This window comes from Nomascus leucogenys, chromosome 10 (assembly GCF_006542625.1).
Source record: "Nomascus leucogenys isolate Asia chromosome 10, Asia_NLE_v1, whole genome shotgun sequence".
Classification (NCBI taxonomy): domain Eukaryota; kingdom Metazoa; phylum Chordata; class Mammalia; order Primates; family Hylobatidae; genus Nomascus; species Nomascus leucogenys.
In genome coordinates, this window is record NC_044390.1 from 90753750 (window position 1) to 91037625 (window position 283876).

Here is a 283876-nt window from a genome sequence, read left to right on the forward strand (position 1 = left end):
AACCCAGGAGTTTGAGGCTGCAGTGAGCTGTGATCAGGCCACTGCACTGCAGCCTGGGTGACAGAGGGAGACCCTGTCTTTTTTTTTTTTTTTTTTTTTGAGACCCTGTCTAAAAACAAAAAGAAAGGCATGGTGGCTCACGCCTGTAATTCCAGCACTTTGGGAGGCCAAGGCGGGAGAATCACTTGAGCCCAGGAGTTTGAGACCAGCCTGAACAATATTGTGAGACCCCGTCTCTACAAAAGATACAAAAATTAGCTGGGCATGGTAGTGTGCACCTGTAATCCCAGCTACTTGGGAGGCTGAGGCAGGAGGATCGCTTGAGCCCAGGAAGTCGAGGCTGTAGTGAGCCATGATTGCATTACTGCACTCCAGCTTGGGAGACACAGGCTGGAGTGAAAATGGAGAAAAAATAATGTATTTAAAAGAAATCCTTCCCATCTAATTTCTACTCCTAGGTAACTACTGTTGACAGTTTGGTCCATGCTTTTCCTGATAATATAAATATTTGCATATCTGTACACACTGTATGTCTAAACATACACTTAGTTTTAAAATGGAAACATGACATACAAACATACAAAAAAAGCAGTTTGCTTTTTTCACTTAATAATACTCTATAATCATTTTTCCAGCTCAGCACATATAGACCTACCTTGTTTTTTAAAAATAGATAATTCCTGTTTCATTCTTTTATTTTTTTATTTTTTTTAATTTTGAGACAGAGTTTCACTCTTGTTGCCCAGGCTGGAGTGCAGTGGTGCAATCTTGGCTCACTGCAACCTCTGCCTCATAGTTTCAAGTGATTCTTGTGCCTCGGCTTCCTGAGTAGCTGGGACTACAGGCAGGTGCCACCACATGCAGCTAATTTTTTTTTTTTTTTTTTGAGACGGAGTCTCACTCTGTCGCCCACGCTGGAGTACAGTGGCGCGATCTCGGCCCACTGCAACCTCTGCTTCCCGGGTTCAAGTGATTCTCCTGCCTCAGCCTCCCGAGTAGCTGGGATTGCAGGCTCCTGCCACCGTGCCCAGCTAACGGGGTTTCACCATGTTGTCCAGGCTGGTCTCGAACTCCCTACCTCAGGTGATCCACCTGCCTCGGCCTCCCAAAGTGCTGGAATTACAGGCATGAGCCACCATGCCCGGCCTAATTTTGTATTTTATTAGAGACAGGGTTTCACCATGTTGTCCAGGCTGGTCTCAAACTCTTGACCTCAGGTGATCTGTCCACTTCATCATTCTTTTAAATAATTGTGCAGTCTTTTGTTTTATGGATGTATTGCAATTTGCTTGATCATTGTTCCCTTGGTGGTCATTCACTCTGTTTTCTGGTTTGGACTATTTTAAACAATGTCGCAATGCAATTTTACACTTAATTTTTGGTCCTCTCAACTTCTTGAAAAGTGGCCAAAACATGTTTCGTACTCATCTGCCCAGTGCCTTGGTTCCTGCGTATAAATTGGCCACAGAGGAGAAAGGCCAAAGGCAACAGCTCATCTCGGCTGAGAGGAAAGCCCAGAGCAGGCTGGGGGCGCCACCCTGCAGCCATGCATCTTTGTTTTTCTTTTTTTTTTTTTTGAAATGGAGTCTCCCTCTGTCACCCAGGCTGGAGTGCAGTGGTGCGATCTCGGCTCACTGCAAGCTCTGCCTCCCAGGTTCCCGCCATTCTCCTGTCTCAGCCTCCCGAGTAGCTGGGACTACAGGCCCCATCACCACGCCCAGCTAATTTTTGTATTTTCAGTAGAGATGGGGTTTCACCAGGTTAGCCAGGATGGTCTTGATCTCCTGACCTTGTGATCCGCCTGCCTCGGCCTCCCAAAGTGCTGGGATTACAGGTGTGAGCTACCGCACCTGGAGCATCTTTGTGTAAAAAAAAAATTTTTTTTTTTGAGATGGACTCTTGCTCCCTCTCCCAGGCTAGAGTGCAGTGGAGCGATCTGGGCCCATTGCAGCCTCCCGGGTTCAAGTGATTCTCCTGCCTGAGCCTCCCGAGTAGCTGAGATTACAGGCATGCGCCACCACACCCGGCCAATTTTTGTATTTTTAGTAGCGATGGGGTTTCGCCATGTTGGCCAGGCTGTTCTTGAACTCCTGACCTCAGGTGATTCACCCACCTGGGCCTCCCAAGATGCTGGGATTATAGGCATGAGCCACCGCGCCCGGCCCCACACTAGCCCTTTTTCAGTCTTCCAAATTGTCAGTGTCAGTACCCTCATACAATGCTACTAGGAGTGCAATTGGTCAAACCACTTTGGAAAACTGGTGTGAAAGTTGTCAGAATCAAAATGGAGTCATCTGTGTTACAAAACAGAAAACAAAAACACCTTGATGAGCAGAGCAAGGGAAGCCGATGAAGGGGGGATTCTCATGCATGAATGCCGGATAACAAAAACTATCACAAAAGACTGCAAAACCCACAACCTTGCAAAAAGGCCATCACAATCTTATGTTAAAAATACTTCTTTGAAAACATCTGCCCAGCAACTGCCTATCCAAACTTGGACTGGTGCACTTTTGTTATTGATCTTTGTAGCCAAAGATAATTATCTCAAAACAATTATGTAGTTCTCCTCATTTTTCCTTTAAAAACCTTTGTCTTCCTTTATTTCTTTGAATACACATACACTTTAGTATGGCACACGTATTCCCATTGCAATGCCCTATTCCTGAATAACCATCATCTTCTTTTAGAAAGACTCTGTTACGGAGATCGAGACCATCCTGGCTAACACAGTGAAACCCCGTCTCTACTACAAAAAATTAGCCAGGCGTGGTGGTGGGAGCCTGTAATCCCAGCTACTCAGGAGGCTGAGGCAGGAGAATGGCGTGAACCCAGGAGGCGGAGCTTGCAGTGAGCCGAGATTGCGCTACTGTACTCCAGCCTGGGCGACAGAGTGAGACTCTGTCTCAAAAAAAAAAAAAAGAAAGACTGTTACTTAGGTTGACACTGGCAGTATCTACTAAGTCTAAGCATACACCTCCCCTATCACCCTGCAATTCTATTGCTAGGTTTAAACCCAGCAGAAATTGGAAAATAATGCACACAACAACTTTGCTCAAAATCATCCAAAACAGGAAATAAGGGGAATGTCCGTCAGCAATAGAATGGATAAATAAATTCTTACAGCGAAATGTTACGAAGCAACGTAAAGTAACAAGCGATTCCCGATGCAACAGTAGGAATGACTCTCACAGCTATAAGGTTGTGAGAAATTAATCAGGCACAAAGGAGTCCACACTGTATGGCTCCTTTTGTATGAAATTTCTGGACAGGCAAAACTAAGTTCAAGGGATTGAAAGCAGAGTAGTGGTTGCCTGGTGCAGGAAGTGGGAGCGGGAACTGACTGCAAGGAGGCACAAGGGGGAAGCTTTTCTAGAGTGAAGGAAATGATTCTATCTTGATTGGAATTGTGGTTACACACCTGTATTTTTTGTTTTTGTTGTTGTTGTTTTGAGGTGGAGTCTCGCTCTGTCTCCCAGGCTGGAGTGCAGTGGTGTGATCTCAGCTCACTGCAGCCTCCACCACCCGGGTTCAAGTGATTCTCCTGCCTCAGCCTCCCAAGTGGCTGGGATTACAGGTGCCTGCAACCACACCCGGTTAATTTTTGTATTTTTAGTAGAGACAGAGTTTCTCCATGTTGGCCAGGCTGGTCTCGAACTCCTGACCTCAAGTGATCCACCCGCCTTGGCCTCCCAAAGTGCTGGGATTACAGGCATGAGCCACCATGCCTGGCCATACACATGTATTTCTTAAAATGAAATTAATCTGGCCAGGTGTGTTGGTTCATGCCTGTAATCCTAGCACTTTGGGAGGCCGAGGCGGGTGGATCATTTGGATTCAGGAATTTGAGACCAGCCTGGGCAACATGGTGAAACCCCGTCTCTACTAAAAATACAAAAAAAAGAAAAAAAAAATTAGCTGGGTATGATGCTGCACGCCTGTGGTCCCAGCAACTTAAGAGGCTGAGATGGAAAGATCTCCTGAGCCCAGGAGGTTGCAGTGAGCCAAGATCGTGCCACTGCACTCCAGCCTAGGCAACAGAGGGAGACGTCATCTCAACAAAATAAAAAAAAAATTAAAAATAAATACATTAAATTGTGCATTGCAAATGGGTGCATTTTATTATGTAAAGTATACCTCAATGAAGTTGATTTGTTAAAAGCATGTAAACCAGTCTACTGCTAGTTGTCAGAAGAGTGGTTACTTTGCAAATCTGTTGATTGTGAAGAGGCAGGTGGAGCCTTCTTGGAGTTCTGCCAGTCTTTCATATCTTGATCTGGATGGTGGATTCATGGATTTGTGCATATGGAAAAATTCATTTTGGCCAGCTGCAGTGGCTCACTCCTGTAATCCCAACACTTTGGGAGGCAGAAGAAGGCGGATCACTTGAGATCAGGAGTTCAAGACCAGCCTAGCTAACATGGTGAAACCTCATCTCTACTAAAAATACAAAAATTAGCTGGGGGTGGTGGGGGGCGCCTGTAATCCCAGCTACTGGAGGCTGAGGCAGGAGAATCGCTTGAACTCTGGAGGTGGAGTTTGCAGTGAGCTGAAATCGTGCCACTGCATTCTAGCCTGGGCAACAGAGTTAGACTCTGTCTCAAAAATAAAAATAAAAATAAAAATTCATTTTGCTGTAAATTAAGATTTATGCTCTTTTTTATATCTGAGTTATGGCTCAATGAAAGTGTGAATTAAAGTAAAATAAAATAACATAAAAAGTACCGATGTCTCTCCCATCTTTGGGGGTCTCACCCTTCAGTTCTGAGCGTCAGGAGAGTTCCTTTTCTTTCCCATTCCACTCTTTTCTAGCTTCATCAAATCCTTTGGGCCTCGCCTGAAATGTCACTTTCCTAAGGAAACCTCTAGCCCCCATTCTAGATTAGATTACCCATTAAATGCTATTATAGTATTCAGGACTTTTCCTTCATAACTAAATAATTGAAGTTATGGTTGGTGTTATTTCTGTGATGATTTGGTAATCTCTGTAAATATGATTTATTAATCTGTTTTCTCCTACCAGCAACCATTCACCCTTCTTCTGGTTAATTATCTCGATTATCCTCTGAGAAACCACTCTCTTCTTTGTGTTCGGTCCACATGTTTCCGATGACTTGGCGCCGCCCCCCCCAGCCTGGCCAATCAGAGCAGTGGATTCCTCTGCACAATATGATTGGTCCTGGGGATGGGCAGATGACCCAATCAGAGCCAAGGAGACCCCATGAGCCATTTTTTTCTGGGTCCTTTCTTCTACAGGTTCGTTTTTTAACTTGGAGATCAAAAACTGGACTGGCTGGCAATCCTCTTGCCCTCAAGTGGAGGCTTAGGATGAAGCTCGTTGGGAGAAGAGCAGAACTGAGGGATAGCTCAGGATGTATTCCTTGAGTTTTCAGTACTTTGAGCCAATGTATTTATTCCTTTTTATTAATGCTAGTTTGGGTCAAGTTTGTGACCAAAGGTCTTAACTGTCAAATGGCTGTGTCCCCATTGATTACACTGTTAGCTCAACGGTGGGCTCTTTGTCTTGTTTGCTGCTGTATCTTTCCCCATCTAGAACAGGGTCTGGTGAAGAATTTTATTACTTTAAATATTTTTTCCAACAGATGCGTATCACTCATTGAGCCAGCTAATTCAAGTTGTATTTGGCTTACTGGTAAATGTATCATGGGGAACTCTATATTAATACTCTTAGAATTACCCTCAGGACCCCTAAGTTTGAGTAGCGTTGCAGACTTAGCTATAATAAGCAGCTGTGATTCTAGCAGGAACTACTAACAGCTAACAAGTCGAGGTCATGGAGAATACTGCTAATAGGAGTTGAGAAAGAGGTAGGGGAGTGACTGAACTCCACCTCAGCCTGTGGAATTTGGGGCTAGACTCCTTGTATTCAAATCACCCTCACCTCGCTAAATTCTCTATGCCTCATTTCCTCATCTGTAAAACGGGGACTGTGATAGTACTAGTGTCACGGGATATTGTGCAGTTTAAATAAATGAATATGGCTGGGCTCAGGGACTCACGCCTGTAATCCCAGCACTTTGGGAGGCGGAGGCAGCAGATCACCTGAAGTGAGGAGTTTGAGACCAGCCTGGCCAACATGGTGAAAGCCCATCTCTACTAAAAATACAAAAAACTAGTCGGACGTGGTGGCAGGTGCCTGTAATCGCAGCTGCTCAGAAGGCTGAGGTAGGCGAATCGCTTGAACCCGGGAGGCAGTGAGCCGAGGTCGTGCCATTGCACTCCAGCCTGGGCTACAAGAGCAAAACTCCGTCTCAAAAATAAAAATAAAAATGAATGAATATATGTAGCACCTACATTCATAGTACCTAGCATATATTAAGTGCTACAAGACAATTAGTATCAGCTAACATTTACCAGACAGTTACTATGGGGCTGGGCCTGGTGGCTCATGCCTGTAATCCCAACACTTTGGGAGGCCGAGGTGGGCTGATCACCTAAGATCAGGAGATTGAGACCAGCCTGGCCAACATGGCGAAATTCTAACTCTACTAAAAATACAAAGATTAGCCAGGCGTAGTGGTGCAGGCCTGTAATCCTGTAATCCCAGCTATTTGGGAGGCTGAGGTATGAGAATTGCTTGAATCCAGGAGGCGGAGGTTGCAGTGAGCTGAGATCATGCCATTGCACTCCAGCCTGGGTGACAGAGCAAGACTCCATCTCAAAAAATAAACAGTTACTACGGGCCAGGCACTACGCTAAATGCTTTTCATGAGCTATCAATTCTCACAACAACCCTGTAAGGTAGGTACCAGTCATTCATTAAACAAATATTTACTGAGGACTTCCCAAGTGCCAGACATTGTTCTGGGCACTGGAAATACAGTCTCTGTCCTTGAATAATTTTTATTCAGGAGGGTTGAAACTGGACTTGTTCGCTCTTGTGCACTGTCTCCCTCTATGTGGTGTGTGTGTGTGTGTGTGTATACACACATATATATATGAGGGTCTATCTTAATTATTTGCAGTAGTTATGTTTTAAAAGACACTGTAAACATTGAATTATCAAATATGGAACCATGGCTTCTAGGGAAAATACAGGGTTATGTTCCTGGGAGCCTCCGGTCACAATATTCTTATCAACTGATCAATACATAACCTTATTTTATGTGTGTTTCTGTTTAAAGACACCTTGTTTAATGTATGTTGTTGATTCATTAACATCGAGCACGTACACACCTGTGAAACTGTCACCACAATCAAGATAGCAAACATTTCCGTCATGCCCCAAAATGTCCTCGTGCCTCCCTCCAACCCCTCCCTACCATAGCACACCCAGGCAACCACTGATCTCCTTTCTGTCACTATAGATTAGTTGTGTTTTCTAGAATTTTTTAATAAATGGAGTCAGTCAGAAAAAGTATATACTTTTGGCTGGGTGCAGTGGCTCACGCCTGTAATCCCAGCACTTTGGGAGGCCAAGGCGGTTGGATCATGAGGTCAGGAGATTGAGATCATCCTGGCTAACACGGTGAAACCCTGTCTTTACTAAAAATACAAAAAATTAGCTGGGTGTAGTGGCGGGTGCCTGTAGTCCCAGCTACTTTTTACTCAGGAGGCTGAGGCAGGAGAATGGCGTGAACCCGGGAGGCGGAGCTTGCAGTGAGCTGAGATCGCGCCACTGCACTCCAGCCTGGGCGACAGAGCGAGACTCTGCCTCAAAAAAAAAAAGAAAAGAAAAAGTATGTACTTTTTCTGGTCCTGCTTCTTTCACTCAACATAATGATTTTTTTTCTTTTTTTCAGATGGAGTCTCGCTCCATTGCCCAGGCTGGAGTGCAGTGGTGCGAACTCTGCAACCTCTGCCTCCTGGGTTCAAGCGATTCTCCTGCCTCAGCCTCCCGAGTAGCTCGGATTACAGGCACCTGCCACCATGCCTGGCTAATTAATTTTTGTATTTTTAGTAAAACAGGGTTTCCCCATGTTGGCCAGGCTGGTCTCGAACTTCTAATCTCAAGTGATCCGCTCGCCTCAGCCTCCCAACATGCTGGGATGACAGGTGTGGACTACCACACTCAGTCTCAGCATAATGATTTAAAAATGTATTCAAATTGTTGTATGTATAAATAGCTTTTTTTGTTGTTGTTTTTGACAGTGTCTTGCTCTGTCACCTAGCTTGGAGTACACTGGCCTGGTCATGGCTCACTGTAGCCTCAACCTCCTGGGCTCAAGCGATCCTCCTGCCTTGGCCTCCTGAGTAGCTGGGACTGCAGGCACCATGCCACCATGCCCAGCTAATTTTTTTTATGTTTTTGTAGACAGAGGGTCTCACCATGTTGCCCAGGCTGATCTCCAACTCCTGGGCTCAAGTGATCCTCCCTCCTTGGCCTGCCAGAGTGTTGGGAGTATAGGTGTGAGGCACCGCGCCCGGCCGCTCATTCTTTTTTATTGCTGAGTAGTATTCCGTTGTATGGATATATCACAATTGTTTCATCCATTCACTTGTTGTTGAACATTTGGGTCATTTCCAGTTTTTGTCTGGTCTCCCCAAGTGCTGTGAATATTCACATATACATCTTTGTATGGGGTTGGGCTCTTCTTTCTTTTGGGTAAATACCTAGGAGTGGAATGTCTGGGTTACATAGTAATTGTCTGTTTAACTTTTTTTTGAGACGGAGTCTCCTGTTGCCCATGCTGGAGTGCAGTGGTGCCATCTCAGCTCACTGCAACCTCTGCCTCCCGGGTTCAAGTGATTCTCCTGCCTCAGCCTTCCAAGTAGCTGGGACTACAGGTGCCTGCCACCTTGCCTGGCTAATTTTTATATTTTTAGTAGAGACAGGGTTTCATCATATTGGCCAGGCAGGTCTCGAACCTCTGACCTTGTGATCTGCCCATCTTGGCCTCCCAAAGTGCTGGAATTATGTATGTTTAACTTTTTTTTTTTTTAAGACAGAGTTTTGCTCTTGTTGCCCAGGCTGGAGTGCAATGATGTGATCTCGGCTCACTGAAACCTCCGCCTCCTGGGTTCAAGCGATTCTCCTGCCTCAGCTTCCTGAGTAGCTGGGATTACAGGCATGTGCCACCATGCCTGGCAAATTTTGTATTTATTTAGTAGAGACAGGGTTTTTCCATGTTGGTCAGGCTGGTCTTGAACTCCTGACCTCAGGCGATCCGTCCGCCTCAGCCTCCCAAAGTGCTGGGATTACAGGCATGAGCCACTACACCCGGCCGTATGTTTAACTGTATAAGAAGTTGCTGGGCCAGGCTCGGTGACTACGGCCAGGTGCAGTGGGTCATGCCTGTAATCCCAGCACTTTGGGAGGCCGAGGCGGGTAGATCGCCTGAGCTCAGGAGTTCAAGACCAGCCTGGGCAACATGGCGAAACCCCGTCTGAACTAAAACACAAAAAATTAGCCAGGCATGGCAGTGTGTGCCTGTAATCCCAGCTACTCAGGAGGCTGAGACAGGAGAATCGCTTGAACCTGGGAGGCGGAGGTTGCAGTGAGCTGAGATCGGGCCACTGCACTCCAGCCTGGGCGACAGAGTGAGACTGCATCTCAAAAAAAAAAAGAAGCTGCTGAATGGTTTTCCAAAGTGATTGTGCTGTTTTACATTCCTCTAGCAGTGATGAAGTAGAACAGGCCCAGGCCTTTGTATTTGTACTTTCAGCAATGTCTCTGGGTGATTCCACTGCTCACCCAAGTTTGAGCAACACTGGCATAGAGGGTAATAGAATTGGGCAGCTTGCCATATGGGAAGTGACATTTGAGCAGAAATCTGCTTAAAGCATGAGAATAGGTCTTTTTTTTTTCTTTAGAGAGACAGGGTCTCACTCTGCTGCCCAGGCTGGAGGGCAGTGATCATGACTTCCTGCAGCCCCAATCTCCTGGGCTCAAGGGATCCTCCCATTTCAGCCTCTGGAGTAGTTGGGACTACAGGCACACACCACCACACCTGGCTAATTAAAAAATTTTTTGTAGAGATGGGTTCTCATTATGTTGCCCAGGCTGGTCTCAAACTCCTGAGCTCAATCAGTCTTCCTGTTTTGGCCTCCCAAAGTGCTGGGATTACAGACATGAGCCACCATGCCCAGCAGTGATTGGTACTCTCTAGCCAAGATCTAGTGTTTGAAAACACAGTCTCTCATGCCCTGTGAACATGTCTAAACCTTGCCACCAATTAATTGATCTAAATTATTTTAAAACATATATTCTTTAAAGCATGAACCCTGCTTATCTCCTAGCCTGGCCGTGCTTCTGTAGTCATGAGCATCACCAGACATGGGGAATGTCTCTGTAGTTGTAACACCTTTTGTTTTGGATTTCCATAATTTTTTTTAAGTTTTTACTTATTTATTTATTTTTTTGAGACACTGAAACCTCCGCCCTCCGGGTTCAAGCAATTCTCCTGCCTCAGCCTCCTGAGTAGCTGTGATTATAGACACCTGCCACCATATCTGGCTAATTTTTTAATTTTTAGTAGAGACAGGGTTTTGTCATGTTGGCCAGACTGGTCTCGCACTCCTGACCTCAGGTGATCCACCCGCCTTGGCCTCCCAAAGGGCTAGGATTACAGGCATGAGCCACCGAGCCCAACCTGGATTTCCGTAATTTACCAAAACTCTTCCACAACTCAAACTGACTTCAGCAAAACAGTTATATAAGTAAACAAAACAAAACAAAAACAAACAAAAGAAATTCCAGGTTATGGACTTCAGGCAAAGCTGGATCCAGGAGCTCAGTGATATCATCTGACTTACGTTATTCTATGCCCCTCAGCTCCCAGTTTCCACAATGTTTATGTCATTCTCAAGCAAGCTGTCTTCATATAGTGGCAAAGATGGCCTTCAGGACCTCTAGGGTTACATTTTACCAGTTCAATAACTTCAGAAAATTCAGTGAACTTAATTTTTTTTTTTTTTTTTTTTTTTTGAGACAGAGTTTTGCTCTTGTTGCCCAGGCTGGAGTGCAATGGCATGATCTCGGCTCACCTCAACTTCCACCTCCCGAGTTCAAGCAATTATCCTGCCTCAGCCTCTTAAATAGCTGGGATTACAGGCATGTTCCACCATGCCAGGCTAATTTTGTATTTTTAGTAGAGACAGGGTTTCTCCATGTTGGTCAGACTGGTCTTGAACTGCTGACCTCAGCTGATCCACCCGCCTCAGCCTCCCAAAGTGCTGGGATTACAGGCGTGAGCCACCACGTCTGGCCAAATTCAGTGAACTTTCATTGCATACCATTTGCTCAGCTGGGGACATGCACCCACCCCTGGATCAGTCACTGTGCTTGGGGAGATGGAAGTTACTGATTGGCCAGGCTTTGAGTCAGTTGGTGGGGGCCATCCACGTGAATGACATGGGATAAGATAGAAGGGAGGTGGATTCTCAATAGGAAATCAGAGTGCTCTGCCAGAGGGGAGAATGGATGTTGATCAGACACAAAATAAGTAAGTTAATTAAATCAATATTTAGTTTGAGACCAGAAAGCTTGTAGTGTTTGCCCACACTGAAGAAATATGGACATGTAATCAACCCAACATTAAAAACTTTTCTCAGAGGCTAGGTGCAGTGGCTCACGCCTATAATCCCAGCACTTTAGGAGGCCAAGGTGGGTGAATCACTTGAGGTCAGGAGTTTGAGACCAGATTGGCCAACATGGTGAAACCCCATCACTACTAAAAATACAAAAAATTAGCTGGACATGTTGGCGCATGCCTATAATCCCAGCTACTCGGGAGGCTGAGGCAGGAGAATCGTTTGAACCCGGGAGGCGGAGGTTGCAGTGAGCCGAGATGGCGCCACTGCACTCCAGTCTGGGTGACAGAGTGAGACTCCGTCTCAGAAAAAAAAAAAAAGAAAAATCTTTTCTTTTCTTTTTTTTTTTTTTTGAGACGGAGTCTCACTCTGTGGCCCAGGCTGGAGTGCAGTGGCGCCATCTCGGCTCACTGCAAGCTCCGCCTCCTGGGTTCACGCCATTCTCCTGCCTCAGCCTCTCCGAGTAGCTGGGACTACAGGCGCCCGCCACCACGCCCAGCTAATTTTTTGTATTTTTAGTAGAGACGGGGTTTCACCGTGGTCTCGATCTCCTGACCTCGTGATCCGCCCGCCTCGGCCTCCCAAAGTGCTGGGATTACAAGCGTGAGCCACCGCGCCTGGCCTAGAAAAATCTTTTCTTATTATACTTCAATTTTATCTTCATGTTCTGGACTATCCTTTTCTTTTCACTTTAATGTCCTAAATCTTTCTTTAAGTATTGTTTCTCCCTCTTCACTAATATTCTCTCCTGTGGATCCAGTATCAAGAAGGCCCACTTCCAGAGGTTGCGGTGAGCCAAGATCGTGCCACTGCACTTCAGCCTGGGCAACAGAGTGAGACTCCGTCTCAAAAAAAAAAAAAAAACAGGCCAGATGCCAGATGTGGTGGCTCACGCCTGTAATCCCAGCACTTTGGGAGTCCGAGGCAGGCAGATCACAAGGTCAGGAGTTTGAGACCAGCCTGGCCAATATGGTGAAACCTCATCTCTATTAAAAATACATAAATTAGCCGGGCGTGGTGGTGCATGCCTGTAATTCCAGCTACTCAGGAGGCTGAGGCAGAAGAGTTGATTGAACCCGGGAGGCATAGGTTGTGGTGAGCTGAGATCACTGGAGCCATTGCATGCCAGCCTCGGTGACAGAGCAAGACTCCGTCTCAAAAAAAAAAAAAAAAAAAAAAAGAATACCCCCCTTGGCTGGGCGAAGTGGCTTGCACCTGTAATCTTAACACTTTGGGAGATGGAGGCGGGAGGATCACTTGAGCCAAGGAGGTTAAGACCAGCCTAGGCAACATAAGGAGATCCTATCTCCACACACAAAAAAATAGAAAATTATCTGGGCATGATGGCTTGCACCCATAATCCCAGCTACTCAGGAGGCTGAGGTGGGAGGATAGCTTGAGCCTGGGAGGTTGAGGCTGTAGTGAGCTGTGATCATGGCACTGAACTCCAGCCTGGGCAACAGGGTGAGACCCTGTCTCAAAAAAATTAATAATAATAATAATAATAATAATAATAATAATAAAGAATGCCTCCCTTCAATACTCCTGTAGCATTTTCTCTCTCTCCCTTTTTTTTTTTTTTTTTTTTTGAGACGTTGTCTTCCTCTGTCTCCCGGGCTGGAGTGCAGTGGTGTGATCTTGGCTCAGTGCAACCTCTGCCTCCCGAGTTCAAGCGATTCTCGTGCCTCAGCCTCCCGAGCAGCTGGGATTACAGGCGCACACACCACGCCCGGCTACCAGGCTGGTCTTGAACTCCTGACCTCAGATGATTCACCTGCCTTGGCCTCCCAAAGTGCTGGGATTACAGGCATGAGCCCCCGCGCCCCCGCCCTCCTGTAGCATTTTCTATCTGGATTACACCATTCAGTCTGTGTTCGTTACTTCCCGGCTCAGAGCCCACCCCAGGGGCCTGGGGATCCTGCGAACCTGCCTTTACCTTCAGTAAATGCCTCACATTTAGACCTTTCACTGTTACAGATAGTAACAGACTCCCCACTGTTGATATTGAAAGAAAGTAGTGATGTCACGTTTAAATCTGTGTTCCCTTACCAGACCATACTTCCTATGAATTAATATTTTCCAGAAATCCCATAATTATCTTGTGACTAGCACGGTTACACTGTATTGCATTTTAGTGTTAAAAATGTTAATCTAGGCTGGGCATGGCTCATACCTGTAATCCTAGCACTTTGGGAAGCTGAAGTAGGTGGATTGCTTGAGCTCAGGCGTTCAAGACCAGCCTGGGCAACATGGCAAAACCTTGTCTCAATAGAATAAAATAAAATAAAATAAAACAAAAAGTGTTAATTTCATCAGATCCCAATTGATGGAAATTTAATTGTTTCCATTTTTTAGTTGTCATAAAAAATGCTGCTATGGGCCAGGTGTAAGGAGCTCATGCCTATAATCCTAGCACTTTGGGAAGCCAGGGTGGAGGACTGCTTGAGCCAGGATTTCGAGGTTGCAGTGGACTATGATTTCACCACTGCACTCCAGCCAGGGTGACAGAGTGAGACTCTGTCTCTTTAAAAAAAAAAAAAAAAAATGCTGTCTAGGGGCGGTGGCTCACGCCTGTAATCCCAACACTAACACTTTGGGATGCCAAGGTGGGTGGATCACCTGAGGTCAGGAGTTGGAGACCAGCCTGGCCAACGTGGTAAAACCCCATCTCTACTAATAATACAAAAATTAGCCAGTCATGGTGGCACATGCCTGTAATCCCAGCTACTCCAGAGGCTGAGGCAGGAGAATCGCTTGAACCATGGAGGCAGACGTTGCGGTGAGCCGAGATCACGCCATTGCACTCCAGCCTGGATGACAAGAGTGAAATTCCGTCTCCGAAAAAAAAAAAATGCTGCTATGAACCTTCCTGCCCGTATACCTTTGAGCATATTTTACTGTATTTCTTTGTAATAGACTCCTAGAATAATGGAATTTGCTGGTTAAAATCTTAATAGATATTACCTAAAAGCCTCTAACGATTTCTAATGCATTCCCCCACCGATTGGGTATGAAAGTACCCGTTTCCCCCACTCCCATCACTGGATATTATTAGAGGTTTAAGTTCTTGCCAATTACATGAATGAAGAAATGTGATTTCTTTTCTTTCTTCTCCTCCTCCTTCTCCTCCTTCTTCTTCTTTTCTTTTTTTCTTCTTTCTTCTTTTCATAGAGGCAGGGTTTCACTGTGTTGCCGAGGCTGATCACGAACTCTGGGACTCAAGCAATCTGCCTGCCTTGGCCTCCCAAAGTGCCAGGATTACAGGCATGAGTCATCAGCTGGTGCTGATGTTTCCTGTCACCTGCAGAGTTTTAACAGAAAGTCATTTCTTTGATGTGTCGCACATCCATACATCTTAATTTCATGTTATATGTATCTATAACTGGATCTAATTTTTTTATTTTCTTTTTTTTTTTTTTGAGACAGGGTCTCATTCTGTCACCCAGGCTGGAGTGCAGTGGCATGATCAGGGGTCACTGCAGCCTTGAGCTCCCCAGCTCAAGCGATCCTCCCACCTCAGCCTCCCTAGTAGCTGGGACTATAGACACGCGCCACCACATCAGGCTAATTTGTGTTTTTGCAGAGACAAAGACTCGTCATGTTGCCCAGGCTGGTCTCAAACTCCTGTGCTCAAGCAATCCACCTGTCCTGGCCTCCCAAAGTGCTGGGATTACAGGTGTGAGCCACTATGCCTGGGGTCTCAATCTGTGGCTCAGGCTGGAGTGCAGTGGCACAAACGCAGCTCATTGCAGCCTCAGCCTCCTGGGCTCAAGCAATTCCCCTACCTCAGTGGCTCAGAGGCCCCCACACTCAGCCTCCTGAGTAGCTGGGATCACAGGCACTCACCACCACGCCCAGCTAATTTTTGTATTTTTTGTAGAGACAGGGTTTCACTACGTTGCCCAGGCTTGTTTCAGACTCCTGGGTTCAAGCGATTCTCCTACCTTGGCCTCCCAAAGCACTGGGATTATAGGCATGAGCCACCGCTCCTAGTCACCATCTTCCGTTTTAAGAGACTCTATTCCCTTTCTTATAAATCCTGAGTGGTTCTATTCCCCTAAACTGTAGCTCTTTCCTTCTGAGCACATGCTGGACTACATTTCCCAGCCTACTTTGCTGCTACGGACAGTCATGTGATTGAGTTCTGATCAGTGGAATGTGGGCAGATGGAATATGCACCACTTCTAGGTCTGGCCCCCCCCAGAAAACTCTTATATGTTCTTCTACTCTCTTTCATTCCTCACTTGCCAGAGGGATGCAATGGCTCTAATGGAGAACACTGAAATTCTCCCTTAAGGAATAGTGGAGCTACTGAATCACTGTGAGAAAGGCTTAAGGTCGACTGTGCATGGGACTGTGGTGCAAGCCAGAAATGAGCTTTTATTATGCTGAGCCACTGAAATGCTGAGGTCATGGTTATAGCAGCTCGCCTAAGTATTAGTCAGGCTAAGGCTAGAATATGCCTTAGTAACAGCCTACCCTCAAAACCTGAAAACAATAAAGATTTACTATTCCATTTTGTCTGTGTTCTTCACGGTCATTCAGGGACCCAGGCTGAGTGAGTCTCTATTTTGACACATGCTTCAAAGGCACCAAGTTGGGGGCTGGGTGTGGTTGCTCACGCCTGTATTCCCAGCACTTTGGGAGGCCGAAGTGGGCAGATCACTTGAGGCCAGGAGTTTGAGACCAGCCTGGGCAACATGGTGAGACTCTCGTCTGCACTAAAAATACAAAAAATTAGATGGGCATGGTGACAGGTGCCTGTAATCCCAGCTACTCAGGAGGCTGAGGCAGGAGAGTTGCTCGAACCTAGGAGGTGGAGGTTGCAATGAGTGGAGATTGCGCCACTGCACTGCAGCTTGGGTGACAGAGCAACACTCTGTCTCAATTAAAAACAAAACAAAACAAAACAAGTTGGGAAAAGAGAAAGGTTAGAGTAAAACACTGGAAATTAAATGCTTTGTCCTAGGAGTGACACATATTACTTCCATGCTCAACAGATTGACAAGACCTCATCACATGGCCCTATTGAATCTGGAAGTTCTGATTCCCCTGTGTTTGGAAGGAGATGAGGAACCACTGAGAAGCTCTAATGACTGTCCTGACAAATGGTCCCTAAAGCAGGTGTTACTTCTACTGGAGCAGCCTCTCTTCTTCCTCCCTGTAACAGATGTTGGCTGTTTTGGCCAGCCCAGCATCCATTTCCCCTTCCTCTGGGAAAAGCACCTCAGTTTTCCTTGGAAGAAATATCCCTCCCTTACCACCTTAGTTGCTGTCAATCAATGTGCCCTGCACATTGCTGTCTTAGATGTAGGTACATGACTTGCAATTGACTAATCAGATTCTCTTATGGGAGTATGGGACTTGAGCAGGTTGATCAAGGATGGGAGCGTTATTTGGAGCTAATTTGCCAAACCCAAGAGACTAAACATTACCTCATGTCTATACCTTCCAGAGTTTCATTCATCACCTCATTCCTCCCCTATCCTAAGTTGGGTTGGTCAACTTTCCTTTGATTCTGTGAGCAGAATCACCTTTTAGAATATTATTTATTTTCCTTATTTAGCCAGAGTTGATTTCTGTTGCTTGCAATCAGAGAAGTCTATCAATACCTCATAAGCATTGTTGGCAAAAATGTTCTAAGTCAGAGTTCTGATCATGTCACTTTTTTGCTAAAAATCTCTTGATGGCTTCCTGTTGTCTGTAGCTGGAGTCAGTAAACATTTTCTGTAAATATTTTATGTTTTGTGTGGTCTCTGGTGGTTACTCACTCTGCTGTTGTATCATGAAAGCATCTACAGACAATAGGTAGACACATGGATATGGTTGTGTTCCAATAAACGTTTATTGACAAAAAAGTCATTGGTGACCTGTGGTCTCCAGAATAAAGTGAAACTTACTGTGGCATAGAAGACCATATGTCGGCAGGGTGTGGTGGCTCACACCTATAATCCCAGCACTTTGGGAGGCCGAGGTGGGCTGATTACCTGAGGTCAGTCGTTTGAGACCATCCTGGCCAACATAGCAAAACCCTGTCTCTACTTAAAAATACAAAAATTACCCAGGTGTGGTGGTGCATGCCTGTAGTCCCAGCTACTCAGGAGGCTGAGGCAGGAAGGATCGCTTGCGCCTGAGAGGCAGAGGTTACAGTGAGTCGAGATTGAAGCACTGCACTCCAGTCTGGGCGACGGAGTGAGATTCCATCTCAAAAAAACCAAAACAACAACAAAAAGAAGACCTTATGTCTGGCTGCAATTTTTCTTTTCCTTTTTTTTTTTTTTTTTTTTGAGACGGAGTCTCGCTCTGTCACCCAGGCTGTAGTGCAATGGTGCAATCTCGGCTCACTGCAACCTCTACCTCCCGGGTTTAAGCAATTCTCCTGCTTCAGCCTCCCGAGTAGCTGGGATTACAGGCTCCAGTCACCACACTCGGCTGTGCAATTTTTCTAATTGTACATTTTACTCTACTTCCTTCCTCCTGGGCACTCTGTGCTCCAGTACCTTGGAATGCCCTGCCTTCCCCAATCACTCCTAAACTGCCTGTTCCCTTGCTTTCGCTTGCACTGTGCCTCCTGACTGCAAATCCCTCTCCATCATCTGTCATTGTTTGCTGAAATCCAATTATCTTTCAGCATCAGCTCATTGCCACCTGTAGTGCACGTTGTATTTTTGTTGCTTTCCAGCTGTTAACTGCATCCTGACTTTGCTTTGCAGAGTCACCTCTCTCCCACTCAAGCCATCTGCTTTGGGTGCTCTTGCCATCTGCAAACTTGTCCCCAGTACTGCAGGGGTTGGCATGTTTCTCCTCTGGTCACAGTGATTAGAGGTGGCATGTGACCCAAACTGGCCCAAGGAGGCCAATCCCAGGACTTTTTGTGATAAATATTAGGAAAAATGTACTCTCTTTCAACTGGATTACTAGGCTGCTGGGGCATAAGGTGTAAGATGTAAATCATTGGCTGGGCATGGTGGCTCATGCCTGTAATCCCAGCACTTTGGGAGGCCGAGGTGGGTGGATCACAAGGTCAAGAGATCAAGACCATCCTGGCCAACATGGTGAAACCCCCGTCTCTAAAAATACAAAAATTAGCCGGGCGTGGTGGTGCGTGCCTGTAGTCCCAGCTACTTGGGAGGCTGAGGCAGAAGAATTGCTTGAACCCAGGAGGTGGAGGTTGCAGTGAGCCAAGATCACGCCACTGCGCCCCAGCCTGGTAACAGAACAAGACTCTGTATTAAAAAATAATAATAATAATAAAAACAAGTCATTGTCATCCGTCCTGCCACTACAGGGGAAATTGCTTCCTGAGAATGAAATCAAGAGAGAGAGAGAGAGATTATAGCATCCTTTTTTTTTTTTTTTTTTTGAGATGGAGTCTTATTCTGTCATCCATGCTGGAGTGCAGTGGTGTGATCTTGGCTCACTGCAACTTCTGCCTCCCGAGTTCAAGCGATTCTCCTGCTTCAGCCTCCTAAGTAGCTGGGATTAAAGGTGCGCCACCATGCCAGGCTAATTTTTTGTATTTTTTAGTAGAGCCAGGGTTTCATTATGTTGGCCAGGCTGGTCTCCAACTCCTGACCTCAGGTGATCCACCTGACTTGGCCTCCCAGAGTGCTGGGATTACAGGCGTGAGCCACCACACTGAGCCCCATAACATCCTTTAAGCCCCTGGATTCAGCCATACCTGAACATCTACCCCTTTTTAGCTTAAGCCAGGCTGAGCTCTCCTAGGATAACTCTCATGATATCTTCCCATGGCCTTGCTCACTCCTCCTTTGGAAGCAGAATTAGCTTAATCTGAATGCTCAGTTTGGAAGGACAAACTGGGCATGCTTTACCCAGCCACTTCCCCTCCCCTTTCTCTTGGGAACCAGTTCTTCTGCCCCCTTCTACCATAGTTTTATATGATCAGGCTTTGCCCACAGAAGCCCACCCTCATCCTGAAGTATCTGTGAGGGTACATCACAAAACCGTCTCGATATGTGTAAGTCTGTGCTTCAGTATTCTGTGCAACCATATTTGGCTACATCTATAAGCCACATTCTCCAACATTCACTTACAAGTCATCCTTATAATACTGTCGTGCACCGCATGACAATATTTCAGTCAACGATGGACCACCTATACAACAGTGGTCTCTTGAAATGATAATACGATATTTTTACTGTACCTTTTCTATGTTTAGATACACAAATGCCGGTGTGTCACAATTGCCTACAGTATTCAGTACAGTCACATGCTGTGCAGGTTTGTAGCCTAGGAACAATAGGCTGTACCCTATAGCCTAGGTGTGCAGTAGACACTACCATCTAGTTTTGTGTAAGTAGACGCTGTGATGTTCGCACAACCACAAAATTGCCACCCATACGTTTCTCAGAATGTATTGCTGCCATCAAGTAACACATGACTGTATTTAGATACTCCATCTTCTTTACTCTTTTTTCTTATTTTTTCACTCTTGGTTTACAATTCAGGACAGGAATTTGCATCAGTCAGAAAAATAAAACACACTCCAGGTCTTTCCAACAGAAAGGTTTTAATGTAGGAAACTGGTTAAAATATGCATTAGTATCTATTGCTGTGTAAGAAGTTAGCTCAAAACATAGTGACCTAAAACAACAATAATCATTTATTGTCTTTCATGGTTTCTGCAGGTCCAGAATTTGGGAGCAACATGGCTGAGCAGTTCTGATACATGGTTTTTCATGATATTGCAGTCAAGATATCAGCTGGGGCTGTAGTCATCTGAAGGCTCAACTGGGGCTGGGGAATCTTGCATGGCTGTTGGTGAGAATCCACAGCTTCTTGCCACATGGGGTCTCTCCCAGAGCTGCTTGAGTGTCCTCATGACCTGATAGCTAGTTTCCCAGAGAAACTGATTCAAGGGAACAAGGCAACAATGCCTTTTAAAAAAAGTGATACAGGCTGGGCGTAGGGGCTCATGCCTGTAATCTCAGCAATCTGAGAGAACTAGGTGGGCAGCTCACTTGAGGTCAGGAGTTTGAAACCATCCTGGCCAGCATAGTGAAACACCGTCAGTGCAGTGGCGTGATCTTGGCTCACTGCCAGCTCTGCCTCTTGGATTCAAGCGATTCTCGTGCATTAGCCTCCTGAACAGCTGGGATTACAGACATGCACCACCATGCCTGGCTATATATTTTTAGTAGAGACAGGGTTTTGCCATGTTGGCCAGGCTGGTCTCAAACTCCTGGCCTCAATTGATCCATCTGCCTCAGCCTCCCAAAGCACTAGGATTATAGGCGTGAGCTACTGCACTCTGCCAAATGTGTACAGCAGCATTAATAATAGACAAAATGTGGAAACAACTCAAATATCCATAGACAAAATGTGGTGCATGCATACCATGGAATACAATTCAGCCACAAAAAGAAATGAAATCCTGACACACACTACAATGTAGATGAACCTTGAAACATCATGCCAGGTGAAGGAAGCCAGTCACAAGAGGCCAGATATTGTATGATTCCACTCCAAATCCATAGAACAGAAAGTAAACAGTGGTTGCCAGGGCTGGGCAGAGGAGGGATTGGGGAATCCAATGCTAATGGGTACAGGGATTCTCTTTTGGGGCAATGAGATGTTTTGAAATTAGATAGTGGTGGCTGGGCGCGGTGGCTCACACTTGTAATCCCAGCACTTTGGGAGGCTGAGGCGGGCAGATCACGAGGTCAGGAGATCGAGACCACGGTGAAACCCCGTCTCTACTAAAAATACAAAAAAATTAGCCGGGCGTGGTGGCGGGCGCCTGTAGTCCCAGCTACTTGGAGAGGCTGAGGCAGGAGAATGGCGTGAACCCGGGAGGCGGAGCTTGCAGTGAGCCGAGATTGCGCCACTGCACTCCAGCCTGGGCGACAGAGCGAGACTCTGTCTCAAAAAAAAAAAAGAAATTAGATAGTGGTGATGTTTGAACAACTCTAATATACCAGAAACTACTGAAGTGTAACACTTTTTTATTTTGAGATGGAGTCTCGCTCTGTTGCCCAGGATGGAGTACAGTGATGAAATCTCGGCTCACTACCACCTCCACCTCCTGGGTTCAAGTGATTCTCCTGCCTCAGCCTCCTGAGTAGCTAAGACTACAGGCATACACCACCACGCCTGGCTAATTTTTTCTTTTTTTTGTATTTTTAGAAGAGATGGGGTTTCACCATGTTGGCCAGGCTGGTCTCGAACTCCTGACCTCAAGCAATCCGCCCGCCTCGGCCTCCCAAAATGCTGGGATTACAGGCATGAGCCACCGCACCTGCCATATAACACTTTAAAAGGATGGATTTTATGGTATATGAATTGTATCTCAATAAGCAGGATGAAAAGGGAGGGAAGCAGAGAGGGCCCAGTTCATGTTGTACCTCACTGACCGCTGATTACCACCTGGTCGGTTCTGGGCCAGACGGCAGTTAAGAGGTTCATTCATTATCCATCAGATATGTATGGAGTACCCACCATGTGCCAGCTGTTTGTCCTGTTGAATGTATTCATGCACCTGATGGCACATGAGCTCATGCCAACCAATCTGTGTTGATAACCTTAAAAATACACATTTGGCCAGATGCAGTGGCTCATGCCTGTAATCCCAGCACTTTGGGAGGCTGAGGTGGGTGGATCGCCTGAGGTCAGGAGTTCGAGACCAGCCTGGCCAACATAGTGAAACCACGTCTCTACTAAAAATACAAAAAATTAGCCGGACGTGGTGGTAGGCGCCTGTAGTCCCAGCTACTCGGGAGGCGGAGGCAGGAGAATCACTTTAACCCAGGAGGCAGAGGTTGCAGTGAGCCGAGATTGCGCCATTGCACTCCAGCCTGGGTGACAAGAGCAAAACTCCATCTCAAAAAAAAAAAAAAAAAATGCACATTTAAGGCTGGGCATGGTGGCTCACACCTGTAATCCCAGCACTTTGGGAGGCCAAGGCAGGTGGATCACTTGAGGCCAGGAGTTAGCCTGGCCGACATGGTGAAACCCCATCTCTACTAAAAATACAAAAATTAGCTGGGCATGGTGGCCTGTACCTGTAATCCCAGCTACTTGGGAGGCTGAGGTACGAGAATTACTTGAACCCGGAGGCAGAGGTTGCCGTGAGCCAAGGTCGCGCCCCTGCACTCCAGCCTGAGTGTCAGAGTGAGACTCTGTCTAAAAAAAAAAAAAAAAAAAAAAGGCACCTTTACTGTGGGCGACCTGTCAAGTCCTAAGAGCCTGTGATCCTCTGGGTAAATTTGACTTCAGATCCTGAAACAGTAACGTTGAAAAACACCTGATGAGTAAATATGACTACAACAATGCTAACCAAAAAACCAACCAACAAAAAACTAGAGCTGTCAAAAGGAATATGTCAAGCAGTTGATAGTAATCATTTTACAGTACTGTGATTAGTTACCTTTGTCTCTTTTCTGATTTCAGATAACATAGTCAATTACATTTATAACGTAAACCATAAACATAGTGACTTCTGGATGCATCTTTGGTTTGGCTACCAGTGTGTTTTCAGACATTGGAATTGAATGTATTTAGGTATGACATCCTATGATCCAGTTTGCCACAATCCTCCCTGCTCCTATTGCCTATGCCAGTGCCATCTCTGATTCATATAAACTGCCTGATTCCTGAAGGCATTTGAATCTGAGTGCCCTGATTTATATAATAAAACCCTACAATATACAATTCACTGTGTTCCATTGAGATCCTAAAAATGTCCACTATTTATTTATTTATTTATTTATTGGAGACAGGGTCTCACTCTGTCACCCAGGCTGGAGTGCAGTGGCACCATCACAGCTCGGCTCACTGCAGTCTTGATCTCCCAGGCTTGGGTGATCCTCCCACCTCAGCCTCCCAAGTAGCTGAGACTACAGGCACGTGCCACCATGCCTGGCTAATTTTTTTTTGTATTTTTTGTAGACATGGGGTCTCGCTATGCTGCCCTGGCTGGTCTCGAACTCTTGGACTCAAGCAATCCGCCCCATTTGGCCTCCCAAAGTGCTGAGATTACAAGCATGAGGCACTGCGCCCAGCCCTGCATTTTAATTCCTTGATAGGTGGACTTAGAACTATTATTTAATCAGTTCAGAGCCGAAAATTAACATTGAATTTCTAGATAAAATTGTTCTTGGCATTCTTCTGCAGTTGGGTTGCTTGGGAAGTCAAAAAGCGTTGTATCAAAAAAAAAAAAAAAAAAAAAAAAAAGCCAGGAGTGGTGGTTGATGCCTGTAATCCCAGCACTTTGAGATTGCTTGAGCCCAGGAATTCGAGACCAGCCTGGGTAACATAGGGAGACCTCCATCTCTATAAATAGTTAAAAACAAACAAACAAAAAAATTAGGTGGGTGTAGTTGCATGTGCCTGTGGTCTCAGCTACTGCAGAGCCTGAGGTGGGAGGATTGCTTGAGCTCAGGAATGTGAGGCTGCAGTGAGCCGTGTTCGTGCCACTGCACTCCAGCTTGGGTAACAGAGCCAGACCTTGTCTCAAAGGAAACAAACAAAAATAGAAAACAAAAGGGGCTGCATCCATTGGTTTAAGAGGAAACCTCTGTAGATGTTATCAGCAGAGGCCAGGCGCAGTAGCTCACACCTGTAATCCCAGCACTCTGGGAGGCTGAGGTGGGCAGATCACCTGAGGTCAAGAGTTCGAGACCAGCCTGGCCAACATGGCGAAACCCTGTCTCTACTAAAAAATACAAAAACAAAATTAGCTGGGCATGGTGGCATGCACCTGTAATCCCAGCTACTCGGGAGGCTGAGGCAGGAGAATTGCTTGAACCCGGGAGGCGGAGGTTGCAGTGAGCTGAGATCGCGCCACTGCACTCCAGCCTGGGAGACAGAGTGAGACTCCATCTCAAGAAAAAAAAAAAAAAAGCCTGGGGGCGGTGGCTCACGCCTGTAATCCCAGCACTTTGGGAGGCCAAGGCGGGTGGATCACGACGTCAGGAGATCAAGACCACAAGACCATCCTGGCTAACATGGCGAAACCTCGTCTCTACTAAAAATACAAAAAATTAGCCGGGCGTGGTGGCGGGCGCCTGTAGTCCCAGCTACTCGGGAGGCTGAGGCAGGAGAATGGCATGAACCCAGGAGGCGGAGCTTGCAGTGAGCGGAGACGGCACCACTGCACTCCAGCCTGGGTGACAGAGCAAGACTCTGTCTCAAAAAAAAAAAAAAAAAAAGTTATTATCAGTAGAAAGGGACATGAGGTAAACAGGCGTATCAATGTGTTGGTAAGGATGGAGGAAGAGGCTCTAGGCTGTCTCCCTCTACTGACGGCACTGGAGTCACATTACAGAACTGACCTGCCAGGGAAAGCAGGATATCTGCCAGTCTGGAAGATGGGGAAGTAGGCGATCACCAGTAGAACTCTTGAGTTCAATAATACAGTTAACCCTTGAATAACGCAGGTTTGAAATGCACGGGTCCATTTATATATGGATTTTTTTCACCTGGCCAGGCACTGTGGCTCACGTCTGTAATCCCGGCACTTTGGGAGGCTGAGGCAGGCGGATCAGTTGAGGCCAGGAGTTTGAGACCAGTCTGGCCAACATGGTAAAACTCTGTCTCTACTAAAAATTCAAAAATTAGCCGGGCGTGGTGGCTGGCGCCTGTAATCCCAGCCACTTGGGAGGCTGAGGCAGGAGAGTCTCTTGAGCCTGGGAGCCGGAGGTTGCAGTGAGCCGAGGTTGAGCCACTGTACTCCAGCCAGGGTGACAGAGCGAGACTCCATCTCAATAAAAATAAATTCCCTAAATAAATAAATAAATAAAAGTTACACCAAGTATGCCTGCCTCTCATGCCTCTCTCTTTCCACCTCCACCACTTCTTCCACCTCTGCCACCCCCGAGACAGCAAGGCCAACCCCTCCTCCTCCCCTCCTCTTCAGCCTACTCAACATAAAGATGACAAGGATGAAGAGCTTTACCATGAGTCACTTCCACTACATGAAGAGTAAATATAAATATATTTTCTTGTCCTTATTATTTTCTTAATAACAATTTTTCTCTGGTTTACTTTATTGTGAGAATACAGCATGTAATATATATAACATACAAAATATGCTAATCAACTGTCATTGGCCGGGCACGGTGGCTGATGCCTGTAATCCTAGCCCTTTGGAAGGCCTGGGTGGGTGGATCACTTGAGGCCAGGAGTTCGAGACCACCCTGGCCAACATGGTGAAACCACATCTGTACTAAAAATACAAAAATTAGCCTGGCGTGGTGGCGGGCACCTGTGGTCCCAGCTACTTGGGAGGTTGAGGCAGGAGAATCACTTGAACCCAGGAGGCAGAGGTTACTGTGAACCGATCACATCACTGCACTCCAGCCTGGGCAACAGAGCGAGATTCCATCTCAAAACAAAAATGAAAAACAAACAAACAAAATGCTAATAACTGTCATTGGTAAGGCTTCTGGTCAACAGTATGCTGTTAATAGTTAAGTTTTTGGGTTGGGCACGGTGGCTCACACCTGTAATCCCAGCACTTTGGGAGGCCAAAGTGGGTAGATCACCTGAGGTCAGGAGTCGAGACTAGCCTGGCCAACATGGTGAAACCCTGTCTCTACTAAAAATATAAAAATTAGCCGGGCATGGTGGCGGGCACCTCTAATCCCAGCTACTCAGGAAGCTGAGGCAGGAGAACTGCTTGAACTGGGAAGTGGAGGTTGCAGGGAGCCGAGATCGTGCCATTGCATTCCAGCCTGGGCGACAAGAGCAAAACTCCATCTCAAAAAATAAAAAATAAAAAAGTCGTTTTTGGGGAGTCAAAAATGAGGCCAGGCGCAGTGGCTCACGCCTGTAATCCCAGCTTGGGAGGCCGAGGCGGGTGGATCACCTGAGGTCAGGAGTTCGAGACCAGCTTGGCCAACCTGGTGAAACCCCGTCTCTACTAAAAATACAAAAATTAGCCAGGCATGGTGGCAGGCGCCCGTAATCCCAGCTACTTGGGCGGCGGAGGCAGGAGAATTGCTTGAACCCAGGAGGGAGAAGTTGCAGTGAGCTGAGATCGCGCCACTGCACTCCAGCCTCGGCGACAGAGGGAGACTCCATGTCAAAAAAAAAAAAAAAAAAGACCCCAGGATTTTGGACTGTGCAGGGGTCGGTGCCCCAAACCTCCATGTTGTTCAAGGTCAACTGTACACTGTCATAGTCCAGAAACCTTCATCACTGCAGCTGCTCCTGTTTCTTGAAACCTGAAGCGGGAAAGTGGATCCTGGGACACTACTGCCCCCTATCGCCTGTTGGTCTTCAAAGCAATAATCCCTTCAATTTTGCAAGGCCTGTGGTGTCATTCCCTTTTTACAGATAAGGGAACAGAGGCCAGGAGTGGTGGAAAATCATCAAGGTCACACAGCTATGTGCAAAAGTGGAGTAACAACCCCAGCTCCTCATTCCCAGGTCAGTCCAGTGACCTCAATTGACATGAAATGTGTGAGGTCCTTCTGTGGCCCTGTGGCAGGGCCTGAAGAGGACAGCATACGTAAATCAAGTCTTGTGCCTTCACGAGTGAGGCAGAGTAGAAAATAACTGCAATTCACTAGGACCGAATCTGCATTGTAAACAGAGAGGAAGGGGCTAGTATTTGGCAGAAGGATGTCAAGGAACATTTTAGAGATAAGAGGTGACATTTGGGTTCTGAGGGATGAGTAGGAGCATGCCAGGGTGCAAAGGATGAAAAGACAGCTCCAGCAGCTGGTAAGGGCTAAGGGGCATGGAGAAACAGCAAGACTTTGGGGAACTGGTAGAATTCTAACTCTGGAAAATTTGAACAAGGTAATTTTTTGTGTGTGGTTAAGGTATTACATACATACAGTAAAATAAAATGCAATAGTTGCTGGGTGCGGAGGCTCACGCCTGTAATCCCAGTACTTTGGGAGGCCGAGGCGGGTGGATCATCTGAAGGTCAGGAGTTTGAGACCAGCCTGACCAACATGGTGAAAACCCGTCTCTACTAAAAATACAAAAATTACCTGGGTGTGGTGGCAGGCGCCTGTAATCCCAGCTACTTGAGAGGCTAAGGGAGAAGAATAGCTTGAAACCCGGAGGTGGAGGTTGCAGTGGGTGACAAGAGTGAAAAGCTGTCTCAGAATAAAATAAAATAAAAATGTAAATAAAATAAAAAAAATAATAAAATAAAAATGTAATAGTCTAAATGTAGACATCCACGTATCTACCACCTAGGTAAAGATACTAGAGATTCCTGGCTGGGCGCGGTGGCTCAAGCCTGTAATCCCAGCACTTTGGGAGGCCGAGGCGGGCGGATCACGAGGTCAGGAGATCGAGACCATCCTGGCTACACGGTGAAACCCGTCCTACTAAAATACAAAAATTAGCCGGCGTGTTGGCGGCGCCTGTAATCCCAGCTATTCGGGAGCTGAGGCAGGAGAATGGCGTGAACCCGGGAGCGGAGCTTGCAGTGAGCCGAGATCGCCAGTGCACTCCAGCCTGGGACAGAGAAAGACCTCGTCTCAAAAAAAAAAAAAAAAAAAAAAAAAAAAATATACTAGAGATTCTGGCAACCTGGGAGGATCCCTCGTGCCCCTTTCAGGTCTTTATGAGCCTCCACCGTTCCCCAGTCCCCGGGAAGGAGAGGGGGTGGGAGAAGCAACATGAAACCTAAAAACCAGTGGGGTTCGCGCCTGTAATCCCAGCTATTGGGTTGGCTGAGGCAGAAGGATCACTTGCCCAGGAGTTGGAGGCTGCAGTGAGCTATGATCGCGCCACTGCACTCCGGCCTGGGCGACAGATCAAGACCCCGTTTCTAAGCAAACAAACAAATAAACACCCCTCAAAACCCATGGCTTCAGGCCTGGCGCGGTAGCTTACTTCTGTAATCTCAGCACTTTGGAAGGCCGAGAAGGGCGGATCACTTGAGGTCAGGAGTTCCAGACCAGCCTGGCCAACATGGCGAAACCCCGTCTCTACTAAAAAATAAAAAAAATTGGCCAGGCACGGTGGCTCACACCTGTAATTCCAGCACTTTGGGAGGCCGAGGTGGGCGGATCACGCGGTCAAGAATTCAAGACCAGCCTGACCAACATGGTGAAACCCTGTCTCTACTAAAAATACAAAAGATTAGCCGGGCGTGGTGGCGGGCGCCTGTAATCCCGGCTACTCAGAAGGCTGAGGCAGGAGAATCGCTTGAGCTCAGGAGGCGGAGGCTGCAGTGAGCCGAGATCGCGCCACTGCACTCCTGGGCGACAGAACGAGACTCCGTTTCAACAAACAAACAAACAAACAAAAAACACAAAAATTAACCAAGCGTGGTGGCTCACGCCTGTAATCCCAGCTACCCGGGAGGCTGAGGCACGAGAATTTCTTGAACCCGGGAGACGGAGGTTGCAGTGAGCCGAGATCGCGCCACTGGACTCCAGCCTGGGCGACAGAGCGAGACTCTGACTCAAAAACGAAACAAAAGAAAAAAACCTTAGTTTCAGCCCGCACATCCTCTCAACTTCTATCGCTGCCTGCAAATCTTTCGCCATCTTTTTGGACAATCCTAAGAGGTCATTGCAGAGGCTTCCGGACACTGTCGTTTTCCTCGGAAGTCCGCATGAACTTTAGCTTGGACGAGAAAGGACTTGGGAAAAACTTTTGGTCCTTCGGAGCCGCCGTCCAGGCTCGGGCTGCGCAGAGTCGCTTGTCCCTCGGCGGCTGCCGTGCCTCCTTTACGTGGCAGCTGCGGGAGCCCGCCAATCCACTGCGCCCGCATCAGCCCCCACTGGTGGCGCAGGCGGAAGGGGCGGAGCTTAGGCGGCGGTGGCTGAGAAGGCAGCGGGGCGGCGGCGGCGGCAGCGGCTCTGGAGGCCGCAGTTCGGGTCCTGGCTTCGGCCTCAGCCCCACCATGGTGACGCTTGCTGAACTGCTGGTGCTCTTGGCCGCTCTCCTGGCCACGGTCTCGGGCTATTTCGTTAGCATCGACGCGCATGCTGAGGAGTGCTTCTTTGAGCGGGTCACCTCGGGCACCAAGATGGGCCTCATCTTCGAGGTGGCGGAGGGCGGCTTCCTGGACATCGACGTGGAGGTGCGGGCTAGCTGCCCGCGGCTGAGGCTTGGTCGCGTGGCCGCTCGGGGATTGGTGGCACCTGGGGCCGGTGCGGGGCCTGTGTGGGGAGTGGGCTTGGAAGTCGCTGTCCGAGTCCTGGAGAAGCCCAGGCCACCACCCCCCCGCCCCGGCCACGGCGACCTCCTAACGGCCCCTTTTCCCGCGACTTGCCTGGATTCCGGGATCCCTTGGGGGCTCCTTCGGCATGCGTGGTTGTTTTGGGTTGTCTCCTTGAACAACGGGTTCCTGTTGGAACCTCTCGCCGAGCTTTGTGAATCAGGCGCCGCGTCAGGCCGGGCCCCAAAGGCGCTTCTTAGTCGCGGTTAGCTGGTGGCGGGTCTCGATCCAGTTAGCACCTGCCTTCCTTCGTGTTACGGATTAATGCTGGAACGTGGCACTTAAACTTTTCCAAAAAATAGATTAAAATCGATTGAGGATTAAAAACCTATTGAATGCTAGGCATACTTTCGCGTTGTGTTTATTTTTCATAGAAGCAACCTTAAGGTACTACTCTTACGCCTCCAGCTACCTCGTTTAGTCTCCTCTGCCTAGGAGAGATGGGGAGTTGGGTCATGCGTTTTAGGAGTAAGCAGTGCAGTGAAGTATCAGGAGAAGACGGGAATTTAAGAAACCACCAGTCCCTAAATCTCCACCCATGTTTTGTAAACCAAAAGAATGATGTGTCGCTAGTTTTTATTTTAATTCACCTGCTAGCATGATTAATTGGGTCTAAGGAGTTTCCATTTGACAGTGTACTCAGTAGGGCTGGGTACAAGTTACACAATACAAGTGAAATCCAAAAATAAGGGGATAACGGAAGGGAGAGACTCTTAGACTTAACTAAGAATTTAGCGATCAACTATTCCAGTCTCGAAGTTACGCAGGTGACATGTACTTTGAAAGAGCTACTGACTTGATCACAGCCTAACAGCTGATTTGTAGCAGACTGGGATGAGAGTTTGGCTCTTCTCATTTCCAGGCTAGTCCTTTCCCCTAAGCCTTCAGGCATCTCAGATAAAGCAGAATTCCTTCACTATTTGGCAGTAATCTGGAAAACCTTGAAATTTGATAAAAATTCATTTTGTTTATATTTTAAAAAACCACAAACGTTTATTAATTCTCATGGTTTGTGTGGCCAGGAATTATGGAGAGGCTTAGCTGGGTGGTTCTGGCTTGGAGTATCTCATGAGGTTGCAATCAAGATGTCAACCAGGGATGCAGAAATTCTTCATTTTAAAGAGATTTCTTTTTTCTTGAGTTTCGCTGTCAGTCACAGTTGCATGTTTGTTGGTGATATTAGGCCAGTTAGAGACCACATTTAAGGTGAGCTTTCTGTTTCTGAGGGGTTTAATAAGGATAAATAAGACATAAATGTCAGGACCTAAAGGTGTTTTAGAGAGCCATTAAATCAACCTTTATTTTATAAAGTGGGAGAATTGCAGCCCAAAATGGTTATTATCACTTACCGAAGTGAAGCTAAGTGAAAGTTACATATTCTTGGTGAATTTCTTTTTTTTTTTTGGACGAAGTCTGGCTCGGTCGCCCAGGCTGGAGTGCAGTGGCACGATCTTGACTCACTGCAACCTCTGCCTCCCAGCTTCAAACAATTCTCCTGTCTCAGAAAGCAGCCTCCCGAGTAGCTGGGAATACAGGCGTGCGCCACCATGCCCGGCTAATTTCGTATTTTTAGTAGAGACGGAGTTTTACCATGTTGGCCAGGCTGGTCTTGAACTCCTGATCTCAAGTGATCTGCCTGCCTTGGCCTCTCAAAGTGCTGGGATTACAGGCGTGAGCCACCATGCCCAGCCATATTCTTGGTGAATTTCTTAATGCCGTTAGACATTACTTATAAAATCTATGACTTAATCTTTTGTGACATTTTATGCATTTCTCTCTTGCCTCCAGATTACAGGACCAGATAACAAAGGAATTTACAAAGGAGACAGAGAATCCAGTGGGAAATACACATTTGCTGCTCACATGGATGGAACATACAAATTTTGTTTTAGTAACCGGATGTCCACTATGACTCCAAAAATAGTGATGTTCACCATTGACATTGGGGAGGCTCCAAAAGGACAAGACATGGAAACAGAAGGTGAGATGAACATTCAGAAGATTTATATCACATTCCAAGAGCTAATTTTAGTTCTATACATTTTTACCTGTCTGAGTGGAGTACTTATTTTTTTTAATTTCTTAACCAGAACCTTTTTGTGAAATATGCTTTTTATTTTTTGCAAGTCTCCTAATTAATAAAAAAGTTTCTTGAGGCTAGTGTTTTTTTTTTTTCGTTCTTCTTTTTTCTTTTATTTATTTATTTTGAGATGGAGTCTCGCTCTTTCGCCCAGGCTGGAGTGCAGTAGCGTGATCTTGGCTCACTGCAATCTCCGCCTCCTGGGTTCAAGCGATTCCTCTGCCTCAGCCTCCCAAGTAGCGTCAGGTGTACGCCACCATGCCCAGCTAATTTTTGTATTTTTGGTAGAGACGGGGTTTCGCTGTGTTGGCCAGGGTGGTCTCAAACTCCTGACTTCAGGTGATCCACCGACCTCGGCCTCCTGAAGTGCTGGGATTTTTTTGTTCTTTACATTTGTCTCTTCTAACAGGTTTTCTTAGTCATTTTGTGCTCTTGTGAGCATGTAGGTTCCATGTGTCTTTGGTTATTTTTTCTGTTTATTTGCTAATCCTGGCATATACTTTATTTGCTCATTTGTATACATGACTAGTTTAGCTAAACTTTTTGTTGGTTCTTTTTGTGTTAAGATATCTTAACTTTTCTTTAGGTGGTGGAGATACCTGGGATGGTATGTGGATTGCATTTTGACAGCATCCTTTTTGCATCTTTTTGTTTGCTAATGTCTAATTTCTGCTTTCTTTTTTCTAACCTCAGTTTGTTGGCATGAGAGTGTTTTTTTCTCTTAAAAAACCCCTACAACTAATTGGATTGATTATTTTTTTGGTGGTTTTTTATTTAGTTGACAGGAGGTATAGGTTAGGTTATTTTAAACTAATAGCACTGAAAACACAGTTTCCATTTTAGTAGTAACATTTTTGTTCTTTAAGATGAATGCTAAAGAATAGAAATTCAATGATAAAGGGACAAAAGTCCCAATTAAACATAGCTCATAGCAAATGGTGCCTTTGACTTTGTAGAAAGTCATTTTGTAGACTTCCTAACCTGAAGCTTGGTTGGATATGAAATGCAGTTCTAGGAGCCATATGTTGCTATGAAGACAAGAGTTCTTTTAGCCATATGTTGCAGTTAGATTGTTCATTGCTCAGGTTACCAGTAATAAACCCTGATTGGTTCATGGTGGTTCTGAATAAATTGCTTACCGGGAGCCAGCACATTTGGTGGTGTCTTCTTTGTTTTTTTTTTCCCCCACAGTGCATGCCAGAGTTTTTGAAGCTAGTCATTGTTTCACACATTTCATAGTATACTATTAGCATGGTAACATTTGTCCCAGATATTGAGTATTAGTAGAGTGTTAACATCATAAAGAAGCTGAATTGTTTGGTTAGATTTTGAAATCTATAGAATTTAGAGAGTCCTACTACTTAGTAATTCCTGCGCTCATTTTTCAGGGCCACTTATAGGGTAGGACTTGACTAATTTTCATGGGGAATGAGGAGTTCTGAAAGGCTTTTTTGGTTTATTTTCTGGAGATTGATTCTACTTAAATAGTTTGAAAATGTTGGTTGATGAATGTGAATATTGAACTTCTTAGATAATTTTTTAACATATATCCAAAATTCTTGCTTTTGCTTGTTAATGTCACTGAATGGCAGCTGTCAAATCAAGCCTTCCTCTAAAGCAGTGGTTCTCAAGTGAGGATGCCTACAGGATATTTGGCAATATCTGGAGGCATTTTTTTTTTTTTTTTTTTTTTTGAGATGGAGTCTCGCTCTGTCGCGCCCAGGCTGGAGTGCAGTGGCGCGATCTCGGCTCACTGCACGCTCCGGCTCCCGGGTTCACGCCATTCTTCTGCCTCAGCCTCCCGAGTAGCTGGGACTACAGGCGCCCGCCAACACGCCCAGCTAATTTTTTGTATTTTTAGTAGAGACGGGGTTTCACCATGTTAGCCAGGATGGTCTCGATCTCCTGACCTCGTGATCCGCCTGCCTCGGCCTCCCAAAGTGCTGGGATTACAGGCTTGAGCCACCGCGCCCGGCCTTGGAGGCATTTTTTTATTCAGAAGACTGGGGGTAGGTGCTACAGGCATCTAGGGCTGGAGGCCATGGAGGCTGCTAAATACCCTACAGTGCATCAGACAGTGCCCCACGGCATAGAACAGCATTTGGTCCAAAATGGAGACAATGCCACTGCTGAGAAACCCTGTTCTATCAGTTCCATGTGGTGCATGGGGCTTCCAAAGGGAAATTTCGAGTGAGGGACGGTTTGACATTCCAATTCAGCTGCCTTCAATCGTAGAGGCCCTTGGTTTCTCCTAAGAAACTTGGGGTTGTCTGCGAGAATCTGGAATCCCAGAAGAGACCCAGTCTTGGGCAGGGATGAAGAGATCCCCCTTTCCCAGGAATGTTTCCTGGTGCTGTTTCTCTCCTGCCTGTCTGTTCATTCTCATAACGTGGCACTACCTAGAAGCACATGCTTACTCTTCAGAACAGTGCCTTGTGTGTATTTTTGTTCAAGAGGATGCCTGGTTGAAAACTTGTGCTGCTAAGGGTTTGTCTCTCTACTTACATTGCCTGTTGTTCCCCACTATCGTGAAACCATTACTTTGTCAAAGAAGAATGTTTGAGTTGGTATGGATTTTCCTAAGAGCGTTTTAATGTTTTTCTCTGCTCAGCTTCATAGAGATTAAAAGTCTGTTTTAGTGCTGCTCCTTAATTAATATTAGAGTTACATGACTCTTAGATTTTATTATTTGTAGGATTACATTTTAAAAATACACGTATTTATTTTGTGCTCTTAGTCCCCTCTCCTCAGTGTTTTACTACTTTTCTGTAGTTAATAGTATAGTGAACTTCACATAACAACATTTCATTAGAAGAAATTTCCTGGGGTTGTTTTCCTTTCCTTAGTAAGCATTATATAGTATGTTTCCTACCCTGAAAGAGGTTTCTCTACTGGGAAGGGACTTTTAAAAATGCTTTGAGAATTAAATTGACATGATTCATATCAGTGGTCCAAATTGATGTTTGAACCATTTCAAAAGTAGCTTCTTTTGCAGGCCTTGTCTGAGGATTTTGAAAAGTTATTTTATATTATTTTATATTTTATAAGTATTTTTCAAAAAGAGATTGCTTCAGCCTAGGCAACATAGCGAGACCCTGTCTCTAAAAAATAAAAATAAGGCCGGGCGCGGTGGCTCACGCTTGTAATCCCAGCACTTTGGGAGGCTGAGGCGGGCGGATCACGAGGTCAGGAGATCGAGACCACGGTGAAACCCCGTCTCTACTAAAAATACAAAAAATTAGCCGGGCGTAGTGGCGGGTGCCTGTAGTCCCAGCTACTCGGAGAGGCTGAGGCAGGAGAATGGCGTGAACCCGGGAGGCGGAGCTTGCAGTAAGCCGAGATCGCGCCACTGCACTCCAGCCTGGGTGACAGAGCAAGAAAGACTCTGTCTCAAAAAAAACAAAAATAAAAATAAAAATAAAATGGTAGTCAGGCATAGTGACGCACCCCTGTAGTCCCAGCTACTCAGGAGGCTGAGGCAGGGGATTGCTTGAGCCCAGGAATTTGAGGTTACAGTGAGCTATAATTGCACCACTGTACTTAAGCCTGGGTGATAGAGTGAGATCCTGTCGTGAAAAAAAAAAAAAAAAAAAAAAAGATGGCTGGGTGCAGTGGCTCACGCCTGTAATTCCAGCATTTTGGGAGGCCGAAGCAGGTGGATCACCCGAGGTCAGGAGTTGAGACCAGCCTGACCAACATGGTGAAACCCCGTCTCTACTGAAAATACAAAGATTAGCTGGGTGTGGCAGCGTGTGCCTGTAATCCCAGCTACTCCGGAGGCTGAGGCAGGAGAATCGCTTCAACCTGGGAGGCAGAGGTTGCAGTGAGTTGAGATTGAGCGCCACTGCACTCCAGCCTGAGCAACAGAGCGAGACTCTGTCTCAAAAAAAAAAAAAAAAAAAGACATTGACAAATGTGTTTTGTTTTCAAATCCTTCTGTAGCTCACCAGAACAAGCTAGAAGAAATGATCAATGAGCTAGCAGTGGCGATGACAGCTGTAAAGCACGAACAGGAATACATGGAAGTCCGGGAGAGGATACACAGAGCCAGTAAGTGAATGCCGTCACTTTGCAGCAGTGTCTGATGGTGAAGGTTGTTTTACTCAACGGCTTGCTTGTATTTTCCTCATTTGGAAACTTTGCAAATTTTATGTGAAAGCATTGGCTTTAAAAGTGTACCTACACGAGATACTTTTTGAGCATACACGTGTGTGGAGCTTTGTAGTTTATTATTGGGACATTCATTCTAAACCAGAAAATGCTATTACGATTTAGTACAAGTTTTTAAGAGTTTGGTTTTCTGGCCGGGCGTGGTGGCTCATGCCTGTAATCCCAGCACTTTAGGAGGCTGAGGCAGGCGGATCACCTGAGGTTGGGAGTTTGAGACCAGCCTGGCCGACATGGTGAAACCTCATCTCTACAAAAAATAAAAAATTAGCTGGGTGTGGTGGCGTGCACCTATAGTCCCAGCTACTCGGGAGGCTGAGGCATGAGAATCACTTGAACCCAGGAGGCAGAGGTTGCAGTGAGCTGAGATTGGGCCACTGCACTCCAGCCCGGGCAACAGAGCTAGACTCTGTCTCAGGGGAAAAAAAAAAAAGTTTGGGTTTTTAAAAATATATGGTGAGCTAAGGTGTAAGCTAATTGTTTTCTTAAATCAGAAGGGAAAAATGTTGTAAAATGCGTATTGCATTGGTTTTTAATCACATACCTGAAATTTATGTGCCAGTGGGATTAATACTAGATGCTGAGATTTAACCTTTTTACTAAAATGTAAAGCTTAATATAGTTAGAATAGAAAACACCAAAACATGAGTACAGGCAAGTCACCAGGTGAAGATCAGTTTGGGTCCTCAAGTTTGTAAGTTGGGAACTTGGAATGTATTTTTCTGTGGAAACAGTGATGATTGAAATCTTGTGTTTGGTTGGAAAAGTCTGTTTAGAACTGGATAGAGCATTAAAAACTAGGCTTTTGCATTTAAAATTAAGAGGTACTATATTGACAGACAGACCAATTCCATTGATTAGGTTCAGGGCCACACCATTGTTCAGTGTTTTCATCCTCCAGGTAGTTCTTGGGGAGATGAAAAGAGCAAGGTGGCTGGGGGCAGTGGCTCACGCCTGTAATCCTAGCACTTTGGGAGGCTGAGGTGGGCGGATCACAAGTTCAAGAGATTGAGACCATCCTGGCCAACATGGTGAAATCCCGTCTCTACTAAAACTACAAAAATTAGCTGGGCATGGTGGCACGCGTCTGTAGTCCCTGCTACTCAGGAGGCTGAGGCAGGAGAATTGCTTGAACCCGGGAGGCGGAGGTTGCGGTGAGCTGATATCATGCCATTGCACTCTGGCCTGGTGACAGAGCGAGACTCCATCTCAAAAAAAAAAAGGAAAAAGAGCAAGGCGTAGTGACACATCTCTGTAGTCCCAGCTACTCAGGAGGCTGAGGCAGGGGATTGCTTGGGAGCAAGCTCTTGTCTTAAGGGCAGTGATTTTATGTCAGGAATCTTTGTTCTGAGACTGGAGTAGGAAGTGAAGAGTGACTCAAAGAGATAAGCACAGCTTGAATTTCTTCCAGATGTGGTTTCTGTTTTTCCCACCCTTAAATCTGTTCTTGCTACTTATGGAAACAAATCTTCAGGATCTAGAGCACAGACATCAGCTTGTGTTGGCAGGAAGGTGTGTAAATGTAATAGCCTAGAGAGCTCCCCTCATCTCCACTTGCTTTAGGAGTGGAGTGGTGCATGTTATGGACCAAGGCTTGTTTACAAGTACTCCAGCCTCTTGCCTCACAGTTTTTCTCCTTGCCTCCACTCTTAATCTCACCAACTGGGATCTTCACTTTTTCTCTCTTACCTTGTTGGGACCCATGCGTTGGTTACCTTGTTCCCAGATGGGGAACAGCCCATTCTGGAGTTGGAAGGTCACTGAACTAACTCAGAGGGCAAGTTCCTCTACTTTGCAATTTTAACTGGTTCAGACCAGATGGCTTTCAAGTTATAGAAGTTCTTGGGAACACAGTGGCCAGAGGAGGCACATGTCTTCCAGTCTTTAGGGTGTCCAACCTTGTTCTCTCACCCATGATTTGAGTGGAGATACTCCTGTATTTGTTTCACAAATAGTGAGCTATGTGTTCATATTTAAAAGTGTTAGCAATTTCTAGAATTGAATTAATAGGTATTCAGTTTAAATTTACAAAGCAAATGGTTCCCATCATGTTTTGTTTTTGTGAGTCTTCCTGTAGGACCCACTTCTCAGCAGTGAACATAATGAGACCCTTTCACTACAGTGTTGTAATAATAATGTGTTGCTTCTAGATCAGGCTGATATATGAGTGGCATGGGGACAGTGTCCCAGATCACTATATTCTGATGTTCTTGTGCTTCAATGTGTTCTATTTAAACTTAAAGGTGCATTTTTCTTTGGGAGGCCAAGGCAGTGGATCACCTGAGGTCAGGAGTTTGAGACCAGCCTGGCCAACATGGTGAAACCCGGTCTCCACTAAAAATGCAAAAATTATGCCGAGCTCAGTGGCTCATGCTTGTAATCCCAGCACTTTGGGAGGACGAGGCAGGCGAATCACAAGGTCAGTAGTTCGAGACCAGCCTGGCCAATATGGTGCAACCCCATCTCTACTAAAAATACAAAAATTAGCTAGGCACATGTAATCCCAGCTGCTTGGGAGGCTGAGATCACTTCAACCCAGGAGTTGCCTAGGCTGGTCTTGAACTCGTGGGCTTGAGTGATCCACCTGCCTCTGCCTTTCAAAGTGCTGGGATTACAGGCATGAACCACTGTGCCTGGCCTATTTTCTTGTTATCAGACTCTCTGGTTTTTTTTTTTTTTTTTTTTTTAGATGGAGTCTTGCTCTGTTGCCCAGGCTGGAGTGCAGTGGTGCTATCTCAGCCCACTGCAGTCTCCACCTCCTGGGTTCAAGCGATTCTCCTGCCTCAGCCTCCTGAGTAGCTGAGACTACAGGCGCACGCTACCACCAAATTTTGACGTTGGAAATAATTGCATTTTGGATAACTGTGATTTTGAAACAATTCCTTAATTTTTTTAGAAGTCAGTTTTCTGATTCAGCAAAATGGATAGTAATATATGACGTTTCAATGGTGAGGGAGAAAGATGGTTGGATTGGGTTTTAACCCTAGAATTATGACCTTGGGCAAGTCCTTTTCTTCTCTGCTCCCCATATACAAGCGGAATGGACTTGGCTGTACCCAGTGAATCTTTTAAGTCCAGCTAATTTTTGTATTTTTAGTAGACGGGGTTTCACCATGTTGGCCAGGATGGTTTCGATCTCTTCACCTTGTGATCCACCCGCCTCGGCCTCCCAAAGTGCTGGGATTACAGGCGTGAGCCACCACGCACAGCCCTATTTTCTTTTTCGAGACACAGGGTCTTACTCGGTTGCCCAGCCTGTAGTGCTGTGGTGACAGTATAGCTCACTGCAGCCTCAACCTCCCGGGCTCCAGTGATCCTCCCGCCTCAACCTCCCAAGTAGCTGGAACTACAGGCATGTGCCACTACACCTGGCTAATTTTTTTTTTTTTTTTTTTTTTGTATTGTAGAGACTGAGTTTCTCCATATTGCCCAGGGTTGGGCTCTGACTCCTGAGCTAAAGCAGTCCTCCCGTCTTGGCCTCCCAAAGTCCTGGGATTATAGTGTAATTGTTTTTAATGTTGGCCATTTGCAGAAAAAACACTACATAGAATTTTTTTTTTTTTTTTTTTTTTGAGACGGAGTCTTGCTCTGTTGCCCAGGCAGGAGTGCAGTGGTGCAAACTCGGCTAACTGCAAGCTCCGCCTCCCAGGTTCACGCCATCTCCTGCCTCAGCCTCTCGAGTAGTTGGGACTACAGGTGCCCGCCACCACACCTGGGTAATTTTTTTTATTTTTAGTAGAGACGGGGTTTCACCATGTTAGCCAGGATGGTCTCGATCTCCTGACCTCGTGATCCACCTGCCTCGATCTCACAGAGTGCTGGGATTACAGGCATGAGCCACTGTGCCCGGCCTACATAGTAATTAAAAGCTAAGGCTATAGAATTTGACTGGAGAGTTGGACACAATGGCTTGTGCCTGTAGTCTTAGCTGCTTCAGAGGCTGAGGCAGGAGGATTGTTTGAGGTCAGGAGCTTGAGACCAACCTGGGCAACACGAGACTGTTTTTAAAAGAATAAAATAAATTGGCCAGGCGTGATGGCTCATGCCTATAATCCCAGCACTTTGGGAGGCCGAGGTGGGTGGATCACCTGAGGTCGGGAGTTCGAGACCAGCCTGACTAACATGGAGAAACTGCATCTCTACTAAAAATACAAAATTAGTCGGGTGTGGTGGTACATGCCTGTAAGCCCAGCTACTTGGGAGGCTGAGGCAGGAGAATCGCTTGAACCCAGGAGGTGGAGGTTGCAGTGAGCTGAGATCACGTCATTGCACTCCAGCCTGGGCAACAAGAGTGAAACTCTGTCTCAAAACATAAAAAAAATAAAATAAAATACATTTAAAAATAAAAAGAATTTGGAGCTGGGCGCGGTGGCTCGTGCCTGTAATCCCAGCACTTTGGGAGGCCGAGGCGGACGGATCACGAGGTCAGGAGATCGAGACCATACTGGCTAACGGTGAAACCCTGTCTCTACTAAAAATACAAAAAAATTAGCTGGGCGTCGCGTCGTGCGCCTGTAGTCCCAGCTGCTGGGGAGGCTGAGGCAGGAGAATGGCGTGAACCCGTGAGGCGGAGCGTGCAGTGAGCCGAGATCGTGCCACTGCACTCCAGCCTGGGTGACAGAGCAAGACTCCGTCTCAAAATAAATAAATAAATAAATAAAAATAAAAAGAATTTGGCCAGGCGTGGTGGCTCATGCCTATAATCCCAGCACTTTGGGAGGCCGAGGCAGGCAGATCACCTGAGGTTAGGAGTTCAAGACCAGCCTGGCCAACATGGTGAAGCCCTATCTCTACTAAAAATACAAAAATTAGCCGGGCATGGTGGTGTGCTCCTGTAATCCCAGCTACTCAGGAGTCTGAGAGAGGAGAATCACTTGAACCCAGGAGGCGGAGGTTGCAGTGAGCTGAGATTGCGCCACTGCCCTCCAGCCTGGGTGACAGTGAATGTAAAATTTTTTTTTTCTGACTGAAAAAAAAATACGTAAATAAAAAGAATTTGATCAGAAACTTGAATGTAACAAATTGAGTATAGTAAATATAGAGTAGGTGTGGATTTTACTTTAAGGATCAAATCCTTAGTTTGACAGCAGGACAGATGAGCATAGTTTGTCGTGTATTTGATGGTCTGGTAGTAACTGTCAGTATGGATCCATATAACTGAGTAACCTCTTCCATTGAGAACAATTGCCAAGTACATAGGTGCTCAACAAATATTTGTAACATATTTTGGGAAAAAGACACTCAGACTGCCATATTTTGACGTTGTAAATAATTGCATTTTGGATAACGGTGATTTTGAAATAATTCCTTAATTTTTTTTAGAAGTCAGTTTTCTGATTCAGCAAATTGGATACTAATACAGGACGTTTCAATGGTGAGGGAGAAAGATGGTTGGATTGGGTTTTAACACTAGAATTATGACCTTGGGCAAGTCACCTTTTCTTCTCTGCTCCCCATATACAAGCAGAATGGACTTGGCTGTACCCAGTGAATCTTTAAGATTTCTTTTAAAAATCTTTGCTTCTACTTTGGGAGGCTGAGGCAGAAGGGTCAGTTGAGGCCAGGAGTTCAAGACCAACTTCGGCAACATAGCAAGACTCTTTCTCTACAAAAACAGAAAAAATTAGTCAGATGGGCTGGTGCATACCTGTACTCCCAGCTACTCAGGAGGCTGAGGTGGCAGGATTGCTTGAGTCCAGTTCAAGGTTGCAGTGAACTATGATTGTGTCATGGCATTCCAGCCTGGACAACAGAGCAAACAAAAAAGTCTGCTTTGGAGTATGTTGAGTTGCTTGGAGACAAAAGTATTTAGAGTATAGGTGACCCATAGGTTACAATGACTTCACTTAGAAATTTTCAGCTTTATGATGGTGCAAAAGTGATGTGCATTCAGAAGAAACTGAGCATCAAGTACCTATGCAACCATTCTGTTTTTTACTTTCAGTGCAGTGTTCACTAACTTGATAAATAAAATATAAAATAATAATAAAATGCAGTTTAACTTCTATGAGATATACAACACTTTATTATAAAATAATCTTTGTGTTGTTAGATGCTTTTGCTCAACTGTAGGCTAATGTAAATGTTTTGATCATGTTTTAGGTAGGCTAGGCTAAGCTATGATGTTTGCTAGGTTAGGTGTATTAAATATATTTTTGACTTATGTATTTTCAACATAAGCTGGGTTTATTGGGCTGTAACCCCATCGTTAAGTTGAGGAACATCTATGAGTGGTGTACACAATATTACTTTCACACAGAGTGAAGACTAGAATATTTATGATGCCTATGTTTTTTTGGGGGAGAATTGTTAAATTTTGTTTGTTTGTTTTGTCCTCAACAGTCAACGACAACACAAACAGCAGAGTGGTCCTGTGGTCCTTCTTTGAAGCTCTTGTTCTAGTTGCCATGACATTGGGACAGATCTACTATCTGAAGAGATTTTTTGAAGTCCGGAGGGTTGTTTAAAAAGCCTCTTCCTGATGATCCCAACTCAGAATTCACTGTTTACCAAACACCTTGGTCATAATGTCATTAGTTTCTCCATTTTTATTTTCTGAACTGTACATTCACAACTTATGTTTCTTTGTGATTAATAGATATTGGGGGGAAAACGCCTTTTTAGGAAAATTATAGTGAAAATTTGACAGTTGATTGGCATAACTTCTTGTTTGAATGCTGCCTCCATTATATAGGTCCTTCCAGGAACTCAAACACTGTAAGTGAAATATGGGAGTATAGTTTTTATTATTTCTTCTTTTCCTTTTGTTTTCATAATATAATGCAGTTTGTTCAGGAAATCAGCACAAAGCCTGATAGTACTTTACTAAAATGACTGCATTCTTTGGATTCCCTCAGTCTGTGGTTCAAGTCAGTAAAGATTCATTTTTGTTGAGTCCTTATGAGAAACAGCAGTTTGAATCTTGACGGTTTCTGCCTGTCCTAATGGCAGAGCTCTCTGACTTGGGCATATGCTGCCAGGCTGGGTACTTTCATACTTTGTTTTCTTGTTTTGCTTTAAAACTATGACTCAGCTTACATTTTCCTGCATACATTTTTACAAGTACCTTAGGACTCAATCATCTCCACTTAAATTGATGACACAAGCAGCTAATAACCATTTTTGGGTTTCTGCCTAACCCTCTAATTGTCTGTTAAAGCCAATTCTCTGGGTGTCCCAGTGAGTGGTGGCTTTTTTTCTTTCCACACTGGCACATTCTCCCACTCTTGGCATGTAAGAAATAAGCATTTACACAATTGGAAAAGTCCGGATTTCTGATGCCAAAGGGTTAAAGCCTCTTGGATTTCATTTCAGTGATATACAGCCACTATTTTATTTTTGATCAGTGGCCTTTGGGCCACTGTGTAGGGTACTGAACATCAGTGTCAGCATTAGGGTTTTTGTTTCTTTTGGTTCTTTCTTTTTTGGCACATGTGAATCTTGTTCTGAGTAAAATGAAATTACTTTCTCTTGTTCTCTGATGATGGGTTTAAAATTAAAAGAGCATCTGGTTTTGGTATGGGGATGATCCAGGATTATGTTGTGACTGATACATATTAGTTACTTGTACATTTTTTTTTTGGATCTTTGCAAGGGGAAAACTACAAGTAACGAGTTTTATATAATTAATTTAAATTTGTTACAGGTTTTCACGTTCAGGATAAACCATTTTTCCACCTTGGGTGAGAACACTTGCAACAGTTTATTAATGAGGTGACTTTCACCTTAGGACAACTGTTGCATGCCAAGTTTTTTTTTGCGTGTGAAACACTTCAAAATTGATTTAAAAGATGTAAATTTAAAATTGGTTGTATCTAATATGCCCCAGGTTCGGTAAATAAACAATTCTTTTTAAAAACAGTATTCTGTGTTTTATATATTGACAGCTAATCCACAGTTTTTACACACCAACTTTCTGTTCTTATTTGACATGAGACATGTCCATGTTTTCTGAGTATTTATGCCTATTATGTCTGTTACTTTTTAATACTATAAACTTGAGGATAGTGAATGGTACCAAGGTTTTCTGCATAGGTTTTCCAGTGTGGCTTCTCTGATGGATCAGTGCTAAAATCTCAAGTATTTTTCTGTTTGGGAAAAAAGGGTTGAATTATTTTCACTTGCCCGCGTGGTTTATGAATGTGGGAAATAGCTTTAAAGACAGATTAAATGATTTGCCCAAGGCCACAGATAAGAGAGTGAAAGGTGGAAGCAGAGACTAGATCACCATGTGTAGAAACTGTTCTTCCTCTGTGAGACTAATGGCCTGCTGGTAATAAAAGCAGCTACCATTTATTGAGTACTGTGTAATGTCTCCATCTAGTACTAAGCACTTTACTTGGTCTGTCTTATTCATGCTTCAAAACTGCCATTACCTTGGGTAAAATCATTTTGGAAGTGAAGAGGAAAACAGGCTTGGAAAGGGTCCTAAGGTCAGAAAACTAGTAGGTAGTAGAGCCCAGAAGACACACACAGATATGTAATTTCCCTGTGCCTTTGCTTTCAGAACTGTCTGTGAAGTCCCCCACCTTTTCTTTTTTTGGAGACAGGATCTCACTCTGTTCCCAGGTTGGCTTGATCTCTGCTCACTGAAGCCTCAACTTCCCGGGCTCAAGTGATCCTACCACCTCAGCTCTCCAAGTAGCTGGGACTACATTTTTTGTTTGTTAAAGACAGGGTCTTGCTTTGTTACCTGGACTGGAGTGCAGTGGCACAAACATGGCTCACTGGAGCCTTAACCTCTCAAGTGATCCTCTCATCTGAGCCTGCCAAGTAGCTGGGACCACAGGCATGCACCACCACGCCTAGCTAATTAAAAAATTATTTCTGTAGAGGCAGAGTCTCCTGTATGTTGCCCAGGCTGGCCTCATTCTCCTGGGCTCAAGTGATCCTCCTGCCTCAGCCTCCCAAAGGGTTGGGATTGCAGACATGAGCCACCGTGCCTGGCCGAAGTCCCATTTTATAAAAGTTGTCAAAGGTGTTTTGAGAATGTGATGATCATTTCATTGAAAATGTGGCTTCAGGCTGTTGTCTTTTACTTAATTTGAGATGACTGCAGTCTGCATGAGTTGTATTCCCATTTATTAATCCCACAAATGTTTGAGTGATTGCTGTGTGCTACAGTGATAGTCCCTGGGATAAAGAAGATAGAGAAAAGACCCTGTTAGTGTGGGTTTTACATTTTGGTGGCAGAGATGAACCTGATAAGTTGTGTGTGTGTGTGTGTCGAGAAAGAGATAATGGTAAATGCTAAGAAGGGAACATAAATCAGGGTAGGAGTTTCAGTGATGCAGAAAGGAAGGTAACACTGAGAAGGTGATTTCAAAAGTCCAAGTGGAATGTAAGGGAGTGTAAGGGAAAACTTCCCCTTTGCTCTCAGGTTTCTCTAAAAATTCAACTGAAAAAAGGCAGATTAATAGGAGAAAAGTGATACAAATTTATTCGGTTATGCTTTTACATGACAAAGGAACCTTCAGAATTAAGACCCAAAGTTACAGGGAAAACTATTTTTATGCTTAGGCTCAACAAAATATGCACAGCTGAGTAGAAATAGGACTGGACAAGAAGGGCATGATCTAATGCTCATAGACTGAGTGGGGAAGCCCAACAAGGCCTGTCTGGATTCTTTTCAGCCTCTCTGTGCAGCATTCTTTCCTTCTGGGTAGGGGAAAGAACCCTTCCTGGAATGGGGTCTTACAACCTACAAGCAAAACAAAGGAGGTCAGATAAATTTTTTTTTTTTTTTGGAGACAGTCTATCTCTGTCGCCCAGGCTGGAGTGTGGTGGCGCGATCTTGGCTCACTGCAGCCTCCGCCTCCCGGGTTCACGCCATTCTCCTGCCTCAGCCTCCCAAGTAGCTGGGAATACAGGCGCACACTGCCACATCTGGCTAATTTTTTTTGTATTTTTAGTAGAGACGGGATTTCACTGTCTGGTCTCGAACTCCTGAGCTCAGGCAATCTGCCCGCCTCGGCATCCGAAAGTGCTAGGATTATAGGATTACAGGCGTGAGCCACCGTGTCTAGCCTTTTTTTTTTTTTTTTTTTGAGACTTGAGTCTCTCTCTGTTGCCCAGGCTGGAATGCAGTGGTGCGATCTAGGATCACTGCAGCCTCCACTTCTCAGGTTCAAGCGATGCTCGTAGCTCAGCCTCCGGAGTAGCTGCAGGCACCTGCCACCACACCTGGCTAATTTTTTGTATTTTTAGTAGAGACGGGGTTTCACCACGTTGGCCAGGCTGGTCTCAAACTCCTGACCTTAGATGATCCGCCTGCCTCGGCCTCCCAAAGTGCTGGGATTACAGGCACGAGCCACCGCGCCTAGCCCAGATAATTTTTTTCTTTTTCTTTTTTTGAGATTGAGTCTCACTCTGTCACCCAGGCTGGAGTGCAGTAGCGCAGCCTCCACCTCCCTGGTTCAAGCGATTCTTCTGCCTCAGGCTCCCGAGTAGCTGGGACCACAGGCATGCGCCACCACGCCCGGCTAATTTCTGTATTTTTAGTAGAGACGGGGTTTCACCATATTGGCCAGGCTGGTCTTGAACTCCTGACCTTGCGATCTGCCCGCCTTGGCCTCCCAAAGTGCTGGGATTACAGGCGTGAGCCACCATGCCAGGCCGGTAATTTCTTTATGGCCACTTTTTTCACAGAAAGGTGGAGAAAGAGTAATATTTTTAGGTTTTATGGCTGACTTTGGAGAAAAGGGATTCCCGTTTCTATGCTCCGTCATGGGCAAGAGGGATTCTTGAGTTTCTATGGCTAGCCTCAGAGAATCAGAGATCAGAGAGGGGGCAGAAGGTCAGAGAGAAACTTGCTTCAGAGGCTGCCTCTGGGGCCTTCATTTTGGAGTTTCGTTTTCAGAGCCTCAACAGGAGCAAGCCATGCACATAGGTGGAGGAGATAGGCCCTCATAGAGGGCACACAATGAGTGGTCAATAAAAGTTTGCTGAGTGAAGGCCGGGTGCGGTGGCTCATGCCTGTAATCCCAGCACTTTGGGAGGCCGAGGCGGGCGGATCACGAGGTCAGGAGATCGAGACCATCCTGGTTAACACGGTGAAACCCCATCTCTATTAAAAATACAAAAAATTAGCCGGGCGTGGTGGCGGGCGCCTATAGTCCCAGCTACTCGGGAGGCTGAGGCAGGAGAATGGCGTGAACCCGGGAGCCGGAGCTTGCAGTGAGCCGAGATCGCACCCAGCCTCCAGCCTGGGCAACAGAGCGAGACTCCGTCTCAAAAAGAGAAAAAAAAAAAAACTTGCTGAGTGAAGGTGTGTGGACATGAATGGCCCAGGCCAACAGTGAACAGAGGAATGGGACAGTGTTCTTACTTAGGACTCTTGATCCTAACTTCCGGGAAAGTAAACCAACATTCGGGACGTACCGGCCATCGGACCCCCGCCATCAGCGGCTGCCTGTTTTGCAGGGCTGCTAACCCGGGTCCCTGACACGTTTCTTTGCCCACGGCAGCCAGCCCCGCTGTCCTTCGGCCTGGACGCGGTCCTGTGCTGCCACCTGTCTCCGAGGGGCAGAGAAAGTGGGAGGGCCGGGCCAGACTCCCTCCCGCCAAAACCCCTGCCCGGTGCGGAGAGGCGCCCGGAGCCCAGGGGGCTGTGCGGGGCGGGCATAACTCCTCAGGCCTGCCCCGCCGCCTGCCTCCACCGTCCCGCGGGCGCCTTTCCTCCCTCCCGCAGCGTGGGAGGCTTCGCCGCGCTCCGGAACTCTACTGCTCCAGCGAAGTTCCCGGCCGGCCGCCGGAGCTGCCGGAAGCGGAAGTGCTCGTTGGGGGTGCACAGGGCGCGTTCGAGCAGCGGCTACCGAGGCAGCGAAGGAGCGCGCCATGGAGCATGTGACGGAGGGCTCCTGGGAGTCGCTGCCAGTGCCGCTGCACCCGCAGGTGCTGGGCGCGCTGCGGGAGCTGGGCTTCCCGTACATGACGCCGGTGCAGGTATCGTTCCCTGGGGGGGGAGTGAGGCTGGGAGAGGGGCAGGCACCCGCTGCATCGGACCCACGGGAGGTGATCGGACAGATCTGAGCCCTGGGGCGCTCATCCCTCCAGCTGGGGCTCTTGCCTTGTCTCCAGGCTGCCCAGACTGGCGGGATGCGGAGCTGCTTGGCCAGCGAGCCGGCAGAGGGGCCGCGACCCACCCCGCCCTCGGGTGCTGGGGTCTCAAGCCTGGTTCTCATCCTGGCCCTGCTCGCTGTAGCTGCGAGACCTCGGGCAAATGGCTTAACCTCTCCGTGCTTCATTTTCCTTCTCTGTGAAATGACGAAAAAATAACACCCTCCTTATGGGGTTGCTGTGGGGACTAAATAAACCAGTCGGCACACTATAGGAGCTCAGTAAGGGTTACCGTTGTTATGCATCTCTTCAAGAATATTTCTTGAGGACCTGCTATGTGTCAGGAACTCTTCTAGGCTCTAGAGAGTTTGCAGTATTGGCATCTGCTCATAGCCTTACTTTCTAGTGCAAGAGCTAGAGAAAGGATAATTTCAGCTGCTGGTGTTATGAAAGAACTAAGACGGCTGTGATAGTGTCGCGCGAGGACTGGAAAGGAGGTGAGACGGTGTTAAGGAAGGCCTCTCTGAGGAGGTGCATTGAGCTGAGACCTCAGTGATTGAGAAGGAGCTGGCTCTGCGGTGACTAGGGGGAGATTATTCCAGTGGAGAGAAATACCAGTGCACATAAATGCCCTGGGGCAGGCTGCAGATGGTTTGAGCAGCAGAAAGGAGGCCTTTGTGGCTGAACATCAAGAGTAGTGTAAGAGATGGATTGTGTAGGGTCTTGTAGGCGCTTGGATTTCATTCTAAATGTAGTGGGAAGCCATCTTATCTGGGAAGATGTTTAGGAAGGGAAGGGCTGTGATTTCTCTGTAGAGAGTGGCCTTTCCAGGCATAAGAGATGAAGCAGGCAGGTCGCTTAGGAGGCCATTTTCAGGTAAGAAATGATGGTGAATAGGCCGGGCGCGGTGGCTCAAGCCTGTAATCCCAGCACTTTGGGAGGCCGAGGCGGGTGGATCACGAGGTCAGGAGATCGAGACCATCCTGGCTAACACGGTGAAACCCCGTCTCTACTAAAAAATACAGAAAAATTAGCCGGGCGTGCTGGCGGGCGCCTGTGGTCCCAGCTACTCGGGAGGCTGAGGCAGGAGAATGGCGTGAACCCAGGAGGTGGAGGTTGCGGTGAGCCGAGATCGCGTCACCGCACTCCAGCCTGGGGGACAGAGAAAGACTCCGTCTCAAAAAAAAAAAAAAGAAATGATGGTGACTTGGAGTAGGGTGGAACCAGTGGATATTGAAGTCACATTTGGGATAGCTTTAAGGTTGCTAAGGGACTGGAAGTGGAGGTTAGGAAAGAAGACTCTACAAGGACCTGAGGTTTTTATTCTTTTTTTTTTTTTTTTAGATGGAGTCTTGCTCTGTTGCCCAGGCTGGAGTGCAGCGGCACGATCTTGGCTCACTGCAACCTCCGCCTCCCGGGTTAAAGCAATTCTCTGCCTGAACCTTCCAAGTAGCTGAGATTACAGGTGCCTGCCACCACGCCCGGCTAATTTTATGTATTTTTAGTAGATACGGGGTTTCACCATCTTGGCCAGGTTGGTCTTGAACTCCTGACCTCGTGATCCACCCGCCTCGGCCTCCCAAAGTGCTGGGATTACAGGCTGAGCCACCGCACCCATCCGATTTTTATTAGGAGCTGAGTGAATGGTGTTACCATTTCCCGAGAATGACTGCAGTGTGTATCAGGTTTCAGAGGGAAAGTCAAGAGTTCTTTTTTTGTTTGTTTGTTTGTTTTTAACTTTTCTGAGACAGAATCTTGCTCTGTTGCCCAGGTTGGAGTGCAATGACACGATCTCGGCTCACTGCAACTTCTGCCTCCCGGGTTCAAGCGATTCTCCCATCTCAGCCTTCCGAGTAGCTGGGGTTACAGGCATGCACCACCACGCCTGGCTAATTTTTGTATTTTTAGTAGAGACGGGATTTCACCATGTTGGCCAGGCTGGTCTCGAACTCCTGACCTCAGGTACGCCCGCCTTGGCCTCCCAAAGTGCTGGGATTACAGGAGTGAGCCACCGCGCCTGACCACAAGAGTCCTGTTTTTAAACACTGAGCTGGGTACTGTGGCACCTGCCTGTAGTACCATTTGTTTGGAAGGCTGAGGTGGGAGGATCCCTTGAGCCCAGGAGTTCAAGACCAGCCTGAGCAACATAGTGAGACCTGCATCTCTGAAATTAAAATAAATAATGGCCGGGCACGGTGGCTCATGCCTGTAATCCTAGCACTTTTGGAGACCAAGTTGGATCACTTGAGACCAGGGGTTCAAGACCAGCCTGGACAACATAGGGAGGCCCTGTCATCACAAAAATTTTTTTAAAATAAATGAAGTCTTGAGTTTGAGATGCCCATAAGATTCCGAGGAATGTGGAGAATCTATTTCCAGCAGGCAGGGCTGGAGATGAAAACTGGGAGTGCTATGTGCCCTGCCTAGGGAATGTAGTGCGAGCAAGACCCAATCTCTGGCCTCAGAGCTCATTGTCTAGACCTGTCATCCACTACACAGTCATCAGACATGGCTATCGAGTGCTTGAAATACACTTTGTTCAAATCAAAGTGTACTCTATCAAATAACACACTAGATTTTGAAGACCTAGTATGAAAAAAGAATGGAAAATGTTGATTTTTAAATATTGATTAAATGTGAAGGGACAATATTTTTGATATATTGGGTTAAATAAAATATTAAAATTTATTTCACCCATTTCTTTTTACTTTTCTTACTATGGCTACTAGAAAATTTAAAATTGTTTATGTGGTTCACATTTCATTTCTATTGGACAGCAATGCCCTGAAGCAGGGTCCTCACTGTTAGCACTATTGACATTTTGTGCTAGAAAATTTTTTGTTATGGGGCTGTCCTGGGCATTGTAGGATGTTTAACGACATCACTGGAATCTGTCCATCAGAGGACATCACCTCCCAACCCTGGTTGTATTTTATTTATTTATTTTTTGAGGCAGGGTCTTGCTCTGTTACCCGGGCTGGAGTGCAGTGGCACAGTCACAACTCACAGTAGCCTCGACCTCCCTGGGCCTAGGTGATCCTCTTACCTTAGCCTCCTGAGTAGCTGGGACCGCAGGCATGCACCACCACACCCACATAATTAAAAAAATTTTCTTTGTAGAGACAGTCTCCCTATGTTGCCTGGCTGGTCTGAAACTCCTGGCCTTAAGGGATCTACCCACCTGGGCCTCCCAAAGTGCAGTGATTATAGATGTGAGCCACCACGCCTGGCCCACCCTGGGTTTTGACAACCAAAAGTGTCTCCTTCCGTTGCCAAATGTTCCCTTAGGGGTTGAGCAGGGGGATAGAGATCACTGTGTAGAGGCAGTTGGAATAATATTACACCTGCTGTGATTTAAGTGAGCTCAGGCCCTGGGGACCAGGGCTGAATCCTGGAGGGAGCAGCCTCGAGGCCAAGGCCTGAATCTAATTGAGGTTTAGCTTTTTTGATTGCTAAAACCAGGTTTCTTGTAAAGTCTGGCGACCTGTACAGTGCTTAAAATGAGAGGGTTTATTTGAATCATGATTCTGTGATACTAGAGCTGGAAGGGACCCTAAAACCCAGTGTCTTCAACCCCTTCCTGGTTCAGAAGGAAAGTAGGAGTGACAGGGCTAGAATTCAGGACTCCCACCTCCCAGCTCAGCTCACTGTCCCCACACGTCGTCCGTGTAGACACAGTTGCCACGTTTGATTCAACTTCTCTATGGTGACTTGGTTACTCAGAGCACCTTTTGTGGTGGGACCTACTGTGACCTTAGCCGCCCATTATGTTCCTAGGGCTTCTGGTCTCACCTGTGAATTGATGGCATCCTTTAACCCGTGCTTTGCAATCTCTCCCTTTAGTCCGCAACCATCCCTCTGTTCATGCGAAACAAAGATGTCGCTGCAGAAGCGGTGAGTGCCTCGGGTATGTGCAGCCTGTCCTCGTGTTCTCCCTCAGATGAACTCTGAGGAAGAAAGGGAAACCAAAACTCTCTGTTTGCAGGTCACAGGTAGTGGCAAAACACTCGCTTTTGTCATCCCCATCCTGGAAATTCTTCTGAGAAGAGAAGAGAAGTTAAAAAAGAGTCAGGTGAGGACAACAAAAGTGATTTATTTTCACCTAGTCATCAGAGAGTTCATATTGGATTAAGAAGCTGGCCACAAATGTGAAAAAATAGGCCAGAAGCCGTGGCTTACGCCTGTAATCCCAGCACTTTGGGAGGCTGAGTCTGGAGGATCACTGGAGTCCAGGAGTTTGAGGCCAGCCTGGGCAACGCAGTGAGACTTCATCTCTACAAATAATGAATGAATGAATGAAACTTGAAAAAAAAGACAATTAATCCTCATTATTTGTGGATTCTGTATTTGTGAATTTGCCTGCTCGTTAAAATTTAGAACACCCCAGTGGATCCTTGGTGCTTCTGTGGTCATGGGCGTGAGCAGAGCTGCCTTTTGTTTTACTGCTCAGGTGTAAACAGTGTCCTTTCCGTCATCTATTTAGTGCCATGTTTTTTACCTTTTTTTTTTTTTTCTTTTTTCCCTGAGACAGGGTTTTGCTCTGTCACCCAGGCTGGAGTGCAGTGGTGTGATCTCATCTCACTGCAACCTCCACCTCCCAGGCTTAAGCTGTCCTCCTGCCTCAGCCTTCCAAGTAGCTGGGACTACAGGTGTGGACCATCATGTCTGGGTCATTTTTTGTATTTTTTGAGGAGATGGGGTTTTGACATGTTACCCAGGCTGATCTCAAACTCTTGGGCTCAAGTGATCCTTCCGCCTCGGCCTCCCAAAGTGCTGGGATTACAGGTGTGAGCTACCGCGCCCGGCCATTTTGCACATTTTTGTGCTTTATGGTGGTGATTTTGGTTTTTGAAATGGCCCCGTGATGTAATGCAGTCTAGTGTTCCTGGGTGCAAGAAGGTTATGACATGCAGAGAAAATCTCCGCGCTAGAGAAGCACAAGCTCAAGCATGAGTTAATGTGCTGTTGGCCACGAGTTCAATGGGAATGAATCAATAGTATTTATTAAATAGAGTCTTTTAAGCACAAACAGACATAAAATAGGGTTATGTATTGATTGGTTGACAAAAATGTCAGGCCTAGAGACTGGCAGGAACCTAACCCTGTGTTTCCCCTGTGAGCAGTGGTTCAGCGTTCACTAATTCACTGTTCTTAGTGACTTGAAAGAGCATAACTGCAGTGTATGATGACGAGTAACCATAATTCAAAGTAGCTGATAATGTGCTCAGAGATGCTGCTGAGAAAGTCTGGGAACTACTGTTTCTCTGGAACTCTCCTTTGTGTGGTGGAGGGTGGAGGGCCTATGAGTTCCTCTCTGGGAGTCCCTTGCACTGCTGACTGTGTCCCTTCCTTCCATGTGGGTAGGTTGGGGCCATAATCATCACCCCCACTCGAGAGCTGGCCATTCAAATAGACGAGGTCCTGTCGCATTTCACGAAGCACTTCCCTGAGTTCAGGTGAATTGGATGCAGTGTCCCTGTTAGCCATGGGCTGTTGTTTTGTCCAACTTAATCAAAGGCTGTTTTCTTCTTGTAGTCAGATTCTTTGGATCGGAGGCAGGAATCCTGGAGAAGATGTTGAGAGGTTTAAGCAACAAGGGTAAGTTTGCTCGTGTCTGCTCGTTTCTTTGCTCGCTTTTGGCATTGAACCTAAGAATCGATGTGTGATCTCAGCCTAACTGTGGGTCCCCCTTTCAGCAGCCTCCTCCCCCTACAAAAAGGTGTTTTCTCCAGGCCAGCTTCCCATTGCGCTTTGCTGGCTCCTTCCCATAAGGCCCTGATGAGCACTTCACAAACTCAGGTTCTTACAGAGGTCAAGAGAACGACGTGAAGATAAATGAGTGGTCAGGATAGATGAGTGCGGGGCTGGGGGATGGTGAGGAACTGGCCAGTAGCTGCCTTGAATACTCAGCTCCAGCTGGTAGTTGCCTGGGGGGACTCGGCTCAGTAGTGCCAGGCTTTGAGTTTTTTAAAAAGAAGATGGAATTCCAGATTTGTGTGTGTAATCTCCTGATTTTTAACTGTTGGCGTGTAATCCACATTTGAAAAACACATCTTGTAGGTGAGCCAGTCTGAGGGAGCCACACCTGGCCCTGAGTCTGCCAGTTTGTGATCTTTACATAGGATTCTCTTAATTCTGTCAACATTTCCATCTTACATGTGAGTTACCTGGGGCCTACCATGGTTGAGTAACTTGCGTAGGTCAGAGGTTGGTAAGCTTTTTTTGTAAAGGAGCAGATGGTAAATGTTTTCGGCTTTGTGAACCATATGGTCTCCATCTCAGTTACTCAACTGCTGTTGTAGTGTGAAGGCAGCGATAGACAACACGTGAATAAATGGGCGTGGTTGTCTGCCAGTAAAATACTTGGCAAGGACAGGCAGCAGCCCAGGTTTGGTCCGGGAGCTGGAGTTTGCCAACCTTGTCTGGGTCATAGCCCAGAGCCCAGATCCCATCTCGCCGCAGCCCTCACTCTTTCTACCCTGCAGCACTCTTCCACTCTCATGCTCTTCGTTCTCTTCACTAGGGCTTAAATGACTTTGGGGGGATATAAAACTTGGTATTTTGGTAATCATCAACCGCATTCCCAAGATCCAGAGAGTTTGGTAAATGTTAACTTTCTTTCCAAAGTGGGAACATCATTGTGGCCACTCCAGGCCGCTTGGAGGACATGTTCCGGAGGAAGGCGGAAGGCTTGGATCTGGCCAGCTGTGTGCGATCCCTGGATGTCCTGGTGTTGGATGAGGCAGACAGACTTCTGGACATGGGGTTTGAGGCAAGGTACTGGACTTTGGACTTCACTGGCTTGAGTGGGCAGATGATACTAATACAAAAGGAGAGCAAAATGGAGTTTACTGCTTTATGATTAGGTATTTTTATTTTTTATTTTCATTTTTATTTATTTTTTATTTATTTGTTTTTTAGAGACAGGGTCTTGTGCTGTCACTCAGGCTGGAGTGCAGTGGCGTGATTATGTTCACTGCAGCCTCAACCTCTCGGGCTCAGGTGACCCTCCTGCATCAGCCTCCCGAGTAGCTGGGATTACAGGTGCACACCACCATGCCTGGATGTTTTTTTTATTTTTTGCAGATGAGGTTTTGCCACGTTGCCCAGTCTGTTCTCAAACTCCTGGGCTTAAGTGATCCTCCTACCTAGGGTTCCCAAAGTGCTAGGATTACAGGCGCCAGCCACCATGCCTGGCCTAAGTATTTTTATTAACCACATTTTAATTTCAAATCATTAAGTAGTTTGAGCTTTCAAATTCTACCACGTGATTTTTATTCCAGTTCTATCTTTGATCTTAAAATGCACTTTCCTTCAAGTTTTTTTTTTTTTTTTTTTTTTTTTGAGACAGGGTCTCACTCTGACATCCAGGCTAGAATGCAGTGGCATGATTTCGGGTCATTGCGACCTTTACTTCCTGGGCTTAAGTGATCCTCCCATCTCAGCCTCCTGAGTAGCTGGGACTACAGGCGCATGCCATCGTGCTTTTTTTTTTTTTTTTTTTTTTAATTTTTGGCAGAGACAAGATCCCATTATGTTGCCCTGGTTGGTCTCAAAATCCTGAGCTCAAGAGATCTTCCCATCCCAGCCTCCCAAAGTGCTGTGATTACAAGCATGAGCCATCACACCTGGCAGTTTTGTTGTTTTTTAATAAACAGCTTTATGGGATATAATTCACATATCATTATAATTGTATAATTGTATGCTAAAATTTGAGGAACCTTGGAAAAATGAAAGTAAAAAGAAGAAACAAAGAATCACCCATAATCTCACTCCCAGTGTATGTGCTATAAATATTTTGATGGCTTCACTTTCAGTCTTTTTGAATACCTGTTTAGTATCATGAAGCACTGTGTGTTGATTCTGCTGGCAAGTGAGCGGTTAAGTGTGAGCCCTCTTTTTATCAGCATCAACACCATCCTGGAGTTTTTGCCAAAGCAGAGGAGAACAGGCCTTTTCTCTGCCACTCAGACGCAGGAAGTGGAGAACCTGGTGAGAGCGGGCCTCCGGAACCCTGTCCGGGTCTCAGTGAAGGAGAAGGGCGTGGCAGCCAGCAGTGCCCAGAAGACCCCCTCCCGCCTGGAAAACTACTACATGGTAAGCGCCTGGGCTTGCTTCTTACTCAGCGATAATGACCAGTGCTCATTTTATGGAAATTGTACTGGTAGAATAAATATGTGAGACCCTGTAGCACATATGAAATGCATTTGGGGACAGCTAGGGCAAATGGTCTGAGTGGTCCTACTCATTGAATGAATAAGTAAGTTAAATTGGACATAACTGTATTTTAAGCACAGTCTCTAACGACAGTGTCTCTGAACCTCCTACCCTCAAGTGACCAAATGTTTCTATTTTACATGCTTGGGGTGTGCTGGGTGCAGGCATGACTAACCTCTGTAGTTCCTGGGCCCGTCAGAACAGCCTGTGTCACAGAGAAGGGCATAGTTAGATGTGCAGGTGGAACATAGAAAATCAAATGACAGACTCACTCCTAAGGAGACTTTGTGGGGTGGAAATGTTCTGCTCTGTAAATGTTGTGTATTTTTGACCTGCATCAAATATGCTGAATTTCTTTTTCTTTTTCTTTTTTTTTTTTGTTGAGACGGAGTCTTGCTCTGTTGCCCAGGCTGGAGTGCAGTGGCGATCTCAGCTCACTGCAAGCTCCGCCTCCTGGGTTCACGCCATTCTCCTGCCTCAGCCCCCTGAGTAGCTGGGATTACAGGCGCCTGCCACCATGCCTGGCTAATTTTTATTAGCCCTGTTAGCCAGGATGGTCTCAATCTCCTGACCTGGTGATCCACTCACCTCAGCCTCCCAAAGTGCTGGGATTACAGGCGTGAGCCACCACACCCGGCCATTTTTTTTGTTTGTTTTGTTTTGTTTGTTTTGAGATGGAGTCTCGCCCTGTCACCCAGGCTGGAGTGCAATGGCACGATCTCGGCTCACTACAACCTCTGCCTCCCGGGTTCAAGCAATTCTCCTGCCTCAGCCTCCCGAGTAGCTGGGATTACAGGCATGTGCCACCATGCCCGGCTAATTTTTTGTATCTTTAGTAGAGGTGGGGGTTTCACCACATTGGCCAGGCTGGTCTTGAACTCCTGACCTCATGATCCTCCTGCCTCAGCCTCCCAAAGTGCTGGGATTACAGGCATGAGCCATTCTCCCAAAGTGCTGGGATTACAGGCATGAGCCATTGTGCCTGGCCCAAATATGCTGAATTTCTAGTAGTAAATACTGGCTGCTGGCTTCTGTAGTTTCTTCACAAAGTAGTAGATGGGCTTTTGGCAACTTGATTGTTTAGTAATGAGGCCACTCCTCACCCCTGTTCTGTTCTGTCCCATTGCTGGGATGGGCCACGAGGCACAAGTGTAGACAGCACAGGCTGCAGGGGAGGCAGCACCATCAGGGCAAGGAGGAACCCACAGGCCAGTGCCACTGCTGACAGTACATTGGCCCACTAGCCTGGGGCTGGGGCTTTTCTTTCTTTTTTGCAATAAGCTTTCTCAGGTTAAATTTTTCCTTAGGCCTGGAGGGGTTCCCTAGCTCCTGAACATGTCTGCTGTTCAAAATGAAGGAGGCTGGTCTCGAAACCAGAGTTCCTATTGCTGTAGACTGTGAGGTTGTCGAGGCTGCTCTCTGGTTTGTGTCAATTTATAGGCAGATTAAAGGTAGAATGAGTTTGCAAATGAGAAACTGCACCTAGTGTAACTGAAGAGTGTTGTCAAAATCAGACAGGCTCATCAGAAGTGGGAGTTGTAGTTGCCATTGATGTTTCTGACTGAGGCCGGGCTGGGTGAGGGAGGAGGCTAGCTCTTCCCAAGCAGAGGGAAGGACTCTGCATAGGGTAGTGTGGAGAGCATGGGCGCTAGAGCAGGACTGCCTGGTGCATATCTTGGCTTTGGCCCCTACCAAATTTAACCGATGAACTTAGAGGTCCTTACTTGTCAAATGGGGGCCACAGTAGTATACAGCTTCGTAGGCTTGCTGGAGGATTAATTAATCCATGCAAAAATGTTCATGATAGTGCTTAGTACACAATAAGTATGGGTTGAGCGTTCCTAACTTGAAATTCCGAAATCCAAAATCCTCCAAAATCTGAAGGCTTTTGAGTGCCAACATGATGCTGAAAGGAAATACTCGGAGCATTCAGGATTTCAGATTTCTAGATTAGGGATGCTCAGCTGGTAAGTATAGTGCAGCTATTCCAAAATCTGAAAAAATTCAAAAGCCAAAAAACACTTAGGGTAGGGATACTTGTACTAAAGTTAGCTTTGGACACACTGTGGCTACTGTTGCATTCTGTTATTATGCATTTAGAGATGGCTGAGTACATGAGAAAAAATTCCAAACTGGGGATTTGGTTTTGGTAAAAATAGGATGAATGCATTCAGGTGAATTTAATGTCTCTAACTTGGGAGTTTGAATGGAGGACTTGATTGCATTATGAAGAAAAGCAGTGGGGTCTGTGTGCACGGAGGCTTTTTAAATAATTATATACATTGCTTTCTGGAAATCATTATTCACCTTAGAGCAGTGACTTCTGAACTTGGCATCAGAATTTCCTGGGGGTACTCTTAAATAATATGGATTCTTAGGTTCAATCTCAGACCTACTGAATCAGAATCTGTATGTCGTACCCAAGAGTCTGCATTAAAAAAATCTATCCTTTGGCTGGGCGAGGTGGCTCACGCCTGTAATCCCAGCACTTTAGAGTTGAGGTGGGAGGATAGCCGGATGCCAGGCCAAGAGTTCGAGACCAGTCTGGGCAACATATTGAGAGTCTGTCTCTTAAAAACAAAAAAAAGAAAAAAAAAGGTAAATAAAAATCTACCCTGGAGATGGTGTAACGGCTGGCATGTATATTGGGATTGGCAGTTGGGAACTGTTGCCTGTTGGATGACTGTTTCTCTGAGCTATATGATTTTGTGACATACAAATTAACTTTTACAGGCAGCAGCACACGTTGATATTTATTCTGAGCTAGGTAGACCAGTTAACATTCCGACTAAAGTCTGTCCTACCCATGGGGGAAATGACATTCCTTAAAATTTAATGCTGAAACTGAAAATAGCCACGGGGATTATTATTGCCAAATATGTTTTTTATTAGTTTCCCTTTTTATTTTGCAGGTATGCAAGGCAGATGAGAAATTTAATCAGCTGGTCCATTTTCTTCGCAATCATAAGCAGGAGAAACATCTGGTCTTCTTCAGGTAGTCCTCTGGTCTCTGTGGTAGGGGCGTCAGGGATTCAGCCAGAATGTGCAGGTGCATGTGGCCTTTGGGTTTTGGATTCCACCTAGCATGGTTCTCTCCGGAATGCTTTTGGCTGCAAATAACTGAAAACCCAACTTTCGTGGTCCGAACAAGGTTGGCTTTATTTTTCTTCTGTAAAAAGGAGTCCAAAGGCAGGCAGTTTCTCACATGGATTTCATGTGTCAGTCATGTCAAGGTCAGTGTTGATGTGATTGGTCTTCTCTTCCTATGTGTCACTTCATGGATTCTGGATGACCACTATTACACCCTGTCATGTCTGCATGGAAGAAAGATAAGGGGGGAAGGCAGAGGGGGCTTATGGCAATGTTAGCTATATCCATGCCTTTTATTCAGGAAAGCAAAGAGCTTCCTCAGAAACCCCTCTGCCCTGGTTGACTTCAGCTGTGAATTCATCTTAGGGGCCAAAAGTGGGTCACATGGTGGCCCCTCATTTCAAGAGCAGCAGAGAAAATGAGTGCGCAGCTTTTCTGCCTCTGTAGTAGTGGCCAGCGAAGCAAGAAGTGGTTGGGAATAGTGTTCATCAGCCACCCATGGAGTTTGCCACAATGGGGTTTTGTCCTGTGGTCAGAAGGCAGCGTAGGGACAGATGCATATGTTCTTTGGACTGGTTGGTTCTTTTCCCCTTTTCTCCAGAGATAAATGTGTTGATCTTTAGTAGTACACAAAAAATAATTTTATATTTATTTATATATTTATTTATATTGATAATTTCTTTTCTGTCTGTTATCCTACAAATAAAATGCAATATTGACCATGACCCACAGTAAGAAGTACAATTTGGTACACACCCAAACAAGACAATAAAACAAAGGTTTTCATGAAACTGCACCCTGCTAGGTGGGATGTTTTCTATTCTGTCCTACTCCAGCTGTTAATTTTTTAAAAATGTTGGTCGAGACCCACTAAATTGATTTCAGAACCCACCAGATCTGTGGGTTGTGAGGCTTAGTGTGTGAAACACCACTTCATTACATACTATGTGACTCAAGGTGGAAAAGAGCGACCAGTCTGGTAGCAGTCACAGCATAGGCGGAGGAACTGAAGTAGACAAGAGTTAGCCCAAACTGGAATGCAGTAGTCTGGTATAGTGGGAGGAGCATTAGACCTGGGTTCTGGTTCTGCCACTTACTCTGTGTCTCTGGTAAGTTTCAATTCCCTCATCTGCAAAAGGATGGGAAATCACTTGGGAATGCTTCTAGTTAAGGAAAAGGGTCCAGGGTGAACTTTATTAGAAGGGTGCTGGGTAAGGAGCTCACAGATTCAGAGAATGTTTAGTGTCCAGCTCCCAGGGAAGGAGGCTCCCTGGCAGGAGTTCCTGGGCCATCTGTTTAGGGCATATCTTTATTGGGATGACTGCCAACCCCCTTTTTGTCCTTGGATGACTCAGCTCCAAGTCCCAAATATCTGGGAGAAAGGATCTGATTGGCCTAGCTTGGGTTATTTGCTGAGCCCTTGGGAATCCTGCTAATTGGAGAAGAAGCAGTTCCCTAAAGGAAAAGCAGGAATGTTTTTAAATCTTGTAACACTATTTGTGGCTAAGATGTCATTGCTTTTGTTCTGAATGACTGTTTCACTTTAATTCCTTTCTCGGGGTCAGGGAGATTTCCCATTAGAACATCTTTAGACAGTAGGATATCTCCTTGGGGGTTTTAACTCATGTTTAAGGGATTTTGTCAAAAGATTGGCCTTTCATTGGCTGAGAGGATTACAGATTGAGAACTCAGTTGTGGATGATTTCCACTGCCATTCTCCTTGTCATTCCCCTAGGGAGGGCTCGTAGTTAGGTTGTGTCTACTGCAGCTATTGCTCACTGTTCCCCTCTCCCAGTTGTAGAAGGACCAAGGTGGCCAATGACTCTAAGCCCTCTGTCCCTCCTGCAGCACCTGTGCCTGTGTGGAATACTATGGGAAGGCTCTGGAGGCGCTGGTGAAGGGCGTGAAGATTATGTGCATTCATGGAAAGATGAAATATAAACGCAATAAGATCTTCATGGAGTTCCGCAAATTGCAAAGGTGGGTGGGCTTCATTGGAGGTAGCAGCTCTCCTGCCACACTGCTCTTTCAGGTCCCCAAACGCCCCAATCTCCAGTAGCCTGTACTGTCCGCATGTGTTGTTTTTCCTGCCTGGAACCCTCTTCCCTCTCTAATCTGGTTATCACATCTCTGTAAACGCCCAGAGCCTCCACTGCCCTGTTCTAATCGCTTTGCCTTTTGCTATGTCATTTCCCTAGTTACTGAACTGTGCCAGACAGCAGGCTCTGTGACACAGGAGTCCTGTGTATTGTCTTCACTCCCAGATTATCCTGTGCCTGGTCCAGGGAAGGGTTGTGGTGACTGTCAAGCAGCAAGGAGCAAATCCATTTGTCCTGTCTGGGTAGAAACTGTGTGTGGCTTAAGGCCGGGCGCGGTGGCTCACGCCTGTAATCCTAGCACTTTGGGAGGCCGAGGCGGGTGGATCGTGAGGTCAGGAGATCAAGACCATCCTGGCTAACATGGTGAAACCCTGTCTCTACTAAAAACAAAAAATAGTCGGACATGGTGGTGGGCGCCTGTAGTCCCAGCTACTCCGGAGGCTGAGGCAGGAGAATGGTGTGAACCCAGGAGGCGGAGCTTGCAGTGAGCCGAGATTGCGCCAGTGCACTCCAGCCTGGGCAACAGAGCGAGACTCCATCTCAAAAAAAAAAAAAAAACCAACTGTCTGTGGCTTATCAGGCTTGTGACTACACAGCAGGGAACTTGTGTCTACCAATGACCATAAGTTGTATCTGTTTGTGCTGACAAATAATAGTTTTCTGTTTTTCTTAATCATTGAACATCTGGCTATATTAAAGTCCTCTTTTGGACAAAGCGATATACCTGACTTCTAGGCCTCAGTTATGGAGTGAATTGTCCCTTGTTTTTCAGATGGCTACAAAGGATTAGACCCATACGGTTTTGGTTTTCAAATGGCAATGTTGTAATTTTTAAAATCCCTTTGCTGTCTCTCACCTCCCTCCAATTTTTATTGGAATTTATGAAGTCCTAGAGATTTGTAGAAAGAAGAAAAAATCAAAATATTACCTTAAGCATTTGCTTCTATGAGAAGCGCCAGCACCTGTGTGTCACTGTCATCAAGATCAGTAGGCTGTTTGATGGTGATGAAGATGGTGGCCTCCTTACTCAGAATGCTGTTTTCTCATTTTCTAGTGGGATTTTAGTGTGCACTGATGTGATGGCCCGGGGAATTGATATTCCTGAAGTCAACTGGGTTTTGCAGTATGACCCTCCCAGCAATGCAAGGTATGGTACGAGGCTGCCACTCACTCTCTGTTGATAAATTTAGCCTAATAAAGAAGGAATCCTGAAGAAGATAAACAGATAATGATGTTCACTGAAACATTTTATTGCAAGCCTCCAGCGTGCTTGGGTCTGCAGTGACCCCGTGCATTCCTACAGTGCTTGCCAGAACAGTTTTGAAATGGTTTGAGGCCTTGCCCTGCTCCATGTAGAGCAAGGTTATAGAAATGTTTCAGACAATGAGAGAAAACAAACAACAACCACAAAACATTATTTGAGGCTGGGCACAGTGGCTCACGCCTGTAATTCCAGCACTTTGGGAGGCCTAGGCAGGTGAATCGTTTGAGCCCAGGAATTCACCAGCTTGGGCAACAGGACAAAACCCCGTCTCTACAAAAAACTATATACAGATTAGCCAAGCTTGTGTGCCTGTAGTCCCAGCTACTTGAGAGGCTGAGGCAGGAGAATCGCTTGAGTGCAGGAGGCAGAGGTGGCAATGGATTGTGCCACTTCACTCCAGCCTGGGCAACAGTGTGAGACTCTGTCTCAAAACAAAAACCCATTGTTTTAAGTAGCAAAAATAGGCAAATGGATGAATAACCCATTCATGGTGAAATAGTGATACTGTATTGGCAGCAATTAAAAGTACTTTCAAATATTATCAGTTCTTGCAGAAACACAATAGAATGTCTAAATGAAAAAAAGCAATACATAACACCACATATGAAAATTACAATTACTTTCTCCAAAGTCAGCATATATTCCTAATACATGCTTCCACGCATAGGAAAATGCCTATAAACCCCCAAGTGTTGATGATTACTCCTGAGATTATTGGCCACTTTCATTTTATTCTTTGTATTTTTCATTGTTTCCCAGATTTTCCACTGGGGGACTATGTCCCACCTGTATGATCAGAGAGAAAGATACAAGTTTTACTTAGAGTTCACATTAAATGTTTCTTACGGAATCTTATCTGTCTGCAGTGTTGGTTTAATTGCCAGTTCTATTTCTCACACTAGTAAGTGGCCGAGTCCACACTGAGCTGTGGAGGCTAGAGGCTCCCCATAGCATTTTAGCTGTAGCAGCCATGTGGCTGGAGCCTGAGCTCTGTTCAGCTGTCATCACCTGGGTACCCATTTCCATCCTGTGTTCTCACAGTGCCTTCGTGCATCGCTGCGGTCGCACAGCCCGCATTGGCCACGGGGGCAGCGCTCTGGTGTTCCTCCTGCCCATGGAAGAGTCATACATCAATTTCCTTGCAATTAACCAAAAAGTAAGCTGCTGTCCCTTTTCAGATAGAATGCCTAGTGACTGGGTAGCTGGAAAAGGTCTTCTCAGCATGTGGTCAGCAACTGAAATTACGAATTGCAAACTCACTGGGGCTGGGCTGGTGGTGGCAGTTGGGGGCCCTGGTGGGTTTTTTTTTTTTTTTTTTTTTTTGAGACGGAGTTTCGCTCTTGTTGCCCAGGCTGGAGTGCAATGGTGCTATCTCGGTTCACCACAACCTCCGCCTCCCGGGTTCAATGGATTCTCCTGCCTCAGCCTCCCAAGTAGCTGGGATTACAGGCATGCGCCACCACCCCAGCTAATTTTGTATTTTTAGTAGAGACAGGGTTTCTCCATGTTGGTCAGGTGGTCTTGAACTCCCAACCTCAGGTGATCCGCCCACCTCGGCCTCCCAAAGTGCTGGGATGACAGGTGTGAGCCACCATGCCTGGCCACCCTGGTGGACTTTAAGGCTGTGGAGGCACCTCAGTCATGGAGTGACCAAGTCTCCTGTGTGGTAGCAGGCCCTGCTGGGACCCAGGCAAGGGTTACTTGTGAATAGAGACCCAGTGTTGCCATACTTTTGCTACCAGATTAGGATTGTCATGTGAAATCTAATTTTTAAATTTTCTTTTAAAAATTTAACATACTTTTTAGAGCATGTGAAATATTTGGGTTAGAGTTGGGCTTCAGACCTCAAAAGGTGAAAAGGAATTGTTTCGCTTTTGTTTTTCTTGGTTGTGATGGAGCCCTGGGGATGTGATGCCAGCAAGGGAAGGTGAGAATGTGGTGTGTGTGTGTGTGTAGTGCCCCCTGCAGGAGATGAAGCTCCAGAGAAACACAGCGGACCTTCTGCCAAAACTCAAGTCCATGGCCCTGGCCGACAGAGCTGTGTTTGAAAAGGGCATGAAAGCTTTTGTGTCGTATGTCCAGGCTTATGCAAAGCATGAATGCAACCTGATTTTCAGATTAAAGGGTAAGTTGAACTTCTTCATGTGATAATGTCTCCATCTTAACTATGTGGTGGTCTTACAAGTATGAGATTGCTTTGTCTCATAAAAGGAAGTGTTCCAGGTTTTGAGTAGACACAGAATAAACTGGCCACTGGTTGCTGAGTATTCCTTTTAACTTTGTAAAAATGTAATTTTTTTTTGAGACGGATTCTCGCTTTGTCGCCCAGGCTGGAGTGCAGTGGCGTGATCTCGGCTCACTGCAAGCTCCGCCTCCCAGGTTCACGCCATTCTCCTGTCTCAGCCTCCCGAGTAGCTGGGACTACAGGCGCCCGCCACAACGCCCAGCTAATTTTTTGTATTTTTTAGTAGAGATGGGGTTTCACCGTGGTCTCGACCTCCTGACCTTGTGATCCGCCTGCCTCGGCCTCACAAAGTGCTGGGATTATAGGCGTGAGCCACCGCGCCCAGCCTCAATGATTTTCATTCTAATTAAAATGAATGCATTAAACCCTTTGGTTAGAAAAAATTATATTGTAAGCCATTACTGATTGTTCTAATCCTGTTGAGTGTGCTAACTCTGATTTTCTGATTGAATCAGATCTTGATTTTGCCAGCCTTGCTCGAGGTTTTGCCCTGCTGAGGATGCCCAAGATGCCAGAATTGAGAGGAAAGCAGTTTCCAGATTTTGTGCCCGTGGACGTTAATACCGACACGATTCCATTTAAAGATAAAATCAGAGAAAAGCAGAGGCAGAAACTCCTGGAGCAACAAAGAAGAGAGAAAACAGAAAATGAAGGGAGAAGAAAATTCATAAAAAATAAAGCTTGGTCGAAGCAGAAGGCCAAAAAAGAAAAGAAGAAAAAAATGAATGAGAAAAGGAAAAGGGAAGAGGTAAAGTTTAGTTTTACTTACATTAACTTAGAATCTTGAACAAATATTATTGTAGTAGTTCTTTAAATAGGAATTGTGTGGGGCTGTCAGATTTCTGTTATGTTGGCGACTAGGATGGGGAATTTGCTTTATTTGTAGAAGCCAATCTGAGAGTTTATAGTTCCTGAGTTAAAACTGCTGGTTGGCTGGGCGCGGTGGCTCAAGCTTGTAATCCCAGCACTTTGGGAGGCCGAGGTGGGCGGATCACGAGGTCAGGAGATCAAGACCACGGTGAAACCCCGTCTCTACTAAAAATACAAAAAAAAATTAGCCGGGCGTGGTGGCGGGCACCTGTAGTCCCTGCTACTCGGAGAGGCTGAGGCAGGAGAATGGCGTGAACCCAGGAGGCGGAGCTTGCAGTGAGCCGAGATCACGCTACTGCACTCCAGCCTGGGCGACAGAGCGAGACTCCGTCTCAAAAAAAAAAAAAAAAAAAAAACACACACACACAAAACAAAACTGCTGGTTTCACTAGAACACTATTGCTGAAAAATTTAGTAGTTTATTGGTTTCTTCTGCACTTAGGGTTCTGATATTGAAGATGAGGACATGGAAGAACTTCTTAATGACACAAGACTCTTGAAAAAACTTAAGAAAGGCAAAATAACTGAAGAAGAATTTGAGAAGGGCTTGTTGACAACTGGCAAAAGAACAATCAAGACAGCAGATTTAGGGATCTCAGATTTGGAAGATGACTGATGATTCTAGCGCCACAGATGAACCCACAAGGACATAGCTGTTCCCTAACTTGGTGGATGGCTCCAGTTTGCTTTTAATGGAAATCACAACTTCAGGAGACATCTGAGAAGAATCATGTGTCTGAAAGCTGTCCTTTCAGACGAGGGAGAAATGGAGGATTTCACACTTGGGAATATTTTACTAAAAACATTCCAGTCTTGGCCGGGTGCGGTGGCTTCTGCCTATAATCCCAGCACTTTGGGAGGCTGAGGCAGGAGGATCACTTGAGCCCAGGAGTTCAAGACCAGCCTGGGAACACAGCAAGACCCTCTCATTAAAAACAACAAAACAAAACAATTCCAGTCTTGAAGTAGTCTAACAGAAGAAAATGTAAAATTATTTGAGTGTAAATAATAGATGTCAGTATTTATCATGATGGGTCACATATATAGACATATGTACATATTATATATATATATATATAAGCTTTTTTCGGAGGCTATTTCATAGTTATTTTAAACATAAAGATACTGAAGTATTCTTGACTTCTGATTTTCAAAACCATTCCTCAGTATCTTCAGGCATCTGACCTCCTGAATGTCCTTGGCCCTGGGCTTCAGTTATCCTTTGATGCCCTGCAGAGGTGGCTAATATGCTGGGGTTTTTGTGTTAAGAATAGTCCCAGTATTGTTTTATTGGTGAATAGCTGAAAAACAGAGGGATTAAGTCATATTCCGGGAAAGAGAATTACAGTTTTTATGCCTCCTGTTGAATAAATGGTGTCCTGATTGCCTGGGTCTTAAGTGTGTAAATGTAGCTGGACAGTGTTTTCCCCTAGATGGCCTGGTCAGCTTGCAGTATTGATGCAACACCACATCAGCGTCTTTCATAGAGTTTATTTGAAAAGATGCTGAATTTGTTCCCAAGTATAATTTTAAAAAGCTGTTTGGGACCCAAACATATTTAAACATCTCTTACACATACAGAATTTCAGTTTACAAATATTCCAGAAGGCATTTTCTTAAGCGGTGAGCCATGCAGAATACTGTTGCTAAATGTTTCTGCCTTCCTCGTGTTCTCCTGGTAGTTTTTACTGTTTGGCTTGATCCTGCTGAGGAATGTGCTTACCACTGGAAGCCAGATGTAGATTCGGCAAGTGTTTCTTGCTCCTTACAAGGCACCGCATGTAACGGCCTGACCAGCTGTTGGTCGTTTGTGGCAGAGGGGTGTGGCTGCTTTTCGCCTGCATCTCGCGTGCTTTTGGCAGATCAGTCTGGAGTGCAGGGGAGGATGAAGACAGGTGGACTTGGGCTCATCTTTCATCAGTTAAGTAGCCAATTATCTAACTTGTACTTCTGGAAACTGAAAAGGAAAGTTTCTAGAAACCGTAAGAACAATTTAAGTTGGGATTTAGAATAGCTGACACATTTTTAGATGGGACTGAAATAAGTAAGAAAGGTTCTCCAAAATGTATGATTTTAAGTCCTTACTCCATGAATCTTCATTAAACACATCTCAGTTCTGACCTGACTCACTGGGGTGTCAAGCAGCTACTCATCCTGCCTCAACTACGTAAGCTGCACCTTGGCAGGAAAGGGCTCACAGGTTACAGATAGAGCTTGATGAGCTCATCGCTGACTGCTGAGGGTGTCAGCACGCCCAGGTCTGTAAACAGCAGAGTGATTAAGGAAGGGGCAGTGTAGTCGACCCACGGATGCTCTTCTTTGAGGTCTTGTCCAGTCTGCGCGACCTTGAGGGTATCTGCCTTATACTGAGGAGAGAAGTACACATTAGTCGGCACTGAATATTTAGTGCTCTGACCTGGTAGGGCCTTGGCGTGAGTGATCAGTGTGCTACTTCCTGAGACTGCTCTCTGAAAATGGGAGAAGCTAAGCTATGCAGGACACTAGAGAGGAGGGCAGAGTTGTGGCCATGAGCCAGATCATGGCGGCGTGCTGGCTGACAGCTGTAGTGTAACAAGCTTATATCCCATGTCCCCTCATTCTCATGCCAGATTAACTTCTCCACCTCTCAAGGGAGACTGAGAGTCACAATAGAGAGCTTGCAGCGTGCCAGGGACTGTGCTAAGATTATCTTAGAATCCTCATGACCCTGTCAGATACTGCTATGCCATTTTACAGACAAGAAAACCGGTTCAGAGGTTGAAATGAAAAGACTTGCCTCAACTCGCACAGTTTGTAAGTTGTGGTGATGGGAGCTGAGCTCAGTTGAGCCCAAAGCTGGGACTTACCCACCAGCTGCTGGCTTCCTCTCCACCCATCTATGGTGCTACTTAAAGAGACTGAAAGACTGAAATTCTAGGGACAAATGTGTGAGTCCAATCACCAATTTATCTTTGTATTCCAAGTGTTGGGGAAAGTAGCAATAGGAAGTGAAAAAATTACTGGAACATTCTTAGGACTACAATTTCCAAAGGTTTCAGTTTAGACTTTAGTACCCCTTCAAATATGTAAAACTCTTGCCTTAAACTTATCTGGGACGTCTTGCTGGTTTAGTGGAAAGAGCCGGACAAACTTGAAACTTTCTGCAACCACATAGAAAGGTTTGTTCTGTGCTTTGGCACACACGGCCATCTGGTTGGTTCCAATCTGGGAAGGCAGAAAATGGAATGGATGAGCTCTAGAGTGCACCTGAAGTAGAAGCCACAGAAAAGCGGGCCGGGCACAGTGGTGCACGCCTGTATCCCAGCGTTTTGGGAGGCTGAGGTGGGTGGATTACCTGAGCCCATGAGTTCGGGACCAGCCTGGGCAACATGGTGAGACCTCGTCTCAATTACAATAAAGGAACAATTAAAAAACAGCAATAGAAAGTTACGTATATAATATAGATATACATATATCTAATACATATATTAGATATATCTAATTCTGACTTCAGAATCAAAAAAATAAATGTTTCTCAAAGGATATAGAAATAGCCACTAGAGGCTGGATGTGGTGGCTCACGCCTGTAATCCCAGCACTTTGGGAGGCTGAGGTGGGTGGATCACCTGAGGTCAGGAGTTTGAGACCAGCTGGCCAATATAGGGAAACCCTGTCTCTACTAAAAATACAAAAAATTAGTTGGGCATGGTGGGATGGGGGGACGCCTGTAATCCCAGCTACTAGGGAGGCTGAGGCAGGAGACTCGCTTGAACCCGGGCACCGGAGGTTGCAGTGAGCCAAGACTGTGCCATTGCACTCCAGCCTGGGCAGCAAGAGTGAAACTGCATCTCAAAAAATAAAAAAATTTAAAAAAACAAGTGTTGGCAGGGATGTAGAGAAATTGGAACCTTTGTGCTTTGCTGGTGGGAATGTAAAGTAGTGCAGCTGCTGTGGAAAATCATTAGTTTCTCAAAGTTAAATATACATTTACCATGTGACTCAAGACTGCCTGCAGACCTCCGTCTCCCAGGTTCAAGCGATTCTCCTGCCTCAGCCTGCCAAGTAGCTGGGATTACAGGCACCTGCCACCATGCCCAGCTAGTTTTTGGTATTTTTAGTAGATATGGGGTTTCACCATGTTGGCCAGGCTGGTCTCGAACTCCTGACCTCAGGTGATCCACCTGCCTCAGCCTCCCAAAGTGCTGGCATTATGGGCGTGAGCTACCACGCCCGGCCTTATGTTACATATATTTTAACTAAAAAAAGCTTTCATGAAGCCTTTCTAAATTAAATAATGGAGAGAGAAATTGTAATAAAAAATTGAGGTCAAATGTGCTCAATTAAAATGAAAACATATGACAGGCCGGCCACAGTGGCTCATGCCTGTAATCCTAGCACTTTGGGAAGTGGAAGGATTGCTTCAGGCTAGGAGTTCAAGACTGCAGTAAGCTATGATCACTGTACTACACTACAGCCTGGGCAACAGAGTGAATGTGTCTCTATTTAAAAATATATATAATATTTATATATAAGTACACATATTTTATACATACATACTTTATATGTAAATACATATTTTAAAAATATTTGTGTATATATATTTTTATGTGTATATATATATGCATACATAAATAAAACATACATATACACATAAATTAAAAAAAACAAAAACCAGACAAACCCCAATTCCAATTCAAGCCAATTTTGTATAAATATAAATTACACTTTTTTTTTTTTACTGAGACAGGGTCTCACCATCGTCCAGGCTGGAATGCAGTAGTGATCATAACTTACTGCAACCTCAAATCCCTGGGCTCATGTGATACTCCTGCCTCAGCTTCCTGAGCAGCTGGAACTACAGGCAAGCACCACCACGTCCAGCTAAATTTTCTAATTTTTTGTAGAGACAGGGTTTCACTATGTTGCCCAGGCTGGTCTTGAACTCAAGGCCTCGAGTGACCCTCCCACCCTGGCCTCTCAAATTGCTAGGATTACAGGTATAAGCCATCACACCTGACCAAATTACATTGTCTTCATTTATGTAGATCAATCTAAAAGAAGAAAGATTTGACCAAAACTGGACTGCCCATTGCTATGACTTATGGGAAATGGGCAACAACTCAATACCATGATGAAGTCCTGAAGTGAAGCAGGATTAGAAGGAACCATCATCAACAACACTGCTGTGGTGTCCTAGGTCAGCAAGACACCTCCAAGTCTTGAGCAGGGGACTGGGGAGAACTGATGCTCTTACCTTGTTAATAATTCCTCCGTTTTCAACAACTCCTTCAGCACCAACTATGACAAGATCTGCTTTCTCCATGATGTAGCTAAGGGGAGAAAAAGCTTTTCATGCTTTATTTTCTTGGCTCTAACGAGTAGCATCATCATCTGCAAAGATCAATATTCCATTTCTATCAAGGTAAGTTCCTCCCATAACTACCTGTTTTTTTTTTAAAGCGCACTTAACACGCGATAGACCCCTGGCATTGTTACCAGGGGTGTTTTCTGGTCATGACCCTACAATGAGACATACACTTTACACTGCCGCCTGGCGCATGCACACGTACATATGTGTAAGTGAAGCAAGAATGTCCTGACACAGCAGTCTTCCTTCCAAGTGTGGTATCCTCTACTTTCTGTTCTACTTCAGCACAAACCAAGCAAAATTTTAAAATCTGATGTGATCTGAAGTTGGACAAAAGTGTTATGCAGTGTTAAAAATCTTTCTTTTTTTTTTGAGACCAGGTCTCACTCTGTTGCCCAGGCTAGAGTGCAGTGGCATGATCTCAGCCCAAACCTCTACCTCTTAGGCTCAAGCGATCCTCCCATTTTAGCCTCCCAGGTAGCTGGGACCACAGCATATGCCACCATGCCCAGCTAATTTTTGTATTTTTTTTTGTAGAGATGGGATTTCGCCATATTGCCCAGGCTGGTCTCCAACTCCTGAACTCTAGCGACCCGCGTGCCTCAGGTATGAGCCACTGTGCCCAACCTTAAGAATCTTTCTGGAAGGATGAAGGCCAATTTAGTTTTTAAAATGAGCAATTAGTAGAATTCCTCAAAATGCTTACTTTTGAACACATTCCTAATTTCCTTAATCATCTATCTTGTTTTCATTCCAAGAGATCATTACTCTTGTTTTCTCTTGTGAAATACACTGACAATCCCAGGAACACGTGACCTTGGCTTTGCAACAGAAGCTGCATCTTCTAGGTGAGACAAAGCATCCCAGCATGCCACTGAGGACAGCCAGTTCTTCACAGAAATAAAGGGTCCTGATTACCCTCTGCTGATCCCAACTGACCTTTGTACTTTGCTCTTAAAATGCATTCACACTGGCCAGGCGTGGTGGCTCACACCTGTAATCCCAGCACTTTGGGAGGCCGAGGCGGGCAGATCACCTGAGGTCAGGAGTTCGAGACAAGCCTGGCCAGCATGGTGAAACCCCATCTCTACTAAAAATACAACAGAATTAACGTGGCATGGTGGCACGCGCCGGTAATCCCAGCTACTTGGGAGGCTGAGGCAGGAGAATCGCTTGAACCTGGGAGGTGGAGATTGCAGTGAACCAAGATCACGCCATTGCACTCCAGCCTGGGCGACAGGGCAAGACTCTGTCTCAAAAAAACAAAAAACAAACAAACAAAAACAATAATAAAAAGAAAAACGCACTCAACACTTACAGCCATAAAGCTATAGACACAACTCCCACTCTCCCCAACATCCTATAGCTCTGTCTTCTTTGTATGCTATAAAAACCTCATAACAAGCTTGCTGGTTTAGGGCAGCTATTAATTAAGAAGCAGGACGCTACCTGGTGTGGCTTTATGAATGGGACTCAAACTTTCCATCTGAAAACCCTGCTGTGAGCCAGTGTGGGGTGGGGGAGGTGATTATGGCTGGGGAAGATGGGCACTCACCCGACAGCAGCATCTAGCACCACAGTGACAGGGACGTTGAGGTGGCAGAGGGCTTTGGCCATTTTCTTACTGAAGATGACATTTTGAGAACGTTAGAGAAAGTACAAGACAGTACCACAGTGATGTATGTCACCTAATGTGGACAGTGGATGTTTGCTTGAAACTCACACTAATACTAATGGGTTAAGGGGCAGATCCCAATACTTTGGACTAAGGAAACAAGAATTTGAGTTCTTTAGAAAGAAGTATTTTTGGAAAACTACACTCTTACAGACTCTGGGTAAGAGATGTAAATTCAGGAAAAAAGGAGGACGTTTTGCTTTGATTATCGTCTAGAGAGAGGGAGATATAAGTTACCTATTCCTTGATAAAAATCTTTAATCAATACAATCTCTGCTCTTCCACGGAGTTAACTACTTAAGTGAAACCCCTAGATCATATACTGTGGTCTGCTGCAAATTCAGTGATTTTTCTTCCAAAGGCAGGAAAAGGCACAATGAAAGGCAGTGCTGACTGCTGGCAAGCTGGGGGCACATTCTGGTTCCGATCCTGTTGGACTGTAATCCGCAGTTTGCTCTGTAAAATTATGGCCGGTCACATAACAGAACAGAAAGGTACTTGCCCTGACAAATCAGGCTGTGACTCTGTGACGTATACACTAAATCGCTTCTTGGCCGTCACGGCTGCTTCCAGGACTCTCAGGACCACTCTGGAGTAGGCGTGAGTCAATATTGTCTGTGGACCGAGAAAGCTTCGTCAAAGGGGCAGGCACCTTGCTGCTCACTCACACCCTCTGCACTGCGGCACGTGTTCCCGACACCCTAAGCGTCTCTGTACACTTTCTCACAAATCAACCACAACCAGAAAGGAGGCCTGATGGTACAGTTTCCATCCCATTTGCAAGCTGAAAAAGTTTCTGCCAGGTCTTACATCCCATAGCAGGTGTAGAAATGGAGCTCCCACACAGTGTTACCCAAAGGATACAAAAGCCTGGATAGCTGAAGGCTCCATGAGGTTCCCTTGGGTTGGTTTCCCTATTTCTAAGACATGGTTTGCACACTCAGGCCTACAGGAACCAGGTAGGTAGCAGAAGTCACTGCAGCAGGTTGGGTGGGGCCATCAGCAAAGCAAAAAGGCTATGGAAGGCTGGGTGTGGTGGCTCACACCTGTAATCCCAGCATTTTGGGAGGCCAAGGTGGGAGGACTGCCTGAGCCCAGGAGTTCAAAACCAGTCTGGGCAACTTAGCAAGACCCCATCTCTACAAAAAATAACAACAAAAAAAATTAGCTGGATGCAGTGGCATGTGCCTACAGTCCCAGCTACTTGGGAGGCTGAGGTGGGAGGATCACTCGAGCCTGGGAGGTTGAAGCTGCAGTGAGCCATAATCATGCCAGGGCACTCTAGTCTGGGCAACAGAGTGAGACTCTGTCTCAAAAAGAAAATAAGGAGGGCCAGGACTCCTCAGCCCCAGCTGTTGTCATGTGGCCCCATGATTGCCAGACCAGGTGACGTTTTTGCTTAGAGGGGCCAAAAATCCAATTTTGAAATGATGGCTAACTAATTTTTTTGAATTTATAAACACTGTTTGTGGTAATCACAACCTATCTGTGGCATGGATGCAACGTGTAGACACTTATACATAATCTCTTTTCTTTTCTTTCTTGAGCCAAGGTCTTGCTCTGATGCCCAGGCAGGAGTGCAGTGGAGTGTTCATGGCTCACTGTAGCCTCGACATCCTGGGCTCAAGTCATCCTCCCACTTCAGCCACCCCAGTAGCTGGGACTACAGATGTGCACCACTATGACTAGCTAATTTACTTTATTTTTTGTAGAGACAGGGCCTCTCCCTATGTTGCTCAGGCTAGTATTGAATTCCTGGCCTCAAGGGAACCTCCGGCTAGGATTATACACATAAGCCACCACAGTAGGTCCACAACCTCTTTTTTTTTTTTTTTTTTGGTGAGACAGGATCTCACTCCAGTTGCCCAGGCTGGAGTGCAGTGGTATGATCTCAGCTCACTGCAGCCTCAACTTCCTGGGTTCAGGTGATTCTCCCACCTCAGCCTCCCTAGTAGCTGGGACCACAGGAGTGTGCCACCATGCCTGGCTAAGTTTTTGTATTTTTAGTAGAGATGAAGTTTTGCCATGTTGCCCGGGCTGGTCTTGAACTCCTGGACTCAAGCAATCTGTGCGTCTTGGCTTTCCAAAGTGCTGGGATTACAGGCATGAGCCACCATGCCCAGCCTCCATAACCTCTTTTCTATGGAAGAGTGCAGAAGACAGAATAAGACAAGGGGGCAGAACCGGCTTTCTAGCTCCTTTCTGGGTCTCACCTGAGAACCTGGTAGGAAGGGAGGTTCTTGGACCCTAGCCCAAACCCACTGAATCCCAATCTGCATTTAATAAGACCCCAGCTGACTCCTCTGCATGTGCAAATCTGAGCAGCTCTGCTATACATTTTGTCTAAATCAGTCCTGAGTAGGTGACTGCAGGTAAAGTACACACATACCACACTACACTAGAGCAAACGAAAACCTGCACAATACTGACGGCACAGCACGTCTGTGGAAGGAGAAGGCCCCAGCGAGAGGAAGTCACAAGCTTGCCTCCACTTGCCCAAAAAAGGCTTTGTTTGCAACTGGCTTTTGTACAAGTTTCACTCACATCTATTATGCCATTTATTTAATAACATACTTCAAAGGTTGGGAAGGCGCTAATAAAATGGAGGACAAGATTTAAGAGTCAAAATGCAAGTAAATGATTTTATGGTCAGGGGAGGCCTAGGTGGCAAAAGGACGTATGCTGGTGGGAGGGGCATTATGAAAATTTCAGTACACCTTTGCTGGGAGATGGCTCAACTTGCACCTCCTGTCTTTCCTCACTTAACTTATAAACACTGCGTGGCTTTACATCTCTGTAATAGCATCTAAAATGAAGTTAAAAAGAAAATTTCCCTCAATTTCCCTCTATTGCTAACCTTCACTAAGAAAGTCCTCAGTGTTAACCAGTGACAAGAGCTGTTCTGTTAATTCAGATTTACTACCTACACAATCATAAAAATACTTCTTTAGTGAAACACTGTATTAAATCAAGAATCAGGGCCGGGCGCAGTGGCTCACGCCTATAATCCCAGCACTTTGGGAGGCCGAGATGGGCGGATCACGGGGTCAGGAGATTGAGACCATCCTGGCTAACACGGTGAAACCCCGTCTCTACTAAAAATACAAAAAATTAGCCAGGCATGGTGGCGGGTACCTGTAGTCCCAGCTACTCGGGAGGCTGAGGCAGGAGAATGGTGTGAACCCAGGAGGCAGAGCTTGCAGTGAGCCGAGATCGCGCCACTGCACTCCAGCCTGGGTGACAGAGCGAGACTCCGTCTCAAAAAATAAATAAATAAATAAAATAACTCAAGAATCACACATGCTGTCCCACTGTCCCTCTCTGCCTGCTTACAATGACAACCGTCTCTAATAACAAGATCTACATTCATGCAGCACTTACTAAGTGCCAGGCACAATACCGAGCCCTCACACCCCTTGCCCCTTACACGTCCTGCCTCACTTAATCCTCACAACAACCCTAGGAGGTAGGTACTATTGTCACCCTTATTTAACAGATGAGAAAGCTGTGCAGAGAGGTTAAGTAACTTGTTCAAGTCTCCACAGCAGGTGAGTGGCAGAGCCCAGATTTTACCCCAGGCAGTCGGACTCGAAGCCCTTGCTCCTCCTTACCATACATGATAGTTATCCACTCACCGCTCCATCTTTGATGAAAGTATGGCACAGATCTGCAATTTTGTTTCTTGACAGTGATATTCTCCTGAGAAAAAGTTCTCCCCGCTCAATCATGATCTTTTTACATTTGGAGTAATCCTAGGAAGAAAAGAGCAAACTGAGGGGACAGGGAAGATCCAGGTAATGCTGAGAATGTCTGTCACTAAACAGAGAAGTAGAAAGGTAACCCCAGGGAGAACAGGTGCTTACGGAGTATTCCAGGGAGGCAAGGCTGATGAAGCGGAGGAAGAGCTCCCCGCCAGAGGACACTGCCACGGAGGAGTCCACACCACACAGGGTTTCTATGGCACTGGTGAGATTCGCCCTCAGGCCCTGGATTGTCTCCCCTGGAATGATCCAACAAAGAATGTGATGTTCACATTAGGACCACAGCTCCGACCTGTGTCTTCAATTCATTCATTCGTTCAATGAATATTTACTAGGTACATACTATATACCAGGCACTGCTCTAGATGCTAGGGATACATCAGTGAACAAGACAGGTAGGGTTCTGCTCTGATGGAGTTTTGATTGTAATAGAGGAAGCGGATAGTAAACAAGCACACATAGAAATAAAGCTGGGTGGCCGGGCCTGGTGGCTCACATCTGCAATCCCAGCACTTTGGGAGGCGAGGCATGGAAAGACATTAAGTAGCAGCGGCAGATGAGGTCTGCAAGGTGGTATGGGTGAGGCTAAGGTTGTTTGGACGTTATTTTAAGAACAATGGGAAGACACTAGAGGTTGCCTTAGAGACACGTGTCTCTAGGCCAACCCTTCAGATTAAAGACCTTATTATTATTTTACTTATACAAGATTTCATGCTATACCCAGATGCTTACATTTAGTGTGCTGAATTAGGGGATCACAATAAATAATACTAATACCAGAATTTATTCTGGAGCATTCCCTATAGCATCTGTACAGAATCTGGCACAAGGTGAAGGCCTAATAAACACTTATAAAGCTGAACTCCTACTGTAATTTAAGCATCATGGTTAACACAATATAAAATAATCACTCTTGATTCAAAGTATATTTCACTTATGAAAGGGATCCTTTTGATGACAACATAAGGGCTCTCTCCAGATTGAAAGGTCTGAAATGAGGGTAGAAGCTGAGCTTGGAGCTGTATTACTTTATGCAGGTAAACATGCATCTCTCACTGTCTACATTTCTAAGAGTCATTAGAAGACTTTCCTGGCCAAACACAGTGGCTCATGCCTGTAATCCCAGCACTTTGAGAGGGTGAGGTGGACGGATCACCTGAGGTTAGGAGTTTAAGACCAGTGTGGCCAACATGGTGAAACCCCATCTCTACTAAAAATAAAAAAATTTGGCCGGGCATGGTGGCTCATGCCTGTAATCCCAGCACTTTGGGAGGCAGAGGCGGGCGGATCATGAGGTCAGGAGATCGAGACCATCCTGGCTAACACAGTGAAACCCCGTCTCTACTAAAAATACAAAAAATTAGCCGGGCGTGGTGGCGGGCACCTGTAGTCCCAGCTACTTGGGAGGCTGAGGCAGGAGAATGGTGTGAATCTGGAAGGCGGAGCTTGCAGTGAGCCAAGATCGCACCACTGCACTCCAGCCTGGGTGACAGAGGGAGACTCTGTCTCAAAAAAAAAAAAAAAAAAAAAAATTTGCCAGGCGTGGTGGTGCATGCCTGTAATCCCAGCTACTCGGAAGGCTGAGGCTGAGGCAGGAGAACTGCTTGAAGTCGAGAGGCAGAGGTTGCAGTGAGCCAAGATTGTGCTATTGCACTCCAGCCTGGGAGACAAGAGCAAAACTCTGCCTCCAAAAAAAGAAAGGTCGGGCGCAGTAGCTCACGCCTGTAATCCTAGCACTTTGGGAAGCCAAGGCGGGCAGATTGCCTAAGCTCAGGAGTTCAAGATCAGCCTGGGTAACATGGTGAAACCCTGTCTCTAAAATACAAAAACATTAGCCAGGCGTGGCGGCATGCACCTGTAGTCCCAGCTACTCAGGAGGCTGAGGCAGGAGAATTGCTTGAACCCAGGAGGTAGAGTTTGCAGTAAGCCAAGATCTTGCCACTGCACTCCAGCCTGGGCGACAGAGTGAGGCTCCATCTCTTTAAAAAAAAAAAAGACTTTCCTAAGTCCCAGAGTGTTAACAGATGACTCTCTATACCTTTATCTCTCTTCAAGAACTCCAGCAACGTCCGGATGGCAGCCACTGCTGAGGCCATGTCAGGATCTTCTTTCATCTGAGACTTAAAGTATTCAATTAACTCTGGAAAAAGAGAAAAAAGTGATTCATCTAATTCATTTAGCAGCATGTAAGGCAAGAGAGCTTGTTAATGACTGTTGACTATAAGAAGCAAATAATTTAAAAAATACTTTATTTTTAGGGTATTTGGTTTCCGGGATGCGATAAATGTTGATGGGAATAGAAAAAATACCACTTTGCTGTTTGCAAGAGCTCTTTCTTATTTGAAAAAGCTACTGGTGTGCAAGGCCTAAAAATTAAGCCTAAGTTAATGATGATGAAAAGTCATTCTCTCTTCAGCATCCTTGGCCGTAAGATCTGAGAGGATCCCAGAGTCAACCATCTTGCCAGTTTCTCCTGCACCCCTCCAGACAGTCTATGCTAATACAAGTCTATTCACATACACATATATGTTACAAATATTATATATGGAGTTCCACCCACTCTTTATTTCTTTACATGAAAAGTATATTAGTTTGCCCTTGTTTTCCACTTAATAACCATACTAGATGAGCACATCAAATATGCCTTATTCATTCTAATTTTAATGACAGATCCAACAAGGCAGGGAGTCTTACTCCTATTTCACATACAAGGAAATCGAAACTGCGAAGGCCCTTCTGGAGACTGGCACTGGGAAGGAGCTTATGTGTGGGAGGGATGCCTGCAGATACTGCCAGGGCGCATCCCTAAAAACAAGAGCAGCGGGGGGGATTTAGTTGTGACTCGAGGAAACACATCCAGCGAAGTAGCCTGAAATTCAAAAGAAATCTCTTCGGGAGCTCAGCCTGGATGTGAGAGGTTGGGGGGACCCCTGAACGGCGCTGCTGTAGCCTAGCAGCCCTGGCCTGTCCTGATTTACCCTTGTCGTCCATGGCGTCCTCCTGCTGCGGAGCCCCAGGGGACCCGACCCGCCCGCGCTGTCTTGAACGGGTCCGCCGGCCGCGCCGCCTGCGAGCCAGTCTGACAGCGCGCTGCACACCTCCGCACCCCACTTCCGGCGCACTTCCGTACCCCTCTTCCGGCGCACGCCCGCACTCCACTTCCGCAGGTTAGGGGGCTGGCACGAGTCAAAGCACTTTGTGCGTCACTTGGCGACGCCGGATGTTGGGCTGCGCAGGATTTGAGACGCTTGCCTGACCACCGCTTGCTCTGCGCTGGGACAGCCATGGTTTCAGACGGTGAGGACCCTGCAGGGCGGGACTTCGACTCCGGGGCTCGGCGGTCTCGGTCCGGCTACGACTGGCCAAATGGAGTCTGTCTTTTGGGCTGGATAGAATCCGTTTGGTCTTTAGAGGAGTAGCCAAGGCAGTCATTCATTCAGTAAATAGTTTTGGATCGCCTCCTGTGTGCAGGCATTATTTTCTGGATTGTAGCAGAGATCCTGACAGACAGGGGCCTTAGTGGAGGTTACAGTCTAGTGGGTGAAACAGACGACAATAAATAAAAATAATTTCGGCCGGGTCGCACGCTGTTGGATTAGGCCTGTAATCCCAGCACTTTGGGAGGCCGAGGCGGGAGAATCGCTTGAAGCCGGGAGTTCGAGACCTGCCTGGGCAACACAGCTAGACCCCATCTCTACAAGAAAATGAAATATTGGCCGGGCGCGGTGGCTCACGCTTGTAATCCCAGCACTTTGGGAGGCCGAGGCGGGCGGATCACGAGGTCAGGAGATCGAGACCACGGTGAAACCCCGACTCTACTAAAAATACAAAAAATTAGCCGGGTGTGGTGGCGGGCGCCTGTAGTCCCAGCTACTCGGAGAGGCTGAGGCAGGAGAATGGCGTGAACCCGGGAGGCGGAGCTTGCAGTGAGCCGAGATTGCGCCACTGCACTCCAGCCTGGGCAACAGAGCAAGACTCCGTCGCAAAAAAAAAAAAAAAAAAAAAAAATAGAGATAAGGTCTCACTATTTTGCCCAGGCTGGTCTCAAACTCCTGGGCTGAAGCAGTTTTCCTGCCTTGACCTCCCAAAGTGTTGGGATTACAGGCGTGAGCCACTACACCAGTTCTGATTTACACATGTTATTTTATCCTAGGATTAGCAAATTCCATCATTTTTTAAGAAGTCCACAGTCTTAAGTGGGCAGGACTGGGACGAGAGATCAGAAGCACAACTAACTGTAAAATGAAATAGTAAGTGCTAAGTGTCATTAGAAGAGAGAGCTGTGGGTTGTCAGAGGTGGGCAGTGGGGCATTGAAGAGCCACAGTCTTTATAGTCAAGCAGATCTGTCTTTAGAACAGGGCTTTGGCCTTGCCACTTGTTAGCAGGCCATATGTGACTTAGGACAAGTTACTTTCATTTGCAGAATAGGAATACCATATATCATATGTCAGCTAATCTAAGATAATATTGATTATGAGATGTGCCCTTATTTAATATACCATTAAGAAAGAAAAAGTGCCGCTAATCTTAATGATAAAGATACCATCCAGATGTCAACAACTATTCAATGTAAAAAACAAAGGGTGGGGGTCATCTTATAATTGATGAAAAATGGCAGGAAAATGTCCTTTGCTGGGTGGTTGTCAGGATGGAATGGGATTTTGGGATTGCAGATTCCGGTGCTTAGCGCAGAGGAGGCTGGCATTCCTTCTGAGATAGGGGAGTCATGAAGAAGAAAGAGTTTGCATTGGTTTGGGGCCTTGAGGAGTAATTGGGATTTGAATACGCAGAAATCAAAGGTGGGGTGGAGATTCTCCTAATGTAGAAGACAGGACTGCAGGAAGCAAAATATGGAGGGAGGAAAGGCATTACTGCTCTTTGCTATTAAATGAGCATCTTAGAGCTGGGCACAGTGGCTCATGCCTGTAATCCCAACACTTTAGGAGGCTGAGGTGGGAGGATCACTTGAGCCCAGGAGTTCGAGACCAGCCTAGGCAACAAAGTGAGTCCCCGTCTCTACAAAAATTTAAAAATTAGCCAGCTGGCTGGGCGCGATGGCTCATGCCTGTAATCCCAGCACTTTGGGAGGCCAAGGCGGGCAGATCACCTGAGGTCAGGAGTTCGAGACCAGCCTGACCAACTTGGAGAAACTCCGTCTCTACTAAAAATACAAAATTAGCTGGGCATGGTGGCGCATGCCTGTAATCCCGGCTACTCAGGAGGCTGAGGCAGGAGAATCGCTTGATCCCAGGAGGCGAAGGTTGCGGTGAGCCGAGATCGCGCCATTACACTCCACCTTGGGCAACAAGAGCAAAACTCCGTCTCAAAAAAAGTAATAATAATAATTAGCTGGATGTGGTGGTGCACACCTGTTGTCCCAGCTATGTGGGAGACTGAGACAGGAAGATCACTTGAGCCTAGGAGGTCAAGGCTGCAGTGAGCTATATTTGTGGCACTGTACTCCAACCTTGAGATCTTGTCTCAAAAATTTGTTTAAAAATACATAAATAAATAAATGAGCATCCTGGGCCTTTCATAACAGTGTGTACTCACAGGTTTGTATGTCTGTCTGTCACCTCAATTAGAGTATAGTCTCTTTGAGGGGTTGGACCCAGTATCCCCAACACCTAACACTGGTAGTGTAAAAGTTTGTTGAAGGATTAATGTGTTCGGGGTGGTGCGTGCATGTAGTCCTTACTACTGGGGAGGCTGATGCAGGAGGATCACAAGCCCAGGATTTCAAGACCAGCCTGGGCAATTTATTGAGAACCCCCATCTCTTAAAAAAAACCCAAAAAACAAAAATCCAAAAGAATGATTAATGTGTTGTGGTAGCCTGTTTAGTTTAGAGAATAGAATTCCTCTTAACAGTAAAATCTTGATGTAGGAATTGCTTTTCCCTCTGTTTTTTAACTTTTTTTTTTTTTTGAGACAGAGTCCCACTCTGTCACCCAGGCTGGAGTGCAGTGGCGCGATCTCAGCTCACTGCAACCTCTGCCTCCCAGGTTCAAGCTATTCTCCTGCCTCAGCCTCCCGAGTAGCTGGAATTACAGGCGTGCGCCACCATGCCCAGCTAATATTTTGTATTTTTAGTAGAGACAGAGTTTTGCCATATTGGCCAGGCTGGTCTTGAACTCCTGACCTCAGTGATCCGCCTACCTCAGCCTCCCATAGTGCTGGGATTACAGGCACCTAGCCTGGTTTTTTTACCTTTTAAAAAGTGACTCTTAATTACAATTGGCCTTGCTGCTACATGATTTGATGAGTACGGGCCAAATTGACACCTAAGCCTCCCTTTAATTTTTTGCTCCTGAAATTCTACCACTGGGATTCCTACTACTGGTTAACCAGTGCCTTCTGTCCTTGACCAGGCATTCAGAATGCAGTAGGTGTTTTTTGTTTGTTTGTTTTTTAGTTTTTTTTCCAGACAGGGTCTCATTCTGTCTCCCAGGCTGGAGTGCATTGGCAGGAACATGGCTCACTGTAGCCTCGACTTCCCGGTCTCAAGTGATCCTCTCTCCTCAGCCTCCTGAGTAGCTGGGACTACAGGCATATGCCACCATGCCTGGCTATTTTTTTTCCCCCGAGATGAAGTCTTGCTCTGTTACCCAGGCTGGAGTGCAGTGGTGCAATCTTGGCTCACTGTAGCCTCCGCCTCCCAGGTTCAAGTGATTCTCCTGCCTCAGCCTCCCGAGCAGCTAGGATTACAGGCGCTTGCCACCAAACCCAGCTATTTTTTTATTTTTTATTTTTAGTAGAGATGGGGTTTTTCACCATGTTGGCCAGGCTGGTCTTGAACTCATGACCTCGAGTGATCCACCTGCCTTGGCCTTCCAAAATGCTGGGATTACAGGCATGAGCCACCGCGCCCGGACCTAATTTTTATATTTTTAGTAGAGAAACGGTTTTGCGATATTGCCCAGGCTGGTCTCGTGAACTTCTGAGCTCAAGCCATCTGCCTGTCTTGGCCTCCCAAAGTGCTAGGACTACAGGCCTGTGCCACCACACCTGGCCCTTGTTCAGTAGATATTTATTGAGCAGCTGCAATGTGCTAGGCAGTGTGGTAGGAGTGAGGATAAGCAGTGAACAAAAGAGACAAAAACTCCTACCCTCACAGAGTTTACATTTAGTGCATTGGAGATATAGTGGTTCAGGACGTAGACAAGTGCTTGCTAAGAGCCCACTGTGCTTTAAAGCTTTTTTTTTTTTTTTTTTTTTGAGATGGAGTCTTGCTCTGTCGCCCAGGCTGGAGTGCAGTGGCGCAATCTCGGCTCACTGCAAGCTCCGCCTCCTGGGTTCACGCCATTCTTCTGGCTCAGCCTCCTGAGTAGCTGAGACTACAGGCGCCCACCACCACGCCCAGCTAATTTTTTCTATTTTTAGTAGAGATGGGGTTTCACCGTGTCAGCCAGGATGGTCTTGATCTCCTGACCTCGTGATCCCCCCGCCTTGGCCTCCGAAAGTGCTGGGATTACAGGTGTGCGCCACCTCGCCCGGCCCAGCTTTAAAGCTTTAACTGGGTCTTCTGTTAATCTCATAATTGTAAGGTGATAAACACTTAAAGGCATATAGTGGTGCTCTGGATTTAATTTATGAATTGCGAATGTTAGCTTTGATTCATTTTTATGGAGATAATGTTTTAAATTTCATTTTTTGTTAATATTTTCAGAAGATGAATTGAATCTTCTGGTTATTGTAGTTGATGCCAACCCAATTTGGTGGGGAAAGCAAGCATTAAAGGAATCTCAGGTAAGACTGCTTGAGGAGGCCGTTGGAGAATTCTGGTTTAACTGAGTGTTTATATTGCTTTTTTAAAAAATGCCTTTATTAAAGTATAATTTACATACTGTAATATTCAGCTACTGTACAATTCAGTGATTTTTTTAAAGTAAATTTGCGAAGTTGTGTAACCAGCCCCGCATTTCTGCTTTAGAACATTTCTTTGACTGCATAACGTTCCCTCGTGCCTGTTTGCAGTCAATCCCTGCTTCTATCTCCAAGGTGCAAGCAACCACTGATCTGCCCTCTATCTCTAAATTCTCTTTTCTGGACATTTCATGTATTGATTTCATACAATGTGTGGTCTTGAAAAATACTTTCTATTTTGAAATATTTTATTTTTAAATAATATAGACACAGGAAACCAGAAAAGATACAGAGAGGTCCTGTGTACCCATCACTCAAGTTCTTTCAGTGGTGACATCTTACATAATGATAGTACAATTTTGAAACTGTCAGTGCAATCTACAGACCTAATCAGATTGCAGGTTTTACATGCGCTCACTTGTGAGTATGTGTGTGCATGTGTGTGTATGTGTGTTTGTGGTTCTGTGCAGTTTTACCACATTGATCGATTTGTGTGTCCATCAGCACCACCATCAGGATATGGAACTGTTGCTTTATTACAAAGGAGCCCCCTTCTGTAGTAGTTACAGAACCTTCCTATAGTCCCCATCCCTAACCCCTAGTAAACACGAATATACTAATCGGGTCTCCATTTCTGTAATTGTATTTTGTATATAGATCACACAGTTGGTAATCTTTGAGGTTGGCTTTTGTTTACCCAACACAATGCCCTTGAGATCCATCCAAGTTGCTGCCTGTATCAATAATTTTTCCTTTTTTTGTTTTTTTTTAAGACAAGTGTCCCACCCTGTTGCCCAGGCTGGAGTGCAGTAGTGCCACCATAGCCCATTGTAGCCTCACATTCTTGGGCTAAAGCATAAAGCAGTTCTCTGGCCTCAGCCTCCAGTGTAGCTGGTACTACAGGTGCACATCACCATGTCTGGCTAATTTTTGTGTTTTTTGTAGAAACAGGTTCTCACCGTGTTGCCCAGGCTGGTCTTGAACTCTTGGCCTCAAGCAGTTTTCCCGAATAGTTCTGTAATCCCAGCACTTTGGCCTCCCACAGTGCTGGGATTACAGGCGTGAGCCACCATGCCAGCCCATTACATAATTTTTCTTTTTTTTGAGATGGAGTCTTGCTCTGTCGCCCAGGCTGGAGTGCAGTGGTGCGATCTCGGCTCACTGCAAGCTCTGCCTCCCGGGCTCACACCATTCTCCTGCCTCAGCCTCCCAAGTAGCTGGGACTACAGGCGCCCGCCACCATGCCTGGCTAATTTTTTTTTTTTTTTTTTGTATTTTTAGTAGAGACGGGATTTCACCATGTTAGCCAGGATGGTCTCGATCTCCTGCCCTTGTGATCTGCCCACCTTGGCCTCCCAAAGTGCTGGGATTACAGGCATGAGCCACCACACCCGGCCCATAATTTTTAAGTATAGTCACCCTACTGTGCTATCAAACATTGAATTAATTAATTTATTTATTTTTCCTGAGATGGAGTCTTACTCTGTCACCCAGAGCTAGAGTGCAATGGCGAGATCTCGGTTCACTGCAACCTCTGCCTCCTGGGTGCAATTGAGATGGAGTTTTGCTCTTGTTGCCCAAGCTGGAGTGCAACGGCGTCATCTTGGCTCATCGAAACCTCCGCCTCCTGGGTTCAAGCGGTTCTCCTGCCTCAGCCTCCCAAGTAGCTGGGACTACAGGTGTGCACCACCACGCCCAGCTAATTTTTGTATTTTTAGTAAAGATGGGGTTTCACCATGTTGGCCAGGCTGGTCTCGAACTCCTGACCTCGCGATCTGCCTACCTTGGCCTCCCAAAGTGCTGGGATTACAGGGGTGAGCCACTGTGCCCCACCAAATTTATTTCTTGTTTTATTGTATGTTTGTACCCCGTAACCCACTTGTCTTTATCCTCCTCCCGTTCCCTCCACTCACCCTTTCCAGTCTCTGTTATCTCTCTTTCCACTTTCTACACCATGTGATCACATTTTTTTTAGCTCCCACATGTAAGTGAAAACAGGAGGTATTTGTCTCTATTTTTTTATTTTTATTTTTTATTTTATTGAGAGAGTCTCTGTCTGTCACCTGGACTGGAGTGCAGTAGCGTGATCATGGCTCACTGCAGCCTCAATCTCCTGTTCTCAAGAAATCCTCCTGCCTCAGCCTCCTGACTTGATAAGAGAGGCATGCTCTACCATGCCCAGCTTTGTCTCATTTTGAGTTAACTTTTTTTGTTTTTGTGATGGAGTCTCGCTCTGTCGCCCAGGCTGGAGTGCAGTGGTGCCATCTCGGCTCACTGCACCTCCACTTCCCAGTTTCAGCTGATTCTCATTCCTCAGCCTCCTGAGTAGCTAGGACTACAGGTGCATGCCACCACGCCCAGCTAATTGTTTATATTTTTAGTAGAGATGGGGTTTTGCCATGTTGGCCAGGCTGGTCTCAAACTCCTGACCTCATGTGATCTGCCCACCTTGGCCTCCTAAAGTGTTGGGATTATAGGAGTGAGCCACCGCACCTGGCTGATTCTTCATGTTTGTTCGTTAGTAATCTGGTCCCACTCTCAACCATAACTTCTTTGCCTGTCTGTACTCCCAGGCAACTCTTGATCTGTGTCTCTGTAGATTAGTTTGGTTTCTAGATTTTTTTCACGTAAATTGATCAAACAGATATGTGGGAGTTTTGTGCTTTTTTTTTTTTTTTTTTTGAGATGGAGTTTCGCTTGTTGCCAGGCTGAGTGCAATGCAGATCTCAGCTCACTGCAACCTCCCCTCCTGGGTTCAAGTGATTCTCCTGCCTCAGCCTCCCGAGTAGCTGGGATTACAGGTGCCCATCACGACGCCCAGCTAATTTTTTGTATTTTTAGTAGAGTTGGGGTTTCACCATGTTGGCCAGGCTGATCTCGAACTCCTGACCTCAGGTGATCTGCCCACCTCGGCCTCCCAAAGTGCTGGGATTGCAGGCGTGAGCCACTGTGCCTGGCCTTGTCTGTTCTTTTTAATGACAGATTAGCTGTTTTCCACTTTTAAGTGGTTTAAAATAAAATCAGAAGAATAACATTTTTGTGACTTGAAAATCATATGAAATTCAAATTTCTGGGTCTATAAATAAGCCTCACTCATAAATTTATGTATTTTCTGTGGCAGCTTTTGCATTACAAAGGCAGAGTTGGGTAGCAATAAAGATTGCATGGCTCAAAAAGCCTAAAATATTTACTATCTGGCCTTTCACAAAACAAGTTTACTGACCTGTGGCCGATTATGTGGTCTGTTCTGGAGAATGTTGCATGTCTGTTTGAAAAGGATATGCATTCTTTTGTTTCTAGTGAAGTGTTCTATAAATGTCTATTAGTTTAAGTTGCTTGATCACGCACCTGTAGTCCCAGCTACTTGAGGGGCTGAGGTGGGAGGATCACTGGTGTCCAGGCGGTTGAGTCTGCAGTGAGCCATGACTGTGCCACTGCACTCCAGCCTGGGAGACAGAGCAAGACCTTGTCTCAAACAAAATAAAATAAAAAAATAAAAAAATTATCGAGAATGGAATATTGAAATGAAGTATTGTTGTTGAATTGTGTATTTTTTTTTTTTTTTGAGGTGGAGTTTTGCTCTGTCACCCAGGCCAGAGTGCAGTGGTGTGATCTCTGCTCACTGCAACCTCTGCCTCCCGTTTCAAGCGATTCTTCTGCCTCAGTCTCCCAAGTAGCTGGGACCACAGGCATGCACCACCACGCCTGGCTAATTTTTGTATTGTTAGTAGAGGCGGGGCTTCGCCATGTTGGCCAGGCTAATCTTGAAGTCCTGACCTCAAGTGATCTGCCTGCCTCGACCTCCCAAAGTGCTGGGGTTACAGGCATGAGGCACGTGCCCGCCCCCGTTTTTTGTTTTTTTTTTTGTTTGTTTGGTTTGTTTTGAGACAGAGTCTCACTCTGTCACCCAGGTTGGAGAGCAGTGCTAGGATCACAAGCGTGAGCCACCACGCCCATTTCCCCGTATTTTGATAGCAGCAGTTAGTGTACTCACATTTAATATAATTATTAGTGTGGTTGCATTCATATCTGCTATTTTGTTATTTGTTTTCTGTATGTCTCATGAATTTTTTGGTTCTTTGTCCTCCTTTACTGTGTTTTGTGTTAAATAAATATTGTTTACTGTACTATATTAATTCTTCTGTTGATTTGACCTATATATTTTTAGTTCTTTTCTTTTTTTGTTTTGTTTTTTGAGATGGAGTTTTGCTCTTGTCGACAAGATTGGAGTGCAGTGGCACGATCTCAGCTCCCTGCAACCTCCACCTCCCTGGTTCAAGCGATTCTCTTGCCTCAGCCTCCCGAGTAGCTGGGATCACAGGTGCATGCAACCATACCTGGCTAATTTTTGTATTTTTGTTAGTGACATGGTTTCATCATATTGGTCAGGCTGGTCTCTAATTCCTGACCTCAAATGATCGTCCCGCCTTGGCCTCCCAAAGTGCTAGGATTACAGGCATGAGCCACTGTGCCCAGCCTTCAGTTTTTTTCTTTTTCTTTTTCTTTTTTTTTTTTTTTTTTTTTGAGACAGAGTCTAGTTCTGTCGCCCAGGCTGGAGTGCAGTGGCATGATTTTGGCTTACTGCAACCTCTGTCTCCCGAGTTCAAGCAATTCTCCTGCCTCAGCCTCCCAAGTAGCTGGGATTGCAGGCATGCACCACCACACCTAGCTAATTTTTGTATTTTCAGTAGAGATGGGGTTTCACCGTGTTGGCCAGGCTGGTCTCCATCTCTTGACCTCGTGATCCGCTCACCTCAGCCTCTCAAAGTGTTGGGATTACAGGCGTGAGCCACCGCGCCTGGTCGATCTCTTCTTACTTGTGATTCTGTGTCCAAAAAGTTCACGTACACATGTACCAGAAGTTAGGACTTGAACATATCTTTTTGGGGGACATAATTTGACCCACAACAGTTGCTCTAGGGATTACTGTATGTATCTTACCATTGTCTACTTTAGATTAATACTCATTTAATTCCAGTAAAATATAGAGGCTTTGCTCCAATATAGATCCACTTCCACCCCTTCCCCATGTTCTTATTGTCATACATATTACACCTGCGCATGTTATAAACCTGATAACGCAGTGTTATAGTTGTTACTTACACAGTTGCTTATACCAAGTACAAGCATCTTTTATAAAATATCACACAATATTCATGTCAGAACTATACTCATTTTTCAGCTGAAACCATACTCTTTTTTTCTTTTTTTGAAATGGAGTCTGCTCTGTCACCCAGGCTGGAGTGCAGTGGTGCGATCTCGGCTCACCACAATCTCTGCCTCCCGGGTTCAAGCAATTCTGCCTCAGCCTCCCAAGTAGCTGGGACAATAGGCACGCGCCGCCATGCCTGGCTAATTTTTTCTATGTGTATTTTAGTAGAGATGGGGGTTTCACTGTGTTGCCCAGGCTGGTTGCAAACTCCTGAGCTCAGGCAATCCGCCCACCTCGGCCTCCCAAAGTGCTGGGATTACAGGTGTGAGCCACCACACCCGGCCAAACCATACTCATTTTTCAATTGGCTATGGATACAAGAATTCAGCAAAAATCAACATAGGCATTCTGTGAGAATCCATTGGCTGTATGCAATTTACTATAAAGAGTATTGTGCATTTCACTGTTATTTGTAAATTGTGTGCTAAATACTGCTGTATCAGTAATATCCGTATGTACTTGTGTACATGGGTACGTCGTTTTTGGGGAGCGAATGGTTAAACATCTGCCAACACATCACTGCATGCTGCCCTGTTACTCCAGAAAGGCTGGGTTTGCACTCATCAGTGCTGTATGAGAGTTCTTTTTTTCTTGTACCAACACAAGATGTTCATTCTCCTTATTTCATCTTTTGTCAACATGAGGTACAAAAAACAATGTAATCTCAATTTGCTTTTAGTGTATTTCATGGCCATTTGTATTTCTCTCTTGGGACATCATCCATTTCTTTCTTTGGATATTCATGGTGTGTGGTTTTTTTAAAAGTAATGATTTATGGACAATCTTTTATATTAAAAGATTAACCCATTACTTGCCATGTGTTGCAACTATTTTTTTCCAGTTTATAACTTGTTTTCTTTCACTTTTATTTATATTGTCACTTTTTGCCAAATAGAAATTTTAATAGATTTAAGTTTTTTTTCCAGTAGGGTGAACTTTACCAGTGTTTTGGTCTTTTTTTTTTTTTGAGATGGAGTCTTACTCTGTTACCCAGGCTGGAGTGCAGTGGCACGATCTCAGCTCACTGCATCCTCCACCTCCCGGGCTCAAGTAGTCCTCCCACCTCAGCATCCCGAGAAGCTGGGACTACAGGCACGTGCCAACATGCCCAGCTAATTTTTGTATTTCAAGTAGAGATGGGGTTTTGCCATGTAAGCCAGGCTGGTCTCAAACTCCTGACCACAGGTGATCTGCCTGCCTCGGCCTCCCAAAGTGCTGGGATGTGAGCCACCACGCCTGGCCACCAGTGTTCTGTTTTCTACCTGAAGTATTTATTTAAGAGAAACAGGCCTTATTCCAGGATTATGAAAATATCTACTTATGAAGACTGAAACTTCAAGGATCATTTGTTTAGTTTGTTACTAGAGAAGTTTCTCTGAACATATTGAGTACCAAAAAAAAATATTGACTTATGTTTCTTAATAATATGAGTTCTTGTGGGAAGGCGAGCTCGAGGAAAGAAGGATATCCTTTATTTGTTTTTTCAAACTTCAAAAGTTTTTAGGCTGGGCGTGGTGGCTCACGCCTGTAATCCCAGCACTTTGGGATGCCGAGGCGGGCGGATCGTGAGGTAAAGAGATCGAGACCATCCTTGCCAACATGGTGAAACCCCATCTCTACTAAAAATACAAAAACTAGCTGGGCATGGTAGCACGGGCCTGTAGTCCCAGCTGCTGGGGAGGCTGAGGCAGGAGAATTGCTTGAACCCGGGAGGTGGAGGTTGCAGTAAGCCGAGAACGGGCCACTGCACTCCAGCCTGGCGACAGAGTGAGACTCCATCTCAAAAAAAAAAAAAAAGGTTTTAATTCATTTGCCCACTAAGTATACTGAGCAACCACTATATTGTTCACTAAGTATATACCAGACGTACAGTAGTGGCTCAGTATACTTAGTGAACAAATGAATTAAAAATTTTTAAAGGTCTCCAGTATTTTCAGTATGTATTCATTATCTACTCCACATATAGTAATAGTTTGCTGGAAATTTTATCACAGAGCATGTGACATGTTTGTTATTCCTTAAATGTTACGCTGCAAATATTTGTGGAATATTGTACTGATGTAGAAATTATCTCATATAAGTAAAATTAGAAAACTGTAGTTTTCAAGTGTTTTTGTTTCTGGCTTTGGAGGAGGGGAGCTCCTGAGCAAATTTTTAAAAGGGAATAATTGTCTAAAATTTAAATGAAGTCTTTTTTTTGTTTGTTTGTTACAGGGTCCAGCTCTGTTGTCCAGGCTGCAGTACAGTGGACAATCTTGTCTCACTGCAGCCTGGCTCTCCAGGGCTCAAGCGATCCTGCCACCTCAGCCTCCAGAGTAGCTAGGACTACAGGTGCACACCACCATGCCTGGCTAGTTTTGTTTCTTTTTTATAGAGCTAAGGTTTCATTATGTTGCCCAGGCTGGTCTCAAACTCCTGAACTCAAGCAGTCCTCCCACCTTGGCCTCTCAGGGTGCTGGGATTACAGGCTTGAACCACTGCACGCAGCCTAAACGAAATCTTAATTATGTCAAGACCTGACATGGTTATTTGGATAGCTAATTTGTTTTTCTAATGTCTTTTTTTTTTTCAACAGTTCACTTTATCCAAATGCATAGATGCTGTGATGGTGCTGGGAAATTCGCACTTATTCATGAATCGTTCCAACAAACTTGCTGTGATAGCAAGTCACATTCAAGAAAGGTATGACCATTGTGATTGCTGTTCCTCTTCAGTGCTTAATATTCATGAGTTTTTTGTGCCAGTTGGCATGTATTGTTCCTACTCCCATGTTGCAAAAGAAAATGTTTTCTGTACCAGTGAACAGCCACAGCACCAAGAGCCAGTACATGTACATTGTGATATCCATGAAACTTGCAAACCTTACCATTAGTAGATAGTAGAGTTACACAATGGCCCATGTAATTTGCACAGATTGAACTATATTATTTAGGCAAAAAGGGAAGGAGAGCTATCAAATCCGGCAGCTACTTTCCCTCACCTGTCTTCCCATTTTGTGTCTGCCCCAGCATGCAAGTGAGATGGGAGATGTGATTCTGTTTTCCTTTAGCTCTGTGTAGTTCTCATGGCCTGTTTCCCTGCTCTGTGAGTGAACCTGGTGCTTAGAAATAAGGATTTTTCTTATAACATTGACTTCTAAACCCAAGCCAACTACTCCATCTGGTGCTTGGCAGAAGAAACAGTGGTCGTTTCTAACACTAGTGTGAAAACTGGCTGTGTTAGACTCACTGCAAGATGGTGCATAGCCTGCAGCTGATGTGTAAATGTGACCGCAGATACAGCAAAGTTTTTGTGAATAATTTGGGCCATATTTACTTCTCACATTACGCACTGACAGAAGAGTTGAATTATCATGTAAGACACAGCTCTTCCATGTCTTTTTTTTTTTTTTTTTTTTTTTTTTTTGAGACAGGATCTTGCTCTGTCAACCAGGCTAGAGTGCAGTGGCACTATCATGGGTCACTGTAGCACCTGACCTTCTGGGCATAAGTGATCCTCCTGCCTCAGCCTCCCAAGTAGCTGGGACTACAGGTGTGCACCACCACACTCGGCTAATTTTTGTATTTTTTGTAGAGATGGGGTCTCACTATGTTGCCCAGGCTGGCCTTTCTCTCCTGGGCTCAAGCAGTCCTTTCACCCCAGCCTCCCAAAGTGCTGGGATTGCAGGGATGAGCCACCACCCCTGGCTCTTCTATGTCTTTATCACCACATTACAATAGAAGTGACTCTTGCTTTGGCTGGGCGCGGTGGCTCATGCTTGTAATCCCAGCACTTTGGGAGGCCGAGGTGGGCGGATCACGAGGTCAGGAGATCGAGACCACGGTGAAACCCCGTCTGTACTAAAAATACACAAAAAATTAGCTGGGCGTGGTGGCGGGCGCCTGTAGTCCCAGCTACTCGGAGAGGCCGAGGCAGGAGAATGGCGTGAAACCCAGGAGGCGGAGCTTGCAGTGAACTGAGATGGCGCCACTGCACTCCAGCCTGGGCAACAGAGCGAGACTCCGTCTCAAAAAAAAAAAAAAAAAAAAAAGAAGTGACTCTTGCTTACCAACATATTTCATATGGTAGCTCTCAGGTTTTCTTGGTTCTTAGGGCTGCCTGCTTCCTCTGGTGGGGTGAAAGAGCCCATGGGCCACCAAACACATACTCCCATCCTCGCTGCATATTTTTTCTCAGAATTGGATGAAAAGATGATGCTAGTTTGGTTAAAATACCAGTAAAAACTATACCTGTCAAAGTTTTTTTTTTTTTTTTTTTTTTTAATCAAAGGTATCCTCTACCTGATTATCTTAAAAGTCACGAGGCTATGGCCCGGCGCAGTGGCTCATGCCTGTAATCCCAGCACTTTGGGAGGCCGAGGCGGGCGGATCACTAGATCAGGAAATTGAGACCATCCTGGCTAACACGGTGAAATCCCATCTCTACTAAAAATACAAAAAAAAAATTAGCTGGGCATCAGCTACTCATTAGGCTGAGGCAGGAGAATGGCATGAACCCGGGAAGTGGAGCTTGCAGCGAGCTGAGGTCGTGCCACTGCACTGCAGCCTGGGCGACAGAGCAAGACTCCAACTCAAAAAAAAAAAAAAAAAAAAAAGTCACGAGTCCAGGCTCGGTGGCTCACGCCTGTAATCCCAGCACTTCAGGAGGCTGAGGCAGATCACTTAAGGTCAGTTTGAGATGAGCCATACATAGCAGCCAACATAGTGAAACCCCATCTCTACTAAAAATACAAAAAATTAGCTGGGCATGGTGGTACACACCTGTAATTCCAGCTACTTGGGAGGCTGAGGCACGAGAATCACTTGAGCCCAGGAGGTGGAGGTTGCAGTGAGCTGAGACTGCACCACTGCACTCCAGTCTGGGCAACAGAGCGAGACTGCGTCTCAAAAAAAAAACAAAAAGTCGTGAATCACTGGGAAAATCTTTTCAGGGACCTTCAGGCCAGATTTTTATTACTGGGATAGATGTGTACCTCAAATAATAAACTAGTAGTGAGTTAGAATTTGGTATGAACCTGTCGTGGTTGTCATTTGAGAAAGGAAGGCACGGGCACCCCTCTGCAGCATTTCGGAGATTATAACCCAATGCCCTCTGTATTTCCCCACACTTTTCAGAAAACACTGGAACCAGTAAAACATTCTGTGGTGATAGACAAATGTTGGCCAATTTGCCTAGTTTATACATTTTTTCTTTGTTTTTATATCCTTTTTCTAATTTTATCTTACACATTTTTTTAAAAAATGAAATTTACTGTGAAATCTTGGGAGTCCCACATTGTTGTAATTTTGTTTGTTGCCTCTGCTGAATTTCATTCTGATCATGAGTGAGCATGGGCAGTGAGGCCTGGTGTAACCAGGTTTTCTCCCCTGCTGTTTCAGCCGATTCTTATATCCTGGAAAGAATGGCAGACTTGGAGACTTCTTCGGAGACCCTGGCAACCCTCCTGAATTTAATCCCTCTGGGAGTAAAGATGGAAAATACGAACTTTTAACATCAGCAAATGAAGTTATTGTTGAAGAGATTAAAGATCTAATGACCAAAGGTAACAACTTTTAAAAATTGTTATTTTGCAAATAGCGTTGATTTTGGAGGTCTTTTAGGCTTTAAGTTCAAAGATGTGAGGTTCTTTATGTTGTATGCCTGCACGTTCTCACTCTTTAAAAATAATTTTCATCAAAGTCGGTTCATTATTTGCCTAGCCTCTACAGCATTTGACACTGCTGACCAGCCTTTACTTCTTGAAACATGACGTTTGGCTTCTATGAATGCCCGGTGACCTGTTTTTCCTCTTTTCTTGAAACATTATTTCATAGTCTCTATTTCTGGCTTTTCCTTCATCTTGTCTCTTAAAATATGTTTTTAATTCGGCACATGATTTTCATCTTTTCTCCCTCTATATGTTCTTATCCACTTTTGCCTTTAATTATCTTTTACATATGGACACTTTCCAACTTTGTCTCTAACCCAGACTTTCTTTCACGCTCAAATGTCTCCATTTCAGCGTCCCACAGTCTCTTGACATGGCCCAGGCTAGTCTCATTATCTTTGCTCTCAATCACACCACCATTTCCATTCCCTATTTCTGTCAGCCCCCATCCAAGTAGTTTTCAAAACTTAAAGCTTTCATTTTTAACTTCTCCTCACATCCGACATCTAATCAGCTACAAAATCCTAGTCGTTTAGCCTCAGAAGTGTCTCCAGAATCCCGCTCCTTATTGTCATCTTTTTATTTTTTATTTTTTTAAATTTTTATAGAGACAGGGTCTCGCTATGTTGCCTAGGCTGGTCTTGAACTCCTGGGCTCAAGGTATCCTCCTGCCTCTGCCTCCCAAAGTGCTGGGATTACAGGCAGAAGCCACCACACCCAGCCCCCATCCCTATTGTCATCTCTTTTTTTTGAGATGGAGTTTCGCTCTTGTTGCCCAGGCTGGAGTGCAATGGCACGTGATCTCAGCTCACTGCAACCTCCGCCTCCCGGATTCAAGCGATTGTCCTGCTTCAGCCTCCCAAGTAGCTGGGATTATAGGCGCGTACCACCACGCCCGACTGATTTTTTTTTTTTTTTTTTTTTTTTGAGATGGAGTCTCTCTCTGTCGCCCAGGCTGGAGTGCAGTGGCGCAATCTCGGCTCACTGCAAGCTCCGCCTCCCAGGTTCACGCCATTCTCCTGCCTCAGCCTCTCTGAGTAGCTGGGACTACAGGCGCCCGCCACCGCACCCAGCTAATTTTTTGTATTTTTAGTAGAGACGGGGTTTCACCGTGGTCTCGATCTCCTGACCTCGTGATCCGCCCGCCTCGGCCTCCCAAAGTGCTGGGATTACAAGCATGAGCCACTGTGCCCGGCCCTGACTAATTTTTAATATTTTTAGTAGAGATGGGGTTTCACCATGTTGGCCAGGCTTGTCTCCAACTCCTGACCTCAGTTGATCCACCTGACTCGGCCTTCCAAAGGGCTAGAATTACAGGTGTGAGCCACCACACCCAGGCCCCATCCCTTATTTTCATCTTGATCAACCTCAGCATTATTGACATTTTGGTCTGAGTAATTCTTTGTTGTGGCAGCTGTCCTATGCGTTGTAGGATGTTTAGCAGCATTTCTGGCCTTGGGCCATTAGACACCATAATATCCCCCAGTTGTGACAACCACATATGTCTGTAGACATAGCCAGATGCCCCCTGTAGGGCACATTCACCCCACATTTAGAGCCACTGCTCTAGATGATTGTTATAGCTTCTAACTGGTTTTCTGACTCCTGTCTCCCCAGTCAAGTCTTTGCACTCAGCCTCCAGAGTTATCATCTTAAAAATCAGAGCTGCCATTCCTGGGCTTATAGGCCTTTCCTGGCTCCCTGCTGCCTGCAGGTGATGGTTTCCAAACCTTAGCCTGAATCAGAATCACCTGGGGGAAAAGACAATTCTATAAAGACAGAAAGTTGGTTAGTGGTTGCCCAGAGCTGGGCAGAGACTGGGGAGTGATTGCAAATGGGCCCAAGTGATCTTTTGGGGTAATGGAGACTGTTCTAAAATTGGATTGTGATGATGATTGCATAATTGTAAATTTACCAAAAATAATTGAATTGCATACCTAAAAATACTTTTCGACCAGAATTTATGGTTTGTAAATTATAAATCTGTTAAAAAATCAGCTGGAAGGCTTGTTGAAACAGTGTCAGGCCCCACTCAGTTTCTGATTCACTGGTTCTAGGGAGGTCCCGAGAATTTATATTTCTATTACAGTCCCAGGTGGTGCCCCTATAGCTGGTTCCAGAATCTCACTTTGAGAGTCACTGGCCTCCAGGATTAAGTCCCAGCTCAGCTTTACAGTATAGTGTTCAGGACCTTTTCTGGTCTGACCTCACCCATGGGGTGTCAGTTCTCCTGGACCAGCTCTAAGCCGGCTTGCACGGAGTGTCAGTCTGAGCTCCTTGCCCTCTTGAACTGCAGTTTTAGGATTTTGATATCTTGAGTGACTTTTTTCACCCAAGGCACCAAACAAGTGGCAAACTCCTGCTTCTCATGGCTAGAGGAAAGAGCTTCTCCAGTCTTCCCCGCACTGGCTGAGTGCGGAGAGTGATGGGAAGGAGGGGATGGTGGGAGAGGGAGGGCAAGGGGGCCTCAGAGCCTTGTACCCTGTCCAGGCTGCTAGACTTATGCGTGACATTTTGTACCACATAGATCATGAATAAACTGGAACCTTTCCAAGTAAAAACAGGATCTTTTTTGTGTGTGTATGTATGGTAAAGTACAAATAACAAAATTTGCCATTTTACCGATTTTTAGAATTTTTAATGTAAAATTTACTTACCATAAAATTTACCATTTTGACAATATTTAAGTGTACAGTTCAGTAATGTTGAGTATATTCGCCTTGTTTTGCAATCATCACTGCCATCCATCGCCAGAACTTTTTCATCTTTATAAACTGAAATTCTGTACCCGTTAGACACTAACTCCCTGTTTCCCCCGCCCTCCCGCTAGCCCCTGAACAAACACCAGGATGTTTTACATTGAGAAAAGGTTAAAAAGTTGCTTAGTTAACCATTACCAAGAACACATTGCTGTGTTTTTAAACCTAGTTTGAAAATGTCTTGTTTGATTTCATTTATGAAGAATGCTTTGGTTTGAAAGCATACTTAGTTCAAGAAAGCACCAATGATTTTAGTTCAAGAAAGTACTTAAAAATTCCTTTTTAAATGTTTTCTGTTATTTGCAGGTGACATAAAGGGTCAACATACAGAAACTTTGCTGGCAGGATCCCTGGCCAAAGCCCTTTGCTGTATCCTTGGTGTCTGAATCATTTAGAAGGTGTCTTCTGTAATAAACATATCTTAACTTGTGACATTTCTTAGGACCTTGGGTGCCCATTAATAGGACGTGCGAGTACTCTGAAGTGGAGGGTAATTTTTAAAAAAATAGTTTATATTGACTTTGAATTTTTTTTTCTTTTTTTTGAGACAGAGTCTCACTCTGTCGCCCAAGTTGGAGTGCAGTGGCGCAATCTCGGCTCACTGCAACCTTCGCCTCCCAGATTCAAGCAGTTCTCTTGCTTCAGCCTCCCAAGTAGCTGGGACAGGCACCCGCCATCACTTCCAGCTAATTTTTTTTGTATTTTTAGTAGAGATGTAGTTTCACCAAGTTAGCCAGGCTGGTCTCAAACTCCTGACCTCAAGTGATGCTCCCACCTCGGCCTCCCAAAGTGCTGGGATTACAGGCCACTGTGCGTGGCTGGCTTTGAAATGTTTATTAGGACAAGCTGTAAAGGCCAGGTGCGGTGGCTTACGCCTGTAATCCCAGCACTTTGGGAGGCCGAGGTGGGCAGATCATGAGGTCAGGAGATCAAGACCATCCTGGCTAACACAGTGAAACCCCGTCTCTACTAAAAATACAAAAAAATTAGCCGGGCGTGGTGGTGGGCGCCTGTAGTCCCAGCTACTAGGGAGGCTGAGGCAGGAGAATGGCGTGAACCTGAGAGGCGGAGCTTGCAGTGAGCTGAGATCGCGCCACTGCACTCCAGCCTGGGTGACAAAGCGAGACTCCGTCTCAAAAAAAAAAAAAAAAAAAAAGACAAGCTGTAAAAACTGGAAGTGAGGAAGGGTGAGAAAACTCTAGCTTCTCCATTATGTCTTTCTGCCTGCAGGAAACACTACTTCAGGGTGCTTTCCTATTTCTTATTTTGATAAATTCAGACTTTTCAGACTTTTTAAACATTTTCATTTTCTTCTTGACTTGGGAACAGTGTTTGATTTTTAAAAGCCATTTAGGAGCCCTGAAGCTTAATAAATGAGTGGCCACTTCTCCATAGGTGAACAGGTTGTTTTGCATGTAGCATAGGGCAATACCTTTCCATTTTATCTGTGTGACGTTTTCTCAGTCTTATGGCATTAATTTTTTTGGGGGAGGGGCAGTATTGAGTGATTATTTTGTCCTAGAGTTTGATGTGAGTTGCCTGAACATCTTTGTAAATCAATATTTGTCCCAGGATTCAAATTTAGGACACGGTAGATAATAATAGGACAGTCAAGTGTTGGGAATTTTAATTTTCTGGGACAGAGATTATATCTTGGTTAGACGACAAAGCCCAGTTGACTGCAGAGTTAGGAACTGAAAACCCCCAATCACTCTCGTGTATTTATTTTGGTTAAGTGGAGCATTTCCTTTCTTAGCTAGGTAGATGCTGGGTTTATTTAAAATTGGAGGTTATTTTTCTTTTTACTATATTTATGAAGTAAAATAATATTTTTGTATTCCTTAATGTTAAGAAATTAAGACATTCATAGAATGAACAAGGAAATTAAAGGTAAGAGGCTGCGTTTTTCTATGAGAACCGTAATCCTATTTATTTTACTAGTATGTCTTTGCTGGATTGTTTAAAAATTGGTTAGGAAACCATATATGATTAGTAAGATTTAGTTAAATTTTTTTCTGCTTTTTTTCTCTTTATAGATAATCAGGAAATGAAATCAAGGATATTGGTAAGCTAAAAAAATCATTACTTTTTTATATGATAACTATAGATAATTAGAAAACATAATGGGAGGCCGGTTGTGGTGGCTCATACCTGTAATCCCAGCACTTTGGGAGGCCAAGGTGGGCAGATCACTTGAGGTCAGGAGTTCGAGACCAGCCTGGCCAACATAGTGAAACCCCGTCTCTAGTCAAAATACAAAAATTAGCTGGGCGTGGTGGTGCATGCCTATAGTCCCAGCTACTCAGGAGCCCGAGGCAGGAGAATAGATTGAACCTGGGAGGCAGAGGTTGCAGTGAGCCGAGATCGCGCCACTGCACTCTAGCCTGGGTGACAGAGTGAGACTCCGTCTCAAAAAAAAAAAAAAAGAAAACATAATGGGAAGTAAAACCCATTTATAGCAGGAGCAAAAAATATTAACTATCCAGGATTCATTTAACAAACAATGTGTAAAACTGATGATAAGGAAAACTAAAAATTCTGAGAGAGATAGAAGAATAAATGGAAAGCCATATTTTGTTCTTGGATGTCAGTTTTCCCAAAATCACACTGTAAATTCAATTTACAGTATCAGTCAGAATATCAGGGAGGTTTTTTTTTTTTCCATGGCAGGGTGGGGAGATTTAAAAAAGAAATTCAAGACTGAGCGTGGTGGCTCACGCCTGTAATCCCAGCACTTTGGGAGGCCGAGGCGGGCAGATCAAGAGGTCAGGAGTTTGAGACCAGCCTGGCCAATATGGTGAAACCCCATCTCTACTAAAAATACAACAAATGAGCCGGGCGTGGTGGTGGGCACCTGTAGTCCCAGCTACTCAAGAGGCTGAGGCATGAGAATCGCTTGAACCTAGGAGGTGGAGGTTGCAGTGAGCTGAGATTGCGCCACTGCACTCCTGCCTGGGCGACAGAGCGAGATTCCATCTCAAAAAAAAAAAAAAAAAAAAGAAATTCAACAGTTTATCTGGAAGAATAAATTTAAAAGAATAGTCAGGAACTTTCTGAAAAGGATTAATAAGTAGGAACTTGCTCCATTAGTCTTTACAACACAATGTAGAGCGACAGTCACTGTGTGGTAGTAGCACAGAGCACACAAACAAATAAGAAAGACTAGAGTCCAGTAATCAAACCATGCACGTGGGAGAGCTGGACTTGTCACAGAGGAAGCACTTCAAATTAGTGGGGAGAAAATGAGTTGTTAGTAAAAGGTACTGGGCCAACTGATTGGCCATTTGGGGAAAAACAGAGCTTGTTCCTTGTCTCACCGCTTACACTTAAATATGTTCTAGTAAAGATCAAACATTTCAGTGTAAAAGTTCAAGTCATAAAAGTACTAGAAGAAGGCTAGGTGCAGTGGCTCACGCCTGTAATCCCAGCACTTTGGGAGGTCATCGGGGGTTCAAGACCAGCCTGGCCAACATGGCGAAACCCCGTCTCTACTAAAAATACAAAAATTAACCAGGCATGGTGGCAGGCACTTGTAATCCCAGCTACTCGGGAGGCTGAGGCAGGAGAATCGCTTGAACCCGGGAGGCAGAGGTTGCAGTGAGCTGAGATCACGCCACTGCACTCCAGCCTGGGTGACAGAGTGAGACTGTGCCTCAAAAAAAAAAAAAAAAAGTGCTAGAAGAAAATAATTTTGGTAAGGTGAGTGCCTTGCTAAGCATGATGTGAAACTTCAAAGGAAAGCTTAAAATCTCGAAAATATAAAACTCCCAAAACAAGGATGAAGGAAAAAGTTTTAGGAAAAGTATTTCTAGCAGAGCTACCTGACAGAAAATTAATCCAATGTTTCCAAAATAAAAGGCAGCTCTTCGGTGGCTCACGCTTGTAATCCCAGCACTTTGGGAGGCCAAGGGGGGCAGATCACGAGGTCAGGAGATCGAGACCACGGTGAAACCCCGTCTCTACTAAAAATACAAAAAAATTAGCTGGGCGTGGTGGCGGGCACCTGTAGTCCCAGCTACTCGGAGAGGCTGAGGCAGGAGAATGGCGTGAACCCGGGAGGCGGAGCTTGCAGTGAGCCGAGATTACGCCACTGCACTCCAGCCTGGGCGACAGAGTGAGACTCCGTCACAAAAAAACAACAAAAAAAAGGCAGCTTTTATAAATTCATTGTTAAAAGTCAAGCTTTAGAAAAACAGGCAGAAAATGAGCAGTCTGCAAAAGGTCAGTTTTAGCATTTGAAAGTATGTTCAGTCTTATTAGTAAGCAAAGAAATGTCAAGTAATTGGCCAGGCGCCGTGGCTCACGCCTGTAATCCCAACACTCTGGGAGGCCAAGGTGGGTGGATCACGAGGTCAGGAGATCGAAACCAACCTGGCTAACACAGTGAAACCCCGTCTCTACTAAAAATACAAAAAATGTGGCGGGTGCCTGTAGTCCCAGCTACTTGGGAGGCTGAGGCAGGAGAATGGCGTGAATCCAGGAGGCAGAGGTTGCAGTGAGCCGAGATTGTGCCACTGTACTCTAGCCTGGGCAACAGAGCGAGACTCTGTCTCAAAAAAATAAATAAATAAACAAAATAAAATAAATGTCAAGTAATGAGATATTCATTGTTGCTTAGCACAAATGAAAAAGCTGGCAGTTCCCAGGGTTGATGGTGATGTTGGGGATTACTTATTCTCATGCGTTGCTGATAGGAGGATAAATTGGTAAAAAAATTTTCTGGGGTGCATTTTGGTAATCTGTATCAAAATTAAATGTGCATATATTTCAGTAATCACTGCTTGTTTTCCAGAGGTAATTAGAGAGCTGTGCAGAGGGTATATGAGGGTGTCATCAGAGCATTGTTTAAAACTGAGAATTGGAAACTGCTTAAGTAGTGGAAATTTATGAAGTCTGCAAGAAGCATAGTATATATTATAATTCCTTGACATTAGAATATTTTTTCCCACATATATTGTGGACTGAAAAAGCAGGTTGCAGAATGCTAAGTAATCATCTTGACACGTGTGAGTGTGTGTATTTTGGATGTGTGTGTATTCTGGGTGTGTGTATGTGTGTATATTTTGGATGTGTGTGTTTTGGGTGTATGTATTTGGGGTGTGTTTGTGTGTTTTGGGTGTATTTCAGATTTGTGTGTGTTTTATGTGTGTATTTGGGGTGTGTGTATATTTTGGGGGGTGTGTATTTTGGGGGGTATGTTTTGGATGTGTATTTTTGGGGGTGTGTATTTTGGTTGTGTGTGTGTTTTGGGTGTGTGTGTTTTAGGGGTGTGTGTAGTTTTGGGGTATGTGTATTTTGGGGGGTGTGTGTATTTTGGGTGTACGTACCTGTGTATTTTGGGTGTATGTGCATGTGTGTGTATTTGTATATGTGTGTGTGTTTTGGGTGTATGTGTATGTATTTGGGATGTGTGTATTTTGGGTGTAGGTGTATTTTGGCTGTGTATTTTGGGGTGTGTATTTTTGGGTGTGTGTATTTTGGGGGTGCATGTGTATATTTTGGGTGGGTAGGTGTGTATTTTGGGGGCGTGTGTGTATTTTTGGTGGGTAGATGTGTGTATTTTGGGAGTGTGTGTGTATTTTGGGTGGGTAGGTGTGTGTATTTTGGGGGTGTGTGTTTATTTTGGGTGTGTGTGTGTGTGTATATTTTGTGTATGTGTGTGTTTGTGTTTTGGGTGTGCATGTATATACCTGCCCACGTAGGTGCTCTCCAGAATGAGTTCATCAAACCCTTACGTGGACTGTCTGTGGGTGGCAGGATTTGGGGGGAAATGTTACTGTCATCTTTATACTTTAGGTATCATTTAACAATGATAAATGGGAAGACAAACTGGAGTAATGTTGGTTGTGGTTCGCAGTATATTGTGTGACACTGGTGTGAGAGGACTGGGATGTGCCTGGGTGGAATTAACATGACTGTGATTTTTAGGTGATTAAGGCTGCAGAAGACAGTGCGTTGCAGTATATGAACTTCATGAATGTCATCTTCGCAGCACAGAAGCAGGTGAACTGAGAGGCTGCCATTTAAAGTATTTGTTTCATAACAAAGGAGTCAATTTCATTTTTTGAATGCTCTACTCTGAGGTATTCTGACTACGTAGCCTTATGAATGGGCGAGGAATCCAGAATCTGTATTATGTTCTAGTCTTTTCTCTATTTTGGGTCCTGGACCACTTGAGAATCTGATGCATTCCCAAAACAATGTGCACTCAACTAGTTTTGCATAGAGTTTCATGGTATTCAGGTAACCTTTAGCCCATCCTTGGACCCCATGCCAAGAATCCCTGGTTTGACAGTTTGCTGTATAAACCTTGCCACAATTTCTTTATCTTTTTGCTGTGGTGAAGCTGTAAAAATTCAGTATTTTTACTTTGCAAAGAGCTGAAATGTTCAGATGAAGTATAATACATTTTTTTCTTTGATGTATTTATAAAGAAAGAAAACCTCCTTAAAACTTCAGGTTTAACGTAAAATGCTGCTATAGCCATGCATAATGTTCTCTGTTGTGGAGTGGCAGCATGATGTAGTGAAAAGAGCCTGGACTTTGGAGACATGCCGAGTGGAGTGACAGCTTTCCCATCCGCTGGCTCTGTGACCACAGCCCAGCCATGTCCTGGGTGCTTCAGCTGCCAAATGCAAATATCTGCTGTGCAGAGTCACGTTGCATATTGAGTGAGCTATTTTAAGCATAGAGTATGGCATGTAGTAGGTTCTCAGTATAGGATAATCATTATTGTTATTATTCCTGTAATATTTTCAAAATGTTTCTTTTAGAATATTTTGATTGATGCCTGTGTTTTAGACTCCGACTCAGGGCTCCTCCAACAGGTATGTTTTAAAACCATGCTTTGTGTTTGTGGTTATGACAATTAGTGATTTTTATATTGATTACAATTTAAAATGAAAGTGGTTTGGGTATATTGGGTTAAATAAAATATGTTATTGAACCTAATTTTATCTATTTATTTCCCCCTTACGTATGGAGCTACTAGAAAATTTTAAATTACGTATTGCTTGCCTTGTATTTCCGTTGGGCAGCACTAAAAGACAAAAACTGAATGTTACTTTAACCCAAAAGGGAAACAAAACCCTAAAGTAAGTTTGAAGAAATTACTGAGTTTTTGTTAGATGTTTTTTGGCCACAAATGTTGCTTCCTAAAGGATCAGTTACAAGCACAAAACTGTGACAAACCCTGAATTTAGGTTAGTGCTGGGGATGAAGGATGGGGAGAGCAAGGTCCAATGGGAAAATTCACAGGCTTCAAAGGTTCTGAGATTGTATTGTTTCTTCAGCTTGATCGTAGGTATATGATGTTCATCTTATTATTTAAACCATACTTACACATTATGTATACAGACTCTTGTACATATTATATTTCAGTAGTAAAAATTCAAAAAGTTTGAATTCATTTATCAGCAACACATTTCAGTCTACACATTGTCTGTTAACTCCAAGACGATCTTGTCTCTGCCATGAATTCACATACCAGCTCTACCTCCTCAGCCCTCACATTCATTTCTCTAGTCCAGTCCCAGACTCTCCTGAGTTCCAGACTTGCAGAATCAGCCGTGTACGTAGTACCTCCTCTTGGACGCCTGGCAGGCATCTTCAGCGTCATGTGTCCAAAGCAGAGAGCTCTTGGTTTGTCCTCTCAGCCTCTTCCTGCCCCATGGGTAGCCCCATCTCCCTAAGTGGCAGTGCAGTTCACTCAGCAACTCAAGCAAAAACCTGACTCTTCCTTGTCTCTTCTCTTCCTTCCTTTCATAACCATGAGCAAATCCTGTTGATTGTGCCTTTAAATTATATCCTGGCTGAGCTCAGTGGCTCATACCTATAATCTCAGCACTTGGGAGGCTCAGGTGGGTGGATGGCTTGAGCTGAGGAGTTTGAGACCAGCCTGGGCAACATGGCGAGACACCATCTCTATAAACAATACAAAAAAATTAGCCTATCATGGTGGTGCACACCTGTAGTCTCAGCTGTTCGGGAGGTGGAGGCAGGAGGATTGCTTGAGCCAGGAGTTCGAAGCTGCAGTCAGCTACGATCATGCCACTGCACTCTAGGGAAACCCTGTCTCCCTCTTTAAGAAAAAAAAAAAATGTTGAAAGTTGGTTCTCAGAACAGCTGTCAGAATGAAGCTTTCAAAATACAAGATTGGTGCAAAAGTAATTGCGATTTTTGCCTTTTTTAACAGTAAACACCGCAATTACTTTTGCACCAACCTAATATAAATTAGAACCTGTTGCTCACTTGCTTAAAACCCTCCCATGGCCTAGCATCACACGTCGACTAAAACCCAGAGTCAGGGCCTGCCAGGGCCTTCCAGATGCTGCTTGCTGAGGCTCCTGGGAACCTTTTGCCCCGCATCTTCCACACTTCAGTCTTCCCTCTTCAGTCCGGCCCCACTGCCTCCTTGCTATTGCCTGAAACAGGCCTGCTCTGGCCAGAGGGCACTGCACTTGCTGTTCTCTCTGCTCGCAAGCTCTTCCCACAGGTGTTTGCATGGCCTACTCCCTGCCTGCCTTCGGGTCTCTACTTCTGTGCCACCTCCTCAGAGAAGCCTTCCCTGACCACCATTGTTAGTGTTACTCCCTCTCGCCTTAGCCTACTTTGTTTTTCTTCATAGAAATGATCATAACCTATAACATTATTTTTGCATTTACTTACCTGATTTACTCTCTGCCTTCTCCACTAGAACCTTAACTTCACGAGGATGGACACTGTGATGTTTACTGCTGTAACCCTGCACAGTGCTCTAAAACAGTTGTTAAATGTGTAAATGAATCTAACAGACCAACTGAACCAAGACTGTACTACCAGAGGAGCCTCAAGGTCCTAGGATCAGAGCTAGGGTTTTCAGTGTAAATGGAAGCACTGCTGTGTCAAAGTGAGAAAGCTGTGTTTATGAAATGAATAGATGAATGATTGTTGGGAAAAACCATTAACATGGACAGGAAACCTTAGTGTCAGCAACCAGGAGAACTTGAGTGTTTTGTGTCTTTGGAAAACTCTGAAGATAGCAAAAGTTTAGAAAAAGAGGACCAAATTCAAAAGAGTTTTATTTTTATTTTATTTTACTTTGAGACAGAGTCTTGCTCTTGCCCAGGCTGGAATGCAGTGGCATGATCATGGCTCACTGCAGCCTCATCCTCCCCAGCTCAAATGATCCTCCCACTCAGTCTCCCAAGTATCTGGGTCCACTGGCTTGCACTACAATGCCTGGCTAATTTTTTAATTTTTTGAGACGGAGTTTCTCTCTTGTTGCCCAGGCTGGAGTGCAATGGTGCGATCTCGGTGCACCGAAACCCCAACTCCTGGGTTCAAGCGATTCTCCTGCCTCAGCCTCCCACGCGGCTGGGATTACAGGTGCCCGCCACTACGCCCAACTAATTTTTGTATTTTTAGTAGAGACAGAGTTTGACCCTGTTGGCTAGGCTGGTATCGAACTCCTGACCTCAAGTGATCTGCGATTATAGGCATGAGCCACCGCGCCTGGCCTAATTTTTTAAATTTGTTGTAGAGATGGGGTTTCACTGTATTGCTCAGGCTGGACTTGAATTCCTGGGCTCAAACAATCCTGAAGCCTTGGCCTCCCAAAGTGCTGGGATTACAGGCATGAGCCACTGCACCTAGACAAAAAAGTGTTATTTCTTAAAGAGAACAGAATAAAGCCATCTCACGTTTCTTTTTACGTAAGAAAATTAACAAAATACAGTGAAAACAAATCTCATAAAAATTAAAAATTTTTGTGCTTCCAAGGGCACCATCAAGAAAGTAAAAAGACAACTGGGAGAGATATTTGCAAATGACGTATCTGATAAAGGAACTAGTATTCTGATTATATGAAGAACTCTTAAAATTCAAAAATAAGACAAATAACTCATTTCAAAGTGGGCCAAGGATTGAACAGATATTTCTCCAAAGATCTGCAAATGGCCAAGAAGCACATGAAAAGATGCTGAATATCATTGCCGACCAGGGAAGTGCAAATCAAAACCACAATGAGCTATTACTTCACTCCACTAGGGCAGATGTAATCGAAAAGTCAGCTAATAATAAATATTGGTGAGGATATAGAGAAATTGGATCCCTCCTACATTGCTGCTGGAAATGTAAAATGGTATAGCCACTTCAGGAAACAGTTCAGAACTTCCTCGAAAAGTTAAGCATAGAATTACCATGTGACTGGGGAAACCCCATCTCTACTAAAAATACAAAAATTAGCCAGGCATGGTGGCGCATGCCTGCAATCCCAGTTACTCAGGAGGCTAAGGCAGGAGAATCTCTTGAACCCAGGAGGCAGAGGTTGGAGTGAGCCGAGATTGTGCCACTGCACTCCAGCCTGGGCGACAGAGCAAGACTCTGTCAAAATAATTAAAATAATAATAATAATTTGCAGTGTCACATCCTCCTCTGATTTTGTAGACCTGAGGCATTGCTGGTGAGAATCTCATTCCTCTGGAAACCCTAGGTAAGTGTGAGTTTGGCAGCAAGCCCTGTGTGTCTTGCAGGCTTGTGACATCACGGGAGGACTGTACCTGAAGGTGCCTCAGATGCCCTCCCTTCTGCAGTATTTGCTGGTAAGGAGACAGCAGCCGCGACCCTGATGCCTGGAGGGAAGGATGACCTCTGTGTCCTGGGAAAGGAATGGAAGCAAGATGGCTGGTGCTAGTACTCAGGAGAAAGGAATAAATGGAGGCCTTGGAGTTCCAAGGCCTAGAAGTGTGGGCTTCACATTATTTTTTTCCCATGTTTTAAATAAAAGTTTCTTTTGTTTGTTTGTTTTGTAGTGGGTGTTTCTTCCCGATCAAGATCAGAGATCTCAGTTAATCCTCCCACCCCCAGTTCATGTTGATTACAGAGCTGCTTGCTTCTGTCATCGAAATCTCATTGAAATTGGTTATGTCTGTTCTGTGTGTTTGTCAAGTAAGTTGATATACCTAGTTTTTCTTTTTTTTCTATGTTGGGGGTCAGGAAAACAGTTTCTCAACTGTGTTGTTTTTCAGCCACCCTATTGTTTCTTTTCTTTTTTTTTAAATTTACAGTATTCTGCAATTTCAGCCCCATTTGTACTACGTGCGAGTAAGTATCTTTGAGATTGTGTGGGTGGCTAATACTTCACAGCTGTAGAACATTAAAAAATGTTTTCCTCTCTGTAATTTCAGGACAGCCTTTAAAATTTCTCTGCCTCCAGTACTGAAAGCCAAGAAAAAGAAACTGAAAGTGTCTGCCTGAGGATAAAATACTTTCCCCATCTTTCAGAGCTGTTAATAGGAACTATATAGCAGATTCTTTGTTGGGAAGACTGAAAAAAATAAAGATAGGTATAGGATAATTTTTAATGTGGTGACCTTACAGAAAGTATTTCCCAAACATCCTTTTCCTCCTGTGCTTCTGGAGGACTGATTTGTTTGAGGGAGTCATTCTATGCAATATATCCTAAAATCCTAAAATATTCTATGACTGGTTTCTGTCCAGAAAGGGGCAAGAAAGCACATGTTTGTGGCTTTCATTTTTCTAATGGGATGACTATTAGTCAAAGTCAGCTTGTCATGACTGATCATAGGCTTTCTAACCTACTACCTGAATCCAGGTCCTCATTGTGAAATGCATGCCATGTGAAATTTGAATGTAGCTTTGGAAAAAGGGACTATTTGTGGAGTAATGGCATTAATCAACATAGAACGTCTTATTTGAATCAACAGTTAACTTCAATAGTCATGTAAATAAAATTCTTATTGTCTAAATTGAGACAGCCTCAGATATTTGCAGATATTTACTTTTTGTCTGATATCAGTATGTTTGGACAAAGTCATCTAAATAATAGTTTGTCACCAAATAACTACAAAATCTCTCTCTTTTTTTTTTTGAGACTGAGTCTCGCACTGTCACCCAGGCTAGAGTGCAGTGGCGCGTTCTCGGCTCACTGCAAGCTCTGCCTCCCAGGTTCACGCTATTCTCCTGCCTCAGCCTCCTGAGTAGCTGGGACTACAGGGGCCCGCCACCACGCCTGGCTAATTTTTTGTGTTTTTAGTAGAGACGGGGTTTCATCGTGTTAGCCAGGATGGTCTTGATCTCCTGACCTCGTGATCCACCCGCCTCGGCCTCCCAAAGTGCTGGGATTACAGGCGTGAACCACTGCACCCAGCCCAAAATCTCATTTTAAATGAGTAAAGAGAACATGTGCAGAAGCAAATTTTCTTCAAAATAGTTGTGGGAAGAGCTTGTATGTGAAAGCTTATGACTGGTTTTGAGGGAGAACTTACTGGGGAAAATGGACTGTGTTAAGTATGGTTTTCAGATAGAATTCTTTCCTTTTTTAATGGGGAAAAAAAAATCCACATTAATATTGAAACTGCACCTGTAATCCTAGCACTTTGGGAGGCTGAGGCCAGAGGATTGCTTGAGCCCAGAGGATTGCTTGAGCCCAGGAGTTCGAGAGCAGCCTGGGCAACAAAGTAAGACCCCATCTCTACTAAAAATTTAAATATATTTATCGAAACTGTTCTCCAGAAGCTTTGGACTGAATCCCAAAAATGTTTGTAAGTTCAAAAGCAAAAGTGTTTGTAATTTCAACAAACAAAAATTGTATTTCTCTATGTAATCTTGAAATTATTAAAAGTCCTTTTAGCTTCTAGCACATATTTGTACAAAGAGTTTAAGGAATGGTGGCTGGTTTGGTTTGTTTTTTAAAAATGTTTACTGATGAGGCTGGGCATGGTGGCTCACCCCTGTAATCCCAGCACTTTGGGAGGCTGAGGCGGGCAGATCACAAGGTCAGGAGTTCAAGATCAGCCTGGCCAGTATGGTGAAACCCTGTCTCTACTAAAAATACAAAAATTAGCCATGCAAAGTAGCAGGCGCCTGTAGTTCCAGCTACTCGGGAGGCTGAGGCAGGAGAATTGCTTGAATCCGGGAGGCAGAGGTTGCAGTGAGCCAAGATAGCGCCTCTGTACTCCAGCCTGGGTGACAGAGCAAGACTCTGTATCAAAAAAAAAAAAAAAAAAAAAAAACAAAGGCCGGGCACGGTGGCTCACATCTGTAATCCTAGCACTTTGGGAGGCCGAGGCGGGCGGATCACGAGGTCAGGAGTGGTCAGGATGGGTTTTTTGTTTTGTTTTGTTTTGTTTTTTGAGACAGAGTCTCGCCCTGTCACCCAGGCTGGGGTGCAGTGGCGCAATCTCGGCTCTCTGCAAGCTCCGTCTCCTGGGTTCATGTCATTCTCCTGCCTCAGCCTCCCAAGTAGCTGGGACTACTATGCTACTGAACCCGGGAGGCTGAAGTTCAAGACCATCCTGCCCAACATGGTGAAACCCTGTCTCTACTAAAAATACAAAAATTAGCTGGGCGTGGTGGCAGGTGCCTGTAATCCCAGCAACTCGGGAGGGTGAGGCAGGAGGTGGAGGTTGCAGTGAGCCAAGATCAAGATTGCGCCATTGCACTCCAGCCTGGGCGACAAGAACGAAACTCTGTCTCAAAAAAAAAAAAAAAAAAAAAAAAAGGTGTACTGACAAAACCCATTGTGTACAAAACTTTGTATGTAAGTAAGATTTTAATTTTCTCTTTATACAAGCTGAGTCATATTTAAATAATTTGATGTTTGCTTAGATAATTTCAGATAGATTTTATATTCTGGATTTGTATTTTTGTTAACAAATATACAAAGACTTTGGTGATCACTTTGCAAATATTTGTTAATCCTTGAGTTTGAGAACCTGTCTTTTTAAAAATAATACTTAATATTTTGTATACTAATTAAGTGTAATGGAAATCACAATTTTAAGTCTAGGAAATAAAGTATTATATATCTAAAAGAGATACTTTCAGACAAGCTAGCAAGGCTTTTATTACTTTTTAATTTGAAATGTCTTATATATTTGGTTAGTTCTGTTTAACTTGTTTTTAACTGTTGTCCTTATGAGTTATTTTATATAAATTTTTACAATAAAATAATTTGATTTTCATATTTGGTTGAATTATTTCCTTTCATTCATTGTTTATCTCATGCTCATTCAACTCTTCTTCAAATGTGTACTTTTAAACTGCATTTGGTCAAATGCCAGACAATTTTTTATTCAACTCTGAAGAACTTTAATTTCAAATCTTGGTCTGCGTGCAGTGGCTCACGCCTGTAATCCTAACACTTTGGGAGGCTGAGGCAGGAGGATCACTTAAGCCTAGGAGTTCAAGACCAGCCTGGGCAGCATGGCAAAATCCCGTCTCTAAAAAAAAGTATAAAAATTAGCCAGGTGAGGTGGTGCATGCCTGTAGTCCCAGCTAGTCTTGAGGCTAAGGTGGGAGGATTGCTTGAGCCCAAGAGGCGCAGGTTACAATGAGTCATGATCATGCCACTGAACTCCAGCCTGGGTGACAGAGTGAGACCCTGTCTCTAAATAAATGCTACTGGTTTTTGTATGTTGATTTTGTATCCTGCCACTTTACTAATTTCATCAGTTCTAATAGGTTTTTGGAGGCGTCTAGGTTTTTTTGGATGTAAGATCGTATCATCTGCAAACAAGGATAATTTTACTTTTTCTTTTTTAATTTGAATACCTTTTATCTCTTTCTCAGGACTGATTGCTCTAGCTAGTACTTTCAGCACTATGTTGAATACCACTGGTGAAAGTGGGCATCCTTATCGTGTTCCAGATTTCAGAGGAAAGGTTTTCAGTTTTTTCCCTGTTCAGTATGATACTAGCTGTGGGTCTGTTACATGTGGCTTTTGTGTGTGTGTGTTGAAGTATCTTCCTTCTATACCTAGTTTTTTGAGGGTTTTTATCATGAAAGGATGTTGAATTTTATCAAATGCTTTTTAAGCATCCATTGAAATGATCAGATGGCTTTTGTTCTTCCTTTGGTTGACACGATGTATCACATTGATTGATTTGCCTATGTTGAACCATCCTGTTGAACCATCCTTGCATCCCTGGGACAAATCCTACCGGGTCATGATGAACGATTTTTTTTTTTTTTTTTTTTGAGATGGAGTTTCTCTCTTGTCGCCCAGGCTGGTGTGCAATGGTGTGATATCAGCTCACTGCAATCTCTGCCTCCTGAGTTCAAGCGATTTCCCTGCCTCAGCCTCCCAAGTAGCCGGGATTACAGGTGCCCACCACCATGCCCAGCTAATTTTTTTGGATTTTTAGTAGAGACTGGGTTTCACCATGTTGGCCAGGCTGGTCTTGAACTTCTGACCTCAGGTGATCCACCCACCTTGGCCTCCACAACTGCTGGGATTACACATGTGAGCCACCACACCTGGTCGAATTACTGGCTTTTTTTTGTATTGAGACAGAGTCTTGCTCTGTCACTCACACTGGAGTGCAGTGGCCCGATCATGGTTCACTGCACCCTCTGCCACCTGGGTTCAAGCGATTCTCATGCCTCAGCCTCCTGTGTATCTGGGATTACAGGTGTGCGCCACCATGCCTGGCTAATTTTGTTGTATTATTAGTAGAGACAGAGTTTCACCATGTTGGCCATGCTGGTCTCGAACTTCTGACCTCAAGTGATCCACCCACCTCGGCCTCCCAAAGTGCTGGGATTACAGGTGAGAGCCACCATCCCTGGCCTGAATGATCTTTTTAATGTGTTGTTGAATTTGGTTTGCTGGTATTTTGCATCAATGTTCATCGGAGATATTGGCCTGTAGTGTTTTGTTTTGTTTTTTTTTTGAGACGGAGTCTTACTCTGTTACCCAGGCTGGAGTACAGTGGCATGATCTCTGCTCACCATAACCTCTGCCTCCCAGGTTCAAGTGATCCTCCTGCCTCAGCCTCCCAAGTAGTTGGGAGTACAAGCATGCGCCACCACACCCAGCTAATTTTTGTATTTTTAGTAGAGACAGGGTTTTGCCATGTTGGCCAGGCTGGTCTGAACTCCTGACCTCAAGTCTCCACTGCCTCAGCCTCCCAAAGTGTCAGGATTACAGGTGTGAGCCACTGCGCCCAGCTGGTTTTCCAATTTATTGGCATATAGTTGCTCATAGTAGTCTCTAATGATCCTTTGAATTTCTGTGATATCAGTTGTAATGTCTTTTTCATCTCTGATTTTACTTATTTGGGTCTTTTTTTTCTTAGTCTGGCTAAAGGTTTGTCAATTTTGTTCTTTTCAAAAAACCAGCTTTTCATTTTGTTGATCTTCTGAATTTTTTAAATTATAGTTTCATTTATTTCTGCTCTTGCTCTTTATTCTTTCTTTTCTTTTTTTTTGAGACGGAGTCTTGCTCTGTCCCCCAGGCTGGAGTGCAGTGGTGCGATCTCGGCTCACTGCAACCTCTGCCTCCCGGGTTCAAGCGATTCTCCTGCCTCAGCCTCCCAAGTAGCTGGAACTACAGGCACGTGCCACCATGCCTGGCTAATTTTTGTATTTTTAGTAGAGATGGGGTTTCACCATGTTGGCCAGGCTGGTTATGAACTCCTGACCTCAGGTGGTCCACCTGCCTCGGCCTCCCAGAGTGCTGGGATTATAGACGTGAGCCACCATATTACTTCTTTTCTAATATTAACTTTGGGTTTGGTTTGCTCTTACTTTTCTAGTTCTTGAAGAAGCATCATTAGGTTGTTTATTTGAAGTTTTTCTACTTTTTTGATAAAGATACTTACTGCTATAAGCTCTCCTCTTAGTACTGCTTTTGCTGTATTCTATAGGTTTTGTTATGTTGTTTTTCCATTTTCGTGTGTTTCAAGGAGTTTTTAAATTTTCCCTCTTAATGGCCGGGCGCAGTGGCTCATGCCTGTAATCCCAGCACTTCGGGAGGTCGAGGTGGGCAGATCACGAGGTCAAGAAAATGAGACCATCCTGGCCAACATGGTGAAACCCCGTATCTAGTAAAAATACAAAAAATTAGCTGGGTGTGGTGGCGGGTGCCTGTAGTCCCAGCTACTCGGGAGGCTGAAGCAGGAGAATCGCTTGAACCTGGGAGGCAGAGTTTGCAGTGAGCTGAGATCGCGCCACTGCACTCCAGCCTGGTGACAGAGCAAGACTCTGTCTCAAACAAAACAAAACAAAACAACTCTTAATTTCTTCATTGACCCACTGATCATTCAGCAGCATGCTGTTTAGTTTCCTTGTGTTTGTATACTTTCCAAAGTTCCTCTTGTTATTGATTTCTGATTTTATTCCATTATGATCAGAGAAGATGCTTGATCTGGGGCTGGGCATGGTGGCTCATGCCTGTAATCCCTGCACTTTGGGAAACTGAGGTGGGTGGATCACCTGAGGTCAGGAGTTTGAGACCAGCCTGCCCAACATGGTGAAACCCTGTCTCTACTAAAAATATAAAAATTAGCTGGGCGTGGTGGTGCACACATGTAATCCTAGCTACTCAGGAGGCTGAGGCAGGAGAGTCGCTTGAACCCGGGAGGTGGAGGTTGCAGTGAGCCAAGACCACGCCATTGGACTCCAGCCTGGGGGACAAGAGTGAGACTCTATCTCAAGAAAAAAAAAAGAGAGAGAGATGCTTGTTATTATTTTTTTTTGTAAAGACTTGTGACCTAACATATGATCTATTCTTGACAATGATTCATGTGCTTAGAAGAATGTATTCTATAGCCGTTAGATGAAATGTTCCATAAATATCTATTAGGTCCATTTGGTCTATAGTGCAAATTCGGTCTGACATTTCCTTGTTGATTTCCTGTCTGGATAATCTGTCCAGTGCTGAAAGTGGGAGGCTGAAGTCTCCAACTGTTATTGTACTGGGGTCTATCTCTTTAGCCCTAATAATATTTGCTTTATATATCTGAATGCTTCAGTATTGGGTGCATATATGTTTACAATAGTTATATTCTCTTGCTGAGCCTCTTATTATATAATGACCTTCTTTACCACTTTTTTTTTTTTTTTTTTTGAGACAGAGTCTCACTCCGTCACCCAGGCTGGAGTGCAGTGGCGTGATCTCGGCTCATTGCAACCTCCACCTCCCGGGTTCAAGTGATTCTCCCACCTCAGTCTCCTGAGTAGCTGGGATTGCAGGCATCTGCCACCAAGCCCAGCTAATTTTTTTTTTTTTTTTTTTTTTGAGGCAGAGTCTCGCTCTGTCGCCCAGGCTGGAGTGCAGTGGTGTGGTCTCAGCTCACTGCAAGCTCCACCTCCCGGGTTCACGCCATTCTCCTGCCTCAGCCTCCCTAGTAGCTGGGACTACAGGCGCCTGCCACCATGCCCAGCTAATTTTTTTGTATTTTTAGTAAGATGAGGTTTCACCATGTAAGCCAGGATGGTCTCAGTCTCCTGACCTCGTGATCCTCCCACCTCGGCCTCCCAAAGTGCTGGGATTACAGGCATGAGCCACCAAGCCCAGCCTAATTTTTGTATTTTTAATAGAGATGGATTTTCGCCGTGTTGGCTAGGCTTGTCTTGAACTCCTGACCTCAGATGATCCACTCACCTTGGCCTCCCGAAGTGCTCGGATTGCAGGTGTGAGCCACTGCGCTTGGCCTCTTTTTTTTCTTTTTCTGTGGAGATAGCATCTTGCGATATTGTCCAGGCTGGTCTTGAACTCCTGGGCTCAAGCAACTCCTGGGTTCCTCTTGCCTCGGCCTCCCAAAGTGTTGGGATTACAGGTGTGAGCCACTGCATCCAGTCTTAAAATCTATTTTATCTGATATAAGTATATAGCTACTTTTGCTCTTTTTTGGTTTCCATTAGAATATCTTTTTCCATCCCTTTTTTTTTAGTCTATGTGTGTCTTTTGTTTGTTTGTTTGTTTTGTTGTTGTTGTTGTTTCTTTTGTTTTTTTGAGACGGAGTCTTGCTCTGTCACCCAGGCTGGAGTGCAGTGGCACAATCTCGGCTCACTGCAAGCTCCGCCTCCCAGGTTCATGCCATTCTCCTGCCTCAGCCTTTCCAAGTAGCTGGGACTACAGGTGCCCGCCACCGCGCCCGGCTAATTTTTTTTGTATTTTTAGTAGAGACAGGGTTTCACTGTGGTCTTGATCTCCTGACCTCGTGATCCGCCCCACCTCGGCCTCCCAAAGTGCCGGGATTACAAGCGTGAGCCACCGCGCCCGGCCAGTCTATGTGTGTCTTTATAGGTGAAGAGTTTCTTATAGGCAGCTAATCATTAGGTCTTTTTTTTTTTTTTTAATCCATTCAGCCACTCTGTGTCTTTTGATTGGAGAGTTTAGTCCATTTACATTCAATGTTATTGATAAGTAAGGACTTACTACTGCCATTTTGTTATTTGTTTTCTGATCTTCCCTTTCTCCCTTCCTTCCATCTTCCTTTTTATGAAAGTGATTTTCTCTGGTGGTATGTTTTAATTTCTTGCTTGATATTTTTGTGTATCTGTTATAGGCTTTTTGACATGAATTTATCATGAGGCTTGCAAATACCGTCTTATAACCTACTATTTTAAACTGATGAAAACTCTGCAAAAACAAGCAGAGAAAACTAATACTGTATACTTTAACTTCATCCCTCTGATTTTTAACTTTTTATTGTTCCTATAATATTTATATCTTATTATACTATGTCTTAAAAAGCTGTAGTTATTATTTTTGATAGGTTTGCCTTTTAGTCTACTACTCAAGGTATGAATAGTTTACATATTTGTAGAGGTACCACCTTGGTGATCTTGGGTACGATCTTGGAGAATTCCCCGGATCACCGTTAGCAGTGACGAGTCTGTACAGGTCTGCAGCAACTCGATTCTTGCCTCCTCAGAGGAAAGAATTTGGCCAAGCAGCATAAGGCAGAGTGAGAGACCAAGGCAAAGTTTAGAGCAGGGGTAAACGTTTATTAAAAAGTTTTACAGCAGGAACGAAAGGAAGTAAAGTACACTTGGAAGAGGGCCAAGTGGGCGACTTGAGAGATTTAAGTGCCCCGTCCGACCCTTCACTTGGGGTTTCTATACATTAGCATGGTTCTGAGGTTTATGACCTCCCTTGGCTTTTCCTTGGGGTGGGCTGTCTGCATGTCAGTGGCCTGCCAGCACTTGGGAGGGGCCGCATGTGCAGTGTGTTTATTGAAGTTGTGCGCATGCTCATTTGAGGCATTTTCCTTTAACAGTTGCGTGTTCCCAGAGGAAGGTTATATACCAGTTAAAATCTGCCATCTTGCCTCTTACTATGTATGCGTGAGCCTGCTTGCCCAACTCCTGAGATCTTATTGGGAAGCTGCTGATCACCAGCTTCAAGTGTTTTCTATCTTTTTTTTTTGAGATAAAGTCTCACTCTGTTGCCCAGGCTGGAGTGCAGTAGCGCAATCTCGGCTCACTGCAACATCCGACCCCTGGGTTCAAGCGATTCTCTTGCCTCAGCCTCCCGAGTAGCTGGGAGTACAGCCACGTGCCACCATGCCCAGCTAATTTTTGTATTTTTTGGTAGAGATGGGTTTCTCTGTGTTGCCCAGGTTGGTCTTGAACTCCTGGCCTCAAGTGATCCGTCTGCCTTCGCCACCCAAAGTGCAGGGATTACAGGCATAAGCCACCAAGCCTGGCCCAGAAGTTTTTTCTTTTGGGAGGATTTATCTCCTAATCTTTACCACTTGGCCTTGCCAACTTAATTTGCAAATTAATTCCCCCCAAAGACAGATGGGGAATAACAGAAATATTTAAGTGTTTGACAGCTTCCTCTTAGTAACGTTCTCCTAGGCTTCATTCCAAGATATCAAGAGGGATAAACATTTTGCAGTCTTCCAGAGAGGAGCTGAGGTACATGGGAAAGTTTCATGCTCATGTTACAACTGTAGCAACCCACAATTTTTGAAGGAGTGTAAGAAAAAGATAACGTCCAGTGTCAGGCCCTTATAAAGCCTCAACTTTGAGAATCCTTTCACAATGTTAGATTTGCTGATCAATGAATATATAACTGAACATTAAGAGTAATAATGGGGCTGGGTACGGTGGCCCATACCTGTAATCCCAGCACTTTTGGAGGCCAAGGCAGGAGGATCACTTGAGCCCAGGAGTTTGAGACCAGCCTGCGCAACATGGTGAAACCCCTTCTCTATAAAAAATATAAAAATTAGCCGGGCGTAGTGGCGTATTCCCAGCTACTTGGGAGGCTGAGGTGGGAGGATCAGCTGAGCCCAGAAGTTTGAGGATGCAGTGAGCTATGATTGTGCCACTGCACCATTCCAGCCTGTGTGACAGAGTGAGACCCTGTCTCAAAAAGAAAAAAAAAAAGAGTAATAATTGCAAACATTTACTTGGCATTTACCGTCAGTCAGCCATAATGCTGAACACCATGATTGTCTCAGCTAAAGGACACACCACACCTCTGATAGTTAACAAGTAACTGATCATTAACTGAGTGCTTACTATATGCCAGCCATTGGTTTAACCTCATTAGATATGTTACCTCATTTCATCCTCACACAATCCCCAGGGAAGGATTATTACTATCCCTTTTTTATAGATGAGGAAGCTGAAGCTTAGAGAGGTTGACTTGCCCAAAGTCACTTAATAGCTGAGAATATCTGTAGAGGGAAGGCGAAATCCCACGCCAGGCAGCCTGACCTCAAAGCCTGCACTCCAGTCCCCAAGCCGTGACAATGCTTGAAATGTTCTGAGGCTACTGATATAAGAAAAACAATTTTTTTCCAGACAGAATTTTGATTCTTTCACATCTGTCCTATTGCTGGGCAAAACCTCTTGTGTGTTTTGTGATTGGATCTGCTTTCAGAGTGCTGAGAGCTCTGTGTGGGGGAGAAAATCCTTCAAAAACCTAGGAGAATGATAATAAAAGCAATAGTGATAATAAATGATAATAATGATAAGAATTATAAAAATATAAATTTTATAAAATTATAAGATATAAGGTTTGTCAAAGACTAAATGACGAGTTAATGGGTGCAGCAAACCAACACGGCACATGGATACATATGTAACAAACCTGCACATTGTGCACATGTACCCTAAAACCTAAAGTATAATAAAAAAATTATAAAATATAAGTATAAAATTTACAAAATATATACTTATATTTATATAAAAGATAAACATATATAAGATAAAATATAAATACACATATATTTTATAAGATAAATAAATAAATATATTTTTGAGATGGAGTCTGGCTGTGTCGCCCAGGTTTGAGTGCAGTGGCGCAATCGGGGCTCACTGCAACCTCCGCTTCCCAGATTCAAGCGATTCTCCTGCCTCAGCCTCCTGAGTAGCTGGGATTATAGGCGCGTGCCACCAAGCCCAGCTAATTTTTTGTATTTTTAGTAGAGACGGGGTTTCACCATGTTGATCAGGCTAGTCTCAAACTCCTGACATCGTGATCCACCCTCCTCGGCCTCCCAAATTGCTGAGATTACAGACATGAGCCGCCAGACCCGGCCTATATGTATTTTATATATATCAAGTATGTATATCTGATATATATAAAACAAAGTATATATATTTTGTAAAAATATAAAATATAAATAATACCTCATAAATGATAGTAAAGATAATAATAAAAACAGCGCGGCAGCCCCATCCCCTTTTTTGTACTCACCCCCTAAAAATCCCTATAAAAATCACGTTTATTAAGGAGCAAATCCCACCCTTTTTATTTAGAAGCCAGTGTCTACAGGCTCGTTCTTGGCTGTTGTTGGATTAATTCCAGGATAGGAGAAAACTCCAGTTTTTGAGCTGGACACGCACTCCTGCTTTTCAGGACCTTTTTAATTTTGATGTTTTCAACTTTTAGGCCCAGGGGTCCATGTACAGGTTGCTATATAGGTAAATTGCGTGTCACGGGGGTTCGGGTGCACAGACTGTTTCGTCACCCAGGTACTAAGTGGAGCACCGGATAGGTAGTTTTTCGACCGTCACTCTCCCCACCAGAGTCGAGCAGCAAAAATGCGAGGCCTTGTGGGCGGGGCCGGGGTGCCCGCTCTTGCCACTGGTCCAATCACAGCGCGGCGTTCCTCCTGGCCGGCTGCCGATTGGTGGTTGCCATAGCTCCGGGCGTTCGCTTGACAAGATGGCGGCGGCGGGGAGGTGGCTGCTGCGTTTTCGTGTCTGAGTCCTTCCCGGGTTCTAAGGCGGGCGCGGTTCTGCTGTGCCCGGCCCGCGAGGTCTAAGGCATGGGCTTCCAGCCTCCGGCCGCTCTTCTTTTGAGGCTTCTCCTTCTGCAGGGCGTCCTGAGGCTGCTGTGGGGGGACCTGGGTGTGTACGGCGCGGCAGGGACCTCTATGGGCCGGGGCTGAGGGGACTGGGCGTTAGAAGGGCCAGACTTGGACTCCTCCGGGAGCTTCGGTAGTGGAGACCTCCAAAGCAAGCCGCCACACACACCTTAGGCGGTGACTCTTCCACTGCTAACCCCTCCTTGTCCCCTTTCCTTCCCGCCTAGCTTTCATCCCTCCTTTCATCCGAATGTCCGGCCCTGCGGTCGGCGCGTCCCTGGTCGGAGACACCGAGGGTGTGACCGTGTCCCTGGCAGTGCTGCAGGACGAGGCGGGTAAAGTCAGGCCCTTCTTTTGGGGAGGGTGGGGGTTGGACTGGATCCAGACCTCCCAAGGAGCCTGGAGAGGTGGCATCCTTTGGACCCCTGCCTTTGTTCTCTGCAAAGTCGCATGGGGAGAAAAGGATCGGGCGGCTGCTGTAGGCCAAAGAAGACAGACGGACAGGTTCGAAGAAAGCTTGAAATAATAATGGCTAGCATTCATTGAGCTAACATCGTGCGTCATCCCATTTTCCTAGTAAGAACAGTGATATCTTTTCATCCCTTTTGACCAATGAAGAAACAAGTTCAGAGAGGTTGTCACTGCCCCGGTGTCAAGCAGCTTGTAAAGGGCCCAATCTTAGGCTGTAACGTGAGTCCATCCTAGGCAGTCTGACTCAGTGCACCCCCTGAGCTGCTGGGCCTTGCTGCCTTTGCATGCTGGTCTTCTCTTCCTTAGGAATATTGCCAGTTCCGACGTGTGGAGTGCTGAGCAATGAGACGGAAGACTGGAGTGTGACTGTGACCCCCGGTGCGGTAAGGCCAGAAGTAAACCTTCTCTGTAGCCTGTGAAGAGGCCCCCAGCTAGGGTTTCTGCAGTGATCTCTTTATTTAACAAGGCATGGCTTTCTCCATGCTCTCAACAATCATGAAATTGTGGGGTGTTGGATCTGGTAGACAGTTATCCAGCCCACGGGTTCCTTACCCTGGGGTTAGGAGTCCTTGGATGCATTTCAGGGGGATCTGTGAACTCTGTGAAATTGTGTGTAAAGTTCTGTGTGTATGTGCATTTTTCTGACGAGAGGGTCACCAGTTTCCTTCCGATCATCAAATGGGTCAGTGATTCAAAAAAGCTTTATGCCAGGCATCGTGGCTCAAGCCTGTACTCATAGCACTTTGGGAGATTGAGGCGGGAGGATTGCTTGAGCCCAGGAGTTCCAGACCAGCCTGTAACATAGCGAGACCCCGTCTCTACAAAACAATTTAAAAAAAAAATTAGCTGGGTGACGCACACCTATAGTCCCAGGTACTTGGAGGGGGGTGGGGGAGCTGAGGCAGGAGGATTATTTGAGCCCAGGAGTTCAGGGCTGCAGAGAGCTATGATCACACCACTGCACTTCATCCAGCCTGGGCAACAGAGCAAGACCCTGTCTCTTAAAAAAAAAGAAAAAGCTGGCCAGGCGCAGTGACTCGCGCCTGTAATCCTAGCACTTTGGGAGGCCGAGGAGGGCGGATCATCTGAGGTCGGGAGTTCAAGACCAGTCTGGCCAAAAGCCATCTCTACTAAAAATACAAAAATTAGCTGGGCGTGATGGCGGGTGCCTGTAATCTCAGCTACTTTGGAGGCTGAGGCAGGAAAATCACTTGAACCCGGGAGGCAGAGATTGCAGTGAGCCGAGATCACGCCACTGCACTCCAGTTTGGGTGACAAGCGAGACTCCGTCTCAAAAAAAAAAAAGCTTCATAACCACTGATCTTGCCCAACTCTGAGCTTATGTGTAAGGATACTCAAACATGGAGAGATTAAGCATCTTCTATTTAATAAGTGTTTATTGGGTACCTAGTGTATGCAACATCAATTCTGGAGATAAAAGGATGAGAAAGACAAACTCTGCTTGTACCCCAGGAATGAACATGTACATGTCTAAAGTCATTCTGGGATAAACTGAGGATTGTTTTCATTGACTTCTTTGTGTATTTACTCTTCCACTGATAGGATGATCAAGAAACTAAAAAGGTGTACAATAAACTGAGTTTATTTATCAGATCTGTGTTTAGCTTTCTCTAAGTATCCCAAAGTTGTTTGCTTTTATGGTAAGGAAGAGGAATCAGGGCTTGCTTGTTACCATAGGTTTATGGGGTGGAACTGAAGATAACTGTGTCATCTTTGTATACATTTCCCTTTTATAAAATGAACAGAGGCTGATGTGTGCTTTTATTGTGTTTTCTATTATGTATTCTTATAGACCCTGTTTTGAGTCACTTTAAAAATACAGCAATCTTTTCCTTTCAGAAGGTGTTGGAAGTGACAGTAAGGTGGAAGAGAGGTCTGGACTGGTGTTCCTCCAATGCGACAGATTCCTTCTCAGAGTCCCCCTGTATCCTCCAGACCCTTCTGGTTTCAGCATCTCGTAATTCATCCTGTTTAGCACATCTACTCATTCAAGTGGAAATTTATGCCAACTCTTCTCTGACCCATAATGCTTCAGGCAAGTAAAGTCTTTGACTGTCAAAACTTTCATGTTGTTCTCAGCTACTTAGGAGGAAGAGGCAGAAGGATTGCTTGAGCCCAGGAGGTTGATGCTACAAATGAGCTGTAATCGCCCCACTGCGTTCCAGCCAGGGCGACAGAGCGGGACCCTGTCTCAAAAAAAAACAAAAAAAAAAAAGAAAAATTTGTGTCAAGCTTACCTGTTTGATTATAAGTGTATGCCATGCAATTTGTAAAGTATACTTCACTTGAGTCTGTCTTGCTTTTCTAAACTAATTTTTCTTTTGTTTAGTTTTCTTTTAAAAAATTTCATTTTGTACTATTTTATTTAACATTTATTTGATCTTGCTCTACTGTTTGCATCTTTGTAAGCCACCTTGAATCCTTTTTGGGAGAAGGTGAAATTTGTTTATGTACATTGATTCTTTTTTTTTTTTTTTTGAGATGGAGTCTCACTGTGTCACCAGGCTGGAGTGCAGTGTTGTGATCTCGGCTCACTGCAACCTCCACTTCCTGGGCTTAAGTGATTCTCCTGCTTCAGCCTCCCGAGTAGCTGGGACTACAGGCTCATACCACCACGCCCAGCTAATTTTGTACTTTTAGTAGAGATGGGGTTTCACCATGTTGGCTGGGATGGTCTTGATCTCCTGACCTTGTGATCCACCTGCCTCGGCCTCCCAAAGTGCTGGGATTACAGGCGTGAGCCACTGTGCTCGGCACGTGCATTGATTCTCATGACTGCATCTTAAGAAGAAGAAAGGAAGGGTGGCCAGATGCAGTGGCTCCCACCCTGTTAAGTGCTTTGGGAGGCCAAGGCGGGGGACTTTCTTGAGCCCAGGAGTTCGAGACCAACCTGGGCAAAGCAGCAGATACTGTCTCTATAAAAAATTGTAAAAAGTTAGCTGGGCATGATAGTGCCTGCCTGTAGTCCTAGCTACTAGGGATGCTGAGGTGGGAGGATCGCTTGAGTGTGGGAGTTTGAGGCTGATGAAGTTTACATCGTTTCCAGCTTTTTTTAAAGTTTATTTTTATTTTCATTTTTTTAGAGATGGGGTCTCACTCTGTTACCCAGGCTGGAGCTAGAGTGCAAGGGCACGATCCTGGCTCACTGCAGCCTCAACCTTCCTGGTTCAGGCGATCCTCCTGCCACAGCCTCCATAGTAGCTAGGGCTACTGGCGTGCACCACCACACCTGGCTAGTTTTTACATTTTTTTGTAAAGACAGGGTCTCACTATGTTAGCCAGGCTGGTTTTGAACTCCTGGGCCCAGGTGATCCTCCCACCATGGCCTCCTGAAGTACTGATATTACAGGCATGAGCCGCTGCACCTGGTCTGTTCCCAGCTTTTGATGCTACAGCAAAGATCATTATGCCCATGTACATGAATCTTTGGACATGAGTAAATGGTTTTGTGTTCATCTCCGTCTCATATGATGTTAGTGTTCTTAAACCAAAAGAGCTTTCAACTAGATGTGCTGATGTAGAGGGCTCTGCTGCGATGAGTGCTACTGCCATGTCCCCGTCCCCTGTGGCGAACTCTGACATCTCTTGCCCTTATGGCCACGTGGCATGGAGGAGAAGCGTTCCAGACTTTAGTAGCAAAAGTCTGTTACCTGGAGACTCCTTTACTGCCGCTTCCCTTATTACATCCCAAACTGTGGTCCTCCTTGTGCTTCTGGAAGTTTAGGATGATAAGACGAGTTTTGACAGCTCCTTTCAGCAGACTACTGTGCCCTCAGTGTACTTGCATGGGAAGGCCTCCATGATGAATGAAGTGAAAAAAGCAAGTGCAGATGGCTGCCTACAGTGTGCTATCTTTTGCATAAAGGAGGCAGAAATGAAAACATTTGCATAAAGAAATTCTGGAAGGATGTTGGAGAAGCTAATAATGTGCTACCAAGTTGGAGGATGATGTGGGAACAGGAAAGGGCTGACAGTGAGGACTTTTTTAATATGCTTTTGATTTTTTGGAACCATGCAAATGTGTTACCTACTTAAAAGTTTTAAATTTTTCTATGGCTTAAAATTCAAAACAAAGCCAAAAAAACCGTATTCAATCATGAAAGAAAAATCCCCCCAAAACAACAGAAGGGCTTCATGATAGCTGTACCATTCAAAGCACTGACTTTTTTTCCTTTGAGAAATACGCTTGAGGCCGGATGGTGGCTCATGCCTGTGATCCCAACACTTTTAGAGGCTGAGGTGAGCGGACCACTTGAGCCTAGGAGTTCAAGACCATCCTGGGCAACGTGGCAAAACCCTGTCTCTACAAACAAATACAACAATTAGCTGTGTGTGGTAGTGGGTGCCTGTAGCCCCAGCTATGAGGGAGGCTGAGGTCGGGGGATCGCTTGAGCCCAGGAGGTGGAGGTTGCAGTGAACCAAGATTGCTCCATGTACTCCAGCCTGGTCGACAGAGCAAGACCTTGTCCCAAAAAAAAGACCAGGTGTGGTGGCTCATGCCTGTAATCCCAGCACTTTGAGAGGCTGAGGTGGGCGGATCACGAGGTCAGGAGATCGAGACCATTCTGGCTAACACGGTAAAATCCCATCTCTACTAAAAATACAAAAAATTAGCCGGGTGTGGTGGCGGGTGCCTGGAGTTCCAGCTACTCGAGAGGCTGAGGCGGGAGAATGGCGTGAACCTGGGAGGCGTGAACCTGCACTCCAGCCTGGGCGACAGAGCGAGACTCCATCTCAAAAAAAAAAAAAAAGGAAAATATGCTTGAGTATATTTAGGTAGTATTTTAGAATACCAAACTTAGAAAATTGAACATCTTTGTATATGAGTGATTGAGTTGTCCCCTCTGACCCAATGAAGGCATGAAAAATTTTTTACTCAGCCAGTGATTAAAACTAGAAAAAAATGGAAGCACAGACAGGAGGTATGTGTCATACCCAGTAACAATGAAGCCAGTGAACAATGTAGTAAACATAAATCACACAAACATCTATTTGTATAACACATTACCCTATTCTGAAGTGTCTCGTGGCTGGGGATGGTGGCTCATGTACTATGCCTGTAATTCCAGCACTTTGGGAGGCCAAGGTGGGAGGATCACTCGAGCCCAGGAGTTTGAGACCAGCATGGACAACATAGTGAGACCCTGTCTTTACAGAAAATAGGAACGTTAGCTGAGCATGATGGTGCACACCTGTGGTCCCAGCTACTTGGGAGGCTGAGGTGGGAGGATCACTTGAGCCCTGGGAGGTTGGGGCTACAGTGAGCTGTGATTGTGCCACTTCACACTTCAGCCTGGGCAGCAGAGTGAGACCCTGTCTCAAAAAAAAAATCAATTAATAAAGTGCCTTGCTTGTGTCACATGGGTTTGATAACACTGAGGGTCAGACCCTTACCCATGTAACGTGGTCTGCGATGTGGACCTTCTCCTTGTTCCGGATACCATTGATGTATCATTGACCTTCTGCTATGTTATAGCATAGAACAGATCATTAGTTGTTCTTTAGATACTTCACCTATTGTGTCATTACAGTGAACTATTATGTGGGGTTTAAACAAATAGTTCCTGCATGGTTTTCTAACGTGTACCAAATGCAAAAGTAAAATTCAGCAGAATGAAACTTTTATCTGATAAATGATTGGAGAGAAACCCAAAGTATTAATGTCACTGGATTCTGAATTAGGAGGCTGAAATGTCGTGTAACATATTCCTCTTCAAAGAGGAATACAAGTTCGGAAACCTGTAATATCCTGAAGAGTTATAAACAACGGGCCCTGCCAATGTTTACCTCTTTAGCATTTCTCCTGAGCTGCTTTCTCTGGCCTTGTCCCATTCACACCCACCACCTTCTCCCCTGCACCACAGTGTTCCCCCTATTCATCCGCCCCCTCTGTCTTCCACCTACAGCTGTCCAGTAGCCCCTCTTACCTGTACAAACTCTTTTTTTTTTTTTTTTAAAGTAGAGATGGGGTTTCTCCATGTTGGTCAGGCTGGTCTCGAACTCCTGACCTCAGGTGATCCCCCCGCCTTGGCCTCCCAAAGTGCTGGGATTACGGGCGTGAGCCACCGCGCCTGGCTGCCTGTACAAACTCTTACGTGTGTTTCAGGCTCAGCGCATTCTCTCTCTCTGCAAGTCTTCCTGACGCCCAGCCTAAGCCACGTGCCCTCCCTGGGTTCCCATGACAGATCCATTTCAGTGTTTACCCTTTATGGTCACATGATCTCTTTACCTGTCTTCTCCCTCTGAGAGTGCGAGTCCCTCAGGGAAGCTGCGGTGTCTCACTGTATCATCCCTGCATAACCCAGCCCCCCATACTCTCGTGGTCAGACCACATTTGTCCCACCTGCACTATTGAGTACCACAGCCACGAACCATGTCTGGACACTGGACAGTTGAAAGGGGATGGGTCTTAATTGAGATGTGCCGTAACTGTTAAACAGCCACCAGTTTTTGAGGACTCATTGATTGCCTGTTGCAATGATATTATTTTGGATATGTTGGGTTCAGTAAAATATATTAAGTTAATTTTATCTGTTTCTTTTTTGTAGCCTGGGCTACTTTTTGTATTTTTATTAGAGACAGGGTTTCACTATGTTGGCCAGGCTGGTCTTGAACTCCTGACCTCAGGTGATCCACCCACCTTGGCCTCCCAAAGTGCTGGGTTTACAGGTGTGAGCCACCCCGTCCAGCCTAAAATCAGTACATTGTGTATATACTAACTTGTGACTCTTAGTCAATTGATTATTTTCTAGATCAACTATGACTTCTTTGGTTCATTGTAATTGGTGTGTTTTCTTATATTTGGGTTTTTGTTGGAGTGGTAGATGCAGGCCTCATATATTTCGTGGATATTTTGTGTATTCCTTAATGTCGAATATTTGCTAATAATGATTTACAAAACAAGATAATTCAGCTTTCTTTTTTTTTTTTGACACGGAGTCTCACTTTGTCGCCCAGGCTAGAGTATAGTGGCATGATCTGGGCTCACTGCAAGCTCCGCCTCCCAGGTTCATGCCACTATCCTGTCTCAGCCTCCTGAGTAGCTGGGACTACAGGCGCCTGCCACCACACCCAGCTAATTTTTTGTATTTTTGGTAGAGACGGGGTTTCACAGTGTTAGCCAGAATGGTCTCGATCTCTGACCTCGTGATCTACCCCCCTCGGCCTCCCAAAGTGCTGGGATTACAGGCGTGAGCCACCGCGTCCGGCCACAGCTTTCTTTTGAATGTCAAAAATGTGACCGTGCTTTGTCGGAATGTTTCTTAGCTGAATTTTTCTGTTGTGTGTACTTTCCAGAGAACGTGACTGTCATTCCTAACCAGGTGTATCAGCCCCTTGGCCTTTGTCCTTGTAATTTAACAGCTGGAGCCTGTGATGTTCGCTGCTGCTGTGACCAGGTATGTTCTTTGGTTATTGGGCACAAAAGTTATGCTACCTGTGAGAACACCAGCAGTTCCACCAACAGCTTTTTTTATTTTTTATTTCTTGAGATGGGGTCTTGCTCTGTCCCCCAGGCTGGAGTTTGGTGATGCAATGATGGCTCGCCACAGCCTCGGCCTCCCGGGCTCAAGCGATTCTCTCACCTCAGCCTCCTGAGTAGCTGGGGCCACAGGCACGCACCATCACACCCAGCTAATCGTTTTGTATCTTTTGTGGAGTTGGGATTTTGCCATGTTGCTCAGGCTGGTCTCAAATTCCTGGGATCAAATAGTCCTTCTACCTTGGCCTCCCAAAATGTTGGGATTACAGGTGTGAGCCACCATGCCTTGCCCCAGCAGCTTTTTAAGGGATGGTCTTCCAAAACTGGGCTTATGTTTTCTATTGCAAATTGTTTCAAATTGAGTTTTTTTTTTTTTTTTTTTTTGAGACGGAGTCTCGCTCTGTCACCCAGCCTGGAGTGCAGTGGCACAATCTCAGCTCACTGCAAGCTCCGCCTTCCGGGTTCATGCCATTCTCCTGCCTCAGCCTTCCTAGTAGCTGGGACTACAGGCGCCCGCCACCACGCCCGGCTAATTTTTTTTTTTTTTGTATTTTTAGTAGAGACGGGGTTTCACCGTGTTAGCCAGGATGGTCTTGATCTCCTGACCTCGTGATCCACCCACCTCGGCCTCCCAAAGTGCAGGGATTACAGGCATGAGCCACCGTGCCCAGCCCAAATTGAGTATTTTTTTAAATTTTAAAATTTTGGTGGGCACGGTGGTGCACGCCTGTAATCCCAGCACTTTGGGAGGCCAAGGCGGGCAGATCACCTGAGGTCCAGAGTTTGAGACCAGCCTGACCAACATGGAGAAACCCCGTCTCTACTAAAAATACAAAATTAGCCAGGCGTGTTGGTGGGCACCTGTAATCCCAGCTACTTGGGAGGCTGAGGCAGGAGAATCGCTTGAACCAGGGAGGCGGAGGTTGCAGTGAGCCGAGATTGTGCCACTGCACTCCAGCCTGGGCAACAAGAGCGAAACTCTGTTTCAAAAAAAAAAAAAAAAGATCACACAACTTTTGAGTACATTTTTTTTTTTTTAGACGGCCTCCCAAAGTGCTGGGTTTACAGGTGTGAGCCACCACGCCCAGCCTTATTTTTTTTCTTTTAGGCTTAGAGCAGGTACAACATATAAACTCTATTTTCTTTTTTTTTTCTTTCTTTTTTTTTTTTTTTTTTTTTGAGACAGGGTCTTGCTCTGTTGCCCAGGCCGGAGTGCAGTGACACGATCTCGGGTCACTGCAGCCTCCACCTCCTGGATTTAAGTGATTCTTGTGCCTCAGCCTCCTGAGTAGCTGGAACTACAGGTGTGCGCCACCACACCCGGCTAATTTTTGTACTTTTAGTAGAGATGGGGTTTCACCATGTTGGCCAGGCTGGTCTTAAACTCCTGACCTCAGGTGATCTGCCTACATTGGCCTCCCAAAGTGCTGGGATTACAGGAGTGAGCCACTGCACTGGGCCTAAATTGAGTGTTTTCTTATCTAGCAGAGTCAGTCTAGTCTTTGGAAGAAGGAAAGAGTATCTCTTTGGATAAAAACATGATTGTGAAGATCATACAGAGGGGATGGTTTTAATATTATTTATTTAGAAGCCTTTAAGAAATATAAAAAAAGAATAAGAAAGAACAGGCCTGGCGAAGCAGCTCACGCCTATAATCCCAGCACTTTGGGAGGCTGACGTGGGTGGATCGCTTGAGTTCAGGAGTTGGATACCAGCCTGAGCAACATGGCAAAACCCTATCTCTACAAAAATTAGCTGAGCATGATAGTGCAGGCCTGTAGTGCCAGCTCGGGAGGCTGAGCTGAGATGATCGCTTGAGCCCAGGAAGTCAAGGCTGGAGTGAGCTGTGATCACACCACTGCATGTCAGCCTAGGCAACAGAGCAAGACTCTCTCAAAAAAAAAAACAACACACAGTTTTTCAGTGATTTTTAGTAAATTTACACAATTGTACAACCATCACCACAATCTGTCTTCAGAACATTTCTACCACCCCAGCAAGAAATCATGTGTCCCGGTAGCCATTGCTATCTCCATCCCTCATCCAAGGCCTCCGTGAATCTGCCTCTGTCTCCATGAATTTGCCCATTTTGGATGTTGCACATATATGGAATCATGCAATATGTGGTCTTCAGTGACTTTCTTCTTGCACTTAGCATGATGCTTTTAAGGTTCTTTTACCCTGTAGCAGCTGTTACCACTTCATTCATTTTTGGTAGTTGAATCCTATTCCATTGTATGGATATATCACGTATTTCTTTTTTTTTTTTTTTTTGAGACGGAGTTTCGCTCTTATTGCCCAGGCTGGAGTGCAATGGCACGATCTCAGCTCACCGCAACCTCCGCCTCCCGGGTTCAAGCAATGCTCCCGCCTCAGCCTCCCAAGTAGCTGAGATTACAGGCTCACACCACCACGCCCGGCTAATTTTTGTATTTTTAGTAGAGACGGGGTTTCACCATGTTGGTTAGGATGGTCCTGAGCTCCTGACCTTGTGATCCGCCTGCCTCAGCCTCCCAAAGTGCTGGGATTACAGGCATGAGCCACCATGCCCGGCCTATATCACGTATTTCTTATCTATTTATTGGCTAATGGACATGTGAGTTGTTTCTGTTTTTTGGCTATTATGAATAGTGCCACTGTGAACATTTGTGGACAGGTTTTTGTGTGAACATATGTTTCCATTTCTCTTGGGGATATATATAGTGGAGTTGCTGGGTTGCGTTATTACTGTATGTTTAACCTTTTGAGGAACTAGTTTCTGAAGCAGTTGCACCATTTTAAATTCCCATCAGCAATGTATGTGGGTTATACTTTCTCTATATCCTCACCAACAGTTGTTATATTTGTCTGTTTGGTTATAGCCATGCAAGTAAGTGTGAACTGATATTTCTTCATGATTTCCTTCTTTGTTTTTTTCTTTAAATTTTCGAGACGGGGTCTTGTTCTGTCGCGCAGGATAGAATGCAGTGGTGCAATCACAGCTCACTGCAGCCTCAACCTCCCAGGCTCAAGTGATCTTCACACCTCAGCTTCCCAAGTAGCTGGAACCACAGGTGCACACCACCACACTCAGCTAATTTTTGTGTTTTTTTGTGAAGGTGGGGTCTTGCTGTGTTGCCTAGGCTGGTCTAGAATTCCTGGGCTCAAGCAATCCTCTGGCCTCAGCCTCCTAAAGTGCAGAGATTATAGGCCTGAGCCACCATGCCCCACCCTCACTGTGATTTTGATTTGTATTTCTCTAGTGGCAAATGATGTAGAAGATCTTTTCATGTGCTTATGGGATATTTGTATATCTTCTTTTTTTTTTTTTTTGAGATGGAGTCTTGCTCTGTCGCCCAGGCTGGAGTGCAGTGGCGCGATCTTGGCTCACTGCAAGCTCCGCCTCCTGGGTTCACGCCATTCTCCTGCCTCAGCCTCTCCGAGTAGCTGGGACTACAGGCGCCCACCACCACACCTGGCTAATTTTTTGTATTTTTAGTAGAGACGGGGTTTCACCGTGGTCTCAATCTCCTGACCTCGTGATCCGCCCGCCTCGGCCTCCCAAGGTGCTGGGATTACAAGCGTGAGCCACCGCGCCCGGCCCGATATTTGTATATCTTCTTTGGAGAAATGTCTGTTTATACCCTTCACTCATGTTTTCAATTGGGCTTTTTGCTGAATTGTAAGAGGGTTCACTATATATTCTGGATCCTAGTTTCTTTTTTTTTGTTTATTTATTTTTTGAGACGGAGTTTCGCTCTCGTTGCCTAGGCTGGAGGGCAATGGCGTGATCTCGGCTCACTGCAGCCTCCGCCTCCCAGGTTCAAGCGATTCTCCTGCCTCAGCCTCCGGAGTAGCTGGGATTACAGGTGCCCACCACCATGCCTGGCTAATTTTTTTTTCTTTTTTTTGTATTTTCAGTAGAGACGGGGTTTAGCCATGTTGGCCGGGCTGGTCTCGAACTCCTGGCCTCAGGTGATCCGCCTGCCTCAGCCTCCCAAAGTGCTGATATTACAGGCGCGAGCCACTGTTCCCGGCCTTATTTTTGTTTTTTAAATTGAGGCAGGATCTCACTCTGTCTCCCAGGTTGGAGTACAGTGGCACAATCATGGTTCATGGCAGCTTCGACCTCCCAGGCTCAAGCTATCCTCCCACCTCAGCCTACCAAGTTGCTGGAACTACAGGCATGTACCACCATGCCTGGCTACTTAAGAAAAAATTTTTTTTTAGTAGAGATGGGGTGTTGCAGTGTTGTCAGGGCTGGTCTCAAACTCCTGGGCTCAAGCTATCTTCCCATTTCGGTCTCCCAAAGTATTCAGATTACAGGTGTGAGCCACTGGTCCAGACCCTAGTTTCTTATCAGATACATGATTTACAAAAAGTTTATTTCATTGTATAGGTTGTCCACTTATTTTTTTTATTTATTTTTGGAGACAGAGTCTCACCCTGTTACCCAGGCTGGAGTGCAGCGGTGTGATCTCAGCTCACTGTAACCTCCGCCTCCCAAGGAGGAGGATTCTCAGCCTCAGCCTCCTGAGTAGCTGGGATTACAGGCACACGCCACCACGCCCGGCTAATTTTTATATTTTTAGTGCAGATGGGGTTTCACCATGTTGGCCAGGCTGGTCTCGAACTCCTGACCACAAGTGATCCGCCCCTCCTCAGCCTCCCAAAGTGCTGGGATTAGAGGGATGAGCCACTGTGCCTAGCCAGGTTGTCTACTTTCTTGTTGTTGTCCTTTGAGGCACAGACATTTAAAAATTTGATGAAGTCCAATTTATCTCATTTTTTTCTTCTGTTGCTTGTATTTCTGGTGTCATAGTTCAGAAACCATTGTTTAATCGTAGCGAAATTTAAAAAAATTTTGGCCAGGCTCAGTAGCTCATGCCTATAATCCCAGAACTTTGGGAAGCCGAGGTGGGTGGATCAGCTGAGGTCAGGAGTTCGAGACCAGCCTGGCCAACATGGTGAAGCCCCATCTGTACTAAAATACAAAAATTAGCTGGACGTGGTCGCGGGTGCCTGTAGTCCCAGCTATTCTGGAGGCTGAGGCAGGAGAATCACTTGAACCCAGGAGGCAGAGGTTGCAGTGAGCCAAGATCGTACCACTGCACTCCAACCTGGGCGACAGAGTGAGAGTCCATCTCAAAAAAAATAATAATAATAATTTTTGATTAATCTTTTTTTCTTATTCTATTTATTTATTTTTATTATTATTTTGAGACAGAGCCTTGTTCTGTCACCCAGGCTGGAGTGCAGTGGTGCAATCTCCGCTCACTGCAACCTCTGCCTCCTGGCTTCAGCATTCCTCCCACCTTGGCCTCCCAAAGTGATGGGATTACAGGAGTGAGCCACCATGCCCAGCTAATTTTTGTGTCTTTAGTAGAGATGGAGTTTCGCCATGTTGGCCAGGCTGGTCTTGAACTCCTGGCCTCAAGTGATCTGCCCACCTTGACTTCCCAAAATGCTGGATTACAGGTGTGAGTCATCATGGCTGGCCTTTTCTTATTTTTATTTTTATTTTTAATCTTTCTTTTTTAACCTATCCAGAAGAAGCACTGAAGCACATTTAAAAATTTTTTTGAGACGGAGCCTCTCTTTGTTGCCCAGGCTGGAGTGCAGTGGCGCGATCTTGGCTCACTGCAACCTCCGTCTCCCAGGTTCAAGTGATTCTCCTGCTTCAGCGTCCCGAGTAGTTGGGATTACAGGTGTGTGCCACCATGCTCAGCTAATTTTTTGTATTTTGTTGTAGAGATGGGGTTTCACCGTATTAACCAGGGTAGTCTTGATCTCCTGACCTCGTGATCCACCCACCTCGGCCTCCCAAATTGCTGGGATCACAGGTGTGAGCCACTGCGCCTGGCCACATTTTTTGTTCTTATTTAAATTTAAGGGGAATGAGAACTGCAAAAGAAGAAATTTACTGGTACCCAAGTCCCAAGTCCCTCTCGTTTTTGGGTGAGGACAGTTAATGTTTCGTTGGTTTTTTACTTCCCCACTGGGAAGTGCAAATTTATTTTTTTAAAACAGCTTCACTGACATATGATTGGCATACAAAAGCTGCAGATATTCAAAGTATACTTGAATATGTGTTTGGAGATAAGTACACACCCATGAGCTCATCCACGCAGTCAATACCATACGCTTTCCCCTCACCTCCAAAGGTTTCGTTTGGTTTTTTTGGTGGTTGTTTTGTTTTGTTTCCTTTTGTGGTAAAAGCACTTAACATAAGATCCACCCTCTTAGTAAATTTTTAAGTGTCCTATCGTGGTTGGTTTCACAAAACAGGAAAGGGAAGTTTAGGGTCTGCATTAATATTGTCATTTTTTTTTTTTTTAGACAGAGTCTTGGTCCGTCACCCAGGCTGGAGTACAGTGGTGCGATCTCGGCCCGCTGCAGCCTCCGCCTCCAGGGTTCAAGCGATTCTCCTGCCTCAGCTTGCTGAGTAGCTGGGATTACAGGCGTGCACTACCACACCTGGCTAATTTTTGTATATTCAGTAGAGACGAGTTTTGCCATGTTCACCAGGCTGGCTTCGAACTCCTGACTTCAAGTGATCTACCCACCTTGGCTTCCCAAAGTGCTGGGATTACAGGCGTGAGCCACCATGCCCGGCCAATATTGTGATTTTTATACTAAAAATTATCCTAAGAACACTTAAATTTAATTAAAAGAGTAAAGTACAGCGGCCGGGCACGGTGGCTCACAACTGTAATCCCAGCACTTTGGGAGGCCGAGGCGGGTTGATCATGAGGTCAGGAGATACAGACCATCCTGGCCAACATGGTGAAACCCCATCTCTTCTAAAAATGTAAAAATTAGCTGGGTGTGGTGGTGGGCGCCTGTAGTCCCAGCTACTCAGGAGGCTGAGGCAGGAGAATCACTTGAACCCAAGAGGAGGAGGTTGCAGTGAGCTGAGACTGCGCCACTGCACTCCAGCCTGGGCGACAGAGTGAGACTCCATCTCAAAAGAGAGTAAAGTACATCATACATTTGGCTCAGGTATCATTAGAATTGTCAAATGGCCCCTCCTTCTCTTCCTTCCAGGCCACGCCGTGTCCCATGTCTGACTCCCTTTTGCATGTGTTGTGCTGTGTACTACAGTACCAGCCCCTGGCGTCCTTTAGTATTCTGGATCAGTGATGTCTTCAGATAACCACAATGCAGCAGCACTTTATACACAATCAATTTTTAATTTGAATTGCTCTTATTTCAAACGACAGATCACTTCTCTACCATCAATAAACAAAGATTCAGGACATAATTTAACTTATAGCTCTCTGGATCCTTTGTGAAACAAGGAAAAATACAGATGAGTATCTGAATCGAGTATCTGAATCAAGTATCTTTTTTTTTTTTTTTTTTTTGAGACGGAGTCTTGTTCTGTCACTCAGGCTGGAGTGCAGTGGTGTGATCTCTGCTCACTGCAACCTCCGCCTCCTGGGTTCAAGTGATTCTCCTGCCTCAGCCTCCCAAATAGCTGGGATTATAGGTGTGTGCCACCATGCCTGGCTAATTTTTTTATTTTTAGTAGAGATGGGGTTTCACCATGTTGGCCAGGCTGGTTTTGAACTCCTGACCTTAGGTGATCCGCCTGCCTCAGCCTCCCAAAGTGCTGGGATTACAGGTGTGAGCCACTGCGCCTATTTTTTTTTTTTTTTTTTTAAGAGACAGGGTCTTGTTCTGTTGCCTAGGCTGGACTTCAGTGGCCCAATCATGGCTCACTGCAGCCTCAGCCTCCTGGACTCAAGCAGTCCTTTCCTCAACCTCCTGAGTAGCTGGGATCACAGATGTGCACCACCATGCCCAGCTATTTTTTTTTTGTTTTGTTTTGTCTGGGCTGAGTCTCTCTATGTTGCCTAGGCTGGTCTCAAACTTCTGGGCTCAAGCATTCATTCCACCTCAGCCTCCCAAAATGTTAGGATTTCAGGCGTGACGCACTGCGTGCAGTCCAAGTAATTTATTTCTTTCTTTTTTTTTTTGAGACAGAATCTCACTGTGTTTCCCAGGATGGAGTGCAGTGTGTGATCTCGGCTCACTGCAACCTCTGCCGTCTGGGCTCAAGCAATTCTCATGGCTCAGCCTCCTGAGTAGCTGGGATTACAGATGCCCACCACCACACCCGGCTAATTTTTGTATTTTTAGTAAATATGGGGCTTCACCATGTTGGCCAGTCTGGTCTCAAACTCCTGACCTCAAATGATCCACCTGCCTCGGCCTCCCAAAGTGTTGGGATTACAGGTGTGAGCCACTGCACCCAGCCCAAGCAATTTCTTGATGACATTAATTGGGTCATGTTATAATCTAGTGAGGGCCTGGAGGATCCTTGTGGGATATGGAATGTTTCCCCTCACTCTAAATGTCTGGAGGCTTTTCTGGGCTAAGGGTTTGAATGGTGATGACGATGAAGAAAGGAGGTTTACTATGTTTTTGTCTTCATTTGAGATCTATTCTGTACTATCTTTTCTTCTTTTGTTTTACCGGGAATATCTCATGTCCTTAGTAAAACTGTGGTTCCTTTGAATGCTTGAAGTTTCTGACTTGGAGGCTTATTTGGGGAATTGACAAATTCTAGAACTATTTTACTTTTTGTGGGCACAAGGCACTTTTAGATGAGACAAAGATTATAGGTTTTCTTGCTTACTTGGTAGTGTCCTGCTGGCCTTAAATAAGAATTAGCATTCGTCACGCTTGCCAGGAGATCCTGACCGCAGTCACAGCCCCTGCCTTTATGTTTGTCTTCCAGGAATGCTCATCAAATTTAACAGAGCTGTTCAGACGGTCCTGCTTCACTGGTGTGTTTGGAGGAGATGTCAATCCTCCTTTTGATCAGCTCTGCTCTGCTGGGACGACGACACATGGTGTCCCTGATTGGTTTCCCTTTCTGTGTGTGCAGTCACCCCTTGCCAACACACCCTTCCTTGGTTACTTCTATCATGGTGCCGTGTAAGTGTCTGAGCAGCCGCCTGGGATGGGGCATTGTACTCCCGCCCTGGTGGGGCCATATTCTAGTAGGCCCTATAACGCGGTCATGTTTTTCCCAACCCCTCTCCGGAAGTTCCGTGCCTAAAGGGTTCAATTCTAGATTTCAGTTAGCCAATTTATTTTGCATTATTTGAAAGAATTGGGCCTCATTGAAAAGAAATTGATTGACTTTGAAAACAGCTCATGGTGCTTTTCTAGGGGAGGCGAAGGAGTGGTGGCTCATGGGAGATTTTAATGTTCTGTATTTTACAGTTTGGGATTGTTAAAAATTTACATCTAGGATTTTTGTAATTAAAAAAGTAGGCCGGGAGCGGTGGCTCATGCCTGTAATCCCAGCACTTTGGGAGGCCGAGGCAGGCAGATCATGAGGTCAGGAGATCGAGACCATCCTTGCTAACATGGTGAAACCCTGTCTCTACTAAAAATACAAAAAATTAGCCAGGTGTGGTGGCAGGCGCCTGTAGTCCCAGCTACTAGGGAGGCTGAGGCAGGAGAATAGCCTGAACCTGGGAGGCAGAGCTTGCAGTGAGCCAAGATTGTGCCACTGCACTCCAGCCTGGGCGACAGAGCGAGACTCTGTCCCAAAACAAACAAAACAAAAAAAAAGAAAGTAAAGAGGCTGGGTGCAGTGGGTCACGTCTGTAATCCCAGCACTTTGGGATGCTGAGGCAGGCTGATCACCTGAGGTTGGGAGTTCAAGACGAGCCTGGGTATATGGTGAAACCCCATCTCTACTAAAAATACAAAAAATTAGCCAGGTGTGGTGGTGGGCACCTGTAATCCCAGCTTACTCGGGAGACTGAGGCACAAGAATTGCTTGAACCTGGGAGGCGGAGGTAGCAGTGAACAAAGATCGCGCCACTGCACTCCAGCCTGGGTGACAGAGGGAGACTCCGTCTCAGAAAACAAGAGTAAAGAACAACATTAAGGAAGAATTGTGTTTTTGCAGATGACTGAAACTATTCAGCCTTTCTTATTGATTTTCAGTTCCCCCAAACAGGACTCTTCCTTTGAAGTATACGTGGATACTGATGCAAAACACTTTGCAGACTTTGGTTACAAACAAGGAGATCCCATTGTGACTGTAAAGAAGGCGTATTTTACTGTCCCGCAGGTAATCATTGCAATATTAGCATGCTAGACCCTTCTCTTTTTTTTTTTTTTTTTTTTCAGACGGAGTCTCGCTCTTACTGCCTAGGCTGAAGTATAATGCCAAATCTCGGCTCACTGCAACCTCTGCCTCCCGGGTTCAAGTGATTCTCCTGCCTCAGTCTCCCCAGTAGCTGGGACTACAGGCGCATGCCACCACACCTAGCCAATTTTTTGTATTTTTAGTACAGACGGGGTTTCACCATGTTGGCCTGGATGATCTCGATCTCTTGACCCGGTGATCCGAACGCCTCGGCCTCCCAAAGTGCTGGGATTACAGGCATGAGCCACCACGCCTGGCCACTAGACCCTTCTTTTATTTTTCCTGTCCTATTGTTAATTTAAGTCATATTTCTCTTTAAAATCTCTTTTTAAGTTACTTATTTTCCTCCTTTCTACCTTTCAGGGACTTAACTGTGTATGTTCTCCAAATTAATAAAATATATAGTCACTCTTAATCACTGTCTTTGCTTAAAACTCAGAGTGAACTTACAAAATAAAACCAAAAGATTTTCTATAAGTTTCCATGGAAGTAGCTATCATTCTTTTTCTTTTTTTTTTGAGACAGAGTTTCACTGTTTTTGCCCAGGCTGGAGTGCAATGGCACAATCTCAGCTCACCGCAACCTCCGCCTCCCGGGTTCAAGTGATTCTCCTGCCTCAGCTTTCCCAAGTAGCTGGGATTACAGGCGTACACCACCACGCCCGGCTAATTTTGTATTTTTAGTAGAGACGAGGTTTCTCCATGTCGGTCAGGCTGGTCTCAGATTCCTGACCTCAGGTGATCCGCCTGCCTTGGCCCCCCAAAGTGCTGGGATTACAGGCGTGAGTCTTTTTTTTTTTTTTTTTTAATTAAAAAAATTTGTTTTGGTTTGAGACATAGTCTTGCTCCATCACCTAGGGTGGAGTGCACTGGCCTGATCTCAACTCCCTGCAGCCCTGACCTCCCACATTCAAGTGATCCTCCTACCTCAGCTTCCCAAGTAGCTGAGACTACAGGCACGCGCCACCATTCCTGGCTAATTTTTTGTAGAGGTGGAGTTTTGCCATGTTGCCCAGGCTGGTCTTTTTAACTTCTAGGCTGAAGTGATCTGCCCACTTTGGCCTCCCAACATGCTGGGATTACAGGCTTGAGCCACCGCGCCCAGCCAAAAATTTTTCTGTAGAGATGGGGGTTTCACTATGTTGCCCAGGCGGGTCTTAAACTCCTGGCCTTGAAATTCTTCTGCCTTGGCCAAAGTGTTGGGATTACAGTGTGAGCCTCGGTGCCTGGTTAGAAGTAACTATCATTCTTTACTTCTTTTTCTTTTTAAACTTTTAGGTTCAGGGCTACATGTGCAGGTTTGTTATACAGGTAAACTTGTGTCATGGGGTTTTGTTGTACAGATTATTTGTCACCCAGGTACTAAGCCAAGTACCCAAAAGTTTTTTTCTGATCCTCTCCCTCCTTCCACTCACTACCCTCAAGTAGGTTCCAGTATAAAAAACAACGGTTAGATAAATACATCATTTTATTTAATATTCTAGAATTTTGAAAAATATTTTAAGGCTCTAAGGTTGTATATGGAATCATTTCTATATCTATGTATGAATGCATGAGTGAATGAATGACAGGGTCTTGCTCTGTTGCCCAGGCTGGAGTGCAGTGGTGTAGTCACAGCTCACTGCAACCTCCATCTCCTGGGCTCAAGCAATCCTCCCACCTCAGCCTCCCAAGTAGCTGGGACTATAGGTGCATGCCACTATGCCCAGTTAATTTTTTACTTTTTGTAGAGACAGGGTCTTGCTATGTTGCCCAGGTTGGTCTTGAACTCCTGGGCTCAAATGATTCTCCCATTACAGCCTTCCAAAATGATGGGATTACAGGTGTGAGCCACTGCTCCCAACCTGAAATATTTTTTTAAGTTCAACATTATGAGGAGTGTTATTTGTGGGAAGAAAGCATGGGAGGTGAAAGTTTCTCTTTCCTATTCATATGAATCCATTTTTATGGTATTAAACTCTGGTTGTGATGAGGGAGAGAACATGAAGTTAAATATAGTCATGTCTCTGCAAACTAAATAGAACAGGACAAGGGGTTTTCTTTGTTTTTATTAGATAATATTTACTGTGACTCCACAACCAGTGGCTTCCAGACCTTGATGGGCAAATCAGTTAGGTGTTTTGCTAAAGCGGGTCAACTAGTCGGTGAACTTGCCATTGCTGAAACCAAACCAGCAATGGGAGCAGGCTGCAGAAAGAACAATTTTAAGGGATGCCGATCTATTTTGTAGGATTAGGAGAGAGGCCATAAATCTGTTGGCTTTGCCCTTCTCCCTCAGGTGTCCCTGGCTGGGCAGTGTATGCAGAACGCCCCAGTGGCATTTCTTCACAATTTTGATGTGAAATGCGTTACTAATTTGGAACTATACCAAGAACGAGATGGTATTATCAATGCGAAGATAAAGAATATTGCCTTAGGAGGTATGTTACATTTCTTTGAAAAAAAGAACATAGACCCAAACATGAATATAAAGTATGATCTCATGAGAATATAAATCAGTTCTACTGGTTCAACTTCAAATAATATTTTAACTGCCAATTATTTTCTTTGGAAAAAGTTTAGTTCCATAAGACAGCATATTGCATATTAATTATTTTGAAATTGAAGTAAAATTCAAATAACATAAAATTAGCCTTTTTGTTTGTTTTTCCGTCACACAGGTTGGAGTGCAGTGGAGTGATCTCGGCTCACTGCACCCTCTGCCACCTAAGTTCAAGCGATTCTCCTGCCTCAGCTTCCCGAGTAGCTGGGACTGCAGGTGCCTGCCACCATGTCTGGCTAATTTTTGTGTTTTTGGTAGAGATGGGGTTTCACCATGTTGGCCAGGCTGGCCTTGAGCTCCTGACCTCAGGTGATCCACTCTCCTAGGCCTCCCAAAGTGCTGGGATTACAGGTGTAAGCCACCGCGTCCCACCAAAATTAACCATTTTAAAGTGTACAATTCATTGACATTAGTACCTTCCACACTGTTGTGCCATCATCACCTCTCTCTAGTTCCAGAACGTTTCGTCACCTCAGAAGGGCATCTGTACCCATTAGCAGTCACTCCCTACCCCTCTTCCCTCAGCCCCTGGCAGCCACCAATCTGCTTTCTGTCTCCGTGGATTGCTTATTCTGGGTGTTCCCTAGAAACAGAATCATACGTTATGTGGCCTTTTGTGTCTGGCTTCTTTCACTTAGCATGGTGTTCCATGGTTCATCTGTGTTGTAGCGTGTGGCAGCGCTTCATTCCTTTTTATGGCTGAATCATAGTCCGTCGCATGGACAGAGCACATTGTGTTTGTCCATTCGTCAGTTGATGGACATGTGGGTTGTTTTCATCTCTGTTGTGAATAGCGCTGCCATGAACACTTGTGTCCAAGTTTTTGTGTAGATGTGTGTTTTTATTTCTTTTGGGTAGACACCTAGGAGTGGAACTGACAGGTCATGCTAATATGACTTCTTGAGGACCCACCAAATTGTTTTTTTGTTTTATTTTTTTGAGACGGATTCTCGCTCTGTCACCCAGGCTGGAGCGCAGTGGCGTGATCTCAGCTCACTGCAACCTTCACCTCCCTGGTTCAAGCGATTCCCCTGCCTCAGCCTCCCAAGTAGCTGAGATTACAGGCATGCGCCACCACAGCTGGCTAATTTTTTTTTTTTTTTTTTCGAGACGAAGTCTCACTCTTGTCCCCCAGGCTGGAGTGCGATGGCATGATATCGGCTCACGGCAACCTCTGCCTCCTGGGTTCAAGCGATTCTCCTGCTTCAGCCTCCCAAGTAGCTGGGTTTACAGGCACCCGCCACCACGCCCTGCTAATTTTTGTATTTTTAGTAGAGACGAAGTTTAGTAGAGATGGGATTTCACCATGTTGGCCAGGCAGATCTCGAACACCTGACCTCAGGTGATCCACCCACCTTGGCCTCCCAGAGTGCTGGGATTACCCGCGTGAGCCACCGCGCCCGGCTAATTTTTTTATATTTTTTGTAGAGAGGAGGTTTCACCATGTTGGCCAGACTGGTCTTGAACTCCTGACCTCAGGCAATCTGCCTGCCTCGGCCTCCCAAAGTTCTGGGATTATAGGCGTGAGCTAGTGCGCCTGGCCAATTGTTTTCTACAGTGTCTGCACCATTTTGTATTGCCACCAGCAGTGAACTGCATATTTGTTTTTATGTCACAGTGACCCTGGTTTTTGTTTGTGTGTTTGTTGTGGATTTTCTTCCTCAGTTATAATTAGATGCTAAGAGGATGGGGACTCCTATCTGATGGTTTTTTGGGGAGTGGGGAGAGCTTTGTAGTCAGCACCCTGGGCAGTTGCGGTCACCATATTTGCTTGATAAGCTATACTTTGAGTAAGTGTGATCATGGTAGGCCATGTGTACGCCTGTGGAAGTTAATTTATGTTATCTCTTTAGGCATAGTTACACCAAAAGTAATCTATGAGGAAGCAACTGACCTAGACAAATTCATCACCAATACAGGTATTTAATGTTACACTTCAATGTCATTTCTTCAGAAATAGATATGTCATTTCTTACAAGTAATATATACCCTCAGAGTGTATATTTTTGTTAGTCGTTTAAAAAGGTTCACAATAGTTAGAAAAATCTGCCAGGAGCATTTCATTTGTTCCTCGTTCTGTCTTGCTGGGCTTTAGAGTGCTCTCTGTGACCTTGAGCCTGCTCCTCCACAGTCCTGGATTCTCTGAGTTCCACCGACCCTTCTAGTTCCAGCTTCCATGAACCTTTTCTTAAATGTTTGATAGTTAAAGAATTCTTTTTTTTTTTTTTTGAGGCAGAGTTTTGTTTTCGTCACCCAGGCTGGAGTGCAATGGCATGATTTCGGCTCACTGCAACCTCTGCCTCCTGAGTTCAAGCGATTCTCCTGCCTCAGCCCCCCGAGTAGCTGGGATTATAGGCACCCGCCACCAAACGCAGCTAATTTTGTATTTTTAATAGAGACGGGTTTTCTCCCTTTTGGTCAGGCTGGTGTCGAACTCCCGACCTCAGATGATCTGCTTGCCTTGGCCTCCCAAAGTGCTGGGATTATAGGCGTGAGCCACCACACCTGACCAGTTAAAGAACTTTTTAGGGCACAACATTTTCACTTTTTGCTTTCTTTCCTTTTTTCTTTTTTGATAATTAAACTTTCCAATTGTGAGGCAGCCAAATAAGTTACGTAGAGTTTGGCTGATTTTTTTTTTTTTTTTTTTTTTTTTTTGAGATGGAGTCTTGCTCTGTCACCCAGGCTGGAGTGCAATGTTGCAATCTTGGCTCACTGTAACCTTCACATCCTGGGTTCAAGCAATTCTCCTGCCTTAGCCTCCCAAGTAGCTGGGATTACAGGTGCCCACCACCATATGCCTGGCTAATTTTTGTCTTTTAGGAGAGACAGGGTTTCACCATGTTGGCCAGGCTGGTTTCGAACTCGTGACCTCAGGTGATCCACCTGCCTTGGCCTCCCAAAGTGTAGGGGTTACAGGCATGAGCCACCGTGACTGGCTCAGTTTGGCTAATTTTACCAGAACTTTAATTTTTAATGAAGGATACTATTTCTTTCTTTCTTTTCTTTTCTTTTAATTGGAGACAGAGTCTTGCTCTGTCGCCCAGGTTGGAGTGCAGTAGGGTGATCTCAGCTCACTGTAACCTCCACCTCCCGGGTTCAAGCGATTCTCACGCCTTAGCCTCCTGAGTAGCTGAGATTACAGACACCTGCCACCACTCCCAGCTAATTTTTGTTTTCTGTTTTTTTTTTTTTGAGACAGAGTCTCACTCTGTTACCCAGGCTGGAGTGTAGTGACACAGTCTCCACTCACTGCAACCTCTGCCTCCTGGTTCAATCGATTCTCCTGCCTCAGCCTCCCAAGTAGCTGGGATTACGGGTGCCTGCCCCTATGCCTGGCTAATTTTTTGTATTTTTAGTAGAGAGGGGGTTTCACTATGTTGGCCAGGCTGGTCTTGAACTCCTGACTTCGTGATCCGCCTGCCTCAGCCTCCCAAAGTGCTGGGATTACAGGCGTGAGCCACCACGCCCAGCCTAATGTTTGTATTTTTAGTAGAGACGGGGTTTCACCATATGTTGGCCAGGCTGGTCTCGAACTCCTGACCTCAGGTGATCCACCCACCTCAGCCTCCCCAAGTGCTGGGTGTCTCTTTCTGATGTGTTGTACTTCTCAGATTTATTCATTAGCTCATCAAATGTTAGTGGAGTTCCTACGCCGTAGTAGGGAACTAGATAGCGGGCCGCAGCCCTGGCAGAACTGACCCTCTGGTCTTTCTTCTCACAAACATTTTACCAAGTGCATGCTCCATGGCAAGCTATGAGCCAAGTGCTGGGGATATAGAAATGAAAGGAAAAGATCTCATTCTGGGTACCGTGATGGCATAGAAGAGGCAGCTAATGCTGACTTGGTGGGACCGGGGCAGGCTTCCTCAAGGAAGCAGTGACCATGCCATGTTAGGGAGCTGGAGATAGGGAGGGCGGGGGCAGGGCATTCGGGGAAGGCCACGCAAGCAGAGAGAACCTCGCAGTAATGGAGTCAGGCTCAAAGAGGGTCTTTAATTTATGAACATATTCTTGTATTTGCAGAAACTCCTTTAAATAACGGATCAGCCCCCAGAATTGTGAATGTGGAAGAACATTATATTTTCAAATGGAATAATAATACCATCAGTGAAATAAATGTTAAAATTATTAGGGCAGAGATTAATGCCCACCAGAAAGGTAACTTTGATGAGGGTAGCAAGCATGCTTTCACTGAAAAGTATTTTTTTTTCTCTTTTCAAGATTGCCATAATTATAACCCATAAAACTAAGTTAGGGGCCGGGCGCGGTGGCTCACGCTTGTAATCCCAGCACTTTGGGAGGCCGAGGCGGGCGGATCACGAGGTCAGGAGATCGAGACCACAGTGAAACCCCGTCTCTACTAAAAATACAAAAAATTAGCCGGGCGTGGTGGTGGGCGCCTGTAGTCCCAGCTACTCGGAGAGGCTGAGGCAGAAGAATGGCGTGAACCCAGGAGGCAGAGCTTGCAGTGAGCCGAGATTGTGCCACTGCACTCCAGCCTGGGAGACAGAGCGAGACTCCGTCTAAAAAAAAAAAAAACAAAAAACTAAGACTTGTCTCTTATGTGCATTTATGATTTAATCAACGAGAGTATACTTTGCAAGACAAAATGCAATTTTAAGGTAAAACGCTATGGAGAATAATTTCTTTTCCTATTGAAATGGTGCACATTATATTTTATTTTGTTTTATTTCTAGGGATAATGACACAGAGATTTGTAGTAAAATTTTTAAGCTATAATAGTGGTAATGAAGAAGAATTATCTGGAAATCCAGGTAAGATGAGTATATGCCAGTCACTGATCTTACAAACATACTTTAGTTCAACACTCCCAGCCATCAGGATGATTATAAGTAACTCTCTCCAATTTTAGTTTCTGACTCTGACCTTTTTCCCTATTATTTCTTTTTCTTTTTTTGAGACGGAGTCTTGCTCTGTTGCCCAGTCTGGAGTGTAGTGGCGCAATCTCGGCTCACTGCAACCTCCACCTTCTCGGTTCAAGAGATTTTCTTGCCTCGGCCTCCTGAGTAGCTGGGATTACAGGTGCACACCACCATGCCTGGCTTTTTTTTTTTTTTAAATCACACAACACAGGAAGCTTTATTCATCTGCTACTTCTCCAAAGAGAGGCTTGCAGGGTTGCTCACTTTAATATAATTTTTATATTTTTAGTAGAGACAGGCTGTTGTTCACCGTGTTGGCCAGGCTGGTCTTGAACTCCTGACCTCAAGTGATCCCCTGGCCTTAGCCTCCCAAAGTGTTGTGATTACAGGCATGAGCCACTGCCCCAGCCTCTTTATTCTCTGTTTGTTGTGGCACTGTATTCGTTTTTTTTTTTTTTTTTTTTTGAGACAGAGTTTCACTCTTGTCGCCCAGGCTGGAGTGCAATGGCACGATTTGGGCTCACTGCAACCTCCATCTTCCAGGTTCAAGCGATTCTCCTGCCTCAGCCTCTCAAGTAGCTGGGATTACAGGTGCCCACCAACACCCTCAGCAAATTTTCATACTTTTAGTAGAGACTGGGTTTCGCCATATTGGCCATACTGGTCTCGAACTCCTGACCTCAGGTGATCCACCCACCTCGGCCTCCCAAAGTGCTAGGATTACAGGCGTGAGCCACTACACCTGGCTGACATGGTATTCTTTTTGTGATAGCAATGTAATTTTTTTTTTTTTTTTTACATAGTCTGTTGTACATAGTAACAAGTTGCTGTAAATGTGAAGCATTCTTTCTCTTTAGCTACTGTTTTTTTTGAGAGACATGAAGGTGCCATCTTTCTCTCAAGGGTATTTTCGAAAGCTTCGCCTATGTGTTTTCTTTCTTTGCGCATGACTCTTGTATTATTTGCAGAGTTAGGGCTTGCTATGCTGGAGGAAACAGGCTCACGCTCCTTTGTTGTGTTCATCTAGGTTACCAACTTGGCAAGCCTGTCCGAGCTCTAAATAGCAACAGGATGAATACTGTCACGACTTTACATCTTTGGCAATCGGGTAATCCGGTCTGGTCATTATGATTAGCCCTTAGGCAAACTGGTGTTAGAAGTATTACCATATTTTGAATCTAATCAAGCAGTCAATTATTTTAAAGCCCAGTTGGTTTATTTAGCAGAGAGGTACATGCTGCTGAATAGAAGTGGTGATGGTTTTTCCTGCTTCTACAGCTTTTTAAAAAGGAATGCTAACATTGTTTGCACCTGAAGTGCTGGTTGCTAGTAGAAGAGTTTGAAATGTGAGATTGGCTTGAGAGTCCCATTTTATTGTTGCCTGTAGCCCAGGATGGTGCTAATTGGAGACATGAAAATAACTTCATTCTGAACTGCAGGAAATCTGTGCTTCAGTGGTAATTACGCACATCTGCCAGAGGCAGTGTCACTTCCGGAAGAAACCACCGCTCAGGATCTGAGAAGTCTGATAAAGGCACCTTTGTTCAGCTTTGAAAGGATTAGACTAACAGTGATCTCAGTTTTTGAAAACTGGCAACTTTATTTCTACTTACTGTTTTCTGTTTTTCACGAAAAACTGAAGTTAATCTTTACTTTTGTTTAGCAAAAAGTAGCAAAAGGATAATCTTTTTCTTTTATAGCTGGAAGGGGTCTGTGTACATCAGCAACTTTCAAACCCATTTTATTTGGAGAAAATGTACTCTCTGGATGCCTGTTAGAAGTCAGGATTAATGAAAATTGTACTCAGCTCAGGTAAGTGTTTCATTGATGAATTTATTGGCAATGTGAATGGTTTGCCTAGAATTAACTCACTACATGAATATCAAAGACAACATGAATATGAAAAATTAGAGTCAATTAAAATGTGTAAAAATGATAATAAATACAGACATGTAATACAATTTAGAGTTGATTCAAACATCAATATGAGGGAAAATAGACCTTTTTCTTTGGACTAGAGCCAGTTCATCCACATTTAAGCAAATTTCATCCACATTTAAATACATTTCTCTGGCAAAGTTTGTTCAGCTCATTGGAAACTTTTTTGTTGTTGTTGTGTGGTTTTTTTTGTTGAGATGAAGTCTCACTTTGTCACCTAGGCTGGAGTGCAGTGGTGCGATCTCGGCTCATTGCAGCTTCTGCCTCTCCGATTCAAGCAATTCTCCTGCCCTAGCCTCCCTAGGAGCTGGGATTACAGGCATGCACCACCACGCCTGGCCGATTTTTTTTTGTATTTTTAGTAGAGACGGGGTTTCACCATGTTGGTCTCGAACTCCTAACCTCAAGTGACCTTGCCCACCTCGGCCTCCCAAAGTGCTGGGATTATAGGCGTGAGCCACCGCACCTGGCCTCACTGGACCCTTATACTCCTAGAGCTGTGAAAAAGGCCAGAGCAAAGTATAACTGGGGTGATTAACTTTTTTTTTTGAGACAGGGTCTCACTGTGTTTCCCAGGCTGGGGTGCAGTGGTGCAATCATGGCTTACTGCAGCCCCAACCTCCCCAGGCTCAGGTGTTCCTCCACCTGCCTTGGCCTCCTAAAGTGCTGGGATTACAGGCGTGAGCCACTCTGCCGGCCTATATATTCTGTTTTTGTTTTTGTTTTTTGAGACAGAGTTTCACTCTTGTTGCCCAGGCTGGAGTGCAATGGCATAATCTCTGCTCACTGCAGCCTCCGCCTCCCAGGTTCAAGCGATTCTCCTGCCTCAGCCTCCCGAGTAGCTGGGATTACAGGCATGTGCCACCTCGCCTGGCTAATTTTGTATTTTTAGTAGAGACGGGGTTTCTCCATGTTGGTCAGGCTGGTCTTGAACTCCTGACCTCAGGTGATCTGCCCGCCTCAGCCTCCTAAAGTGCTGGGATTACAGGTGTGAGCCACTGTGCCCAGCCTTGGTTTTTTTTTTTTTTTTGACAGTAGCCATCCTAATAGATACTAAGTGGTACCTCATTGTGGTTTTGATTGCATGCATTCTTTTTGGCTTGTTCGTTTTCTGAGACAAGATCTCACTCCCTTACCCAGACTGGAGTGCAGTGGTGTGATCACGGCTCGTTGCAGCCTGACCCTCTGGAGTTCAGGTGATCCTCGCACTTCAGCCTCCCGACTATCTTGGAGTAGAGGTGTGTGCTGTAATGCCTGGCTGATTTTTCATATTTTTTGTAGAGATGGGGTTTCACCATGTTGTTCAGGCTGCTCTCAAACTCCTGGGCTCAAACGATCCTCCTGCCTTGGCCTCCCAAAGTGCTGGGGTTACAAGCATGAACCATTATGCCCGGCCTGCATGCATTCTTACACACATTTTATCTGTTACATATCCCAAGATGTGTAGTTCTTTGGGAAGCAGGAAGAAATGGGGGAAACATTGAGAAGTTAGGGAAAACTGGTACAAATTATTGGCAGCAGCTCCTGATTATAGATTGTGAGGCCTGAGTCCATGGGCAGAGTCCCTCTCCTGCAGTTCATGAGATTTGTACCCTTCAATGACAGTACTGGGAAGGAGGGAATGCTACGTTCCAACTCTTAGTCTTCACTTAATTTTATGACTCAAAATTCCAGCTAGATATTTAGGTTACTTTTACTGTTGGATCACTCTGGCCCACGAACTTATCCTGGTAACTTGATGTGTGCTCTACCTCCCTCCTAAGTTTGGTGACAGTCGGCAGAGTTTGTGAACCATGTGATTCCCAACTTAAGTTACTAACATTTTTTTTTTTTTTTTTTGAGACAGAGTCTTGCTCTGTCACCTAGGCTGGAGTGCAGTGGTACCATCTCAGCTCACTGTAGCCTTAACCCCACAAGGCTTATGTGCTCCTCCCACCTCAGCCTCCCGAGTAGTTGGGACTATAGGTGCATGCCACCATGCCTGGCTAATTTTTGTATTTTTTTGTAGAGGCAGAGTTTCGCCCTGTTGCCCAGGCTGGTCTTGAACTCCTAAGCTCAAGCAATCCTCCCACCTCAGGCTCCCAAAGTGTTGGGATTACAGGTGTGAGCCACTGCACCCGGCTAAGTTACTAACATTTTAAGTCTAAAGTAAAAGATTGCTTTTGTTTGTCTCCCCCAGGTGTGTAGGTCCATCCTGGAAAGGCCATCAAACACACCTAGTCCATGGGTGACACCCAGCCAGTTTTTAATGCCAGTTCCTCTGGCAGTTTTTAATTTAGGCACTCGGAAGTGAAACCCGGACATTCACTGGAAATGACTTTAGGACAAGACCTGCTGGCCATGAGCTGAGAAATGTCTTACTCTCTTGCAGGAAGAATGCTGTTGAAAGACTTGATTCATTAATACAAGCGACTCATGTTGCAATGAGAGGCAACTCCGATTATGCTGATCTTAGTGATGGCTGGCTCGAAATAATACGTAAGTCAAACCCGGGTACAATAAAGCCTGTAACTTGGTTGCTATGACTACCAACTGTAGTCGCAGCATTACAGCCCAACCCAGTAGGTCATCTTCCTGAGGCTTGACTGCGGCTTAACTGGACGTTTGCCCAGGGGTTAGCTCTCCAGGCAGGAAACTTGGCATGTCTTTTTCTTCTTATTCACAATGACTTTCTTGGTATTTTTTTTTTTTTTTTTTTTTTTTTTTTTGAGACAGGGTTTCATTCTGTCACCCAGGCTGGAGTGCAGTGGTACAGTCACAGCTCATTGCAGCCTCATCCTCCCAGGCTCAAGGGATCCTCCCGCCTCAGCCGTCCAAGTAGCTGGCACCACAGGTGTGTGCCACCACATCTGGCTAATTTTTTGTATTATTTGTAGAAATGGGTTTCGCCATGTTGCCCAGGCTGGTCATTAACTCCTGGGCTTACGTGATCTGCCCACCCCAGCCTCTTAAAGTATTGGGATTACAGGCATGAGCCCCTGTGCCTGGCCAACAACAGTCTTTGTGAAAGAAAGTCTAGGCTGGGAGCAGTGGCTGACGCCTATAATCCCAGCGCTTTGGGAGGCCAATGCAAGAGGATTGCTTGAGGCCAGGAGTTTTTTTTTTTGTTTTGTTTTGTTTTTTTTTGAGACGGAGTCTTGCTTTTGTCACCCATGCTGGAGTGGAATGGCACAATCTCGGCTCACTGCAACCTCTGCCTCCTGGGTTCAGGTGATTCTCCTGCCTCAGCCTCCCGAGTAGCTGGGATTACAGGTGCCCACCACCACGCCTGGCTAATTTTTGTATTTTTAAAATAGAGATGGGGTTTCACCATGTTGGCCAGGCTGGTCTTGAACTCCTGACCTTGTGATCCACCTGCCTCAGCCTCCCAAAGTGCTGGGATTATAGGCGTTAGCCACCGTGCCCGGCTGAGGCCAGGAGCTTAAGACCAGCCTGGGCAACATAGTGAGACCTTGTCTCTATGAAAAATTTAAAAAATTAGTCGGATGTGGTGGCATGTCCCTGCAGTCCCAGCTATTTGGGATGCTGAGGAAAGAGGATCGCTGGAGCCTAGGAGTTTGAGGCTACAGTGAGCTCTGATTACACCACCACACTCCAAACTGGATGACAGAGCAAGATCCTGACTCTAAAAATAAAACAAAATAAAATAAAATACATTAAAACAAAGTCCAAGCAAGGTTTGAAGAGTTTTAGTGCATTTCCGTTTGCATTGCTGTTTTTGATTGCCAGGAATACAGGCATTTGAGAATTGACTTTGGAATTTATAAAGGTAATTTTGTTAACTTAAAAGAAAATAAAGTGATTGAAAATATTGTGATAGAAGCCAGACACAAAAGACCACGTATTGTATGACTCAATTTATATGCAGTGTCCAGAACGGGCAATGTATAGAGACAGCAGATTAGTGGATGCCAGAGGTGGAGGAGTTGGGAGGAAATGTGGAGAGACTGCCGTGGGTAAAGGATTTCTTCGCAGAGTGATAAAATGTTCTAAAATAGAATCTGCTGATTGTTACACAGCTTTGTGACTATACCAGAAACCATCGAATTGCACACTTTAAGTGGGTGGATTGTATAGTATGTGAACTATATCTCAATAAAGCTGTCAAGAAAGAAAGTAATTAAGGTGCAACAGATTGGCCGGGCTCAGTGGCTCACGCCTGTAATCCCAGCACTTTGGGAGGCCGAGGTGGGTGGATCATGAGGTCAGGAGCTCGAGATCATCCTGGCTAACACAGGTGAAACCCCGTCTCTACTAAAAATATATAAAAAAAAAAATTAGCCGGGCGTGGTGGCGGGCGCCTGTAGTCCCAGCTACTCGGGAGGCTGAGGCAGGAGAATGGCGGGAACCCGGGAGGCGGAGCTTGCTGTGAGCCGAGATTGCGCCACTGCACTCCAGCCTGGGCGACAGAGCGAGACTCCGTCTCACAAAAAAAAAAAAAAAAAAAAAGGTGCAACAGATCTAATAATAGCAGGGATCATGGGGATGGGGGCCAGATAGAAAGACTTGACAGCCCAGTGCCTTTGGCCAAAGGTATTTGCAGTATTGAATTGGCAAGTAGATCATACACAAAGGGAAGAAGATGTACCACATGTACATGGAATAAAGGTAAACCAGACTTTAAAGCTTCTTCACCAGGCCCGATTTCACCTCCGAATCCAAAATGTCCTTTGAATCATGGAGATCCAGCTCATTGGGTTATGTTGCAGAGGCCCAAGGTCACAGTGAGTTTTGGCAGAGCTAGAATGAAAACCTGGGATTCCAACCTCTTTCCTCTGTTCCCTGGTAGCAAGTTAGGTAACTTCCCGGTTTCTTGGGGAGTCTTGAGTGTGTAAATACTTTGAATAGAAAGCTTTTTTTATTGAGCTAATTAATGGAATTGCCTTTTGGGACCAGAAAGAGCCCAATGAGTGTGCACATCTGCTTTGCCCCTGCCCTGCTCTCCCTGCAGATGCTGCTCTGCCCCTCTCCTCTGCCTGGTGGGTAGGGATCAGCCCTCTGGATCCTGCCCTTGCCCTTTCTATCCCCTCTGAGGTCAGCTAGGCTCAGTGGGCTGGAATTCACACAACAGCCCATACAGACACACACCTGTATTGTGCCCACTCCTTGTGATTGGGGTCATGGTGATGAGGACCCTCCCTTCCCCCTCTGTGGTCATGGCTCATGTGATATGTCTGTGAGCTTGAGGTGCCCCAGACCACTCTCTGACTTGGGTAGGGAGTCCTGTTGGACCCCCACCCCCACGGGGCACTCAGGCTGCTGTTTGCTTATCTAGCTGGTGCTCAAGGCACTGGGCTCAGACCTAGATCCTCATTTGCAAACGGAACCCAGAGGTCGAGCTTGTCAAGCCCTGGGCTCTGCCACCCAGGCCAGCTAGATAGGCTGTGGAATGACCCTGAGGGCTGGAGAAAAGTCAGCACTTGGGAAATAAATGGTAGGGAAAATGTCCAGACGGAGAACCCAGGTTGATGAGGTATGAAATCAGTGTGGTGATGACATTTTGTTGCCTTCAAGGTGAAAGGGGTTAGCTTTTATTTCATGTCTGAGCCAAAAAGCAACCTTGATCCTGGTTAATAAGCAGAAGTGGTGTTGACACATTTATAAGGAAATTAGACATAAAACAGTGTTACTGACCTTTGGAATCCCTGAAGGAGCAAAGAACCCCCTTCAGAGGAGCCGTAGAACCTACCCTACTTCCTCTCATTGACCTTGCTGGGTTTTCTCCAAGATAAATGCAAATTCATTTCTCATTCAATTTCATTCTCTTCCAGTTGTATTAATACTATGGTAACACATTAGGAAATTACTTACCTATCTAATACATACTAATTAAAGTTGTTAGTATGGATTTTGTTTTATTATTATTATTTTTTCAATTATTATCATTATTTTTTTTTTGAGATGGAGTCTCACTTTGTTGCCCAGGCTGGAGTGCAGTGGCATGATCTCGGCTCACTGCAACCTCCACCTCCCAGGTTCAAGTGATTCTCCTGCCTCAGCCTCCCGAGTAGCTGGGATTACAGGCATGTGCCACCATGCCTGGCCAATTTTTATATTTTTAGTAGAGACAGAGTTTCACCATGTTGGCCAGGCTGGTCTCGAACTCCTGACCTCAGGTCATCCACCCACCTCAGCCTCCCAAAGTGCTGGGATTACAGGCGTGAACCACCACGCCCAACTGATTTTTATTTTTATTTTTTGAGATGAGGTTCTCACTCTTGTCCAGGCTGGAGTGTAGTGGCACCATGCCATCGTGGCTCACCGCAGCCTCGACTTCCCAGGCTGAAGCAATCCTCTCACCTCAGCCTTCTGGGTAGCTGGTGTGTGCTACAGGTGTGTGCCACCATGCCTGGCTATTTTATTTTTCTCGAGAAGACAGGGTTTTGCCATGTTGCCCAGGCTGGTCTCAAACTCCTGGGCTCAAGCAGTGCTTCTACCTCGACCTCCCAAAGTGCTAGGATTATCGGTATGAGCCACTGTGCCTGGCCTAAAGTTGTTAGTATGGATTTTAAATGTCTTACACAGCTTTTACTAGAACTGTGACTGCATGGAATAACGATGGCATTTTACTGCAATTATATATGTTTCTGTTAAAAGGCTGGGTAGATTTCAGTGGGAGCTTGGAAACTGAATCATGATTTATGGCTTTAATATGTGGGTCAGGGCTTTTGAGTTCCAGTGACTGGCTAACATACAAGGAAACTTTTTTTTTTTTGAGACGGAGTCTCACTCTGTCACCAGGCTGCAGTGCAGCGGCGTGATCTTGGCTCACTGCAAGCTCCGCCTCCCAGGTTCACGCCATTCTCCTGCCTCAGCCTCCCAAGTAACTGGGACTACAGGCGAGCACCACCGTGCCCAGCTAATTTTTGTACTTTTAGTAGAGACAGGGTTTCACCATGTTGGCCAGAATGGTCTCGATCTCTTGACCTCGTGATCTGCCCGCCTCGGCCTCCCAAAGTGCTGGGATTACGGTGTGAGCCACTGCGTCCGGCCCATACAAGGAAATATTTTAAACGCAATATTTATTAGTTCCATCCTATGCCTTGTAGACTTTAAGGGATAACACAGTTATGGAGTGACAAGTAACTAGAGCCTGTAAGAGACTAAAGCCTCATTAATGTGATGCCTGCCTGATAGTATTCCCCATTTTGGTTATTATGACATTGTAGGAAAACTTATCAAATTATTCTTTGAAAAGTGTATAACTTAACATTTCTATAGGTGTAGATGCCCCTGATCCAGGTGCAGACCAGCTGGCTAGCAGTGTGAACGGCATGTGCCTGGATATTCCTGCTCACCTGAGCATCCGCATCCTCATCTCGGATGCTGGCGCAGTGGAAGGGATTACTCAGCAGGAGATACTTGGCGTAGAGACAAGGTATGATCACATCTTGGATCACTGTAGTTTAGAGAGAGTCAGGAAAGTTGAGAGCATTCCGAACAATAGGGAAATGTTTATTTAGAAACTGATTGTTTATTTACAACGTGCAATTATTAGCAAGATGTTTATATGCACATATAGAATATGTATGAACTATGTGTATAATGGAGACTTATTCTCACAAGTATTTATAAAGCCATGTGTAAGAGAGTCTGCAAGGTATTTTAGGGAGTACAAAGATGAATAAAGGGCTCCTTAGTGCTAAGTATATTTTGAAATCCATGAATGTAACTGATATGCTGATCAGAGAATATTGTCTGTGGTTAGAGACTTTGGCAGCAGATAGGTTCAAATCATGGCTGTCCTACTTAGGAGCTGTGTGGCACTGGCCAGTTACTTAACCTTTCTGAGCTGTGGTTTCCTCCTCTGTAATATGGTGATAATACCTTTATGTATCAAGCCTCCATCAGTTTTTTTTTTTGAGACAGAGTCTTGCTCCATCTCCAGGCTAGTGTGCAGTGGCAATATCTCAGCTCACTGCAACCTCCGACTCTCTGGTTCAAGCGATTCTCCTGCCTCAGCCTCCCGAGTAGCTGGGATTACAGGCACGTGCCACCACGTCCAGCTAATTTTTGTATTTTTAGTAAAGACAGGGTTTCACCCTTTTGGCCAGGATGGTCTCAATCTCCTGACCTCAGGATCTGCCCGCCTCGGCCTCTCAAAGTGCTGGGATTACAGGCATGAGCCACCACGCCCAGCCTGCCTCCATCGGTTTTAAGTGACAGGCGCCCAGTTCATACTGACTTAAGCAAAAAGGGGAGTTTATTGGTTCAAGTTCACAGTAATCCACATACAGCTAGTTCATGGTTCATGGTTCCAGTGTGGTCAGGGATCTTTTTGTTTTCCTATCTTAGCTCCTCTTCCTTTGGGTTGGCTTCATTCTCAGGGAGGTTCTCCTCAAGAGATGGCAAAGATCAGCACCAGCAATCCAGGCTTATGTCACTGCAGCAAGTTCAGTGGGGAGAAAGCCTCTTTCCTCTTTCTTTTCTTTCTTTCTTTCTTTCTTTTTTTTGAGGCGGGGTTTCACTCTTGTTACCCAGGCTGGAGTGCAGTGGCGCCATCTTGGTTGTCGGCAACTTTCCCCTCCCGGATTCAAGCGATTATCCTGCCTCAGCCTCCTGAGTAGCTGAGGTTACACGCATGCGGCACCTCGCCTGGCTGATTTTGTATTTTTGGTAGAGATGGGGTTTCTCCATGTTGGTCAGGCTGGTCTTAAACTCCCGACCTGAGGTGATCTGCCCGCCTCAGCCTCTTGAAGTGGTGGGATTACAGGCATGAGCCACTGCGCCCGGCCCCTCCTCTTTCTCAAAATAGATCTAGGCAGACTTTTATTGGTTCAGTTTGGGTCATGTGCTTCTTTCTGAACCAATCCCTATGACTGGGACAATGGACAGCTCTTATTGGCTAGGCTTAGGTGATGGGTGCACCTCTGGATTAGAGCCAATCCCTTCTGCTCCACTGAACTGGGAATGGAGAGTGGTGGCTCTGCAAGGGAAAATGGGAGTGCAGTTACCACCTCCGCAGTACTCTTTTGAGGATAACATGAGATGGTGTGTTGCAAGCAGGTTATTTCTGTGCCTCGAACGTGGAAAGCCCGCAATAAGTGGCTAGCTGCTGCTTTTATTATTATATTGTTTGAGAAAAACAGGCGATGAACAAAGGTATCTTTGATAGCACCTGTATAAAATGCACTGGCTGGAGAGGAGTGAGACTGACCACAAGACTGGCAGATGTCGCTGGGCGGCAGGCCCATGACAGGTTATTAGGAATTTCTCTTCTCCTTGGATCTGTCTGTGGAAATGGACAAAGACAATGGACAAATACAAAGAAAAAACAGCGCAGGTAGAATGTGAAACTTCTTAGGAGAACCTCAGGTTATATTGTGATTGCATCCGTTACCTGCTGTTCTTGGTGGAATAGAACTGAATGGTGGCTATGCTGACCATGTGATCTTTCCCTCCTAGGTTCTCCTCAGTGAACTGGCAGTACCAGTGTGGGCTCACCTGTGAGCACAAGGCCGACCTTCTCCCTATCAGTGCATCCGTCCAGTTTATTAAAATTCCTGCACAGTTACCCCTCCCCCTGACAAGGTACTCCAGTTGCTCACCTAGTTGACATTAGGAAGCAGAAAAATAGACATTTGAAAATTGGAAGTTTATTCCTTTAATCAAGTTCTAATACTTCTCACTTGTAGTTTTTGTAACCCTCTAAAATGTTTTCTAGATTCCAGATCAATTATACAGAGTATGACTGCAACAGAAATGAGGTGTGTTGGCCGCAGCTTCTTTATCCATGGACTCAGTATTATCAAGGTAGGGTGAAACAGATTTCTATGATCAATTATGTTATATCAATTAAAAAGAAATTTAAAATGATGTCTAAATGTTACAGAAAGCATAAAACATATAGAAACTTAAAAAAAAGTATGGAGAATATTGCTACTTGGAAGTGATCACCATTACTGTTTTGGCTTAGTTTATTTCTACCTACACTGTTTTTTTTTTTTAGACAGACTCTTGCTCTGACACCCTGGCTGGAGTGCAGTGGCACAATCTCAGCTCACTGCAACCATTGCCTTCTGGGTTTAGACGATTCTCGTGCCTCAGCCTTTGGAGTAGCTGGGATTACAGCACCAACACGCCTGGCTATTTTTGTATTTTTAGTAGAGACAGGGTTTCACCGTGCTGGCCAGGCTGGTCTTGAACTGGCCTCAAGTGATCCGCCCTCCTTGGCCTCCCAAAGTGTTAGGATTACAGGAGTGAGCCACCATGCCCAGCCTCTACCTACACTGTTATCAAAAGAGTTAAGAAATACAGCTGTTTAATTTTGTCCATTGTTTTTCAGGGGAGCTGCATTCTCAGTGTGTTGCTAAGGGCTTACTGTTGCTGTTGTTCCTCACATTGGCCTTGTTCCTCAGCAACCCCTGGACCAGAATATGCCTATAGTGAGACAACCACCTGGCTTTTTTTTTTTTTTTTAAGATGGAGTTTTGCTCTTGTTGCCCAGGCTGAAGTCATCTCGGCTCACTGCAACCACCTCCTCTTGGGTTCAAGCGATTCTCCTGCCTCAGCCTCTGGAGAACTGGGATTACAGGCACGCACCACCACGCCTGTCTAATTTTGTATTTTTAGTAGAGACAGGGTTCCACCGTATTGGCCAGGCTGCTCTCGAACTGCTGACCTCGTGATCTGCCCATCTTGGCCTCCCAAAGTGCTGAGATTACAGGCATGAGCCACCGCACCCGGCCTTTTTTTTTTTTTTTTTTTGAGGCAGGGTCTCACTCTGTCACCCAGGCTGGAGTGCAGTGCACAATCTCGGCTCACTGTAGTCTCTGCCTCCCAAGCAATCCTCCCACCTCAGCCTCTGGTGTAGCCGGGACCACAGATGCTCCACCACGCCTAGCTGTATTTTTGGTAAAGACGGGGTTTCGCCATGTTGCCCAGGCTGGTCTGTAACTCCTGAGCTCAGATGATCTGCCCACCTCGGCCTCCCAAAGTGCTGGGATCACAGACGTGAGCCACTGCGTCCGGTCCATCTGACTTCTCAAAGACTTTAGACCTTGACTTCAGTGATTTGTTGTAGTCTTGTATGCTTCTCTATAAAATTTTAATAAATGAAATGTCTTATTTTTGTAGAAAATTTTTATTAGTGCCCTGTGACTTTAATTCATATATGTGGCTATCCAATGCAGAATGAATATTCTCATCGCTGGCCTGGACTGAGTAAAATGCATGAGAAGAACTCAAGAAATGTTAGAAATTTTAGCTTATCACAAATCAGTTAAAGTCATAGGAGTTTTATTTATACCAGAGAGAATCAGTCTTTTCTTTAGTTTTTAATACATTTGTGTTGATTGATGTTTCCCATATGCCATAGGAAGGATTAAGAAATCCTTAAAAATGCATGTAATACAAAAACACAAAATAATTGATGGGGAAAGATGTGGGGGCTGTGGGAGGAAAATAATAAGAGAAAAGTAAAACAAAACCAGGGGCACACGTAAGCCCTAAAATATATGCCAAAGGTTGCATTTAGCAGAAGCAGACCCCTAATTCATTCTTTCTTTATTTTTTAGAGACAGGTTCTCCCTCTCTTGTCCAGGCTGGAGTGCAGTGGCACGATCATATCTTACTGTAAACTCAAACACCTGGGTTCAAGCGATTCTCCCCCAAGTAGCTGGGACTACAGATGTGTGTGCCACCATGCCTGGCTATTTTTTTTTTTTTTTTTTAGTAGACAGGGGTCTGGCTATGTTGCCCAGCTTGGCCTCAAACTCCTGGCTTTAGTGATCCTCCCACCTAAGCCTCCCAAAGTGCTGGGATTACCAGCAGGAGCCACCATGCCCAACCAAGACCCCAGTTTACAAAAACCCAAGTATGATTAGCTATAGGAATTATGAAATCTATTCATTAATACAGGAATTATGAAATCTATTCATTAAAAATTAACTGGTTATCAATGAAGGACAGTTTTTCCTAGCTGAGTCTTGACAAATTTCTCCCATGGGCCCTCACATGGGAACAGTCAACCCCACTCAGTGGGGAGAATGGATTTCTTTTTTTTTTTTTTTTTGAGACACGGTCTTACTCTGTTACCCAGGCTGGAGAGGCGGAGAGCAGTGGCAAAATTACGGCTCACTGCAGCCTCGACCTCCTGAGCTCAAGTGATCCTCCCACCTTAGCCTGCCACGTAGCTGGGACCACAGGCTTATACCTGGCTAGTTTTTGTATTATTTTTTTTTTTTTTTCGTAGAGAAGGGGGTCTCCCTATGTTACCCAGGCTGGTCTCGAACTCTAAGGCTCAAGTGATCTACCTGCCTCAGCCTCCCAAAGTGCTGGGATTATAGGTATGAGCTGCTGTGCCCAGCCCTGGAATAGATGTTTTAGCCACGGTCCTACAGTGGCCACATGGCACATCACCTGTTAAGTTTTCTTTGTGTGCCAGGTAACTTAGTTGTTTCAGATGGATTTTGTATGTTATTTAAGCCTAATTTTGAAAAATGATTATTTTCCCTTTTATACTTTTTGATCAAATTCCTAGTGCCTGCTGATACCCAGCACCACATAAAATGTGCTGTTTCATCTTCGCTACAGAGTTTCTACCCAGGGGGAGTTTCGAATTTTCCTCCAGTCTGAAGTCCATTTTCTTTTTTCTTTTTTTTTTCGAGACGGAGTCTCGCTCTATTGCCCAGGTTGGAGTGCAGTGGCATGATCTTGGCTCACTGCATGCTCCACCTCCTGGGTTCACGCCATTCTCCTGCCTTAGCCTCCTGAGTAACTGGGACTACAGGTGCCCACCACCATGCCCAGCTAATTTTTTGTATTTTTAGTAGAGACAGGGTTGCACCATGTTAGCCAGGATGCTCTCGATCTCCTGACCTCGTGATCCGCCCGCCTCGGCCTCCCAAAGTGCTGGGATTACAGGCGTGAGCCACTGCGCCTGGCCTGAGTCCATTTTCAAATAGGGGGATAAGCTAGTCATTGCAGAGGTCATAAGTTTCTGCATGATGGAAATACTGTGAATTTCAGCATCTGTACTGTGGTGGTGGTGGGCCTTTACCCAACCCCTCTAGGGCTGACTCAGGAATCTAGGTCAGTACTGGACTGATGGAGCTGGGGTCTGAGTCAATTATTGTTTGAACTTCAGCCATTTGAATTTACCTTCACAGTTCTTACTGTATCTTTTTGTTGTTGCTGTTTCTTTTGAAACAGAGTGTCACTCTGTCTCCCAGGCTGGAGTCCAGGGGTGCCATCTTGGCTCACTGCAAGCTCCACCTCCCAGGTTCAAGCGATTCTCTTGCCCCAGCCTCCTGAGTAGCTGGGACTACAGGTGGCCCCCACCACGCCTAGCTAATTTTTGTATATTTTTAGTAGAGACGGGGTTTTGCCATGTTGTCCAGGCTGGTCTCGAACTCCTGACCTCAAGTGATCCACCTGCCTCAGCCTCCCAAAGTGTTGGGATTACAGGAGTGAGCCAGGGCACCCAGCCTAGTGTAACTAGCTTTGGATTTCAGGTATTTATGGAAAATAAATTTAAAACTTCTAAATGACAGGTAATTTAGCCTGATTTTGTGGGCTTTGTGAGGAGGCCTTTCGTACTTAAAAGAAGGAAAAAACTCAGTTTGACAGTAGAATGGGATCTGGGGTGTCTATGGTTTTAACTTTTCTAAGTTTATACATTCATGTGTGCATTCATGAACTATTTATTGAGTGGCTACTATGTGCTAGGGCTTGGAGATACCACAGTGGCAGAAAGAATGTCCCCACCTTGGTGGAGCTTCCATTCTAGCAGGGAAGACTGGCACTAACACACAGACAAGATAATTTCAGATGGTGGCAGGTGCAGTGAAAGAAATAGAACAAGGATGTGACTCCAAAGTAGAGGGGCCAGAGACAGTCTCAAGGGAGGGGATATGTAAGCAGAGACTTGACTGGGACAGCGGTGAGGTTGCGGCCTGGTGGGGGGTGGGGGCCCTGCTTCCCGGTCAGTGTGGGGAACACCCACTGGGTGCTGTGTGATTCCATCGACAGGACAAGCCTGGAGCTGGCAAATCTATCGAGACAAAATTGTCCTGTGGTGGCCAGGCCGGGCGGGAAGGGGAGACTGCAACTGAGCAGGAGGAGTCTTGCGAGGTCGGTGGGAAATGTTTGAAAACTGGATTGGGATGCTGGCTGCACACTCCAACTTCACGAAGAAGCCCAGGATCCCTCCGGGCGGCGGCTCACGCCTGTAATCCTAGCGCTCTGGGAGGCCGAGGCGGGAGGATCGCTTGAGTTCAGGAGTTCGAGACCAGCCTGGCCAACATGATGAAATCCCTTCTCTACAAACATTTTTAAAACAAAGTAGCCGGGTGTGATGGCGCGCGTCTGTAATCCCAGCTCCTCCAGAGGCTGAGGTGGGAGGATCGCTTGAGCTCAGGAGGTCAAGGTTGCAGCCAGCCGAGCTCGTGCCACTGCACTCCTCCCTGGGCCACAGAGGGAAACCCTATCCATAACAAAGCAGCAGCAGGGCCGGGCGCAGTGGCTCACGCCTGTAATCCCAGCACTGGGGAGGCCGAGGCAGGCGGATCACCTGAGGTCTGGAGTTTGAGACCAGCCTGGCCAACATGGTGAAACCCCGTCTCTATTAAAAATACAAAAAAATTAGCTGGACGCGGTGGCGCGCGCCTGTAGTCACAGCTACTTGAGAGTCTGAGGCTGGAAAATCGCTTGAACCTGGGAGACGGAGGTTGCAGTGAGCCGAAATCGCGCTACTGCACTCCAGCCTGTGGGACTGGGCGAGATTCCGTCACACACACACACACACACACACACGCAGCAGCACAGGGTCGTGCACTAGGAACGGGTGAGCTTCGCGGCGTGCACACTCGGCGAGACTCCTCCAGGAAAGCCGGGGAGCCGCGCGGGCTGCAGCTCTGCGTCCGGTCTGGCGGAGCGCCAGCTGCCGTGGTCGTACCCGCTGGGTTCGCGCTGGTTGGCCCTGCCGCAACGGCGTGCGGCGGCAACCTCGGGCTTCTATTGGTCGGCCGGCGGGGGGGGGCGGGACGCGGGGGCGGAACCGGAACCGGCGGTAGCTTGGGGGCGGGACCTCGCGGACTGCTGTGGCGGCAGCTGGAGCGGCGACCGCGGTGGCAGAACCGGGGGCGGCCGCTGCAGCCTGGAGTCCCATGGTGCGGGGCCGCGGCCAGGCCACAGGAAGAGCTCGAGGCCCGGGCCGCAGCGGCTGAGTGTGCGGGCCCGCGCGGCTTGGAGCCGCCGCCGCCCGTCGAGCCCCTCCGGGCGCGGGTCGGCCCGCCATGGGGTCCCTGTTCCGGAGCGAGACCATGTGCCTGGCGCAGCTCTTCCTGCAGTCGGGCACGGCCTACGAGTGCCTCAGCGCCCTGGGCGAGAAGGGCCTGGTCCAGTTCCGAGACGTGAGTGTCGCCCGGGAGACGCGGGCCGCACCTGCTCTCCTGGCGCTCCCCATCCCGCGCATCGCTGGGGCCCTCCCGCGGGGAGCACCGAGGAATTGCGCGCCCCGTCCCCATTGCCCAGACCGGGAAGGTGACGCCCCAGTTCAGCGGCCAAAGCTTCCCGGAGCTCGGGGCTGACTCCAGGGTCGCCAGCCGTCTGTGTGGTCGGCGGCTGCTCTGCCCCAGTTAGTTAGGATCGCCCCTGTGTGGTCTTCATCAGCTCGGGGCACCGAGCTCAGCGGGAGAACAAATCCCACAAAGGCCTCTTGGAGTCCTTTTGGAACTTACGGGGGTTAGGGGGGCGCATTAACCAAATAAATACGTCAACCAGAAAAGGTTTGCCATAAAGTAAAAACGGGGTGGTGTGAAGGTGATTCGGGTGGGAGGTGAGTTTGAAGGGATAGTCAAGGAAGCCTCCCGGAGAAGGTGATATTTCAGCTGAGACCCAAATAGAAAGGAGCCAGCCGTGGGGAAGATCTGGGGAGAGGGTCCTTGTTGGAGGGAACAGGAAGAGCCCAGACAGAGCCTGAAATGGGAAGGAGCTGGATGTCATCTCCTTGAGGAGAGGGATTTTTGTCTGTTTTGGTCACTGATGCGTAATGCTGTACATACCACTGTGTATAAGGACTTAAGAACTCAGTCATTTGTCGAGTGGAAGCTGTCTCCCCAACAAGTAATAATAAACATTTGTTTGTCCATTTACTTGTTTATTGTTTGCCTCCACCAAGGACTGTCAACCTCTGAGACTAAGGACCTTAACGCAGTCCTTGGCAGTCATTGGCATCGATAGGCATTTGTTGAATGAACAGACAAGCTTTTCTTGACTGCCCGCTATGTTCAGGCACTGTTTTTGGTGCTGGGGACTCTGTGGTGAGCAAGGCAGACACAGTCCCTGTGTCCCTGGAGCTGCCAGTGTGGGAGGAGACAGATTAAACACACGCTGATTATGAGCTGTGATAAGTGCTAAGAAGGCAAAGAACAGGGTGTGGAAAGGAGACCGAGAAGCAAGTACTTACTGACTGAATTGAAATCCACTCAGGCGAACATTTTATTTCCTGGCCATCACTTTCATCTCCTGACTGTTTCCCTTAATCTTCCTAAGGTGTCCTTAGTTTCAAAAGGGAACAGCCCTACCCCAGATCTGATATCCGTTGATATCAGATAGCTAATACCAGCTCAGCCCCATAAGGCAGTTGCAAAGTCATAGAGAAACTCCTGAGTGAGAGGCGAGGGTGCAGGTAAGATGCAGGGCGGTTCCTGGTTCCTGGAGCCACTTCTGCAGTTGTACCCATTCGCCTGATGGATGCCGCGCTGAGCTGTGAGTAGCACCCAAAACATTCAGGCAACAGTTGCAGGCGCAGCAGGCTCCTACATTTGTAACAGGTAGATGTTTTCCTTCCGGTTAGTACTCAAGCCAAGACACTTATCACACTTCAGTCTTACAGGTTTGAGCAAACGTACTAATCACTATGAAGGTTCCAGTTTCAATAAGCGCCACTACCTCCAGTCATAGAGTGTACCTGGGATCCTTTTTAACTGAATGTCAGTGAAAGGAGAAGAAAGTGCTGTTCATCTTTTTCCAGAAGGAAGTAAAACTAAGGTTGCCGTGATGAGCTCTTGTGTGGTGCTAGGTTTTCAGTGTGTCTTCAGCCTGAGTTTCCTACTGACTTTGTGGTGACCAGATGGGATCACTGTTAGTAACCCTTGCAAGGGAAAGGGGGGCAGGTGGTGACTTCCGTGGTGACAGCTAGTGGGAAGTACCTGGAAAAGAAAGGTCATTCAGCTGATGGGGAGGACTCCCTGAAGGGAAAGTTCTCCCTTTTGTTACAGTTCTCAGTCTAAGAACAGGTTTCCTCTTTAGTCCTTCAGCTGAAGTGGGAGTATCAATGGGTGTGAATATCAGGACAAACAGCACCAGGTCTCCTCTGCCGGTTTTACTAGGTTAAATATGCCTTGAACTGAATCTACACTAAAATGTACCTTATTCCATTAGCCTTGAATTAGGGTGCTGCCCTAAAAGGGAAAAAAAACCCCCAAATTTGTAAAAGAAACCACACAATAGAAAAAAAAGTTAATATGGCTGGGCGCCGTGGCTCACGCCTGTAATCCCAGCACTTTGGGAGGCCAAGGCAGGTGGATCACGAGGCCAAGAGTTCGAGACCATCCTGGCCAACATGGTGAAACCCTGTCTCTACCAAAAATACAAAAATTAGCTGGGCATGGTGGGGCGTACCTGTAGTCCTAGCTACTCTCAGAAGGCTGAGGCAGGAGGATCACTTGAACCCGGGAGGCAGAGGTTGCAGTGAGCTGAGATCGCACCACTGCACTCCAGCCTGGCAACAGAGCGAGACTCCATCTCAAAAAAAAAAAACCAAAAAAACAAAAAAAGTTAATATATGTAAGCTGGTGATGGTGGTGTATGTATGTGAAATCCATGTTTGTATTATTGCCACAGAAATTTACTTCTTTATAAATAAAGATTCTACTATTTGTAGAAACATCATGTCCATTTAAAGTACTATTTGATATTGAAGGAAGAAAATGAAAGCTGAGAAGTAGTATCCTGTGACAGCTTTAGACACAGAACTTCCTTTCCACCAAGTTCCATAGAACTAGATTGTGTCTGAATCATTAGTAACTTGGAAGTGGTTACTTTTAGTTTGACCTCCAGAAATGAATGAGAAGGTGACAAACAGAAGTGAAATTAGAATTTTTACCTTTCTTCTGGCTCTTTTAAAAAAATCCCCCAAAAATGAACAAGAACTGAGTGTTTGGGGTAGAAACTTATCAGATTGAGCAGTTTCATGTCAAGTTGTATCTTAACTGTTTCTTGAGAGTGCCCAGTACAAATCCTGGATGGAATAAAGATAAATTTTGTGTCTTAAATGGCTTTCCACATGAATGATTACTGTAAATTTTTAAAGTATGAAAGTAATAGATGACCATGTGAGAAATGTGGAAAACATAAGAATAGTAACATACCTTGCATGATCCCAACGCCTAGAAATTAACTTTAACTTTTTGGCTAATACTGGACAGTCAACATTTCTCTAATAATGTTTAAAAATGCCCATATGTATGTATTTTTATATAATTTGAACCACACTGAAAACATCCTAATCTGCTTTACACAGAAATCATGACTAACTTCCTAATTTTATTAAATGTTCTTTTACAACTTTTTAAAATTGTTTTAAACTTTGTATTATAAGAAGTAGAGGGAAGAGTACAGTGTACCTCCATGTACCCATAAATGTAAACTTAGTTTTTTCTCACTTCCCAGACGAGATCATTTTGATGCAAATCCAAGATATATAATTTATCTTTTCAACAAGTATCTCCAAAAGATGAATTTTTTTCTTTTTTTTTTTTTGAGATAGAGTCTCATTCTGTTGCCCAGGATGGAGTGCAGTGGCGCCATCTCGGCTCACTGCAACCTCTGCCTCCCAGGTTCAAGTGATTCTCATGCCTCAGCCTCCTGAGCAGCTGAGATTACAGGCGCACGCCACCACACCTGGCTAATTTTTGTATTTTTGGTAGAGATGGGGTTTCACCATGTTGGCCAGGCTGGTCTCGAACTCCTGACCTCAAGTCATCCGCCCACCTCGGCCCCCCAGAGTGCTGGGATTACAAGCATGAGCCACCAGGCCTGGCCTAGAAGATAAAAAATTATTACCAACATTGTACCTGAAAATTTAAATAACATTTCTTAATATAATATAATCAAATACTTGGTCATTTTTATACAACTTTATTGAGGTGTATCATAGAGTTTACCCATGATTTTTAGAAAGTTTATGGAGGCCGGGTGCAGTGGCTCACACCTGTTATCCCGGCACTTTGGGAGGCTGAAGTGGGCAGATCACTTGAGCCCAGCAGTTTGAGACCAGCCTGAGCAACATGGCGAAACCCCATCTCTACCCAAAATACAAAAATTGGCTGGGTGTGGTGGCACGTGCCTTTAATCCCAGCTACTCGGGAGGCTGAGGCAGGAGGATCGCTTGAACCTGGGAGGCAGAGGTTGCAGTGAGCTGAGATCGCGACACTGGACTTCAGCCTGGGTGACAGTGAGACCCTGTCTCAAAAAAAAAAAAAAAGTTTATGGAGTCATGCATCCATTGCCACAATTGTTTTAGAACATTCCATCACCCCAGAAGATCCTTAATGCTCATTTACAGTTAATCCTTATTCCTACCCCCGCCCCCCCAGCACCCACTAATCTGCTTGCTACCTCTAGGGTTGTCTTTTCTGGACATTCCATGTAAGTGGAATCACACATGTGGCTTCTTGTGTCTGGCTGCTTTCACTTAGTATGAAACTCATCCAGGGTGAGCGTGGTGGTTTACGCCTGTAATCCCAGCATTTTGGAAGGCCGAGGTGGGCGAATCATCTGAGGTCAGGAGTTTGAGACCAGCCTGGCCAACATGGCGAAACCCCATCTCTACTAAAAATACTAAACTAAAAATTAGCCTGGTGTGGTGGTACTTGGCTGTAATCCCAGCTACTTGGGAGGCTGAGGCAGGAGAATTGCTTGAACCTGGAAGGCGAAGGTTGCAGTGAGCCAAGATCCTGCCACTGCGTTCCAGCCTGGGCAACAGAGCGAAACTGTCTCAAAAAAAAAAAAAAAAAAAAGGGAAAAAGAGAAAGTCATCCCTGTTGTTGCATGGGTCAGTAGTTCATTCCTTTTTATTGCTAAGTAGCGTTCCATCGTGTGGATATAGACTGTAATTTCTTTTCTTTCTTTCTTTTTTTTTTTTTTTTTTTTTGAGACAGGCTCTTGCGCTGTCACCCAGGCTAGAGTGCAGTGGTGTGATCACTGCTCACTGCAAACTTGACCTCCTGGGCTCAAGCAGTCCTCCTGCCACAGCCTTCTGAGCAACTGGGACCACAGGCGTGCACCACCAGGCCTGCCTAATTTTTTATTTTTTGTAGAGATGTTGTCTCACCATGTTGCCCAGGCTGCCCTCAAACTACTGTCCTCAAGTAGTCCTCCCACCTCAGCCTCCCAAATTGCTGGGATTATCAACGCGAGCTGCTGTGCCTGGCTATAATTTCTTTAACTACGCTACTGTAATTTCTTGAACCAGTTTTCTATTGTTGGATTTTTGGGTTATCATTTTTTCTTTTTCCCTGAGATTGATGTCATAGATAGATTTTTATCTGTTTCCATAGCTTTTTCCTTAGGTTAAATTTTCTTCATGGGGTATTGCTGGGCAAATAATCATTTTCAGGATTTTTCTTTTTTTGAGACAGGGTCTCCCTGTGTCACCTGGGCTGGGTTGCAGTGGTGCGATCTCGGCTCCATCCAACCTCTGCCTCTCGGGCTCAAGCAATTCCCGTGCCTCAGCCTTCCAAGTAGCTGGGATTACTCAGGTGTGCCACCACGCCTGGCTAATTTTTTTTTTTTTTTTTTTGAGGTAGTGTCTTGCCCTGTTGGAGTGCAATGGCACGATCTTGGCTCACTGCAACCTCCGCCTCTCGGGTTCAAGCGATTTTTCCACCTCAGCCTCCCAAGTAGCTGGGATTACAGGTACCTGCCATCATGCTTGGCTAATTTTTGTGTTTTCGTAGAGGTGGGATTTCACCATGTTGGCCAGGCTGGTCTTGAACTCCTGACCTCAAGTGATCCGCCCACCTCATCCTCCCAAAGTGCTGGGATTACAGGTGTGAGCTACCGCCCCGCCTAATTTTTGTATTTTTAGCAGGGTTGGGGTTTCACCGTGTTGGCCCGGCTGGATTTTCAGGCTTTTTTGGTAACAGTTGACAAATTGCTCTCCAGAAAAGTATCAGTTTATAGTTTCATTCAATAGTATACAAGAGTGTACATCCCCCAAACTTTGGTGATGTTTTATTTTTTACATAAAAGTATTTTTAAATTTTAGAAATTTAAACCATATTTTTCATCCTTTTCTCAGCTCAACCAGAACGTAAGTTCTTTCCAAAGAAAATTCGTTGGTGAGGTGAAGAGGTGTGAAGAGCTAGAGCGAATATTGGGTAAGTTTATTTTCTGATTTAATAACTTAAATAATTATCTTTATATAGGCAAACCTTGTTCGGTTTAAAAATATTGGAAAATATAGACAAGCAGAAAGGAAAAAAAGAAGTATTCTCATTCAGAAGTAATCACGGTTATGTGTAGGCATGTATTATTTTTCTGTATTTTTTATTCATCTATAAAAGTAAAAATTTACAAACATAACGGCCTGGTTATTTTGTTGTTACCCTTGTTTTTTACTTAACACTGCTTACTATACTATAACATCTTTTCGTGTCAGTAGACATAGGTATTTACCCATCATCGTTTTTGATGACAGCATAGTATTTGATTGTATTAATATTAATGTGCTATGGCTTATTTAACCAATCCCTTATAGTTTATTATAACTTAAAAACATTGTACATGTTAATAAGTTACTTAATTTAAAATTTTATCAAGGAACAAGGGAGGCGGGAAATGGCAGATAGATTGGTTGACAATAATTTCCTTTTTCTCAGGGCTTCCTTTGCCAGTGCGTTAGATCAGTGCTGATTGTTAACCATTTCAACTCAGTAGCCCAGGGCCACTTCTTTTATCTCTAAAATCTTTGTCATCTTAGCCTGATACTAGTCATTATCAAATCAAGCCTTGAGTTTCTCACTGAAGTGGAGGGAAATGACAGTCAACTGAAGGACAAAGCTTGTTTTTTTTTTTTTGTTTTTTGAGATGGAGTCTTGCTTTGTCACCTAGGCTGGAGTGCAGTGGCATGATCTCGGCTCACTGCAGACTCCGCCTCCTGGGTTCCAGTGATTCTCCTGCTTCAGCTGCCCTAGTAGCTGGGACTATAGGTGCGTGCCACCACACCCGGCTAATTTTTGTATTTTTAGTAGAGACGGGGTTTTACCATGTTGGCCAGGCTGGTCTTGAATTCCTTGTTAGGGACAAACCGCCCCAAAAAAGCTTCCTGGTACTGCCAACACTTCCCCCAAACCTCTCTGTGCTGCCCACCCCTCCCCCTGAGCCCCTTTACATTTCTAAGCCCTTATCTAGGCGCCCCGGTGAAGCCAGCAAACTTCACTTATCAGACCTTCCTGCGATAAGCAAAACACAATTACAAACCATCCGGACCGCACAGGGGGAGGTTGTGGGAAGCCTAAACAAACTTTGCCTACAGCCTCCTGTAAGTTCCTTCATCTGGCTGCTACCGTAAAGGTCACAAGGTGATGCATGGCAAAGTTAACCAACAAACGACCCCAGGGTCTCTCTCCCCCGTATTAACCCCTCATTTTGTAAGTTCAGGGCTGCCTCCTCTGTGGTGGAGCAGCCGGCAGGTTCAATAAACTTACTCACCTGACTTTGGGTCTATTCTTCCTTTCTCTCTGCTGACCTTACACTCCTGACCTCAGGTGATCCGCTGGCTTCAGCCTCCCAAAGGTCTGGGATTACAGGTGTGAGCCACCACGCCTGGCCTATTTTTTTAAAGTGGGGATTTTTAAGAGTAACAGGAAATTTTAGTCATCTGAAATCTAGTCCTATTCATATTGCTTGAGGTCCTAGTTATTGACTCATGTATGTTAGTGGCACCATATTCCTGTCTTTGCAACCTGTGTGAGTCATTGGATAGATGGTGTATTCAGAATGAGGTTTTTAAAGGCAGGGCAAATGTGATAACACATTAGGTATATCCAGGACTTCCTGTAGCTTAAACTGTTTCAAGAGAATGCAGGGCTGGGCATGATGGCTCACGCCTGTAATTCTAGCACTTTGGGAGGCCAAGGTGGGAGGATCACTTGAGTCCAGGAGTTTGAGACCAGTCTGGGCAACATACTGAGACCCTGTCTCCACAAAAAATAAAATTAGCCAGGCATGGTGGCATGTGCCTGTAGTCTTAGCTACTTGGGAGGCTGAGGTGGGAGAATTGCTTGAGCCCAGGAGTTTGAGGTTATCGTGGGCCAGGATGACACACCACCGTACTCCAGCCTGGGCAGCAGAGTATGACCCCATAAGAATGCAGACTTAAAACAGTGAAAAAGGACCTGTCAAGGAAATTTAGGTGTACGCCAGGCATGGTGGTGCACATGCCTATAGTCTCAGTTACTCTGAAGGTAGAGGCGGGAGGCTCTCTTGAGCCCAGGAGTTAAAGGCCAGCCTGGGCAACATAGTGAGACCCCTGTGTCTTAAAAAAAAAAAAAAAAGAATAAATTGAAGTATAAATTGGTTAAAACAATTTGCATTCATTTCTAGAAACCTCTTAGACGCAGTGCTTCCTTTGCTATCTTGGTAAGACAGTTTCTTTTCTTTTTCTTTTTGTTTTTCCTCCTTACTTCTTTACCTGCCTCTCTCTCTCTGTAAACTAGTTAGTAACACTTCTAAATATTAGGCCTGATAATGACTAACAGATATTGTGACTTTTAGCCTAAGGAAATGGATGCTTCATGGAATTGAGAACATAAACCAAATAAAGTAGTTAATTTTGGCTTGTGTACTATTAGTTTCATGAATCTAGGTTTTTTTTTTTTAAATGACTGAAACAAGAAACATCTAAAACCACAGCTTCTGGAAGAACCACTTGTTCTTGCCAGTCTTGTTCCACTCTTTGAACTTGACCTTGGCCTTCCATTGGGCCTTGCATTTAAGAGCAGGGTCTCTGAAGACCTGATGGTTTTGTCCAAGGGGATCGCCACAGGGTACTTTGTGGGCATGAGGTCATTATAGTTATAAAGCTTCACAAAAGACTTGACCTTTGACCTCTTGGCAATCTTCTTGCCCATGGCAGCTGTCACTGTGGGAATAATGGTCCATTTTAGCCACCAGAACATGGCTGCAGGGGTGGTCTGAGGTGACATCATCAGTTTTCTTCATGAGGATTGGCTTTGTGTCCAGAGTAGTGTCCGGCCACGACTGGCACCATTTTCCCAGGTTTCATGAACTTGCCCATTTCTAGGGCTGCCCTGATACTAGCCCCCCAGGCCGCAGATGGCAGCAACTGCATAACCCAGCCAGGCTTCTGAATCTAGTTTTTAACTTCAGTGGTGAAGCACTGCAGGTTGTCCTCAGCCATAGCGTCAGGGCTGACTGGGAGCTGCAAGAGAGCTTGGCTGTTGGTGCTGGGTGGGTTTCCTGGTAGTGGTTGTGATTTTCTTGTTGGACTGATGGATGCCCTTTTCTTTCTGAGGGCATCTGCGAGAAATCATGTTGCCAGCTCCCGTAGGGGCTATTGTAGGTCTAACACTTGGGTAATTCCTGCACTTCCAGGTGCACCCCTAACCTCTGCTTCATTCTGCAGATGTAGAGATGGCTGTGACTCAAAAGTTCTTTAACTAGAATATTAGAAATGAAAAAAATGGGGTCGAATTTCAGAAAAGGTTTATCCAGGTTGTTATTCATTGTATTTATTTATTAAGTCACTAAGAAATAGAAGAGGTTGTTGTTTATTTTGTCACTGCATGCAGATCTCTCTAGGCAGCATTATTTTTGGAAACAAGGTTGCAAAAAGTGACCAGTAAGTCAGTTGGAACAAGCAAGATTTTTGTGGATTTAGACATTGATTTTTAGATGGCTTGGGAAAGGTTGGGCTTCAAAATGTTTCTGACTGAAATGTCTTATAGTGCGTTTTAGTATCTAATTGTTTAACTTTTATTTTCACAGTGTATTTGGTACAGGAAATTAATAGAGCTGATATTCCCCTTCCTGAAGGAGAGGCCAGCCCTCCTGCGCCACCCCTAAAACAGGTTCTAGAAATGCAGGTAACTTGCTTTTGACGAAGCTGTTTGCAGCCATTGATCTCAGGGGCTGCTTGCTTACTTATTTCATGTTGTCTAATGCGTTTCTGCCTTTCTTCTCAAAACCATGGAAGATGGTGATCTCTCTAGGCAGAGAGATTAAAGACCGCTATTATGATTAACCCTCAGTAATAGATTATCTGTGATAAATTTTAACAGTAATTCCGTTTTCTTTTACAGTGTAAGGCATATGCTTCCTTTCCAGGTGGTGGTGAACAGAGGCAACAAGAATCAGGCTATCAAGCCTGGTTCATGATCCTGTACTGTTTCAGAAAGCTCATCCCAGGGTCACCCATGCCTTAGCTGCCTCTTCTTGTGCAAGGAATTGAGGCTTCGGTGGTGTGCTTTCGCAGTCCTCCCGCATTTACCCTGGCCCTTCCCCTCTAAATTTTGGAAGCTGGTATGCAGTCTGTGGGTTGTCTCGGGTGGGCAGCAAGCAGCGTTCTGTCACCCTGAGTTCCCTGGCTGGTGTGCTGGGGATACACGTGTCCCCAGTGAGAACACTCACCTGTGCTGTTTATTAGTATCCTCCATGAATTCGTTCCTCACCCTGTGAAGTAGGCTGGAGCTCTTAATAACTCTTCTAAAACAATTATCGTTGTGTAACTGAAGCCATTCAGTTGAGGGCTTCTCGGTTTGTTTATCTGGGAGGAAGTCTTTCAGCACTTGGTGCAGGAGACTCCAGAGAGAACTCTCCAACCAGATGAGGAACAGCAGTCATCTGGCTTGGCCTGTTCGATGGGTCGCTTGTGATGTAATTACAAACATAGTGATGACTGTGTGCAGTGCTTGTATGGCAAAGCAGAAGTAATGAATGTAGTATGTTAAGTGATTTGTTTGAATACAAGTTTTCATTGACTCAGTGATTTACTTTACAGGTTTTTGCTTCTGTTATTTTAATACTTCAGTATTTTTAAGGATGTTTAGAATGTAACTAATTATTAAAGATTCTCATGAATTTTTTTTTTTTTTGAGGCAGAGTCTTGCTCTGTCGCCCAGGCTAGAGTGCGTGCAGTGGTGCGATCTCGGCTCACTGCAGCCTCTGCCTCCTGGGTTCAAGTGATTCTCCTGCCTCAGCCTCCCAAGTAGCTGGGATTATAGGCACGTGCCACCATGCCCGGCTAATTTTTGTATTTTTAGTAGAGACGGGGTTTTACCATCTTGACCAGGCTGGTCTTGAACTCCCGACCTCGTGATCCACCCGCCTTGGCCTCCCAAAGTGCTGGGATTACAGGTGTGAGCCACCCCACCTGGCCGATTCTCATGAATTTTTATCCTCAATTAATTGTGTAAATGTGAGTGCATAGAAACTCATATGCTAGAGACTAGGAAAATAAGTTAGAAAAGATTACCTAAATATATTCTGTGTTGCAAAAAAAGGAAATGTAGACTTAAAGAGGAAGAGTCTTTGATGTGTGATATGAATAAGCAAAGGAAATCTGAGAAATGACAGCACCTGTGGTTAGAGACGAGGGCCATTCTTGGGGGTCTCATGCTCATCACAGCCTCCGGAATGTTTTAGCTCATATGTGGCATGAACTTCACAGAAATTACCTGAATTAATATGAAACAATAAATGGGCCTATTTATTTATTTACTTTGAGAAGGAGTCTTGCTCTGTCACCCAAGCTGGAGTGCAGTGACACGATCTTGGCTCACTGCAACCTCCATCTCCTGGGTTCATGTGATTCTCCTGCCTCAGCCTCCTGAGTAGCTGGGATTATAGGCACATGCCACCATGCCCAGCTAATTTTTTTGTATTTTTAGTAGAGACAGGGAGGCCAAGGCAGGTGGATTACCTGAGGTCAAGAGTTCAAGACCAGCCTGGCCAACATGGTGAAACCTTGTGTCTACTAAAAATACAAAAAAAATTAGCTGGGCGTGGTGGTGGGCGCCTGTAGTCCCAGCTACTCGGGGAGGCTGAGGCAGGAGAATCGCTTGAACCCAGGAGATGGAGGTTGCAGTGAGCCGAGATCGTGCCACTGCACTCCAGCCTGGGCGACAGAGGGAGACTCCATCTCAAAAGAAAAAAAAGAAAAGAAAAAAACAAAACAAAACAAAAAAACCCCACTGTATTTGGTATATTGCATGAAGATGATTGGAATCACACTTGGAACTAATTACTACCCTCTTAAGTAACCATTATTTTGTTTTAGGAGCAGTTGCAGAAGCTCGAGGTTGAACTGAGAGAAGTCACTAAGAACAAGGAGAAACTGAGGAAAAACTTGCTGGAACTGATAGAGTATACTCACATGCTGAGAGTGACAAAGACCTTTGTGAAACGCAATGTTGAGGTACTGAACAGCTCATGAGGAAATACAGTTCTTTTATAAAAATCTCATTCCCATAGACTGTGTATTTTGCTATTAGTTCATATAGATACATTGCTTTTTTTAAGAGATTAAATTTATTTATTTATTTAATTTTATGTTTTGTTTTTGAGACGGAATTTTGCTCTTGTTGCCCAGGCTAGAGTGCAGTGGCACAATCTTGGCCCACTGCACCCTCTGCCTTCTGGGTTCAAGAGATTGTCCTGCCTCAGCCTCTCAAGTAGCTGGGATTACAGGCGCCCGCCCCACGCCTGTAATTTTTTGTATTTTTAGTAGAGATGGGGTTTCACCATGTTGGCCAGGCTGGTATCAAACTCCTGACCCAGTTGATCCGCCTTCCTCGGCCTCCCAAAGTGCTGGGATTAGAGGAGTGAGCCACTGCGCCCAGACTTAAGAGATTAAATTTAAACCTTGGTTTTATTTTTCAGTTGGATTATATGACTTTAAATAAAGTTTTAAGAGCCATTTCCTTTGTTGGTTGTTTTTAGCAATTACAATACTAAATATTTATAAAATGGTTTAGTTTGTGGTTGAAAAAGATCTTTATGAGCATGGGAAAAAAATTGAACGTAGGATGTTGAACTCTAAAATTTAGTTTTTCCAAATTGCTAAGTAAAGGAAGTAAAAGAATAATCTATAATTTCTAAGACTAGGTCAGACGCAGTGGCTTACGCCTGTAATCCCAGCACTTTGGGAGGCCAAAGCCGGAGGATGGCTTGAGCCCAGGAGTTCAAGACCAGCCTGAACATAGAATTAATATGAGACCTTGTCTATACAAAAAATAAAAAATTAGCTGAGTGTGGTGGTGCAAACTTTTAGTCCTAGCTACCAAGGAGGCTGAGGTGAGAGGATCATTTGAGCCCAGAAGTTTGAGGCTGCAGTGAGCTATGATTGTGCCACTGCACTCCAGCCTGGACAACAGAGTGAGACCCTGTACCCTGTATCTAAAAAAAAAAAAAAAAAATTATAAGAATAAAGAATAGTCCATGTAGTAGCACCTTATGGAGCTAAGTATAGAAGAGACAAGTGCATCTGTTCAAAACTTAGTTTCACTTGATATAATAGTGACCTTTGATAAAGTTACTCTATCTTGGATGAAGGCAATGAACTAAATTATAACTGTCTTTTATGTAAATGTCTTCAAGTGGCTTACAAATAAAGGATGGGGAAGTTATCTTTTCATTTATGAGAATTGAGTTATAGATCTAAGTTACCTTAGAAGTCTTAGTTAGGATGCCCTATACTTGTTTGAAAATTTGACATGAGAAATAAAGTGTCACTTTTAATGAGACACATTTGGTTTCATATGTTTATTTCTAGTTTGAACCCACTTATGAAGAATTCCCTTCCTTAGAGAGCGATTCTCTGTTGGATTACAGCTGTATGCAGAGGCTGGGAGCAAAACTGGGGTAGGTGACAAGGCCTGGGGTGTCAGGCTTCATACTGCCCTTCTTGTAAAAGGCAGATGAGCTCCATAGAGGGGATGAATGGAGACCATTTTAAAGCCTAGGGTTGAATGAAAGATAGTGTTTAAGAAAACACTGTATTCCTGTACTTGTTGAGCTGAATTACTCAGCTGTATTGACTTTTTTACTCAATACAATGGAAACTTCTTTTGGTATAATGAGCTAGAAAGAAACAACATTTATGTGATTCAGTGTTACTTCTATAAGCCTAAAACAATTGGTCATTCAGGCATCAAATCCTGTCTAGTAGAAACTTGGTGGCTAAACCGAGTTGGTTAGTTTTTTTTATTAATCATACTTTAAAGATCTCCTGCTGCTGTTTATTCTTTCTGCCTACTGAAACTAATGGTAATTTGTTTCCTCGTGTGATTTGTGATTTTTAAAATTATTATGAACTCATATTTCACAGTTCCTGATCTGAAGGAATTCAGTGATATTTAGTTTGAGGATGTTTTCCTCCAGAGAGAATTTGTTTTGACATTTGTCAGGTACGTGGGAGTGCTCTGTCAACCTGAAATCATTTATAGTTTTCTCAGCATTGGGATTTTTTGTTGATTTGTTTTTTGACTGTGCCAGGAATGTGAATTTAAGCCTCAAACCTGAGTGAATTTTAACCTGTAGTTATAAATTCTTAGGGAAGACTTCTCCCTCTGTCTAGAACCAAAACGGAAATAAACAAGTTTATATGCAGGCTCCAGGCTCCTTTGCAAGGTAGTTTTTTTCTGGTCCACCCCTTCACTGAAGGTGTGGCTCTTGTGCATGGAGCAGTCCCAGCTGGAGAGGGGAGTCAGTTGTATCTGCTCACCTTATCTAGACCCAGTGCCTGGCTCCTGCATCCCATGCTGGCCTTAAACTCAAGGCCTTAAGATACGGGGTTCAGTGTAATAATCAGGACAGCTGTGAGGTCCTGTTTTCCCTTTGGATTCCAAGAATTTCTCTCTCTTTTTTTTTTTTTTTTTTTTTTTTTTTTGAGACAGAGTCTTGTTCTGTCGCCCAGTCTAGAGTGCAGTGGTGCTCTAGCAACCTCCGCCTCCCAGGTTCAAGCAATTCTCCTGCCTCAGCCTCCCGAGTAGCTGGGATTATAGGTGCCCGCCACCACGCCTGGCTAATTTTAGTATTTTTAGTAGAGACAGGGTTTCACCATCTTGGCCAGGCTGTCTTGAACTCCTGACCTTGTGATCCACCCGTCTCGGCCTCCCGAAGTGCTGGGATTACAGGCATGAGCCACTGTGCCTGGCCAAGAATTTCTCTTTATTACAAGCTCATCTGTACCTTTAAAAAGAAGTTTCAAAAATATTCTGCCCAGCACCTGAGATGTTTTGTAGTTGGAGGGCTCTCAGGATGTCTTCACCACTTGGTAGAAATGAAGTCTTCATCACTCTTAATGTAGTTTGATAACATTTATTGCTTTCAGTTGACTACAGGTTGACTTTATTGTCTGACAGATTTGTGTCTGGCCTAATTAACCAAGGAAAAGTGGAAGCATTTGAAAAAATGTTGTGGAGAGTCTGCAAAGGGTACACCATTATGTCCTATGCAGAACTGGATGAATCTCTCGAAGACCCTGAAACAGTGAGTAAATGTCACCATCACCTTTTAGCAATGACGGACTAACAGCAGAGTTGGAGATATGGTAGAAAGAATGTTTTTCTCCTGAACCATTTGATAATAAGTTGTTAACCTGATGCCTTATCTCTTCAACCATGTGTAGTGTATATAGTTCCTGAAATCAGGGACATTGTCTTATATTGCCATCACATGACCATCAGTCAGGAAATGAATGTAGATACATTACTACGTCCTGAACCTTGAATCTCATTCAGGTTTCACCAGTTGTCCTAGTATTGTCAAAGCAAAGAATGTAATTTAGCATTGCGTGTTGGATTTAGTTGTCGTGTCTCTCTCTTTTTTTAAACTTTGTTTCTTTTTTTCTTAAGGAGAGGGGGTCTCGCTGTGTTGCCCAGGCTGGTCTCAAACTCCTGGCCTCAAGCGATCCTCCCACGTAGGCCTCTCAAAGCCTCCCAAAGTGTTGGGATTACAGGTGTGAGCCTCCTCACCTGGCTTTTTTTTTTTTTTTTTTTTAACTTTTTATTTTTGGTAGAGATGGGGATCTTACTATGCTGCCCAGACTGGTCTTGAGCCATCCTCCTGCCTTGGCCTCCCAAAATGTTGGGGTTACAGGCATGAGCCACTGTGCCAGGCCTGTCCTGTCTCTCTGATCTCCTTCATTCTGGGACAGTTTCTCAGACTTTCTTTGGCTTTTGTGACCTTGACATTTTAAAATACTGCAAGGTTTTTTGGTAGCGTGTCTCTGGGTTTGGGTTTCTCAGGTGTCTTCTCATGATTTGACTAAGGTCACGTGTCTCTGGCAGGAGCGTTGCTGAAGTGAGGCTGCGTTCTTCTCATTGCGCCATCAGGTGCCACACATTTCTGTTTGCTCCATTACTGGTCGTGGTCACTCTGATCACTTGATTAATTCCATTACTGGTCATGGTCACTCTGATCACTTGATTAATTCCATTACTGGTCATGGTCGCTCTGATCACTTGATTAGTTCCATTACTGGTCGTGGTCGCTCTGATCACTTGATTAAGGCACTTCTCTTTAGACTGCGCTGTGAAGTTACTCTTTTTTTGTGTTTGAAACTGTAAATATCCCATTCTTCATCAGGTTTTCAGCTTCCTCGTTTACTTCCTATTTTATTTGATGGGTTCCTGTTCCTTTAATTATTTATTTTGATATTCACATTCTCCTAGATTTGGCCAGTTGGAATCCATTCAGGCTGGCTTTTATATCCATTTTACACGTTCGCATCACTTTTTGAGCACTTGTTTGTACAACAGGATGTCCAGATGCATGTTGCAATTCCTCTCACACAGCTCTGGAATCAACTGTTTCTTCAAGGAGGCTGTTTTTTTTTTTTTTTTTTTTTTTTTTTTAGTGCAAATCTTGGTATTTTGAAGCCAAGATGTGGCTTCTGGGTGTGCCCATTGTTACTGAGGGGTTGCTTTTCCTTAGCTGTGTCAGAGTAGGTTGGGGACACACACAAAAGCACATGCACACATACATTTACAGCTGTGGGCCAGTTACTCTCCCCCAACCCCATCCATCCCCATGTACGTACCTAATAGCTGTGGGGCTGAATGGTTCAGAAGGGAGGGTGGAGGCAGCAGGGAGAGACAGAGTCATAATCACCCTTAGGATATCTGTTTTTTAAACTTCAAAGTAAAAATTAACTGTTGCTTTAAATGAGGATGAACCGCTGATCTACTAAAGGTGGAAAAGGAACTTGGTTTTCTTAATTTTGAGGAAAGGTTGTTATTTTTTTTCTAGGTTGGCCTCAGGAATTTTGGCTAAGATTAATATACATCTCATAGTAGTTTTGACACATAAAGAGAAATTTGGCTGTGATTGATTGATTGATTGATTTTTACTTTTTTATACGGAGTCTCACCCTGTCGCCCAGGCTGGAGTGCAGTGGCATGATCTCAGCTTACTGCAATCTCTGCCTCCAGGGTTCAAGCAATTCTCCTGTCTCAGCCTCTCGAGTAGCTGGGACTATATAGGCGCAGACCACCACATCTGGCGAATTTTTTTATTTTTAGTAGAGACGGGGTTTCACCATATTGAAACACCATCAGGAGTTAGGTCTTGAACTCCTGACCTCAGGTGATCCACCCGCCTCGGCCTCTCAAAGTGCTGGGATTACAGGCATGAGCCACCGTGCCCAGCCTGTGATGTATTTTTGATTTTCTAAAATAAAAATCTAATCCATTTGAAATCTAATCAGTTAAGCCCTTCATTAACCACACACCTGTAATATTTTCTACTTTTTTGTGGCTTTTGTAACTGCCAGTGAGCATCTGTTAATTATCCTTCACTTGTGACCTTGATGACTTTTCTGTTTCAAGCTGATGATTAAAACTAAGATCAAAACTGTTCTGAAGTAGCATTTACATATTTTTTGAGTTTTTTCTTTATTAAGAGAAAATATCAGTAATTTTCATGCAGAGCATTTACTCAAGTTAAAAAAATTTTTTAATAGAATTTGTAAGTTCTCTTGTGCCTCTGCAACCTCCACCTCCCGGGTTCAAGTGATTCTTCTGCCTCAGCCTCCCAAGTAGCTGGGACTACAGGTGCACACCACCACTCCTGGCTAATTTTTGTACTTTTAATGGAGACGGGATTTTACCATGTTGGCTAGGCTGGCCTTGAACTCCTGACCTCAAGCAATTGCCCGCCTTGGTCTCAAAGTGCTGCGATTATCGGCGTGAGCCACCATGCCTGGCCTCTTATGCCAAATTTTTATGGAATATGTTAAAGGGCAGTGAACATCTGTGAAGGAATACAGAGAATGGATAGATGTGTATCTTGAAAATACAATCCCCGTCCCCACGGTTATAAAGAAAATGCATGTCCATTATAGAAAATTGGGAACAATGTAGAAAACAAGAATAAAAAGAAGTCCCTCACAGCCTCCTATTCTGAGCCACTGTTAACATGCCAAGTGTGTTCTCTCAGTCTTTTTCTGGGTAAGATAGGGGTATTTTATCTGGTAACTTTTACTCAGGTTCTAGGATTTGTTTATACTGTCAGGTTTAGTGTCTTTCGGGTTCAATGTCTGACCCTCTTGAAGTCATTACAGACCTTAGAGACTATTTTTAGCCATTTTCCCCCGTTGGTGTTTCTAAGTGCTGACCATTCTCTCTGCATCAAAGCTAGACATGGGCGCTTTCTTCGGTTGTATAGATTGTGTTTTTCTGTTGTGTGTGTGGCATTTCTTCTGCCTTGTGCCTTAAGTGGTTGTGTTCCTTGACACACTACTATGTTGCCCAGGCTGGTCTTGAACTTCTGGGCTCAAACGATCCTCCTGCCTCTGCCCAGCAAAGTGTTGGGATTACAGGCCTGGGCTCAAACGATCCTCCTGCCTTGGCCCCGTGAAGTGTTGGGATTACCGTTCCCAGGCTCTTTTTCCTGGTTCTAACTCTTTTCTGACAGTGTGAAGTCGGCTTCCATTATCCTCAGTGTGTCTAGTGGGTTGCTCAGTTAACTGACTTATTTATTCATTGTATTCATTCTCCCAGCCGCATCCTCCATCTCCTCCTCCTGCCATCCCCTCCCTCCCACCACCGCCTGCCTATGCTGTGCTGTAGCTCCCCAGTCGGTGCTCCTGTTCCCTGGGCCCAGGGCTCAATTTTTGGACAGCTTCTCTCTTCTTTCTGCCTTTAAGGATCTCACATAATTTTATGATTTTAAATACCATGCCCCACATGTATATATCCCTAGCTTGGACCTGTCCCCAGAATACTAGACTTTTATGTCTGTCTACTCCGTATCTCATTTTAAGTATCTGGAAGACTGTTTCTGCTTTTGTCTAAAACTGAACGTCTGATCTTTCTTCCCAGACCTGCCCTTCCAGACCCATTGATCTCACTGCGCAGACTGAAAGCCCTGGGTTTCTCCCCACTCTTCTGTTTCTCGTGTCTCACTTGAATCCCTCAGCAGATCTGGTGGCCATGTCTTCTAAACAGAGAGTCCAGCCGCCTCTCCTTGCTCTACCTCCCTCCTGGTCCAGGTCTCGTCCCGCACCTGCCTCGCCTGGCTGGGCCCCTGCTCCTGCCTCTGCCTTAGCCTGGTCCCTTCTCTTGGCATCCAGAATGATCCACAGGAAACCACAGTCAGATCATTTCATTCTTGTACTCAAGACCCTCCAGGGGCTTTCTGTTTTCCTCAGCAAAAGCCCTGTGGAGCCGCACAATGGGCCTGTGGCCCTCGTCATTTCTCTGAGCTGTGTTACTATGTCCCTCCCCAGCGGTGCTGGCCTCCTCGAGTCTCCTGACTGTGCTTCTGTGTGTACTCCTCTGCTTGGAAGTCTCTTCTCCCAGCGGCCATGGGGCTTGCGTCCTCGCATCCTGCATATTTTTTTTTTCCATTTACCCTGACTTGAAGCTCACCTGCTCGTCTTTATGCTCAGATGTCACCTTCTCGGGGAGATCTTCCTTGCCCATCCTATGTGAGATCACAGTGCCCAAGCTCACCCTCCCTCCCTCCCATCTCCTCATCCTGCGTCTGTTCTTTATAGCACTTACCTCTACCTGGCGTACTTTCTTTGTTTCTTTCGCTGTCAAGTTGAATATAAGTTTAAGTTCCCTTCCCCTCCCAGGTCAGGGATTTTTGTCAGTTTTCTTCACTGCTGTATCCCTAGCACCTATAATAGTGCCTGTTCAGTTTTTATAGAATTCTGTTTTGTTGGATACTTGTAAATACAGGGTGATTCTTATTTACAGTAGTTATGCTTCATAAAGTCACTGAGGGCTGAGCATGGTGGCTCATGCCTGTAATCTCAGCACTTTTGGAGGCCGAGGCAGGTGGATCACCTGAGGCCAGGAGTTCGAGACCAGCCTGACCAACAAGGAGAAACCCCCATCTCTACTAAAAATACAAAATTAGCTGAGTGTGGTGGCGCATGCCTGTAATCCCAACTACTCGGGAGGCGGAGGCATGAGAATTGCTTGAACCCAGGAGGTGGAGGTTGCGGTGGGCCGAGATTGTGCCATTGCATTCTGGCCTGGGCAACAAGAGAGAGACTCTGTCTCAAAAAAAAAAAAAAAAAAAGTCACTGAAATCTCTGAATTATCAACTATGGAAAAACTCACTGCTCCTAGGGGAAGTACAGGAGTTGAGTCATTTACATTGAGCTCCCAGCCAGCAGCTCTGTGACTCGAGCCTGAACGAAGTGTCCCTAACACACGCCACATCTCCGTCAGGCACATCACAGCTGTCAGGTGCTCAGGACACCAGACTGCACCTCAGCCCTACACTCGGGGCCGTTTATACCATGAAATCACCAAAAAAAGCACAGAAGTGTGAAAAACATGACACCAAACAGACTCTGAAAAGGACATTTGGTGATAGTCTGAGAGCAGAGATGGGAAGGGAGGGCGTCACCTTGTTGGACTTTACCTGGGAACGTGGGTGTCGGGTGCCTAAAATTTTTGGCTGCTCTGCACGTGACTGGAAGTGCTCCGTGGATTGGTTTGGGGCTGTTATTACAAGTAGGTGAATTTGTAATTACAGAATCCTCAAATGAGGATTGACTGTATTGAATGAGTGAATGAATGAACCCTTTGACAGTGATTGAGCTGCCGAAGTTCTAGAAGTTTATACACGCAGAGGTAACACTTATCCTTATTCATTCTTTGTAGGGGGAAGTCATAAAATGGTATGTCTTTTTAATATCCTTTTGGGGAGAGCAGATTGGCCACAAGGTTAAGAAGATATGTGATTGGTAAGAAAAAGAAACATTTCATTTCATTTTTGTCTTTATATTCAGTCACCTCTAGTTTTCCTTCAACATCCCTCTGGAGTCAGAAATAGAGTGGCTGCTAGTTTTTGTTATATGATTTCTTTGCTGCACTGCCAAGTTCTTAAGCATTTAATTTGTCATTTCTCTTACCAATGCATTACTTAAAATAATTTAAAAGTAGAGACTGTGTTAATAATATTCCTAGAATGGACTTTTTTCCTTGGGGATCAGGGCTTCAGATTGGTTGAAAAAGGAATGAAGTTTTTATATGTTGTGACTTCATGTTGCTTTGAGCTACCCGTCGGGCTTACCTGTCATCACTGAGCATGTGGCACCTCTTCTGTCCTGGGTACCCTGGGGCAGGGGTGTGGCGTGTGGCGTGTGGTGAGGAGGGGGCGCTCAGGGGCCTGTCTGGATGCAGAGCCTCCCTGTGTCGCTCTCTCACTGGACTCACTTGGACAAGTGACCAAGCCTCAGTTTCTTCATCTGTAAAAGGGGAGAGTGATTGCTTTCTTATAGGTCTTTTAGGACTAAATGAGATGATCAGGTAAAAGACGTCAGTTCGGCATAAGCCATCAGTAATTTTGAGTTGTGGTACAACAATAATCTGTGACTTACTCCTGTCAGCAAATGGGAACATAAGCAAAAGCCAAACAAAGTCAGAAAACTCAAAAGAACACCCCTTTGCTTTCTTCCACCCATGGAGAACTCAGCTTGCCTTGTTTCTTGCAGGGTGGAGGGGGGGTTTGGGCATTTTCTGTTTACTAGAATTAGGTTCTCAATTGGTGGAATAGAAAGTAATTTCAGGTGTCACCTGGATAAACCTTTTATTTTCATAGATAGATATTTGTTTTACTGCAGATTAAAAAACTATACTCAGCTCAGCAAACCCATGATTTCACAGATATTGTTGCTTAGGATAAGGCTAGAATAGGTATTTAATTTTTCAAAGGCAGAACTTAAAGAAAAATAAAGGTATGGTGTTAACATATAAAGGTGGTCCGGGAATGGCTGCAGTTTGGGGACACAGCTCGGAATTCCCCTGTGCAGTCTGGGCGCCGAGTGGCCGAGTGGCCCTGAGAGGAGCCAGGGAGACTGCGGACCCTGTCAAAGGCAATTGCTAGGAAGCCAGAGCTCTTTTCTCCTTTTGTTTGTGTGTGTGTGTGTGTGTCTGTGTGTGTCTGTTGTGTGTCTGTGTGTGTCTTTGTGTTTGTGTTTAAACCTGTTCAGTGATTCCCAGCCCAAGGATATTGTTGAATTTTAGGAAGCTGGAATTGGGAATGAGCTGCCAGGAATCACTGAGGGCAGGAGTGGAATTTGGATCCAAGAGGGAGTTTGCCAAATTTGTCTCACTCAGCAGGTGCTTGTTGAGCATCTGTACGCACGGCCCGACCAAGGGCGGATGCCTGCATCTGCACCCGTGTCTCCCAAACGGCTGCTTTCATTCCGTTTTGCCAGAAGATGTGCCAGGGAGGTGAACGTGTTTAGTTCTAGTGCTGACAGATGTGAGAGCGTTTTCAACTCTGTCTTCCAGCTACCACTGCCACGTGTACCCCTATCCAAACACAGCCGAGGAGCGGAGGGAGATCCAGGAGGGGCTGAACACTCGCATCCAAGATCTCTACACTGTGAGTAAGCTGGAAGTGGATGCCTCTTTATCTGAGGGCTGTCAAACATTTACACATATATTTTCTCTCTTATTTTAGCATAGATAATATTGGTCGTAGACAAATCAGGATGTTCTAGTGAGACTGGAACGTTGCTTCCCTCCCTCCTTCCCATGGAAGTTTTATTTTAGCAACCTGTTAGGAACCTGAGTAGTAATGACAAGGCTTTAAAAAAAGATTCTGTGGTCACCTTTGGTATGTTGGATGGTAATTCTTTTTTCTTTTTGAGACAGGGTCTCGCTCTGTCGCCCAGGCTTGGAGTGCAGTGGCGTAATCTCAACTCACTGCAACCTCTGCCTCCTGGGTTCAAGCGATTCTCCTGCCTCAGCCTCCCAAGTAGCTGGGATTACAGTCACGCACCACCACGCCCGGCCAATTTTTGTATTTTTAGTAGAGACAGAGTTTCATCATGTTGCCCAGGCTGGTCTAAAATTCCTGACCTCAAATGATCCGCCCACCTCAGCCACCTAAAGTGCTGGGATTACAGGTGTGAGCCACCATGCTCAGCCAGGATTGTAATTCTTTTTTTTTTTTTTGAGGTGGAATCATGCTCTGTTGCCAGGCTGGAGTGCAGTGGTGCGATCATCTCAGCTCACTGCAATCTCTGCTTCCCAGGTTCAAGCAATTCTCCTGCCTCAGCCTCCCAAGTAGCTGGGATTACAGGCATGCACCAGCACACCCTGCTAATTTTTTTGTATTTTTAGTAGAGACGGGGTTTCACCACGTTGGCCAGGTTGGTCTCGATCTCCTGACCTCGTGATCCACCCGCCTCGGCATCCCAGAGTGCTGGGATTACAGGCATGAGACACTGCCCCCGGTCTGGATTGTAATTCTTGATCACAAAAGACAAGCCAGCTCCAGTTAACATGGTGAGGGCATTATTTTACCAGTAGGATTTAAATTCATTTTTCTCTTGATGACAGTGAGGGTTCTTGTTGGCATGAAGTGTCCTTCTGACTCAGTTAAGCGAGAGGATTTCTTGGTAGGATGGGATGGGCATTGGTGGCTCACAGGGTTGACAGGGGCGAGGCCAAGCTTGGGAATGGGTAGGAACCCAGGGAGCTTGCTGGACCCTGGTAGGCCATCACGCTGCTGCAGTGACGATGACGTCTAACCATTTCCTGTGCCCTGGGGTCATGTTCTCCAGAGGCAACCTCCCAAAAGAGGGCATCTGATTGATTGAGCTTAGATTTTTCTGTCTACCTCCGAGTGGTACTAGGGACAGGGAGAAGGAAGGAATGGCTCCCTTAGCTGCCACCAGGATAGGCAGGTGCCTGGAATGATCCTCTGTCAATGCGGAGAAAGTCCTCTAAGGGAAGTCGGGTGCCAGGTGGACAAAAACAAAAACATGCCCACTCCACTGAAAGCCCCTGTTGTTCTTCCCCAGGTACTGCACAAAACCGAGGACTATTTGAGGCAAGTGCTATGTAAAGCCGCCGAGTCTGTCTACAGCCGTGTGATCCAGGTGAAGAAAATGAAGGCCATCTATCACATGCTGAACATGTGCAGCTTTGACGTGACCAACAAATGCCTCATTGCTGAGGTCTGGTGTCCTGAGGTGGATCTGCAGGACCTGCGCCGGGCACTGGAGGAGGGCTCGGTAAGGCTGCCTTCCTCTCCTCTGCCAGGAACAGAAGAGAGACTGATGGAACCGATAAATTCAGAGAAAAAAAGGAAGTGAGAATTTCATAGAGTAATGAGAATGCAGTGTGTTGACTCTTCTTTAGTTTTTTTAAAATATTAATTAAAAAAAATTAAAATAGAGATGGGGTTTTGCTGTGTTGCCCGGGCTGGTCTCAAACTCCTGGCCCGAAGTGATCCTCCTGCCTCAGCCTCCCAAAGTGCTGGGATTACAGGTGTAAGCCACTGCGCTCAGGCTTGGCTCTGTTTTTGAACTGAAATTATGGTGAGCTGGTCATTCAAAGCTGTATGTGAGTACATGTGTTTTTAAATTGCTCTTTTGAGTAAGTAATTCATTCACATGGTTTAAAAGTGAAAAGAAATAAAAGAATATGAAAGACAGTTCAGTGGCTTCCTCCCACCCCATAGCCTTACTTGTCCACTTCCTCCACTCAAAGATAACCATTACTTGAGTTCTGTTATTTCTTTGAGTTTCTTAACCATAGATAAGCAGATAGGAGTAGATATTATTTTTCTTTCTTTTTCTTCACAAAAGGGGACTATTCGTACTATTCTTTTCACTTAATAAAACTTCTGTATTTTTCTTATAACTATTTAATATTCTGTTGTATGCATACCATGGTTTATTTAACTAGTTTTCTGGTCATTTAGGTAGTTTCTGCTTTTACAAATAGCACTATGATCTCAAATCTATTTGTAGGATAAATTCCCAGAAATGGAATTACTGGACCGATTTTGATGGATGTTGTCAGCTATTGTATTTCTCTCATTATGAGTGAAGGGGGTAATACCTTTTTTTGTTTAAGAGCCTTTTGGCTGGGCGCGGTGGCTCACGCCTGTAATCCCAGCACTTTGGGAGGCCGAGGTGGTGGATCACAAGGTCAGGAGTTTGAGACCAGCCTGACCAACATGGTGAAACCCCATTTCTAGTAAAAATACAAAATTAGCTGGGCGTGGTGGCGCATGCCTGTAATCCCAGCTACTTGGGAGGCTGAGGCAGGAGAATCGCTTGAGGCGGAGGTTGTGGTGAGCCAAGATGGCGCCATTGCACTCCAGCCTGGGCAACAAGAGCAAAACTTTGTCTCAAAAAAAAAAAAAGAGCCTTTTGAATTTTCTTTTTTTTTTTGTGAACTATCTGTTCATATTCTGTAGCCATTTTCCATCGTATGTTGGCCTTTTTCTTTCTTTTTTTTTTTTTTTTTTTTTTTGAGACGGAGTCTCGCTCTGTCTCCCAGGCTGGAGTGCAGTGCCGCGATCTCGGCTCACTGCAGGCTCCGCCCCCCGGGTTCACGCCATTCTCCTGCCTCAGCCTCTCCGAGTAGCTGGGACTACAGGCGCCCGCCACCACGCCCGGCTAATTTTTTTGTATTTTTAGTAGAGACGGGGTTTCACCGTGGTCTTGATCTCCTGACCTCGTGATCCGCCCGCCTCGGCCTCCCAAAGTGCTGGGATTACAAGCATGAGCCACCGCACCTGGCTAATATGTTGGCCTTTTTCTTACCAATTTCTGTTGGCTCCTGGTCTGTGACACCAGTAAGAATATTTTCCCCAGTTTGTCCCTCGTCTTTTGACTTGGGATGTTTCTGTTTGTTTATTTGTTTGTTTGTTTTGGCCATGCAGAAGTTTTTTGTTAAATATAGTTGAACTTATCCATCTTTGCTCTTACACCTTCCAGATTTTGAATCACAGGCTTTTCCCACTGCAAGGTTATAGTGTAATTCTTCCATGTTCCTGTGAGGTTTTTCTTTTACATTAAACTCAGTTCTTGGTCATGGAAAGAACAGGTTTACATATTTCAAGTGAGAGTTAAGGGAACACCTTTTTCATGAGTTTTTTGGTTATGTAACCTTGTCTCATTACATAATTCTGTGATGATACAAATGTAAAATATAATGTCCATTATGACATAAACATGAAATACCCAGTGCTGAGAAAGACAGCAACACATAAATAGTATTTTGTTATTTAGAGTAGGAACCACCTATTTGAGAGATAAACCAGATGATTCTTCTTTTACTGAGGTGACATCAGTTTGAGGGGCATGACTAGTACTCCTGTCATATGTGGTGTGTGTGCTGCTTTGTAACTTTCAAGGGGGCTGCATTCGATTCAGATTGAGCCCATGGTGCTGCTTCTGCTGCCTCCTGCATGCACACGCACTGGGGTCTCTGGAGAGCTGCGTATTAAGGTCTCAGTGACCACGTGTCCACCTCCCGCTGCATAGCTGTTCTTTGCTCCGCTTGTGGGCACCGACTCTTGGTTTCCCATCAAGGGTACTGAGCTCTCAGCCCACCTCTTACTCCTCGTAGTCCCTGTCTCTTTGCCTTCCTCATCTGTCCTGTCCTGTGTTATTTTTCTCCATAAGTAGGTGACTGAGACATTCTCCAGTGTTGGTGAAAGCTGGCTCATCACCTGCATCCCCACACCTCATGAATCTGGCTCTTCACAGTTGCCTTGGTAGTCAGCTTGTGTCTGCAGGATACCTTTTTTTTCTGTCACCAAGATTGAATTTGATCAGGCACACAGGGGTCTCACAGGTAGAACTCCGCCAGGCTGTGCCAGGCAGAAGCGGGGAATCTCAGCCTCCAGCCTGCAGATCCCAGTTCTTGGGTTCATGTCTCTCTAGTCACTTGGCTGCCTGAAGCTCATTCCCTAGAGAAGCCTCAGAGAGGCTTGCAAGAATCATGTTCTCTGAATTCTCAAGTTGATCACAATGGCTGTCTGCTGCTTTTTATAATTGGGAGTGAGTTTTTCTGGAAATAAAATTCCAGGCTCATTTTTTACCCCCTTGAGTGTCTTACACATGTTCCTCCATCTTGTTCTGGCACCTTGCTCCCAACAGAAAGCCTGATGTTAATCTAATTTTCTTTTCCTTGTAATTCATGTGCGTTTTTAGTTTAGTTTTTTGTTTTGTTTTGTCTAGAAAAAGAAATATCTTTTCTTTTTCTTTAAAGACCAGTGATTTTCAGCCTGGGCAACATGGTTAAATCGCATCTCTACAAAAAACTCAAAAGTTAGCTGGATGTGGTGATGCACCTGTAATCTCAGCTACTCTGGAGGCTGGGGTGGGAGGTTCGCTAGAGCCTGGGAGGTTGAGGCTGCATTGCACTCCAGCCTGATCAACAGAGCCAGACCTTGTCTCAAAAACAAATAAACAAACAAACAGTGATTTTACAGAATGTGTGTCTCTCTCACTCTCTCTTTTTTTTTTTTTTGGAGATAGAGTCTGGCTCTTTCGCCCAGGCAGGAGTACAGTGGCATGATACTGGCTCACTCTGCAACCTCTGCCTCCCAGGTTCAAGTGATTCTCATGCCTCAGCCTCTCAAGTAGCTGGGACTAGAGGTCTGCACTACCATGCCTGGCTAATTTTTATGTGTGTGTTTTTAGTAGAGATGGGGTTTCATAATGTTGGCCAGGCTGGTCTCGAACTCCTGACCTCAAGTGATCCACCTGCCTTGACCTCCCAAAATGCTGGGATTACAGGCGTGAGCCATCGTGCCTGGCCCAGAATGTGTCTCTTAATGTGGTCTTTCTGTATGTTCTTTCAATATGTAGTCTTTGGCGGTGGTTTTGTTAATTTCATAAACGTTCTCCTGAATTATAGTTTTTGGTATTTGCTCTACTGTCTTGCTTTGGTTTTCTTCTTTTAGGACCTCCTGTCATCTTTCAGTGGAACCTTCTTTGCTTATCTTCAGTATCTGTCACTTTCCTTTGAATCCTTTTTGTCTTTCGTTACTTCTTTTTGATTTGTAGGATTTTCCCTCTTCGCGCCTTCTGTTTCTCTTACGGCAGTATGAGGAAGGGTTCTTCATGTTTGTGTTCCTTCTAGTTTTGTCTTACTTCGGAAATAATTTTTTTCTTTTTTTCCTAATTCCTTCTTGAGTTCTGTTACCTCATTTCTGAGTCTTTTAAAATCTGATTCCTGGTGCTTTTTCCTGTCTGGTATTATTTTTTTAATTCTTTTAACTCCTTTTGAAACAGTAAGTTACAATGGTTTTATCTGTTTTGTGGACTTTCTTTCTGGCATATTCTCACTGTCTATGGGGCTGGTATTCTACTCCTTGGCTTTTTTCTTCTTATGATCTTATGTAAGATTGGGCTTCTCCCTCCTCTTGCTCACTTTTAAATGAAATTAGACTTTCGAGGCTGGATGCAGTAGCTCACGCTGGTAATCCCAGCACTCTGGAGGCTGAAGTGGGCGGATCACTTGAGTCCAGGAGTTTGAGACTAGCCTGGCCAACATGGCTAGACCCTGTCTCTACTAAAAATACAAAAAATACAAAATAGAAAAAAAATTAGCCAGGCATGGTGGCACGTGCCTGTTATCCCAGTTACTTGGAAGGCTGAGTCACGGGAATCCCTTGAACCCCAGAGGCGGAGGTTTAAAAAAAAAATAAAGATTTATGGAACATGGTGAAGATGCTTAGCTGCTCAAGGAAATTCATTTTTTAGACAAGGTCTCACTCTGTCTCCCAGGCTGGAGAACAGTGGTAACAGTCGTAGCTCATTGCAATTTCAGACTCCTGGGATCAAGCAATCCTCCCATCTCATCTCAGCCTCCTGAGTAGCTGGAACTACAGGCATGCACTACTATGCCTGGCTAATTTATTTATTTATTTATTTATTTATTTATTTATATTTTTTTGTAGAGATGGAGTCTCTACAAAAGTCGGGGTCTGATCTTGAACTCCTGGGCTTAAGTGACCCTCCTGTCTCAGCCTCCCAAAGGGCTGGGATGACAAGCATGAGCCACCATGCCTGTCCTGCTCAAGAAAATTCTATATTATTACACAAGCAATATAAATGTATATTTACATGAAATTAGTTTTCTGGCAGATGTTTATGGTACTCAAGGAACTTTTAGAAGGCGGCAGGTTCAGGATAGCGTACCTAACCTCACTCACGGTTTTTTCTTTTTTTATTTTTTGTGTACTGAATGCAAACACGTCGGGTCCTGGATCTGAGATGTCCTCTGTGTCTCTCTTGTGAACTTCTCTGTCTTTTCTCTTTCGTTCCTGTCCTGCTCAGTTTTGATCTCACTCCCAGCAGTTTCTCCTCAGCGTGTGGCCCCTCAACAGAGGAGGCCCTGGCAGGTCAGTGCCATGAGTTTAGGGACTGGGCTGCCCCGCCCCAACCCCTGCAGACTTCACTGCCCATGACCCCTGTGCTGTCGCCTACTCTTGCTCTGGACAGAACTCTTCCCAGTTCCAGCTGCTTTTTGTGGTTCGGCCTCCTCTGCTTTCCCAGGGAGGATCTTTCTGGCCATTTTGGATGTTGGCCCAGGCCCCTTGGAGGCCACATTGCTTACTTGCATCCTCTGCTGTGGAGGCTGCTGGGTAGGTCTTGTAGCTGTTGGTGGTTTCCTCACCCATTTGTATTTTGGGGACTGTGGGAACGTGGTTTGGCTGTAAATGCCATCCGTAGGCTTTAGGTCTTGCTAGCTGGTTGCACTTTCTGTTCTGAAGGGGACTTGGAAACATTCAAAGCTGTGCCACCCTCGAGAATTTCCCCAGAACCCCATTACATGCGTACGTTTTAAGAGACACATTTTGGCCGGGTGCAGTGGCTCACTCCTATAATCCCAGCACTTTGGGAGGCCGAGGTGGGCGGATCACCTGAGGTTAGGAGTTCGAGACCAGCCTGGCTAACATGGTGAAACCCCGTCTCTACTAAAAATACGAAAACTAACCAGGCGTGGTGGTGTGCAGTGTAATCCCAGCTACTTGGGAGGCTGAGGCACGAGAATCGCTTGAACCTGGGAGGCAGAGGTTGCAGTGAGCCGAGATCACACCACTGCACTCCAGCCTGGGTGACAGAGCGAGACTCCTTCTTTAAAAAAAAAAAAAAAAAAAAGAAAGACTTATTTTGACCAGAAAATCTACTATTCTCGCAATAACCTGTTTACCTTATTTTAAAAATGTTTTCATTATAAATCAATATAATGCATTTCAGAAGAATTGTAAACACTGATAGATAAAGTTATATTTATGATTTTGCCATAATAGAATTCATGTTGACATTTTGGTTTATTCTTGCCTTTCTCATTTTTCTATTAAGTATATTGCAGTTGTCTCAAACTTCCTCTTTCTTCACTGTTTTTAAGAGATAAAATACTCAGTGTCGGTTTTCTGTCAGTGACTGAGCCGACTCCGTACCCATGTGCCTCGCATTCCCCAGCCCCCATTCACTTCCGGCGCATTCAGTCCTACTCTCACCCTTCCTTCTTGGAGACCACAGCCCCCAAGTGCCACCCTCGCCAAGCCCCTGCTTCCTCACAGATGGACTTTTCCTCCAGCCCCTCTGGCTGCTCTTGACCTTGTTGAGTGGAGATTAATCCTGCACCAAAGCCACACACAGAGCATTGCCAAAGCAGTAACCCAAGGCTGGGTACGGTGCTCACACCTGTAATCCCAGCACACTGGGAGGCTAAGACAGGTGGATCACCTGAGGTCGGGAGTTCGAGACCAGCCTGACCTACATGGAGAAGCCCTGTCTCTACTAAAAATACAAAATTAGCCGGGCATGGTTGTGCATGCCTGTAATCCCAGCTACCAGGGAGGCTGAGGCAGGAGAATCGCTTGAGCCCGCGAGGCAGAGGTTGCGGTGAGCCGAGATCACACCATTGCACTCCAGCCTGGGCAACAAGAGCGAAACTCCATCTCAAAAAAAAACAAACAAACAAACAAACAAACAAAACACCACCACCACCAAAAAAACAAAAAACAAAGCAGTAACCCAGATTCATTGAATATGGATAGTTATTTTCTTCTTGGATAGTAATTTTTTACCTTTCCTTGTTTATGTGGAAGAGAGAGAGTGGTGCTACAATCCCCTCATTCATGAATATAATCCCCACAAAAGAAACACCCCCCACTCGGATCCGCACCAACAAATTCACCGAGGGATTTCAGAACATCGTGGATGCTTATGGAGTCGGAAGCTACAGAGAAGTCAATCCAGGTTGGAAGTCTGATTTGTAAATACCCGTATTTCCAATGGCATTGCTGCATTCTTGCTCTAAGAATGGAATAGATATTTGGAAAGAGAGGCTGACCACTACTTTTTTGCTATCTTATTTAAAAGTATAAGGTTTTAAATGTAACCACACAATCCTATCTTGTGAATTCTGGTGAAAGTCAAGATCGTTATGTATCATTGTGTTTGAATGAACTCAGATTTTCCATATTTGCTGTGAATCAGAAATCTCTTTCCCTTTTTTCTGCAGCTCTCTTTACCATCATCACCTTCCCGTTTTTATTTGCTGTGATGTTTGGAGACTTCGGACATGGCTTTGTGATGTTTTTATTTGCCCTCTTGTTGGTGTTAAATGAAAATCATCCCAGACTAAATCAGTCACAAGAGGTAAAAATATAAACACTCCAGCTCATATATCTGGTTAAGTGGCATTAGCAGTGACTGAAAGAGAGACACCTCTTAGATGTTCGCTGTCGGCTGTGGCTGTGCTGGGCAGGTGTGTGGCCTGTCAGCTGTGGCTGACAGGGATGTCTGCGGGGCCAGGCTGTTTTCTGAGAAGTGAGTGGTGAGGGTCGTGCCCACACCGACAGCTGTCACATGGACACCCTCCAGTAACCATATTCTGATCCCCCCGCCTTACCCTTCACAGATCATGAGGATGTTTTTTAATGGCCGGTACATCCTCCTGCTGATGGGGCTGTTCTCAGTGTACACTGGCCTCATCTACAATGACTGCTTTTCAAAGTCAGTCAACCTGTTTGGCTCCAGATGGAACGTGTCGGCCATGTACAGCTCCAGCCACCCGCCCGCAGAGCATAAGAAGATGGTGCTTTGGAAGTAAGTGTCCCATAGCTGGTGATGCTCTGGGTGGAAAGCATGTTTCCTAGACCTTCCTCCTCCCAGGTCAGCCTCCTCACTCTGCTTTTTGTTACAGCGACAGCGTCGTCAGGCACAACAGCATTTTGCAGCTGGATCCAAGCATTCCTGGAGTGTTTCGAGGCCCTTATCCCCTTGGCATTGATCCTGTGAGTGCACCACGCTCTGTCATTGTCTCTGGATGCTCTGTGGTGCCACCTAGCTTCGGGCGCCACAAGTTTCTCTAGACTGTTGAGCAGGGTTCAGGCTGCCCTGAGCGGGAGGTGCTTATTAGCCCTTGTGCATCCCAGTCCTGGACACTGGGAGGGGAGGCCAGGAGCTGGGGGGCCCTCCGTTTGGGAAGGTGAGGTCAGAGGAAGTCCTCAGAGAGCCAGGGCTGCGTTCTGTCATGTGTCCTACCTATTTTCCTCTGGCTAAAAGTGGCACTTCAGTAGCCCCAAAATCTGTGCCATTTCCTACATTTCTTCCTCGTATATGTGAACTTTTAAAAACCTTGATCTCGAAAGAAATGGTATGGAGTGTTAGAGCTGAAAGGAAGCGTGAGGTTATTGTGGTGCTTATTGGGGTAGCTGTTTGGAATGGGAAAAGTGTTAGTAGAAAGAAAATGGGGAAGTACTCACGCCTGTAACTCCAGCACTTTGGGAGGCCGAGGTGGGCGGATCGCGAGGTCAGGAGATCGAGACCATCCTGGCTAACACGGTGAGACCCCATCTCTACTAAAAATACAAAAAATTAGCCGGGTGTGGTGGCGGGCACCTGTAGTCCCAGCTACTCAGGAGGCCGAGGCAGGAGAATGGCGTGAACCCAGGAGGCGGAGCTTGCAGCGAGCCGAGATGGTGCCACTGCACTCCAGCCTGGGCGACAGAGCGAGAGACTGTCTCAAAAAAAAAAAGAAAATGGAGAAGTAGCCCAGGGTGCCAGGCCTCCCAATCCCTTCGAGGGCTCAGCAGGCGGTGGCTGAGGCACTGGACCGCAGGGCTGAGTGGGGTTTTCCTGAGCTGTCAGGAGTCTTTCTGGAGAATCAAAAGAATGACTGAGAAAACATCTCAAAATTGGTTTGTGGATGTAATTGTGTACAGTCATTAAACTGGGCAAAAAAAGTCTAGCATTCCTTAACCTGGGCACTCTAAGGAGGAAGTATCTCTTAGTGTGTTCTGTTTATTCTTATCTCTAATCATGATTGGTATAATTTCATGTTGTAGCATTAAGTCTTAATGTAATTGAAAACTTGGAAACACAGCTACAACAATTTCTTTAAGATACAGCATTTTGGAGCCAAATTCAGTAATAACTTGTAACTTTGTGTTAAGGAAAGAAATGTTTCTGAATAAGGGAACCAAGGAAGAAAGTTTGAGTGAGTTTTTTTTTGGGAGGCATCGGGGAAAATTGGGGTATGCTTTTGTCTTTTTGTTTTAACTTAATTTTAAACTAGGCATTACATTAATTTGGTTGAAAAGTAAACCAATGTGTGTACATTATACATATAAAATATGTATTTTAAAATAATATATAAAAGTATATATAATATAAAAATATCAGCGAAGTTGACTGGCCTCCCACTTCTCAGCCCTAAATACCTCATTCTAAAATCGTATTTTTGCAAGGGCAAAATGAGATAGTTCAGGGCTAGGAACTGGGAGGCTAGAAATTTTAAAATTAGCTGGGAGTGGTGGTGCGTGCCTGTGGTCCCAGCTTCTCGGAAGGCTGAGGTGGGAAGATTGCTTGAGCCAGGTCAAGGCTGCAGTGAGCCCTGATTGCTCCGCTGTACTCTAGCCCCTGGGCGGCAGTGAGACCCCTTATCTTAAAAAAAAAAAAAAGGTTGGGCGTGGTGGCTTACACCTGTAATCTCAGCACTTTGGGAGGCCGAGGCAGGCAGATCACCTGAGGTCAGGAGTTTGAGACCAGTCTGGCCAACATGGCGAAACCCTGTCTCTACTAAAAATACAAAAATCAGCCAGGCGTGCTGGTCCAGCTACTCAGGAGGCTGAGGCAGGAGAATTGCTTGAACCCAGGAGGTGGAGGTTGCAGTGAGCCAAGATTGTGCCACTGCACTCCAGCCTGGGTGACAGAGCGAGACTCCTCAAAAAAAAAAAAAATTCTCTTAATAGACCCTGTTTCCCTTTTCCTAAACCACCTGAAGGGCAGGCTGTAGGAATTAATTTTCAGATAGTAAGAGAAGCAGTCAATGAGTGGGGAGGTTGTGGGGACTCAGACCGGCTGGGGTACCCTGGGAAGGTCAGCCATGGTCTGGAGTCCCTCTTGGCACATCTTGGGTTGACCACTTGCAGCATTTCTAATTTCATTGTATTCACAGCTAAACTTTATGACAAAATAGACATACAGGAGCATGTATGGCACATGTATGTAAACGTGTGATAACACATGTATGTCTCCTGCCCAGGTAGAGGGGACATAACCCAGGACCTTGGGAGCATCCTGACCCTTCCAGTCTTTGAGCTGGGTGTGACTCTCCCTTGCCTTGCTTTTGTCAAGACTTCCTAGGCACATCTCCCTAAACGCCATGTGGTTCCATCTGGCATCCTTTGACATTAACACCGATAAAATTGTTTTGTAACTGTCTGTGGCCCTGGTTTAAGGAAATCAATGGTTCTCAGATTGAAAGCATCAAAAGAAAAGCCTGAATGTTGTTTCCTTCTTAAACTTAGAGCCACGTTTCAAGTTAAGACAGGAACTTTCTTGAGTGTCACCTGTTGAAGGAAGTTAAAGATTCTGTTTTGTCTTGTTTGGTTTGGTTTTAGATTTGGAACTTGGCCACAAATCGCCTCACTTTTCTAAACTCTTTCAAAATGAAAATGTCCGTGATTTTAGGAGTCATTCACATGACTTTTGGAGTCATTCTGGGAATATTTAACCACTTGTAAGTACAGATTTGTTTTAAGCAATATTTATAAACCAAACTTAGCATTTCTTCAATTTTGCTTCTTGTTGGTGACTATATTTATTGGGTAAGGGGCAGCCAATATGATGTTGTATTTACATGATTCTGTTGAAGTTATTTAGATTTTCTGTGGTTTCAGCAATTCATTCAGCAAATATATATTTATTGAGCGCATAGTAGTGCCAAGTGCTGTTCTAGACACTAGGAGTTCAGCAGTGAGGAGGGCAGAAAAAAGTTATTGCCCCAGTGGAGCTTCCATTCAAGTGAGGGAGACATGTGATCTGTGCATTCATGTCAATTTCCAGAAGGGGTGCTTGTCATATTCCTTTATTATTTTACAAATAAAAAATCATTTTGTTTTTACTTTATTAGAGCTAGTATATGAAGAGTAAGAGATGGTGTCATTTTTCTCTGACTAGACCTGTTCATTCTGATCTCTAAACATAATTTGTATAATTTGATGCTGTAGCTTTAAGTCACTATAACTGGAGTCTTGAAAAACTTACAAAAATGTAAGACACAGCATTTTGGAGCCAGATTCACTAATATTGTGTAGCCTTACTTTAAGGAAGGAAATGTTTCTGAATAAGGGAACTAAGGAAGAAAGTTTGAGTGAGATTTGACTGCGAAAACTGAAGTAGTTTTGGCCGACCTCACATCTCTTCCTCGTAGATGTATCTGGACACTCAGATGTATCTGGAGTCATCATATGAGAAATGATGTTATTCTGAAATTCGCTTTATAGTTTAGTTGCAGAGAGTTTAATTTACTCTTTTTAACTTAGGCTGATCTTGTTCATGGGTTGGTTGATTCCTTTTCTTTCCTAGGCACTTCAGGAAGAAGTTCAACATTTTCCTGGTTTCCATCCCAGAACTTCTCTTCATGCTCTGTATCTTTGGATACCTTATATTTATGATTTTCTACAAGTGGCTGGTTTTTTCAGCAGAAACCTCCAGAGTTGCTCCCAGCATTCTGATTGAATTTATTAACATGTTTTTATTCCCAGCCAGTAAAACAAGTGGCCTTTACACAGGGCAGGTGAGTCATCTTCCCACCCTCATGAACTTAACGAAAGTATTCCCAATAGCCTTTTATTCTGAGCGGTAGAAGTGTTGGGGTGATCTCCATGGACTCCCAGGAGCCTGGGAGGGCCCCTTCTGTCTCTGCATGTGTCATCACTGGAGGATGCCAGTCCAGCTCGACTGCTGTGTGCAGGCAGCATGACCAAACTCGCTGCCACTCAGTAGCCATCAAAACGAGTAGGAAGAGTCCGGGCACAGTGGCTCATTTCTGTAATCCCAGCACTTTCAGAGGCCAAGGCTGGCGGATTGCTTGAGCCCGTGAGTTCGAGACCAGCCTGGGCAACACAGCAAGACCTCATCTCTACAAAAAATACAAAAATTTGTCAGGCATGATGGCTGCACCTGTAGTCCGAGCTGCTTGGGAAGCTGAGGCAGGAGGATCGCTTGAGCCCAGGAGGTCCAGGCTGTAGTGAGCCATAACTGCACCACTGCACTCCAGCCTGGGTGACAGAGCAAGACCCTGTCTCAAACCAAAACCAAAACCAACAAAACTGGTGGGAAGAAAATGCATTACCAGAGGGATCCTGAGGGCTGCCCAGTCCCCTCCCCGCATTTAGAAGGGACCACCTGGATCACAGCACATGGACCCTTTCAAAAAATGAGCTTTCCTCTCACTGCGTTTGTGTGATGTCACAGTGGGCTCTAAGGGCTGACTGCTCTGCGTGGAGGCCCCGCTCTGCTGTTTCCTCAGGATGGAGCTTTGAGCAGATGAGTAACTTCTCTCTGCCTCCGTTTCCTCATCTGTAAAATGGGACTAAAGACAGGAGCTGGTTCATAGTGTAGCGCACATGTGTCCGAAGTGCGTACGAACGTGCTTGCACAATCCAGCTACTCAGTAAATGTCAGCATTCGCCATAGTTTTTACCTACCTTACATTGAGTGTCTTTCTGCTGTGAGCGCCACGGCACCTCCTGCCCACGGATGCTGGTCCAGACACGGCTCACCACGTTGTCCAGTGTCTGTGAGGACGTCTGGGGAAACCCTCCCAGTCAGTAGTATCAGAGCCTGTGTTCCTTCTGAGCCGTATTTTGGTTTTTCATCGTGTTGATCTGTGAATGGAGCATTTGGTTTTGTTTTTCATATTCTATTGGGTGCTGGAAAGTTTTAAGTCAGATTTGAAGCTCAACTTACGGAACTTTGGCCTCGTTGACGAGATGCATATTTGCGTTCTTTTTGAACTTTTTGTTTCTGTATTTTTGTTTCTCTTGTTTATGATTTTTAAGAATTGTATTTTATCATTATTTTATTGAAGTTTTGTACAATGGCATAGATACCACAGATAAATGCAGGGGCGTTCAGTGGGCACAGGTGCTGTGGACGGAAAGATCAAGGAAGGGCGGCTACCTTTCTTTAGTACCTGCCGCATACCTGAGAGTGTGCTTTCCTTACTTAGTGTTTCTTAATTCTCACAACAGCCCCAGGAGGTAGGTGGTGTCATCCCCTGTTACTGGTGATAACTAGTGGCTCAGGGCAGTCCTGGTCACTCAGCGGTCTATAGGGCCAGGCTGTTAACCTAGGTCAGCCTAGCTCCAGCCCAGGACTTCTGATGTGGCTCTGCCTGTGGCCGCCACCTTTCTCGGCATTTCAAGAGGTTCATCATGTTGATAGTGTGTAGATAATACAGCTTTGTGCCTGAGTAGCACACAGAGCTCGAGGAACCTGTTTTTGATGAGGGGCGACCATAGAGAGTGATAAGCTTGGACAGCACAGTGTCCCGTCCAGACCCTGGAAAGCCATGCAGACTGCCGTGGCTGTGTAAGCCTGAGTGGGTTTTGCTTTTGATTTAGCTTTAAGTAACTATAAATCTTCGTTTTTCTAAGGAAGTGTTTTTGGTTTTGTTCTGAATTCTCTTCCACGATTTTCTGTGTGTGGAGGTAAATCCACTTGCTTCACACTCATAGTCCTCAGTCTTTATAATCATCAAATAACAGGAAAACAGAACCAAGAATATAAAAAATATGCTGCTTGTGCTTATACTTTCTCATTTACAGTGTTTACAGAAAATGATTAGTTGGAGTTTGACTCTCTTTAGAATTTTTGTAAAGTTTCCTTGCTGGTCTGAAACAAAATAATACTTTACCACAGGGTCATTAATGTTATTTATCAGTTCTAGAATTCAGCTATGAGTTTAGGAGAAGAAAACCTGCTAGCAAGTGTAGCTGGCTGGCATTTATTGAATGTTCCTCGTGTGGAGACATTGTTTGATCTTTCCTGATTTCATCGTGTGCTGCTGACTCTGCAGGCAGGCCTTCACATTTTAATCGGGTTTCTCACCTTCTGCACTAATAGGAGTATGTCCAGAGAGTTCTGCTGGTTGTCACAGCATTGTCTGTCCCCGTCCTTTTCTTGGGAAAGCCACTGTTTTTGTTGTGGCTTCACAATGGGCGTAGTTGCTTCGGAGTGAACCGGGTAAGTGCGGGTTTGGATGCATTTACAACTGTGAGCAAAGCCTGCTTTCAGTTGTATAAGGATTGGTGTAGAAAACACCTCCTGGAGGGTCCCTGTCTCTTGATTTAAAAGCCAAAGTTTCCTTTATTTAAAACATTGATGTTGGCTGGGCATGGTAGCTCACACCTATAATCCCAGCACTTTGGGAGGCCAAAGCCGGCAGATCACTTGAGCCCAGGAGTTTGAGACCAGCCTGGGCAACATGGCGAAACCCTGTCTCTACCAAGAATACAAAAATAAGCCGGTGTGGTGGGGTGCACCTTTAGTCCCAGGTACTCGGGAGGCTGAGGTGGGAGGATGGCTTGAGCCTGGGAGGCAGAGTTTGCAGTGAGTTGTGATCGTGCCACTGCACTCCAGCCTGGGCAACAGAGCAAGACTCTGTCTCAAAATAAATAAGTAAATAAAACGTTGATGTTGAAAGAGCCTGCTGTGTCCAGGTCCTGTGGAGACCTGCCTTGCTGGTATGAACTACAAGCTTATTAGGAGTTTAACTCAATCCTTCAGTTCAGATGGGCACAGTTAAAATGCCTTTTTCCATATTCTTCTTAATTTCTTCTTCTTTAAGATTTTCTTTCTTTTCTTTTTCTTTTTCTTTTTCTTTTTTTTTTTTTTTTTTTTTTGAGACTGGAGTCTTCCTCTGTTGTCCAGGCTGGAGTGCAGTGGTACTATCTCAGCTTACTGCAACTTCTGCCTTCTGGGTTCAAGCAGTTCTCTTGCTTCAGCCCTCAAGTAGGGAGACTACAGGTGCCCACCACCATGACCTGCTAATTTTTGTATTTTTAGTAAAAGACGGGGTTTTGCCATGTTGCACAGGCCGGTCTCGAACTCCTGACCTCAGGTGATTCACCTGCCTTGGCTTCCCAAAGTGCTGTGATTACAGGTGTGAGCCACTGTGCCTAGCCTAAAGAACTTTTTTATTCTCAAAGAGCTGAATCATTAAGAGAAACAAAGAAACTATACAAGTTTGGTTTTGTCACAACCTTGTGGTTTTACAGGCACTGACTCTGTGCTCTTTTGGTTGTTAGAGTGGTTACACACTTATAAGGAAAGATAGTGAGGAAGAAGTTTCATTGCTGGGAAGCCAAGATGTAGAAGAGGGAAATCGCCAAGTGGAAGATGGATGTAGAGAAATGGCGTGTGAAGAGGTAAATCTTTTCAACTGCTATTGATAAACTTAGATAAGTAACCAAGCTTCCATAGAGATAATCATGTTAAGATAATATTTAATCATCTTAAAAAATGGTTAAGAAAATGGGACTTCCAGCCTCCACGACTATGAGAAACCAGCGCTTTCCAATTGCTGTTTGATGATAGAGGTGGTGGCATTTTATGAGTTCGGGTCATTTTGTCCTCTCACTTCTCCAGTGGGATTTCTGCTGTTATGTTGAGAGTTATGATTGGAGTGACTTAAGGTGCCATGAACGTTGCTTTCAGAAGTTTCGTGGATCAGTCAGAACTTTTCCATAGTCGCAAGAAATAGAGACCCAGTTTTTTCTGATTGTGAAGGGATTTTTACTGGCTCATGGCAGGACAGAGGTGGTTTCAGGATGATTACGGTTTTTGGGTCTCCAATTCCAAGAGGCCTTGGTTGGCTTTCTTTCTTTGTAAGTTTTCTTTGTATTGTGAAGTCAGTTGGCCCCATGATGCTAGAACCATGGTAACAAGTTGCCCTGGGCTTATTTTTTCAGTCTTTCCATCAGAGAGCAAAGCGCCCTTACCAGCTTGTTAGTGTTAGGAAAGAATCCCCAAATACCTGCCGTCCCTGGACCAGTGACTGCTGCCTCAGTCCCCTGGACCAGTGTCTGCTGCCTCAGTCCCCTTTATCAGCGACCGCTGCCTTAGTCCCCTGTAGGGACCAGCCCCACAGGGTTGGTGGGTTTTTCTCCCCATGTGCGGAGACGAGAGATTGTAGAAATAAAGACACAAGACAAAGAGATAAAGGACAGCTGGGCTCTGGGGACTACTGCCACCAAGATGCGGAGACCGGTAGTGGCCCCGAATGTCTGGCTGCACTGTTATTTATTGGATACAAAGCAAAAGGGGCAGGGTAAAGAGTGTGAGTCATCTCCAATGATAGGTAAGGTCACGTGGGTCACGTGTCCACTGGACAGGGGGCCCTTCCCTGCCTGGCAGCCAAGGCAGAGAGAGAGAGGGAGAGAGACCACTTACGTCATTATTTCTGCATATCAGAGACTTTTAGTACTTTCACTAATTTTGCTACTGTTATCTAAAAGCCAGAGCCAGGTGTACAGGATGGAACACGAAAGCGGACTAGGAGCATGACCACTGAAGCACAGCATCACAGGGAGACCGTTAGGCCTCCGGATAACTGCGGGCGGGTCTGACTGATGTCAGGCCCTCCACAAGAGGTGGAGGAGTAGAGTCTTCTCTAAACTCCCCCGGGGAAAGGGAGACTCCCTTTCCCCTCCCTTTCCCGGTCCGCTAAGTAGTGGGTGTTTTTCCTTGACACTGACGCTACTGCTAGACCATGGTCCGCTTGGCAACAGGCATCTTCCCAGATGCTGGCGTTACCGCTAGACCAAGGAGCCCTCTGGTGGCCCTGTCCAGGCATAACAGAAGGCTCGCACTCTTGTCTTCTGGTCACTTCTCACTATGTCCCCTCAGCTCTTATCTCTGTATGGCCTGGTTTTTCCTAGGTTATGATTATAGAGCGAAGATTTTTATAATATTGGAATAAAGAGTAATTGCTACAAACTAATGATTAATGATATTCATATATAATCATGTCTATGATCTAGATCTAGTATAACTCTTGTTGTTTTATATATTTTATTATACTGGAACAGCTCGTGCCCTCCATCTCTTGCCTTGATGTCTGGATGGCTTGCCACCCACAGTCCCCTTTACCAGTGACTGCTGTCTCAGTCCTCGTTACCAGTGACCACTGCCTTAGTCCCCTTTACCAGTAAACGCTGTCTCAGTCCCCTGGACCAGTGACCGCTGCCTTAGTCCCCTTTACCAGTGACTGCTGTCTCAGTCCTCGTTACCAGTGACTGCTGCCTTAGTCCCCTTTACCAGTGAATGCTGTCTCAGTCCCCTGGACCAGTGAATGCTGTCTCAGTCCCCTTTACCAGTGACTGCTGCCTTAGTCCCCTTTACCAGTGACTGCTGCCTTAGTCCCCTTTACCAGTGACTGCTGCCTTAGTCCCCTTTACCAGTGACTGCTGCCTTAGTCCCCTGGACCAGTGACTGCTGTCTTAGTCCGCTGGGGCTGCCATAACAAAATACCACAGACTGGGTGGCTTCCACAAGAGACTTGTTTCTCACAGCTCCAGAGGCTGGCAGGCCCGAACTGAGATGCTGGCAGGCTGTTTCCCTTGAGGCCTCCCTGCTCAGCTTGCTATGTCGGCACAGGGCCTTTCCCCTGTGCCTGCACCCCTGTTTCTCCTGCTCTTCCCAGAAGACAGTAGTCACAGTGGGTCAGGGCCCACCTCCTGACCTCACTCAACCTCGATTACCTCCTCAAAGGTTCTGTCTTCAAATACATCACATTGCAGTTAGGGCTTCAGCATAAGACTTTTGGGAACATAATTCAGAGCCACTGTGGTTGTGGGTACAAGGCTGGACAGGGAAGTAGTGGCTCCCCTCAAAGAACAGAGGTGCAGTCCCAGGAAGACAGCAGAGCATGGCCTCCTTTCTTTTCATGGAAACTTTATTTTGGCCATTTAGTGAGGACCAAACAAAATGTCTTATAATCAGCATTTTGTAATTAGTATGTAATTTCGTGTTTTAATTTGGGATAATTAATAATTAAGTTCTAGGATCATAGAGAAACAAAAGCAGAGCTGGAAAGCGCATGAGAGTCACCTTGCCTGGTGTTTTGCAGCCCTTTCCCTGTCAAGGACCCCTTGCATAGTTTTCCCTGGTTGGCTCTACTTAGAATGCTCACATCTAGTGAATCGCCTTCTACTCTTGCAGTTGGTGAATACCTATTTTATCAGTAGATGTTTCATAATTACTGAGACCTGCCCCGGAATCCCGTTGGTATAGCAGCTGTGGCCATGGCAGTTCCTCTGGTCTACCCTCTTCGTTTACACGGGGGAGTCTGAGGCATGGGGTGGGAGTGGGGCTGATGAAGGTGGGGATTAGGGGTGGTAAAGTCTGGTCATGGAGCTGGGTAGTGGCAGCGTGGTGAACAGAATACGTCTTGGGTTTCTGTTCCTCACAATCTAGCGTGTTCTCACCAGCCTCCAGCCGGCAGCTCTTTCATTGTAATCCTTGAAGTGGAACCCACTTGGCATGTAGAAGTACACATGTAACATCATGACTCTTAACATATGTTGTATGATCTCTCTCAGTTTAATTTTGGAGAAATACTAATGACCCAAGTAATCCATTCCATCGAGTACTGTCTGGGATGCATCTCCAACACTGCCTCCTACCTGAGGCTCTGGGCGCTCAGCCTGGCTCACGCACGTAAGTTTCTGCTTAGACCTGCAGTTCCCAACGCCCTGTAGTGCCAGCAGACTCCGGGCACTGTGGGATATTTTAACTTTGTAACTAATAGTCATAGCACCATCTTTCAGCTGCCACGTGAACTTACATTATTGACTACTTAATACACAGCTCTCTTGGCTATTTCTTTTGGCTGAGGGGTGCTGTGGGAAAATCACAGAGAGAGTCTCTCGAGGCTGGTCTGGCTTCAGAGGCAGCCCAATTTAAAAAAAAAAAAATCAGTGAGACACAAGGGGCTTTGAGAACTGAGACGGCTAGGGAGCCTCTGGTGTAAGCACTTGCTACTGTACCATTACTGTTTCTGTTAGTAGTTATTTTATTTAGTGCTGCCTTACCAAGTGTGAATATCTGTTTATTTCAAGCAAGTCCTGCCACAGCACTCATGGGTAGCCTTGATCACAGGAGTCCTCCCTTTGCACAGTTCCAATAATGCACACATGTTAGTTTCCACAGTGTAGTTAACACCTGTTCCCCAGCAGCGTGGTTCCCATTTCAGTCACCACAGTACCTAGCTGTGCAGGTAGGTGCAGGTGCATTTACCAACCTACGTGCGGCAGGTGTTGTGATGAAGATGCCGATAACCCACCACTGGTGCTCGGCAATGTTTCAGGATGTTGAAGGTGCAAAGGATGCAGTGTTGCAAGTGGGTTCAAACGTAGAAAAGAATAGGACAGGCCAGGCGCGGTGGCTCACACCTGTAATCCTAGCACTTTGGGAGGCCAAGGCAGGTGGATCACCTGAGGTCAGGAGTTTGAGACCAGCCTGACCAGCATGGCAAAACCCCATCTCTACTAAAAATACAAAAATTAGCTGGGCGTGGTGATGGATGCCTGTAGTCCCAGCTACTTGGGAGGCTGATGCAGGAGAATTGATTGAACTTAGGAGGCGGAGGTTGCAGTGAGCTGAGATCACGTCACTGCATTCCAGCCTGGGTGACAGAGCGAGACTTTGTCTCAAAAAAAAAAAAAAGTTAAAAAAAAAAGCGTAGGACAATTTGGCAAGTATTAGGAAAGATGCTTGCCCTGGATCAGGTCATCCAGCTTGCCAAGTTACACAATAGAAACCAAGCACTGTTCAAACTACCCTAATAAACTTTTTTTAATTAATTAATTAGTTTATATAACAGACAAAAGACTTTAATACTCGGTGCTTCTAACATTTGAAAGATAGATTTACCATTTTTTCATTTCCCTATATTTTTTGTTAAAACGTTAAAAACTCTCTTATTGGCCGGGTGCGGTGGCTCATGCCTGTAATTCCAGCACTTTGGGAGGCCGAGGCGGGCAGATCATGAGGTCCGGAGATTGAGACCATCCTGGCTAACACGGTGAAACCCTGTCTCTACTAAAAATACAAAAAATTAGCCGGGCGTGGTGGCGGGTGCCTGTAGTCCCAGCTACTCGGGAGGCTGAGGCAGGAGAATGGCGTGAACCCGGGAGGCAGAGCTTGCAGCAAGCCGACATCGTGCCACTGCATTCCAGCCTGGGTGACAGAGTGAGACTCTGTCTCAAAAAACAAAAAACAAAAAACAAAACAAAACAAAACAAAAAAACAAAAAAAAACCCTCTTATTGTTGGCCAACAATATAGCCAACAATAAGAGAGTTTTTAATGTTTTAACAAAAATTTTAAAGGCCACAGAACAAACCTTTTTTCCCATGGATTAATAGGGATGCTTCGGATGGTTTTGATTGCAAGGTCTTTTTTTGCAAAGCAAGCACTGCCTGTGCTTGTGGAAACCACCGGACAAGAGGGTGTCTTTTTTTTTTTTTTTTTAGTTAAAAAAAAAAGCTTATGTTTTTATAAGCATAGCCAAAGGTCTGGAATTTTATGGCTGAAGGGGCCCTGTGGGTGTTCATCTCCATTTTGCAGAGGTGGTGACTAAAGCCACTGAGTGTCGGTGCTTTACTCACGGTCATCCAGTTGGTCCCTCAGTGGCAGAACCAGGCCTGGGAGCCAGTTTCTGGCTGCCTGGTCTAGTGCTACTTTGGGAGGTCACAACCCAAACCTAGTCTGGGGCAAGACTTCCCTTTGGGAGATGGCCTCTGATGTTTTTGGAGCACCAGGTCTTCCTTAGTGTTTGAGACCGTCTCAGAGCTGACAGGCTTTCACATGAGAAGCAGTTGTGTCTATTATTTTATGGGATAATAGTTCAGAGCTGTCAGAGGGAAACTCAGTTCAGGTGGCTCACAGAGGGACCCACTGTACATAAGTGAGCATGACCTGTGCAGGCTGCACTCCTTTGCAGAGTTGTCTGATGTCCTGTGGGCCATGCTGATGCGCGTGGGCCTCCGCGTCGACACCACCTATGGCGTCTTGGTACTGCTCCCGGTTATCGCGTTCTTTGCAGTTTTGACCATTTTCATCCTGCTGATCATGGAAGGGCTTTCTGCGTTTCTTCACGCCATACGCCTCCACTGGTGAGTTTGAAACCTAGCCTTGGAACTGTTATTTAAAAAACATACCCACCCCCAACCGCCCTGCCCAACCAAATATACACAGCCCCTGCAAAATCTAATGCTGAATTTAGGCCAGTTCTTCCCTTCCTACCATTGGGACCTGCGTTCATATCCTCTGAGTTAAAATTGTATTTTGGGCCGGGTGCGGTGGCTCATGCTGGTAATCCTGGCACTTTGGGAGGCCAAGGCAGGTGGATCACGTGAGGTCAGGAGTTCAAGACCAGCCTGGACAACACGATGAAACCCTGTCTCTACTAATAATACAAAAATTAGCTGGGTGTGGTGTCGTGCGCCTATAATCCCAGCTTCTTGGGAGACTGAGGCAGGAGAATCACTTAAACCCAGCAGGCAGGGTTGCAGTGAGCTGAGATCACGCCATTGTACTCCAGCCTGGGGGACAAGAGCAAAACTCCGTGTCAAAAAAAAAAAAATGTATTTTGTTTCTGAACTATTATCGCTGACAAGTAAAAGCAAGTTTAAGTTTGCAGAATACTTACGTATGTTTCATACTCCTAATTCACTTTGGGTCTGACAGGTTGCTCTATCTTATTGCCAAATAAATCCTTCTTATGTAATTCCTAATGTTTTGTGGTGTAGGTCGGATTACTGCTCTGAGCCTCCAGTGACTCAAGTGGCAGGAGAGGGTCTCGTTACTTGTGCATGTGCTTTTTTGTGTGTTGGGCAGTGAGAGGCAGCGGATGTGTCAGAGTTTCTGTTCACACTGGGAAAGCCAGCACGGGGTTGTGAGTGGGGGGCGGTGTTTAGCTAAGTAAAGATATTTGTGCCAAGAACATATTTTGGAATGAAGCAATTTCAGCACAGGAGTTTTTTTTTTTAACTTATAAATGTTGTTTTAAGGGATGTGATTTCATAGTCTTCCATTAATATATGGCTTTTTTTTTTTTAGGGTAGAATTTCAGAACAAGTTCTACGTTGGTGCAGGCACCAAATTTGTTCCTTTCTCATTCAGTCTACTTTCATCAAAGTTCAATAACGACGACAGCGTGGCATGATCATATTGCTGTAACCAACAAGCTTTCAGATATGGAGAATGACCATGTTATAGAATTTCACTTATGTCAGATTTATGATAGGAAAAATTCCATCTTCATTACTGCCTTATGACATAGCCAAATAATTCTGTAAGATATACCTCTTCCTCATATGTTAAATATTTTGTAAAGTTTACCAATTTGAGGTGTAAAAATTTCTTTTGGTTTTTTATGATGAGCAAATATAAGTTAATGCCAAACGTTATGTTAAAGTTATTTTTTCAAATACAGGATTGGGGGAGAGAAGCCAATTTTGCATGGCTAATTGAAAATGGTGTTAGATACTTGATTCCTTTAAACTTTATTTAAAAAAAACAACAGAGTTAATCTGTCACCTGAAGTTACCAGATAATATTTTCCAACAGCTGAAGTAGGGATAGTTTTTTAAAAAATTTAATGATGAGTAATGAAAACATTCACATTTATTCTGCTGGATGTAAAAATATGCAATTTTTTTTTTTTTTTTTTTTTTTTGAGATGAAGTCTCGCTCTGTCACACAGGCTGGAGTGCAATGGCACGATCTTGTCTCATTGCAACTTCCGCCTCCTGGGTTCAAGTGATTCTCCTGTCTCAGCCTCCCGAATAACTGGGATTGCAGGCATGCGCCACCATGACCAGCTAATTTTTTTGTATTTTTGTAGAGATGGGGTTTCACCATGTTGGCCAGGCTGGTCTCGAACTTCTGACCTCAAGTGATCCACCCGCCTCGGCCTCCCTAAGTGCTGGGATTACAGGCGTGAGCCACCGTGCCCGGCCAAAATATGCAAACATTTTTTATCCTGTGCTACCTAGAATTACAAGTAGAGGATTGTTTTTACAATTTTGTCTTGTTTTAGTAATTGGGGACAATGGGATAAAATGACATACAACAAATGGTTATCCCACTTGTATATTTTTTTAAGGACTCTTATCCTGTTATCCTTACATAAAACCAGTTACGATAATTGTATGTTTGGAAAGATAAATTGTATACTGAGCCTTAAAACCCAGTGTGACTGTAGAAAATGTAATGTGGACATGATTTGAATTTAGTGACAGCTTGGCTGATGTCACTGAACCAGAAGGGTTTATACTGAGTGAAGGAAAGGTAAAAAGTAGTATTTTGTATATTTTTATAACAAAATATAAATGAAGATATTTTACCATGAAGAGATTGCACTTATCCTTGAGAACAATCTAATGATAATTTTTTTACTTTCAGACTGTTTCTAGCTAAAGTTCTGATAAAAGTATTTAGAGTTAATTTAAACCTTCAAACACTGTTTAGATCAGTTGAAAACTAATTCTTAATAGCCATTATTTTATAATCTTTAGTTTAAATTCATCTGTTTACTTGACATTTAGTTTTTTGTGAACTTGAGTCAGTCCTATTGAACATTTTGATCTGTATTCTTGCAAATTAGGTTAATTTTTCATATTTTAGTTTGATTTTAGATAATTATTTTCAAAAAGAAACCTGACATTTTTTCACCTTCTTGACATTGTGAGTGATACACATTAAAAGCCTATTTGCCCCCATCCTCCTCTATCCTGTTTCGAGGTAGAGAGCTTGGCACTTCTGTTACAAGCTGAGAGTCTGGAGGTGCTGAGTTTAACGTGGCTGTGCAGCTGATTTCAAGGCATGAGGTTGACATAGCCGTGACCTAAAATTAAACCCTTTTGATTACAGTACAGATTCTGTGTGCTACTTGATGAGATGTTACCCAAGGCCAGTTTGGACTTACTGCTTTTTGTCCCTCATATTAAATTATCAAATGATGCCGATGAAATGCTAGAAAATGATTCTGCTCTCAAAGTTATGCTTCCCTAGAAAGGTGTCATGTCGGGCACTTGTGTTGGGTGACTATGACATCCCAGCAGTGCTGGTCAGGTCTCAGAGTTGCTTTCACCTAGAACTGATGCTTCCACAAGGGAACATTTGTGTTACTTTGCTCCAGGGATCTGTCATAAAAACAATAGTAACTACTTCATCCCTAGGAAGCCCAAGACTTCAGGGCACTGTTAGCTGATTGGTAAATAAGGGACACAACATTCGAGGGAATTGTTTACTGCTCCCCACTAGTAATTCCCATGGGGGGCCACTTTTTTAACTCTTTCTAATTAACACCTCTTCTCAGGCTATAGAGTAGAGGATGCAGTCATTTCTCTGTTGAAATCTATGTAGTATTTATGTAGAATGTCATTATATGAAAAGCGAATTCAGAATCCTAACTTCGGGAAAGCGCTCTCTGGAAATGTAGTTTGATAATAGTGTCTTATAGGTGCCAGGGGAATTTGTTTCTCTATAAAGCAATGGGTTCCAGTGTCATGTTACCAGAGTTGTCGCTCAGTTTTGCTTGTTTTTAAGCCTTTTGCTAGAACCTATTATGTATCCAGTTTCTAAAACATACTTCATTCCCTTGATAGCAGAGATCCAGAGCACAGATGGCAAGTTGTGTGGATGATACTGAATATCTGTTTATTTTCCTAAAGATAAATGTCACGACATGACATTTTTCAGTTTTTATTTAGATGTTTATTACCATGTGTTAACAGAATCTTAAAACCCAAGGGATTTCTTCAGTAAACTAGACTTTGATTCAACCTGCTGGGCTGGAGACTGCAATTGCGGTGGTCAGTTAAGGAGTGCAAAGGGTGTTCTGTCTGATAGGATCTGGGTGAGCCCTGCGGACTTTCTAGCAGCAAAAGGACTTGGAACTCCTCTTTCGCTGAATGCTGCTCTGTTTCTGTTTCTGGAATGGATATTTTATAACAACATTCTGGTGTCAGCGTCCCCTCAGCAGTTGTTTATTTAAAAAATTTTTTATTTTATTTTTTTTGAGATGGTGTCTCACTCTGTCACCCAGGCTGAAGTGCAGTGGTGCAATCTCGGCTCACTGCAACCTCTGCCTCCCAGGTTTAAGCAATTCTCCTGCCTTAACCTCCTGAGTAGCTGGGATGACAGGCGCCTGCCACAGTGCCTGGCTAATTTTTGTATTTTTAGTAGAGATGGGGTTTCACCATATTGGCCAGGCTGGTCTCGAACTCCTGACCTCAGGTGACCTACCCACCTCGGCCTCCCAAAGTGCTGGGATTACAGGCGTGAGCCACCGCGCCTGGCCCTCTGCAGTTGTTTAATAAGGCACAGAATACCTGTAGCATAGGTCAGCCTTACGATGTACATGAATTACATATTCAGACGTTTTAGAGCCTGACACATTTTGGAAAAGAAAAACAAAAAACAACTTCTACACCTATTCTGCAGTCTGCATTTAAAACAATAAATTCCTCTGTTAAAAACGTAAAGCCAGGTTTGCTTGCATGCCACAGGGAATATATCCAGGAAGGTTATTATGAAGCTCTCAAATCAAGATGATGGGAATAAGGCAGTTTGGACAAACAGTCTTCCCACAGTCAGGCCATTTTTGCTGATTTGGTTTAGAATTTTCAGAAATACTTAGTACAAGCCACCTGTTCTTTGATGGGAGTATCTAAGAAGGCTAGCTAGGTAGGTTCTTAGGCTTAGCCTGAGTCATCTAGGGGCTCAACTCCTTGTGAGGGGAAATGACAGTGAACAAGTTAGGACTTTGCTCCACAAATGCATTAAAGGACAAATTTGCATCTTCTATCAGTATTGAACTACTTTTGCTAATGACAAATAAATATATCTATATTTTTAAACGTGGGTGTTTCGCTTTATTATGCTCTGGTTTGGCAAGAAAGCCAAAGAACTCTGCTCCTTCTTCCCTGATTTCGTAGGCCACGAGGAACTCGTGCTTTCTCGGCTTATTTCCTCCTCCGCTGTCCTTCTACCCACGTGGCTGAGGGCTGAGGCTGTATCCTTCTGTCTGGCCTCTAATCCTGCCTCTGCCACCGCCGAGGTGCTGTGACCTTCGTCTCGCCACCTCTCTAGCCCCAGCTTTATCTGCAAGGTGGGCCGGCAGCTTCCAGACCGGTCCGCGTGGGGTGAGGTCGCACCCTCGGCTGCAGCGGCCCGAGGGCGGCTCCTGGCGGCGAGGGTCCCGCTCCGCATCCAGGGGCGTGCGCGCTGCCGGGACCAGGGAGCAACCAGCCTACCTCGGCAGCCCAGGGGCCTGGTGCGCGCCTCCGAGATCTCGGGGCCGGGGCGCGGGCTGCGGCGCGCGGGTTCGGGGATCGAGGGGCCGGGCGCGGGGCACTGCCGAGCTTGCAGCCCCCAGCGCCGGCGCCGTCGGCGGGGCAGGCTGTGGCCGTTGCCAGGGCGCCCATTGCTAGGGCCGCCGTTGCCACGGACGCCCGCCCTGCGCCCGGCTCCCTCTGCCCTGCGCGGCGCCATGGACGACCTGCGGGTGCTGTGGATGCGCGACCGCGTGTATGCGGCTTTCGGCATCACCGACCCCCAGCTTTTCGAGGACCTGCTCAACCGCGACGACGGCCAGGGCGAGGACCTCATCTTGCACTTCCTCAACCAGGCGAGCGAGGAGGAGGGCCCCTCGGCGCTCTTCATCTACCGCACGATGGCGCCGGAGGAGGTGGAGGTGGAGATTGGTGAGCCTCGACGCGCCGCTCCCTTCCCCGGGCTTCCCTCCTGCCCGCCCCGGCCTCTTCGGCGGGCGTGGGGGCTGCTAGAGCCTGCCCATCGTGCGGCCCCGGCCTCAGGTGCTGTCCATAAACGCTGCCGCCCGCCACGTGCAGGCCCCGGGCGAACCCAGCAATCACAGCCGTCTCTGCCCTCCTGGGCCCACAGCCCATTTGAAAGTCAGACCTTGATTGAAAAATCACAGCAAATACTGACTTAGCCCGCACCCCGTACCAGGTGCGATTCCAACGCTTGTATCAACTGCTTAACCCTACGAGGCGGGTGTATCCTCATCCCCATTTTACAGATCAGCAAACTGGCACGGAGGGGGTTAAGTAACCTGCCCAAGGCCCACGGGCAGTCAAGATCCACTGTGCAATAATCCGAACGGCTGGGTAGAGCCATGCTCAGGTGTGGCAGGGACCCAGGTCACTGTCACTCTCCTTGACGGTCGCAGGGTCTCACGGATGGTCCGAAGAGCACCCCTTTCTACTTCTGGAGGCTCCTCATATCCTAAGAAGTAAAGTAAGGCTAAGACAAAGTTTCAAAACTACAGTAGACTTTAAATGTTTATGTCGAACAAATTAGCATCGCAAATACAAAAAGACAGTGACCAGGGTCCCAGAACCCTCTGTGGAGGCGGATTCCCAGCCCCACCTACTCTCTGATAGGCCCAGGGACACTGAGAGGGCAGGGAGGGGCCAGCACAGGTGAGAGAAGGAGGCAGGACAACTCTCTTCAGAAACAGCTAGAAGGAGACTGGGACCTCGAAAGCCGCCTCCTCGCAGGAGCAGCAGCCGGAGCACAGCTGCCGGGACCTCCTGCCTGGCTGTCCAGTCTCCTGGGCTACTTTTCCAGCCCCTTAAGGACTTGGGGATCCCTTGCAGGGCGTCTCACTGGGTTCGGGTGGCAGGGCCGGCAAACCTTTGATTTTTTTTTTTAAAGGTACCAGGCACATTCATTTATTTTATTTTTAAACTTTTTTTCTTTTTTTTTTTTTTAAGATAGGGTCTCACTCTGTTACCCAGGCTGGACTGCAGTGGTGCGATCTTGGCTCACTGCAACCTCTGCCTCCAGGGCTCAAGTGATTCTCCCACCTCAGCCTCCTGAGTAGCTGGGACTACAGGTATGTGTCACCATGCCTGGCTAATTTTTATATTTTTGGTAGAGACAGGTTTCACCATGTTGCCCAGGGTGGTCTCAAACTACTGAGGTCAAGTGATCCTCCTGCCTCAGCCTCCCAAAGTGCTGGGATTCCAGGTGTGAGCCACCTGGCACCTGGCCACTTCTTTTTTTTTTTTTTTTTTTTTTGAGACAAGTCTAGCTCTGTCGCCAAGGCTGGAGTGCAGTGGTGCAATCTCGGCTCACTGCAACCTCCACCTCCCTGGTTCAAGCAATTCTCCTGCCTCAGCCTCCCAAGTAGCTGGGACTACAGGCACCCACCACCATGCCCGGCTAATTTTTGTATTTTTAGTAGAGACAGGGTTTCACCATGTTGGCCGGGCTGCTCTTGAACTCCTGACCTAAGGTGATCTGCCCACCTCGGCCTCCCAAAGTGCTGGGATTACAGGTGTAAACCATCACGCTTGGCCACCTTCATTTATTTTAAATATTCATTATTTGCTTGCACATAATAAAACGTCTTCATCATAAAGAAATCCAAAACCATAAATAAACAATAACAAATCCCTCGTGCCATCTGGAGAGAGGACCACGTGATCACGTTTTGGAATTTAACCTTCCAGCCTATTATTTTTTTCTCCCTGGCAGACCTTTGGACCTGGACATTAGATTATAACTGGACGTTGAATGTAGGCACTTTTATTGGCACCAAGTGAAATTGTGGAAGCCAAAAACACACTCGCAGGATTGACCATTTAACATGTACCACCATTGCGGGAACTTGGGTTTCGTAATACATTTAAAAAAAATTACAGCAAGACCCTAAAACAATGGATGTGACTTGGATTTCTTGCAGAAGGCCTCCAAGGGCCTCTGTTAACGGTGGGGTGGCTGTTGTCTGCTGTGTTTACTAGCACGCGTTTAGCCCAAATGTCATCGTGTGTGGAAGCAGAGTTCAGTCTCACCTCAGAGGGTCCCCCTGGTTAATTCCTGGACCCTCCAAAGGGAGCTCAGAACTCCCCTACCCCTGCCCCCTGACTCGTTTCTGGGCTGTCTCTGTCCCTGGTCTTCCCTTCCATTCCCGTCCCTTCTCCACTATCACCTCACGGTGAAAAGCTGATGGATTCCTTGCCGAAGATGCTGTCTCCGGAAACTCTCAAAGCTGCTGATTCTGGAGGTGCCAGATGGCGTCGGATGTTGGGGGTTCTGGCCAGGTGGGGAGAAGAGACCTCATCCCCAGCTCCACACGCTGTCACTCACTCTCTGCTCTTTAAACCTACGAGCTCATATACACCCTTGAACGGTTTCCCTAGATTATTTTTGGGGGACAGATGGTTCTGGTCTGTTCAGAGGACCTGCAGAGAGCCCAGCGTGTCCCTTCTTTCCTTTTTTTTCCTCCTCTTTCTGCCCCTCCCTTGGTCAAGATTTCTCTCTGCTCCTGGTTAAAAATGATAGGAATGGAGACAAAAAGATACTGGGGCAGGTGGTGGTAAGAAAGGCGAGGTGTCCTTCCGGGCAGCAGATACCCCAGATACTGATCCAGTAGGTACATGTGGTCCTTCTGGAAAAAACAAAATGGAATCATACTGTACGTATCATTTAGTAACTTCCTTACATTTAAAGAAATTACACAAATACTGCCAGAACACATGTTCTCTTATGAATTCACAGAATATAGAATTACATATAAAAAGAAAAAGCAACGCTTCTCCATCTCTTAAGCTCCAGTCCTGCTCTTATTCCTAGGGGTAACCATTATTATTAGTTTGGTGTGTTTCTGGTTGGCTCTTTTGTCAAATTATCAGTCAATCAGTCAATCATCTACCAACTGACTGATCTGTCTCCCTACCTTCCTATCTATCTATCTATCTATCTATCTGTCTATCTATCTATACATCTATCTATCTATACCTCTATCTATACATCTATCTTCTATCTATCTATCTATCTATCTATCTATCTATCTATCTATCTATCTATATGTCTATCTCCTGTCTCCCTACCTACCTATACATCTATCTCTCTCTCTCCTGTCTACCTAATTATCTATACATCTATCTCTCTCTATTATCTATGTACCAACTGACCAATCTTTGTGTGTGTCTGTCTACCTATCACTCACCTATCATCTATCCATCTATCAATTATCTACCAATCTATCTACCTACCTACCTATACATCTGTCTATCTCTATACACCTACCTATCTACCTCCCTACCTATACATCTCTATCTATATATCTATGTATGTATGTATGTATATATGTATGTATGTATCTATCTACCTACCTATACATCTATCTATCTATACCTCTATCTATATCCTGTCTACCTACCTATCTATACATCTATCTCTCTCTCCTGTCTACCTACCTAATTACCTATACATCTATCTCTCTCTATTATCTATCTACCAACTGACCAATCTATCTGTGTGTCTGTCTACCTATCATTTACCTATCATCTATCCATCTATCAATTATCTACCAATTTATCTACCTCCCTACCTATACATCTATCTCTACCTATACATCTATCTATCTATCTATCTATCTATCTATCTATCTATCTATCTACCTACCTACCTAACTACCTACCTATACATCCATCTATCTATCTATCTATCTATCTATCTATCTATCTATCTATCTATCTATACCTCTATCTATATCCTGTCTACCTACCTACCTATACATCTATCTCTGTCTCCTGCCTACCTACCTAATTACCTATACATCTATCTCTCTGTGTATTATCTATCTACCAACTGACTAATCTATCTGTATGTCTGTCTACCTATCATTTACCTATCATCTATCCATCTATCAATTATCTACCAATTTATCTACCTACCTACCTACCTATACATCTATCTCTTTCTATCTATGCATCTATCTGTCTGTCTATCTATCTATCTATCTATCTATCTATCTATCTATCTATCTCTTATCTACCTACCTACCTACCTATCTACACGTCTGTTTATCTGTCTGTCTGTCTGTCTGTGTATGTCTGTCTGTCTAGGCATAAGGTCAGGGCTGTTGAGATCAATTAATCAGCCTACCTACCTACGTACCTGCTTGTCATCTATATCTGTCTATCCTTGTTCTATCTACAATCTATATTTCTCTCTATGATGATAATATATGGATATATAGAGTTCCTAAAACTATAAATATCATACTATATATACATATTATTTTGTGACTTCTCCCTCCACAATGTCTTGGTTATTTTTTCATGTCAATACCTACAATTCTACCTAGCTTGATAGATTTTAAATACATAGATGTACCATATTCTACTCATGCATTCTCTAACTAATGGACACTTAGCTTTTCAGAGTATTCATTCTACAAACAATGGAACAATGTCCGTCTATCCTTGCATACTTTGTGTATTTCTGGAGGATAGATTTATAAAAATGAAATGCATCTGTAACAACTATGGTCTTTTACAATTTGAGTGGGTCCTGTTGGTCCACAGCCAGTGGTGGTGGATGAGGCGACTGTTTCCTAACGGCCTCCCTGACATTCGATATTGGCCATTTTTTAGATTTTTGCCAATTCCATAGAAGAAAAGTAGTTGCACTTCCTTACTCCAATTTATGCAAATGTTAATGTAGTTGAGCCTCTTTTTTTCCCTTCAGTTTTTTCTTTTCTTTTTTCTTTTTTTTTGAGACAGAGCCTCACTTTGTCTCCCAGGCTGGAGTGCAGTGGTATGATCTCGGCTCACTGCAACTTCCGCCTCTTGGGCTCAAGTGATTCTCCTGCATCAGCCTCCCGAGTAGCTGGGATTACAGGCGCCTGCCACCACACCCAGCTAATTTTTTTGTATTTTTAATAGAGATGAGGTTTCACCATGTTGACCAGGCTGGTCTCGAGCCCTGATCTCAAGTGATCCACCCACCTCGGCCTCCCAAAGTGCTGGGATTACAGGCATGAGCCACTGTGCCTGGCCTCCTTCAGTTTTTAAATTGTAACATACACATCGCCTGCAATTTACATCTTAACCATTTTGAAATGTACAGTTTAGGGTGTTAAATACATTCATAGTGTTGTGCACCCAGGAGCGTCTTTCTTATGCTTCTTGGTTATTTGTATTTCTTCTGGGCTGGTGGTAACTCTGATCATTTCTGTATCCTTCGTCTCTTGGCAGAATTTGCACAAACCTCCTTGGCTGTCACTGAAAGCTGGCTCCAGTAAGGAATACTGCTGTGCCACTGTAACATAACGAGTCTCCTGTGGGCCACATACCACAGAAAGCAAAGATATCAGGTGTTTCATGCAGTGAACAATTACGTTTTATATTTTCTTCCCATTTATGTGGCCGTAAAGATGAGATACCGGTCCTGTCTGAAGAGGAAGAGGAAGAAGAGACTTATTCTCAAAAAGTGGAGTCCGTGGATAAAGTGCAAGGTGTGGAGTTGGAAGGGATCGTGGGAGGGTGGAACTGAGAAGGCCCCACACAGCGGGAGTAGGGTGCTGGCTGCCATGCCACAATCAGTTTGTACTTTCACGGGGTATGAACCACAAAGAGAAAGTGCTGGGTCATGAATAGACGGATGCAGTAGTTTCCCATGGCTGCCGTCACAAGTGACCACAGACTGGGTTTCTGAAAACAACACAGATGTATTCTCTCACAGCTCTGGAGGCTGGAACTCCAAAATCAAGGTGCTGGCAGGGCTGTGCTCCCTCTGCAGGACCAAGGGGAGGATCCTTCCTGGCCTCCTCACTGCAGTCTGGGAGTCAGGGTGTCCTCGGCCTGCAGCATCATCACTCCAGTCTCTACATCCATCATCACATGGCCCTGTCCCCTCTGTGTCTTTCTGCTCCGTGTGTCCTCTCTCCTTCTTTTTTTTTTTTTTTTTTTGAGACAGGGTCTCGCTCTTGTCACCCAAGCTGGAGTGTAATGGTGTGATCTCAGCTCACTGCAACCTCCGCCTCCCAGGTTCAAGTGATTCTCCTGCCTCAGCCTCCCAAGTAGCTGCGATCTCAGGCGCCCACCACCACACCCAGCTAATTTTTGTATTTTCAGTAGAGACGGGGTTTCACCATGTTGGCCAGGCTGGTCTTGAACTCCGGACCTCAGGTGATCTGCCCTTCTCGGCCTCCCAAAGTGCTGGGATTACAGGCGTGAGCTGCCGTACCCGGCCGTCCTCTCTCCCTCTTATACAGGCACCAGTCACATTGGATTTTGGACCCACTCTAATCCATATCACCTCGTCTTTACTAATTACATCTGCAAAGACCCTGTTTCCAAATGAGGTCACAGCTTTAGGACATGCATTGTGGGGGACACTCTTCAACCGAGTGTAGTATGTAACATACAAACACTCATACAGGCGGTGTCTCAGCCAGCTCAGCAAACACAGGCTTTGTACTTTGTTCTGTAGAGTGGGTTTCCCACTGCACAAACTGCAGGTGCCATTTTCTTGGCAGAATCTTCAAGGCACAGTGCTTTTCATGTATTTATTTGTTTTTGAGACAGGACCTCACTGTTGCCCAGGCTGGACTGGTGCTGCCATAGCTCACTTCAGCCTCTAACTTCTAGGCTCAAGCAATCCTCCTGCCTCAGCCTCCTGAGTAGCTGGGACTACAGGCACACGCCACCACATCCAGCTAATTTTTGTATTTTTAGTAGAGATGGTGGTTCACCATGTTGGCCAGGCTGGTCTCAAACTCCTGACCTCAGGTGATCCACCCACCTCGGCCTCCCAAAGTGTTGGGATTACAGGTGTGAGCCACCACGCCCGGCATAAAGTGGGTTTTGATAAGGCAGATGGTAGTTCTGGATGCCACAGCAATGTCTGCTGAGGTCTCCTAGGAAGGCACTCTCGGCTTCTGAGCCCAGTACATCCATGAAGAGGACAGGCTTGGGTGGGAAGAGCTGTTTGGGTGGGAAGACCTGTTTAGGTGGGAAGGTCGGGGAAGTCCTTTCTCACAAAGTAAATTAACGTTATTATATATTTTCTTCTTTTCTTTTTATAGTGGTAAAATGGATGTCACTTTTACCATTTTTACCATTTCTAGGTGACATTAAGTATGTTCATAAGTGTATTTTCCTTTTTAAAGATGGGGCCTTGCTCTGTGGCCCAGGCTGGAGTGCTGTGATGCGATCATAGTGCCCTGTAGCCTTGAACTCTTGGGCTCAAGCGATCCTCCTGCCTCAGCCTTCTAAGTAGCTGGGACTACAGATGTGTGCCACCATGCCTGGCTAAGTTTTTTTTTAACTTAAATTTAATTTTTTGGGCTGTTGTGGTGGCTCACGCCTATAATCCCAGGACTTACGGAGGCCGAGGCAGGAGGATCACTTGAGGTCAGGAGTTCGAGACTAGCCCAGCCAACATGATGAAACCCATCTCTACTAAAAACACAAAAATTAGGCAGGTAGCCAGGCATGGTGGCACATACCTGTAATCCCAGCTACTCGGGAGGCTGAGGCAGGAGAATTGCTTGAACTTGGGAGGCGGAGGTTGCAGTGAGCCAAGATTGTGCCACTGCACTCCAGCCTGGGTGACACAGTGAGATCTGTCTCAAAAAAAATTTTTTTTAAAATTTTTTTTGTAGAGATGAGGTTTCACTACATTGCCCAGGCTGGTTTCAAACTCCCGGCCTCAAATGATCTTCCACCCTGTAGCTGGGACTATAGGCATGCACCATCACTCCTGGATAACATTTTGATTTTTTGTAGAGGTTGGAGACTACTCTAATGCTGTTAGAGAATTAGCAATGGACTACAGGCTGTTAATGGCATGGCACCTGCTCATAAGTGTGTTTTTTTTTTTTACTGTAGTCTATTGCTAGTTGTCTAATAATGTTGGTACTGCTGTCTATAGACTATTCCCCTACCAACCACGGTGCGCCCTTACCCGTGCTGTCATTTAGTCCTCCAGAATCTGGCTGGTAGATGTTACTGTCCCATTTTATGGATGAGAAAACTAATAGCAGAGAGGATTCAGACCCCTGACAATGAGTCGATGCCAAAGCCACAGTGACTTTGCACAGTGCCTTTCAAAGTAAGAGCTGAGGGAAAGCCCCCAGGGAAAGCTCCTTTCTCTAATCATTGGGCTTGTTGGATGTTCTGAGGGCTCAGAATTGGTGTCTGCTGAGGTTTCTGAATCTGTATCAATCAGAGTGGACTTGAGACAGATGCGTCATTTCGTTTAGACTGGTTTTCTTCTCGTCCCTCACAAGTTTTGCATCTCATAGTGAAAAAGGAGTAATGCTAACATGCTAGCTGTAATTTTTTTTTTTTTTTTTTTGAGATGGAGTCGCACTCTGCCACCCAGGCTGCAGTGGCACAATCTTGGCTCACTGCAATCTCTACCTCCTGGCCTCAAGCGATTCTCCTGCCTCAGCCTCCCGAGTAGCTGGAATTACAGGAATGCATCACCACGTCCGGCTAATTTTTGTATTTTTAGTAGAGACAGGGTGTTGCCATGCTGGCCAGGCTGGTCTCGAACTCCTGACATCAAGTGATCCACCCACCTCAGCTTCCCAAAGTGCTGGGATTATAGGCATGAGCCACTGCGCCTGGCCTGTAATTCTTGTCTTTATGATAAACTCCCTTTTAAGTAAAAAACCTCAGAGAAGTCACACGGTCACAGGGTGGACACTGTACCTGAGAGAACGCAGACAAAAGCACGTAAAATTTCTGATGGACACCCTGTCAAAAATGAAACAATTCTTGTCAATTACAATGTGAGTCAAGGCCACAATCGGATTGATTGGAACAGAAGGTATGCACAGCTACTTGATAACTCGCCTTTTGAATGAAATGTACTGGTGCAGAAAATGCAGGGCTGCTCTTGATGGTAGGAAATCTAATTTTCTGATTATTTTCTCTTACACTTTGATTGATGTTTTGCAGCTAAGCATGTGTCACTGAGAACCGAATCTCTAGGCCAACCTCTAATCAACATAGAGGATGAAGAAACAGACAAAGAGATTTCAGAAAAACTCCCTTCCAAAGTAAGCATGGCTCTTTGTCCTTGTTGGTGGGGTAATGGGGACCCCTGACGCCCTCTAGGATTCAGGGTAGCTGACATAGCCCCATCCAAGGGATTTATCATGTTGGAATGGAGATTATAGGATCCCAAGGCCACCCTCAGATTCGGTGATTGGCTAGAAGGACTGGCTAGAAGGACTCACAGGACCCAGAAAATCTGTTATATTCATAGTTAAGTTTATTACAGGGAAAGGATGCAAATTAGACACAGCAAAAAAAGGAAAAACCGTGCACAGGACAGAGACCAGCAGAAAATAGGCACAAGCTTCCATCTGTTCCCTCCCAGTGGAGTTTCATGGACAGCACTTAATTCTCCTGGTAGCTATGAGTGACAACATGCATGAAGTATTGCCAACCAGAGAGGCTCACCTGAGCCTTGGTGTCTGGGGTTTTTACTGGGGATCAGTCACACAGGCATGGAGCATCCACGTGGCTGACCTTAGTTACTCAGCTCCCCTTCATCTCCAGCCCTCACCACCACCCTAGAGGTTGAACTGATCCTATATGACTGGGGCCCCAGCAAAAAAAACCAGGCTCAGCAAAATCACATTGTTAGCATACACCTTCAGGAATGGCCCAAGGACGTAGGTACACAAAGACTCCCATATTAGGCAGGATATTCCAAAAGCTTAGAAGTTGTCATCCCAAGAGCCAAAGGTCAGTTCTGAAAACATTTGGCATGTGTGGGGTTTGGACAACACAGGCCTGCTAAATGAACCCTGTTCTGTGAAAACCCCAAGGTTGGAGTTTAAGGCTAGGATGTAAGCATTCAGCCTGGCCTGTGCTTACCAAAATCATGCCTCATTGCCTCATAAATATGTCCCATCTGCAAAACAAAATTCAAGCTCCATCTGGACCCTTGCCAGGTCAGTTTGTTTAGGTGTTGCTGCACTGGTTGGTCAATAGAGGAGTCAGGCTGAGAGCTCAGAGTCTGGGTGCATTTAACTCCTGTGTTTAGCTGGTACCCACTGTGTGGCTGTGGCTGCATTGTCAGAACATGAGACCAAGCCACTGTGTTGAGAGGAGAGCTTAGGTGTACTTGAATATTAGGTTCTTTAGGTGAATGGATGTATCACAAGAATGAATAGCTTTTGTTCCCCATGTTTCAGAGAACTGCGAAGCACATCATGGAAAAGATGCATCTCCACATGCTCTGTACCCCTCTTCCCGAGGAGTTCCTGGACCAAAACGCGGTGTTTTTCCTCAGAAATACCAAAGGTACATTTCTGGCACGTGTGTGTGTATGTGTGTTGAGGGGGTGTGGTTGTGCATGCACTTGTTCACTCTCATTCTGTTGTCTTTTTATGGTTATCTTTCACCTACACCAAGCTCTCTTTCTTTTCCATACTGTGTTCTCCTGTAGTCTTCTCAAAGCTAATTTCCAGTAACGAAGTGTTAGAGATAACGAAATGTATTCAGCCAATGATAGTGCATGTCTGCACATATTTGGAGAAGGTGCGAAGACCGAAACTTGTGAAACAATGGCTTCAGTGGGTATATTTGTTGTGTGTGTTTTGTTTCCCAGTTAGATCAAGGGAAGAGTCCAAGTAACCTTTAAAATGTTTACCATGGTGATTGACTTTTGGTTAGGTAGAGTAAATACATATCAAATAAAACCTCGTTTGTTGGAAGGGTGGATGTTACCAAGTAGGTCTTTTCAAACAACCCATGACTCAAAAGATGCTTTGGCAATGAATTGAGGAAGGCTTGCTGGGGAGCGAAGACAGGCAAAGCCAGTGCCCAAGCCAGCATGGATGGTTGTAACAAATTGTCATAGGCTGGGGTGCTTCACCAACAAACATGTATTTCTCACAGCTCTGGAGGCTGGAAGTCCAAATCAAGGTGCTGGCGGATCTGGTGTCTGGCGAGGGCCACTTCCTGGTTCACAGACGGCACCTTCTCCTATCCTCCCATGATGGAGAGCAGAGAGAGACAGCAAGCTCTCCTGTCTCTTCCTATAGGGACACCAATCCAATCGTGAGACTCCACCCTCATGACCTAATCACCTACCAAAGGCCCCACCTTCTAATACCTTCACCTTGGGGATTTAAGCTTCAACATGTGGATTTTGGGGTCATTCAGTCCATAGCAGCAAAGAATCCAGCCAACATTTCTAGACAACCCAAATAATTTCTGGTTTTGGTCAGCGTTAGATACTCCAACCAGATCAGCGAATGTGTGCAGCTCTTGTGCGCTGTTCATACTAATCCATGAACCACAGTGCATCAGTGTCCATTTCAGCTTCTCATGGGCCCTCAACTTTGTTTAAATACAAATAGGAGATATTCTGAATCTGTAACCAGAACATTCCTTGTAGCAACTTGGGAAGAAGGAGAAGATTCCTGTTCTCTTGGAAATGTTAACTGTTGGCTGCTGTCTCCCACTGACCTTACATTCTATACCTGTTCTCATTTAGAGGCAATCTCTGAAGCTACCGACATGAAGGAAGCTGTGGAAATTATGCCGGAAACACTGGAGTATGGAATTATAAACGCTAATGTGCTCCATTTTCTGAAGGCTATTATATGTCAGGTAAACGTGGAGAAAGGAAGAAATTCTAGTATTTCTAAAGTTGAGGTCATGTGGTTTGTTTATTCCACAAATAGGTAGTGGGCAGCTCTTCTGTCTCGGGTGCTGTTATGGGCACGGAGGTGCTGAGACCAGCTCGGTTGAGGAGACCCTAACCCAGCGGCACTAGAGGAATTAAAGACACACACACACAGAAATATAGAGGTGTGAAGTGGGAATCAGGTGTCTCACAGCCTTCAGAGCTGAGAGCCCCGAACAGAGATTTACCCACATATTTATTAACAGCAAACCAGTCATTAGCATTGTTTCCATGGATACTAAATTAACTAAAAGTATCTCTTATGAGAAACGAAGGGATGGGCCGAATTAAAGAAATAGGTTGGGCTAGTTAACTGCAGCAGGAGCATGTCCTTAAGGCACAGATCGCTCATGCTGTTATTTGTGGCTTAAGAATGCCTTTAAGTGGTTTTCCGCCCTGGGCGGGCCAGGTGTTCCTTGCCCTCATTCCCGCAAACCCACAACCTTCCAGCTTGGGTGTTAGGGCCATTATGGACATGTTACAGTGCTGCAGAAATTTTATTTATGGCCAGTTTTGGGGCCAGTTTATGGCCGATTTTGGGGGGCTTACTCCCAACACTGAGGGTGAAGCAGTGGACAGGACAGGCAGTGGCCCTAGGGCTCTCTAGGAGCTTATGTACGGGAAAGACACGGCACACAAGCACATCTACGAGAAAATACTGACAAGCGGCATGAGGAAAATAAACCCTGATATGAGACGGAAATGGGCCATGTGCACTGTGTGTGTGCAGAGGGCATGGTGAGGATGTGATGTCTAAGCTTTCTTTTTTATTTTTATTATTTTTCGAGACAGGGTCTCTCCGCCATCCAGTCTGGAGTGCAGTGGCACAATCACGGCTCACTGCAGCCTCAACTCTCAAGCGATCCTTCTGCCTCAGCCTCCTGAGTGGCTGGGATTACAGGCATACACCACTATGCCTGGCTCATTTTTGTACTTTTTGTAGAGACAGGGTCTCACCATGTTGCCCAGGCTGGTCTCCAACTCCTGGGCTCAAGCAATCTGCCCGCCTTGGCCTCCCAAAGTGCTGTGATTACAGGCATGAGCCACCATGCTTGGTCTGAGCTTTATAGACCAAAAAAAATGAAAAACTCATCAGCAGGCCTTTTTCATGAATGATAAGTTATTAGGGAAATGCACTAGGGAAGGAAAGAGGAGGTGATATTGAACTGAGACCCAAATGAGGCCAAGGCATCAGACATGATAGGATGTGGAGGAAGAGCATGCTGGGCAGAGAGAATAACAGGTGCAAAGGCCCTGAGGTAGAAGCAGCCTCAGCTTGGCCCAGTAGCAGGAGGATGGCCAGTGTGGCTGGAGGGAGGGCTGGAAATGAAGGCAGGTTTCAGCACGGGAACAACAGGATCTGGTTTGCATTTTCCCTCTGGCTATTGTGGGAAAACATATTGCTGGGGTGGAGGGGAAGGAAAGACCAAATAGAAAGCCATGGAAGAGCCCCGGTGGAGGGCTGTGTTAGTCCATATTCATGCTGCTATAAAGAGCTACCCATAATTTACAAAGGAAAGAGGCTACATTGAGTCACAGTTCTGCATGGCAGTGGAGGCCTCAGGAAACTTAAAATCATGGTGGAAGGGGAAGCAAACACATCCTTCTTCATATGGTGGCAGGAAGGAGAAGTGCCGAGCAAAGAGGGAACAGCCACTTATGAAACCATCAGCTCTCATGAGAACTCACTCACTATCATGAGAACAGTGACATGGGGGTAACCTCCCCCATCATTCAATTACCTCCCACCAGGTCCCTCCCATGACACGTGGGGATTATGGGAACTACAATTAAAGATGAGATTTGGGTGGGGACACGGCCAAACCACATCAAGGGTGATGGTTATTTAGGCTCCAGTCAGAGGAGGGAGGGAGAAGCAGACAGTGTGAGGAATGCCTTGAGGATCAGGCCATGGGACTTGCTAATGACCGGGATCTGGAGGCTTTGAAGAGTATCACAAGAATAGAGAGTACAAAAAATGACTCTTGGTCCCAGCAGTTTAGGAGGGTGAGGTGGGAGGATCGCTTGAGGCTAGGAGTTTGAGAACAGCCTGGGCGATATAGCAAGACCCCATCTCTAAAAAAAATTTAAAAAAAGAATGACTCTTAGGACTTGGGCCTGAGAAACTGGTAGGATGGTGAAGTCATTACTGAGATGGAGGATGGGGAGAAACAGATATGGAGGGAAACTCAAGTGTTGTATTTTGCATGTTAAGCACAGGTGGCCTCTTAGACATTCAAGTCAAGGCGTGAAGCAGGACGTATGAATCTGGAGCTCCGCGGGGAACTCAGGGCATCCATCTAGCAAATATTTCATTGAGCACTACTGTATTTCATAGCAATGAACAACTGAGACAAGGTCTCTGCCTCGTGGAACTTTCATTCTAGACGGGAAGATGTACATTAATCAAGATCAATGAGAAAATATATAGTGTGTTAGACAGCAACAAGAGTTAGGGAGAAAAATGAAGCCAGATAGGAAAGAAAAAGGAAACAAGGGGGGTAGGGAAAGTTGATAGGTGGGAAAGGTGGGGCTTTTGCAATTTTAGATAGGGTGGCCAGGAAGACTTCACTGAGAAGATTTGGACAAAAAAGTCCAAACCAACACAACATCCTCCTTTGCTTGGACTATTGCAGTAGCCTCCAAAAAGTTCCCCCAGTTTCTGTTCTTACCCTCTATGCTACGTTCTCCACATGCCAACCAGAGTGATGCTTTAAAATATGGGCATCATCAGCACAGAGATGGTGTAAAACCAAGGGACTGGGTGGAATAACCAAGGGAGGGAATAGAGATGGAAGAGATGAGGGGAGAGGAAAGTTAGGACATGGGTGATCCAGAAGCCAAGAGAAGACGATGCTTCATAGGAGAAGGGAGAGGCCCGCTGTGCCACCTGCTGCTGGAGGTCAAGAAGGCACAGGCAAAGAAGAGCTGGAGGGCTTGGCCCTGGGTGACTGCCACGTGAGCAGTTCTGGGGATGGGAGCAGACGAGGTCTCACTGAGTACAAATCACCCTGTGAGTTAGGCCGTGGGGCCCTCCCCACTGAGCTGCCCGCACACAAGGGACATTCTACCCGAAGATACCCTCCTTCATCAGGATGATGTCTTTTCCTAGTGTGACTTTAGAGGACTCAAGAACATTGTCTACCTTCTTATTTGTTTATTTATTTTTATTTTTGTTTTTATTTATTTATTTTTGAGACAGGGTCTCATTCTGCCACCTAGGCTGGAGTGCAGTGGCGTGAGCATGGCTCACTGCCACCTTGACCTCCCGGGCTTAAACGGTCCTCCCACCTCAGCCTCCTGAGTAGCTGGGAGGATCACTAAAAATTAGCCAGGTGCACGCCACAATGCCTGGATGATTTTTGTATTTTTTTTTTTAAAGACAGTGTCTCAGTATGTTGCCAAGGCTGGTCTCAAACTCCTGGGCTCAAGTGATCTGCCTGCCTCAGCCTCCCAAAATGTTGGGATTGCAGGCATGAGCCACCACACCTGGCCACACTGGCTACCTTCTTATACAAACTGAACCTTTCATTCTAAAATAACATCGACCCCATCTCTACCAAAAATAAAAAGAAAAATCTGCTGGGCATGGCTGTGGGTGTCTGTAGTCCCAGCTACTCTGGAGGCTGAGGTGGGAGGATCGCTTGAACCCACGAGTTTAAGGTTGCAGTGCATGGTGGTCATGCCCCTGCACTACAGCCTGGGTGACAGATACTCCATCTCTAAAAAAAATGAAAAATAGATAACATCAAAACATGATGTATAATTAATTCTTAGTGGTTATATGCATTATGACAACCAGGGTCATGTCTAAAGTACACAGGGCTCAACTTGAAGAGGCTCATGCCAGCCACAGATGGGGCATTTTGACCTTCAGTAAGGATAAAATTGCAGTGGATTGAAGCATAGAAAATATATTCAAATATATCCGGGCGCAGTGGCTCGTGCCTATAATCCCAGCACTTTGGGAGGCCGAGGTGGATGGATCACCTGAGGTCAGGAGTTTGAGACCAGCCTGATCAATATGGTGAAACCCCTGTCTCTACTAAAATTACAAAAATTAGCTGGGCTTGGTGGCATGCACCTGTAGTCCCAGCTACTTGGGAGGCTGAGACAGGAGAATCGCTTGAACCCAGGAGGTGGAGTTTGCAGTGAGCTGAGGTCGTGTCACTGCACTCCAGCCTGGGCGACAGAAAGAGACTCCGTCTCAAAAAAAAAAAAAAAAAAAAAAAATATATATATATATATATATATATACACAAATGCATGAGCTAAAAAAACTTTTTTTAGGAGACACAGTTCTTACTCTATTGCCCAGGCTATAGTGCAGTGGCACAATCACATCTCACTGCAGCCTCAAACTCCCAGCTTCAAGTGATCCTCCTATCTCAGCCTCCGGAGTAGCTGGGTCTATAGGTGCACACCACTAAGACTGTCTAATTTTTTTTTTTTTTGAGGTAGAGTCTTGCTCTGTCGCCCGGGCTGGAGTGCAGTAGTGCAATCTCAGCTCACTGCAACCTCCACCTCCCGGGTTCATGCCATTCTCCTGCCTTAGCCTCCCGAGTAGCTGGGACTAGAGGCACCCACCACCACACCTGGCTAATTTTTTGTATTTTTAGTAGAGATGGGGTTTCATCATGTTAGCCAGGATGGTCTCGATCTCCTGACCTCGTGATCCACCCGCCTCGGCTTCCCAAAGTGCTGGGATTACAGGTGTGAGCCACCGCGCCCGGCCTAATTTTTTTTTTTAATTGTAGAGATGGGGTCTCCCTATGTTGCCCCAGCTGTTCTTGAACTCCTGGGCTCAAGAGATTTTCCCGCCTTGGCCTCTCAAAGTGCTGGGATTACAGGCATAAGCTACCATGCCCAGCTTTTCAAATCCATGAATTTATAATGATCTTTAAAAGTCCTGATGGGTCACTTCTGGAGGATGATAGGGAACCACTGTACTATTTCAAAAATTGGGCAAATAAAGAGGAGTCAAGCATTTATGTTGCCTTCCCCATATGAAATGTACGAGATCATCTAGTAGTAGCTGTGACAGGCATCTTTTTATATCAGCATCTCAGCTAATAAACAGACATTTTAGAACATTTCAGTTTTGGAACCCCCACTTGATTAATGGACCTGGGGGTGGCAGGAGAGAGAGAGGAGAGAGAGGACAGAGGAGAGAGGAGAGAGAGAGAGAGAGAGAGAGAAACAGAAACAAAACCAAAACCAAGAATTTGATTCCTGATGGAAGAAACACCAGTCATATTCTGGTCAAGTCTCTGGTCCCAGCTGCCAATTTGCAGGAAATACACATCACAGAGGAACTTCAACTGCACAGTGAGTGTGTAGTCAGCAAAATTTGGATTGGGCAGCTCTACAAATCCAACATTCTGGGTTCTTCAGTATGTTGCAGGAAATACATGTAGATTCAAAGGGTCTTAAAAGGATGTATCAAAATTTTAAGAAATATAGACAAAACTAAAAAACAAAAACGAAATTCAGCCAACCAACCAACCACCTCAATCAACCCACAGGCATTTATAGATCACTTTTTATGTGGGGTGGGGGCTAAGTTGTTTTGTAATTGTATTCAGGTGACTTCATAAATGCATGCTTCTGTCTCTAGCTACGTTTCGAAGAAACTATGTCCTCAAGAACTTAATTTACAAGAATAAGATGGTCCTGAGGCTGATGGTTTAACACACAGTTTCTTTTTTGTTTTGAGACGGAGTCTGCTCTGTCGCCCAGGCTGGAGTGCAGTGGTGCGATCTCGGCTCACTGCAAGCTCCACCTCCCGGGTTCACGCCATTCTCCTGCCTCAGCCTCCCCAGTAGCTGGGACTACAGGCACCCGCCACCACGCCCAGCTAATTTTTTGTATTTTTAGTAGAGACGGGGTTTCACCGTGGTCTCGATCTCCTGACCTTGTGATCCACCCGCCTCGGCCTCCCAAAGTGCTGGGATTACAGGCGTGAGCCACCGCAGCCAGCCCCCTGTGCCACAGTTTGTAACTTCTTGGTTACTGGTGGTATACAGAAATAACAGCACTGTTTTTGGGGCAGTCGTGTCAGGCCTGGTTAAAATTGGTGCCCTTGGATCACTTTAAGTCAAATGTAATCTCTGTCTTTAGGTCTGTGCTCCGGGTTTGAGTGGTTTTCACTTTGCACATTTGTATCTCAATATAAAAGACTATTCAGGCCGGGTGCAGTGGCTCACGCCTGTAATCCCAGCACTTAGGGAGGCCAGGGGGTTGGATCACGAGGTCAGGAGATCGAGACTAGCCTGGCCAACATGGTGAAACCCCATCTCTACTAAAAATACAAAAATTAGCTGGGTGTGGTGGTGCGTACCTGTAATCCCAGCCACTCGGGAGGCTGAGGCAGGAGAATCGCTTGCACTGGGGAGGTGGAGGTTGCAGTGAGCCAAGGTTGTGCCACAGCACTCCAGCCTGGTGACAGAGTGAGACTCTGTCTCAAAAAAAAAAAAAAAAAAAAGGAATATTCAAAACCAGAGGCAATTTAAATACATGAATTATTGAAAATGATGTCACATGATGTATTTCATAAAATTGGCATTTCAGGTTTTTTTGCCAGCATTGTCCTTCAATCAGCACAGGACGAGTACAACCGTGGGGGTCACATCTGGAGAAGGCTCTAATTCCTCTGAGTACGAATCAGACCTGCCGCCCACGCCTGGGGAGGCAGTAGAATATCACAGTATTCAATTAATACGGGATGAATTTTTAATGAACATGCAGAAATTTGCAAGTAATATTCAAAGAACCATGCAGCAACTTGAAGGTAAGGTTTCATTTTCCTCCTTTTTAGTTAAGAATGATTAATTTACTGTAGTTGGGATTACAGGTGCATGCCACCATGCCTGGCTAACTTTTATAACATTTTTTTGTTTTGTTTTGTAGAGATGGGGTCTCGCTTTGTTGCTCAGGCTGGCAAAAATAGTTTTAGTGCAGGATTTTTTTTTTTTTTGAGACGGAGCCTCACTCTGTTGCCCAGGCTGGAGTGCAGTGGTGAGATCTCGGCTCACTGCAACCTCCGCCCCCTGGGTTCAAGGGATTCTCCTGCCTCAGCCTCCCAAGTAGCTGGGATTACAGGCGTGCACCACCACACCCAGCTAATTTTTGTATTTTTAATAGAGACGGGGTTTTACCGTGTTGGCCAGGCTGGTCTTAAACTCCTGACTTCAAGTGATCCACCTGCCTTGGCCTCTCAGAGTGCTGGGATTACAAGTGTGAGCCACTGTGCCCGGCCTAGCACAGGATTTTTGAATATATTTTTCTTCATTGTTTTCTAGTAGTCAACATCCAGTGATGAGAAACTGAATGTTCTTCTAATTTTTCTCCCCTCCCCCTTTACAAAAGCTTTTAAGAGCATCTGGTTATCCCTAGTGTTTTGATGTTAGGATGATGGGCCTTTGTGTGGTACTTTTTCCATTCATTTTTTAAACACTCAGTGGGTTGTTTTCAGTCCAAAGACTGAAAAATTATCTTGACATTTTCCTCCACTATTTGTTTTCTCTTGCTGAAATTCCTGCTGGATGGATGTCTAGAGATTCTATTTCTTATCTTTTCTCTTGTATTTTTCATCTTTTTGTCTTTGTATTCTTTCCTGGAGTATTCTTCAACTTCTATGCTACCAACGTTTGATTGATAGTCATATCAGCTATTATATTTTTAATTTTTAAGACCTCTTATTCTCTGATTGTATCTTTTTTCATAGCATCCTGTTCTTGTTTGATGGATTCCATATGTCTCAAATCTCTGAGACAAATAGCTGGGCTTTCCTTTTGGAAATGATCTCCTTTTGCCCTGCCCTGCCTCCCCTCCCTTCCCCTCCCCTTCCCTTTTCTTTCTTTTCTTTCCTTTCTTTTTTTTTTTTTGACAAGGTCTCACTCTGCCACCCAGGCTGGAGTGCAGTGGCACAAACGTAGCTCACTGCAGTCTCAACCTTCTGGGAGCTCAGGCAGTCCTCCCACCTCAGCCTCCCAAGTAGCTGGGATTACAGGCACACACCACCACGCCCAGCTAATTTTTGTATTTTTAGTAGAGAGGGAGTTTTGCCACATTGGCCAGGCTGGTCTCGATCTCCTGACCACAAGTGAACTTCCTGCCTTGGTCTCTCAAAGTGTTGAGATTACAGGTGCGAGCCATCATGCCTGGCCTGTTCTCCTTTTCTTTACAGTATCTCAATTTTCCCTGATGTCATTTTTCCCCTGATTTATCTTTGACTGACTGTTTCAGGCTGGTGGTTATCTAAACTATCTGCTGGTTCTTTGTTCAAGTTTTTAAAAATTGAAGACACTAGGTTGTAAACTCAGGAACATCTTAAATAACTAAATCGTTTTGATCAAGCTTAACACTGGACAATTATCTAAAATGTTTGAATTACATTCTAATAAAAGAGAATGAGATACAGATATTATCAGGACAGGGGATGCGTCAGACCTTATTATACTGATGAAGCTTGAGAGAAGACCCAGCTGGTGAACTTGAATGTTTTTCTTTGTAATCATTTTTCCTGAACGAGTGACTGACTGATCGCTTTTATTTTCCTAGGTGAGATCAAGTTAGAAATGCCAACCATCAGTGTGGAGGGAGAGGTGTCTGACCTGGCAGCTGACCCGGAAACCGTTGACATCTTGGAGCAGTGTGTGATAAACTGGCTGAATCAGATATCCACAGCGGTTGAGGGCCAACTGAAGAAGACACCTCAGGTAGTTTGTGCAGGGCTTTCAGAGAGCCCCGATCCAGGTCACGCTTACCATGCTGGGAAAGAGCCCGCAGTCTGGGGTCTGCATCATCTGGCATCCTTTCTTACTGTTTTATGACTTCCTTAAGCCATCAAAATAAACACACCCAAAATATCATTTCTGGGCTTTCTGATGTTAATGTGCTGCCAGGTTACTGCCTGGATTGATAAAGATAACACTTTAGATCAGTCAGGAAGCTTGGGCTGCCAAAAACAGGAAACCCAACTCAAGTCGATCAACTAAGCAAATTCCTTGGCTCACAAATGGAAAAGTCCAGAGGCAGGGTTGGCTTCAGGTCCAGTTTGATCAGGGCTCTGGATATGTTTCTGAATCTCTCAGTTCCAGACTCCTGTCTAGGGGCTGGGGAGCTTCATTCCTCAGGCTGGCTTCCTTGCAGCAGTTTCTGGCCTCACATCTGTTCACCTCATTGTCCGGAGAAAGGCAGAGTGTGTTTCTAGCATTCTCAGCTGGAGCCCTGAGATTCACTCTGATTGGATCACCCAGGGTCAAGAGCCCACCCCTGAAGACGCTGAAGGATTGGAGCAGTTGGACAGAAAGAATGGATGCTGGAGAAACCACCATAAGTGTCCACTCCACACTAGTGATGAGAGTTCTTTGTGTGTTCATTTCACCTCTCAGGGTAAAGGCCCTCTGGCTGAAATTGAATTCTGGAGGGAAAGAAATGCAACCTTAAGTGCACTGCATGAACAAACAAAGCTTCCAATAGTCAGAAAAGTCTTGGATGTGATCAAGGAATCCGACTCCATGCTTGTGGCTAATCTGCAGCCAGTGTTCACCGAGTTATTCAAGCTCCACACGGAGGCCTCAGACAATGTGCGCTTTCTCTCCACCGTGGAGCGTTATTTCAAGGTACGTTGGGTGTGCTGCGCTTTGCAGTCAGCTCTGTCAAAGAGATTTCATATGATTTAATTTTCCTTTTAAAAATGTTCAGCATTTGGCCAGGAGCAGTGGCTCATGTCTGTAATCCCAGCACTTTGGGAGGCTGAGGTGGGCAGATCGCTTGAGCTCAGGAGTTCGAAACCAGCCTGGCCAACATGGTAAAACCCTGTCTCTCCAAAAAAATACAAAAATTAGCCGGGTTTGGTGGTGTGCACCTGTAGTTCCAGCTACTCAGGAGGCTGAGGTGGAAGGATTGCTTGAGCCTGGGAGATGGAGGTTGCAGTGAGCCAAGATTGCGCCACTACACTCCAGCCTGGGCAACATAGCGAGACCCTGCCTCAAAAAAAACCTCAGCATTTAAAAAATTGTGATAAAATAGACATGACATGATATTATCATTTTAACCACTACTAAGCATACAGTTCAGTGGCACTAAATACATACACAATGCTGTGTGTCCATTACACTATTTCCAAAACAGTTTCATCTTCCCAAACTGGAATTCTGTGTCCATTAAACACTAACTCCCCCTTCTTCCTTACCCTAAGTCCCTGGTAACTTCTGTTCTCCTTTCTGTCTCTGTAAATCTGACTACTTTAGGGACTTCATATAAGGGTGGTCATGCAGGACTGATCCTGCGTGCAGTCTCTTTCACTCAGCACCAGGTTTTCAAGGTTCACCTGTGTTGTAGCGTGGAGCTTGTTGGTGTTTCATTCCTTTCTGTGGCAGAATCATATTCCATAGCATGGATAGACTACATTTTGTTTCTCTATTCATCAGTTGGTGGGCATTTGAGTTGTTTCTGCATTTTGGCTATTATGAAGAATGCTGCTACGAACATTCTTGTACAAGGATTTGTGTGGATGTGCGTTTTTAATTATTCATGTATTATGCATAGGAGTGGAATAGCTGGGTCATATGGTAACTGTTTAACCTTTTGAGGAATTTCTAGACTGTTTTCCAAAGTGGTTGTCCCATTTTACATTCTGAAGAGCAATACATGAAGGTTCTGGTTTTTCCATATCTTCACCGCCACTTGTTACTGTCTATCTGATAATAGCCATTGTGGTTTAATTTGCTTTCTTTAACAACTAGTGAGACTGAACAACTTTTTATGTACTTAACGTGCTTATTGTCAATTTCATATTGTTGGTGAAATGTCTGTTTTAATCTTTTGCCCATTATTTATTTGAGTTATTATTATAAGAGATTAAAAAAGTCTGCTCACCTGGGCAACATAGTGCAACCCCATCTCTACAAAAATAAAAATAAAAAATTAGCCGGTGTAGTGGTGCCTGCCTGTATTCTCAGCTTACTTGGGAGGCCGAGGTGGCAGGATCACTTGAGTCCGGAGGGGAGTTGAGGCTGCAGTAAGCCATGATTGTGCCATTGCACTCCAGCCTGGGCACCAGACTTGGTCTCAAGAAAAAAAATAAAGAGTGAAACTTCTTGCATGCTTACTGTTTTATGAAACTATCTGGACCCCAAAGCTAAGGGCTCTTGTGTGGCTCTCTCCTCTCTTGGTCAGAACATAACGCACGGCTCTGGCTTCCACGTGGTCCTGGACACCATCCCCGCCATGATGAGTGCCCTACGGATGGTGTGGATCATCTCCCGACACTACAACAAAGACGAGAGGATGATTCCGCTCATGGAGCGCATCGCCTGGGAAATCGCCGAGAGAGTCTGCCGAGTGGTCAACCTGCGGACTTTGTTCAAGTAAGAAGCCATAGCGTTTGTTTTTTTGTTTTGTTTTGTTTTGCTTCACTTTTTACTTTTTAGATCTTAAACAGCTCTATTGAGCTATAATTCGCAGATAATTCTCTCACTTAAAATGTACAATTCACTGGCTCTTATGGCTGGGCACAGAGGTGCACACCTGTAATCCCAGCACTTTGGGAGGCCGAGGTGGCGGATTGCTTGAGGCTAGAAGTTCGAGACCAGCCTGGCCAACATGGTGAAACCCCATCTCTACTAAAAATACAAAAATTAGCCGGGCGTGGTGGCACATGCCTGTAATCCCAGCTTCATGGAAGTCTGAAGCATGAGAACTGCTTGAACCTGGGAGGCGGAGGTTGCAGTGAGTGGAGATCACACCATTACATTCCAGCCTGGGTGACACAGCGAGACTCTGTCTCAAAAAAAAAAAAAAAAAGTACAATTCTTCCTTTTTTTTTTTTTTTTTAGTATATTCACAGAATTGTGCAGCCATAACCACTATCAATGTTAGAACATGTTCTTCATCCCTCAAAAGAAAACATGTGCCTTTTAGCAGTCACTCCCCACCTCTCCCCAGTTGCCCAAGTCCTGGGAACCATACAGCGCGGGGTCTTTTGCATATGAATGGAATCAGACACTGTGACTTTTATGTCTGACTACTTTCACTTAGCATCATGTTTTCAGGGTTCGTCCACATTGTAGCATGCATCAGTGCTTCATTCCTTTTTATGGCTAAATCATATTCCATTGTATGGAGATATATTTTGTTTCACGTACGTGTGTGTATACACACACACACACACACACACACACACATATATATATCTATATGAAATTTTCTTTCAACTGCAACTTTCTTCCCCAGTTGTACCTGGAGAGACTGAGGCTGAGGTGGAACCACCTTTGAGGGTGTAGGGAGATGATGGAGGATGCTAAGGGAGACAGATAACTTTTTTCACTTTCTTAAAAAATATCTATATAGATGAGGCTGGGTGCAGTGGCTCGCGCCTGTAATTCCAGCACTTTGGGAGGCCAAGGCGGGCAGATCACTTGAGGTCAGGAGTTCAAGACCAGCCTGGCCAACATGGTGAAATCCTGTCTCAACTGAAAGTACACAAAATTAGCCGGGTGTGGTGGTGGGCGCCTGTAATCCCAGCCACTCAGGGGGCTGAGGCAGGAGAATCGCTTGAACCCAGGAAGTGGAGGTTGCAGTGAGCCGAGATTGCACCTATGTCTATATCTGTATCTATATCATCATCTAGAGATCTATCTAGATAGATAGATCTATCTGGATATCTATGTAGATCTATCTATATGTATCTAGATAGATATCTATATTTATGTATATCTATACATAGGTATCTATGTCTGTCTCTATCCATCTATACAGATAGGTATCTATGTCTATGTATATGTATTTATACAGATAGCATGTAAATGGAATCAGACACTATATGACTTTTTGTTATCTATAGATAGATATCTATATCTATATGTATCCATATCTATTTATATAGATCTCTCTCTCTCTCTCTCTCTGTATCTACCTGCATAGCTAGATCTCCATTTCTATCTATCTGCATAGGTGAAATAGGTACCCAAATGGAGGCATTGTCCTGCGCCGTGTTGCAGCTGCCGCTGTTGACCTCTGGCCTGGGGCCAAGGCCGCCTGCCCCTTCTGGTGCAGGGAGCGAGGTCACCAGGTAGCCCCAACACTGCACGCAGGCTGGCGGCTGCAACCGGAACCTCGCAGCTTGGGACTCTCGCCCTTGCACATGGGGCAGGGCAGTCGCTCGCCCGCTCCGCCTTTTCCGATGAGGCCCGTGAAACCAGGGGGGCGCCCGCGTCAGAGTTTCACGGGACACTGGCTCCCCAGCGGGGGACTGCGGCTCGGACCTGGAGCTCCGCCCTCCTCCCATCACGGCATCTCTTGGCTTCGCAGAGAAAATCGAGCGAGTGCCCAAAACAAAACCTTGGCAGCCAGGAACACCCTCAGGCTGTGGAAAAAGGCCTATTTTGACACCCGGGCCAAGATAGAGGCTTCGGGGAGAGAAGCTCGGTGGGAGTTTGACCGGAAGCGGCTGTTCCAGAGGACGGATTACATGGCCACCATCTGCCAGGACCTCTCCGACATTCTGCAGGTAGGGGCTGGGCGAAGGCCGGCGGAATTTGCCCCAAAGAAGGCAGTTGGCTTTTGACAGTGGCCCCCTCCGTGTCAGGTAGGAGCTGGGCGTCAGAAAGGGCCTGGCAGGGAGAAGCCCTTCAAAGGAAGAACATACGGAATATACTAGAATGGACCAGAATGGACCAGAGTACACCAGAGCTTTGCGACTTTTTGTTGCTTTCCCTGACATTCCTCCCTCTCCCTGCTTTTCGGCTTTCCTTTGACCTCTTTGGCCACTCCTTCTCCATGTCTTTTGCAAAGCTCCCCTCTCTGTCTTCCCCTTAAATATTGGAATCCCTCAAGAGGCCAGTCTGAGACCTCTCTTCACTCTCTCCCTAAGCCAGGCTCAGTCTTCCCAGAGCTCCATGGATAGACAAAGTGCCTAGTGGCCGATTGAATTAGCCACAGCCCTTGTCTCCAAAAGGTTCACCCACCCCTTCATTCTAAATACATTTATGGAGAACTCACTGTGGGCTGGGTACTGAGATATCTTGCTGCTAGAGGAACCACAGTGAGTACAAAGCAGGTCCGGCTGCAGTGTGGCAGTGCCCAGCACGAGAGGGAGGTGATGCCCTGTGCTCAAAGGCAGGAAAAAAAAAAAATGTTGTAAAAAGAATTCAAATAGGCCAGGCATGATGGCTCACACCTGTAATCCCAGCACTTTGTGAGGCTGGGATGGGAGGATCCCTTGAACCCAGGAATTTGAGACCAGCCTGGGCAACATAGCAAGACCCTGTCTATAAAAAATACAAAAATTAGCCAGGTGTGGTGGTGCACACGTGTAGTCCCAGCTACTCAGGAGGCTGAGGTGGGACGTTGGCTTGAGCCTGGGAGGTCGAGGCTGCAGTGAGCTGTGGTCATGCCAGTGTACCCCAGCCTGGGCAACAGAGTGAGACCTTGCTTCAAAAAAAAGAAAAGAATAAAAAATATAAAGATTTTTCAGCCGGGTGGGGGCTCACACCTGTAATCCCAGCACTTTGGGAGGCCAAGGTGGGTGGATCACGAGGTCAGGAGTTCAAGACTAGCCTGGCCAACATGGCGAAAGCCCGTCTCTATGAAAAATACAACAATTAGCCGGGCGTGGTGGCCTGTAATCCCAGCCACTTGGGAGGCTGAGGCAGGAGAATCGCTTGAACCTGGGAGGTGGAGGTAGCAGTGAGCCGAGATTGCACCTATGTCTGTATCTATATCTATATCATCATCTAGAGATCTGTCTAGATAGGTAGAGCTATCTGGATATCCAGGTAGATCTATCTATATGTATCTAGATAGATATCTATATTTATGTATATCTATACATAGGTATCTATGTCTATCTCTATCCATCTATACAGATAGGTATCTATGTATAGATACATTAGAACATCTGTCTCAGAACAAAAACAAAAAAAATTTAACTTCTATGTGGAATCACCGTAGCTAGTGCGTGCATGGGTATTTCATTGTTACCAGAACAGTGGAAACGCTGCATAGAACTACCTCAGTGGTTATCATCGCACCTCTTTGTGTGTGTATGTGGTGAGACAGAGTCTCGCTCTGTCACCCAGGCTGGAGTGCAGTGGCGCGATCTCGGCTCACTGCAACCTCTGCCCTCCAGGTTGAAGTGATTCTCCTGCCTCAGCCTCCTGAGTAGCTGGGATTACAGGCATGCACCACCACACCTGGCTAATTTTTGTATTTTTTTTAGCAGAGACAGGGTTTCGCCATGTTTGCCAGGCTTGTCTTGAACTCCTGGCCTCAAGTGATCTGCCCGTCGCAGCCTCCCTGAAGCACTTTCAACTGGAAGTGCAAAGGCCCTGAGGCAGAAAGGGACATGGCCTTGGAGGAGGGTGGGGGTGGCTGCAATGTGGGGAGGAGCAGGCAGGTGCAGACCTGGATCTTATCCTATGTGCCTTGGGCATCGTACTGAAGGGCTTAGTCCGGGAGGAGGTTACTGTGTGACATGATTCTTGCCCCCAGGTCAATCTCGATATGCTATCCATTTGTAGTTCTAATATTCACAGGAAAACTGAAATGTAATCTCCTCATTGCTCCGTTTGATTGGACAGGTTTTGGAGGAATTTTATAACATATTTGGTCCAGAACTAAAGGCAGTGACGGGGGACCCCAAGCGCATCGATGATGTCCTATGCAGGGTGGACGGCCTAGTCACCCCCATGGAAAACCTAACCTTTGACCCCTTCAGCATCAAGTCCTCCCAGTTCTGGAAATATGTGATGGATGAATTCAAGATTGAAGTTCTGGCAAGTGACACATCCATTGAGTCCATCTTGGGAGTGGACACCATGTTTTCTCTGTGTTAAATTTGTTGGGTTATGTAGTGATGCTTAGTCTTTTTTTTTTTAAATCACAAGTAATACCTGCTTATTAATTGTAAAAAACAAAAACAATGCAGAAGTGCATAAGGTAAAAATGAACATTCCTCAATCTTCTTTGTCCCCACACCCATTCTCCAGGTGGGATAAGTTTAAGTTGAGCTAGACACAGTAGCATTTCTACAAAGTTTGTTTTGTCCAATATAAGTTCACCTATCTAGGAGTGAAGTTAAAAGTAAACCAGATATGGCAAGAGAATCACAAAGCACCCCGTGAGTTTTTGAGAATCGTGTTTTGTCAGAAGGCAGGGGCATGGAGAGCCGATTGGAAACAACCTTTGGGATTGGGGAAACTTTGGATGGGGGAAATGGGGTGAGGAAGGAGGCTGAGACAGTGGAGGGGGTTTCAGGTAGGAGGAACAGTGTGAATGAAGGTGACAGACATGAGAAAAACAGGAATCGTCCGAGGCAGAGCAAACAGAGGGGTTTGGCCTAACACATATGGGTAGTAGAGGGAAATCAAGCTAGAAAGGTGGGTTGGGTGAATAATTGGTGATGAACAAAGAGGACTGGAGTGAGGAAGGAGACTTACTTCAGTAGGCAAGAGGGCGCCATTGAAGGTGGTTGACCAAGGAATGATATAGCCAGAATTATAGGTCAGGTGTAGCAGCTCATGCCTGTCATGCCAGCACTTTGGGAGGCCGAGGAGAGAGGACTCCTTGAACCCAGGAGTTTGGGACCAGCCTGGGCAACCTAGTGAGACACCCGTCTCTACAAAAAACTTAAAACAAATTAGCCAGGCATGGTGGCTCCTTCCTGTAGTCCCAGCTACTCAGGAGCTGAGGTGGGAGGATCCCTTCAACCTGGGAGGTCGAGGTCGCAGTGAGCTGGCGGAGATCACACCACTGTACTGCAGCCTGGGGGACAGAGTAAGACTCTGTCTCAAAAAAAAAAAAAAAAAAAAAAGTGAAAAAAACAAAATCAAGGTTTATACTTCAGGAAGATTTTTCTGGCTACAGTATAGGCTGCTTTGGACTGGGGAACAACAGAGAGTGGGGAGATGATACGGGAGGTGATAGCCTGAGCTGCCGGGAGGCAGAGTCCATCAGAGAGAGGCTGCTGCTGAGAATCAGATTTCACTTCCCTCAGCATGAAGAGTGACCCATCGCGCTCACCTTTCCAGTCTCATGCAGGAAGCATAATTAGGAGCATCCCCATTTATGTCTCACGTGATTGTTTTATAACCTCACAGCATCTTTGTATATGGACAACCCTAGACAGTTCTACTTGGTTATATAGACATTGCCGTGTTAACTGTATCTAATTTATTATCAGCTGCTATTTTAAGCATTATTTGCTTTTTCAGTTGAACCTTTTTTTGGTTTTCTTTTGTTGTTTTTTATTTTTTAGAGACAGGGTCTGGCTCTGTTGTTCAGGCTAGAGTGCAGTGATGTGATCCTGGCTCACTGCAGCCTCAACCTCCTGGGCTCAAGTGATCCTTCCACCTCAGCCTACCAAGTAGTTGGGACCACAAGCGTGTGTCTGGCTAATTTTTAAAATTTTAAAGTAGAGATGAGGTCTCACTATGTTGCCCAGGTTGGTCTTGAACTCCTGGCCTCAAGTGATCCTCCTACCTCAGCTTCCCAAATAAATTGAACTTTTCATCAAAGTCACTTAATCAAGTGATACTAAAGGATTCATAATAAGAAAAAGCAGCTCCATGCTTAACTCCTTCCTCATTCTTGCTGTCATTTTCCACAATTTTAGATTTTTTTGGTAACTTTTGCATTTTTAGTAGAGACAGGGTTTCACCCTGTTAGCCAGGATGGTCTCGATCTCCTGACCTCATGATCCGCCCGCCTCGGCCTCCCAAAGTGCTGGGATTACAGGCATGAGCCACTGCGTCCTGCCCTGCCTTAGTTACTTTCTTACTAAAAACTCCTGAGCTATCTCCTCTGTTGTTGTGTCCTCTCCCATATTTTTTGTTTATATGAGTTAATACTTTAAAAAATTCCTTTACCTTTGAACTGGTTGGGGAGCAAGATCAGGAAATCAACATATCCAATCTGCCACTTTAAATTGGATACCAGCTTCCATTAATGTGCCATAGAAATCCATCCCAAGCCACTGATTTTTTTTTTTCTCATTTCTTGCCGCTCTATTTTGGCAGGATAATTACAGGGGTATGAGGGTTGTTTTCTTGTTTTTTTTTTGCAGGTTATTGAGAAAGAAGCAAAACATTTTATTGATGAATCTTTTAAGACGCTTCGATCTGCTGAAGCAGCATTTGACATGCTTTTAAAATTTAAGCACATTCGTTCACGGGAGGCTATTAATCGACAAATGATGATGAAATTTAATGATATTCTTGCACAGTACTGTAAAGAGGTAATTGAAAAGTTGATAGCTGCCATGGCATTAAAAATACACTTGGCAAAATGTGAACAATTGAATCCCACTATTGTCTGTCTTCCCCATCTGAATTCAGAGAAACTAGAATTTTCCTAAATTAGCATGTTACATAATACACGTAACCCAAACAAAATGGGTTTGTTTATTTAGTGGAGAAATTCAATAAGAATTAAGTATATTATGATTTATTCACATTGTGGTGGGCCCTGTGTGGGTTAGTAATAATCATGGTAATAATAGTAATCATAGTTAACCATGTCCAAGGATCATATATGTATTTATAATTAACTCAGAACAGTTTATCTGGTACTTACATATCTCAAGTATGGTGTTAGGCACAGAGATAGATGAACAAAATGCAGATTCTGCCTTTAAAGAAGTCAGTATCTAGTTGGGGAAATAGACCAAAAAATGCTTATAATCTGCTGGGCACAGTGACTCATGCCTGTAATCCTAGCACTTTGGGAGGCCGGGGCCAGCGGATTGCTTGAGTTCAGGAGTTTGAGACCAGCCTGGGCAACACAGCAAAACTCCATCTCTACAAAAAAATACAAAAATTATCCTGGTGTGGTGGCGCACACCTATAGTCTCAGCTACTTTGGAGGCAGAGGTGGGAGGATCACCTGGGCCAAGGGAGGTCGAGGCTGCAGTGAGCCATGATCAGGCCACTGTACTCCAGACTGGGCAACAGAGTGAAACCCTGTCTAAAAAAAAAAAAAATGCTGGCCAGGCGCAGTGGCTCATGCCTGTAATCTGAGCACTTGAGGAGGCCGAGGCAGGTGGATCACCTGAGGTCAGGAGTTCGAGACCAGCCTTGCCAACATGGTGAAACCCCCTCTCTACTAAAAATACAAAAATTAGCCAGGCGTGGTGGTGGTGCCTGTAATCCCAGCTACTCAGGAGTCTGAGGCAAGAGAGTCGCTTGAACCCGAAAAGTGGAGGTTGCAGTGAGCTGAGATTGCGCCACTGCACTCCAGCCTGGGCGACAAGAGCGAAACTTCATCTCAAAAAAAAAGAAAGAAAAAAGGAAGAAATGCTTATAATCTTATTTAGAAGACAAAATGAGAATATGTGGAATGATTAGAAGAGCATAAGGTAGTATAAAAAAGGCCTAAGGTGGTCTCCTGATGTCTTAGTTTCCCAATGCTGCTGGAACTAATGACCACAGATGTAGTGACTTAGAACAACACAGATTTATTCTCTTATGGTACTGGAGGTCAGACGTTTGCCACGGGTGTCCCTGGGTTTAAATCAAGGTGTCAGCAGGGCTGTATTCCCTTCAGGAGTCTCTAGGGATGATTCAGTGCTTTGCTTTCCCCAAATTCTAGAAGTTCCTGGCTCCCTTTCATCTTCAAAGCCAGCAGTGGCCACTTTCACTTCAAATCACTCTGACCTCCTTTTCTGCCTCCTCCTTCCTGTTTTAGGACCCTTGTGATTACATAGGACCTCCCCAGAAAATTCAGGATAATTTATCTATTTTAAGATCAGCTGACTGAGAATGTTAATTCCATCTGCAACCATAATACCGCTTTGTCATGTAACATTACATATTTTCAGCTTCTGGGGATTAGGACGTGGACATCTTTGGGAGGCCATCACTGTGCCGGCCACACCTAATTACCCCCTCGAGAGCTCAGACATGCTTCTTTTAAAAACACAGGTCTGGTGACTGTAGTCAATAATAACTTAATTGTACATCTAAAAGTAACTAAAAGAGTATAATTGGGTTGTTTTTATAACACAAAGGATAAGTGCTTGAGGGGATGGATACCCCATTCTCCATGATGTGGTTATTATGCATAGCATGTTTATATCAAAACATGCCCTATAGCCCATGAATATATATACTTTACCAGCAAAGACTAAAAATTAAAATTAAAAAAAGCCAAAGGTCTGCCACTGTGGTCATGTCTAGAACAGATTTCTGGATTTCTAATAATTGGATCAAACCAATATACACAGTGTGCATGCTCTGTAATTGTAAGGCAATTTGGAGCATTGCATATGTTAAAGAAAAGATTACTACAGACAGACTCGGTGGCTCATGCCTGTACTCCCAGCACTTTGGGACCCTGAGGTGGGCAGATCACCTGAGGTCAAGAGTTTGATACCTGCCTGGACAACATGGGGAAACACCATCTCCACTAAAAATACAAAGATTAGCCGGGCGTGGTGGTGGGCGCCTGTAATCCCAGCTACTTGGGAGGCTGAGGCAAGAGAATCACTTGAGCCTGGGAGGCAGAGGTTGCAGTGAGCCGAGATCACACCACTGCACTCCAGCCTGGGCAACAGAGCAAGACTCTGTCTCAATGACAACAAAAAAGATTACTACAGAGCATAAGAAAAGTAGTAAATAATAAGTAAACAGTGAAAACACTATTCTGCATCTTAGAATATTTTTTGACATTCCACTTTTGGTTTCCTTAAAGATTCAAATCTCATCTTTCTTGGCTAACCTGGTGATGTTTATCACTTACAGAAGCTGTTTGATTGCTTTTCAGATTGACATCATTAATAAAATCTTTGTCCAGAACCTTGAAAATCCGCCACTATATAAGAATCACCCTCCGGTAGCAGGTGCAATATACTGGGAACGATCTCTGTTCTTTCGGATTAAGCACACCATCCTCCGATTTCAAGAGGTACAGGAGATACTGGACAGTGATCGAGGACAGGAAGTATGTTGCTCTTGCTAGAATTTGGCGCCTTTTGTATTTGATTTCTTTTTTTTTTTTGAGATGGAGTCTCACTCTGTCGCCCAGGCTGGAGTGCAGTGGCGCAATCTCGGCTCACTGCAACCTCCACCTCCCAGATTCAAGCAATTCTCTTGCCTCAGCCTCCCGAGTAGCTGGGACTACAGGCATGTGCCACCACGTCTGGCTATTTTTTTTTGTATTTTTAGTAGAGATGGGGTTTTACCGTGTTAGCCAGGATGGTCTGGATCTCCTGACCTCGTGATCTGCTCACCTTGGCCTCCCGAAGCGCTGGGATTACAGGCGTGAGCCACCGCACCCGGCCCTGTATTTGATGTTTTAATCCTAGACTGGCTGCCCTCCCCGAGCCCATCCAGGAGAAGCATTAGATCAGGCTGCTGCTGCCACGCAGCATGCTATGTAGAGTGGCCCATTTGAGAAGCAGCTCAATTTCAGACCCATGCCTATAAGTTAGAGGGTCTTTCTGTTGTCCTTGCATTCATGCTCATAGTAAACTACCTGTTGTGTTCCTTCTTTTTCTTTTCTTTTTTTTTTTTTAAGACAAGGTCTTGCTGTGTTGCCCAGGCTAGACTGCAGTGACATGATCGCAGCTCACTGCAGCCTTGACCTTCTGGGTTTAAGTGATTCTCCTGCCTCAGCCTCCTGAGTAGCTGGGCCTACAGGTGTGGGCCACCCATGCCTGGCCCATTTTTGTATTTTTTGTAGAGATGAGGTTGCACCATGTTGCCTGCCCAGGCTGGTCTTAAACTCCTGAGCTCAAGCAATCTACCCACCTCAGCCTCCCAAAGTGTTGGGCTTACAGGCGTGAGCCACCGTGCCTGGCCTGTGTTCTTTCTCTTTGGCATCTTAATACATGGGACATCTTCCGGATTGTGGTCATGTGGGCTTCTTCCTGTACTGAATTTTCAGCTTCTTTGGAGGATGCCTACCATCTTTTCGATATGATCTCACCCCCGACCCATGGATTTTTATATGTTGTATAGCAGAGGCTGGTAAGCCATTTCTTTGAAGATCCAGATGGTAAGTATTTTAGGGGTTTGGACAATTTCTCTGCAATGACTCAACCTGTCGTTATTGCGATAAAGTATCCCCCAGATAATACGTTTTGAACAGGCATGGCTGTGTCCAATAAAACTTTATTTGTGGATGCTGAATTTGGATTTCATATCTTTTTCTTGAGTTACAAAGCATTATTGTTCCTTTGATTTCCTCTTAATCATCTAAATTATTTCCTTCTCTTCATGTAAAAGCTGTTCTTAGTTCATGGGCATAGACCAAGGCAGTTCATGGACTGTAGTTTGCAGAAGGCTGCCAGTCAACCTAGATTTCAAGTTATATCAACTATATTAGTCCATTTTGCTATAAAGAAACTGGGCAATTTATAAGAAAAGAGGTTTAATTGCCTGACAGTTCTGCAGGCTGTACAGGAAGTGTAGCCTTCCTGGGAGGTGCCAGGAAACTCCCAATCATGGTGGAAGGCAAAGTGGGGGCGGGTACCTCACACAGTGGGAGCAGCAGCAAGAGAGAGTAAAGGGGCAGGTGCTGCCCACTTTCACCTGAGCAGATCTCCCGAGAACTCACTCATATCACCAGGACAGTCCCAAGAGGGGTGGTGCAAACCATTCACGAGAATTCCACCTTCATGATCCAATTGCTTCCCAGCAGGCCCCACCTCCAGCACTGGGGATTACAATGCAGTATGAGTTTTGGGAGGACACAGATCCGTGCTGTATCACCAGTGCAGACCAACTCTCCAAGATTTGGGAAAATCTATCGACTTCCTTTTTCAAAATGTGTTTATATATAATAATATTTTATATTATTTAATATATAACTATATATTATTTATTATTATATTAACATTTTTTATTTATATTTATAATTTATGTAACAAAATTATGTAGAAAGATATGAAAACATGTTTATATATAATTATATAAAAATGACCAGGTGCAGTGGCTCACACCTGTAATCCCAGCAGTTTGAAAGGCCGGGGTGGGCAGATCACCTGAGGTCAGGAGTTGGAGACCAGCCTGGCCAACATGGTGAAACCCTGTCTCTACTAAAATACAAAAATTAGCTGGGTGTGGTGGCATGTGCCTGTAATCCTAGTTACTCGGGAGGCTGAGGCAGGAGAATTGCTTGAGCCTGGGAGGCGAAGGATGTAGTGAGCTGAGATCGTGCTACTGCACTCCAGCCTGGGCGACAGAGTGAGACTCCGTCTCCAGAAAAAAAGTATATAAAAATTAATGTTTATAATAATTTATATATTATGTTTATAATTTGTATAAATTATCTGTGTAGAGCGAGATGAAAAATGTTATTTTCAAGGACAAAATGACGGTTTCTTGAATTATTTGATAGGTCAAACAAAAATATTTGGAAGTGGGTAAGACAATGAAGGAGTATGAAGACAGAAAATATGAGCAGTGGATGGAGGTGACGGAGCAGGTGCTGCCAGCCCTCATGAAGAAGAGCCTTTTGACCAAGGTGCGCTGCCCACGCCCTCATTCCCGATTGCTGCGTGAGACGATGGCGTCTGCCACATTTTCTCAAGGCTTGATTTGTTGACATTCATGAAGTTGGGTCAGTTTCCAGAATCAAAGACAAGGAAGGGCTAGGGGAGGAGGAGAAAGGAAAGAGTGGAAATGGCACGATGCCATGGTTAGGATGCGGGCTGGAAACGGGCAGCCCTACTGACTTCTTGGGCAGGTGGCTGAACACCGAGCCTCCGTTTCCCAATTTATGAAATGCGTTTTATGAATCAGATGACGTAGACAAGCAAAGGGTTGGTTGAACCATGTATGAAACAGAGCTGACAACTGGCCATCTTTAACCTGCAGAAAAATGCCATTCCACCTGATTCATCCTCTTCTTCAGCTCTGGGCCCGGCACTTGGCGAATGCTCGATGAATGAACACCTGCCGTTAGGGAGGAAAGATGCAGCCTGGCAGTTTTAGGTCTTTGGTTCCTGAAATCCTGACGTAGGGACCAAAGCAAGTGGAGAGGGCCAGGTGGGACCCCTAGGGAACAGGTGGGCTCAGATCCAACCAAAGGTGCAACTACTCCATGTCAGATTTTCCAGTGTTTCAAGGGAAGGCAGAAGGGATTTTTAGGTGAAATTGCTCCATTTTCAAATGCCGGCAACTGAATTGATTCTTTAAAATCTCTGTTCACCAAACAAAATGCATATTCTAGCCAGTTCCAGCCAGCACCCCTGTCTGGTGAAGGGCCCAGTGTTGATCTTTTTCATGTTCGCTTTTGGTGTGGGTTGTGCTGATCCAGCTGTCTCTTGGACTGCCCTGGCCGCGCTGATGGAATGTCTCTTCCACAGTCTTGCATCGCCATGGAGGAGCCTTCCACTTTAGAAAGGGGAGCTGTTTTTGCAATCAACTTTTCACCTGCTCTCAGAGAGATTATGAATGAAACAAAGTACTTAGAGCAGCTGGGGTTCACTGTCCCTGAATTAGCAAGAAATATTGCTCTCCAGGAAGACAAATTCCTTAGGTAAAAAAATTATTCTTTTAAATTAGCAGTAAGCTTTTTGTTCTTGGGACCCCTTTACATTCTTAAAAATTATTGAGGACCCCTCCAAAAGCTTTCATTTTTGTGGATTTTATAATTATGAATTCCTACCACATTAGAAATTGAAGCTAAGGCCTGGGCTTTGTGGTGCTACCTGTAATCCCAGCACTTTGGGAGGCTGAGGCAGGCGGATCATGAGGTCAGGAGCTCAAGACCAGCCTGGCCAGCATGGTGAAACCCCATCTCTACTAAAAATACAAAAATTAGCTGGGCGTGGTGGCTCATCCCTGTAGTCTCAGCTACTTGGGAGGCTGAGGCAGGAGAATTGCCTGAACCTGGCAGGCAGAGGTTGCAGTGAGCCGAGATCGCGCCACTGTTCTCTAGCCTAGGCGACAGAGCGAGACTCCATCGCAAAAAAAAAAAAAAAAAAAGAAAAGTTTAAAATAGGGATCAACAATAGTAAACCTATTTCATGTAATATAAATAACATCTTTAATGAGAAGTAACCAATATTTTCCAAAAAAGAAAGTTAATGAGAAGAGTGATGTTTTAAATTTCTGCAAATCTCTTGATCAAGGTTGGTCTTGACTGAGACCACGGTCTTTTGTAATCTCTTGACCGCAAAAGCTTTTGATGAGCTTAAAGGTGCTCTCCCCAGGTTTATGATGTTTCTGTCATGTGCAGGTACACAGAGGGGATACAGCGCATGTTGGATCATTATCACATGCTCATAGGAACGTTAAATGAGGCGGAGTCTGTGCTTCTCAATGATCATTCCCAGGAACTGCTCCGAGTGTTTAGGTCGGGATATAAGAGGTTGAACTGGAACTCACTAGGTAACGTCATTCATCTATTGATTGCCTTTTAGACTTGGGGATGCAAAGTAATTCTTTTAGGTTGTTTTATTTGAATTACCATTTTCATATGTTTATAGACACAATTAACAATTTTTGAGGGTTAAGAAATACACGTTGTGGAACTTAGAACTGATCTCCAGGCTGTCGTTGGGATGAAGATAAGAGGGGTGACATTTTCACATTCTGCAGACCCAAAGCACATTTCTCCAAAAAGAAGGTCAACTTTTTTTTTTTTAATTAAAAATGTAATTTGGAGGTAATTATAGATTCACATGCAGTTGTTAAGAATTACGACAGAGGGAGCCTTTGTACCCTTTAGTCATTTTCCCTAAGTAGTAACTTCTTGCAAAAGTAGAAGATCACAGCCAACACATTGACATTGCTACAGTTGAGATAGACAGCATTTTCACACCACAGCGAGTACTGTCAAGGCCACTTCCCTCCCATCCTTGCCCTCTCCTTAATCTCTGGCAACCATGACTCTTTATTCAATTTCTGTAATGTTGTCATTTCAGAGTGTTATGTAAATGAGATAACACATGGCCCTTTTTTGAGTTGGCTTTTCTTGCTCAGCCTAAGTCTTCAAAGATCTGCCCTTGTTGTATGTGTCAACAGTCTGTGGATTTTCGAAGAATACTCCACGGTATCAGTGTACCATGGTTTGTTCAGCCTTTCACCTCTTGAAGGACAACTAGGTTGTTTCCGGTTTTGGCTCTTATGAATAAAGCTGCTATAAACATTTGTATACAGGGTTTTGTGTGAACATGAGTCTTCACTTTTTCTGGGATAAATGCCCAGGAGTGCAGTTGCTGAGTTGCACAGTAGTTGCGTGTTTAGTTTAAGGTTGTTGTTATTGTTGTTTTCAGATGGAGTTTCCCTCTTGTTGCCCAGGCTGGAGTGCAGTGGTGCAATCTCGGCTCACTGCAACCTCCACCTCCTGGGTTCAAGCGATTCTCCTGCCTCAGCCTCCCAAGTAGCTGGGATTATAGGCATCTGCCACCACTCCTGGCTCACTTTTGTATTTTTAGTGAAGACAGGATTTTGCCATGTTGGCCAGGTTGGTCTTGAACTCCTGGCCTCAAGTGATCCATCTGCCTTGGCCTTTCAAAGTGCTGGGATTACAGGCATGAGCCACCACGTGTGGCCTTTTTTTGTTTTTGTTTTTGTCTTACTGTCATGCTGTCTTACAGGGCGGCTGTGCCATTTTACATTTCCATCATCAATATATGAGTGACTCGGTTTCTCTGCATCCTGGCCAGTTTTGCTGTCACTTTTTTTTTTTTTTTTAAATTTTGGCCATCTGATAGCTGTGTAATGATATGGTTCTGATTTGACTTCTGTAATGGCTAATGGTGTTCAGCATCTTTTCATGTGCTAATAAGCACAAATATGTCACGTGTATGTCCTCTTCAGCAACACGTCTTTTTATGTCTTTTGCCTGTTTTCTAATTAGATTGTTTGTTTTCTTTACTGTTGAGTTTTGAGCATCCGTGGTATACTCTAGATACTTGTCCTTTATTGGATGTGTGGTTTGCAGCTATTTTCTCCCATTCTGTCACTTGTCTTTTCTTTCTTGTAGGAGGGCCTCTAGTAGAGCAAAAACTGTAAATTTCAATGAAGTCCACTGTATCAGTTTTTCCTTTAATGGGTTCTACTTTTGCTGTCAAGTTGAAGAATCATAAGTTTTTTTCTCTCCTGTGTGTTTTGTTTCTAAAAATGTTATAGTATCATGTTTCACAGTATAGTCTGTGATCCGTTTTGGGGTTTTTATTTTTATAAAGTGAGACCGATCATAAGTACTTAGCCCGAGTTTACTGTTCATGTTCTTGCTGTTCATCTAAGCTCCAGGCAAGAGGAGGCTGCGGGCAGGTGGTGCGGAGCGGAGGGTTCAGAGAGCTCCAGCAGTGAGGAGACAGCTGGGCTTGATAGTCCCTTTCTCCCCATGGTGCTCCAGCCAGGACTGTGCTAACGTTTGAATAGAAGAGATGCATTGCTTGGTTGATTCTGGGCTCAGGACTCCTTGTCCCAGTCCCTTAGGGTTCAAAGTGGATCTTTGCTACCCCAAAGACCCAAGGGGTTGGAATGAGCAGGGTCTTTCCTGCAAAGGGATGCCAATATTAACATCACAGACATTGGGCAGGGGGGAGGAATATGGAAAGAGAGTTGAAAGCCAAATGTCTTTCTTTCTTTCTTCAAAGGTATTGGTGACTATATAACTTGTTGCAAACAGGCCATTGGGAAATTTGAGTCTCTCGTGCACCAGATTCATAAGAATACAGATGACATTTCTTCCAGGCTGACATTAATAGAGGCCATAAATCTCTTTAAATATCCAGCCGCTAAAAGTGAGAAAGAACTCCCAGGTAGATCTGACTTCTGGGTTCTCCAGTTATGGAATTAATGAGAAAATATATTGTATATACATACATGTGTATATATGTATCTATAAATATACATATATATTTGTATATTCCCTGAATGGCATAAAACCATTTCTAATGCTCTCAGTCCTTTACTTGAAAGAATCACGGGTAGCTATTACTTTTTGTCATGTTTTATATATTGCTTAGTTTAACAAATTCATGTTTATTTGTTTTTGTTTGGTTTTTTTCTGAGACATGGGCTCACTATGTTGCCCAGGCTGGTCTTGGACTCCTGGCCTCAAGTGATCCTCCCACCTCATCTGTGAAAGCCTGTGGTACTTTGTCGATAACTTTGTAACAGTAAAGCTGGTTGTATTTTTTTATGGGCTCACGTTTACTTGTTAAAGAAAGATACTTTAGGCGGGGCATGGTGGCTCACGCCTGTAATCCCAGCACTTTGGGAGGCTGAGGCGGGTGGATCACGAGGTCAGGAGATCGAGACCATCCTGGCTAACACGGAGAAACCCCGTCTCTACTAAAAATACAAAAAATTAGCCGGGCGTGGTGGCGGGCGCCTGTAGTCCCAGCTACTCAGGAGGCTGAGGCAGGAGAATGGCGTGAACCCGGGAGGCAGAGCTTGCAGTGAGCCGAGATCGCACCACTGCACTCCAGCCTGGGCCACAGAGCTAGACTCCGTCTCAAAAAAAAAAAAAAAAAAAAGATACTTTAAGTGGTCTTAGACTAGTCAACAAGGAATTCAAGATATGTCAACGAAGAATTAAAGAACAAGATTGCCCAAAGGTATAAAAGCCACTGGATGTGCGTAACTGGTTGTCATTTATTTGTTCCTTAGCGTGTGTTCCAATATTGACTTATGCTCTGCTTTGGGCTGAGGTTGGAGGCTGGTTTTGGTTTTTTTAAGACACACAGCTGATGGTTGGATTGCCTTTTGAGTGCTGTCCTTCCCTGTATTCGTGGACAGCTCTAACAGACATCTTTCTCTCCAGGCGTGAAGGAATTTTTTGAACACATTGAGCGAGAAAGGGCCAGAGACGTGGACCACATGGTCCGGTGGTATCTTGCCATTGGACCACTGCTGACCAAAGTTGAGGGCCTGGTCGTCCACACCAACACAGGCAAGGCCCCCAAGCTGGCCTCCTACTACAAATACTGGGAAAAGAAAATTTATGAGGTCCTGACAAAGCTCATCCTGAAGTAAGTTCATCTTGTTGCATGTTTTAAAATGGTGCATGTAGATTAAAACAGTTGACGAACATGGACAGTTAGAGGGGGTGGCAAGGTAGAGAATGAAAATCAGTTGGATGGTCAGACAGCTTTCTGACAGAAGGTCACTCACAGAATGGAGGCATGACCTTCATGATCTCGTTAGGCCCCTCAACATTCCAAAAGAGAAAGGATCCCTCTCCCCACTTCAACTGTCTGAAAGCCATCGTGAGCCGGTGTTCAGCTGGCAACAGAGAATCGCTGTCACTCAATATTGACCAGAATCCCAGAGGACTCTCTTGTTCATGTTGAGAGTGACAGACGTGAAGGACACACGGCCCATTCCTCGCTGATTTCAAGTCAACCCCTAGTTAGCGCAGTCTGTGCGTGTTGAATGCCTGTTGCATGTGCCAGCCTCTGACACGCCAGACTCTGTCCCTTCCCTCCTGGGCCTCACCCTCAGCAGCTCATCCAGACCAGCTGGAAGCTGAGTGCCTGGGCCCATTCACGTTGGTGGCCCACAGACTGTTCTGGGGTGTGAGGCTGACAGTTTAGGATCATTCTAGGAAACCAGCCTGTGAAATCCATCACTGTTACCGTCATGTCTATATTGTCAAGACCAGTGTTCATTTTATCACGCAATGTCTTCCTTATGAAGGGAACTCCAGAAGAAATGACTCTAGTTCTTTCTTTGACCCCAGCCTCACATTTTTCTTTTCTTTCTTTCTTTCTTTTTTTTTTTTTTTTTTTTGAGACAGGGTCTAGCTCTTTCGGTCACCCAGGCTGGAGTGCAGTGGCGTGATCTCGGCTCACTGCAAGCTCCGCCTCCCGGGTTCACACCATTCTCCTGCCTCAGCTTCCCAAGTAGCTGGGACTACAGGCTCCCGCCACTACGCCCGGCTAATTTTTTGTATTTTTAGTAGAGACGGGGTTTCACCGTGTTAGCCAGGATGGTCTCGATCTCCTGACCTTGTGATCCGCCCGCCTCGTCCTCCCAAAGTGCTGGGATTACAGGTGTGAGCCAGTGCGCCCGGCCACCCCACCTGACAATTTTCTTTTTCACTTTTTGCTTTCATTTTCTTGTCCAGTTTTTAAGCGATACGGACTCTGCGAATTGTTGACTTCATTGCTTTCCCTTTCATGTTGGCTGCTAGGAAGCTTAGAACCAAATTTGTGGCCTAAATGCAGCAAGCGTGTAGGTATCTATGATTCGCATTTTAGTCTCATCTGAGCACATAGGAAAGCTCACCTTGCACCATATTCTGTGCTGGACTCTTTCCAATTCTCATCCCTGTTTTACAGAGGAGGATACAGAATCTTGGCAGGTTAAGTGACTTGCCCGGGACCACACAGCCAGTAAGAGAAAGGGCTGGGATTTGAACCTGGGCAGTCCGACTCCAGTATCATTTCCTGAAATGGTGTCTGATTAGTGTCTTCTTCCTTTCTTATTTTACCTCACTTTGATTTTAGGATCTCTTACCGCAGCTAAAGTATCTGCTAAAAATCTCTTTTGGAATAATACACTGAAAAATAAAACAAAAACCTATGGTCTTCTTGTTTTCTGGACCCAGTTTGGCAAACTTCTCTAAGTTGATCCTTTAAATAACTCTGTATTCTATGTATTTCATTTATTCTCTGTTACTGCTTTTAACTTAGATTCCTAAAGCAGTCCCTTACATGGAGTTACCTCCTATAGTGTTTCCCTTACTAATATGCTATTTTTTTTTTTTTTCGAGACGGAGTCTTGCTCTGTTGCCCAGGCTGGAGTGCAGTGGCGCAATCTGGGCTCACTGCAACCTCCGCCTCCTGGATTCACACCATTCTCCTGCCTCAGCCTCCTGAGTGGCTGGGACTATAGGCACTCACCACCACGCCCAGCTAATTCTTTTGTATTTTTAGTAGAGACGGAGTTCCACTGTGTTAGCCAGGATGGTCTCGATCTCTTGACCTCGTGATCCGCCTGCCTCGGCCTCCCAAAGTGCTGGAATTACAGGCGTGAGCCACCGTGCCCGGCCCTGCTATGTTTTCTTTTGATCCATTTATTAACTCATTCATTCATTTGTTCATCCATCCATCCATCATCCATCCATCCATCTATTCATTCACTCATCCATCCACACATCTGTCCATCCATCCATCCATCCATCCATCCATCCATCCATCCATCCGTCCATCCAAACATCCATCCAAGGTTTAGTAAAGCCTGCCCTGTGCTGGCTGTTGGATTAGACTCTGGTCACAGACAAGGCCCTGTATCCTTGCAGTTTCTCTAACCTCATAGAGAAGGCAGGACACAGGGAAACAGACATAAAAGAGATGAGTTCTGTAAAAAATAAAGCAGCATAGTGTTCTGGGGAGAGAATGGAGATGCTGTTGTAATTGGGTGTCAAGAAAGGCCACAGAAATGCCACATTTTAGTAGAGATCTGAAGATGAGGAGTGAGCTGAAAGGGGGAAGAGCTTTCTGGGGAAGCCAAAAACTGCGGTGAAGACCCACAGGTGGGCCTTTGGTCAGTGGAAGAAACAGAAAGAAGGAAAGATGAGATTGAATGAGGGGATGAAGCTGGAGAGGCTGGTAGGGGTGGATCAGGTCACAGGGAGCCTGGAAAGCCACAGCAGGGAGCTTGCATTTTATCTGGACAGCCATGGGAGGCTGCTGGAGTGTTTTCAGCTGGAGAAAGAGGAGGAGAGGGAGGGAGGGAGAGAGAAACAGGGAGAGGGATTGAGAGAGAGAGGTAGAGAGAAAGGGAGAGGGAGAGAGAGAGAGAGATAAGGAAGGGGGGAGTGGGAGAGAGGAAGGGAGAAGCCTGGAGAGGGAGAGAGAAAGGGGAGAGAGAGAAGAGAGAAGGGGAGGGAAAAGGAGAAGGAGGGAGGGAGAGGGTGAGAGAGGGAGGTGGATGAGAGGGAGAGGGGAGAGAGGAACAGAGGAAGAGGGAGAGAGGTGGAGAGAGGGAGAGAGAAAGGGGAGAGAGAGAAGAGAGAAGGGGAGGGAAAAGGAGAAGGAGGGAGGGAGAGGGTGAGAGAGGGAGGTGGGTGAGAGGGAGAGGGGGAGAGAGGAACAGAGGAAGAGGGAGAGAGAGGTGGAGAGAGGGGAGAGAGAAAGGGGAGAGAGAGAAGAGAGAAGGGGAGGGAAAAGGAGAAGGAGGGAGGGAGAGGGTGAGAGAGGGAGGTGGGGTGAGAGGGAGAGGGGGAGAGAGGAACAGAGGAAGAGGGAGAGAGAGGTGGAGAGAGAGGAGAGAGAAGAGAGAAGGGGAGGGAAAAGGAGAAGGAGTGAGGGAGAGGGTGAGAGAGGGAGGTGGAGTGAGAGGGAGAAGGAAACAGAAGCGAGGAGGGAGAGGGAGGAGTTAGATATTTTTGTTTTGTTTTGTTTTTTGAGACAGGGTCTTACTCTGTCACCAAGGATGGAGTGCAGTGGCATGTTCACAGCTCACTGCAGCCTTGACCTCCCTGTCTCAAGCAATCCCCGCACCTCAGCCTCCTGAGTAGCTGGGACCACAGGCGTGTGCCACTATGCCCAGCTAATTTATTTTTATTTTAGAGACAGGGTCTTGCTGTGTTGCCTAGGCTGGTCTCAAACTCCTGGGCTCAAATGATCCTCCCACCTCAGCCTCCCAAAGTGCTGGGATTACAGATGTGAGCCACTGTGCCCCGCTAGATGTTTTAAAATAGTGTCTCTGGCTGCCATGTGAATTACTGGATGGGGGTGGGCAGGGGGAGGGGAAGCAGGGAGACTGGCCTGGAGGCTGATGAAGTTTCATCCCTGGGTGTCACATCTACTTTGGTCCTGGAAAGTCTGGAGCCGGTGGGGCAGGCTGGGTGGGGATGTGAGTGCTCCTTTTTCCTTACCAGAGTTGAGCAGCTTTTGGAAGTCATTATTATTTAACTATTTTCCAACCAAAAGGTCTTCAGTTTTCCAAAAGTGGAAATGAACTATTTGTATAAATTTAGTACAAAAAAAGAGTATTTTAAATAAGACTCACTCCAGCCTGTCTAGGACAGCCTCGCAGTATGCCATTGCCTGTGCCTGTGATTTCTGTGGCCCTGATCGTTTCCATCAATTGCTTGGTGTATTTCACTCTAGTGAAATACTCTCTGAGTCTTTCTCATCAACCCCTCTTAGGAACTTGCAGTCTTTTAATTCTTTGATCCTTGGAAATGTCCCTCTGTTCTACACTGAAACCATTCTGACGGCGCCTGAGATCATCCTTCATCCCAACACAAATGAGATCGACAAGATGTGCTTCCACTGTGTCCGGAATTGCGTGGAGATCACCAAGGTAAGAGCGGAAGTGCCTGCGTCCTTGGTCAGATGGTGTCTCAGGATGCCTCTGCCTCCCAAAGTGCTGGGACTATAGGCGTGAGCCACTGCCTGCAGCCCAAGGTGGAATTCTTGACTTCCTGCCTTGTGATTTGGTTGTCCCCCATTTTTCCCCACTTCAGGAAATGGCACCAACATCAAACCAATTGCTTGAGCCAGAAACTCATCCTTGTTTCTTCTTGTCTCACCCAGCCCTGCCCAGCCCATCAGCAAGTCCTCCAAACATACCTCCTATCTGTCCTCTTCTCTCCTGTCCCCCCAGTACCTTCCTATCCCAAGTGGCCATCACCCCTCTCCTGGACTGTTGCAGTGACGTTCCACCGATCCATTCTCCACCACAGGTGGTCAGAATTACCAGGTGCAGTGGCTCACGCCTGTTATCCTAGCACTTTGGGCGGCTGAGGTGGGAGGATTGCTTAAGCCCAGGAGTTCCAGACCAGCCTGTGCAACATGGTGAGACCCCCATCTCTACCAAAAGTAAAAGAAATTAGCTAGGCGTGGTGGTGCACAGCTGTGTTCCTAGCTACTTGGGAGGTTGAGGCAGAGGATTGCTTGAGCCCAGGAATTCAAGGGTACAGTGAGGTATGGTTGCACCACTGCACTCCAGCCTGGGCAACAGAGCAAGACCGTGTCTCTAAAACAACAACAACAACAACAACAACATATCATTTCGTGTCATCCCTGGTGTAAACTGCCCCCACCCACCCCATGACTTAATTACACTTAGAACATAATCCAAATATCTTTCTGCGGTCTGTGAGGCCCCGCCATGCTCTAGCCCCTGGCTGCCTTTCTGATCTCAGTCCTACGAGGATCTTGCTCCCTCATGCTGCAGCTTGACTGGCTGCCTGGTTGTGCCTCCAGCGGGCACCATGGATTCCTCTTGCAAGGATTTCCATAGCTGTTCCCTCACCTGGAACATTCTGCTCTCCCTTCTTGTCCTCTCTCTCCCGTCACCCCCATCCCATCTTCTTCCTACTGCGTACCACTCTCCGACCTTTTCTTATTTTTTCCCTTGCTTATTTATGTATTGATCCTATCAGGCCACTAGAATGTAAGATCCATGGGAATACAGACCTTGAGTGTTTTGTTCCCTTTAGAATCCCCAGCACCAAGAACATCTGGCACATAGTTGGTTCTCAGTAAATGTTTGTTGAATGAACATCTGCTGGCAGATAACCCGAAGTTTATGTCTTACCCCAAATTGGAAAATAGAGCCGTCTTTGTAGGTATGGGGCGCCACCCCCCAGCACACTGGCATCTTCCTCTTCATTTGGCTTGTTCAGCAAGTCAGACATGTTTCAGGCATTTTTAGGGGCATAAAAATAAGTATAGAAACCAGAAGAGGGAATTTCATTTCACTGTACTTAAAAATTGATGAATAAGGCCGGGTGCAGTGGATTACACCTGCAATCCCAGCACTTTGGGAGCCCGAGGCGGGCAGATCGTGAGGTCAGGAGATCGAGATCATCCTGGCTAACATGATGAAACCCCGTCTCTACTAAAAATACAAAAAAAAAAAAAAAAAAAGCCGGGCATGGTGGTGGGCGCCTGTGGTCCCAGCTGCTTGGGAGCCTGAGGCAGGAGAATGGCGTGAACCCGGGAGGCGGAGCTTGCAGTGAGCCGAGATCGCGCCACTGCACTCCAGCCTGGGCGACAGGGCGAGACTCTGTCTCAAAAAAAAAAAAAAAAAAAAAAAAAAAAATGAATAAACAGTACATGTTTTATAATCCATGCTAAGACATTTATTAAGCCTCTGTTACATAAATTCTCTTATAGGTGCTATATGTTATAGGTGCTGTGTTTCCTTTGTGAGGGAAACAGCAATTTTTAAGGGGTAAATAAATAGGAAAGTTGGCCTATAAAATATTATGAATATTAATCACAATATTCCATGCCAACTTAACTTTCCTCCTTACTAACAGATGGATTTGAGGCTCTTGGTGAAGCCTGTATTATTTTAGCTTCATAAGTTTTTTCTTTTAAATGAAAGTAATTTTTACTTATTCTCTTAGATAAGGTTAAAAATGTATTTCATTAAAAAGATCTTGGCAAATGAACATGCATGGCTAGGCCACTTAATATGGTTGAACTCTTTGATTTTCAGGATTCCTATTTCATGGCAAAAAATAATGAGCCAAAGTTTTAACTAGATCCTGAATTTTACCTCCTCTACTAAGTGGAAATGATAATACTATTCACCTTCTAGTGTGTGCTGTTGGGAGGATTAAATTATATAACACGTGTATATAGCTTAGTGCAGTGTTTGGCAATCAGTAGCTCTGAATAAATGTTAGCTATTAATATTAGTATTACTTTTTTTTTTTTGAGATGGAGTCTTGCTCTTTCGCCAGGCTGAAGTGCAGTGGTGTGATCTCGGCTCACTGCAACCTCTATCTCCCGGGTGTGAGTGATTCTCCTGCCTCAGCCTCCCGAGTAGCTGGGACTACAGGCATGTGCCATCACACCCAGATAATTTTTGTATTTTTATTTTATTTTATTTTTTTGAGATAGAGTCTCGCTCTTTCGCCCAGGCTGGAGTGCAGTGGCGCAATCTCGGCTCACTGCAAGCTCCGCCTTCCGGGTTCACGCCATTCTCCTGGCTCAGCCTCCGGAGTAGCTGGGACTATAGGCGCCTGCCACCACGCCCGGCTAATTTTTTGTATTTTTTTTAGTAGAGATGGGGTTTCACCATGTTAGCCAGGATGGTCTCAATCTCCTGACCTCGTGATCCGCCCGCCTCAGCCTCCCAAAGTGCTGGGATTACAGGCGTGAGCCACTGCGCCTGGCCTAATTTTTGTATTTTTAGTAGAGACAGGTTTTCACTATTTTGACCAGGATGGTTTCGATCTCTTGACATTGTTATCTGCCTGCCTCTGCCTCCCAAAGTGCTGAGATTACAGGTGCAAGCCAACGCGCCCCGCCTAGTGTTAGTATTACTATTATTAGTAATATTGGAAATAGAAGTATTAGGTCAGTGCAAAAGTAGCTGTGGTTTTTACCATTAAAAGTATTGGCAAAACTGCAACTACTTTTGCACCAACCTATAGTAGTTGTTATTCACATTTTACAGATGGTGAGCCTATTGTTCAGAGAAGTAATGTGTCACATACCCATGGTTTGCTGTTATGACTCACGCTTGATTAAAACAGAGCCTTAGGCGGGTGCAGTGGCTTACGCCTGTAATCCCAGTACTTTGGGAGGGGCCGAGGTGGGCAAATCACGAGATCAGGAGATCGAGACCATCCTGGCTAACACGGTGAAACCCCATCTCTACTAAAAATACCAAAAATTATCCGGGCGTGGGGTTGGGTGCCTATAGTCCCAGCTACTCGGGAGGCTGAGGCAGGAGAATGGTGTGAACCCAGGAGGCAGAGCTTGCAGTGAGCTGAGACTGCGCCACTGCACTCCAGCCTGGGCAACACAGCGAAACGCCGTCTCAGAAAAAACAACAAAACAAACAAAGAAACAAAAAACAGAGCCTTAACTCTACAGCAGGGAGATGTCAAATTAGCAGATTTGTTCTGGGACACTAAGCAGTCAGTTTGCCTGAATGTGTGTTTTTTCCTCTGTAAATACGGAAATAAAGTTTTTTTAATTCATCCATGGTGTAGTTGGCTTTTATTTCATAACAAGCCACTTCAAAACTTACTGGCTTAAAACAGTAATCATTTAGCTGTGGGTTCTGTGGGCTGAGTTCTGCTGAGCAGTTCTTCTGGTCTTGGCTGGGCTCACTCATGTGTCTAGCAGTTGATGACCTCAAGCACAGCTCTGATGGGTGGGGGCTGGGGTTCTCTTGTGTATGGCCTTTCGTAGTGTAGTAGACCAGCTCGAGCTGGTGGTTGCAAGGTTCTGAGAGCATGAGAGCAGAAGCTGCAGGGCTTTCTTGAATCCTTGGTTTGAATTTGTATAATACCATGTCCGCCCCTTTCCATTGGTCAAGTTAAGTCACAAGGCTCGCTCTGGAAGGGAAATAGGCTCCATCTCTTGATGAGAGGAACAAAAGATTATGGTAATTTTTGAATCTCAAATAATTTATTAATAATAAAGTGATTTTCCATTACTGGCAAGACTTATTACTGAATACTAATATGTACGTTGGAGGCAAAATAGATACTAAAATACTGTCTTTTCTCCTAATTCTTACTTTGCCAGCATTTTGTTCGTTGGATGAATGGCAGCTGCATAGAATGCCCCCCTCAGAAGGGGGAGGAAGAAGAAGTTGTTATAATAAACTTTTACAATGATATCTCTCTGAACCCTCAGATAATTGAACAAGCTGTTATGATCCCCCAAAATGTCCACAGGATTCTAATCAATCTTATGAAGTATCTACAAAAATGGAAGCGGTATCGACCTCTCTGGAAATTGGACAAAGCTATTGTGATGGAGAAATTTGCTGCCAAGAAACCTCCTTGTGTAGCATATGATGAAAAGTTGCAGTTCTATTCCAAGATAGCCTATGAGGTTATGCGCCACCCTCTAATTAAGGATGAGCATTGCATCAGACTTCAGCTCGGGCATCTGGCAAACACAGTGCAGGAAAATGCCAAGTCCTGGGTGATTTCGCTTGGAAAACTTCTCAATGAGTCAGCAAAAGAGGAGCTCTATAATCTCCATGAAGAGATGGAGGTACTCAATCGCTGTGTGTAATTGAAACTGCTTTTTGTGTAAGTTGGGTCTTCATTTGCGCCATTACTGTTTTTTCTGTGTTTGCTTAGTGTTCTTTGTACTTTCTGTTATAGCACCTGGCCGAAAACCTTAGGAAGATCCCCAATACCCTTGAAGATCTCAAGTTTGTCCTTGCAACAATTGCAGAAATTAGAAGTAAATCTCTAGTCATGGAACTAAGATATAGGGACGTCCAGGAGCGATACCGTACCATGGCAATGTATAACCTCTTTGTAAGTCAACTTGTGTTTTCTTATGCATTTAACAATTGGATTGACCACAATGACCCTTTTCAGAAATGCTTCTCAAGTATACTGCCATTGATTCGTTTTCAAATAAGTGACTTTAATACGTTGTAAATGTAAAGCAATGCCACAGTTACTTAGAATAATGAAAATATATTTTTCAATCTGTATGGCTCAAATGGATTGATCTGTAACTATACCATTTCCATTCTCCCTCTTCCTTTCTTCTTTTTTTGTGTTAATTTCCTTTAATAGATAAAGAGCTCTTGCAAAAATGATAAGAAGAGAGTGAAAGATTTAAGATGATGAAAGAAACCGGTGGAAGATAATTCAATTAGTTTTGCTTTGTTTAGGGTTGTTAAATTTGGCTTCTCAGGATCTTTCAGTCATGGATGAGTTTTAGGGGGTCTGGGTTCCCCCTGAAATTGTATGGAAGTTTTACGTACTGTACATTTTTCTGATGATGAAAGAAACTCAAATTTTTGGCCCAGGTCTACTGCGCAGCAAGGGCATTTGTGAGCTCCACATCCTAACCACTGGGCTGCAAGGGGCCTGGCGTTTGAAGCAGTCAAGCAACAGAAATGCTGAAGGACAAACTTCATGCAAATCCTGATTTATTCGTAGCAATTTGTTTCTCTTCTCTAGTTTGTATTTCTCCCTCAGCCAGGTAGATTTTTTTTTTTTTTTTTTTTTTGAGACGGAGTCTCACTCTGTCGCCCAGGCTGGAGTGCGGTGGCATGATCTCGGCTCACTGCAAGCTCTGCCTCCAGGTTCATGCTGTTCTCCTGCCTCAGCCTCTCAAGTAGCTGGGACTTCAGGCACCCGCCACCACACCTGCCTAATTTTGTTTGTATTTTTAGTAGAGACAGGGTTTCACTCTGTTAGCCAGGATGGTCTTGATCTCCTGACCCCGTGATCCACCCACCTTGGCCTCCCAAAGTGCTGGGATTACAGGCGTGAACCACGCGCCCGGCCTAGCCAGGTAGATTTTTGTCAGACTTTGCTTCCCTGGTTTACATCACAGAAATAATAGAAGAATCACTGTAACGAAGGATTTTGCACTAAGTGTGCAATGGGTCACACACACAAAATGAATCAGAATGTCAAATTCCAGCAACAACAAAAATAACAAAACAGCAACAATTGAGATTTTGATTGTGATCGCATTGATCCTGCAGCTTAATCTGTGCAAATGGACATCCCGTGGTAGTGAGTTTCCCCATCCATGAACATGTTCTCTCTCTATTTAGGTCTTTAATGTCTCCCTGTAAAGATTTATAATTTTCCCCATAGAGGCCTTACCTATTTTTTGCTAGATTTATTCCTAGGTACTTGATATTTTTAGATGCTCTTGTAATTGGTATGTTTAATTTTTATTTTAATTATTTTATTTTTTATTGTTACAGAGAAAGACAATTGATATTTGCATTCTACTTTTTTATGATCAGTAATTATTAATTTTAATAATTTATCCACAGAATACTTTGGATTTTCTAGGCACACCATTTTATAAACTGTGAATATTGACAGTTTCATTTCTTTTTAATTTTTAAATATTTTGTTTCTTTTTCTCACCTTCTGACTCTAGCTAGGAATTCCTGTACAAGGTCGGATGAAAGGGGAGGTAGGGGAAATCCGTGTCTTGTTCTTGATCTCAGAGGAAAAGCTTTTGGCACTGTATCATTAAATATGGTAATTGCTGTGTGGTTTATTAGATTCACTCTAATACAATAAGAGAAATATACAGTTGTGTATATTTAACACAATGGGGATATGTTCTGAGAATGTGTCAGTGGGCAATTCCATAATTGTGCAAACATCATGGAATGTACTTAAACAAATCTAGATAACATAGCTACTACACACCTAGGCCATATCGTAGAACCTATTGCTCCTAGGCTACAGTCCTGTCCAGCATGCACTGTACTGAATGCTATAAGCAATGTAATATAATAGTAAGTATTTGTGTATCTAAACATATCTAAACATAGAAAAGGTACAGTAAAAATACAATATTATAATCTTATGGGAATACTGTCATATATGCAATCCATTTTTGGCCCAAAACGTCATTTTGTTGCTCTTTGATCTTTGACAAAAGACCAATGACTGTCTTTGGTCATTGTCCCTGGTTCCTGACGCAAAGCTTCCAAAACACTTGTAATTTCCTGAGTGATAGGGGTCACAGGAACATCTTTTATTACAATATTGTTCTTTGTCCCTGGTTCCTGGCACACAGCTTCTCAAATCCTTGGACTCTGGAGTGATAAGAGTGTCTTTTGTATGCAAGTGAATTGACTGGTGGCTGGGAGCCCTAGACAGTTCAGCGTGGGGGCTGGTTGCCAGAAAGATCAAGGCATAAATTATTTAGAGGTTTGGAACTTTCAGGCGCCCATCCTCACCACCCTTGGGGAGGGAAGAGGGGCTGGAGATTGGAGATCAACAAAGGCCAGTGATCTAATCTGTCATGCCTGTATAATGAAACCTCCATGAACATCCCTAAATGATGGGATTTGGAGAGCTTCCAGGTTGTTGACCACACCAAGGTGCTGGGAGAGTGGTGTGCTCAGAGAAGGCAAGGAGGCTCTGTGCACCCCCCAACCCCATACCTTATCTTATGCATCTCTTTCATTTGGCTGTTCCTGAGTTGTGTCTTTTATAATAAATCAGTGATGGTAAGTAAAGTGTCCTTCTGGGTTCTGTGAGCCATTTCAGCAAATGGTCAAACGTGAAGGAGACATGTGTGGGGGAACCCCTGATTTTGTAGCCAGGTTGGACAGAAGTCTGTGTACCCTGGGCACCTAATACTTGCAACTGGCATCTGAAATGAGGGCAACCTTATGGAACTTATGCCTGCATTTCTATTGAGTATAGGCCTAGACCTGAAGTTGCTGGGTTATAGGAATCCACATGTGCAGCTTTACTAGATTCTGCTAGTTTTCCAAAGTGATGGCACCCCTTGACATCCACACGGCACGAATAAGGGTTTCAGTTGCTCCGTCTCCTTACAAACACTTAGTTTATTGATCTTTTGGAAACACCAACTTTGGTTTTTTTAATCCCTTCTATGTGTAGATATTATTCCATCATCTTCTGGCTTCTATTGTTTTGATGGATTAAAGTTGACTGTTAGTCTTTTTGTTGCTCCCTTTCAAGGTAGTCTAGTCTAACTAGTTTTGTTTTTTTTTGGTCTGCTTTTAAGATTTTTTTTTTCAGTCTTTGGTTTTCAGCAGTTGTAATACGATGTAACTAGGTTCTTTTGTTTTGTTTTGTTTTCTCCTGATTGAGATTTGTAGTCCATTCAGAATCTGCAGGCTGATGTCTTTACCTAGTTTTGGAAAATTAGTAGTTTTTGCCTTTTTTTTTTCCCTTCTGGGACTCCAATTCCACATATGTTGGACCTTTCTACAATACCCTGTACACTTTACATTCATTTCTGCCTTTTCTCTCTGTGGTTTATTCTAATACTTTGACCTAAACTTTAAGTTCATTAATTTTCTATTTATTTATGTCTGATCTGGTTTTCCTGGTTCCTTAAACAATCCTTTGAGCTCTTAATTTCAGGTGTTGTCATTATCCATCCTAGAATTTCCATTTTAAAAACAATTTCCTGTGCTCTACCAAAATTCTCAATTTTGTTTTTGTCTTTTGTTTCCTTTACTCTATTAAATGAAAATTATTTTAAATTGTGTGTCTTATAAGTCTCATGATCGTTTATGTTGTCTGTGAATCTCTTGGTTTTGTTTAAGTTCTTTCATGTCTTTATATGGCTGGCATTTCTAATTGAGTTCTTAACAGCATATGTGATAAATTGGAGAGAGAAGATTGGAGGCATTGGATGATGTTATATTTCATCAGAGGAGATTTATTTTTGCTTCTAACAGACACCACAACTGGGTACATTAGCATGATAAACTAACCGTATTCTAATCAGAGATTAAGTTGATTTGAAGCTGGGCTTTAGTTTATGAAGGGCTTATCTCCCTGTAATATCTCTATCTCTCTTTTTTTTTTTTTTTTTTTTGAGATGGAGTTTCACTCTTGTTGCCTAGACTGGAGTGCAATGGCACAATCTCGGCTCACTGCAACCTCCGCCTCCTGGGTTCAAGTGATTCTCTTGCCTTGGCCTCCTGAGTAGCTGGGATTACAGGCATGCGTCACCACCCCAGCTAATTTTGTATTTTTAGTAGATACAGCGTTTCTCCATGTTGGTCAGGCTGGCCTTGAACTCCTGACCTCAGGTGATCCGCCCGCCTCAGCCTCCCAAAGTGCTGGGATTACAGGCGCAAGCTGCCGCGCCCAGCCTCTATCTCTTAATTTTTAAAAATGATTTTATACTGATTTTATTTTAATTATAAAATTTGACTTTAATATTTATTTTTATTTTACTTTATTTTTTTGAGTCAGAGTCTTGCTCTGTCGCCCAGGTTGGAGTGCAGTGGTGTGATCTCGACTCACTGCAACCTCTGCCTCCCAGGTTCAAGTGATTCTGCCACCTCAGCCTCCTGAGTAGCTGGAACTACAGGTTCCTGCCACCACGCCTGGCTAATTTTTCTATTTTTAGTAGAGAATGGATTTCACCATGTTGTCCAGGCTGGTCTCGAACTCCTGACCTCAGGTGATCCACCTGCCTCGGCCTCCAAAAGTGCTGGGATTATAGGCGTGAGCCACCGTGCCCAGCCTAATATTTCTTTTTAAAATTTCTTTTTCTTTTTATATTTACAGAGATGCAGTCTCACTATGTTGCCCAGGCTGGTCTCAAACTCCTGAGCTCAAGGGATCCTCCTGCCTCAGCCCCCCAAAGTACTGGATTACAGGCATGAGCCATGTAATCCCAGTCTGGCCACGTCTGGCCTTAATATTTCAATCAGCTTTTGAGTTGGTTTGAATTACCTATAGCCTCCTGCTGCCACAAGCAGAAGTCTGTGGGAGGTAACTTTGACCATCAATTTCAATTCCAAATTGCTGATCATTTATTGTTTATTGTGTTTTTTGTTTCTCCTAATTAGCCTCCTGATGCAGAGAAAGAACTGGTTGATAAGATTGAGAGCATGTGGTCCAATCTGTTTAATGATTCAGTGAATGTGGAGCATGCTCTTGGGGACATAAAGAGAACTTTCACAGAGGTACCTTTTAAATTTCACTTCCTGAGTAAAGATATTGAAAAATGTATTTGGGCTAAACTAATGTAACCTCTTTTTTCTCAGATTACTCGAGGCGAAATAATGAACTACAGAGTTCAGATAGAGGAGTTTGCAAAGCGTTTTTACAGTGAAGGCCCTGGTTCTGTTGGTGATGATCTTGATAAAGGTAAGAATGTTCCCGTTGGTCTTACTGAGCGATCTGAGTGTCAAATGTTTGAGTATGTTTTGCTTAAGAATTTTATGGCAAGTGATTATTGTGCCGTGATTTAAATATTTATTTCTTCCTGAAATACTTTTTTCTTGGCTCATTTTAGTGGTCACATAAAAAAAAAAAAGCTAGATTAACGTGACTCATTGATTGTTGAGTGCCTGCTACCTGAAGGTGTTGAGAGAAGTGCCAAGGAGCAGCCTCTCCTCCTGCAGGGGATACAGAGGTTTCTGCCGCAGCTCAGAAATCTTAAACACCAGCAACTGCCTTTACAAATGCAGCGTCTTATCCATCCAACTGCCTCTCTAATGCCTGTTACATTTATTCTTTGGATTCAGATGCTTGTCCTCTGCCCTTCACATCACATAGGCTAAAATGGTGACAAGATAAAAATACTGAAATTCTGTTTTGTTTTTTTTTTAAACAGAGTCTCGCTCTGTCACCCAGACTGGAGTGCAGTGGCACAATCTCAACTCACTGCAACCTCCACCTCCTGGGTTCAAGTGATTCTCCTGCCTCAGCCTCCTGAGTAGCTGAGACTACAGGCGCGTGCCACCACACCTTGCTAATTTTTGTATTTTTAGTAGAAACGGGGTTTCACCATGTTGGCCAGGCTGGTCTTGAACTCCTGACCTCAAGTGATCCTCCCGCCTCAGCCTCCCAAAGTGCTGGGATTACAGGCCTGAGCCACTGAGCCGAGTCCTAAAATTCTTATTCTAAAGAGAATTTGGGAAATACCATGAGACAAACCAAAGACTGCTATGGCTTCCAAAGAAACGGGTGACGTTTATTTAAGGATGCTCAAAAAAGGCATCTGGGAAATGTGGCATTTGGGCAGATGATTGTGAGCAGGGATGTAGTGACGTAGAGTGGTAGTGGTCATTGGAATTGGGGGAGAAGCGTAGAACTGGGAAGTTAGAGTGGTAGGGGAGTTATCAGTAGGACGATGACGTTCTCAAGGGGGCGGCAAAGGATGGTGATGTTAACCACAACATAGACCACCTCAGATTCCTTTAAAATAGTCTCATTTCCGAATGACCTGGTTGTGAGAATTAGACACAATTTTCTAACTGGAGGAGACTGTAGATGTCATTGGTTTTTTGGTTTTAGTTAGAATGGTGCCATGATTCTAAATTTGTCTTCCCGCCTGGTTTATGAGGATGAAATTATAATTGAGGTACATTATGCATGATTTCTTATTCAATTTTGTACACCTTAAAATTGTATTTATTCATTTATCGGTGTATTTATTTACTAGGAGTAGAGCTTTTAGGTGTTTATGAAAGAGAGCTGGCAAGACATGAAAAGAGCCGTCAGGAACTGGCTAACGCTGAGAAACTTTTCGATCTTCCTATTACGATGTACCCAGAGCTGCTGAAAGTGCAGAAGGAAATGAGTGGGCTGAGGATGATTTACGAGCTCTACGAAGGACTAAAGGTGAGCATCTCCCCAAAAGCGAAGGACTCAAGCTCACCGTAGGGGATGCAGGAATTACTTAGGCCCTGCAGACTTTGATGCCACCGTAATAATGAGCCTGGGTCCGACTTTGTGGAAACGCTCATTTTGGCCGCAGGGAAGGGGGATGGGTAGTGATTGCTTATGGGCACAGGGTTTCCATTTGGGATGTTGGAAAAGTTCTGGAAATAGGCTGGGTGCGGTGGCTCACACCTGCAATCCCAGCACTTTGGGAGGCCAAGGCGGGGGGATCACCTGAGGTCAGGAGTTCGAGGCCAGTCTGGCCAACGTGGTGAAACCCCGTCTCTACTAAAAATCCAAAAGTTAGCCAGGTACAGTGGCAGGTGCCTGTAATCCCAGCTACTCAGGAGGCTGAGGCAGGAGAATCACTTGAACCTGGGAGGTGGAGGTTGCAGTGAGTCCAGATTGTGCCATTGCACTCCAGCCTGGGCGACAAGAGCGAAACTCCATCTCAAAAAAAAAAAAAGTTCTGGAAATAGATAGTGGCAGTGGCTGCCTGACATTATGAAAGTACTTGATGCCATGGAATTGTACATTTTATTTTTATTTTTGAGACAAAGTCTTGCTCTACCACCCAAGCTGGGGTGCAGTGGTGTGATAATAACTCACTGCAGCCTCAAACTCCTGGGTTGAAGTGATCCTCCTGCCTCAGCCTGCGAAGCATTCGGGACTACAGAGGTGCACCACCATGCCCGGCTATTCTTTTATTATTTTTAGTAGAGGCAATGTCTCACTATGTTACCCAGGCTGGTCTGGAACTCCTGATCTCAAGTGATCCTCCTGCCTTGGCCTCCCAAAGTGCTGAGATTACAGGCACGAGCCATTGCACCCAGCCTGGAATTATGTATTTTAAAATGGTTGAAATGACAAATTTTATTTTTTATGTATTTTACCATCATCATAGAAAAGAAAACTCTCTTTGGAGGTCAAGGGCTTGGTTAAGGCATGGGGTAAACTGTTTAGTTGCAAACGGAGATTAAAAGTTGCCATGTCAGCCTGGTGTGGTGGCTCATGCTTGTAATCCCAGCACTTTGGGAGGCTGAGGTGGGCAGATTACTTGAGGCCAGGAGTCCGAGACTAGCCTGGGCAACAAGGCGAAACCCCGTTTCTACTAAAAAATACAAAAAAAGTTCCGGGCACAGTGGCTCACACCTGTAATCCCAGCACTTTGGGAGGCAAGGCAGGTGGATCACTTGAGGCCAGGAGTTCAAGACTAGCCTGGCCAACATGGCAAAACTCCATTTCTACTAAGAAATACAAAAATTAGCCAGATATGGTGGCACATGCCTGTGATCCCAGCTACTTGGGAGGCTGAGGCACAAGAATCGCTTGAACCCAGGAGGCAGAGGTTGCAGTAAGCTGAGATTGTGCCACTGCACTCCAGCCTAGGTGACAGAGTGAGACTCTGTCTCAAAAAATAAAAATAAAAATGAAAGTTGCAGATGTCATGTCATTTGGGTGCCTCTCATTGGTATATGTTTCCCATGCAAATTCATGCTATTCATTCATTTATCTATTGACTGAGTTCTTTATAGCTCAGTGCTGTGCTGGTTGGAGTGTGGGGTCCAGAAAAGGAGTCATGTCTGCCTGTTCCTGCCCTTCTTGAGCCCCCAAGGGAGACTGACTATGTTAGTCTGGGTTCTTGAGAAACAGAATCAATAGGAGATATGTGTATCTATATCTATATCTGTCTATATCTAATCTGTATCTATATCTAATCTGTATCTATACCTGTATCTATATCTAATCTATGTCTGTATTACATTATCTTATCTATATCTATCTGTATCTAATCTATGCATCTATTTCTAATCTATATCTAATGTATATCTATATATCCCTATCTAATCTATACCTATATCTATGAGATTTATGATGAGGAATTGGCTCCTGTGATTATGGAGGCTGAGAAGTCCCACGATCTGCAGTTGGCAAGCTAGAGACCCAGGAGAGCTGATGGTGTAGATTCTAGTCTGAGTCCAAGTCCGAATGCAGGAGAACACTGACGTCCCAGCTTGAAGACAGTCAGGCACAGAGGTTGCATTCCACCTTCCTCCGCCTTTTGTTCTATTCAGGCCTGCAGTGGATTGGGTGAGGCCATCCACGTTGGGGAGGGCCACCTGCTTTACTCAGTCCCCCATGCAAACGCTCATCTCACTCAGTATCTCTCACAGACACACCAGTGTCCACTTGACACACAGGATTCACCTTCACACCGATATGTGAACAAATAGACACGCCACCAGGATGTGTGCTGGAAATGAGGTGGACAGAGTCCTGAGATTGCAGAGGAGGAAGGAGAGTGGCCCACTGGCCCAGGGAGTGCTGCTAAAGAGGTGGCCTGTGAGTGAGGCTCTGAACCAGAACAGGCTTTTGCCTGGTACAGAACAAGGCTTTCCAGGCAGAGCGTTGGGCAGGAGCAGAGACAGGAGATTTGAAGTTGCGTCGTGTGTCCATAACCTTTCCTCCAGACTGGTGGCTTTACCAACCATGGATGCACCAGAAAATGGGGTCGGGATGTGCGAAGCGGCTGGTGGAGATGAAGCCGTCAGAAGGGACTCTGGAGGCAGCCGGGGGATTGCAGGCAGGGGGTCCTTTAGGAGGTCACTGCCCGAGTGCTGGCAGAAGGGATGGCAGCTTGCATTTTAGGACAATTATAGAGGGAATAGAGAGGAGAGAAGATTCCAGAGACGGGGTGGAAAGTGATGAGACCTGGTGCCTGCACCAGGCAAAAAATTCATAAAGTGAAAAACATACCCTCAGCTTTGAAAAGGAAAGGCATCATGAGAACTGAGAACAACCACACTGTGTCGAAATAAGTGGTTTTTAAATGTTTAATTTTTCTGGGTTCATAGTCGGTGTCTGTATGGGATACATGAGATGTTTTGACACGGGCATGCAATGTGTAGTAATCACATCACGGGGAATGGGCTGTCCATCCCCTCAAGCTTTTATCCTTTGTGTTACAAACAATCCAATTATGCTCCTTTAGTTATTTAAAAATATACAATTATTATTGACTATAGTCACCCTGCCATGCTATCAAATACTAGGTCTTATTCATTCTGGGTTTTTTTTTTTCTGTAGCAAAATAAGCATTTTTAAAAATCCAATATTGAGACATAGCTTGGTCCACCCACCCTACTCTGGTCTATGGAAGTTAAGGGACATTTCATCACCTAGCGTGATTTCTACTCCTTGAAATTTATTTTTTCCTTGCAATTGCTTTTCAAAGTTGTGTGCTGAGAAGAGTCTCAGTGACACACTGGGTGGCTCCTGGGAGGCCGGGCGGGGACTGTCGTCATAATCCCAGGGGATCCTGGGGTGGCAGCAGTGCAGGCTGGGAAGCATGGGTGCATTCTGGATCTGGTTTGCAGGTAGAGTCAGTGGGACCTCCTGGAGGTGTGGATGTGGGATGTGAGAGCAAGAGAACAAGGGAAGACTCCATGGTTTTTGGCCTGAGGAGCTGGAAGGGTAGAGTCACTCTTAAGGGAAGACTCCAGGAAAAGAAGGTTTGGGGGCGGTGGTGAACATCAGGAATTCAGGGCGAGGTGGTGTCTGCTGGACGCTCCTGTGGTGATGTCGAGGAAGCAGCACTTGGATGTATTTGTCTGGAGCTCAGAGGAGAGCTGGAGGTGTGAATTGGGAGTGTCCAGGTACGGACGGTACTGAGCCACCAGTTCACATGGGCTCACCTGGTGCCTTTGTTTCCTGGGGCTGCCAGAACAAATGATTACGAATACAGACCAGGAGGCTGAAAACTCCTCACACTTCTAGAGGCCAGGAGTGCAAAATCAAGGTGTCTACAGGGCCCTGCTCACTCCGGAGGCTCCAGGAGAGGCTCCTTCTTGCCTCTTCCAGCTCCTGATGGCTTTTGACTGTCTCCAGTGTTCCGTGGTTTGCGGCTGCGTCGCTCCTGTCTCTGCCTCCCTCGTCACATTGCTGTCTTCCCTCTGTGCCTCTGTGTCTGTTTTCTCTTCTTATACGGACACTGGTCATTGGATTTAGGGCCTGCTCTAATCCAGTATGACCTCACGCTAACTACACCTGCAAAGACCCTCTTTCCAAGTAAGGCTTCATTGTGAGGTTCTGGGTGGATGTGCATTTTCGGGGGACGCTATTCAGCCCGGTACACTTGGGAGTGGGGTTGGTGGAGGAGAGGAGGGAGGTCTGAGCCTGGGTCTCTCCAACATTAAATGCCATGAGAATATGTCCCTAAAAAAGGAAAGATGAGGAGGAGGAGGAGTGGCCCAGGTGGTAGGAGAACAAACAGGTGAGTGTGACTCTTGGAAACGTGTTTCCAGGAGGTAGGACTGGCCAATTGCACCAGATGCTGCTGATAGACAGTGAGAAGAGGATGGAGGATTGACCACAGTATTGCACATCGCGGAGGCCACTGGTGACTGCAACAAGAAAGTATCAATGGAGTGTGGCCGTGGAAGCCTAAATGGAGCGAGTCCAAGGTGTTTCCCCGAGAGAAGAGAAAGCACGGTCCTTGCAGAGACTTCTGCATGAACGTTCATAAACAGCATTGTTGATAATAGCCCAATACTAGAAACAACCCAAATACCCATTAAGCGAATGCGTAAATAAGCTGTGGCTCATCCACACCACGGAATACTACTACTCAGCAAGGCAGAGGATTGAACCAGTTATGAGCGCATTCACGCAACAACATGGGCGACTCTCAGAATTGTCATGCTGAGCGAAAGAAGCCAGATACAGAGGAATGCATATTGTATTATTCCATTCATATAAAACCCTGGAAAATGCAAACAAATTTATGGTGGCAGAACACAGATCCGTGGTTAACTAAGGGTAGGGACAGGAGGAGAGGGATGGGAGGGGTTGTGACACAGGGAAATGGGGCAGCTTTTGAGGGTGATGAATGAGTTCGCTATCTTGATTGTGGTGGTGCTTTCACAGGCATGCACATCTGTCAAAACTTTGCAGATTGTACCTTTAGTTATGGACAGCTTATTATATACCAGTTAATCCTCAATAAAGCTGTCAGAAAAACAGGCCAGGTGTGGCGGCTCATGCCTGTAATCCCAGCACTTTGGGAGGCTAAGGCAGGAGGATTGCTTGAGCCCGGAAGTTTGAGGCCAGCCTAGGCAAACTAGCAAGACCCCCTATCTCTGCAAAATAAAATGAAAAATATCCAGGCCTGGTGGTGCATGTCTGTAGTCTCAGCTACTCAGGAGGCTGAGATGGGAGGATCACTTGAGGCCAGGAGGTTGAGGCTGCAGTGAACTGTGATCACACCATTGCACTACAGCCTGGGTGGCAGCGAGACCCTGTCTCAAAAAAAAAGTAATTTTTACATTAAATCTCAGGAAAATATAACACAGAAAATCTTCTCTTTACAATCATCAAGTAGGAACATGTTTTATTCTCACTTCTTAGCCTCAACCTGATGGTTTGTAAACAGATTCTTGGACTAGTGATCTAAAGTGTAAATATTTTGTAACCTTAGCTGCTTTTATCAGGAAAAAGAAGCAAGTTATGACAGCACCTGAATGAAGTACATCCTGTAAGACCCACACAACTCCCTGATTTAAAAAACACCTGTTACTTACTTTATACCTCTCACTGTTGTCTTTAGAAACGGAAGATGTATTTCTGGATCCCACACATCCTCAGATACAGCATTATTTTTGCAAAAGCTTACAAAAAGTGGAATTCTTTTCTTGTTGTTTTAGATCCTCGTAGTCAACCCCTTGTTTGTGAATTTCAGGTAGTTGTAGATAGATGGGTAATACTTTAAAATATCTGAACGTGACTAAGAGTCAAGAACTTGCTCTCCTTGTTGCATTTCCAAAGGGGTCTTTGTTGATGGAGCTGTTTCTTGCATGTTTCCAGGTTGCGAAAGAAGAATGGTCTCAGACCCTTTGGATCAACCTGAATGTGCAGATTCTCCAGGAAGGAATTGAAGGTTTTCTCAGGGCTCTCAGAAAGCTACCTTGGCCAGTCCGAGGCTTATCAGTGGCCTACTACTTGGAAGCGAAAATGAAGGCATTCAAAGACTCGATTCCTTTACTTCTTGACTTGAAGCACGAGGCACTAAGAGACAGGTTTGTTTTGTCCTCTGTTTGCGGATGTGAAAATGTGGGAGGAGCTTTTAGTTAAAATTGTTTCCCTCAGTACATTATCTTTGGTCTGATGATGAAGCACACAATTTCAACAATGCCGCAGGGCTATACATGGGCATGACACAGTTCTATAATGTTGTTTCTATGTAAAGTGTCTGTAAAACTGTCAACCACAGGATTCTTTTAAAAAAGAACGATCCCAGCAGGTGCAAAGTGGCATTTGCAGTTGCTTTTCTCGAAGATTTAAAAAAATATAGTAAGTGGCCTTGATCAGCCCCATCCAGCAGACATCAAAAGGGACTCACATATGTAATTTACAGTTTTTTAGCTGCTACAGTAAAATAGTAAAAACAGGTGAAATTAATTTTAATAGTACATTTTAATTAACTCAATATATCCCAAACATTATTTCAATATGTAATCAACATGAAGCATTTATTCATGAGATATTTTACATTCTTCTTAAAAAATATGTCAAAGTGCAATGTGTGTTTTACATCTATAGCCTATGTCAACCTGGGCTTGCCTCGTTTCGAGTGCTCCGTAGCCACGTGTGGCTTGTGGCCGCCTTACTAATGGGATAGCCAGCCCTGTGGGTGGGACAGAGGGGGCATGGGTCTGTGTTTATTTGGTGATGGCGCCACACAGACACAAATTAGTAGGAGTTACAGTCCTAATTTTTGAGTTATGCTCCCGCTCCTGTGTTCCTCTATTCCTCTATCATGTTTTCCAAAGTGTGGTCATCTAGTCATGCCACAACATCAAATGAGTTCATTTTCCCTAGTGAGAAAGTCATCCCTTCTTTGGTTCCCTTCCTATCCTTGAATTCACATGGAGAAAGTCTCTCGTAAGTGCTAGCTTGTCTTCAACACCTGTTACACCCGTCTCTCCCTCTCAACAAGGAGCAGGCAGCCCTCAGGTCCCAGTGATGTGGGGTCTCAGCCCTCTTTTCACTGTCTGCTGTCTTCCCTGGAGCACTCACTTTTACCTTTGAAGACTTCAGTTTCCTCATCTGTAAAACTAGGTAGAAGTAGGCATTTTCTAGCTAAAGTTTCTGGTTTTATGATCCCATAACCCAGTGTTTCTCAAACTTTGGTCCTTTGTCATCATTTTTGTCAGATCTGAGTATCATCTATGCTGTCATGGCTTTATATTTTTCTTCCTATCAGTTTCTTTTTTATGAAAATGAATGTTATTCTAAAAAGAAACTTACACCACCACTGTAAAGAGAAAACCAAAAGCTTTTGCCAGAAATAGAACGTAATTATATATGAAAAAAAACTAGCTCAAAACAGTCTCTTGTCTCTGAGCCAGAGGCCTTTGCTCTAAGAAAGGTGAATGACCCTGGGGAGGGGCTAAGGACACAGTGTAAGAATTAAAGAAAGAGGAAAGAAACACGAAAGGTGGCTTGCCAATCAAAACAGGTTTATTTTAGAGAAAACAAACCTGAGAGGGGATTCTGGCCAAGTTAGGTCAGAGCCACACTCTCTTATAGACTAAGAGTTTTTAAGGATTTAGGGTGGGAGAGTTTATCCGAGGCTTGGACTGCTTCTGTGTCTCTTTGTTGTGCTTATCTGGGAGGGAGAGTTGTGTGTCTATTCCCATGCATTTTTCTGCAGCTGCAGGCATACCCGCCAAGTCTGCTTTTAGCTCCCCTATCTTAGTGCACCTGAAGGGAAATGACTGTGCTTATTAAGGTCCACTGTTTTACTGGGGCCCATTGTATGAGGGTGAAGTTTGGCAGTTACCCAAGAGACTTCCTCTTCTCCTCCCTCTGTGCCTGAGCTGTCTTGTCTATGTTTTCCTGTCTGCTCTTTCTGGTGGCTTGTAGTTAGAAGAGAAATTATTTCCTTAAAATGCATGGGCTGGAAAGGGAGCTGGACCTTAAAGTGGCGGTGTTTGTCCAAGATGAGGGTGCTCCTGCTCTGTCACACAGAAGCACAAAGAGGAGACTTTCCCTTCGATGTAATTTACTGTAATTGAAAGGACTGGGCGGGAACTGGAGAGGGAATCACTCTCTCCGAGTGACTCAGGGCTGTGTCATGTTGAGTGTGGACCCTCTAACCGACCACCAGGGTTATGTCACAGGCTGGCCCCAGGTCCGCTCTGCCCACATGCAGTCCATCAATCGCTGTGACATGGGTTTTGCGAAACAGAAAGATTTATTTGCAAGGCCGCCAAGCAAGGAGGCAGGCAAGCAGCCCTGACATCTGCCTCCCTGAAGACAAGGCTTAGGGATGTTTAGGCGTTAGGGGAGTGGGGTGGTCGAAGTCGAGGGGGAAGGTGGTTGGTGGTGGGAAAAAGGAAGTAACAGGTTCATTCTGAGCAAGTGTAGCTGGGGTTCACGGCATTTCACAGGACATAGGCACAGAAAGTGGGGGCATTGGCATGGCCTGAGGGTGGAGTTTTTGGCCTTCCCACGTCAAAAGGCCACCTCTGGGGCACTTGCACAGGCCCAGTTGAAAGGTCAGTGGTCTCAACCAGTTGGAACTGGACAGAGGAGTTGGCTCAACTTCCTGAAAAATAACCAAAGTGACCATCGCCATAGTGACCTGTGAATGTTATCCATAGTAGCCAGTGAAGGTTAAGTTTCAGCGTTCAGTGGTGAGGCCTTCAGCTTCACGGGAAAAGGGGAAAAAATAAAAAGCAAGTGACCATGAGCCACAGAGCAGGCACTGATGACACTTATCCCTCAGTTTCAGTTCTGACACCCTCCTTCCTGTCAGTGCTGTGCTAGGCCAGGGGGTTCAGAGACGAATGAACCAGTAGGGCCTCCTTTCTGACCATTTCCGTGGCCGCGTGTGCACGCGCGTGTCTGTGTGTTTACAACACTCAGTGATTCAACACTTGCTGCTCACGTGCTGGGTACGTGGCGTTCTGCTGTCTAGAGTCATGCTTAGCTGCCTTACTCACACCCATTCCATATACACAGAACTAAAGCATGGGCAAATTCACAGGCCAAATGCAAACCTTAAAGGAAGGCCAGTCAGGTGAAGAGCAGAGCTGCCCCCGTTGTGTCTGTGTGCACAGGAGTCTGCCCCGACTGTCCCGTCTGAATGGGCCCCTTCGTACCTCCTCTGGCACGCTGCAGTTTTCTCGTAGTACTCAAAACCCTGTGTCATTATTTAATTTATATATTTGTTTATTGTTTGTTGATTGTCTCCCTAAGTAAGCGGCAGGTTCCCTGAAGCTAGGGGCCTTGCCCTTGGTAACTGTGTACCCCAGTTCACTGCCTGGCACGGAGTCAGCACTGAAATATTTATCAAATACACGAGCGCTCATAATTGACATGAGGCTCACAAAAAGGCTGAGTGATTCAACAGAGGTTGAGGTCGTTGGTCGAGAGACTATGACAGAAGCAGTTCCCAATAATTAAAAGTTGTGTATTTTATGAGATGGCCATGAAGACTAGTGTATATAGTATTTTGTGAGACATTGTTTTCAGCTTTAACTCTGGAGGCCAGTGGGATTTTGGAGAACTTTGGGAATATATTTCCAGTGATGTCCTCATGTTTCAGAATTTCATTATAAGAAGTTTACAAAATGAGATTTGTCCTGTGATTTAAATGGGAATAATTGAACTCTCACTAAATTCAGTAAGCATAAAGATGTGAATGCTGACGTGCTTTCAGGCACTGGAAAGAACTTATGGAAAAAACATCTGTCCTTTTTGAAATGACCGAAACGTTCACCTTGGAAAATATGTTTGCTATGGAGCTGCACAAACACACGGATGTTCTCAATGAGATTGTCACAGCAGCAATCAAGGAGGTTGCCATTGAGAAGGTAAGACTTCAGTTAAAAACGGGCTGGAGAAAACAGTCTTTTTTAATTTAAAGAGAAAATAGGGAGACCTCATCTCTACCAAAAAACAGAAAATTACCTGGGCGTGGTGGCATGCCTTTAGTCCCAGCTTCTTGGGAGGCTGAGGTGGGAGGATCACTTGAACCTGGAAGGTGAAGGCCACAGTGAACTGTGATCGCACCATGGCACTCCAGCCTGTGTGACAGGGTGAGTCCCTGTCTCAAAGAAGAAAAACAAACAAAAAAGAGAAAACGTATTTGCTCTAGTACCTGCTGTGCTTCAGTAATAAAGAATTATTTGTTGTAGAAATAGAATTTCTGCTTTAATTAAATTTTTTATTGTTCCTAATTGTAGTTTCATTTTCATTGTTTAAAAATTTTTTTCTTATTTTTTCTTATTTATTTATTTTGCCATTGATTTTTAAATAGAAGTAATGAATGTTCATGGTAGAAAATTGAAAAAAAATTCATAATCCCACCACCTGAAAATAATTATTAACTTTTTAGTGTATTTCTTTCCCTAGGTAAAAATGCATGCACATACGTATACATATGCATACACACATACTACTCATATATGTGCACAGACACCCATGCATTTGTATGCACAAACATACAAGTACACAGGTACACACATACACATACTCCTACACATATATGCACATACATGTATACAGTCATGTGTCACCTAATGGCGGGGACACATTCTGTGAAATGTGTCCTGAGTTGATTCGTGATTGTGCAAACAAACCTAGCTGGGATGACTGCTGCACACCTAGGCTATTGGGTAGAGTCTAGAGTCTATTGCTGTAGACTGCAAGCCTGTACAGCAAGGGACTATATTGAGTACTGTCAGCCATTGTAACCTAATAGTACGCGTGTATCTAAACATAGAAAAGGTACAGCCAAGGCCAGGCGTGGTGGCTCATGCCTGTAATCACAGCACTTTGGGAGGCCGAGGTGGGTGGATCATGAGGTCAGGAGATCAAGACCATCCTGGCTAACACGGTGAAACCCTGTCTCTACTAAAAATACAAAAAAAATTAGCCGGGTGTGGTGGTGGGCACCTGTAGTCCCAGCTACTCGGGAGGCTGAGGCAGGAGAATGGCGTGAACCCGGGAGGCGGGGCTTGCAGTGAGCTGAGATTGTGCCACTGCACTCCAGCCTGGGCAACAGAGCGAGACTCCATCTCAAAAAAAAAAAAAAAAAAAAGAAAAGAAAAGGTACAGCCAAAATATGGTCTAATAATCCTATGGGACCACCATTATATATGAGATTCATCACTGACTGAAATGTCCTTATGCAGCACATGACTGTACATAGTACACCACACATGTATACATATGTATATACATGTAGACACATATGCATGAAAACACACAAAATATACATACAGTGTGCACACAGTGTACCTAGCATATACACATAATGTATATACATGTGTACATATGCACATAAGGTACACACAGTGTACCTCATATATACATGTACACAAAATGTATACTATGTATTCGTATATACGCAATGTACACACAGTATACCTAATACGCACACATATGCATAATGTACACACATATACATATACACACAATGTATAATGTACCTAATATACACATGTACACATAGCATACACACATGTATACATATACACACAGTGTACACAGTATACCAAACATATGCATAATATACATATAATGTGCACATGTACATATGTATACACATATACATATGTATCGATACAAATTTTTTTTTTTTTTGAGACAGGGTCTCCCTGTGTTGCCAAGGCTGGTCATGAACTCCTGGGCTCAAGCAATCCGCTCACCTTGACCTCCTAAAGTGTTAGGATTATAGGCATGAGCCACCACACCCGGCCTGGATACAGATTATTTTGAATATGGAAACATAAGAGGCATATCATTTTGTAATTTGGTTTTTGTGACAGTAGAGTAAGCACAGGGGCAGGATCTCATAACTGTGCAGACTTCAGGGGCAGACTGTGGGGTTTAGACCCTGTTTCTGGGGCTCAGTAGCTGAGCTTCATGTCTGAGCCCCAGTTGCCATCTCTGTAAAATGTGGGTAATAATAATCCCTACCAATATACTTTGAGGTATTTGTTTTGAGGACTGAATGAGATCATGTATGTGACATGCTTACCTGCCACATAGCAAATGCTTGATAAGTGACTATTATTACCATGACAGAATCCTAACTTTTCAGGAAGCAGACCCAGGACTTCGATTGCGTTGTTGGCCAAAAGCAAGCTAAGGAAGGTGTTTTTGGGTTGGGGCTCGGTCTTTTCAGTTCGTGTGCC

The 283876-nt window shown here is 45.1% G+C and overlaps 7 protein-coding genes, 1 long non-coding RNA gene, 1 other non-coding gene and 1 pseudogene across 21 annotated transcripts in view; 7 read left to right on the forward strand and 3 right to left on the reverse strand.

Annotated features, from left to right (window-relative positions):
• The first annotated feature begins 29214 nt into the window (after positions 1-29214).
• On the forward strand, positions 29215-43757 carry TMED2 (transmembrane p24 trafficking protein 2). Its single transcript, XM_030821615.1, has 4 exons — positions 29215-29512; positions 31439-31631; positions 35673-35780; positions 42240-43757. The coding sequence occupies exons 1-4, from the start codon at positions 29333-29335 to the stop codon at positions 42362-42364; spliced, it is 606 nt and encodes a 201-aa protein (XP_030677475.1). The 5' UTR covers positions 29215-29332; the 3' UTR covers positions 42365-43757.
• Positions 43758-47666: 3909 nt separating this feature from the next.
• DDX55 (DEAD-box helicase 55) lies at positions 47667-67124 on the forward strand. 4 transcript variants are annotated; one of them, XR_004032087.1, is made up of 14 exons: positions 47667-47840; positions 51798-51848; positions 51940-52026; positions 53319-53410; positions 53490-53552; positions 54582-54731; positions 55862-56051; positions 59084-59166; positions 61110-61241; positions 62415-62507; positions 63666-63780; positions 64511-64749; positions 65325-65617; positions 66182-67124. XR_004032087.1 is itself a non-coding variant. In XM_003276231.3 (14 exons), the coding sequence occupies exons 1-14, from the start codon at positions 47733-47735 to the stop codon at positions 66353-66355; spliced, it is 1800 nt and encodes a 599-aa protein (XP_003276279.1). In that variant the 5' UTR covers positions 47667-47732; the 3' UTR covers positions 66356-67124. The 4 variants fall into 4 exon arrangements, 3 of the variants coding, with proteins under 3 accessions (XP_003276279.1, XP_030677476.1, XP_030677477.1); XM_003276231.3 differs by having other exon boundaries at positions 64581-64749; XM_030821616.1 differs by lacking the exon at positions 66182-67124 and having other exon boundaries at positions 64581-64749; positions 65341-65575.
• LOC115837016 lies at positions 59035-62398 on the reverse strand. The gene is made up of 2 exons (XR_004032091.1): positions 62289-62398; positions 59035-59878 (listed from the first exon to the last, which is right to left on the reverse strand). It is a non-coding gene; the product is annotated as an uncharacterized LOC115837016 (long non-coding RNA).
• On the reverse strand, positions 62552-79731 carry EIF2B1 (eukaryotic translation initiation factor 2B subunit alpha). 4 transcript variants are annotated; one of them, XR_004032090.1, is made up of 10 exons: positions 79501-79731; positions 78561-78662; positions 76625-76761; positions 76397-76513; positions 73264-73376; positions 72642-72710; positions 70973-71048; positions 68818-68943; positions 67463-68105; positions 62552-62568 (listed from the first exon to the last, which is right to left on the reverse strand). XR_004032090.1 is itself a non-coding variant. In XM_003276232.3 (9 exons), exons 1-9 carry the CDS (start codon positions 79511-79513, stop codon positions 67941-67943), a joined length of 918 nt encoding a protein of 305 aa, XP_003276280.3. In that variant the 5' UTR covers positions 79514-79731; the 3' UTR covers positions 67216-67940. The 4 variants fall into 4 exon arrangements, 1 of the variants encoding a protein (XP_003276280.3); XR_004032089.1 differs by lacking the exon at positions 62552-62568 and adding an exon at positions 63695-63732; XR_004032088.1 differs by lacking the exon at positions 62552-62568 and adding an exon at positions 66733-67040.
• On the forward strand, positions 62612-62746 carry LOC115837137. Its single transcript, XR_004032169.1, has one exon. It is a non-coding gene; the product is annotated as a small nucleolar RNA SNORA9 (small nucleolar RNA).
• Positions 79700-109753, forward strand: GTF2H3 (general transcription factor IIH subunit 3). 2 transcript variants are annotated; one of them, XM_003276234.4, is made up of 13 exons: positions 79700-79819; positions 84192-84271; positions 92176-92282; positions 94979-95142; positions 98313-98375; positions 99867-99896; positions 100043-100071; positions 103935-104009; positions 104780-104833; positions 108518-108586; positions 108797-108932; positions 109052-109088; positions 109172-109753. In XM_003276234.4, exons 1-13 carry the CDS (start codon positions 79807-79809, stop codon positions 109239-109241), a joined length of 927 nt encoding a protein of 308 aa, XP_003276282.1. In that variant the 5' UTR covers positions 79700-79806; the 3' UTR covers positions 109242-109753. The 2 variants fall into 2 exon arrangements, with proteins under 2 accessions (XP_003276282.1, XP_030677478.1); XM_030821618.1 differs by having other exon boundaries at positions 79788-79819; positions 99859-99896.
• An 11142-nt stretch (positions 109754-120895) lies between these two features.
• On the forward strand, positions 120896-159638 carry TCTN2 (tectonic family member 2). Of its 4 annotated transcripts, none has more exons than XM_030821619.1 (18): positions 120896-121106; positions 121291-121398; positions 121841-121917; positions 123395-123590; positions 128852-128952; positions 137761-137960; positions 138987-139113; positions 141469-141610; positions 143586-143651; positions 145759-145893; positions 146433-146510; positions 147646-147726; positions 148319-148430; positions 150928-151034; positions 155778-155934; positions 157962-158087; positions 158221-158309; positions 158842-159638. In XM_030821619.1, the coding sequence occupies exons 1-18, from the start codon at positions 121025-121027 to the stop codon at positions 158940-158942; spliced, it is 2085 nt and encodes a 694-aa protein (XP_030677479.1). In that variant the 5' UTR covers positions 120896-121024; the 3' UTR covers positions 158943-159638. The 4 variants fall into 4 exon arrangements, with proteins under 4 accessions (XP_030677479.1, XP_030677480.1, XP_030677482.1 ...); XM_030821620.1 differs by having other exon boundaries at positions 123398-123590; positions 158842-159636; XM_030821622.1 differs by having other exon boundaries at positions 159004-159034.
• Positions 159639-163544: 3906 nt separating this feature from the next.
• On the forward strand, positions 163545-212972 carry ATP6V0A2 (ATPase H+ transporting V0 subunit a2). 2 transcript variants are annotated; one of them, XM_003276235.4, is made up of 20 exons: positions 163545-163909; positions 169864-169942; positions 173574-173671; positions 175864-176001; positions 177358-177446; positions 178949-179075; positions 184709-184791; positions 186344-186437; positions 187864-188076; positions 194928-195078; positions 195344-195480; positions 195743-195930; positions 196028-196118; positions 198729-198847; positions 199696-199906; positions 202240-202359; positions 203424-203543; positions 206718-206835; positions 209122-209293; positions 210240-212972. In XM_003276235.4, the coding sequence occupies exons 1-20, from the start codon at positions 163793-163795 to the stop codon at positions 210343-210345; spliced, it is 2571 nt and encodes an 856-aa protein (XP_003276283.2). In that variant the 5' UTR covers positions 163545-163792; the 3' UTR covers positions 210346-212972. The 2 variants fall into 2 exon arrangements, with proteins under 2 accessions (XP_003276283.2, XP_030677483.1); XM_030821623.1 differs by lacking the exon at positions 202240-202359.
• Positions 172433-173431, reverse strand: LOC105740350 (annotated as a pseudogene).
• A 1675-nt stretch (positions 212973-214647) lies between the features above and the next one.
• The window catches only part of DNAH10 (dynein axonemal heavy chain 10), a 172208-nt gene continuing 102979 nt past the window's right edge, over positions 214648-283876 (forward strand). Inside the window, exons 1-26 of one of the 2 annotated variants that reach the window (XM_030821624.1) lie at positions 214648-214891; positions 220381-220461; positions 223916-224016; positions 225163-225271; positions 226470-226585; positions 233232-233451; positions 235224-235381; positions 236057-236287; positions 237846-238036; positions 239979-240177; positions 242249-242443; positions 244732-244902; positions 247428-247604; positions 250005-250130; positions 250975-251147; positions 251850-252001; positions 254221-254385; positions 255393-255600; positions 259729-259885; positions 264082-264558; positions 264672-264830; positions 269852-269968; positions 270050-270152; positions 271453-271631; positions 277533-277744; positions 281395-281548. In XM_030821624.1, coding sequence (XP_030677484.1) covers positions 214678-214891; positions 220381-220461; positions 223916-224016; positions 225163-225271; positions 226470-226585; positions 233232-233451; positions 235224-235381; positions 236057-236287; positions 237846-238036; positions 239979-240177; positions 242249-242443; positions 244732-244902; positions 247428-247604; positions 250005-250130; positions 250975-251147; positions 251850-252001; positions 254221-254385; positions 255393-255600; positions 259729-259885; positions 264082-264558; positions 264672-264830; positions 269852-269968; positions 270050-270152; positions 271453-271631; positions 277533-277744; positions 281395-281548 — 4545 coding nt within the window. In that variant the 5' untranslated portion in view covers positions 214648-214677. The remainder of the gene's footprint in view (positions 214892-220380; positions 220462-223915; positions 224017-225162; positions 225272-226469; positions 226586-233231; positions 233452-235223; positions 235382-236056; positions 236288-237845; positions 238037-239978; positions 240178-242248; positions 242444-244731; positions 244903-247427; positions 247605-250004; positions 250131-250974; positions 251148-251849; positions 252002-254220; positions 254386-255392; positions 255601-259728; positions 259886-264081; positions 264559-264671; positions 264831-269851; positions 269969-270049; positions 270153-271452; positions 271632-277532; positions 277745-281394; positions 281549-283876) is intronic. The other variant, XM_003276237.3, reaches the window with a different exon arrangement.

Excerpts from the sequence above, each read along its gene's own strand:
- TMED2 (XM_030821615.1), top strand. The coding sequence starts at position 29,333 with ATGGTGACGCTTGCTGAACTGCTGGTGCTCTTGGCCGCTCTCCTGGCC. Across the intron at positions 29,513-31,438 it reads TCCTGGACATCGACGTGGAG|ATTACAGGACCAGATAACAA; the intron begins GTGCGGGCTAGC and ends TCTTGCCTCCAG. Across the intron at positions 35,781-42,239 it reads GGAGAGGATACACAGAGCCA|TCAACGACAACACAAACAGC; the intron begins GTAAGTGAATGC and ends TGTCCTCAACAG.
- DDX55 (XM_003276231.3), top strand. The coding sequence starts at position 47,733 with ATGGAGCATGTGACGGAGGGCTCCTGGGAGTCGCTGCCAGTGCCGCTG. Across the intron at positions 53,411-53,489 it reads AAGCACTTCCCTGAGTTCAG|TCAGATTCTTTGGATCGGAG; the intron begins GTGAATTGGATG and ends TTCTTCTTGTAG. Across the intron at positions 64,750-65,324 it reads CCTGATTTTCAGATTAAAGG|ATCTTGATTTTGCCAGCCTT; the intron begins GTAAGTTGAACT and ends TGATTGAATCAG.
- EIF2B1 (XM_003276232.3), bottom strand. Across the intron at positions 76,514-76,624 it reads TTGCCTCCCTGGAATACTCC|GATTACTCCAAATGTAAAAA; the intron begins GTAAGCACCTGT and ends TTTTCTTCCTAG. Across the intron at positions 68,106-68,817 it reads ACGTCCCAGATAAGTTTAAG|TATAAGGCAGATACCCTCAA; the intron begins GCAAGAGTTTTA and ends TTCTCTCCTCAG.
- GTF2H3 (XM_003276234.4), top strand. Across the intron at positions 104,834-108,517 it reads ACTCAGGGCTCCTCCAACAG|GCTTGTGACATCACGGGAGG; the intron begins GTATGTTTTAAA and ends TGTGTCTTGCAG. Across the intron at positions 108,587-108,796 it reads CCCTTCTGCAGTATTTGCTG|TGGGTGTTTCTTCCCGATCA; the intron begins GTAAGGAGACAG and ends TTTGTTTTGTAG.
- TCTN2 (XM_030821619.1), top strand. The coding sequence starts at position 121,025 with ATGGGCTTCCAGCCTCCGGCCGCTCTTCTTTTGAGGCTTCTCCTTCTG. Across the intron at positions 121,399-121,840 it reads AGTGCTGCAGGACGAGGCGG|GAATATTGCCAGTTCCGACG; the intron begins GTAAAGTCAGGC and ends TCTCTTCCTTAG. Across the intron at positions 146,511-147,645 it reads AGAATTATCTGGAAATCCAG|GTTACCAACTTGGCAAGCCT; the intron begins GTAAGATGAGTA and ends GTGTTCATCTAG.
- ATP6V0A2 (XM_003276235.4), top strand. The coding sequence starts at position 163,793 with ATGGGGTCCCTGTTCCGGAGCGAGACCATGTGCCTGGCGCAGCTCTTC. Across the intron at positions 179,076-184,708 it reads CTCTCGAAGACCCTGAAACA|GGGGAAGTCATAAAATGGTA; the intron begins GTGAGTAAATGT and ends CATTCTTTGTAG. Across the intron at positions 209,294-210,239 it reads CACGCCATACGCCTCCACTG|GGTAGAATTTCAGAACAAGT; the intron begins GTGAGTTTGAAA and ends TTTTTTTTTTAG.